The sequence below is a fragment of the Falco cherrug genome, chromosome 2, assembly GCF_023634085.1.
Source record: "Falco cherrug isolate bFalChe1 chromosome 2, bFalChe1.pri, whole genome shotgun sequence".
NCBI classification, from domain to species: Eukaryota; Metazoa; Chordata; class Aves; order Falconiformes; family Falconidae; genus Falco; species Falco cherrug.
Genome location: NC_073698.1, coordinates 36,624,080 through 36,912,437, shown reverse-complemented (window position 1 = coordinate 36,912,437; position 288,358 = coordinate 36,624,080). Strand labels below are relative to the sequence as shown.

The window sequence follows — 288,358 nt, the reverse complement described above, 5'->3', positions numbered from 1 at the left end:
TATGTCTCTACTTCAAATTCTGTGTCCTCTGATTAAAAAATGTAATCTCAAAAAATGTATAAACTACGAAGAGATAAAGAAAACAAAATAATATTAATCCCTTTTCACTGCTGGAAATTGAAAGAAAGAAGTAAGGGGGGAGGATTACCAGTATTTGTCTACTTTGATTTATAAGTTTAAGCATAAGTTGATCATCCAGATCCCACAGAAAGTGTGTCTGTAACTCCAGTTCTGTCTCCCCTACCATAAACAACTGAAGTGTTATAGAAAGAGTAAATATCTTCAACAGCTGTCTACCAACTCAAAGAAAGCTAGTATTAGACATGACCATACACTGACTTTGCAGACAGCTCTAGAGACAGAGGGCGATAGGTATCTTGAATCTCAGTAGACTGGTAGGCAGGTGACAGGCGCATTCCCACCTGTGAGCATGTATGGGCATAGCTCAAATGGCTGCCTAGGGAAGAAGGACACACCTAATAAATCTATGCACCTGCATGTCCAGATAGTCAGGGTAATTAGGTAGGTTGTATGACTGTATGGGATTAATGAGTTTCTGGCAGTTAAAGGTTAGGTAAAGGTAGATAAATTAAGGTAGGGGTTAGGTAGAGTGTAGGTGGAGTGTATATAGCACTTTGAAAGAAAGCAATTGGATGAAGTCATTAAATGGAAACATGAAATGTTTTCAGAACATGAGCTCACCAAAGGGAAAATTTCCCTAGCAGCCTAAGAAATGGGCCTGTGACATTCATAAAAACTGGCTCTTTTTCACATACTATATTGTACTTTTTTTTGTTAATTAATAAAGTAGGAAAAGTGGGTCACAAAGTGAAACATTTGCACTGAAAGAAAATGTCATGTAAGTAACAGATTATTTGCTATAGTCTGAGGTCAGCATGCATCTTGCTGAAACAGCTCAGACTCTTTTATAACTGATTTTTTACCTGGTATAATTCTGTTTTACAATTATATCAATGTACTGCATTGATATAATAATGATTCTTGAACAGCTTTTGTACTGCTAAGCATCACATACCTGTCCAAGGTTTCCACTTACAGGGAATCTTAATTATTCTATGGAATTAACAAAGATCTAAGTTATCGCATCCAGTGAAAGTTCAATAGCACTTGTAAAGCAGATCCTGGCAGCATCAATTTACAAAATTCAAATAGTGCAAAATCAGCTTCTATCTATTAGGATAGATAAAGCAACTGTTAACGCATTGAATAGATTGAGTATATCAGCCAACATGCGGTAATTACAGGTACTTGGGGAAATAAAAAACAGGAAAAACAAAAAAAACCTAAAAAATGAACATGACTTCCTTAGCTAAAGAATATTTCTTTGTGGCACAGGCTTTTGAAAGGGAAGATGTAAGCTAAGGACTCAGGTACCTATAGGTTTGCTAGTGACTATTTTGCCAGAAGATGTTTTCCATCATATAGATACAGAATAAATAATTTTAATTTTAAATAAACACTAAACAGAAAATAAACTGACTAGAACCTGTGCTGATTACTAGCTAGAATTCAGACTTACACTTTGTGCATACAGGGAATGTGAAGGGGACCTTTCACATTGTTTCTAACACAGAACTCTTGGAAGCTGAATTTTAGACATGTGGAAACCCTCCATCACTGTAACAAGGTAAAATAGGTCAGACCTGCCTGGGGAAAACTAAAATAAACCATTTCTCTAGTAGTTTCCTTAGCTAGAAGATGGTCTAAAAGGGCCTGTGACACCAGAAAACTTAAATAAGATGTAATAAATACTGAAAGAGAGAGGGAAGAATATAGGCAGACATCTCATAAATAGAAGAGTGTCTTCCGGTTTGTGCAGGCTGCTATAACTGTATGGTAAAAAGGCCTTTTTGCAACCTACTTTTCCTTAACAATATTTAGCAGGCATGCATAAGTAAGGGGATTCTCTATTTGAATATTTATGTTGCCCAAGGGTATTGCCTCCCTCTGCCACTGATTGGAGCTGTAAACACCCAGCACTATTATTAGTGTTATAATTTGCTAGCAGTATATGTATTTGTATGGAGGCATTAAAATATTTTGTATCCTGTTCCTTCAAGGCAAATTTGAAGAATAGTTTTTGAGGATCTAACAGCAGAGAGGGAAATACATCAAGGAAGTTTGGGATAAGACAACTGGTCATTTACTTGAACCACAGTGCTAGAATGGTTGGACATGATGAAAATTTCATCCTTGCATAGAAAGGAACTTAAACTAGAACCTGATGACACTTTAGGTCAAAGATGTTATACAGATGTCTTTAGCCCAACACAATGTAAGTCATATACTTTATAAGATACTAATTTAAAAAGCAGTATTAAGATAGATACCTTGGAGAATCTCTCACGTTAGATTTATTCATTCTGACCTGAAGCTGTTGTTTTGCTAGCACTCTTAATTCACAAGCTGGGAGCCCTTGTGTGGAATTTTTGCTTAGAGGTACTGTTCAATCAGAATAGATGGACTGTTTCCCTGAAAATTTAAAACCAAAGGCTAAGGTAAGGGACACTGAAACACAAAAGATACAAAGGAAATACAGGAAAACTATGACAGTGTTGCTTATCAGACTGAAGCACTGTTCAGAGTTGTTTGACCATTGTCAAGTTTGTCAAGGGTATCATGAAGAACTAGAAGAAAGAACTGCAAGAATGAAGATTTAGTTTTGTATATGTTAAGAAAGAAAAGAACCCAAGTAAGGGAGAGAAATTTCAAGTTACCTACTGGAAAGCTAGAATGAAATTAAGGTGTAGAAATCCTGGAAAATAAAGTCTAGAATTCAAAATATTTTACATACAATGTTATAGAGAAGGGAAAGACCATGAAAGAGCTTGGTTTCATGGGCAAAGGAACAGGACAAAATTATCTCTGAAATACCATTCTGGGTATAAGCAGGGAAGGATTGTAATTACCAAGGCTAAAGCAAGGGATTTTCTGATGACAAACAGACACTGTGAATCTGAACAACAAACTCAGTGACATACATATATGGAAAAAGGCATAAATAAGACCTTAAATCAAAAGGCACTACAAAATGTAGTCTCAGTTTTGACATGAAGATCTCAATGGATGTCCAGCTGAAGGAGGCAAATGATTTTCCTCCAATGGTTGACCTATGTTAATGGAGTATCCCCTTTTCTACCCTTTTTTCTTTTACCCATGGGACCCTCCTGGATCATATAACTTTCCAGCTGAGTGTTTTTGGTTGGTTTTTTTTCAAATTAATTTTCCAGACCCCGCCATAGCACTAGAGCTATTGATGTTCATAGCACAGCAGCACAGATCCTTTCTGTCAACTTCAGTCTGGCAGCTGAGATTAGCAGAAGTATGGCAGGAGCTGTGCTGGCAAGTTACGCTTTTCTTGGCCACAGAAAAGGAATGACAAACAGATCATTAGAAAAGTTAATGACCCCTTTTTTCCTCCCTTCTTCCCCTCATAAATCCATCACATGAGTATTCAGGTTTCTGTCCTTTGTGACAAAAAAATCAGAAGTAAACTTTTGCTTTTAAACCACACTATTATTTTTTATTATTGAAAAATATGCTAATAAGTAATAAGAGGAACATTATTGTTAGATTAAAACAAACTAATTAAAGAACAAAAATTTAGAATTTTAGCATACTTTGAATTTGTAAGTCTGAAATGAAATCAAATTAAATTTTTAAAGACAAATGCTTTAAAAGACTAAAATATTTCATCCAGAAAACCAGAAAGCACTGAACTTTTATTGTACAGTGATTTTTTTTTCTTCATGAAAGGGGGGTTCATTGATATATGCAATAATAATTTGGTGTTATTGTAACTGCTCTTCTGTGAATGGAAATGTTACTGCAAGGAAAATTAGTACGGTCAAGTGCTCCTAGGGTGAGAGGGGGTCTCCGTAGTGTGCTGCTGCACTCAAGGACAGCAGCAAGGGAACTTCTCTGATGGAGAAGAAGGAGAACATCAGAGAGAAAAAGGTGAGCCACAGGGAAGGAGAAAGTGTAGAGAGTTGTGAGAAAACATATGCAGACAGAAAATTAGAGCCAGGGGAAAAAAGTCTGAAGGAGCAGAAGAGCAGCCAAGGCTGCAGACATGAGATTCAATTAAGCTCAAGAACAAAACTGTGTCAGTAGGAAAATGAGAGGACGGATTTGTACTGGAAGATATCAGTCAGGTCACAGGATTTGCTTCACAAAGAAAATGTATTCTTGCCTACATATGCAAAATATCTGTTGCTCTGGGTCAAAGTATTTTGCTAGCAGCAGATCTTTTTGTCGGAATACAGTAACATTTTGAACAAAGGTTTTTGAATTGCCACCTCCTTTGGACATTTTTATTTGACCATTCAGCCTTCGTGTGAGCTGTACTCCAGGTCAATAGGTCTATTGGACACTTTACAATTCTACCTTAATGATTATGGGAGGACAGGAACAATTTTGAATCCTTAGGCTGAAAAACAGTGAAGTAGGAATTTAATACTGATAGGCAGTTCTAGTGTTCTTAGTGGAGAATTTAAACCTCTCTAATGAATCAGTTCCAAATAACAATACTCAAATAGTTCAAAACTTAAACAAAAATCTACATAAAAATTCATTACACAAAATGTCAAACAAAATATTAATAGAAATACTTCCACTAGAGCTAACAGATATGCCTGGAACCATTAACTTCTCCCTGAAGAATGTGCCTGCCAATAAAGAATTTTTCATATATTGTTGTACATAAAACATTTTGATGAAAAGATTTGAAAAAGAAAATTTGATTTTTCTTGCAAATTTAAATTTTATTTTCCCAATTAAAAAAAAATACTGTACTTCTCTCTCATAGCATTTCTTATTGTTGAATATAGTAGTAATAGTAGTAGTAATAATAATAATAGAATAACATTTACTTTGAGAGCTGGGAGTTCATCCATTCCTCTTTATCTTGTTTTTTTAACACACAAGGCCTGTAGGGTGACACCATGCGGCTATGGCTATGACTCTACTCCAAGCGCAGCCTGGTGGTGAGTTTCAACTGCATTTCACAAACACCTTGAATGGCCCTACCATTTTACAAAAATAGGCTGCCATGAAAAAGAGAGACTGTGACTGAAGCATTCATGACTTTGCCTCTCAGGATTTTCTTAATTCCTCATGCAGCTTCTGCAGTCTGCCAAAATCTCTGTAGGACGAGGGTTACAGGAAAGGGAACTATACATTCTATGGGAAGTCCTGTCCTTCCTGCATACAGTGTTTTCATGTCTTCTAAAGCCATTATCCATCCTCTGCATTTTCTCCCACTGAAGTGAAATGCTTCTTAATACCCCCCCAACTACATTCTCACACTTTTTTTGTTCATCTTTTACGAAAGCAAAGCAGACCTACCTGCAAGTTCCTCATTCCCTCCATATGCTCTGGTTACAAATTCCCTGTCATTCTTGCCTCCTGCAGACCCTAAAGCCCATTTATCTCCTGTATATTAAGCTCCCTGTATTTTTTGATATTTTGTTCTTCTCAAATTCTTCTCTGTTCTTGTGGTGAGATGAAATGCTCAGCTCCTGACCATCTGCCTCTAATCTTTGCAGTTCACTAATCAGAGTATTTCATGTGCAGCTATAGCACAGTGAAGTCTCCAAGCCCACTCAGCAGCGTGCAGAAGGATGGCATTTCACATAGATGCAGCCCTGTAGCGCTGATTCCAATTCTTGACTGCTTCACACTCCTGACGTGACACATGAGTGGGTCATCTGTGATATATCTCTTAGTGGAGAGGATGGGATGTCTGAAAGAGGAAGAGTGTATTTTGAAGGGCTTCATATTCAAAAGGAACACAATAAAGCAGAAGAATGCAACACTTTGCCATGGCTTTGTTTCTTCCATATCATGAGATTTACCTTCCCCATCAGATGTGCTTCCGTTCCTAGTATGTAGCATGATGCAAGTCTTCATTTTCATTACGACCTGAAACACCAAAACAAGGAAGGGTGGAGCAGCAGACTGACTGATACAAAGAAGAGCTGATGCTTCACTACCTACGGTATTTACTGCAGTCACAAAATACTTGGAGTTCATTAATGAAGAAAATGGCCGAGCATGTCATACCTATCAGGGACCAAAATTCTTTAGTTCTGTATCTCATGGAGTTCTCTCTCATTTTCATCTTTTTTTTTTTCATCTTAATACTTAAAAAAAAATCAACTTAAGAAAGAGTTACAGATTTCTTAAAATTAACTACGTTGATTTTGCTATGCTGTAGCGCAATTTGAGAAAATGTGAAAGCTGTGGAAACACACTTCCATTTTAAAAAAAAAAAAAAAACAACAAAAAAAAACCCCAAAAAATCAGAAGAAAGGAAAGGAAATAGACCCTATGAATTCAGCTTAATGGGGTACTTTTGAAATTACAGAAGTCTATAAAAATTACTCCTTTGTTTATGAACTGTTAGCAATACATACATGTTATTAAAAAAATTCTAAACCTGCATGGATTGTTTGCTTTGAATTCAGTAATTTGCTTCCAATAAGTGTTGGAAACACTAAATATATTGGAATCTCTTTTAAGCATACAAAAACGAGAAAATAGGAGTAATTAAAATCTAAGTTACTGATTGGTAATTATCTTTTGTACTAAGAGAAATGTAAATAGTAAGGCAACATAAAGTGAATAATATGTGTAAAATTCAATCATTTTATTTGAATTAAATAATTATAAATGTATGGATGTTTTAGTATATTTTAATATGTGCTTCTTTAAGGTTGAAAGCTATTTTTATCTTTATACTATCTCATAGCTTTCAAACAGCATTGATTTCAATCATTAATACTATGGATCCAAAGTGGTACAGAAAAAATATGATAATCTCTTTTGAATTATTTGAATACATATATCCTTCATTTCCACCACCATCCCCATCCTTATCCACTGACATTTTAACAAAACTGAGAATGCATTTTACAAGTGATCTGTGTACTAATTGCTCCTTCATTGTAGTGTTGTGATAGTTTCAGGACAAGATGAGGTTTGCAGAGGATGCTTTGAGGTATACCAAGCTGCTGGAAACCTGAATGCAATTTATTGTTTGCAATGAGTCTTGGAAAATTGAAGAACATGTGAATCAGATCTGCAACAGCTGTATGGCACATACAGCTACACCAAATGGCACTATAAAAGTATCCAGTCTTTTATTTCTAGAAATGGATATACTTTAAATGTTTAAATACCCTTATATTAAAATATCTTCATCTGTTTAACTCAAACAATACGAAGATTCTGACACCTATTGATACATATCATTTGCATCCTCTCACAGTCTTACCTCACTTTCTTGAGTCCTCTGGAGACCTGAGAAGTTGCTGAAACTGTCTACTACAGCAGTCTGAAGGAAAAGCAAAATAAGTGACACTACATTCTCCTCTATTCTTGCTGACTTTTTCAAGAAAAAGTCCTCTGCCTTGTTCAGCATGGTAGCTCACACTTTCTCTATTGCCTATTATGCTTAGGACTACCCTTCCTGACCCCTGGAGAAAATACTTATACACCCAACTGCTGTGAAAAAAAGCCTGTTAACCATCTCCTCTTCAAGATTAAAGAGTAAAGTGAGTTTGAGGGAACATAAGATAGTGTAATTGATTTTTTTCTCAAGACTTCCCTTTGTAAGTTTGACTTTTCCTTAATGCTTGAAATAAATTAGGAAGATTTTGTTTCTGTAAAATAACTTTAAACTCAACTGCTATACTGTGAAGAGGACTCTTTTTAAACCTACTGGTGCCAGCAAAATGCTAGTCATTAAGCCATCCTTGACTTAAGAAGATTGGAAGGGGACTTGATTCTTTGTTCATTGCCCTCTCGGAAGTTATGACAGCTGTGCGTAGTGGTGTAAAACTGAAATGTTTTCCAGTCAACATGAAGCCATTTCTACTGTCCTTGATGATGTGGGTTTACACATTTATTTATTTATTTATTTTAAAGAATAGGAATGGCAATGCAGTTCATAACAGTGAAAAGAAACTGTGATTTATGCTTTTGACACATGACTTTACACAATAGTTGTAAACCAACTGTAGTAGACCATAGGATGCAGTTGTAAACCATAAAATGTTTTTTCTCTGCCACACTTTGGGTGAAGAACTTTGGTACAAATCACAGTGAATTAATCTTTTGATTGGTTCCTATTTTCATAGTCTTTTTAATTTAAACTGGGCTAAGCAACTGTGTTCCATGTCAAAACAGGATAAAGCCAATTGTATGTTAAGAAAGCTGACTATAAGAGAGATGCTGCCTGGTATTTAAGCTCTCTTATGGGCTGCTGCACAGAAATTCTAGATCTCCATGAAGGTACCCCTAAAAAGCAAAAGCATGTAATATGCTTTAGCTTTCTCAAAGTAATACAGAGAAATACTTTCCCAGTTGCTAAACTCCTAACATCAAATTGGGATCCAGAAGTCACTTAAATATGCAGGTATTGGTACTGGAATCTCTCCTAAGTGTTTTGTATGGAAAAACAGAAGCAAACCTTTTACTTCAGGCGAAAAGAGGTGTTATAACAACACTAAGAAGTGTTGTGAGGAGGCGGGAGGAAACTCGGTGTCTGTGTCCTGTAGTATATTTCTGTACAGTGGTAGTTCATTGAGGAAGATAAGAATCACCAGCAAAAATGTGAAACACCCAGTATATGCAAACATGACTCTGCCACTTCCCTCACCTCATTAAAGTTGTGCAATCTTTCCAAAAGAACTGTAACGGGCTACCTGCCAGGCTGCAGTTTCTTGTCCAAACTTAAGGTGGGCAGACCCTGCTGTCTTGCTGTGCATGCAAAACTGATTTGTACTGTTGCTTTGTTTTAAAGTCATTTTGGATTTACGACAGGAAAAGATGGTGCTCCAACTGTGCAGTAATATGGATGAAAAGTTTGCTCTTTATAGAAAACTTTCATCTACAAGGAATTCTAAATAACCTATCAACACAGCACAACATAAGCATTAAGGCACTGTTAAAAAAAGCTTTCATACAAGAATATGTAGATAAAGAAAGAAAGATTGTAATACAGATGACAGACTAAAGTTAGTGCTGCTTATTTTTCCAGCACCCACTCCTGACCACCACTAGGCAGTATTCACACATTGCATCCAAATGCAGGTAGCATATATGGCTGTACAGCCCTACTGAAAATTAACTGGGTATGGCCCATGAGGTAAATCAAAGGAGTTCTTTGGAAGCTTACAGATGCAATATTTGACTTTCTTAATTTCTGTTATTTTGTACACACTCTTTGACAATGTTCTCTTTGTTTTATATAAACATGCATATGTATATCACTTGCAATATTTCAGTGGTGGTTTCCTTACAATTATTGTAGTTGAACTTTTAGAAACACATATACCAAAAATATGCAAATACTCTATGTTAGGGGAAAACATTTATGCTGAGAATTTTGGGTTATTTTCTCATAGTGTTTCAAGGTGTTAGAAACAGCAACAGACTAAAAACAAGCCTGAAAACAGGAAATACATTGACAGAGTCTTTTAAAGTAATAAGTCACAGCAGGGTGTGGGGCTACAGTACTGCCTAATAGTTCTTAATCTGAATAAATAATATGTTTTTAATCATCAAGTGACATTTAATTAACCTGCAATAACTGGTTTATTAATTCTCAATTAAATCATTATTTGAAACACTTAATTTAAATGTGAATGAATCTATTTCCTACTACCTCCTATAAGGTATCTCACTATTTGTGATGAATTGTAGGTTAAAGTTTGGCATTTTCTCTCCCTCTTCCTCAATGAACATCAAGGACAGGTTTGAAAAGCTTCATGCTGTTTGTTAATTAAAGTAAACCAGAAAAGCAAAAGGCAGGGAATTCAGAAAACAAAATAACCCAATTACCATACACTCCAATAGTGCAATATGTTTTATTTACACTTAATCCCACACTTAAATACTCAGGGACAGATCCTCTGCTAGAGTAAACTAACAATATTTAAAACTTCAATTAATTTATTTGCTAAGTCATTATATATTTAGGTTTGGATATTTTTTTTTGTTCGGTGTTTTTTTCTTTTGGGTTGCCTAAGAATCAGAAGCAAAAAGCAGTCCTGTTCCAGGAAGCTTACGAACAGTGGCACAGGAAAGTGGGGATAATATTTTGTTCCAGTGGTGTGATGCTCATCCTAGTATAAAACCCCACATCTTTTAGTAATACTTTTAATAAAAGCGATGACCTGTAACTGGGAGTAAGAAGTAGTGGGAAATATGCCACTAAGGAGAAAGCAATGGAAATGCAGAGCCCTAAACACTAAAACACACTCCATGCCAAGAAATATTTAAAGACGATCTTCTTGTAATGAAGTGTGATAAGCCTTTGGAGGATTAGTCAAAAAGACTGATTTACCTATGACAGAGAATCTTCTTAGGCATTCTCAGTGGAGGAGGACACCTTCAGTGATGATTAAGAGCCTCTTGTTATGAAACATCTCTTTTGTGGAACCTGTTCCTTTCCTTTGATTAAAGAAGATACCTGTGGAGACTAGCTTTCCTGTTGTAAGATTAGTCTTTGCAAATACTTCTCTTTAACTTCCCTCAAATAGCCAAAGGACTACACAAGATAAATGCTAGATTGGTCCAAAATGGCATTTAAAATGCATTCTAAGACAATGCACAGCTTTCTTCTGTAAACTGCTTAAAGCTCAGCCAACATAAATAAATAAAATTTTCAGACACTGAGCAAAACCTGAGTTCTGGTAGTATTCTGAAAAGATAATAAAGATATTGTGTAACTTGTACCACAGATTTCACTGGAACAAATGTTTTAAGCAGCTGTGATAATGTGACTGCATAATAGAATCCATTTCTTCCATTCACAGGACACGAACCCATCACAGGAATTTATGTTCTGTATAAGGTGAAGTTAATATTTGCATCCAAACTGGAAAGTTTTATATTTATGTCGTATCCATGTATCATCAAGCCTTTGTTTTGATATTTCTTTTAATTTTCTCACTTTATTGATCATTTTCTTGTCTTTAATTTTTCTGGCCTGATAAATTCTGGTCTTTCATTTTCCACCCAAGATGTTCCTCTAAATTACTTTCCTGGCAGCATAGCATATTTGCTCCTGTAACAACCACTTACATGCCAGAAAATCTAGTTCTAAATTAAAATGGCTAGTTCTTTATACAGAGAGGCCAAAATGGGTTAGAAACATAGAAAATATTTTAGCGGCCATGGATGAAACAAAAATGATTCAGCAGTTTGCTTCATGGTTATTTATTGATACATCAATGAAATCAGACACTAATTTAAAAAAGGCAGTGAAAGCTATGCCCTTTTCCCTCCTCCCACAATTTCTTTCTTTTCCGGATTGTCTCCCTCTCAGAAGGTGGTGCAGAACTACAGTATTCAGATTCACTTCAAGACACCACTCTTCCTTCTTAAAAATAGAAGGAGGTAGAGAGGAAAAGGATAATATGGGTGTCTTTGAGTATGAGAAGGTGCACTTTTAGGCCTTCTATTTTCACCTGTTTTCTTCCCATTTTTATTTCTGCTGTGTTACTGCTGCAGCAAATACCTTTTAAATTTTTTTTTCTTTTTTTTTTTCCCCACTCTCCTTGGTTGTTTTTTTCCAATGGAAGGTTTTTCAGTCTCTTTCAGGCACCAGCTGCAACCACTGAACACTACACTCCCAAACAGAACTACACAGTTCTCTGGGGTGACAGGGCTAGAGGAGATGCAGAACTTCACCAAAAGAAGCCTGTCTTTTAATTTCCATCAAGGGATACTTTGAAACAAGTTCAGGTATTTTACTACCAACATATCTCTGCACTAATGTAGCATTTCACAGAGTTTCTACAATAACTATCGTTGGGTCTTCTCATAAGAGCCCTATTATAGTCATAAAATATTCCTCAGGAGAGCCAGATATACTCTGAAAGGCATATAATAGCTATCATAAATGAATAATAAAATGTAGAAAGGACAAGCCGCCATGAAAATGGCAAATGAATATGATGACGTGTGTGTTGTACATGAGTTAATTGCCTGAGTTTTTTATATTTACAGAAAATCCCAGCTGTTTTCTGCTGTGTCAGCAATATTTAGGGAAGAGGTAGCATCCTCTGGAAGGTTAAGACTTTTTGCAAAAAGACTGAATTATTACAGAGTGGAAAACTTGCACCACTGTTCTATGTGTACTCCTTATGCATCTTAAATTGTTTGTTGCAATGGCAAATTCTGGAAGCTACAGTCCAAACATCATGTTCATCCTGCCAAATCACAGAATGATCAGGGTTGGAAGGGACCTCTGGAGATCATCTCGTCTAAACCCTCCTGCTAAAGCAGGTTCACCTAGTGCAGATTGCACAGGATTACATCCATGCTGGTTTTGAATATCTTCGGAGAAGGAGACTCCACAGTCTCTCTGGGCAGCATTTTCTGCAGAGCTGCCTTCCAGCAGGTCAGCCCCCAGCCTGTACTGGTGCATGGGGTTGTTCCTCCCTGTGTGCAGGACCCTACAACTTGCCTTTGTTGAACTTCATTAGGTTCCTCTCTGCCCAACTCTTCATTCTGTCCAGGTCTCACTGACTGGCAGTGCAGCTTTCTGGTGTGTCAGCGACTGCTGCCAGTTCTGTATCATCAACAAACTCACTGAGGGTAAGGGACTGGACCCAGCACTGACCCCTGGGGAACACTGCCAGACTCTGCACTGCTGATCAGAACCCTCTGAGCTGATGGTGCAGTTAAATTTTACTTCAGAGTAAAAACTAAATCAGGGATTTCAAAAATAAGTTAATACATGTGGATAGCATAATACGGAACTTCAAAGCCTCCCTTTGAGCCTTTTTGAGCCTCCCTTTGCCAGGACTTTGACTGACTAAGAATACTGGCCTTGTCAGATGCCAGGTTCTCTTAATGATAACCAAAATGTGATTACCTTGATTTAGAAGTAGTCTTTTACTTCCTGCATAACTTAGTTTCAGTCCAACAATATATGGTATAGCATACCACTCATTTAGGAAGTGGTACTACTTTGTAAATATTCACACTAAACTCAAATTCATTGCATTTGCAATGAAGTCTTTGGTTTTAATTGTGCTGTTATAATCAGGCTTCAAAATTCGTCTTAAGGGGATATTATGCCTTCATAAACTTGAAAAGACAGCCAAAACATGAATGAACATATGGCTATATACAGAAAATATATACAGAAAAGTAGAAAGGGAAGAAAATTGATATAACATCAGTGTAAAGGCCTGGATAGAAGAAGTCTTGAAATCTGAGACCTGGAAAAAGTTCATCTTTTTCTCTTGGTAATGACCAATATAGGAGCCTCTGTTTAAAGACAGCTGTGTATGTCAGTGTAAAAACACTGACAGTAAAGCAAATAGCAAAGTAGAAATACACTATGACTATGTGACTAGAGAGTAAGTGGAAATTTGCTTAATAGTGGCTCAATATTCTCCAAAATATTTTACATCTTCAATGCAGTCTTTTTCTATTTTTGCACAAAATAAAACATTCTTAAGGCAAGTCAATCAGCTCATAAGACATAGATACTCCTTTTTCCTTGGCCTTTCCAGAATCTTCTTAACATACATTAGTAAATCGAGAAGAGATTATAACCATTTGAAGTATAACCATGAAACACAGGAAGGCTATCCAGAGCAAGCATCATGATTTATTGAAGGCTGTTCCTGATATGTTTCACTTAGATTGTTTTATGAGCTTGAGTCTCTTTAAATAAAGAATGTCACAAAAAGACTGAATTATATAGCCTTGCTCAAAATTTCTAGGAACTTTGTTTCTGAAGGGGAAGGTCTTGAAAACAGAAAATCTGCTCTTTTGATTGTGGAGTAGGTTTTTGTTCCTATTTTTCCCATTTCTATTACTTTCTCTTGAGTATTGTATGTCTTAAAAAATAAGGGTAATTGAAGTCAAATCTGTGTTTAATTATGTGTGTAATTTACTAATATTTAGATATGTTTAACCTCATGCTGTGTTTCTGGCTTGCTTTATGAAATCGAATGCACAGTTGTACAGAGGTGATTTGTGTTGGTTGTGAATTATTTTTTTAATGGTACATTAAGCCATGTCACTGCACTGATTGCAAGTTATATGAACCCGCTTTATACACTGAAGATTATGGTGGATAGCCATTTTGTTTTCTGATCCATAGGTTTTGGTTTTCCTCTTCACAATTCAGTTTTGCTTTGTTTGATCGCCACAGAGGCTAGCAGAGAAAAAATTATCAGAAAGAGATACCTTACAGGAACCTGTGAGCTGATGAATGCCCTCAGTTATTATGAAAGAGAATAACTTTTTACGGGATTGTAAAACAGACAGGAATGAGTCTCCGTGGCAATACACAACACAAAACTACCACAAAAGTTACGCTGAATTTACAATTACTTGCCTTTTCACATAGTAAAGTAACTGCCCAGCTCCTGATGTCACCATCTCCTCTAACATGAACAAAGTAGCACTCATTGGCTGCTCGTCCTACTTCTATTGAAGCACACTGGAGGAAAAGCCACTAAAATGTTATAATCTGAACTGTGAAAAGAGAAGTCTTACACTTAGTTTCCTGTAAGGATATCTGATTTTCATGAATAACAAGAGCTTACCAATGTCAGAATTCTAAGGGGGAAAAAAGAGAGGAGAAAACTGTGAGGCTTCCATATAAGACATGTCCTGCCAGCCCTTTTGACCACCTTGTTTACAACCACGTGAAACCTCTAGTTGTAGAGTGGTGATTAGCAGAGAGAATATGATGCTGTCTTCTTGCTCTGCATTTTTATATGCTGGTGAAATCAAGGACTATATAATTAGGCCAATTTAATACAGGGATCAAACCTGTAACTTCCACACTGTGTTTCTGAATTATGTAGTGTGACTGAATGGGAGAAAAACTATAGAGGGAAAAGACAATTATTAGAATGTTTGACAAACATTAGACAATTAGATTTGAAACTTTCAGTCAGCACATCATATCAGAAAGTTTTACTCAAGTATCTAGGATCAACATTTTTAAAAGTCAAAAGCCTGAGCTCAGGCGTCTAAATTAATATTTAAATTTAAGGCTTACTATGCATCAAAGAACTCTTACTAGGGTAATTTAGAATCTATGCAAAATGGTCACAAACCCAAAACATACTTATTACTCTAACAGACAGACTTTCTCTGGAATCAAAACTATTGCTATCCATCTACAGAGATGCTCTTCTATTTTGGGAAGTATCTTTAAATAATATAAAACTATATTATTACTTATGTTCAGACAGATCAGTAAATGTAATCTGTTCTTTCTATGAACTTTTTAGAAATGCCTGTGCAATCTGCAGAGGACAGTTTCTGAAGAAACAGACATCTGGAGATCACAGAGGCACCATCCATATGTCTGGACTGAGTTGTGATGTAGAGCACAAATATACTTCTCCTATTTAATACATTCCTGTGTATGTAATTTCCATTTGAGAAGGACAAAGTATGTCACATTTTTACTAAATATTTACAATATGCTTAGAAATTCTATCTTAAAACAAAATAAGGATATTTGCATAATTCTTTTTATAAGCAGTAAAATAATAATAACAATAAGGAATTTGTGTGTGTTTGCATGTTATGTTGTACTTTCCTTTTTCGTCTTGGGAAATCCTTGCATTTGTGAAGGAGGTATATTATCTTAAAAAATTCAAACTTACATTTTTCAACAGATATACCTTGAAGAAATAAGCTTAAAGAAAAGTGATGTTATGTAGCTGTATGTTATGCTACTCTATGCATTAAATGACCACAATAATTTTGTAATTTTTTATTTCTTTTATTTTGGTTCAGGACCTACCTAAAAGTTTGGTTTAGGAAAGCTGCAACTTACCCAAATATAACAGTGAGTAAAAAGGACTTCACTTCCTCACATTTTGACATTGATGTCACCCTACGTAGTGTTTAGTCACTACTTGCTTCTTAATTCCCTATTGTCAAAGGTTTTAAAATCTATGATAAAACATTCTCCCACACTGCAATGCAAAGAATCAGTCTTTCATAGGGAAGTATGTTGGAATTTGCATTGCTTTGTTTCAAAAATATTCACAGTTTGATGATCTTAGATCTATGAAGGAAAAAGTAAATCCTGAAATGACTGTAGGGTGCTCTATGTAAAAGGAAAAAGCACTTCTTTCTTCTGTGCAATACTCTGGCAACACATGCATCTATTAGCCAGAGATCCAAAAGGTAACGACTCTTTCTTTTTCTGAAAAAAAAAAAAAAAAAAAAAAAAAAAGCACTGTCCATTATTTAAAGAGACTTTGACAAAGGGGATTTCTAGTGAAAAAGTCCATACAGGTTGTGACTATGTAGTATTAGATGACATTTTACTTACTTGATAGGCAGGAAAAACTAAAGCATTTTATTATATGTGTAAATCTAGGACTTCACAAAGTCTTCTTCCATGTACAAGCAGTAAGGGACGATCAAGGACCAGTATTTTCTTTTGATACAGTTTTCCTTGGCTCTTATTCATCCTGCTGATTTCTCCTTTTAGAGCATTTCACAGTTATGCCTTAGACTGAAGAGTAGCTGTGCTTCTCACTTATTCCAAAACAGGCATATTTTGCATGCAACAGCAGTCAACAAAGTCCCTTTTTTTTTCCCAAGCAGTATTTTGTGAGAAGCTCTAAAAGCATATGCATTATTCACATCCTAGATATGTAGATATTTGTCAGACCAGGGAAGGGGAATGTATTTCCAAAGGCTAATTTTTGTCTATAAAGGCTAATTTCCCTAGAGTGCCTTGTAGTCAGTAGGGGAAGATAGTACGGTAGTATCCTCCAGAGAACATTTCAGAGTATGAGACTAATTAATCTCAGAGGGGAAAATTGTGCTGGTTTTGGCTAGTATAGAGTTAATTTTCTTCATAGTACCTGGTATGGGGCTATGTTTTAGATTTGTAGTGAAAACTGTTCATAATTCAGGTGTTTTCATTATTGCTGAGCAGGGCTCACACAGAGCCAAGGCCTTTTCTCCTTCTCACCCCACCCCACCAGCGAGCAGGCTGGGGATGCACAAGAAATTGGGAGGGATGATGCCAAAACGGCACAGAGTAACTGCTCGGAGACTAATTTTGTCTTTAAGCAGCAAAGGTATATATTTCGTTCAATGCTGGGGAGCTAGCCAATTTGCACCAGACAAACTAGCTCCGAAGTTTTCAGTGAAAAGTTAGGTATTTTATACAGTTTTCATGAGAGGTTACACAACATCTTTACATACATACTCATTTGATTTTGACACCTGATCATTCCATTCACAATAGGTGGGATCTAGGTGGAATAGACCTTTCAATTTTCTTTGTTCAACGATTTCCTGACTTGATGGTCTCCTTATCTCCTTCAGGTGCTCCCCTTATCTTTTCTAATTATTCAGAGTACATTCCTTTCTCAACACAAACAGAACATCACCCAGAGCATTGTACCAAACTCATCCTGACTAATCTTTTTATTTTAAGACCTTGTTCTGTTTCAGGGGACACAGCTGGGACAGCGGACCCCACCTGACCAAAAGGATAGTCCATACCATAAGACATCATGCTCGTCACATAAAGCTGGAGGAAGAAGAAGGACAGGACGTTCAGAGTGATGGTGTTTTTTTCTTCCCCAGTAACCATTATTTGTGCTGGAGCCCTGCTTTCCGAAATATGGCTGAGCACCTGCCTGCTGATGGGAGGTAGTGAATGAATTCCTTGCTTTGCTTTGCTTGTGTGTGGGTTTTGCTTTACCTATTAAATTGTCTCTATCTCAACCCATGAGTTTTCTCGCTTCTACTATTCCAATTCTCTCTTCCATCCCACCAGAGGAGGGTGAGCAAGTCACTGTGTGGTGCTTAGTTGCTGGCCAGGGTTAAACCACAACAGAGATTAATCACACCAGACTGTAGTCAGGCTTGGTGAATGGCTCCCACACTGGTCATTCACCCAGATTATTCCCATAGCACAGAAATAACCTCTCCTTTTCTTCATTTATTATCCCACCAAAGCCTGTCATCTGCAAAACTTGTTGACAAATATTTTTATATCGATATCATAGACACAGGAATGGACTATGATTTCGCCCTCAGAGGACTCTCCCTACTACTCCACATATACATATGTACTGGCTGCACATATTGGCTGCTTAATATAGCTATCCCATGCTGTTACCTTTGGTCTCCAGATCAAGTTTTGTAGGGTGGCTCACATCCATGTTTTTCAAGGTTAGTCTAGAGCAAACTAGCTGCATCCGCACTAAGCAGAGCTTGACACTGACTTTGTTTTTAGTCGCACATGGTGATCCTTTGATCAAAAACATAATTACTGGTTTTGTGGGTTTGGTTGTGTGGGTTTTTTTCTGTTGAAAATGTAATTAATAATGTGAAAGCTTTATTTCAGCCTGTCAGAGCTGTATTCTTAAATACATATATGGCCTAATATCTGTTGCACGTGCTGGCATCATAGTATGTTCAGGAACCTGCGAATCAAGAGCACATTCAGAAAGCACTGGAGAATTGTGTAGAGCACACAGTAACAAGCCTATTGCTCTTAACCCTTCAGCCTTTTGGAAGCTATCTGTCAAAGAAGTTATTCCCAGAACCACTTTCAAGTTGTGTTTCAGAAGGAATGATTTTGTTCTCTTCAAAAGGAAGTTTAAATAATATCTATGTGGTACAATCAGGAGACTAGATATGGCAGTGATGAGAGGAAGTGAATTACTTGACAGTGCAAATGTATCTATTAAAAATTACATTTAAGATTATTTGGAAAGACAGTTTTTAAATTACATGCTGTGAATCTCTTAATTCCAAGTAATGATAAATCTTCAATCAAAATATTGTGTGGCACTATGCAAAATCAATTTAAAAATTAGATTTTGTAACAGAATAAGTGATCTATTTGTTGGGTATACTTGAAGAACTGGGTAGTGCATGATTCTGATTATTCTCTGATCTCAACAGTTTATTATATTAGCAAAAGATATTAAAAGTAAAAACTGCCTGCCCCATGCAAAATTTATTGAGCACTAAAGGATTAACCAGGGGTCTGTTTTACCAAGTAAACAGGACTAAGAGTGGGTCTTACAATCCTGAATGGAAAAGAACTGTCCATGTAGTAGTTTCTCCCTTTGATAATGACCCTTAGTAAGAAAAGGTTTGACCGTCATTGCTTTAAAGAAAAGTTTGTTTTTTCTGTGAGTGTAAGCAACTTTAATTTACACACATACCACCCGCTTTCTCATTTGCTCTACATCCCGCTCTGTCAAACAGAACCATCACTTGTGTGGAAAAGTATCTTGAAACAGAAGATCAGCAAACATTCAAGCAAGACACATGCTTTCTCCAGGAGACAATTCTTCTGTGAAGAAATACAGATAATGGATCTCTTCTCTTTGTTATATCCAGAGTTGAAAAAAACCTATAATATTGTTGTTTAAATCAGCTCCACATTCATTTTCATCAGTTTCATTTTGTTCGTGCAATGAACAACCATATACACAAGAAAGTAGTTTTTTAACCTCTTTCTGGACACAGAGCTATGTGTGAAGAAAATACAAAAGCATATAATCTCAAAGAAAAATCTGATATATATTGCTTGAACCGTATCAGGATCATGCTGAGACGAAAAAATGTAGTTTAGAGGAAAATTCTTATTTGTACTCTGAAATTTAAGACAGTTAGACCAGAGGAAACTTTGCTCCTTTAAGGATTTAATGTGACAAAGTTACTGCTTCAGCTGCTTCTGACTGAAGTACAGATAAAGGCAGAAACATTATACACAAAACCTTACATCAAATCATATAATCTCAGCTGCATTACACACATAGAGGTGTGTCACTGCAGTAATTTTCTCTTCTTTAACAAGAAAGAATACTACTGAAATGTGTGCTCTTACAAATTTTGTAGACAGCAGCTGTTGTCTCTTATATATTCCAATGACATCAGGAGCATGTCTCTCACTAAAACACCAAGGATTTCATTACCAAGGTATAATCCAAAGAATAATGAAATGTGTATCAGTGAACAAGCATGGGCAATTAAGGGTAAGAGAAATAATAAACATCTCTAGGATATCACTTCTGTAAATTTCATCAGGTCAAGTGTTTTGCTGATTGTTAGTGAAAAAAGCTGAAAGGAACTCACTTTTTTGCATTGAAAAATGCAAAGTCCTGCCACAGTAATTGCTTCTTAAGTTCAAGATATCTTTCAGCCTACAAAATACAGTATGTAAGTCTTTTTGCGCCATCTTCCAGTACTATTTTCTTTGAATGGGTAAAAGAACAGAACTCACATAATAATTTTTGAAATCAACAAAAAATAAAAGAATTTTAAAACTTTGTCCTCCCAGGCAAGTTTGGAGTGTAAAAAGTATGTAACAAAAGATTTTCTCCCTGACAGAATCTTTCACCTAGGAAAGCAAGGAATCATTTGCATGGAACCTGGCGAGAATATGGTGTCACTTTTTCACACTTCTCTGGCAAAACACCAATGACAATGAAATGGTAGTTCCCTCTTTTTAAAAAAGACACGCCCTTAAAAGTATATTTTTTTCTTTGAAATAAATCCTTTATGAAATAGCAGCTGACTTGCTTGTGACTGCTGGAATTAACACAGTTAATTAATCACAGTCTGTGATTCATACTAGCACAAAGGGGGGGAAATATTTTAAATTTTATTTGCATGTGTTCTTTCATAACTGATCTTTAATTTTGCTTGAAAAATCACTCTGGCCTTCTTAATTTACAGTCCAAGTGATTATGAAAAGCTTTTTCCTGAAGTGGTGAGAAATTATTCTTCCCCAGAAAGTATCTGTCTCCTTTAATTAAAGCTTATCTCACTATTGTTTTGTATCTTTTAAAATGTATGCAGAGTGATCCACTTTGGTCTTGGAAGTCCAAGACCTATGTATTTTCTGGTTCTTAACATTGACTTGATCAGTGGTCTTAATCAAATCCCTTAGAACTCAAGGCAGCAAAACACAAAACCACATTTTTTTCTTTGAATAGGACTTAACATTTAGCAACCACTTGAGTATTTTGCATTCTGTTAGTTTGTGCCTCCCATCTGTGTAAAGGAAAAGGGAATGTTTATACCTTCCTCCCTTCCCTCACAGATGTTGCAAGATTTAATCAGTTTGAAGAAAGATGGGGTTTTAATTTCATTGCAGGGAATTGAATAGCCATGGTACATGTGACAAGATGCATCTGACCAGCAGCAAGATTTAAGGAGAAAAGGTGGGGTTGAGGAGCCTCTAATGCAACTCTCAAAGATTGGTGAACATGAAAGAAAAGGCTGTTTTGCTTCCAGGCTCCCATTCTAAGTTTGTTTTGTGGGTTTTTTTCATTTGGTGAAAAGTTTCCTCTTTTTTTTTTTATTAGTTTTGAAACTTATTTAAGAAAAAGGAAGTAGTTAAATATCAGAATTCCCTAAAGAAATCCCCCTGCTGTTTTTTCCTCAGTAAGCTCCAGAGTTAAGGAATGCCATTACTATTAGTATTCACAAACAAGGGGGCTGTAAAGATGAAAAATGTATAAAATATAATTTCTTTCATCAGAGAAAGTTCCCAGGGCTACTGGTATTCAGAGAAATCATCTTTCTTTTGTTTCTGAGGTATTCCAAAAAAGTTAAAATATTAATAATTAAATGCACACTCATACACCCCCCACCCCCAACTCCAAACCATAAAATCCAACAAACCAACAATGAACAAAGGAAAGAAGCTGTAAGAGGCATTGGGGACTGATTTGGAAATGCTTCCTGATATTTTTAAATGCTAAACCTTCTGTGTATATGTGTACATAATACTGATGCCTTAGGGAACTCAGCTGTTGGGATGTTTTTAATAAGCTATTTTGGATACTTAGGGAAGCATTCTTCTGTTTTCCTGCTTCCATCTTGCAAGACCTTGTATGCCAAGAGGGGTCATGGGTGTCCTTGCAGATGTTATGTTTTACATTTGACCTTTCAGAAGAACAATAGAATTAAATATTTGGAGCAGATGACAGGAAACAATAACTTTTTTCTCTACAATGCAATTAAACCCCCATATTTCTTCAAAATTAATAACACCATTGTTTATTATCTATACGTTGATCTTGTTCACCATTCCTATAATAAAGCTGAATTCCTGAGGCAAATTATCTAGGAGCTTTTAATGAAAGTATTAATGAAACATATGTTTTAAAAAATAAAGATATGGGAAAATGGATTATTGTAAGTAAAGGCTTTACAGATATTGCAGCCCACAGATAAAAACAATAAGAAAGATCAGAAACTGTAACATATACAACTCCACAGTGATTTTACAGTTTGTTCTTAAGGAAACTATGAAAGCCTTTTAATGTTATCAAAGTTCAGGTCTGAAAATTATATCGCCTTTCCAGTAGCAAGGCTTTCTATTAAGGAGGAGAACTGAAGAAATCTCCAGCATGTGTTCTTACCGCATGATCACAGCTCTGTTAAATTCTAGCTTGCTTCCTAAGCTAAGCAGAGTAGACCAAAAATAAAGAAATATTCTTGCATTACAGATGTTTCAGTCAGCATATTAGAGGATTTCACAAAGATAAATCTTGTTTCATGGTTGCTTGGATTATCACAATACTATGGCTCTGTATAGGTAGTTCATATAAAATTTTAGGGTCTGTTCCTAAAAGTAAATAATTCTTTTTTTTAGATCTGCAATGTGTGTTCAAGATACTATTGTCTTTTTCAACAATAAAAATAGATCAATTTCATGGGCACCTATTCTGGTTGGGGTTTTGGTGTTGTTTTTTTTTCCACCTAAGTGGCACACAGAATAAAGAACTACTTTCTCAAACATGTTTCTTGAATTATAAATAGTGATAAAAATAACACCAAATTACACCTTTAATCTCTTTTCTGAAGAGATTTTGACCTTGTTAGCCCTTGCTTAAAAACGACAATATTATGGGTTCTTATTCCTTTTACATTACAGTTCAGAAATTAAGGCATACAGGAGGCCTATATTTAATAGCTTCCTATATCTCCAGGGGCATGATCTCTCCTGATCCATCTTACAAGCGTGTAGGTCTGTCAGCATCCTAAGCAAATGTGCAGAATGACTGCACAGTGGATATGCAACAGATGTTGAGTACTGGGTGTAGGCACCTCCCAGAGTGGAGATCTAGAGTACGCATCTCAGGGATCTGCAACATAAAATGGCTCCAGAATTGTTATTTCTATCTTCCAGATGCCAATGGTAACTATGGTTATAGAAACTCTTCTGTATGGGAAGGAGTAGAGATAAAAAAGAGGGAAAGAAAGATGGACTAAAAGAAGTCAGTCCACACTGTCGGAACACCATAGAATAATTAAATATTCATTGATCCAGGTAACGACAGTGTGTGTTTGAAAGTGCAAGTAATAACAAATCCTATAGAGTATTGATTGCACTGGCATACTGACCAATTATGATAGAAGTGTCTCAACAGGAAATAAGTATTACTCAACACAAAATAAGAGATTCTTGTCAAGCACCTACATATCTAAAACTAACCAGATTTTCCTTTTCTGAATTACGATTTAGACCTGAATTTCATGATCTATGTATTCATGTGTAAATTGAGTAAAAACATAAGCATGGTTTTATTGGTTCAGAATAAAGGTCCTGACCCAGATGAGTAAGCCATCATGGCAGTGGATGAAAATGAATGTTGAAAAAAGAGTATAAAAATATGAAAAGCTTGTAAAATAATTCCCATGGATACTTTTCTGACTCTAGCTTTTTACAGATCTGGGACTTTTCTGAGTGTTTAGTAACCTGTCAGGGCCCTCAGGGCACTTGCAGGACTCACTGTCCCTGCCTAGCCACCCCCACAGCTCCCCTGACACTACCCACAGGCCAGGACCCCATGTCATCCCCCCTGAAGCTGTCACCCCAGGGTCTGTCTCCAGCTCCTGATAGGCCCTGCAGTGCCTGGCCATGGACCCTTGTCATGGTCCAGGCCAAGGCTGTTCCTGTTCCCAGGGAGGTCCTGATGCCCAGGGCTGGGTGGTGGGACCATCTTGGGCTGCCCTGCCCTGCCCTGACAGACCCTGTGGGGACTCCCCATGGCCCCAGTACCCTAGCTGGGTAGGTACACACTTTGTGAAGACTCACAAAGTCTTCCATAGATTTTGCTTTCAAACTCCACTTTCATCAGTTCCCACAACTTTGACCATTCACAGCATCCTCTAGAAGCAAGTTCTGACTCACACATCCATTATTTACTTTCAAATCTGCCTTCAACTAGCTTAATTTTTTACCCCTTGGTTCTCATACTGGCAGGGAAAATAAGCCTTTAACTCCTATTTATCCCTTCCATGACATCCAGAATTTTATACACTTTTATTACTTGTCCCTTCCCTATCTTTTATTTTGCAAACCAAAGAGCTCTGCTTTTTTTGTCAAATATATTTTTAAAACCCACTCCTTATCTCTAATGACTTTTTTTGCATTCTGAACTGTCCATGGTCTTCTATAATGCTCCTGGGATAGTAAGACAAGAACTACAGAGTACTTAAGGTGTCAACAACAGATTTAAATAGTGACATAATTATGATTTCAGTGTAATTCACTATTTCAGTATTTTTAATATTTCCTAGCAGTTGGGTAACTTTTTGTTTGGTTTTTGTGTTTGTTTGTTTAGTGGGGTTTTTTTGTGGTTGTTTGTTTTTTTCTTTTAATTTTGGTTTGGTTTTTAACAATACTGAGCAACAATCTCTTATTTTCTTGGAATGGATCATAATCCCAACGTCTGGAGTAATAAAAGTCAGGTTGTGCTCAGTATTTTCCTAAGACACCCTGCCATCCAAATTGCTTGTTTCGAGGACACCTCAGAGCTGGGAGTATCAAATGTCCTATGAAGTGAGATGAAATATGAAAACTAAAGGACATTGGATGCCAACCAATATATAGATGCAGAAAGTTACCTTTTTGCTATAACTTCTAATCTGAATAATGAGCAAATTAAATCTGTTTGGAAATGTTTCAGTAAAATGAAGCTTTATGAGAAAACACTTCTTTATTGTACCTAAAATATTTCTCTTTAAAGATCTGAATTCAAGGAACTTCTAACAAAGCAAAGGCAGGACTCTAAGACAAAAGCCTGACAGGATTCTTATCTGCTGTTAGTGATTGAGAGTCCAAGGCTCTAAAGAATATAGTAGTTTAGATATGATGTGTTTTTCCCCTGTGTATGAAATCTCATTATCCGTGGTACCAGGACATTTTGTTGGCAAGGTTTTCATACCCTTTGACCCTATTGCTGAGCTCCACCCATAAATAGGTGTAGGCTTTTGGCTCTGCGCAAAAGCCTAGCAGCCTTGAGAGCTTTATACCAAGTCTGGACTTGGGTTTTCCATGTTTCTTGGCATGGAAATGTTAAAATGGATAGTTGTGACAATTTCACATGGCTAGCAGTAACAGTCAACCTGAATAGAATGTTAATTCCAGTGTAGCAGCTGCTAGAGATCAATGGTGTGTGACCATAGGAAGCCCCACTGGGCAGATTGTCCTTTGGCCAAATATTCTAAGATGTCCTGACTCCTGAGCCAGCTCATTCTCCAGCCTCTTGATTCCCTGAAGAATGTGATTTTCACTTAGCATCTGCAGGTCCCAGTGCATTTATTTTTCTTGATGGGAACAGAGGGCAATAGGGGAAAATGTCTGTCTTCTTCAGAATTTCTGTTCAAGAGAAATGTAATAAATTTGGTTTCTGCGTGATTTGGTTCAAAACCAAACAGAAATATCAATATGTAGGTTTTATTACACAAACTAGAGTATCTGTATTTTGGTCAATTGCTGTGCCAACTATTCCCATCTACTGTGAAACATGTAGCAGAAGTAGATTCTAAGGACAAAAGTAAGAGAGTGGCTGGTCAGGGTGGATCGACTGCTATAGAAAGTTAAAAACAAAACAAAACAAAACAGCCCCAAACTTTTAAAATGCACTTTAACAGAGATTATTTTTGTATTCTTTTTATTAAAAATAAAGATAAAAGATTTCTGATTGAAAAGCTATCTCCAGAACAATGGCAAGAAAGCAGTACAGTTGTTTCACATAGCCATCTGGTCTTCCCAGGCTTCCAGCAGTTAGACCGGGTTAACCCTGTTCTAGGCTTATTTTTTTTTATTTAACTTCCTGATGTTGGTGGAAAGTGCTTACACATGCAGTATCAAGCCATTTTTTATAAATCAGTACTAATACTCTTAAAACCACACAGCACTCAGAATCCAGGATTAAGGCTTTAAACCAGATGAAATACATATTGTGATTGCCACAAGTTTTCTTTCTTTTTATAATGCAAATGTGTTAATGCTCTGACCTCAAAACTGAAAGACCAAAGCCCAGATAGCTATCAAGAATCTGCCAAAGCACAGGAACTCAGAAAAACAGGACTCCCCCATCCTACATAACAAAAAAGATACTGAAGACTTATATGTCAATAACATTATTTTCTTTCAATTCTAACCACAATTTCAGATAAAGAGTATTGCAATACTTCCAGCTTTCTGCTTGTTAAAAAACAAACAAACAAATATTGTAATTCCACAAAGTACAGAATTTTTGAAACCTGAAGCTTCTTCAAATAAAACATATTAAATATTTAATACAAAATACTGAAAAATGCTGAGGCACTTTTCTGTCCTGCAAGCAGTTTATAATAAATAAATAACAAAAAGTAACAATAATAAATAGTTAAATGGTATCTTCTATTTTTGTGATTTTTTAAGCATGTATCTTGCATCTTTCACAAATATATAAATAACTTTTAGCATTTATTTCATTAAGGTAATAATCCAAATTAAAAAAAATAATCATGTGTTGTACTCAAAACCAACACTACAGTGCTACTCAGACTTCTATGTTTAGCTCAATAAAACACAGCTTGTTGTGTATTAGACATTCCAGATGTTTAGAAGCAACTGGTCTTCAAATAAAGAACAGTCTCAATTTTGTTAATGTTTTGTTCAAGTTTTGACTAGTTTTCAACACTGCCAAAAAAAAAAGAAAAAGAAAAAAAGAAAAAAGCTATATATACCCCTAAGTGAAATAAATATACCTTTGTGTATGTACAGGAAAGAATAAAGATAATACAGATGTTGTGAAAGGTGCCCTAATTTGGTAAGTCTTTGCTTCTTAAGCACAAAGCAAGTGATTTATCAGCAGTACAGTATAGTGCCATAGTACAAACAGTCAGTCTCACCTCATTTTCCCTTGTGAAGGTTTCCCAAATGTTTGATCATCAACAGGCATGAGAAGCCTCTAGAACTGGCATCTTCGTTCTGTGCATGCAGCCTCTTCTCATTGTGGTTAATTTGTTATACTCTACCTGGAGGCTGGTAACAAGCAGGGTACTGCATGGGTCTCCTCCAATCTGTCCTGTTTAACATCTTTATCAGTGGCCTGGAGGAGATGAAAGAGTGTTCTCACAGAGTTTGCAGATGTCACCCAATTGTGGAGGATGAATTAATATGCTCAAGGGCAAGGCTGATGCACAAAGGGACTAGGCACAGGCTGGAGGAACGGGCCAACCTTCTGAAAAATCAAAGAGAACAAATGCAAAGTCCTGCACTTAGGAAGCAAGAACTCATTGCAGGTTGGGAATTGTCTGGCTGGGAAGCAGCTCTGCTGAAAAGTCCGTGAGGCCCCCAGTGGACTGAAAGCTCAATGTGAGCCAGCAGTGTGCTCTGTCAACAGAAAACTAAGATATATAAACAAAAGCATAGCCAGTAGGTCAGGAGAAGTGTTTTTTTTCCTTTTTCTTGTTACTCGTTAAATCACATGTAGAATACTGTGGCTACTTTGTCCCTACTATCTACCCCACCTTTGTCAAGGACCACGAAAACATTAATCAATTGGAATGAGTTCAGCTGCTTCATCAGAGCAGAGCCAGGTTCTTCACAATGGTGCAGTGGGAGGACAGAAAAACAACAGACATAAATTAAGTAAAAGGCAGAAGTTGAATATGACATAATGATTATAAGGAGAAACCTTTTCAATATGGGGACAATCAAGTGGTGGGACAGTTTCCCAGACAGACTGTGCAGTTTCCATCCTCAGCGTTTTTCAAGGCCTAGCTGGATAAAGACTGAGTACTTTGGTCTCATCTCATAGCTGAAGCTGGTTTGATATTGAACTAGAGATTGCATGAAGTACCTTCCAGTCTCCAACACTCTATGATTCTGTGAGTCTATCAATTTTTTTATACATTTCTAAAAAGCTCCTTACCAGTCAGACTAACTGTCTGCTTTGTCCAGTATCCTATTTCTGAGAGGAATCAATGGTGGCTGCCTACATGGAAGTGTAAGAGCATGGCAAGTGTAGCAGTATGGCAATTCCAAGCAAGAATTCACAAACCGGACTTTGTGTTGGAACTCTCTCTTGGTTAAAACCACACCTGTCTGATTCTCTCTACCACCCTAAAGCTCTTACCTATTCTTCTGCAGTATCAGATCATTAAGGAAGACCTGAAGTTAAAGACCGGACAGAATACGAGGGCAGAACAGTACTACATTTGCCTAGGTTTTTTATTCTTTCCCTATACGTCCACCACACATCATTTACAGCGAAGCAGTACTGGTCTAAACAAAGTCTGACCTTCTATGGACATTCATAAAGAAAGCATCTGGCTTTGCAGGTAGCTATCAGCTTTCATATTTGTATAAATTTTAGATTCTCAATGCCACCAAGGCAGTCAAAAGTTAATTGAGACAATGTCTGAAAATCATAAGCGCATGCATTCATTTCTTCAGTGGGAAAAAAAATATTTTCTCAAGGCAACAAAAAGATTCAAAGTTTTATGTCAGCTTAGTAAAGTGCAAAACCCAGGAAATAATAAATTAATAGTGAAAAAATTGATAGCCAGGTTTTGCCATTCAGCCAGATGCACATCTATAAAGATCCAGCCAATTTTTTCTTGTAGTCTTGCCAGGGAAGGGAAAAAAATACATTATCAGAATTCAACATGCTGTATGATTTTGAGAATAACCCTTCAAGCTGTCAGTCTTGTTGCCAAAACTACTGTGCAACAGTATTAAGCCACAGGAGCATGGACTCATTTCAAGCCCAGGTGCTGAGCGATTTGAAATGCATGAGCTCCTTGTTGTGAAACAATCATTCCCTCTGAGGCTCTTTGTGTCCTCATCACACCATAAACTGTGCCCATGGTGAATGTGCATTTACTTGCCTTGTAGCTAGCGATCACATGCAAATTTCTGAGAAGAGATGTATCCTCCTTTCTTTACAGGATGCTGTCCTTGTGAGAAATAGAGCACTGTAAAACATCTGAACTGGACGGTTCAGCCCTTACAGATAACCTCTGATCCCTGCACAGCCCATGTACTAGTGTCAGGTAACAGAAGAAAAACCTCTTCACATTCAAAAAGAAAGTAAGAGCACTGACAGTTAAATAGGGCTTAGGATTTTATAATAATTTATGACTTATGCTAATATGGTTTTCCAACACCCAAAAATTTTAACTATGGTGGGATTTTTAATAGATCTTACAAATCAATTTCAAAAAAAAGAACTAAGGACGAGTAACTGGTATGCCAACTGTTTCTGTAGCAAAGATCGGATTAATTTTCAATACTTAACACTATGATACTGCAGCACATGATTAATCTCATGGAGCTTCAGTCATCTAAAAGTTACTTGTCCAAGTGAAAGCTGGATCCCTTTATATCAGCAAGGAAAAGCAGACACCTCAAGATGAGATAAATCACCTTTCAGGGATGCCTATTTCTCTGTTTCGACTATAAAGTAGTACTAAGACAATGAGCTGAAATTCAGACACTTGATCTATGATTTCAGAAGTATGTAACTGACAATTTGTTGACTTATGTGGTTTCTCAAACTAGGTGCTTCTATGTTACTGTAAACCAGGCAGGTAAAGAGTGCAATACAGATTGGGACAGAAAAAATATGGGTCTGCAGGGGCAAGGAATACTTTAAGGCAATATTTCCAGCAAGTAAAGAATCTTGCTCTAACTTTTAGATATACTCATTAGATGAGACAAATCCATTCACAGTACCTCACTTCAATGAAGCTGAAAAATGTTGTACGCATTTAGTTCAGATTTGTAATTTCATTATCTATTCAAAACATCTGTTTTCTGTTGTTGTGTGAAAATTACCATAGAGTGGATAGTAAGAATGCTTTAACAAGCTCAGACAGCAGATCTGTGCCAGAGTCGGATACTGATCAGTGAATTATCCTTGCACCAGGCAGTACAGGCAGTGCTAGAGCTAGTCTATCGACAAGGCATCATAGTTCATTGCCATGCTGAGAGCTGAAGAAAGGGTTTTTCCTCACCTTGTATCCTGTACAGAAATAAGGCAAAGAAATAAAGCAGAATGAGTCAATGTCATATATACCATGACAGTGGTCTACAAATAGAAACCAGGTGTATTTATAAGAGGGAGGTAACATTTTTATTAGACCAAGTGATACAACTGGTAGAAAATGGCAAGCTTTTGGACATGTAAGCATTCTGCATGAGTTCTCTGGTTTTCCAACTATACAAGGTTTTACATATATGAAATATGTATTCATTATTCTTAGCTTTGCTAACATACCTTCAGAGGAAGAAAAGAATATTAGTGTTGTAAATCTTAAGTCTTCCCATCACTCATGAGAAATAGTATCTTATGACTTAAAAACATACAACTTCTATAAATAACAACACAGAGCCCTAGCTCAAGGAAAGAATGTTGTGACATAAAAGTAATGTCCTGCCACAAACTAGACATTGGACAGTGGCAAACCACAGATGAGTGAAAACCTCAAACTTATTTCTTGCTAATTCATGAAACGAACAAAAAAACCCCAAACAACTTCAAGTACCTTATATTATTGATAGAAAATTATCTGAGCAGTTTCTCTGGATAGCTGTGTTGGGAGTAACTGACAACACTTCAGTGGGGGGTCTGCAGGGGTGGCCTCTGTGAGGAGAAGCTGGTTCCAGCCAGCTCCAACGGACCCACTGCAGGACACAGGTGGGACCTTCAGACAAGATGGTGGCACCTCTGGAAAAGCTGTTTAAGGAAGGGCAAAATAGCACACAGTCAGTGAGGAAAGAGAAAGAAAGAGTGAGAAAATATCCCTGCAGACAAGCTGACACAAGGAGCAGGAGGAGATGCTCCAGGCATGAGAGCAGACATTCCCCTGCATCCTGTGTTAAAGACCATAGTGATGCAGGTTGTCCCCCCGCTGCCCATGGAGGACCACAATAGAGCAGATATCCACACTGCAGCCCATGGAGAACCCCACACCAGAGCAGGCAGATATTACCTAAATGAAATTGCAGTCTGTGGAGAGCCCAGTCTGGAGCAGAGGAAAGGTGCAAGGAGGAAGGAGCAACACAGAGGAACTGTTACAGACTGACACCAACTGCCATTTCCCATCCTGCTGCACTGCTTGTGGAGCCTCGGGTGGAGGGGGCTGAGGAAATGAGGACTTGGGAATGAAAAAGTGAAGCTGATCCTCAAAAGAGAAGATTGGGAAGTCCTGTTTTAATTTTTGTCTTTCTTTCTCACCACGCAATTCTATTTTTAATTGGCAATAAATTAAATTAATTTTCCCCGAGTTGAATCTGCTCTGTCTGTGACAGTAATTGGTGGGCGATCTCCCTTTCTGTTCTGACCCATAAGCTTTGTTGTTCCTATTATCTCCCCCTGTCCTGTTGAGGAGAGGGCGTGAGTGAGTGGTTGGGTGGAGCTGCTGGGCGCAATAACTTGCAACAGAGGAAGGCAACGTTAAAAAGCTTTGTCCAAGTTTCCAGATACTGACATACATTATTAATCTTAGTGCAGAGCAACAGGCAAGATTAATTTACCACTAATAAGACACTTTACACCACAACTTGTCTTGAAATTAACTGTACAGAAAATTTATAAATTGCCATTATAATAGAATGAATTCTTCATCTGTCTAAACGTAGACACAACAGAGCAGGTGCGAGTAGGTTAGGCAAGACGCATTAGGCCCCTAACAGAATATTTTGCATAGAATTTACTTGTGCTCCACTTTCTCAATCAAGATGCTTTTCCCAGTTCTAATGATAAACCATCAGAGTCCCTGATCCTAGGAGGAGCAGATTTGTCTTTCACATTATTTATTAGAAATTCTGAAATCTCATATGGGAAAAATCCTGTATGCGTTTCTCAGTGACGTTAGGAAGGGATGATATTAAATAGTTTAACTTGCACCTACCATTGTGCTAACTCAAATCTATTTCCTGGTTCTCAATAAATCCTCAATCAGCCTTTTTCTAAGGCCCTCTGTATTGCTCTTCAGAAATCTCTTCAAAGGACTTCTCTCTCTCCTTTTACTAGGCAAAGCAATTTAGGGTGAGCTTAGTCTCTAAATGCTTTAAAAAGCCTGGTCACAGGTACATTCTTAGAAATAGAGATATCAGCATGCAGCGTAAAAGGAATTCTGTACTACACTGGGACTTCTATTTGGAAGTCCAGAGAGGGAGTCACTCATCCCATTAAGGGTTTTCTCAAGGTGTATTATGTTTCAGAGGCACCATAAAACTACAGTCACTGATAGTGTTCTGTACGGTATTTGGTACAACTGCTGACTTCTCTAAGCTAATGTTTATATTTTTAACAGTGTATGTAAATCCTTTTTTGAAACTGTTGTTACTTTACAAATATTTTAAAGTTTTGTTAATTTTCAGAGATTTCTTCATTAAGATAAGAATAATTTTATATGTTTTAACTATTAACATTTCAGTGTCAGTGAGCTACACCAGAAAACTCTGAAAGTGGAGCCATGTGTGAGCTGTGCTGATATAACATTGTTACAGAGGATTTTATCTTCATTCCAGTACCTCAGTTCCTCAGAACACTTGTTTTACATTAAGAAGTTTTAGCTCTGAAAGATTAAGTATTGCTAAAAACATTTGGATTTGGTGTTAAAGGGTAGGCTGGTGATTGGTGGGTCAATTAGATTAGCTTAGTCGTAATACCCACGTGATATATCTAGTAGTAAAAAAAACTGTTTAAAGGAGAATCCCAATTTTTCTTCTCCTCCCCACCCCCCGAGTAATTTCCCAGGTTTGAGGTCTGAAAGTATTTCCAATCATTGGGTCTGACACACTATACTATTCAGGCAGAGGCTTCCATACCCCTTAAAGAAGCAAAACACTTACCATAACATACTGAGAAACTACACCTACGTACTATCTTCACTGCATACCCATAAGAAAAAATGATCAAATGCAAATACTCATGTAGTGTCAGAAGGCATAGAAAGAAAGTGTGAAAGGGTTTACCATGACTGTAGCTTGAAGCATTCCAAATATAAATGTAAACTATTAATCATAATAGAAAGGAAGACATAAAAAGTGGGCTGTTAGTGAGAGACTGACAAAAGACTAAATAAAGACTTTCAGGATCAATGTTCCTTCCAGCCACTACAGTGGAAACTATAAAATACCAGATGTAATATGACAAAAAGTATCTTTCAGAACAAAAGCCAAGATCTAATACTGGAAATATGAAAGTGGATGCAGAATAGTTTAAATATTTTAAAAGAAAAGTAAAAATCACCCTTTCAATCTTCATTGAAAAAATGTGGGTTTAGTGCTTCCAGATACTACTCTCCACTTTATGATTCACTTCACTTAGAGCTGTAGGTGTTCATCAATTCTAAAATCAAAGCAAAAGTGTTTCAGCTTTGGCGTATCAAGATGGAGGCATATAAAATTACTGTACATCATTTTCTCCATCTGTAAAGTATGGGCTAAAACCCTTTTTAACCTCACTAGAAGTTTTGTGGCAGTTAAATCATTATTGGATTTAATAATAGCTATAATATCTGGAAATTTCTACTTCTAGTCTATTCTCAATCTACTAAGTAAACATTGTTTTATATCCAAGTCACCCCTTCACTGAGCGTGCCATTTTACCATTTCAGTCATATGTGTTTTTTCTATTGACATTTTGATTGTCTTCAAAAGACATAGGAACTGTTTTATCTGTTTGATTGACTAGATATTTACAGAAGCAATAAAAATAATATATTGTTAAGAATGAATAGCTATAATAACACATGAAAATTAGTTGCAATGAGAGCTATATTCAGATGTTGAATGAAGCATTTGGGCTAGAATTAGAGTCTACAGTATGTGTATGATTTTTAGGAAATATCCATGATTACATAATATGTCTTTGGTAGAAAATAAACATGATCTCTGTGTTATTGACCCTCTTACTACTTAAAAACTCTATACAGAGCTTTGTGTCATCACTTTCTGTACTCATTGCCCTGATAGATCCAAAAGCCACAAAAAATTCTCATCAATCAATCCTCCTAGAAAGCTTAGCCTCTTAAGTCTTGAAAATTTAGCAGTGCAGGAGTCAGACTTAGTTATACATGGATGCCATGGGTTTCATTTATATCAACCTGTCTGTAAACTACAAATGGATCACATGTTGTCTTTACAGTGTCTGTTGATGATTTACTAGAAATAAAGTTGCATGGGTTTGGTGTTATCAAACCTAATAGAATAGACTATTAGTGACCTCTTTGTAAGACCTCACATTTGAAAGGTTCAAAATTTGATTAATCTTTGCTTTCAGAGATAGCCATTAAAAATATCCATGTCAATCAGTTTAGTTGTGACTTCCTGTGAAACTAAGAGTGAGAAAAAGGAAGCAAGAAGGGGCATCTATATTTCTGTATATCTATGAAGTCCTTATCACTGTATAATTTATTTTTAAGCATCTAAACAAATTTGTATCACTCTGAAAGCCTTTATGCAGTAGAAAAGAGTGTGTTTCTGTATGAGTGTGTTTGTGCATGTTCATGCATGCATGTAACTGGATAGGACACATTCTTGGTGCTTTAGAACCTATTTCTTTGAAATTATATTTAGATTTGTGTAAGAAAGTAATTTCATGTAAATGTAAATAAAATAAACAGGACTAGCAGGTAGTTCTTCCTCAGAAGTTAAGATTACCAGACTCTTTTCCCAGAGATTTTTAGACATTATGAAACACTGCTGTGACAAGAACTTCCTGTGAGTATTGCTCATCAGTTTCTCCCTGGAAGAAGAAGAAATTAACATCAGGGTCCTAAGTTAATAATAGGAGCACGTATTGTAGCCTATTGCCACATTTCCCTCTTAGAGGCTGATGAGGTGCTCAGACTGGTTCTTTTCTTTCTTTGTCAGTCATTTCAGAGTCCACTTTGAGCATGATAAGGAAATATCAAGTTTGCCACCAGAAAACATTCTGTTCCTTCATGTAATATTTCCCTGTGTTAAGTCCTGACAAAGAAGTGGGAACTATTACCAGAAGTGACAGTATTTCCCAGATTTCTATTACTTACCTTCAGAGGGATCTCAGAAAACTGCGCTTCATAAGCAATGCTTATACTAATGACAGATTACACATAGGGTGCAGGATATTGCAATCTTGTAATGTTTCATATTTAAAGATATGAACAGATTTTATTATTTTTTTTAACAGATCCTTTTTGGAAAAGTTTAAGTTTTCCAAGTTTAATTTTAATTCATATTTTTTTTATGAATGGAATGAATCAAGACTTTAAAACAATGTAACAAAGAAACCTATCTTCTGAGGTAGACACCAGTATATCCAAGACAAACTTGTTACTAGCTCTGTGTTTAGATTCTGGAGTGAGAAGCAGAAGGGCCTTCCAGTGTGTCTTTCATATCTCAGGCAAATGGTCAAACTTCAGGACTGTAAAACTCATTCTCTCTGGCATGCTTCTCCAGTTCAGAGGCTAAAATATTCACTCATGGTCTAAGAGATTCATAATCATTATGTATTTTACTGTATTTTGAAAGAAAGACCAAAACACACCAATTCCTTTTCAGTTTTAAATAATGATTGCTCAGGGCTCAACTTCTCTTAAGTTTCACCAACTTTTTCACGTGAAAAACCTTCCGAATGAAATCTTATCTACATTGATGAATATTGCTGGGAAAAAGAACAAAAAGTGCTGTCAAGTAAATCTCAACTCCCTCTCTTAATGAATAACTGGGTGCAGCTTTGAGGCAAATCATAGAAGGTCGGGCATTATATATGCCATCAGCCTTCCCGATGTCCTTCAGTGTCTATGTTTACCTTTTCATTACATTTCTATTACAGAGTTTCATTCACAATATATGAATCAGAGCACAATCTGAGTGAAAGCAATCTAAATGTGATTCATTGATAAAATACTTGCTGAGGTAAGAAACACGTTGCCTGAAACTGTGATGGTATATATCTTTGAGAAGCATGTGTTCACCTCTAGCTCATTGGCTACAGAGGTCTTAGTGCTACTTTTGACAGCCTTGGATTTTCATGTCGGAGATAAGGTTCATAATGTTTCTTATCATTTTAAGACACCAGGGTGTTGCAGCTGCTCCTCCTCAGGCTACATGTGAAGGCTAAAAATTTCAACATGAACAGCTACAGATTTCCTTAGTGCAAAGAGTAGACATGTTCAAATAGTACTGGTGCGTAAACCTCTGCATTGTCTCCATGTCAACTACTATGTGCAGATCATCTTACTCCTGAATATCTTTAAAGCCTCAAGCAAGTTAGAAACTTAAAAGAGCTATGCAACAAGATTGGAAAGTGACTGAAAAGATTTTCAGGTAGAACAAGACAAAAAGTAGGAAATTCTTTAGATCATTTAGTACTCTAAACTGTCAACATATCCAAACTAGATTTTAACTAATTTGGAAGCTGTAACAACTAAACATATCAGCACAGAGCTCAGCCTTAGGGAATGAATCCTGCTTCCCAGTTATAGGAGTTTTCAGGTGCTGCCTTTGCATTTTACTCTCCAGCATGTTGGCTGATAGACTCTGATCAACATCTGTTTCACTTCGGTGTGTTTTATGTGGTTAGTACTTCTGTGGTTAGGCTTTTGGTCAATCTTTTTGTTTGCTATTTTGGTTTCATTTACTGAAGATTTGCTTGTTTTGTGGGTGTCCAGAAGGATCCTGTGAGGGACGATATCAAAAGCCTTACTAAAATTCAGAAAAAAAGATTCTACCACCTTCCCTTCATCCACTAGGCAGGTGACCTTATCATAGAGGGAAAAGAAGTTCATGAAGGACTGTTCCCTGTGCGAAGGATCCTAAGCTGGAGCCAGGGAAGAACATGAGGAGGAAGGAGCAGCAGAGACAAAGTGTTATGGACTGGCCACAAACCCCATTCCTTATCCACCTGCGCTACTCAGAGGGAAAAGGTAGAAGAGTCAAGAGTGAAGCTGACCCTGGGAAAGAAGGAACAGATGGGGAGGAAGGTGGGTTTGGATTTGATCTTATTTCTTAATAGCCTACTTGGTTTCATTGGCAATAAAATAAATTAATTTTCACAAGTTGAGTCTGCTTTGCCTGTGACAGTAAATGCTGAGTGATCTCCCTTTCCTCATCTCAACCCACAAGGTTTTCACCGTATTTTCTTCCCCTGTTCTGTTGATGGAGTGAGAGTGGTTTGGCAGGCACCTGGAAACCAGCCAAGAGCAACACACCACAATATCCTATTAAAAAGGGGGTAGGGTGGGAAGTGGAGGGAAGAGTTTTTAGATGATCTAGAGCATGCTCTAGTACAACCCTGATGGGTGTTTAAACTTCCCTGAGAGCCTTCTAGCAAAGTTAATGCATCAGTGGCAGTTGCGTGGTTTCTTGAACTTCCTGTTGAGTCTCTTGGTACTCATGTCAGAAAGTGGTAGTTATTCAGCTCTGCATCCTATCTAGTACAAAAGGTCCTTTCTGTTCTAAACTAATCCCTTTTTGTCCAGATTAACTGAAATTCTGAAAATAGTTTCTGGATATTCTGCGTAAGGACTGAGATATATTTCCTGTGACATTTATTTGCTAGAAAGCAAGGCTAAATTCTTCCGTGAGTCACTCAACTCACTCTTTTTAGGTACCTAGTTCACGAATGTTCCTCCAAATTGTTCTCTGGAGGTACTACTTTCTCTCCATAACATAGAAACAAAATTTAGACAAGAGTTTCAGATTAGAGGCATAACTTCCAAATAAGAAGATGAGGCAACTATAAACTTTTTGTACAAAATTAAAGAGAAGCATGAGATCATTAAGTGAGAGAGAGTTAAGATTTTCCTTTGCAATTTTGCAATTTGAGATTAGGTAAAATGAAATACAACACAAAAAAAATGCTTTCCTGAAGGTTCTTGAAGCCTGTGAAAATGAAGTTAGCTCAATCTTTAAGGGAAAATTTGAATACCACATCTGTCCCTTGTGTATGCTAATGATTTTGGCACTTATAAATAAAATGAACAGTGCAGTGTTGAGTGATTGCTTATTTCCAAAAACTTAATAAAGATTTTTATTATGTATAGTTACTCTATGTGCTTGGATGAGTGCTTTAAAGTCTCCCTCAGTAGGCATTGATACAGTAGACCATAGCAGCACTAAAAAAAACATTATTGTCTATTATGTCAATGAGCTGTGCATGAAGAATTTCCTTAGTAGTATTTATTGGCACAATACACCATGACAACTGTAGAATGTATGATTATGCTTTTGACGGAGGAATCATAACAGTTATATTAAGATCTCATGGAAATTAAGTAGCAGTGTCCCATGCAATTCCACCAAAATCATAATAGCTCTAAAGGGTCTACTATGATCTCCAAGGATGAAATGGAGAATAATTGTCACTGTAATCAGACCATGTCTTTTCGTATGAGGTCTTCCTTATTCTCTTCTGTATTTTTTTTTCTGTTAATGTTAAAAATTATGGAAAGATCCTTCTTACAATGCACCACCAGATTTCATTTAAAATTCTAAAAGCCTTGAGACTCAGCTTGGTTTTTTCACTCCATATTTGAATAATTTCATTGCACCTTGAAATATTATAGGGGTCTAAAAAACCTGTGATCTTATTGACCATGTGTGCCATAATCTTCCCTAAATACAAAAGCTGTATAAAAATAATTCAACAAAAGCCAGAAACTACAGAATTAAGGCTTCTTATTCTATGCCTAATTCAATCCATGTGTCTGGGGATTGCATTTGGTATCCTTTTGTTCTGGGCAGATTGGCTAGTAAAACACCGAGCTCATTCAGGGTGATACACTGCCATACCTCCCCCTCACTCCCCATCATGGGGAAGTGGAGGATTGTGCTAACAGTTTTCACCAAAGTATTGCTAATTAACAAAGTGTGAACTCACCATAGGTTGCCAACACAAACTCCTTCAATACAATCTGGTTTTAAAAGGATTGTTGAACCCTCAGTGTTCACCCTCGCCGCAGATACTTTACATGGAGTTCCTAAAAAAAACGCCTAGGGTTCCAGAATCTCTAGCCACCCCTGAAACCCTCTGAAATCTGTACTGCTGTAGGCAGAAGCTGACAGATATAAAAGGGTTATACAGTTCTTTCTCATAGCCAGAGCAAGAGCCATTACAGATGTTATTCTTTATAACAACTCAGAGAGGACTATGTAAAGGACAAATTCCACAAGGTTATGTCTATATGGAATTATATTCAGTAAGATTGAAGTCTCAGGCTGTCACTTACCTGACAGCCTAAAGTTCCTCAAGTATACAGGAATAGCACATAAAAAAAAAAAAAAAAACCCAACAAAAAAAAAACCCAAACCAAAAAACTACCTGGAGTAAACACCAATGTTTTGTCAAAGAAGTGAATGTCATGTTTCTTTCAGACAATGGGGAAAAAATCAATAAACACTCATTGGTATTTTCATTCTATTCATTCAAGTCTTCATGTGAAACAGTTAAGTATAATTATTCTTCACTTTTGTCTGTTTGGGTTTTTTGGTAGGGTTTTTTTGGGGGGGTGGTTTTGTTTGATGGTTTTTGCATGGACAACTTATTCCTTTTGGGTTGTTTTTTGGGGGGTTGGGTTTGTTGGTTTTTTTCCATTCTCAAAGGAAAGTATATTTTACAGTGAGATTTAGATTTCTTTTACCTTCTGCTGCAGAAAGTCAATTACATATTTGTAAAGTGGGTGAAAAATAATTTCATACTTTGGTTGGTTATAAGTTGTGAGCAGTCTATTTATAAGCAACCAAAATCTAAGACTGGATAATCAGGGTGAAAGCATATTTTTTAAAATATCAATTCACTAACTTTTTAAATGATCAATTATCAGAAAATGGGAAAAGGGTATGAAGTGGAAAAGTGTGTACAAAATACTCTGCAAAATTGTCTTCCCCATTCATGTTACAGTTAATCTGGGAATAAATTCAGTCCCCAAATTGATAAAAAAAAGTGATATTTTCCTTTGATACAACAAAAGGTCTCTGCATGGAAACTATTGCTGAAATCCTCTGTTTATTAATTAGCAGACAGTGCCTTGTTAATACAGTGATTAGGTTTTCCAGCTGGGAGTTAGGACCTCCTGATAACCAGGCTTGTAGAAGAAGTTCAACCTCATTTTAACAGTGGAGTGTAGAAAAAAAGCAGTGGCAAAACTTTCTTCTAATATAGTCCTTTTATAAAACACACTTTTCAGAAGTTGTTCAAAATTAATTGAAGCTACCTCTGTCATTTGATTAAAGAAATAATTTGTTTTTTCATTAACATGTTTTGATAAAAAACTTCTAAACCAAAATGAATCCAAACTATTTAATTAATTCCTTCTGAGCAAAATCAAACTTATCATTTATAGTGCTAGTCAAAATAGCAGCCAACATTTGAAAAGGTTAAATACAATTCAAAAACTAAGCTAAAAAAAGAGTAATTCTTTCAGTGCTGGCCTCCCCTCCATCTTCTGAATTACAAGCCGTAAACGGACTTTTCCAAAGGCTGACAATAATCCTATATAACCTCTTTTGTAGAATATTAAATAGGATCAAAATATTATATTAAAGAATGAAAAAGATAAAAGTAGCAATTACAGTTTAATCTCCCCAGTTACAGAGCTTCTTGCTTTTTTCCACATACTGCACTTATTGGCCACCACACCACTGTTTCCTACACCATCACAGTAAAAAAAATATAAAATGTATGCAGCTAGCATATGGACATGGTTTTGAAGACTTACAGCTTTCATATTGTTCACAAAAGATGTAGGGGAGAAAATGGTTCTGCACTGTTAGTAACTCCTTAAAGAATCTTTGAAGAAAATGTAATGCAAATGTTATTCTATTTTTATCACATACTATGCTCATAACAAGTGAACAAGTTATTGATTTTCAATAGAGAGATTATTTAAAACACTTATTTTATGCTTTCTGGATCAGTATTCACCATAAGCATGGAGTGCATGCTTATTTAAAAATGTAACTTGTTATGTCACTGGAGTAACTTCTGAGTTTGCAGTACCATGGTACTGGCATTTCATACCATTGCCCTGGTCCTTATACTTAAAACAATTTAAATATTTATAATATTTCTAAGTAACATTTTACAATAATGCAGTTTAAAATTACTTCATCTTCAGGTCAGTAAGTAACTATCATCACACATTTATTTGTCCTTCCTTGTTGAGGACAATCTTGGATCACTGTTTAAAATATTGCTGTATTTTTTTTCACTTGATCTGTTGTGACAGACATATTTTGATAGAAAAAGAATTAACTGTTTCAATTATTGTGCTTCTGATGTGGAACTCACTGCTGCAAGAACTAAAATCACACCTCCTTCAGAAATGCCAACAAATAATTCTGCAAAAGAAGAAGAAAAGGAAAAAAAAATAGCCATCAAATTGAAAAAGACAATGAGATAGAAAATAAGTCTGTAGTTTCTGGGGTTTAGGTTGGGTAATATACTTAAAATATTACTAATAAATACAATATCAATTAGATAGGACTTCGCTGACATGAGTTTGTACTATACATGTGGATTCAGGAACATCAATACCTCTGAAAACAAACCTAAGTTCTTCCAGTCATCTGAATGCTAGCAAATAGAGATTTATAGTGTATGCTCAGACCATCTTACCTCTGTCCCCTGAAGTAGTAAATTAACTGTAATTAACTTATCTGTATTCAAGAGTTAAGCGGCAGAGCAGTTTACTGTAGTGCTTTGGAAGAGCTGTGATGGAATCCCAGAGCAGGGAAAAGATGTTTTGCCTTTCTTCCATATTTCCATTTCAAATCTTTGTCCTTAGAATGATATGTAGTTCAGTAAGGAAAGAATAGGGAAGGAAATTGTAGATCTTGATATGGAGAAGAGTAACAATTTTGAAAGACAGATGTGGCTGTAAGCTTTGTGATGGGTGAGAGCATTGTTTCTGTGAAACTAAATAGAGTGATTGTAAAAGCAGGTCTGAGCTTGCAAACATTATGAGATATATCTTTTCTTTAATGTTAGCCAAATGTGTATTCTGCACAAACACTGGTAACCTTTGTTCAGTACAATACAAGAGCAAAATGTACATACACTTGTGTACACTTGTGTGAGGCATGTTGAGACATAGTTTGAAGGAAATAGTGCTAGAGCTATGCCAATTTTTTCAACATTTTTAGTTTTATTTTAAAAAATATTTCTGGAATGTTCTGAGAGATGACAAGATACTACAGGGAAGTTTAACTCATAACTGACATATCCAGTTAGTCATCCTGACATATGCCACTTTAAAATATATAAAGTATACCATCTACCCTCCAAGTATTTCTCCAGAAGGTCCAAAGTCTCCAATATATCCTCTCAGGTGGTACTTGTCATGTAGTCTGGGCTACTAAATCAAGAGTATGAAGGTGTCATTCATTTCAGGACTAAGACACTTTCTTTTGCTCAATACAATTAATGAAGTCAAAAGAATGAGTCATCTAAAGTCACAAGGGTGAGATTAAGAACAATCACCAGTACATAGAGGACACATCTGTCATATGAATGGGGACTGGTCACTTTTGCTTGTGGTCTTTCCTGCAACTGAATATAAGGACATATTAATGTACATCTAAATGTTACAGGGAATTGTCTATTACAGAGAACTCTGTCTCTACTTCTAGCTAATAAAAAAGAAATGCCATCAAAAGCAATCTTCTGTTCCATTCACTCTGCAACAGGAGGGATCTGTTTTATTTTTAATGACAAACAAGAGTTCATGTATAGGAAAGTATTTTGAAATCATGTCATGTGTCTCTCAAATTAGATTTCCATTCAATAAGATGTTGAAGTATAACATAACACAACAGAGTTCCTCACTCTCCAGGTTTTCTTTCCTCCTGTTTCTATGAAAGGACAGATTCAAATTAGTACAGGTAGTCATGTGTCTCCTACTTCATGTCGTAGTATCTGTCAGAAGAGAAACCTTTCAGATAGCTCAGTCTGTGGGTGTGCAGTATAACCTGTGTAGCTTGTGATTATCAAGGTTGTGCTTACATTGAGAGCTGATACGTTTTCCTTTTCTTTTTTTAAACAATACAGATGTTGTGATTGTTTCCTATTAATTCTGTTAAGTTATGTCATAAGAAATTGATAAAGGCTTGTTTTGAATCTTTATGTGATCAACACAAAAATGTTAGTAGAATATTTCAGCTTTGTATCTTAAAATTCTATTGTTCAAATGTCACCTAACTGAAAGGGTTAAGGCCATGTCTAAGCTTACCTGTTGGAATATTCCATTGTACGATCTTCCTGATCTGCCTGCTCTATTTATTGCTCTCATAAATCTAAATTGTCCATCCCCAGACTTCCCGTTGACTAAAACCTGCAGCTACATTTTTTTCCAACAAATGGAACCAAGTGTGACTGCATTTATAAAAATTTGTATTTGAAGGATATCAAAAGCCAGACCCTCCAGGCTTTTGTTAGTTGTCACTTATGATTTTAACTTAATTTCTTTCAATATGTTATCATTTTTATTAAAATAAGCCATGGATTATTAAAATACATATAAATAAAAGGAGGATGCATGTGTTCATTAGAGAGGGAATAACAGATTTATTTTGTTTTATTCCCACTGAAAATTTCCCATTTGTTCCTTAGCCAAGGGCTTTTTTGAGTTATTAACAAAATAGAAGAAAGAAGGGAAGTTCGCATCTACATTTTAAAGTAGATTTTTCTGTCAATAGGCAAACAAAAACAAAAACTAAAATAAATTGTAACTTTTGCACCCCACTACAACAGTGGCTATTTCACAATCTGTAATGAAGAAGGCATAATGAAATTTTCCTTAACATAATAGAATTTATCCTAATGATTGAATTATCATTTGCATTTCATGTTTTAAGAAGTAAGTTTTGTTCTTTGTTGTGTGTTCAATGTCATCTTTCCTTTTGTCAGAAAGTAAATTAAATAGCTCAAAGGAGCTTTGTGCAGAAGTGTTTGCTCCTTTATTTTGCCCCAGAATGTTGGGAATACAGATAGCCTCCTTTCTTTGCAACGGCAAGTGTAAAAGCTTTGACAAGAACATAAGAAGGATAGTTGTAAGCAAAGACAAAATGCAAATAATGTGGCTAAGGGCCCGGTTAGGGAATAACTAGCACAAATGTGAGCCGTTGTTACCATGTCAAGCTTTGTTGAAGTTATTTCAGACTCCAAAATATTTATTTTGGGATTGATTTGGAGAAGTCTGAAAAATAAAATAAAATTGGGCTATTTGCTACTACTTTGGTGATACACAGAAAACAGCTTTGACACACAAAACAGCTCTTTCCTGCGTTCATCAGAGATGGTTTAAAGATGCTTAAGATGCTTACCAATAGAAATTATAAAAGCAACAATTTTCCTAATTGGTCAAGGCAGCAATATCTCATAGTGTACAAATAGCAAAATCTTTCTGAAACCATTGTTGCTTCTGTTTGCTCTCCTTTGAAATGACATGACAAGAATTAAGCACAAAAATCTATGGGAGTCACGCACATAAGCTGCCAGATCCACTATAGGACTTTAGGGACCTTAGTTCAGAGTAGTAATAATTTACTAACCTCTTATCAGCTACCACCTAATTTTGGAGATGCCTGAACTGTCTAGATCATTTTTGTCAGTAAGAACTTCTATTGCCAGGCTTCTAATGTCATCAAAAACATCAGTGCTTAGATCATAGTTGGACTGACACAGTCAAAAGAAACTTGCTAGGCTGATTGAATGGATACAGTCTGAAAATTCATGTTGGACCAAACCCAGCACTAGTTCCAAATCCAGTGACCCAGTATTTAGAGATGCTTAGAACATTCCTTAGCTGCATCATTTAAGCTTATGATTTCAACACAGCTTCCCTGAAACCCTCAGTCAATGAGGGTATGAGGCTTTTAAGACAATTTTATCTCTTTTTAGCCAAATGAGCGATTTAATAATGGGACACTCATATCACAAATAAATGTTCAACATCAGTCCTTCTTGAGAGCTTTTGTGTGAAGTCTAATAGGGCAGGCAGTCTTTTCTTCCAGTGTATCAATCACAGCAGGCTCTGTTGGAAGCAAAATAATTAGCATGAAACTTGCCTTAGAACTGCAGAATGAACTTCAGCTCAGAATGATTCAGTAATATCAGAACTCAGCTAGTTGATTTCCCACAGCTTTAGCACAAATTTGAGTCTGCAATGAGTGTTATCACTAGAAAGCTAGACAATAACACATTTCAGCTTGCCTACAGTCATAGGTGAACAGGAATTTTGTGGAAAGAGATTTGAAGGTATTCAAGTGACAGTGAAATGCCTTAGCTGTAACTGAAAACATGTAAGTTTTAGAAAGTTTCGTATTACTGCTCTTTGTGTTCTACTTACAGAAATCCAACAGTATGACACTGTAAAAATCTGCTATATCTATAGAGCTCTTCTCCATACTAAGCCTTGGGCCTTTGTCCAGCCAAGGAAGTTTAGAACTTTCTCCTCAAGAATGTATCTGAACCATTATTAAATTACAATGAAAAATTTCCACTGACTTCACTGAGCAATGGAAGAGGGCTAAGACAACTCATCAGGGTCCAGAACATTCCAACTATTTAGTCGTCTCAATGCCATTAATCTCAGTGGGAATCATATGTCAGGTGTGCGGAGGGATCTGCAATGTGGCAGAATCACCTTTGTACAATGATAACGATGCCTGAAATCTTCACCCAAGATTATGTAAATGTGACTACAGTTTTTAGTTTTTCCCAAGCTGTTCAAAAGTCAAGCAGGAAGATTAAAAAAGACTCAAATCTCACACAGTTTCCATTTCAAGCATTCAGTCCTGTCTAGAAAAAAAAAAAAAACAAAAACCCAAGATCTGCTTACCTTTCCTCTTGTACTGTTTTGAGGCAGAGATGCTACATGATGGTTGGCTTGGAACCTATCACAATGAATAACAGCAATGGCCAAGACTTTTTTTTTTTCCCTAAACTTAATTTGTAGTTCAGCTGCCAGTCTTCTAGCCAGTTCCAGAGGTTTATGGACCTGCAGAATTTGCCTAGGCAGCAGTTTCACTAAGGAGCGGAGAAAAAAAAAAAAAAAAAAAAAAAAAAAAGGCAGTGTTTTTTTAAAAATACAAGCACAGGTCCCATTCTAGCAGCACCAAAACCTACAGTGCTGCTAACACTGTCAGCACAGAAACAAATAATCATTTTAGGAGAGATGATTTAATTTTCCTTGCCTAACCATCTCCAAAGGAATAAGCAGGGAGAATAGCTTAGGTACCTTCTCCCTCCTTATCTCTTGCGACAGAAAGCTTTATGGGCAACTATGCTGCTCCTACTGTCTCCCAGACTTTGTCAGTATTGGTGAGACAGTAGAGGTGGAAGGTACACAGCAGAGTGTTGACAGCTCTGCTTGGTTGTGTTATTTTTCCCCACATGTAATACCTGAGATGTCGCATTGATAAAACTTTCTTTTCATGGCACTCCTCTATTTCCTGAGTTATACTGACTGCCCCTCAAAATAAAGGCCTGGAGGTAAATTAGCAGTGCCTACTGAGCCTACTTTAAACAAAATTACCAGAAAGATGTCTCATGAAAGTGTCCTGTATGATATCACACTGCCAAAAATTGGGCCAACCTGCTCAAGATACAAGCTCAGTCAAGCCTGGCTACATTTCAAGACTATAGAATTATGATATTGCCCTTCTTCATGGTAAATCCTACTTATTGCAATCATTGCTTAGTGAGGTGTTCTGCATTCTGTGATCCAAATGCTCAGAACTAATACTGTTGTATATTAAACTCTAATCTAAATTATAACTGCTTCAGGGATCACTTCAGACTCTGATTACAGGTTGCACTACCAAAAATCAGTGATACAGGTGTTAAATTATCATGATAATGGTCTCCTGGTGCAGAGAAACAGCCCAGAATATATTTCAGTTACTGCTACAGCTTCATAACACTCTGGAAGATCCTTTAGCATGGAAGTGAGTGAATTCTTCCCGTTTTCAGAAGCGTCGGCAGCTGGTAACCTCTCTCTCAGCATTATTATACAGCATTCTAGCTTTAGTGAAGACTGTAAATAATTATCATAATAATTTTATTTATTACAGCAGTGCAGATCCCCTCTGGAGCTCATCAGGTAATATGAGTTACATTTAAAAATAAAGACTTAGGAATAAGCCAACAGAAAAAGAAGTGTGAAAGCCATCTAACCAATGTTTAGATAGCTGCATTGTACACCTACTTGTAAACTAGTCAGACTTGGGTCTTTTATATATATGAGAGGAGAAAAAAAGAATTTACTGAGCACTACTCTCCTGACCTATTTTAGACAATTAATGTACTGTGAGATGAATTGCATCCAGAAGTTTCTTTTTCCTCCTAGTGACTGCAAAGGAAGTTAAAGGTGACTGCTCTGGATGCAGATGTATTCATCAGGCCAGATGAATCTCATCTACACTGTCAACCTATCAGTAGTTTTAAATGGTAGGCTCCACTGCAGGGTCAATTCCCAGCTGTTGGGAAAGGAGGCTCTTGTGAGACTGCTAAAACACTGCAAAATCAGAAGTATTTACTCTGCACTGGATGGTTTTAGTGGGAAAGGAAGAAGAGAGATAAAGTCCTTTAGTCTGATAAATCCATGTTAAGAGTTAGCTGGTTCCACAGTGTTTCAGCTGAACTAGTTTCAACACCTCAGTGAGCACCATTGCCTGTACAGAGCACTGCCATCACTGGTTTGGACATGTCCTAACACAGCTGTGCTTTATCTACACTGGTAAGTTGAGCGTCTCTGAGCCTGTTCTCTGGCACTGAGGCGACTGGTATGGGACAACTCTAGTTTTTATGCTATTATCCATAGAGCTACAGTGTTGCTGTCTAAACAAGCTGGCCACATGCAAGCCTGCAACCCTTGGCCCACTCTAATTCCCCAGCCTGGTGAAAATACAGGGGACTGTTAACTGGTCAAAATAATTCCGGAGACTTTCTGTCTATTTGATAGCAGAGTGTCAGGGCCTTGAGGGCACTCACAGGTCTTATTGTCCATGCCCAGACCCCCTCAAGACTTACCTGCACCCTACCCATGGCCCAGGACACTTGTTTCAGCCCCAGTTGCCCTGGAAGAGCAGGAATCTTCCTAAAGTTGCTGTTAGACCTGCTGCAGAATAAGAACCTGAAAACAGGTTTTCTGCACCAAAATCTCTTATGAGAGGTGGACACAGATCAACTAGAGGTTGGAGTTTAGCTTCATAGAGGTTAAGGGGATGTCAGATGTTCCTGTGGGTTGGATTTTGGCTTTTAGAAGAATAAATAAGCCACTAAATCCCTTCATTGAATTAACACTTTATTGTGAGTATTTGCAGCTACCAAATGGTGAAACAGTAAGAGAAAGTAATCCAGTTTCCTATTTTCTTTCAAGAATTCTTTCAAGAATTTTTAAATATGTTAACAGCACAAGAAGGATCAGAGATGAATTGGTCCATTACTTGATGAGGTCAGTCACCTCACAATAAGGGCATAGACAAAGCAGAGATGTTTAGTGCCTTCTTTCCTCTGCCTTTAACAGCAGTGATAGGCCATGGGACCCCCAGAGCTCTGTGTTGAAAGACCATGACTGGAGGGATTATAAACCCCCAGGCGACACTGAACTTGTTTGAGACTTGTTGCTCCAGTTGGATGCACATAAGTTTATGGTCCTGATGGGATTCATCCCAGGGTACCAAAAGAGCTGAGCAATGTTATTGCTGGACCACTCTCCATTATTTTTCAATGGCCTTTGAAGTCCGGAGAGGTCCTAGTTGACTAGAAGCTGGCAAATGTTCCAATTTTCAAGAAGGTTAAAAAGGAAGACCATGGTAATTACGGGCCTGTTAGTCTCACTTCAGTTTCTGGCAAAATTATGGAGAAGGTTTTCAATCCTGGCAGTTATTGAAAAACACTTGAGAGACACTTGAGATTGTTTATAGCCATCACAGGTTCATGAAATCTTAGACAATTAATGTACTGTGAGATGAATTGCATCCAGAAGTTTCTTTTCCCTCCCAGTGACTGCAAAGGAAGTTAAAGGTGACTGCTCTGAATGCAGACATATTCATCAGGCCAGATGAATCTCATCTACACTGTCAACCTATCAGTAAGTCCTTCTTAACCAGCTTAATTTCCTTTTATGACAAGGTCGCCCATCTAGTGACCAAGAAAAGCCAGCAGATGTGGTTTTATGAGATTTTGGAAAAGTTTTTTATACTGTCTCTCACAGTATCCTTCTGAACAAAATGTCCAGCATACAGCTAGAAAAGTCCATAATAGGTTGGGTGAGCAATTGGCTGATGGGTCAGGCTAAAAGAGCTATAGTAAATGGAGTTAGATCAGGCTGGTGGCCAGTCACCAGTGGGGTTCCTCAGGTCTTGATTATAGGACCAGTGCTCTTTAATGCTCTTATAAATGATCTGGACTCAGGATTGAATGTACATTAAATTTGCCGATGTTACTAAATTAAGAGGAGCTGTGGACTCCCTCGAGGGTAAAGAGATCTTACAGAGAGATCTGGATAGACTAAAGAGCTGGAAAATCACCACCCATATGAAATTTAACAAGAGCAAGTGCAGAATTCTACAGCTGGAATGGGACAACCTTGCTTATACATACAAACTGGGGCCAAAATGGCCAACTGTGTCCTGCAGTGCATCAAGCACAGCATAGCTAGATAGCTAGCTGGTCAAGGTAGGTGATTGTCCCACTCTACACTGCACTGATGTGGCCCCAACTTGAGTACAGTGAGCAGTTTTGGGTGCCTCAATATAAGAAGGACATCAAACTATTATTGTGTCCAGAGGACCATGACCAACATGGTGAAAGATCTTGAGGGCAAGACAGGAGCTGCTGACATCACTTGGTTAGTTTAGCTTAAAGAAGAGAAGGCTGAGGGGTGACCTCATCACAGTTGACAACTTCCTCAAGGTGAGCAGCAGAGGGGGAGGTTCTGATCTCTCTCTGGTGTCCAGTGATAGGACACGAGGGAATGGAATGAAGCTGTGTCAGGGGAAGTTCAGGTTGGTCACTGGGAAAAAATTCTTCACTGAGGTGGTCAGTAACTGCAACACTTCCCAGGGAAGTGGTCGCTCCCCAGGGAACTAGTTACTCCCTAGGGAAGCCTGTCAGAGTTCAAAGGGTGTTTGGATGGTGCTCTTAGACATATGATTTATTTTTAAGTAGTCCTTCAAGGAGCAGGGAGCTGGAGTAGATTATCCTTATGGATCCCTTACAACTTGAGATATGCTAGGATTCTATGAATCAAGATGGAAACTACATTGGTATCCCAAGACTTAGGTGTTAATAAGCCTCTAATATAAAATAGTTTTCATGCTAACCATGAATTTTTATAAGCTATTTACTCCTAGCTTTTTTGACAATATGAATTTCCAGCAATATAACACTCTTGCATACTAGCTATGAAGGTGTTCCCCTTGCTTATTTTTGGCACTGAAATTTTAAGCCCCTGTATTATCCATGAACAAGGTGATATAACAATAGCAATTTCATTCTTCAGAAGATGGACACAAAATTGAGTGTGTTGCTGTCTGTGGAAGTGTTTATCCAATTTAAGCTTGTTCTCACTGAGGTAATTTCAGTCTATTGAAATAGCTCATAATGCAAAAAGCAAGACAGACGCAACAAGGGAAAGAAAGAAGATTAAGCAGAAAGAAAAAAAAAGGATTACTTAAAGAAGATGTTCATTGGTGAGGAGGAAGCTTTTGGCCTTGTAAACTATGAGGTTTGACTTACAACACAGCACACGACACATGTATCACATATGTATATGTACAGATATTGGTAGCACTGACCTAGTGGCCATCAATACTTTCTGACTTCACAAGACACTCAATAGCATAATTTCTAATTCTGTTATTTTTGGAATAATAACTAAATAAATTGAAACTTTAATTAAAGAACATCTAAGTACTTTTTTTTTTTTTAATAGGCAGCACCTGCAACACATGAAAATGATTTGTTAGGATTGCTAGATTTTTCTAATGTTACAGAGGCAACTGACTGCACCCATATGCCCATTTAATGTCTCCTGATGAACAAATACATAGGATTAGCAAGATGATTCATTCATGAAAAAGGAGGGAAAATGAGTCATCCCTTGAAAAAGAAGTGTTTATAATAATAGTGCATTATAAACATTAGTTAATGATCTCAGAAGAGATCTACACCAATGCTGGACAAGATAATTAAGACAGCAGATTTAATGGCTTGGCCTTCAGAATATTTAACTTAAAAACATTTCATAAAAATTGCCTCAGTGACATATCTAGATGATGCTTTATCTTGAGCTGAATACCATAAATTACATTCCTCCATTTCTATGAGTATATGGCTATGCCACAGAATGTAAAATTATTACAGCCAGTTTCTCACACCTGCAGAAATAAAATACAGTACTCACCGTTCTTACTTTGTTATGAAGAAAACTTTTGGGTTTATTCCAGGTTTCTAGATCTAAATCTATCCAATGACATAAAATATAGCTCTTGGAAACAACTGTTACAGTATATTTCCTCAGTCTGCTTCCAGTGTAAGGGCCTGGTTACTCTTAAGGATAATTCACATTCTTAAGACTTTGAAAGCATAGAAACTCCCATGACAGAGAAGACAAATGGGAACAATAGTATGTGGCAACTTACACAGCATCTACTATCCAACGCACCTAAGGGCCATTAAAACTCTTCCTTCCTCATTAAACCTTCCAAAAAGTTCCTATGAAGTAAATAGGTGTTTTATTCCTGTTTTACAAATGAGCGAACTGAGGCACAAAAATAACAATTAATTTGCTCAATGCCACAGACAAATTAGTGCAGCAAATCAATACAGAGCTATCGTCTGGATTCATGAGTTTGAATCTTACTTCAATACTTTGAGCAATAAATCTTACATGATTCCTTTCATTAAATTACACTTTGTACTATTATTATTGTTGTTGTTATTATTTGTTATTATTATAATTATTATTTTTATCATTATTATATTAGGTCATGGTGGTGGTGGTGTTATTAGAGGAAAAGGAAAGTTTTCTTAATTATAAATGAAAAATTCTCCAGAGAACCAATAATGATAAAACTGCAGTTTGGACACAGGACTGAAAACCCTGAAGCTATTTCCAAAGAAAAATTCCAGCATGCTGCTGGTTCCATCCTGTAATAAATTACCAGCATGACACACTGTGATAAGAGCCAGAGTTTATAACCTAATTTCCATTTTTCAAAATATGTTTTGTAGGTCATCCAGCAAATGGTTGAAAGCTAAGTTAACAATTCTGGTAGGTCAGTACAGTGTAGCAAGGAGAGAAATAGAAGTGGAACAAGAAAACTATTCACAGTTACTGATTTCTCACCTTCGGGGAAGGATGCTGGTGGCCAGAAGCACTGCTCAAAGAGGTGATCTGTTACACAATAATCTGTGAACCATGGTTGACTTTTTGTTCGTAGTGAGTGGGCAAGATTAGAAACTGATCCTGTAGATCAACAACTGTGATTCAGAAGCTGCAGTAACCCTGTGGTCTGCTGCTTTCTAGGATCAGTTAGCTCACTCTTCCAAGGACAGACACTGGACTTCCGATGAAATGTCAAATAAAGTCCTGCTTTAAAATTCTGTAGAAAGAGCAGCACAGGCTAAACACAGACATAATGCAAACAGGCACTGTGCAAGCTCACAGTACAAGTCTGCCAATATGGCTTATTCCTGATTTGTAAGAGCCTTTGTATTCCAGCTCTTCTCAATCCAGTTTACCAGACATCTTGTATTACACCAAAGTAAATTTTAAAGTATAAAATCTGTATTTGGTTTCTTTCTGGTGACCTTCAGATGCTCCCTCAAAGTCTTAGTACTGACATTAATCAAATCGTCACGTGGAATAACATGAAATCTATTGTTTATAATAAATGTTCTAAACTGGATTGAGTTTGAAAGAAATAATTGTAACGTGTAAGAAAGAAATGTGTAACTTCTCTTTGGAAGGCCTTCTGCTATCTCTGAATGCAAAACTGCATAGCAAGGAAAATGTTCTTCACTTAATAAATTAAAATAAATATTTGATTATGCAATTTATTTAAGATTAAGAGAATACCAATCATCTGAAGTGTCTGACAAAGAACTAACTTTAAAAGGGGAGAATTTTGTGGCTTTCCTCTTGTTCTGGTAAAGAAAACCTGGTGAGGTTATTGGGCCATTTCTGGCATGATCTGTCATACAAATTCCAGATTAATTTAATGGGTTTATCTGCATGTAAGTGAAAGCAAAGTTTATCACAATATAAGCGTTTCATTCAACACCAAAGTTAGTGTGACTTTTTTGTCCAGTGAATTAGTCAGAATTCTGTCTGTTCTTGTAAAACAAAGATGCATCTTAACACATTTTTTTTTTTTGCTGATTTGTACTTGCTGAGTGCTCTGCTTTGAACCTTCTCTTGATGGTTCTCTATGTGCAGTTACTAATTGTTCCTTATGACTTCATTGGTGTACTTCAGCTGAGAAGGCAATTAGATTTTTTTGTGATTCACCCATTCTCCTCTGACATTAATCTAGGTTTATTTACCCCATCTTTTACATTCTTTTCCTAATAAATATTTTTAGAACAGCCACTATTGACCTAATGTTTATTGGTTTTATTCTGTCCCATTTCTTCTATTAATGTGTCCCCTCCATCCATTTAGGGTGCTTTATAAGTGTGGGTTTTAGAATAGCTTTTTATAATTTATTATTGTTCTTTTTAAAATTTTCTTTTATATTTCCTTTATGAGGATGTATCAGGGGTAAGGTCATTTTTTATGAAAACTGTTGGTACTGTTCATGATCATTGACATTATCATCACTATTATGTATACATAACATGCTACAGATATTTATTCAAAGGGCACTGATACTTCCTGCTATATACATGAAGATTATTTGTTTAATATAAATATGTTAAAAAGGTTATATCTTACGTGTGTCTGTGTTTGATATTTCTCAACCAGTTTGCATAGTTTTCCTGTATGTGAAAATATTAATATTGCATGATAATATTGCTCACCACCTCCAAGAAATATACGTTACACATCAAATAGTCTGAACAATAATATAGTAGTTTACAACCCATGTCAACAAATAGTGCCGAAATCCAGCACTAATGTATTCCTGGGGGCATGAATGTCAGCACTAGAGCACAGACAGTCTTTTATGCTGTAAAGCAAATGCTTTTAAGTATAACTTGCATTCTTTTTTACATAATTAAAAGAAACAAAGCATCACAAATTCCTGAAAATTCTGTAATGCTAATTAGTAGTAATAGACACAAAATAACAAATCAGCAATTCAAGACCATTGTTGTGCTTCTGACTAGTTGGTGTTGTCCCTCTAATTAATACCATGTCATGTTTTCACGCTTCATGTATCCAATTGCTATGCCAAGTAGTCTTCATCCATTCAACCACTTCCCTCAGGGGTTAACGATTTTAGTTTCATTGTGTTTTGAATTATAGTGTTCATATTCTGAATTCAAAGGCCATTTGCTTCTTGCTTTGAGTATTATGTGAGCTTTTCTATTTTTTTATTTACAAGGCAAAAGGATACCTGTGGCTTCACTGAAATTGCATAAATTTGGGAAACATTTTTTTGCTAAATCATTGGGCTAATTTTATTGGGATACTAGCAAGTTAGAGGCACAAATATTTGCAGCCATACATGGAAAACTGTTCTAAGAAGAGTGCTTCCTCAGCTAGTAAAGTATTACCTTTCTTACACATAAAACATTTTAGTTTCATATAAAGTGGTAGAATCTTTGTCTGCCCATGAAGCTGCATGAGAAGGTAAATGTTCAAGGACATAAACACTTAGTGTGATAAAAATGCAACAGTATATAGATATCTCAGAGGCATCACAAGATGGAAAAAAATGGGAATTTGAGCAAAGAGGTTGCAGAGGGCAATGTGGAAATAAGATCACATCATTATACTACCAAATTGAATGTAATCTCAATATGAAAGCTTATGAATATAATTCCCAGCAGAAGAGAAAATTCTGACCCTCATATTATATTTGCATGGAAGGAAAAATAAGTTCAGTATAATGTTTTCAGTGGGACAATGCAAAATGTTACCCATTCTGAACTGAGAAACCTCTGGGTAACAATGATTTAAAGCAGCATATACGATTTTAGTTAGGCTTCTAAGATTGAATCCAACCCAAGAATAATGCTTTTAGCACATTTGTATATTTACTTACCCCAAACTACAGTATTAACCACAAAGACATTCTCAGGCCATTACAAACTAAGAAAAACCATTTTCATTTATGTTGGTGCAACACATATGCAAGCACTCACGTAGCCATTACACTCCTTTCTGCAGCATTACCAGGTCTTGAAATTTTTGGGGAATATTTCAGTGTATTTGCTTCTGGAAGATTTTATGGTATAAGGAGGCTGATTCATAAACTATGGGAGCTGTTAACATCAGGATGATACAGTTCTAGTCTGCATTGGTGGAACTGTGCATCTGTCACTAAGTTGTGCATCCTGGGAATAAGCACTGTCCCGCTCAGCTTGAGTTGGGTGAAGGGTGGATTTTCATGAGGGAGGAAACCCCTTTGAATATGTTCATTAGCTCTACAAATGGATAATACATTGTCAGCTTCTCATAACATGAGTCCTGTAGTTCTGTCGCCAAAAAATTTTATGTTGTTGATTGAACAGTGGAAAGGGAGTGCATGATATAGCGAGCAACATCCAACTGAGTAACAACACGGTTTGTCTTGTTGTGCTTTAGAAAGTTCAAGATAAAAGAGAAAGGCACCTGGAGGAAGGGGACAGGTAAATGAACAAGAAGAGGAAAGACAGCTGAGGGGAGAGAAAGAGTAGAACAAGGACACCCAGAGGGAGAGTCTGGTCCATGCAATTCGAGGCATCACACCAATTTGAAATATCAAAGTAGACTTCCCTTTATACATTACTGCAGCAAGTCTTCCAGTATTCCTGGCTTTTAAGGTAGCACTGTTAGATTGGAAAGAATATTAGGATGTATATGTCAACTTATAGTCTACTCTCTGTTTGCATGTGAACGTGTGTATGTATTAAAATTTCTTTCTGTCTAAATGCATACACGTATGTGGCTATGCACACATAATCAGTTTTCTCACAGCTTCTGCAGAGAATAATTCCCAATATGAGAGGCATCTAAGAGATTAGAAAGGCACCTCTCTCTCTTCATTGACTGTGGTGAGTCCAGATGACTAGTTTTAACTAAATACCTAACCATTTCATAGTTCAAATTAGCTGTGAGCACATAAACCAAGCTTAGACTCCTAAGTAGACAAAGTTATGCATCTGTATATTTATTTAAACAGTTGTGAAAAAAAGACTCTGAATTTCTGCTCAGTAGCTAGGAACAATTGTTATGGATTAATGAATTTGCACTGGTGTAAAAAATAAACCAGAATTCAGAAGCAGAAGTTAGTTTTTCTATTCTTATACTATTATTTGCAAATAGATTTCTTTTTGTTTTGTTCAAGTTGCTTTTGTATTAAAAACAGAAAAGATTGGACATAGTATTTTTTAGAACTGGTTACTGGAAATAAGATTAATTTCTGATATACCATTTTTTTCCACTTATATGTCTTTGTAAACAAGCTTTTTAATTTTTTTTCTATTTCTTAATATAATACAGAGGTCTATGTCCATCTCTTCTAGAATACACAGGACGAAATGAACCTACAAATAAGTCATTGTATTACAGGACAAAGTACAGCCTATAGTTGAGACTGAACCATGATAATATTGCTATCAACTCTCCTATGCAATACAGCTGATTTTGTGACGATGGCTGTATTAGAAATCAGTTGACAACTGCTACAGATTTTCTAAAGTGAACATGTATAAACCATAGTTAAAAAGAAAAACCAAAAGATGGAAACTGAGCAAAAAGAACAAGGTAAAACTTCCTGTTTGAACTGACCATTGCTACTATCACCTTAAAAAAAAAAAAAAAAAAAAAAGATATGGCCGATAGCAGGGATTCTGCCTCCTGTTCTTTTTATCAACTCTGTTTTAGACACCTTTATATGGGAGCTCTATGGAGAGCTGTGCCCTTTTCTAAGCACTGAAAGGGATGAAAGGAAGTGATAGGTTTTTACTGGCTTGACACAGACAGCCTCAAAGAGCACAGAAGAAAACAACCCAAGAAAACAAATAATGCACATGGTGCACATAAAGAACCCTCCCAAAGGCATTGGAAAGACTGAAAATTTACAGCAATTTTAAGTTGATGCTTACTAGACAATGCTGTCCAACTGTTGACAGCATAATGCAATAGGGAGGACAGCGTATTTCCTTTTAAGTCACATCTGCATTAAAAGTAAAGCTTTGTAATACTTCTGTATCAAAATTTGGCATAAGATAACACAGTTTGGCTATAGCATGCAACTGCGTGCAATGCAGATAATTCCAAACCAGCTTCCAGAGTGTCCAAAAGTCCACATAGTGCAGAGCTGCAGCAGAGAGCAATGCCAAACTGAGTCCCCAAAGCAGAACAGTGCTGTACCTGCTGTAACTAGTCTGCTCTCTTACAGCTCAGATAGAGCATCAGAAATGTGCTACATTAAATCTGGAGCTCAAAACTTTAATTTTTATAATTTAAAAAAAACCAAATATTTTATCTAAAAAGTAAAAATGCTTGGCAGATTGAAGCATTTTATTCAAAGATGGTTTAAAACTGAACCAGTTTTGAGCCACTGAAATAATTCAGATATCACAAAGGTGCATTTTTTCATTTTGGCTTGGCTTTACTGCCCCATTGCATTCCCACGGACACTTTATTGTTTAAAGTGACAATAGTGAAAGACCAAGATGAGATGAAGCAAAACTGAAGATCCAATAAAAATTGGAGTGAATGATGGCATGACACCTGTATTTCAACTGGCAGTAGCTAGTTAGAGAAGTGAATGCCGCACCCTTACAGAGACATTTTTTTTTCTCTAGATTTTAGTGTAATGCTTTTATGTTAGTTTATTTTTTTAATAGCTCACCAGAAAAACATGAGCTAAAATAAATGTGTTATGCAAAGCCACAGAGAGATCAAAACAAAATGGAAGTTGTTTATATAACAACTGCAGCAAAATTGAGAATGCATGTTGAGTCAAATGTACCAGAGCAGGAGACAATTCTTTTATGTGTGCAGAGAGGCTTGAAAAATTTTTTGAGTTAAATGTTCAAGCATTTACAAAACAACGAATGATTCTAGATTTTAGAAATGTCTGAAACTATTATTCTCAGTTCTGCCCCTCAAATTACCCGAAATCTTCTCTGTTCCATATATGCACATCAGTGCCCTGCACATTGATAGGAACAAAAATAGCTTCATTTCCTACTATTTTTTTAGTCTTAGTTCTTTCCAGCCTCGTGGCAACCAGATGGGGGAAACTGTGAACACAAGTTCCTGCAGAAACATTAATTGTGACCCTTCAAGCTTATTAACTGGGTTTTCCTTCACCTGGTTACAAACTCTCAGACAAGTAGAAATCAGTTTTGTGGATTTGGATGTATGCTTATCTTTAAAGGTTGTCAGACTCACCACTAACTTCTGTGAAATATTTCTTAATGTCTTAGCTTTTTGTAGGTTGAGAAACACAGTCTAGGAGAGTGAATGCTGCATTCAGAGTGACAATGATTTAGGTAGAGGATCACTGCTAGAACACATTATTTCACAAATGAGGATTCACTATATAACAGTACAGAAATGTGTCCTGTAGCAAATTTCTCTGTATATACTTACCTCATATAGGCAAATTGTCAGAAAAGCTTCCAAAGAAGCTATAAAGCAAGATATAGAACTGGAAATACTTTTCTTAAAGGCAAAAATATTAATAAAACAAAACAAACAAACAAAAAAAAAAACCCAAACACCACTGTAGATTTAAAGCTACTTTTACCTAGAGTTTTATTTGTATTCTACAGTTAAAAAATTACTGGATAGAGATTTTATCCCATCAGCACTGCTTTCATATTGAAGATTTAAGCATACTAGTAATCTGATTAAGAATAAAGAAAATTCATTGATCCAGTCACTCCAGTAAACAATAGAAAAGTAAAGAATAAATAATTGTGTCAAAGAGAAAAATAATAGGTAGTCATGGAAATTAAAAAAAAACAAACAAAAAACCCAATGTGTGGAATGAGGTTGTCATTGTCCTCTACTAGACTGTTCCAGAGTCAAATACAGTTGATTAGCTTTACCTTTGTTTTTAATATCAGACTTTTGAGCAAACCATGGTTAAAGGCTCCAAAGGACTGCTGTTCTCTTTGGCCCTATATGTTGCCCCGAAATCAATAGCCCTGATGTGAACTCTTAATATTGTGGGGTAGAAAGAGATACAGGAGCCAACTTGTGATATCAAAGGGACAACCACACTCAAAGGAAGAGCCCCTAGTCATCCCCCAACTGTTTCTGAGAATTTTCCTTCTTTTTCTTTCATTTAAGAAGAACCACAAGGACATAGAGAATCTGTATTTCTAATAAGAATTCAGGCATTGCAAAATTGCTATTTTCTTCAATCTTAATTTGCTTTTTAAACAGTTTGGAAATTATTGTTTCAACATCTTTGGGTTTAAACCTAAACTTGCAGAAGTTTTGCATATATACACTCTTCCTGATAATGTTCCTTCTCACCACTCCAAGAAAAGATTCTAGCAAGAGCACATCCTATCTGTCTAACTCCAACACATTCTTTACCAATGAGATAAGGGCATTCACAGTAAGCCAGTTGAGTACAAAAAGTGTATGACTGCTGACATTTATTTCTAGGAAAGGATGGAGATGTAGAGAAAAGTGTGATAGAGAAAAAATGCAACTGGCCCATCCTTGTGACAGACTGATTTAGAGCAAATCCTGTAAAAGGAATCTTGCAGAGATCCTCATCTCCAGCACAGCTATATGTGCTTCTTTTTATTTACAGCTATTTCTGCTTTGCTTATTGTAGTGTAGTTTTTGAGCACATCGTTTTATCAATAGCAAGGGTCTTCACATTTTCCTAACACGTGGACCATATTTTCAGAAGGTGATTGTCTAATGGAGACTTAACTGTGATCGATAACAACCCTAGGACAACTGTAGAACTTGCATACAGGCATAAAGCATGCTAACCAAACTCATATGCAATTGAACTGTAAGCGTTTTGTCCTTATGGAACAAGTCAGTTATACTGTCTGATTCTGCCCACTGTTTAATCTCTTTCTCCCACCTGCTCTGTTTCCTTCTGTCCTTGCCATATTCTGAATCTTCAGCATCTAATCTTTGTTTCCCCCTTCACTTTTTCAACATGTTTTGGGTTTTCTCTTCAGATGCAGAAATAGAATAAAAATACCTTTTTTTTTTTTTTTTCCTCATATTAATTCATCTGTGTTGTCCCAGAGCTTCTGAGAAATAAACTACCTGAATACATGAGGGGAAAAAAAGGCTTAAAGGAGGCCTTATGACCATGCAGCTCCCTGGATAAATATGCTTTAGAACACATTTCTCTGAGTGTTTATTTAAAGATATTTTAGCACGTTATTAAAGGAAACAAAGCCATCAAACCTGCATTTTCATTACTCTCTTAGTGATTTTACATCTTTGGGGATTCAGTATATTCAGACTATAGGTAAGTACTATGGTAACTCTTGAAAGTACATAACTAAGTAACTCAAGGTAAATACAGTAATGATTCTCTTGCAGTTGAAAATGAGCTTCCTCTGAGGAAAAATCAAAGCAGCAGTCTGGAGGAACTAAGCTCTTCACTGGTAGTGTAGGGACCCTTGTCAGATTAGTTCTCTAGCTAGACACTAGGTTTGTAAAATTGGTTCTGCACAAAGCACGAATAAGCTCATGGGATCAGGCCCTGGAGCCATAGGTTGTGCACTGTATGAAAACAGAAGTATGAAAGCAGATGGACAGATGACATGTCCTTCCATCCTAAGGAAAGGTTTATCATTTAAACTCACAGACTATTAAAATGGGATGAGTACAAAGGATTTCACAAAGCAGTATGGAGCTGTATTTGAAGAAATTCTCCCCAACGATTTTGCTACGGATTTCTCAGAGGTTGATCACGGTAAAAGAAATTGAAACTAAGCAGAAAATATGTCATACAAGTTCATTGCAGGGAATTACTAAGCAAAAGACAGAGCACTGAAACAACTGCAATGAGAATGATGAAGAATTTCTTGATGCATGCTCAACTCAGCTGTGTGGTGCATGTAGAACAGGCCTGATGTATTGTCAGCATTGCACCTTCTTCACCCTGTTTTTGCAAACTCTAGCCTCAGGGACTGTCCCTGTGAGCTCAAGCCTTAAGCAGTACATGTCCTGTGAACACAAAAATTTAAAAAATGGTAAAGATAATATAAAATATATCTTATGGGCAATTAAAGAAAAAAATAATGTTAAAGCAGGTATTATGTATAGATTAATATTTACATAATCCTTGTACTGAACAGTTAGAAAGGCTACATTTATGACTACAGATGTGTTTGTAACAACAAACCTCTATTCAAATATTGTATTTCAATTTAAAATGTTGCTCTTCTCTGCCTAATTTAATTGTATGTGAGTAGCCAGGGAACATAAAATTGTTGACCACTTTCGAAGAAAACTGCTTTTCTACAGCCACTGTAATCATTCCCATTCATTTATAGCATAGTATTATGAGAATTATTTGTACATGACTATATTATATGCCAGTATTCTGTAGGGCTTAACGGACAATAATTTGTCCTCTGTTACATCTATGCCACTTCAGTCAAAGAATCTTCACCTAGGTAAATAAGAGAAGAAACCCATTTAGTGTATTTGTCATTGCGGCCAATGTCATTATTAAGCAAATCTAGAGTATTATATTTGACTTCTATACTAAAGGGTTTTCTGAGAGATTCTTTCCTTTCATTTTTCCTTTGGGTAGTTCTGTGGTTGCTAGTCACAAAGTATTCCTATTTTCTTCTTGCCATCTTGCCTTGACATCTGGGTGATTTCATGTACAGGCACCTATACACATAGCAAAATCAGTAAGAACAACGATATGATTAGAGAACAGACACTTTGTGTGGAATCAGACACTTATACATCTTTAAGGTAGCTCTGAAAACCGCTAGATGCATTCCTATTGTGTCCAACAGAGGTGTGAATCCACAGACTTGTCCATCAAGCATGTGCTGTAATATCTAGGAAGGTGTACTTATTTAAAACACGTTACAGGTGCGCCTCTTGATGTACAGGTATGCAAGACAAAAAAAATCATATCTATGGTTTCCCTCTGAAAGACTATTTTTTACGATACCAGAAACTTTTAAAATTTTCTATAAAAAGAGAAGAGAAAGTGTGGAAAGTGTGATTTAGAACCATAGAATCATAAAAATATTTTGGCTGCAAAAGAACCTTAAGGTCATCAAGTCCAAGGATTAACATAACACAACCAAGCCATAAGCACCACGTCTACATACCTCCAGGGATGGGGACCCCACCACTTCCCTGGGCAGCCTGTTCCAATGTTTGATAACCCTTTCAGTGAAGAAATTCCTCCTAATATCCAATCTAAACCTCCCCTGATGCAACTTGAAGCTGTTTCCTCTTGTTCTGTCCCTTGTTACTTGGGAGGCATCCACCTCACTACAACCTCTTTTCAGGTAGCTGTAGAGAGTAATAACGTCTGCCCTTGGCCTCCTTTTCTCCAGACTAATTTGTACATCTTTTCATAAATTAGGAGAACTTTGTCCAGAAAAACTTTAGCCTTTCATTCCTATGCAACACACAGAATTTACTACTTATTCTTGTACAGATACCAACAATTACATTTGTCTACTCTGTCTTTTTCAGAAAGGAATGTGTTTGGGTGGGTTTTTTTAATCATATTTTCTATTTTATCTAAGACTAAAAAGAGTTGGAGATCTCACATTTGGAGTTTATTCTGATGTGAGCATCTTCAAAAGCTGTCACTTAACAAGTCCTGGGAGAATCATCTACAGGGGTGAGAGTAGCTCAGAGCTCTCTGAGAACTCCAGGCTGACAGAAGTGTTTCTAGCCAAGGGGTCAGTCTGTTAGTATCTTTGGTCAAGTGAGAGAAGTTCAGCTTCAGTGCTAGGTCATATTTATATAAATGCTGTATGACATTTTGTAGATTGTGCATTTTGGTCAATACATCATGAAATGTTGAAGTGGTGTTTCTTCCTAGAATGTGGTGACCTATATCACTACAGCAATCCATGGCACTGAAATGAGGAAAAACAAAGAAAAGAGTAAATGTCTCCAAGTTCTGGTCCCTTATATCATGATTCCTCTCCCAGGTGTACTTCAGAAACTTCTTTCACATAAATACAGAAATGAAGGCACTGTATTTTGCAGTGCAGCAGTTACAAGAAATAGTGTTAAAAGATATGAGCTGGTTATCTGAGCAAGAGTCAGTGCATCATGGAGGCAGTTATGACAATGAAAACTTGAGCAAAAACAACAAAAAACCAGGAGCCTAGACCAGGCCCTACATCAATATAATTCATATAGAAGATGCTTTCTTCATATATACATCAGCTCTCTTCATATGTCCATAAACGTTTCCTTTCCTAGGAGTCAAACCTCTGGGAGGTGCTTTCATTGAGAGAATAGGTGAGTCCACTCAACAGTAGAAAAACGTCCTTATGACCTGGATACTTAGCAGAGAAAGAGATCTCACCAGCAGGAAAGATCAGCAGATGAGTACTTTGTTCTCACCAGAAATATTTTGCTGAGTGTATTGGGTCTGGCTAAGCCCCATAGCAGCCCTCATAGTGCCATGCTTGTATTGATAGCTAGAAGGGTGGTGATAACACACCAGTGTTTTAACTGCTGTTCAGCAGTGCTCACACAGCATCAAGGCCGTCTCTCCAGCCTTCTGCCCCACCTCATCAGTAGGCTGGGAGTGGGCAAAATCCTGGGAGGGGACATAGCCAGGACAGCTGACCCAAAGTCACCAATGGGATATTTCATAACATAGGACATCTGCTTAAATTAAAAAGCTAAGATAAATGAGGATGGGAGTGGGGCATTCGTTATCTACAACACTTGCCTTCCAGAGCAACCACTATGTGTACTGGAGCCCTGCTTCCCGCAAAGTAGCCAAACATCACCTGCTGAGGGGAAGTAGAGAATAACATCTGGTATTTTCTTTCATTTCCATGCATGCGACTTTTTTTGTTGTCTTATTAAACTGCCTTTATCTTGACTGAAAAGTTTTTTCCATCTTATTTTCTCTCCCCCGATATGTTGAGGATGTGAGTGATAGAGCAGTTTGGTGGCATCCAGCCAAGGTCAACCCACTGAGATAGACCCCAGGTGATACACTTGCCTGTTGTCAATTTATATTCATCATTTCCATATTTGTTTTTATTTTATCATATGCCTTTTCTTTCCAGAAAAGTTTGGACTTTTGAATGCAGGACTGTCATTTCTTGTGGATAAAGAAATATTTTCCCTCTTAAAAAAAACAAAACAAAAAAAAAAAACCAAAAAACCAAAAAATATGCTATTCTGTCTTCCTACTTCTCTTGTTGAGGACTGAGGTTGCTATTACTAAAGTTTTCTAGTATAGACACCCAGAAACAGGCTTTTTAGTATTGAACAACATCTGGCAGAACTGTTGTTTACATTTTCTTTTTTTTTTCCCATTAATTTATCTGGTATCGCCTTCAGGCTTTGTTTGTTGTTAAGAATTTCTCTGCTAGTTTAAAGAACTTCTTGACATTTTGTGTTGTGTAGGAATTTATAAAGAAGGATGCTAGTGATCTTCAGCTGCTAATACGTATATTTCAGACCCAGAATGATCTTCCAGGTTGAAAGGCTGAGGGCAGATTTCACAGTCATTTGCAATCTGAATTACACAGAATGCTGTTACTGAAAGTCAACCTACAATAATTAGATGAGGGAGCTTGTAGTTGGCACAGAGATCCAGGTCCTATTCCACATACAGCTGCTGCTGCGGTAAAGGTGGGCTTAAGATTTCTCCACTTCCAGTAGCTTGTTCCTGCTTTCTCACTGCTATTTATCATTCTTTGAGTCATGTCAGTACCACTTGCTGTGGTACTGAAATATAATTGGAATCAATTTAATAACCTTGGTTAAAATAGAGGAGATTAGGACAGATATAAAATGAGTCATTGGGAGGAGGCAGATCTCTGAAGCTAAGTAAAATTTCCAAAGTAACATTATGTTGGGTGGCATCTCAAGATACAGATTCATGTTCCAGTGGCATAGTCGATTGCAGGGCCACATAGCCACCTGAACGTTTACAATTTTCCTGTGAGACATATTTAGCAATGAGAGTACAAAAAGAAGAAAGTGCATTGTTACAGATTGTATATGTTGTGGTGGGTTGATCTGAGCTGCCAGCTGCACTCTCACTTCCCTTCTTCAAGAGGAGAAAACAAAAGTTTAAAACCTCATGGGTCAAGATGAGGACAGGGACACCACTCACCAATTACCATCACAGGAAAATAAGACTTGACTTGAGGAAAACGAATTTAATTTATTAGGAATCAAAAACAGAGGTGGATGGTGAGAAACAAAGACAAAAAATAAAACACCTCTCTTCCCCCCTCCCCAACCTTTCCCCAACTCAACCTCAGTCCTTTCTCCCTGACTCTTCTACCTTCTTCTCCCTGAGCAGTGGAGGGGGGTGAGAAATGGGTCAGTCCATAGCAGTTCCTCTCTGCTGCTCCTCACACTACTCCCCTGCTCATGTGTTGGGCTCTCTGTGGGCTGCAGTTCGTTCAGGGAATATCTGCCTGCTGTGGTGTGGGGTCATCCTCAGGCTGCAGTGTGGATATTTGCTCCAACATGGTGCTCTCCTTGAGCTTCAGGGGGACAACCTGGGTTACCATGGTCTCCTTCTCCAGTGCCTGGAGCACCTCCTCCTCCTCCTCCTTCTCTCACCTTGGTGTCTGCAGGGCTGTTTCACACACTGTTTTACTCACTACTTAAACTGCTGTGCCGTATTTTGCCCTTTCTCAAATATGTCTTTCTCCAAGGTGCCACCATCTTGTCTGCGGAGCTCAGCTGTGCCCTGTGGTGGGTCCGTTGGATCCGGCTGGAACCGGCTGTGTCTGGCACAGGGCAGCCCCGGTCTCTCCTCACAGAGGCCACCTCTGTAGCCCTCCACAGCCAACAATGCCACCAACACACAATACAGCTACCTATAAGCTGGGGGGGGGCGTGGGGGGGTAAAGAAAAAAGAAGAAAAATAGTTGACAAATTGGTTTGAGTTTTCGCTGTTATAGCAATCTGATACTTAGCACTATACTGTAAAAAATACTTATAATGGTGAACTGAGAGTAAAGATCTGACAAGTCCGAAGGTCTGGACTTGCTTCACATATTTTTTCTCTCCATCTTGTTAGTAATGTCATCCATTTCGGTTCTTGTGCAGGGATAATACACCATCAATTCCTCACAAAAGCGATTCCTCTCCCCATTACAAGCTCAAATGGGTTTTATGTACAATGGTAGTCCCTGTCTTATACAATTCTGGCTGATGCTAGCTCGTGGGTACGGGTACCAGGGAGCAACTGCATAATCTCTGCTCTAACAGTCATCAGTAACTCATCAGCAAGATTAATACATTTGGCTTTTGCAAGTAAATTCTGCCTCTTGATTGCAATACGCACTGTTATTTTAATGTGGTCACAAGGTTTGAGGAATAAGGATTATAACAGTTCCTCGACTTTGTAAGGCAAGTTGCATATTAATTATTTAGAGCAGTATACATTTAACCTCTTTCCATTATTAAGCTCCAGATATTGTAACTCTTCAAATCACCTGGGGTAAGTTGAAGACTTTAAGGGACAGCAGGAAAGTGGCTGCCACCTATCATTTTGCTTTTCCTAATTTTCTAGATTTAATAAACACAGAGGACCTTAGCACAGACGAAGCTGGGTTAAATCTGATCGGCTTAACGAAGTATTTGTAAGATAATGAAGGGAGAAAACTTGTGTTAGAAATTTACTATTAATTGTCCCAGTGATTAATTAAGCAAAGAGAATAAAAATAAGATGACTTCCTGTACTGTTATATAAACCAGATAATCAGGAAAATCCCAGAGTTGAAACAAAGATGGTAAAATTTAAGGAATCAATTCCAACCTATTCTGATATTCACTGGGAGCAACAGAAAAGAGGCCCCAGCCTGACCTATATTTGCACTTGAGCTGTAAGAGTTTGCCAGTTTAATACACCAGGGCTATTTATTAGAGCTGGGTGGAATTTGTCAATGAATTTTCAGAAAACTCTGTATTGCCAAAACTATAGTTGCATTCCAATGATTATTTAATTAACCATACAGAAAGGAACAAACTAGAATAAATGAAAAGAGGATAGTGACCCCAAAACAGCTAATAAAAATCTGGCTAAGGTGTTCACTGGGGTGTGGAGAAAATGCAGAAAAAATTATTTTAACATCAGCATCTCACATTGTAGAATGCCCAGATGCTTTAATTATTGGACATTTTAGAGTGAATGTCTATTTCGCCATAAAACCCAGCCTACACTGGAAGAGTTTCATGAACTGACTTTTCCTAAAGAAAGCATTTTTCACTGTGAAACTCCTGCTGTATTTTTCTTCAGAGCATTAAGCAAGTACATGTAACTTGCAGCGTCAAGGACTATTCGTAAAGAATAGTTGTTTGTGGAATTCCTCAGCATTTACAGCACTAGCTTAGGTTTCAGATTCCTACTCAATATATTATCAACAGTGAGTTTCTCAGGAAAGCTTTTAAGAAGTATTTACATGCCTTTACTTCTAAATCCAACCTTTCTAGAGCCATTTACTACATCATTCAGAGCTTCTCAGGGCAACTTCAAGATCAAAATAACCTCGTGTCTTCACTGTCAGTGCCCGAATGCCCTCCAGGCTGGTTTGAGCTAATTCCCTGTGCAAGATCTCACTTAGCTGCTACCCCTGAGAGTATGTCCCCTATAATCAAATCCCTCTGTATTTAACAAGGATTGACAATACCTGCTGGACCTTCAGAAAAGATGTGGTAATAAATGTTTTACAGTTATTCACTCCTTAGTGATCTATACCTCCCATACTCAGCAGGCGGGTTTGTCTCCAACATGGGAAAGAGAAGGACCAGTGTAAAAGGTTTGTTTCAGAGGAGCTTCAGAGGGATGAGGGAATAAAACAGCCCAACAGGAATTATGGGGAGTGCAGGGAAGCAGGATAGGTTTGTCATGTCCTAGTAGCTGTTGCAAGTAAGGGTCTTGGAAGGATTATGTCAGGTGGATTGTCCTCAGTTTTGGGGGTATTGTAAGACTGCTTGGGGGAAAGTGTGGCCTGAAATGATTATGCCTAATGCTAAGCCAGAGAAATCCTCTCTTCATGCCACTGCACTGGAGTGTCCTTAGGGGCTGCATTAAGAGCTGACTGTGCCTGGGTAATTTACAGATGTAGTTTGGTGTGACCTTAATACCAACAGAGAACTAGAATATGCAATCTAATTTCATTTTGAATCTTGTACAGACTTCACTGTAGACAAAGAAGTGTAGTATTTAGATGGCAAATGAAGCCTAAACCTGTGGAAAATCAAGTCAGTGAATTTCTTAATGACATTTTCCACTTCCCCGGTGACCTTTATCTGATGGTCTAAAAGCACTTTACAAAAACATACATTTGTTACAACCAAAACTAGTTGGAAGATTATGTTATTTTGTTTCTTTCCCTGTGGAAAATGTTGACTTCTTTCTGAAACATTAAGAAATAAAAAAACCTCTTGACCAAAAACTTTTGACTTAAAACAAAGCATTCAAAAATGCTACTGTAGTTTTTGGTGGGAGTTATATCTTTAATACCTCATTTTCCAATTCTCTTTTGTGAATTGTGCTTGGTGTTCAAACTGTATATTTTACTGTGCTCTAAGTTACCCTCTTCCTCAGATTGAAGCTCTAGGAGGCTCTTGGGCATGTCTGACTGTGCTGCGTAAGAAGACAAGTGCTAAACAAGGTGTGGAGCCCCTATTTCATACTCAGAACCATTTTTCACTTTCTAGTAAGCACAACTTCCAAATAGTTATTTAAGTTATTAGAAAAAATGCTTATAGTTTTATTGTTGGAGACCAGTGTTGATGGACAACAGGATTACAGTGATTCACTCTAAATACCTCCAGAGCACCTAGCAAGCATCCTTCAGAAAAGTAGAAAATTTCAAATCAGAAAAATTCTCATACATGCTATGTATATTTCTCTGTTGAGAATTATAGCACCTCATCCCATGGCTCTGAGACAATGAGCTGCAATGACTGTCAGAAACTACTGTTTTATCTGATCAAGGTCTACCAGCCCACTCTCTCACTTTTACCACTTTGCTACTCACAGATGTATAGTCTAGCTTATGTCTAGCCCACAGGATTTTTTCCAAGATCACAGCAACTCAGTGGTGAAATCAGAAATAGCCTCCTATATGCTTAAACATCAGATACACATATCTTGCTATTTCTACCATGCACATTTTAAGATTGCTAATGTGTTTTGTGTTACTAAATGAAATAAAACAATAGAAAAAATATCAATGCAGAAATGGAAAACACTGATTAATAAATTAGAACAGAACAGAACAGAATAGAATAGAATAGAATAGAATAGAATAGAATAGAATAGAATAGAATAGAATAGAATAGAATAGAATAGAATAGAATAGAATAGAATAGAATAGAATAGAATAGAATAGAATAGACTCTTTCAGTTGGAAGGAACAAACAACAATCGTGTAGTCCAACTGCCTGACCAATTCAGGGCTGACCAAAAGCTAAAGCATGTTATTAAGGCATTGTCCAAATGCCTTTTAAACATTGACAGGATTGGGGCATTAAGCACCTCTTTAGGAAGCCTGCTCCAGTGTTTGACCACCTTTGCAATACAGAAATGCTTCCTAATGTCCAGTCTAAACTTCCCCTGGTGCAGCTTTGAACCATTCCCACACATCCTATCACTGGATTCCAGGGAGAAGAGATCAGCACCTCCCTCTCCACTTCTCCTCCTCCGGAAGCTGTAGAGAAAAATGAGGTTGCCCCTCAGCCTCCTTTTCCAAACCAGAGAAGCCCAAAGTCCTTAGCCATTCCTCATAAAACATTCCTTCCAGACTTTTCACCAGCTTTGTTGCTCTTCTCTGGATACATTCAAGCGTCTTCACATCCTTCTTAAATTGTGGGGCCCAGAACTTCACACAGTACACAAACTGTGTGCTCTGTCTTTGACAGAATTATTCAACCAAAAAACCAGTCTCTGAAGAGAAAACTTGAAGGACTCAGCACAAAATTATTTAAATACCACAGAGAGGCTGATGCAAAGTGTTAAAATAATGAGGATAACTGAAGACATAGCATAAGAGTAGAAAACACAACAATCTGCAAGGAATAGTAAAGATGTGAAATGAAAGGAAAACTGCAGAAGAGGTTAAGATAAATAACAAAGTTTTCTTTTTTTCAAGAACATACTGAAGAAGAGGTCATTGGAAGAGACAATGACAATTTTAAGAGCTGGCCTGAGTAATTTACTGACTGAAGAGACAGACGTAACTAAAGCACAATCAAATTAATTCTTTGCCTCTGTGTTCACACAGAACATTTAGGGACAGATGTCACAAACAGACATAAACTTCCCAGGAGAGTAAGAAAAAAATATCGAAGGGGGTAAGATTCAGTCAGAACAGGTGATCAAGGAATTAGAACATCTGAAGCTTAACAGAACTCCAAGACCTGGAAGTATCCCCTTGAGGTTTCTAAAAAGAGTTGCAAAAAGGGGTGGGAAAAACATTTCCAGATGGAGCTGAAACCTTTTTGAAAACAAGGACAACATGACTAGACTATATGAACAAATACAATTTGGACTAAATAAGGACAAAACCTGCTTCATTCTGCTTCAGTGAGTGTGGAAAGTGCAATCACAAGCTGAATAAGCATGGCAGTCCCACAGCATAAATTCTGTGAAACCACTGGGGAAGGGAATTTACCCACTCAGAGCATAAAAAGCATTTGCTTTTTTTAAAGTTTTTTTTTTGTTTCTTTATTTTTCAGAGAAATTGTACATTCTATATCAGTAAGACTTACTGAGTGCAAGATTTATCTAACCAGAGGTACATTTCTTCACCTGGACTAGTTTCTTACTTCTCAGTAAGCCTTTTGTTCAAACGTGAAGGCAGAGAGAGTTAATCAGGCTGTGCTTTGGCTGTATCTGTCTTCAATCAGTAAATTGCATCTTAGCTTGCTGCTGTGTCTGAAACAGTCTACTCTTATAGTCAGGGAAAAAAAGCAGGCACTTTTAGGGCCTGAGTCCAGTCAGCCTGAAGCAGACATCTAAATCAGCCAGTTAAAGCACACCTGAAGAGTATGCCTGTTTGTCTCCTTTGTCACTGAAGAAATGCGTAGATAGTAGCTCACACGTACACATCCACACCATCGATATCTGAAGGTCAGTAAGTCAATTCAGCCAAAAGCTATTCCTTTATTCTTAGATCTTGATGATATGATGCCTCACCGTATTGTCTCTGGGCTGGGAAAAAGATAACAAATTTCATACCTAGAAGTGATACTAACATGTAAGAAAAGATTTTTCTAAGGAAGTAACTTCACATCACAGATCAGAACTGTTAGAAGGGGAACAAATTAATATGCCTATCCCAGTCATTTTGTGCCTATCTGGTAATATACCTGGGTTCTGGGAACATTCTGTGGCATTAGTTTGTTCTTCTGCATCTAGCACTTTTCCTGAACTACTCACAATTGATTTGCCTGCAATGTCTATGAATGCACCTGAACTCCATTTATGAGTATAGATAGCCAGAAAAATCAGAGATGGGGCTACATTATGGAAAATTGCACCTAAACAAACAATGACAATATTATTTCATTTGATTGAAGGCATAGTTGAAGACTATGTTTGGTTCTTATTTTATTTGAACCAACAAGAGCAGTCTCTTTGGAATGCAACAGTGAGAATGCACCCTTCTATTATGCAGCACAAGCTGGCGTCTGTTGCACTTGCAAACTCCAAAAGGGTCATTGCTATTGGGTCACTCCAAAGGGCATGTTCCATGACAAGAATAAAGGCAAAATCCAGATTATAGTGGACAAAGTTGAGAAAGTGAAGATAAAGCAGTGGGAGTTGGCAGCCAGTGTCTCTTCCCCCAGCCCCCCTGCCTGCAGTTTTCTTTCTTATATTCTCTATGCTGTGTATTAACCCTTCTGGCTCTTCACTTCAGCCACTCTATAAAAGGCTCTCCATTGTCCATCTTCTGTATAGAAGTGAATGGAAAAGGATTTCCATGCTTCATAGCTCAAGCTGCATCCCTTCTGAGTGTGCTCCAAAGATCAGTGTACCACAGAATCTGTATAATGATGTCTTCTTTGATGGTAGGTTACAGAGACAAGGCAAATTTTCTTTGTCTCAGAGGAGCAGCCCAGGTGCAGTGCATCACAAGTATGGAAACAACTACAGGTTGTGTATGTATTTTTTATGTACACACATAATAAACTATGCAAATTAAAATTTAAATTATGCCACCAAAGGAAAGAGAAAAAACTTCAGAGACAAATAAAAAACCCACATACTTCTTATAAAATCATACACTCCTATTATCTGTTGCTTCAAAATTTTAAGAAAACAAAACTGTAGTTTTTACTTTTCTGAAAGTTGATCCCTTTCCTTTCTATGTTTTGTTCTTTTTTTCTTTGCTAGCTGCACAATTAGAAAAGAAAGGAAACCGATATATAGGGGAAACTATTGTTCTTCCTCAATATGTTTTTGGTTTTGTTTTGTTTTTTAAATACAGATGAAGGAAAATTTTCAGTCTATGTTGTCACAATACAGTACTCTAAAAGCTCAGTAACAGCATATTCATATTGATAGGAAGGGTACTAAGGCCAAAAAGTGCATCTCCATACAATCTTGAAAGCACTATTCCCCTGTAGCTGCTAGTGTTTACCTACAAAAAAAGAAGCAGGTTTGTTGAATTGCCTTCAAATAGAAGCTGAAAGGTAAATACTTATCCTAAGTATAGCCAGGTATGTAAGGCAGAAAAATGATGCAATAAATGAGTGTTTAAAATACTCGGATTCCTTCAAGATCGTTGTTCAAGTGCTTGAAGTGTCAATTCATCCATCGTCCCTCTCAAATACAGCCAAGTTTCATGTAGCATGGGGCTACAAGATTATGACATGACACCTTAACAGCTCCCAGCTTCTGTGCATGAACACTGGGGACACAAAGGGATTTTTCATAAGTGAAGTATTTTCATTTAGCTAAAATTTGTCCTCCTATCCATCTTCTCTGATGCATTGGATGTCATTTTCTCTTTACTTAGGAACCATCCTCCATCTTTAGCATGTGTAGGGAAATATTTTGGACTCTACAATTGCAGAGAGATCAAATAAGATATAATTGAAAGCCTCCTTCCTCATTCTTTCCCCTCCACCTCTCCTTAGGAAGCAAAAGCATTCTTCACCAAAGTAAATAACAAAAGTCCTTGTTGACATCACAGGGGATGTTTTTTCCTTTGACAATACAAAAGTCTGAAAATCACTTGAAATTTCTACCATTCATCTCTCATCTTTATATAAAAATAGATACTAATAAACATTTCTTAACATTGACTTAGAGAATGATTGCATGTCACCATTGCAAGTTTTAGGTGGTAGCACTAGACTGTTGATCTGTTGATCTTTTTTCATCTGTTGCAGCTATTCAGAATTTTGGGTACCGGACATCAAAGAGGAAATGTTTCTGGTAAATGCAATAAATAAAGGTAATGGTGCAAGGCTGTGAGAGGGTCCTAACATTAGTCTTGAGGAATGCACACCAGCAAAAAACACTTGAAAAAAATCAATAGAAAGGTCTTGCCTTTCTTCAGACATCTAAGTGAGCAATACTTTAGAGAGAAAGTACATAATTTGGAAAAGTAACCGTGAGAGTCCTGTGGCTCTTTCAAGTGGGGGAATAAAACAATATAACTTATTTTGCAGCAGATTTTTCAAAATCCAAAGACCTTTTCCTGTTTTCTGCTGCTTGCAGAGTCATGTTTAAGCACTTACAGCAAATGTTTGATGGATTTTGTAGTCAGAATCTGCCATCAGTTCATATATTTTTAGTGAAGTACACTGGTGATAGCAAACTGCACATAAACTATTACAAACTATTATTAGTTTGTTGCTCTCCACTAGTGAATCTGCTTTCTCTTGCCTCATAATATTAATTTTGTGGTGGTTTTGTGGCTTTGTTACAATAATGCAAGGAGTTTATACAGCAAGTTAGCCTAGCATAATAACCTGTTTTGCTTCTTTTATCATTTTGGTTCTTCCGCCAAAATTACACATTTGTTAAAACAATAATGCTTGTAATGGTACTGGGACTGATGCTACACCACTGAGCAATCTGGTAAAGTGAGACAACTCACATTGACTGTTGGCTTCAGCGGGAAAATCTCATGCAAAACATTTTACAAAAGCAAGTTCAGAGCCTCTCTGTTTTGAATCTTTAGCGACTTATGGGAGAAAATAATATTTTAAAAGTTATTTAGTCATCTAATTTCCTAAGACATCAAGTGGAATGGCAAAAATGATTACTGCTGAACTATCTTTAAGTCTTTGTGCAGAAACTTTTAAGAAAATCAGTGAACAAAAGGAGCATAAAAAGCCAGAAAAAAATGTTTTCATGATGTCTTATGTCACAGTCCATTTATCTTGTTAGTTCCATCTTCTGGTTTTCTTCCCTTTTATTTCATAATATATCCTAAAATCTTCAACATTATCTTATCTCATACTTGAAGTATTTATCAGAGATCCTACCAACTAGGCTCCTGTAGAAGATGAGGATATACAATCTGTAATATAGTTTCTTTCACAGCACTCTGTTATGCAGAAAGATATATTTTAGATTTCACACATGGGAAACTAAAGCATTGAGCTAATGAATAGACCAAAATTATAATTCAGGAATCTAACTTTGAATACACATGGAATTTAGAAGTTGCAATCCCCAAATCATTATCCTTAAAACTCCCATTGAGCGTATCTTAGAAATTCCCAAATTTTGATGATCCTTTACTTTGTGACCTTAAAAAAAATCTCCCTAGGTAATTGCAGCTGAATTGTAGCATACATACTTCAGGCACCTAAACTCTTAACAGGTTTAAGCAACGCAGCAACTAGCCATTAAATAAAGCTATTTAGAGACACCAGACATTCTTTTGCTTAAATTCCCTGGGTGATTTGATCTTACAGACACTGTAAAAGCATGCCAAATGTGCATATTAAAATTCTAGCACAGAGGACAGAACTTGAAAACAAACATAACTGAAAGACCAAAAGATTGATTTAAACACTGGGAATTTCAATGCCTTACATTTTTGATGCCTAATGCATGAAGAGGTATCCAAACACTTACCAAAATGTCTGCAGTCAGATGGAGTGCAATCTTTCTAGCATCTTGTTTGTCTAATATTGTGCCACATGAAAATAGCTGATAGATAAGCAAGGATTTACCATCCACCTGTTACAAGGACCTGATCACTTGCATGGTTCTGAGGAAGTGTCCGTCTGTACTAGGGGTGCTCAGCCTTGGTTGTTTTTCTGCACGCAAATACCTACAACTGTCTTTCAGAAAGTGTTCTGAATCCTGAATCCCAGTGACACACACATCTCAGGTCAAGGGAGGTGGGATTTCAGACATTCCTTTCTTTCAATGTCTCCCAGGGTGTACCTCATTCATCCTGCTCCCTAGCATGCTGGATGTTATGTCTTTCATTCCTACAAACATTAACTATTTAAACACTACAGAAAGTTTATGGGTGAAAATGAACTCATGCTATACATAGCATTTGGAGCTCTGTAGATGAGGAAAAAAGAGATGATTGTTTTGGGGTGGAGTTTGTTCTGGGGTTTTTTTTTGTTTGTTTATTTGTTTTTTCAGAGCTGGCTCTTAGATCTTGTTTTCTGACTTTATTTAGTTAGGGAGCAAATAAAAACATATTATGAAGTGTTCAGTTTGGCTCATGAGGTTTGAGCACTTATCTTTGCCAAGCCTTTTGTTAGTAAGAGCAAGGTGCATCTCAGTACATTTCCAGTCAAATTTTTAAACCACAATTTTAATTAGTTCATAGGAACTTTTATTACTTAAAAGAAATATGCCACAAGGTAAGAGTGAAGCAGCACTTAATAGCAGAAAATCAGTGACATAAATTGGATTTCAGAGGTCTTTTCATCAGTGATGTAACATCCATGTATTATTTTCTACTTCCCCCAACCCCTTCCCAACATAAGCCTAATGTTACACATGCTATAATACAGTAGTTCCTACTTCAGCAATTATCCCTTCAGAATGTGAACATGCTGTTCTGAAAAGTTCATTGTTTTTTCTAGTACTATTAATTTACAATTACATAGACAGTAATAATGTTTCTAAAATTTTTCTTCCATATTTTACATATTTCAACAGCCTTCCTGAGTTAATAAGGCTACATAATTATACCTCGTAAAATCTGAATCAGTGTTAGAGTATATGCCCACTTTTGCTTTGCTGAGTTTTGCAGTTTTGCTGCTGATTTCCACAAGAAAACAACTTGAGGCCTAGCTGCAGATAAAAACATCATTCTTTAGCCAGTACATCTCAACCAGTCCATAATAATCTGTTGTGGTGGGAAAAGTTCAAGCCAAAAGCTGTTGATTTCCCTAGGGCCAATCAAAATGATAGATGCAGTGGTGGAAGATCACAGCTGACTGGGTTTAGTCCTCTCATCACTAGCTGCAGATGGCATGTAATTTAGGGATGCCCATTTGGTAAAATTTACCAGTTTCTCTTGAGATCACACATATGGGTTTGCATTTAAAAAACAATTGTACCAGGAATAGCATTTTAAGCAGCAGATGTAAGTATCAACAGTGAAAGGATGTCCAAAAAGAAGAATATATACACACCAGAGAATGGAAAGAACTTGTGTTGTGCTTTACAGCACTCCATGTGACATTTTAACTTTAAAAAACAGGACAGAAAATAACTATAAAAATCAATGAATACAACACTTGCCAAACCTCCTAAATTAGATATGAGCTTCTGTCTTTACAGTTTATGGCTTTCAAGCATTTAACATCCCTTTTTTTTCTTTTTTTTTTTCCCCCCCAACTTCATATTTCAAAGGCACTATCTCTAATCCTCACATAGCAAAGAACTGTCTTTAAAAGAATTATGAGTTGGGCTGATCTCTTTGCTTGCTGTAAAATCTAGATTTAGCTAAAAGGAAACACACTACCAGAATATTTGCTATAATATGTTTTTAATTTGAGCAGATATATTTTGTAGTGTTTAGATTTTGACTAAATAATTGGTATAGATTTTCATCTGGATGCATGACTAAAATAAAATAAAATAAATGAATAATTAATTCTGCAAACTTATCATATCAGTAATATAGCTGTCAGGGTAAATCATAATACTGAACTAAGACAGTTAAAGGAACAATTATGTCTACAGTAAAAATCCACCAAAAATCCTCTCAGTTTAGATACACAGCACCAAAATTGCTTCCACAAATCATGTAACCTGATTTCCATTTTTCTATTTAAGTGTAGTTATGGACATTTCTTGATGAGAGGAAGCCACCTCTTCAACAATGTAGGCTATTAAGTGTCTGCACTCTAACATTACTCATGAGAAGATAACGCAACTAAGAGGTTAGTTTTGAACATGTGTCTTTCACAGTGATTAGTTCTTCATTGGACACAACTGTATGTTACCTTTTTGTTAGTCTCATGATTTAAATAACCTGGGCTACAATGAGACATGTAAATTATGACATTATTAAGCAATATTTTTTCTGTTCATAAGTCTCATAGATTAAAAAAAATGTTGGAATTTAATTTGGTTTTATTTGTGAGGTGGAAAGATGGGGAATGAGTGCTCTGCCACAGATTCAGTGAATGTGAAATCGGTTCTACAAGGGAGAAGACAATCTGATCTCAGTGCTGAAATATTTATAACACCGTTATGAAAAGGAGAACTAGCAATAGGACATTCAATATTCTATAATACGTAGGTAAATTGGTGTCATCCACTTCTGATATGTTCTTACATATATTTTTAACTTAAGCTATTACCTTGACAAATTGCTAACAACTTTTGAGTGTGCTACTATACATTTTCAAAAGTGTCCTATAAGTATTCATCATGAGGCCAGGCAGAATGAACAGCTCTTATGTGGTAAAAAAGAAGTATGTATGAACCTAGGGACATCAAGAAATAATATTAATGACTTTTTTTGTTGGAAAAAAACAAAAAGAAGTGTTAGAAGAGATTATGGCTCAACTCTCAAAAATATACAGACATCTTAATCTCATACAAAACTGATTCTGAGGACCATTACACATGTTACAATATAACCTGTACAATCAAGGTTAAAAAAGCAACTGTTCTGAGAGAAGAATAATATTAATTTCATCTTGGGTTGCAGTTTACTACTTCTGTTGACATTAATTCACTAAATAAATAAATAAGATTATGTCAAGCTTTGTTGCTCTTTTTCTCTTTTATTTTTTTTCCCCCTTTCCTAGATGCATGATCTGCAGCTGGCAAGAGCTGGAGGAGACAACCCTCCAATCTATCTTGAGAGCCTGAGGCTGGGTCACTTAACATCATAGGTCACATCAAAAGGGGCATATCACAGACAAAGGAGGAAGGATTCCTAGGCTTTAGAATCTTGCCTAAAAATCTGTTTTAAAACCTGTTAGAAATGTATTCAGTTATGTCTTGAAATATATGTAATTTCCATGTCAGAAAGGAAGGCACTTTGCAAAGTAATATTGGAGGAAGGCATTGCAGGATAATTGAAGAAGCTGAAGGGAAAGGAAGCAAAACAGTGAAAGTCTCTGTAAACCTTCCTCACAACATCGATGTCAACATGAAAACTATGTTTGCCTATCTCTATTCAGGATGCTTTTGGTGCACTTATGCTTGTGAAGGGAATAGATTGAACTTTTATTAGCTAGACAGACTGGGTTTATCTCCATTATCTGGTACAGTTGCACCAGTTGACTTCAGCTTAGGTTTTGTCCTGTATTCTCAACCGGCCATATCCAAACCAGAACCTAAGTGCCTAAAGTGGTATGTCAATTAAAGTTTAGATAGTAAAAATGTAAACACAGTTCAGCTTGCATCTGATTTCAGAGGTGACCCAACATCCATAGATGCTCCACTTTTAAATGATAAACTCTGATATTTATCTAGGCACAGGTTCATCCTGCCTAGACACCAAAAATTAGGCACCTGGTTACCTTAAGTATCCTCTTTATAAGTTAGGGACATATAGATACACACCTAAGCTTTAGGTTCTCTGTATTAAAACAGACCAGTTTTAATGTGGCTGAAAAAATCATCACACCTCAGAGCTGGCAGTCAGATGCTAGATGTTTTTCCTCTTATGTTCCTAAAAAAATCTCATTTCAGAAGCTTTCTACAGAGCACATGTAACACATCCCATCAGGACCTGTTTCATCCCAAAAGGTAATGCCAGAGCCCAGACTTATTTTATAATGGGCTAAAGAGTAGTACACCACCTTTCCCTACAAAGCAAGACATGAGGGCTCAAATTCTTTCAACTGTGGTAATTTCTAATACAATTCTGTCATAATCCACCCCAAAGTCCTGAACTAATGGGGTGTAATCTCTCTGAAATATTGGTACAGACATTCTTACTGTTGACACTGATCAGGAAAACATTCATGATTCATTGGCACAGACAGTATTTATTATATGTCACTTACACTTACACCACTTATTTTCATACAATTTTCTCCAACATGAGGCATCAGTAACATGAGGCTGCTTAGCATCGTTTCATTGATTAGATCAATATCAGCACCTAGACTATTGTAGCTGTCTCTGTTAAACCAGGTGAAAGATGTTTTAAAGAGCAAAAAATAAAAACTTGGAAAATTGCAGGAGATAGGTGTAGCACAACTTATTCTTAATATTAAAGATAGAATAAAGGAGATAAAACTGAAAGAATGGGCTAAGAATCAGGAAACAAGAGGATTTTAAAAAATGCCAGCACATTAACAGAGAGGTGCGCCAAGGTTTAACATTAAAATCCATGCTTTTTAATATATTTTATTAACAATCTCGAAGAGGGGATTGTGTAGTGAGGCGGAAAGATGAGAGAAAGTTGTCAATCAAGACTGAAAGGTATTGTGAAAAACATTAGCAAAGGAAAAATACCTGCTATCCAGTTTTGCAGTTTCTGCATTCACAGATGGTAATTGGTTCAAAACTACCTAAACCAAGTGTCAATTTGTTTTGAAGCTGATGCACTTCTAGAAGGCTCAGATAACATCATAGAAAGAGGAGGGAAGGCAGAGGCTATACTGGTAGAAATAGGAAGAATGTCTGCAGTACGTCATGGTTTGGGATCCTGTGGTTGGATTCTGGACCTGATGTATTGCTTTCCATGTCGGGAGCTATTGATGGACATGGCTACCAGCCTCCAGCTCTGCCCACTGTACTCAGACCCTGCAGGACTGCATCACATCAGTGACAGCACTACCCACTCTAGGGTCACTCCTGGCTCCCTGCCATTGTCCCCTCAGGGAGAAGCTTGCTGCTGCAGTTCCTTGTTCAGCTGTAAAGTGCATCTTTAGATATCTAAGCCAGCAAAACTAGCCTGAGAATCATCTTTTCTTTTAGAAAATACCCTTATTCACCTTACTCTTGCTATGGAAAACATCTGTAACTGCCACTGTCTTGGCTGACTTGAGCATCTAGCTAGTGATCACCTAAAACTTTTTGGGACACATAAATAAAAAGTATAGATAGGTCTTTCAGGTATGCCCTGAGATTACCTGACATACATGTGTAGCAAGGATACCTGTACAAAATATGGACATTTTCACTTAAAAATTAACTTATGATTACTGCTTTCTTCATAATAATATGCTGCTATTTGTGCAGGAAACAGACAGTTTTGTTCCCAATCTCAAGCTGGGGAGAAGAATTTGAACAATTCCTACAGTTTAGGAATAAGAAAGTTATTTTTGAACTTCTGTTAAAGGTGAACTCTGTGGCACTCAATAAATGGAAAGTAGAGATTTTAACTTTTTTTCATTAATGTAACATTTTGAGTAAGAGATGTAGATCGTGATGTAGCCCACTTCTACACTTTACATTAAAGCCACTGAATAAAAACCTGAAATTTTCTGGAGAAAAGTCAATCATCTCAAACTGTAGCATCTCTTGCCCCTCTTCTACATACCTGGTTCAGGACATGTGTCTCTGATTTGCAGAAGTGCTGGAAGCTGTGCTCTGAACACAAAACCCAGAAATTTAATCATAGAATGGTTTGGGTTGGAAGGGACCTTAAAGATCATACAGTGCCAAGCCCAGCCATGGGCAGGGACGCCTTCCACTACACCAGGTCGCTCAAAGCCCCATCCAGCCTGACCATGAACACTGCCAGGGATGGGGCCTCCACAGCTTCTCTGGGCAACCTGTGCCAGTGTCTCAGCACCCTCATGGTGAATAATTTTTTTCCTTATATCTAGTCTAAATTTACGTTCTTGCAGTTTAAAGCTATTGTCCCTTCTCCTATCACTACATGCTCTTGTAAAAAATCCTTCTCCAGCTTTCTTGTAGGCACCCTTGAGGTACTGGCAGGCTGTTATAAGGGCTCCCCAGAGCCTTCTCTTCTCCAGGCTGAACAGCCCCAACTCTCTCAGCCTGTCTTCACAGAAGAAGTACTCCAACCCCCTCTGATCATCTTCACAGCCCTCCTCTGGACCCACCTGAGTACATCTATGGCTTTGTAATGCTGGGAAGCCCAGAGCTGAACACAGGACTCCAGATGGGGTTTCACAGGAGTGGAGTGGAGGGGAAGAATGACCTCCCTTGACCTGCTGGTCACACTTCTTTTGATGCAGCCCAGGAGTCAGTTGGCTTTCTTGGCTATGAATGTACATTGCCAGTCATGCTGAGTTTTTATGCACCAGCACCCCCAAAGCCTTTCTCCTTAGGGCAGCTTTCAGTCTATTCTCTGCCCAGCTTGGTTTGGGATTGGGATTGGCCTGACCCAAGTGCAGGACTTTGTACTTGGCCTTAAATTCATGAGACTCATGCGGGCACACCTCTCAAGCCTGTCAGGGTCCCTCTGGATAGCATCCCTCCCCTTCAGCATGTTGACCACACTACTCAGCTTGGTGTCATCAGCAAACTTGCTGAAGGTGCACTCAATCCCAGTGTCCATGTCACAAGGATGTTGAACAGCACCTGGTCCCAACACAAACCCCTGAGGAATGCCACTCATCAGTGGTCTACACTTGGACATCGAGCTCTTGACTGCAACTCTTTGAGTTGATTCAACCATCCAGTATTCGTTATTCACCAAGTGATCCAATTGTCAAATCTATGTGTCTCCCGTTTAGAGAAAAGGATGTCATATGGGACAGTGTCAAATGCTGTGCACAGGTCCAGGTAGATGACATCAGTGGCTCTTCCCTCATCCACCAGTGCTGCAACCCCATCATAGAAGGTCATTAAATTTGTCGGGCATGACTTGCCCTTAGTGAAGCCATGCTGGCTGTCACCAATCACCTCCTTGTTTTCCATGTGTCTTAACACAGTTTCTGGGAGCATGTGCTCCATGACCTTGCCAGGCAAAGAGGTGAGACTGATTGTCTGCAGTTCCCTGGATTTACATCAAGATGCACAATGCCAACTACTTTGAATAATCAGATACTAGCTGTCTGGAATTGGACATTTGACTATAACAGTCTTGTTCTGCTGGACTTCACTTATAAAATAGTATACCATTAACGCATCCTGGCAGGGTTGAAGACACGTTGGCATTTAGTGTTTGAGAGTCTAGAGAAGAAACAGTCTCTGATAAAATTAATAACTCATTGTCCAGAGCAGGGTCTGAAAAGGGTGCACTAAACAAAGCGTTACATCACATATTTTGAATAAGAACAGTAAATGAGCATCCTCTCCAACTAGGTATTGAGTGACACAGTTGATTATATCAATGAAGACAGTGTCACAAGGATGAGTTCCAATTGCTGTAAATAACAGATACAGCTTGTGCCTTAGCTTTGGGTGTCTAGTGATTCATTTCTCCTGAAATGAGTGTATTATAAATGGATAAACTGGGTGTCCTTGAGAACATCCAAGGAGAGATTGTTTCCACTTATGTTTAGACACCTAAATATAAAACTGAATTAAAGCAATCACATTACTTGCATTTTGTAACTTTGTGTTGTTTGATTTTTGCATCCTTAATGATTATCTTTCAGGTACATATTTTTTTTCCTAAAACATGTTTTGTATGCAGATGAAACATTATCTGTTAACATCTTGAATTGTATTCCAAAATGTGAAACAGACTTCTTCTATTATCGTATAGTAAAGATGAATCACAGCTATTGTTAATATCCATCACATAATGCAGTATATTTTTTTTTCTTTTCTAGCTTCATAGGCTTATGTCTTGAAGAAATGTAAAACTTCTTGTAAATATGACCCACCATGGTTGCTTTTTCTGACTTGCTTACATTTATAGCAAAACATTAAGGTCATGTGAGCAGTTACAGTGAAGAAAACAATTCCTACCTTGTTTGCTCCTGGTTTTCTCTTTCACTTTCAGGTTAGTTTATGTGTCTGATACTCTACAACGTGTTTACTTTGCAACTCCATTGCATCTTTCACAGCTGTCTCCATGGAAACCATACTCTTAATTGCAGATTTTAAAGTTAAGTTGCTTCCCTTAAAAGCTACATCTCTGAGTGCTCATGTGCAGGGTGGGCAATGAATCTCTTTGAGTATCACTCTAGTCATCACCAGACTGGCAGGATTAAACTAGTCACCTTGGCTTTACTGTGCTGACTACAGTACTTTCACTTTTTGAATGAAATTAGTTGGCAAAACCAGAAAAGACAATAAAAAGGTTGTAGCTATAGGAAAAAAAAAGACATGTTCCCTACAAAAATTGATGTGTTAAGCTTATGTTTTAATTTATAGAAAAAAACCTGAGTATTTTCTTTCATTCCTGCAAATAATTCTCTCATTCATTATCAACTTTTTCTGAGTAGGTAAATTAGAGTGCCAAAAACTCAAATTTGGTTTGAGCAAAGACCACTCTCAAAATGCGGTGTAGATTATATTGAACCAGTTTGAGTTTCTGTCCCAGTCCTCCAAAATCACAACAATCCCACCATCTCAAAATGAACCTGCCCACCAGAGGCATATCCTCAGATTCAGACTATGGAAATACCGGTCTAATAGGCTGAAATGCAGCCAAATACAACCTTCACATTATTTCAGACACTTTCAACTACACACACACATGCACACACACACAAAAGTGAACTAGTGCTTATATCTTGACATGGAGCTCAGAGGAGACACTAAGCCAAATACTATGCTGTAAGGATATGGCAAATCATACGTAGAAGGGACTAGCTCTGAGCAGTTTGGACACAAGCCACTGTACCTGGCCCTATAGACCAGGGATCACTCCCTTGCAGTGTGTAGCTTCTACTGCCTGTTAAACCCATCTGCATTAGTCTCAAAGAAATTACTCAAAGTCTAGTTTATTGAATTATGCTAAGTCAAAGAAAAAGACACACACATTCATTGTGTTAGACATAGGACAGAACATGCTTGAGTTTTATATAGACAGATGTACGCACCATAAAATTTATATATACATTTATTTAAATTAAGCCAGTATCTCACACAAAACATCACAAAAGTCAAGATAGTTTTCATTCAAGAAATTTACATGGACACTGTGTGAGAGTGCATGGCTTATTAGATTATACTTCTTTAAAGAAATTCAAAGGTTCCAAATAAATCTAGCTCAAGTGGGAGATGATTCAGTTCAGGGCTAAATTCAGTCTATAAAGTGGCACTTGTGAAAATCCTACAGGTCTCCCAAGAACATTAAAGTGTCCATAACAGAAAACAACAGAGGACTTACTTAGCCCAACATCCTGGAGGCTGCAATGAATGATTAGGGGAAGATGACAAGGAGGGCAAGGTTGAAGTGAAACTTTCTCTGGTCTTGCTTTCCTGCTCCAGGCATCAACTGCCTGGGGCATCCTGAACTGGAAGTTTCATCCAGGCCACTGTCTTTAGTAACTACAGAAGGACATTCACTTACTGATTTTTTTTTTTTTTTTGTACTGAGATTTATCAACCTCCTATGAAACTAAAATTCACTTTTTAATTACACAGTGTGAAAAACGTACTTCTTTTTGACCATTATAAAGCTACTGCCTCTTCATCTCCTGAGGTGCTCTTTAGACCTTGAGTTATGAAAAATAGTTAATAGAAGTTTCCTGTTCATTTACTCTATATTTTTTATAATTTTCACATACTCTTCCTTTTTTTTTTTTTTGGTGGAGGGAGGGGGGGGGGATGGGGGGGATGGGAGGGGGGTAGGGGAGAGAGAGGGAGAGAGAGAGAGTTTTTAAAGGGTTTTTACTAGTTGTCTTCACTTCCTAAACCAGCTTTTCTGGATAACCATCAGTTTACAATTACTGTGTATGAAATTTTTCCAATGTTCTTTTAAAGGGGCATTTATAAAACCTAACTTTTGAAATCTGAGTGAGAGATCCTACAACAGGTATCTCCAGAGGCTGAATTTTTCTCTGATCTGAACCACCTCTCTCAAGACAGCTGCTTGTTATGTTGAGACAGCATAATGTAACAATCCATAACAATCAGAGAATCTCAGAGGATCAGTTACTCATCACTTTTCTGACCCTGAAAAGTTTGGGCAGTAGGTCTCTTTCCAGACTTCCATACAGACTCTTAGGATTGCAATTCCCTTTTTTACAACTTTCTTCTGAGGCTCAGTAATGCAGCTGTGTCAGAGCTTGCAGCTCCCACAGATCTTGCAGTTTCAAGTCTTTCCCAGAGTCTTATGGGTATCCTGGAATAGAGTTTACCTCTTCAAGGATTTGTGGCTGTTAAAGAAAAAGATAAATGTTTCACAGAAATGAACTTTTTAAAACAAAAATAGTCATCTGTACTCCTACATCAACAAAGGAAAGCAATGATGGTCAGGTTTCTTCTGAACCCATGTCCTTCATCACTAATGAGCACTTTTAGCAGACAGATCAAAGATTTCCATGAGGTAGGGATGGAGAATGCATTCCCTCAAATCTCCAGAATAGAACCCCTTTGATAAGTTTTGTCATAGCTGGTCAAGGCAAGGAGAAACACATGCTGTCAATATTGCTTAAGAACAGTAACCTGACTGACAGCATGACTACTGCAGGCAGCACTAGACAGAAGACTAATTATTCACAAGGTGAAGTAGAGCATAGCAGCCTGAATGAATATGATACAACCCTTAACAAATATGCTTTTCAAACTCTAAAGCTGTTCTGCAAATCATGTGCCCTCTGGTTTCTGTGAAGCATCTGTCCTCATGAGTCTCCTACTTCTTATCAGTCTGGATTAAAAACTATTATGTTCTTGAACTTCCAGCATAGGTTAACCCCTAACATATTACTTCAAGCATTTTGAATTAACATCTCACCCCATTACACCCACCCCCCATTTATAGACATTAATTATGCTGCAGGACCCAAAGGACATCACACACATTCTAGAGAAGACCTGGGGCTGAGTGATTTGTGTTCCATGAGACCAGTCTACACTGGAAGGAGACAACTAGCTCTGAAAAATATTGTGTGCCAATCTGTGCCTTAGAGTGCAGGACTGGCCTCAACCTTATTTTATTTTGCAGCATAGACATAGCCTATGTGGTCTGTGTTACAGACATACAAGTGTTTTTAAAGAGGAACAAATTTTCTGTGGTACTAGATGGCAATAGCCTCAAATAGCATCCTTTAGTTACTGAATGATGCTATGCCCTAGCACATCATGAAAGAATATTACATTTTAAGGTGAATTTTTACATCATCAGGGGACAGCAGGATGGTGGGACGGGGGGACAGGGACACACGACATGACACATGGGACACGGGGATGACACACAACACCAAAAAAAAAAACCCCACCAAAAAACCCCACAAAATGCGTAAACATTCTTTTGACATTTCTGTGGTTTTATATACTTTTTGTATACCCTTAAACTGTTGGTGATAACAGACATTCAAAAAACTATACGAAGAGCATGATACTATAAAAAGCATAGCAACTGCAAAAGCGATCCCTAAGGATTAGTTTAAATAATGATGTATTTGTGTTGCATAAGCAAATATAGTTGTCAAATATTTATGAACAGACTAAATGAGCCCGTCCAGAATCTTTGCTAAAACAAAATAATGTCATGAAGCCTTCCATGTAGTGCTCTGATTATATGAATCTGTGAACATACTGATACTCTGGATCAGAGCAAGGGTCTGTTCAACATGACATTCTGTTCTGACATGTCCAGTGCCAAATATTTCAGTGGAAGTTACAACAGTTCTCTAGAGTGAAAAGTTATGGAATAAACTGATCATTAAAGAGGTTTCCTCTTGACTGTCACCATTTGGAAATTGTAGCATGTTCTGAGGTTTGAGGATTTCATAGATTCATCAATGCTGAGGCTGTAAAGCATTACTGTAAATCATCTAGCTTGACCTTATGCATATTGCAGAGAATTTTTCTCTCTAATTTCTCTCTCAGCTTAATAAATACCATAACTAAATTACCAGGTTTTTATATTTTGATCCTGTTTAGTAGAAAGGGAAAATTTCCTTTATATACATAAATATGTTAAACTGTTTTAATGGAGTAGACTTTAGGGTGTTTTTTACTATTATTATTTCTATAGAACAATGATTGGTATGGTTGAATAATCCTGTCATCATTATTATTTTAAATTATATTTTTAATATTGTCTACTTAATGTTCACTGAATGCTTCCACTGAATGCACTTTAAGAACACAAATTTTCAAAAGTGACTGATTGTTTTGTAAGCCTAGAAGGTATTTATTTAGGGAAATCTGTGCCATTTACATTTCTGCACAGAAAATTTTCAGAAGCTAATCCATTTCCCCAAAATAATCTTTAAATGCCATATTTCTGCAGTCTGCAATACCATCTGTCAGAATGGAAGATTCTTTTCTGAAAGAAGGTGAAAACATCCCATATGGGTCTGAGACTTGGGTCAGAAGTTTGAAAGGAAGAGCCAAAAGACAGTGTCTGTTTCTGATAAAACCTATGCTGAAAAATTGCTCTTCATTTGCTGACAGGATATACTCTGAAAGCATTAGACAAAATGAAAATGCACATTTTGTTGTTGGATATTTATTTTGTTCACAGTCCATTTCTATCTGTAGTAAAATGCTAAAGAAAACCAGTGTTCAGTTCATCCCACATGGCATGTTAGGCCCCACATAGTGCCATATAAAGTAGTTAATATTTTTTTTTGGGGGGGGGGCTATTCATCAGGACCAAATATTACCCTGTAGGAACCTATGAAGTGCACATTTAGCCACATTCTAAATCTAGTACTAGCCTGGAAGTGATTTAATACACAAGAAAGGGACTACAGAAAGGAAGAAGTGAACACTTTATTTCATAGTAGCTGTTTCCCTTTATGACCAAAGAGCAAAACACAAAAGGACAGAAGAAAAGGAAGGAAAAAATACCTAACATCTGAAAGGTCGATAAAAACTCGCTGAATGTTCTTCATAGCTTTTGCCTACAGAAGAAAGAAATTTGATGCTAATGAGTAAGGCAGACAGCAGCTGTCAAATTCTTAAGCACTTGAACTCCTTCCTTGGGTGCTAGATGGGAATGTAATTGCACAACTGAAAAGGACCTTCTACATAATTAATACAAATAACACATTTGCAAAATATGCCACTTTTTCTATTTTTTTTTTTATTTTTTTTTTTAATGAAAGAAATAACTTATTCCCTGGAAAACAGTCTGTCATTCTGGAGCATCTTTATCACCATAATGTTAGCACATCTTTTTGACAGTTTATTAAAGTTTCAAGAAGTAGTCATGCAGATTAGCCTAAATATCTTATTTTGCCTTACCACCAGATTTCTGTTAAACCAGAAGAAGTCATTACATTCATTCATCATCATTTGGTTGTGAGGTTCCTGAATGGCAAAAATAGTAAACACTTGTGGAATCTACAATAATTGAGAGCAACAGTAAATTACATTTTAAGTACTCTTCGAGGTGAGAACAAAGCACTTCATGACTCTTTGTACATCCTTGTTAGGAATTTTGCCAAGCTAGAAGAATGCACAGGTTCATATAGAAGTTGCTAGCTCTAACCTTCCTATGAGTGCATTTGCGCTGTACAAACCCACTGATTTTTTTGAGTGATACCTACTAACCTAGGAAAAAAAATAAATATTACCTTGGATGGATATTTGTGCTAAAGCTGCTGATATATGTTGCTACTGTACTCCAATTTCATAATTTAAAAAGGAGTGTGGATACCTGCTTCATTTCCTTTAGGGTTCAGGCAGGATGAGATTTTGCATTTAGCTGTAGTTTCCTACAAGAAAAGCTCCCTTTGTAAGACACAGCATCGATGTCTTAACACTGAATATTGTGAGTAAAGCAGCTGTTGCTTAGTTTGCTACCATATGCATATGCTATATAGCTAGTAGAAACATCACAGAAATCTGCTTTAGAAGTTTCACTTTCTTCCCAGTTCTGCTCTTACACAATGCAATTCAAGGAGCTGAAAAATTTTGCCTTTGGCACTAACAAGACACATTAGCCAGGTACAATTTTTGGATTATCCTTTAGCTGGAACAGCACCCCTTGGTCTTGCAAAATTCAGTTACCAGTCTGGTTAGAAAACCTACTTGATCTCCTCTTTCATAATAAAGATACCAGCTTATCCATACAGTAAATTAATTATGTGTTGCTCTTTTGTGTACTCCACTGTAAGTTTTGTAAGTATTCCACTATACTGGAACCAGATAATTTTAGCCAGCAAACTCCCAAGGGGTCAATGGTACATCTTACCTGTCCATTTTTATAATAACCAAGATGGGAAGGGCTTTATCATTCATGCCTGCTCTGCAATTCCTTCTTTAGTGTCCATGGAACATAAAGAATGAACTAAACCCTCTTTTTCTTACAGAAAGAAGTGTGTGTGTGTGTGTGTGTGTGTGTGTGTGTGTGTGTGTGTGTGTGTGTGTGTGTGTGTGTGTGTGTGTGTGTGTGTGTGTGTGTGTGTGTGTGTGTGTGTGTGTGTGTGTGTGTGTGTGTGTGTGTGTGTGTGTGTGTGTGTGTGTGTGTGTGTGTGTGTGTGTGTGTGTGTGTGCGCGTGTGTGTGTGTGTGCGCGTGTGTGTGTGTGTGTGTGTGTGTGTGTGTGTGTGTGTGTGTGTGTGTGTGTGTGTGTGTGTGTGTGTGTGTGTGTGTGTGTGTGTGTGTGTGTGTGTGTGTGTGTGTGTGTGTGTGTGTGTGTGTGTGTGTGTGCGCACGCGCACACGTGTGTGTGTGTGTGTGTCTTCTGATTGCTCGTCTCTCTACGTATTCTGCTGTAGGTGGCTCCAAAGCAGTACAGCTGAGTAGGGCTAAGAAGCAGATGGTAATAATTACTGAAAGACTTTATGATTTGTAAAACTGTGGATGGAACTCTGTGTTTCACTGAATGTAAATTGTATTTTGAAGCGCTGCACAGGTCCTTTTTGAGTGTGGTCATATATTATCAGGTGACTTAGATAAATCTTGGGGAAGCATAATAGACACAGAAATCCACTTTGAGATACTCTGAGTGGAAATTGCTTCCCCTTTCATTCTCTCAGCAAAGGAGACAAACTGCTTTAGAAAAAATTTGAAAGGTTTTGTCCTATAATGATAAAAATCCAATGCCTCCCACATATCTTGTTTCTTCTCTTTACAGTTGGCATGGTTTGGTAAATTATTAAGTTGGCTGGATTCTGAAGCTATTGAAACTAGATATATCAGGCAGAAATGTTACCACAATATATATCTGCTATTGTTTCTCCCTGGAACTTCCCATCATTCTTCCAATTGTCATAAAAAATTGATGGACATCTGACAAGGGAAAGGGTAACCCTGAGACAACACTACAGGACATCTGACATAGTGCTGGATACTCATGTGGGTTTCTAAACACCAACTTCATTCCGTGAGACCTAGTAATAGAAACTGGAGTGTATGCTCAGAGCTCTGACTTAGCAAAGGCACCTGTAGTGTTCTGAAAATACAGCTAAGTGAGGAAAAAAAATATATTCGGACACGCTAACCATCTACTTGATCTAATGAATAAATTGTTGAGAGTGGTGATTGAATGTAAACCAGAAATAGGTATGTTTAGTCATTTCAGGTTTAGAACAAATCTTTTTGTGTAATTTTTGTCTGAGTTTTGTTTTGGAGACCAATGGGAAGGATCAGAAAGTTTCTGCTATCAGTTATTCTCTCTCTTTGTTGACAATGAAATTCTAATGCTATTGTGCCTGGTTTACATGTATTGCTTTTTGAAAAAGAAATCTGTGACAAAAAAAAACCATTGTTATAAAGATGCAGAACAGCAGAAATAAACCCAGTAGCTGTTTATTTGTTATGATGGGAAACAAACTGTTCCAAATTTGTACAAGTATTTGTTACAGAGGTATAGAAAAGGGAAGACAGATCCAAAGGCTGTCAAAAGTCCTGTCAAACAGGATGTTACCAGATAGTGATTTTGGTGACAAGTAGAAAGTATATTACCCCTTTGAGCTTTTTGATGTGTTTGAGATGGATCCTAAGAGCTAGAGCACTGGGACACAGTGTGGCATCAGGATCCACAGGGCCTGACAGAGCAGCACATCACCAAACACGGCCCATCTCACTGCCCCCACCAAATGTGAAATTAGGATGATTCCCAAGCCATAATTATTACCTGCCCATATAACACATCTCTAGCCTCAAGCCTCAGCTTGCATTCAGAAGTGTTGCTGCATTCACATGCTGAAACTCATGTTTCAGCCAGCTACTCTTTGTAATGCACAGGGATTTTCACAGAACCAAAAAAATGTTGGTGGCCATCTAGTCCAACCCACTCCATGGTGCAGGGCTATCACCAATATTAAGTCAGTCAGCCTTCATTTTGTCTAGTTAAGTCTTGAACATCTCATGTGTAGAGGAATGAAGGCAGTGGGTTGATTAGCATTGATAACATGCAGCTGTGCCCTTGCCTCAGAGGCAGTGGGTTGATTGACATGGACGATGTGCAGCTGTGGCTCGTTCCTGCTAAGTGGATAAATAGCCCTGAGGAGCGTGGGAGAAGGGGTTAGACAGAGGAGGAGCAGTGTGGTCTGATCTCTGGAGGAAGGAGATACAGCACAGACAGTAGAATCTGACCAATGGTAAAGCCTTGTTGCAGCCTACTAGTTTGATTGTGCTGCAACACTCATGGACACAAATTTCAGAGTCTCCTTGGACAACATGGTCAAGTGCAGCACCATCTTCCTCCAGAATTTTTTCTTTGTGTACAGTTTTCTTTTTCCAAGCTACAGCTTGTGATCATTGCCCCTTGTTATATCATCTGGCACTACCAAGGAGATTTGGCTTCATCATCTTTGCATCACCCTTCAAATAGACATAAGCAGAAGCCCCTAGTTTCTTCTTCACTGAGCTATATAACCTCAGGTGCCATTCATAGTAAATATTCTGTGGCCCTAACCATCTTTGTAGCCTTGCATTGGATCCTCTCCAATTTCTTCTTATCTCTTTTAACTGTGAAGTCCCACAGTGGATGGAGTATTTCGCATACAACCTCACTGCTGCTAAGTAGAAGGGAGGAAGAGCTTCACTTGATCTTGTGGCCAGTCGTTTAATGTAGCTTAGTATATAGTTTGCCTTATTCAGGAAGAGAGAGCTCTGTTTGCTTCTGTCCAACCTCATGTGCACCGTTATCCTCAAGCTTTTTTCAGTAGGGCTTTAACTCAGCTAGTCCCCTCCTAACTTGGCTGATGCACAGTATCATTTCATCCAAGGTCCAAAACTTCCACTTTTTCTTATGGAGCCTTATGAGCTTTCTTTTAGTCTAGCTCTAAAGTTTATTGCAGTTTCTTTGTGTAGAGTTGTGACATTTGTCATGACCACTATTACTTCTTAGTTTGTTTCATCTGCAAATGTTCTAAGTGCAATTTGTGTTATTATCCAGGTCACTGAAGATGTTGAACATTATGGGTCCCAGCTTGGAATTCTAAAGTATTGAACTTCCCACTGATGTTCAAAGGGACATTTAACCACTGATCATTGTTGTGGCTGAATCCAGTTAATTTTCAACCCACATAATTAACCCACCTAACTGTTTTCCCAGTACATACTTCCTCAGCTGTGGAAGAGTGCCAAAAAACCTCACTAAAGTCAAGGCAAATTCCATACACCACTTCCTCTTGTCATATACCCAGTCATTAAATTGTATAAAGATAACACATTTTTTATGCACACTTTAATGTTAGAAAGTCCATGTTGAGTATTCTTCATTATTTTTCTTGTCTTTCACTTGCTTGGAAGTGGATTCCAAAAGCATGTCCTTCTTGATCTTCTAAAGGACTGAGGAGAGACTGACTAGCCAACAGTTTCTTTTATTCTCCTTTTTGCCTCTCTTAAAGGTTAACATTTCATTTTGTTTTGCTTCGGGTTTTTTCTATATTGTTTTTTCCAGCAGTCTCACAAATACACAAATCAACTCGGTCAGTATCTGTTAATAAAATTTTTCAGCCCTGTGATATCACAGAGTCATAGAATCATTTAGGTTGGAAAAGACTTGAGATCATCAAGTCCAACCATTAACCTAGAATTACCAAGTCCATCACCAAACCATGTTCCTAAGCACTGCATCTACACATTTTTGAAACACTTCCAGGAATGGTGATTCTGCCACCTCCCTGGGCAGCCTGTCCCAATGCTTGACCACCCTTTCAGTGAAGAAATTTTTCCTCAAATCCGATCTACACCTCCCCTGGCATAACTTGAGGCTGTTTCCTCTTGTCCTTTTGCTAGTTATCTGGGAGATGAGACCTAGCCCCACCTACCTACAACCTCCTTTCAGGTAGCTGTAAATGGAGTACACCTGACTTCTACAACCTTTTGTTCTAAAAATAAGAATCTCTTCTATTTCTAAAAAACTGCTGGTAAACACAGAGGTCAGTTGTGCCCTTCAGCTTTTTCAGTTTTATCCATGACTAGGCCGTCTTCCTCCTCCAACAGCTTCCTTTCATTTTCCCTGTCATTTTCTTTACAACTGGCATAAATATACAATCCCTACCAGTTTACCTGTATATATCTCACCAGTCTTAGCTCCAGCTGGACTTCTGCTTTCCTGATCTTGTCCCTAGGTGCCTAAGAAATTTCTCTGTGTTGCCTTGTTGTCTTGTTGCCTATTTTGTTTTCTCCAGTTCTTGTGAACTCGCTTTATTTTTTTGGGGAGTTGCATGCTTAGCTAAGCAAGTAATTTGTTAAAATTAATGGTGTTCCTACACAGCATACCAGGGACAGACTTTTAGTAGGCCTCATAGTGACAAGACCAGGGGTAATGACTTTAAACCAAAGGAGGGTAGATTCAGACCTAGATATAAGGAAGAATATTTTTTTTTTGCAATGAGGGTGCTGAAACATTGGAACAGGTTGCCCACCCTTGGAAACATTCAAGGTCAAGTCTGAGGGGGTTCTAGCAACCTGCTCTAGTTTAAGATGTCCCTGCCCATTGCAGAGGGGTTGGACTAGATGACCTTTAAAGGTCCCTTCCAACCCATATCATTCTATGAGTCTATTACTCTAAATTCCTGAGCTGCTTTTAAACTCTCTTCAAAAACCAACTAGCTCTCCTTGACTTCTTTCTCCTTCATGGCAGCTTCTCAAGAGTTCCCAAGCAACATCCTGAATAAGATGAAATATGAAGTGATAAAGTCCAGAATCCAAAATTTGCTGCTTGCCTTCCCATTTCACCTAAAGGTCCTTAACATAATAATCTCAGAGACACTGCAACACAAGCTGCCCTCTGAGACTGCCACCAGCTCTTCCCTGTTCATGAATAGGGCACTGTCTCTGGTCATCCCCACCAGCACTGGAATTAGGAGATTGTTACCAGAGTTTTGGGTTTTTTTCTCTTGTTCTTTCTTTCTTTTTTTTTTAATTTTAACAATGGTAGAAGCACAATTACACCATTCCTGGAGTGCTTCAGCTTTTCCCCAAGGATATGAAAGCTTTCCTTGACTAATACAATAATCCAAACTGAAGTCTGGTCCAGAAATCCCCATGAGTAAATAGAGTTTATCTGCTAGAACTGCCCTTAAGCCATTAGTAATCAATGCCTGCCATGTTTTCTACCTCCAATCCAAAAAGAAGCTCAAGGCAAGACAAACTCTCCATTCTTCCCCAAACCAGGATGGCAGCAGAAACGTAGCTTTGGATGAACCCACTTGGAGCACCAGTTTCAGTTTCTGCTACCTCTGGCAGCTATGTAATAGATGTTCAGGGCCATGGAATATTGCAGGTGACAGAACATTTGGAAACATTCCATACAAACTTAGTACAAAATTCTCAGTTCATCATAGGATAAGAAGAGGGAGAACGAGAGCAAAGCTCCCGCTATAAGCTCTGAAAAATGCAGGGAACTTATCAGGTGAAATAATTTAGATTGATTAGTTTAACGTTGGCTTAGAAGAAAAGGACAGTATCACCTGGTAAACAGTCTAATTATTTATTGGTTCTCACTATGTTTTCCTTGTAGACGTTCCAAGAATTGACTAAAATGAGCTCCACTTGGTTGGTTGGAACTGGCACATCTACATACTTTGGTTCGGTATACACTGAAAATTCAAGCTATATCTAAACTGTGCACTCTCGTGGTCATACACAGTTTACAAATGTTCAGTTTCTATCATCAAAGAAATTATAGTGCCTTAAAGTAAGTATTTTATCTGCCTTGGCTATGGCAGGAGAGTTATAAGAATGCAATACATGAGAATAACTTACAAATTGAATTGAATTAGTAACATGGAAAAGACTGAAAGTGTTTTGTTATGTGGAAGTGCTGATTATAATCCAGTCTTTATATTTGGTTAAGATAAGGTCATTCTAAATACTTATCTAGATTTCACAAGTATTTCTTCTATCTGCAAATATAAGTAAAAGAAATCACACGGAAATAAATAAAGTCTAGATGCCATGTCAATATTTGTAATTTAATGGACTGTCCAAAATGAGATTACAGATGCACATGAGAATATAAAACTTCTAATTAGCTAACTATAGTAAAATAGTATTACTCTTTTGTTATAAGGGACGATGTGTAGAAAAAAGGTTTGGCTCAGAATGTAGTTAAGCTGAACCTGTGTGGCTCAGTTTTAAATCTTTTACTTTCTTGTGATTATTCTCCATATGTGTGTGTTGCTAGACATTTAAAATTTTAATTTCTGCTTTCCTTTAAAATATAGTCACCTTTTTCATGATGCCATTTTCCTTATTTGTTTAGAAACCCAGAAGGCACCATATTCTCTATTATTATTTAAAACAACTTTAAAACCTTGGCTTCTATAGGGACTTCACTGTCACAATCATTCATGTTCTACTGTGAGTGTCAGGTACAAGTTTTGGTATGCAGCATGAAATAGAAATCAACCATAATTAAATGTTTTTATAGAGCTTTTTCAGTGCAACACAATTATAAATGATCTTGAATATTGTACATGGTCAATTAATTATCTTAAATCAAGACTAGTAGTTACAGTGATATGCTAGCTATTTATCTAAAATTCTATTAAAACAATATTCTTTCTGCCAGAAAATTTTACTCTGAAAAATCCATAGTTAAGCAACTATCTGAATCATATAACAAGACTCAATTACACCAGGTGGTATTGACTGATATATTTGGTAATGTAATAAAGATGCCAACCCTGACAAAATCTGTTAGTCTGAAAATAGGGCAAAATGCCATTTTATTGCAAAGCTAATGAAAAATATTGCTTACAGAATGATGAGACCCATCAACTAGATTTATAGCATACGACATTTGTAAGATCTCAAATGTTTCAAAAAGATTAGAAAGCTTATGCAATAGGCAATATGACTTGTTTCTGCAGTATAATGAACATGAGAGAAAGAGAGGGGTGAGCTCTGACATTCAGACTTGCACAGTAGAGGGTTAGAAGCTTTCTGTATAGTAAAACTCTTAAACAGAGCATGCTGCTTCTTGAGCTTATGCAGGCGCTGTCATGGCTGGACCACCACCTGGATGTTTTGTGTGCTACACAATTCAAAGAGATACTGCTTGGGGGGATTAAAGACTGTGAGTCAGATTCAGTGAATCCAAATCCCAGCAGAAGTTTGGCAGAGGACTGAGTCAGTTCCTGGGATGCCAGCATTAATGGCTGAGGGCCAGACACTAATCTCAGATGCACGGCACGTGTCGCCTCGTATCTCGATTAAGCCATGTCTGTGGCTTGCACACACAATGCATAACAGCAAATTTTTGAAAGCATATGCTGCTTCCAGTGCCATACGTCTTAGTCTCAAATCTGGTCCATAAGGTATGACTATTTCTTTTCTTTTGTCTTCAGTTGTCTGATGAAGAAATAAAAAGAAAAGGAAAGTAAAAAATTGTTAACAGCACTCACCCCATTTTACCCCTCTGGCTTCTTCATCTCCTACTCCTCTCCTTCCAAAGGATTCAGTCTGTGCCACACAACAGACACAAAGAAATTAAAGTAGTAATAGAAACAGCACAGGAAGATTATTTTCCTTCATTTGTTCTTCAGTAGATGTGAGACATGACAGGATTCTATAAACTCACAAGTATTTACTCTTTAAGCTAATTCTGCAGTGTTGTAAAACAACATGCAAACTGCAGGCTAGAGAGAAATAAGAGAGTCAGCACAGCAAAACTCGATTAGAAAGTTTGATTTGATTATCTCTTCCTTATTTGCATCACACTGCTGTTTCACTCGGAGCTACCTGACTGGAATATTTTCACTGCAATCTGAGCATGGAAACCAAAGCTATCGGCAGAATACCAGGCTGCGGGAAGCATAGCATATTATGCTGGAACATTCCAGCACTAATTGCTGCTTTGAAAATCATGCTCCAAACATTTGCTTGCTTCATTTCATCTCTTGGTTTTGATGAAGGATGTCCAGAAAGATGTGGTTGAGCTTGAAGATGAGAAATGGGAGACTGAGGGGCTGAAAGGTACCGTATGAGTGGATTGATGCAGTGTCTTAATGTGCTGGCCTTGAACTGTACGAACTTGAGAGTGATTTCAGCCAGATTAAGGAGAATGAGAATCAGTCAGTTTCTGGTGGCTCTAAAAGTCACAATAAAAAGGAAGATGGTTGTGTATTTATTGCCTAAGAGCTACACAGAAGACCCTCTTGTGCACTAACAATTAAAATGGCTCAACTAAAGAGGTTAGCTTGAAAAACAAGGAACAAAAACACCTAACCCTTCTGTTCCTAGAAGAAAGCCCATTAGCTGCATGATTGATTTTGTGCTTAACATTTTTCTTTTTTCCTGAGCATGTATTTTTCCTCTTGGTCTCTTTCTCTACATTATGTCAAACATTCCAAAGTATTTTTATCCATTGGATACTTAACCCAAATTTGGCAAGAGTAAGTGGAAGGCTAATTAAAAAGTCCTATGGTATTGAATTTCACTTTCAATAAGCTACTTTTAGCCTTTCACATTCTAACAGGACAGGCATAAGAAAATATACTGCTTTTGATTATTTTTTAAATAAAAGGAAGAATCTGTATAGATTATCTACCATTTTTTAAAACTGTATCGCTATTTCACTGACATATAACCACCAAAAAGAAATAAAAAAATGTCAGAAAATTACACCCCTCTTCTTCTGAAGTGTTGTAACAAAGAATGATCTTTACTCTGACTGGCCCTGACTTTGCATATGCCTCTCTCTTGCATACTGTAATATATAATGTAGATGAGATTGGTAGGGCCTGAAATCTTAATTTATTTATTGTATAAGTGTAATGCCAGCCACCTCCTGTTTTCATTATACCAATCTAATGCCAGCCATTTCCTGTTTTCATTAGACCATTGTAATGCTAGACTCCTACTGTTCTCATTAGTGCAGGACTGTGTAATGGCAACCACCTCATGTTTTCATTATAACAAAACTGTATGGTGCCAGCTGCCACTTATTTTACTTTACAGAATAGCATTTGAATGCGGTCCATACTCCTTCTAAGAGAATGTATGTAAAGAGATGTCAAGGACCTTAGAAGTCTAAGACCCCTAAGAAAATGTTGGGAAACACCCTTACTGACTATTTTGTTGCTGGAAGAATGGCAGCAAGAAAACAGATATAAAAGAAATTACGTAAAAAATAATATAAGAGAAAATATACAGAGTATACAGAGAAGAGGTTAAGGCGGGGGTTAAACTGTTGTGAAACATGGTTAAATTCTAGCAACTGCCTTTCTGTTCCATAACCTATCTGGGCTTCCAGAGGAAGATAAAAAGGTGGTTGTACTAGTCCAAGGTCTAGATTACACTTCTAGGGAAATTCAAGTTAAATTCCTGGCTCCAGCACATATTACCTCTGCAAACTGTAACCTATAAATTATCAGTCTTATTGCTCCAGCTGTGACTGGTCTGGAGATAGTAAGTTTTCTTCTGTCCAGAACATTGGATTGCTTTGTTTTGTTATGCTTTGCTTCTGTAATACCTTTGCAATATGAAATATTTCAATACTTATCAATAGTGCTTAAAAAGAGGCTGTGACTCCTTCTCTAGTAGCTTCAAATTCTATTGTAATGATATTAAATAGTACTAAAAACTGCTTGATGACAAAAAAAATCTTCCACTGAGAGATCTTAAAAATGTAGCCTCCTTAGAAAGCTGGAAGGATTCTGTTACTAAGGTGCAGTTAAGTTGTAGTCACATTGTGAAGGATTATGGCTATTTTAGTCTTTTGTAGTAGGTACAAGAATAAAAGATCCTTCTAATTCTAAAAGAAATAAAACTATAAGATGTTCTGAAAATATTTTTACAAAGAAGTTTTCTATTTTTTGCTAAAAAGTTTTCATTTAGATGCTCAGGTTTCTGCTAATATTGACCATTATAGATCTCAAAAAAAGAGTAACCAGTATCATTGCTCTGTAGAGATTATTTAACTTCTATGTGGATGTCCTGTAATATCACTGCAAAAAAAATATCTGGTTTATGTAAGGGGACTGTGCCCTAAGGTCTATAACGAATGAATGAGCTGTGTTTTAGTCATGAGTTAGAGCCACCACATCTACTGGTACACACACATCTGCTGTCTCTATTCTGAAGCCTTGAGAGCTTGAAGTACTTGCTATCAGGACCAGAAAAAGCACCACAGTGAAGGCCCTTATTCTGTACCTGACCAAAATTATCAGTTCTGCACAATGACTTTGGTTTTAATTATTCATGTGATTCCAGCTTGTCATGTTTTATCTGTTGTATGTTTTAATGATTTATAGCTTCACTGTAGCTTGGGAGGAGAAGAAATAAAGCTCTGTGGACAGGTACCATGAAAATAAAATTTTACTATTATTATAAATACTGGTTGTGGTGGTTTGACCTTGACTGGACACCAGGTGGCCACAAAGCAAATCTATCACTCCATTCCTTAGCAGGACAGGGCAGGGAGAAAATAAGATGGAAAACCCCCCCACAGTTATGGGTCAAGAAACAGGCAGTTTAATAAAGCAAAAGCAAAGGCTATGTGTGGAAGCAAAGGAAAACAAAAGATTTATTCTTTACTTCCCACCAGCAGGCAATGTCCAGCCACTTCCCAGGAAGCAGGGCTTCAGTACACATGGTAGTTGCTCCAGAAGACAAACATTTTAGTAACAAATGCCCCTGCTACTCCTTACTCTCAGCTTTTCTTGCTGAGAAAACATCATATGGTATAGAATATCCCTTTGGTTAGTTTGGGTCAGTTGTCCTGGCTGTGTCCCCTCCTAAGGTCTTCTCACCCCCAGCCTGCTGGTGAGATGTGGAGGGAAGGCTGGAGAGACAGCCCTGATGCTGTGCGAGCACTGCTCAGCAGCAGCAGTAGCCAAAACACCAGTGTGTTACCACCACCTTTCTAGCTGTCAATATGAAGTATAGCACTAGGAGGGCTGCTGTGGGGAAAATTAACTCTATCTCAGCCAGACCTAATGCATGGGTACTTACATTCATTTCTATGGAAGAAAACAGGTCTTCAAAAGTATTTCTGTTCCACTCTCAGTCTTGATGGAAAAGTTGTGGTTTCAAGAAAAGGAAAGCGTTCTTTGTCATTCTCAGATTGCTGTATTATTAACATCACTGAATAGAGTAATTGACAGATGTGTCTAAGTTTTCTTAAAATGATTAAAAGCTCTGCAAATCATAACCTGTCAGTGTTCCCTGGGAAACAAAGACCTCTCCATCTGTTAGGGGACTCTGTAAATGAATGTAATGAGTCACCTTTAAAATGACAGCTGTCACCCATAGGATTTGAGCCTTGAAGGAAGTGCAAAAATATAATGAAATACATATAAACCGTCGATCAAAAAATATCCTTAATTTGTTATTATTCTGATCACCTCACTGTGGGCAGGGTGTAATAGCTTGTAATTTGTCTGTGATCTCTAGTGTCTGGATTACATCCAAGTCAATATGAAGGTAGTTATGTTTAGTGATGTTACAGTTTGATAAGGCACTATATGCCTGCATATATCTTTGCACGTTCTCTCTCACAGTCTTCACAATGAATAAAATTTTATGAGCATAGTGGCATGTGATAGCAGCACATTTGAAAATTACTTCTTCTGAGCTGTGGAAAACCAATAAAAGAGAAACTGAGGGATGGAACTGAGGGAGGTGGGGTGGTTGGCGCATATTTGGTTCACCTGCAAAGATGGTACTCCTGTACTCCCTTTCTGTTCAATATTTAAGTTGGTTTAGTAAAGGTAAGTGATTTGTCACTCCTTTGCTTGTACCATTGTTTCCCCTTTCCAATACATTATCTGAACTAAGGCAGGTGGAGTCATAACATTTCTGTGAAATAAAATGCAAATTCTGCTATGCAAATGGACTATTAAGAAGTGAATTAGATTAAGCAGTGGTGGTAAATCAGCAACTATACTGCCTTTTATTCTTTTTTTCTTTGTAAATAGCAAGATTCCAGCACAAATAAAACCCAAAAAATCTACAGCATGTGTTGTAGATGGCAATGCTGGTCACCACTAGGAGAGAAATCCTAGGGCTGTTGATGTGCTTTACTGAATCTAGCATACATTTTACCACCACTCTGATGCAGTCTTTAAAGCTAAGGATGCTGAGCAAAGTGCTTTGAGTCGGCTGGTAACACAGTATATTAATTACAGCTCATAATAACTTCATTTTTTACATAATTGTTGCATAGTCGTGCATCTTATGCCAAATAAAATCCTCAGTCTGGACTGCTGATTGCAATTAATATTTCTGTTGCTGTTTAAAATAAGCATGTTTTTAGCTTCACTGATGTTGAAGATTTTCTGGATTGTTTATAAAATGAAAGAAATTAATAATTAAAGGAATTCCCAGACTGAAGAAATAGATGGTTCTTCGAATACATTTCTAACTGAAATTCATCTGGCTGCAAAAATGCATTCTGTGCTAAGCAACACATGCATTGAACAAGGGTTGGTCTTTCTCCAGGCTTGGAAATGTGGACTAGCATTTGATAGGAAATAAAGTGAAAGAGGAGAGCTGGCATCCACTTACAAGAAGCTATGGGATTCATGATTTGGCAGCAGCACCTGGTGGCTCCTTGCAGCTGAGCATTGTCATTGCCCACAGAAGCTTGAATTTCTTCCAGGCAGAAGGTGATGTGAACAGCACCTTAGACTACAGGAATTACTGTTTATCAGCAGAGCTGTCTCAGGTTTACATTCCTGATCCCAAAGTAAGCTTGGCAAATCTCTATGAAAGCTTTTTGAACAAGAGCGGTTGATTTAGATGTCCTCCAATTGTTCCTACTTCTCCTACTGCTGCAGTAATATGGTGGATCCCTGACATTTCACCTCTGCTAAAGGGATAAGAAGTAATAGTCTGCCCAAAGCATCACATTCCTTTACTTCCTCTATCTTGATTTCTGCCTCCAACCACAATAACTTTTGCAGTTGCAGTGGTTTGAAGATTTAGCAATCCAGAGAAGATTATTAATAAATGCTGGAGAATTAATCTTTTAAAAAAGGCAATTCTTTGGGAATTAAAGTACTGAGTGTACTTGCTAGCATTATACAGGCTTTACCTGGGTTTCTAGATCTTCCATTCTTCTATTTCAGTCCACTGGAACAGGTTTATTTAGAAAATAATGGTAGTGGATTTATAGTCATCAACAGTGTTACTCAACTGAGTTGTGAAGCAAAAAGTGTCCATGAGTGAGGTTATATTTGTAATTTTTGTTGTTTTTTTGGGTTGTAGTTTGGTTTTTTGGTTGGTTGGGACTTGGGGGGTGGGGTGGGGGGGTGGTTCTGGACACTGCTTTTCAAAGACAATTTTTCAAAAGGTAAGTGTTCTTTTCCTTTTAAAGGGTTGCTATGTCTAACTTTGACATGTGCAAAAAGACGAAGTCAACTAACCAAATCTACTTTCTATCCATATTGCAACCCTAAACATATCGCCTAAACAGAATCTGCTAAGGTAGCATTGGAGTGCCAAGTGGCAGTGAGCTGGTATACACCAGGGAGCTTGAATCAGTTACACTGGTGCATGGAAGGGCAAAAGTTGTTATGGAAGCATAATTACCAACCCCTGGAGTCTCTTCCAGATGAAGATAGCATGAAAAAAGGCCAGAGTTTGGACAGTGCCCTTATTACGGAGCTTTCCACTAATACAGACTTTGAACTGAGGCAAAGCCTCAATGTTTTTAAGAAGCTTATCTTGTGGTCAAAGATAAAGGCTTATTAACAGTTCCTAATCTCTATTTTAAATCTCATGACACAATGGTACCATAATGTTATTAAAATAGTTTCACATGTATTCTTTTCTGTGTATTTACTATATTCACTTAAAGTTATACAAATCCTTATTAAATTATATAGCAATGGCTTATATTAATTTTGTTCTCAATTTAGAATGAGACACAAGGGAAATAGAAAATCATTCCTATAGCCAATATGACTTTAAGCATAGAAACTCAAAGGCTTTTCAGAGTAAATGAAATCTCTCATCTGGTCTAAGACAGTTCCTAAACATGTACGTATAAAGAAATACATTGTTATGAACCATATTATACTTAGAAGACGTTAAATGCATTAATTAGCTATTCAGAATATACATATCAGATGATTTTTTCTCATAAGTTCAGCAAAACAAAATCTAAAAAGAAATAATTTTCATTGAAGATATAACAGCTGTATGTTTAATTATCAAGGAAACATCCCGATTTAGAATTGACCAGTTTACTAAGTGTGGTACCTCTCTTAAGAGGATCTCCCACTGAACTCACAACAGCAAATGAATTTATTCATAAAAAGATAAGTGTTTCAATTGGAAACAAAATATTGTTTTACTATATTTTATCAATTTTAAACCAGATAATTTTAAGAAATAAATGGAGGTCTTATCTACCAATATAGTTATTAATATTTTTAAATTATATAGTACAAAGTGTCAAACATCTTTGAAGACAGATGTGGTATCTGCTTTAAATTCTTTACATGAGATAAATTTGAAATGTATAGTATTTTAAATGGACATACTAAAAGGAGGGAGTGGTGACTAACAAAAAGGGCACTTGCATAAATCATTATAACGTAGCATCATAAAAGATGCCTGTGCTATAAGGGTTAAAAAAATAAATGCATGGAACATTTTCTGAAAAACAGTAATAACAGAAGTAAATGTCATTTTCTGATGGTCAGACAGATACGGTGATTCCAGTTTAATGTTGATGCACAGCGATCCATTTTTTATCACTCTCAAATCAAACCACTAAAAAGGGTTCTATATGTGATTGCCCCTAAAATGATGGAAAATTTACAGCTATTACGAAATGTAATTGCAAATTTGTTAAAGGAGTATTTCTTCTTGCAAAGCTATTACAAACATATTTTCTGTACTGTACTAGCAATCTATTGATTTGCAGATGCAACTTCAGTGTTGGTTTTAACTTTGAGAAAGTTGAGGATAACTGACTGACTGATCCCCTAGCTCTCTGGCAGCAGTTCAGTAGGTGCACTTTAAGAAGATTTCCATAGAGTTCAAAGTACTAAATACAATACGTTTTCAGAAATGGAATTTTAACTATTCCATTTCTCAGCAAGTCAAAATCTAAATCTGTTTTCCAATAACCTATGTTTCAAGCCATGTTTATACTCTTGCTTCTTACCAAGATAAATCACAGAACAGGACATTTTGGAGTCTTGTCCAAAAAAAAAGGTATTATCTCTAGCCCAAAGAAACTAAAGGAGGGAACCATGTCAGAACACTTTGATTTTTAAAACAAAGGGCCCACAATTTGACCCGCATACATTTAGGAAAAAAGTAAAAATAAAAACTTTAAAAAAATATAATAAAAAGGAGTTTGTCTCCCAATGAGAGAAAAATATTTGCCCAGATCTCGAACCAAATATTTTTGTGAGCAAGGAATTACTGGAAACCATCAGCAATAAATACACCAAGATACTGTGCTTTCTTCCCTGAATCATAACATATGCATCATGGAATATACATCTCAGAAAATTCTTGGATGGCTCATTAATTCCCTGATCTGTTTCTGCATGCATTACTGATACTAAGGTGACCTTTTACAAATCAAGCTATACATGCAGCAGAGAGCTGTCCCTTCTTTCTTCTGGAGGAATTTCATTTTTAGGGAAACATTACTAACTGAAGAAATAAGCTTTCAGCTGCTTTCATGTCTTAGACTCAATAAAGGATAAGGATAGGGTATTTATCCCATGAGTGAACACCCTGAAGCAGTTATACATGGTTGCCTTAAAGGAGCTCTAAGAATCTCTGTTTGACAGACTAGCCACTTTCCAAATGAGAAACCAATGACTCTGTATTCTGGGTAAAAGAAAGCCAGGATGGTTTATGACTTGTTCTACATACACTGTGGATCCAGCCAAGCTCTGAATTACACACAGTTGAAGACAGCAAGAGCAACATCTCATGTCTAGTGAGGCCTTCAGCAGCATAATGTAGAAAGACAGATATATGTAAAAGGGAATAAAACAATAAGCCTTTTCTGTGCCTAGGATAGCCAGCTAACTACATGCAGGCTGGTTTTGTTGCTAGCAGAGACTTGCAAAAAACATGCAATGGGTAAAAGGTAATTCTGCCTGTAGGACTAGCACATGTCTTCATAATACCTCTAGTATTCTAAACAAACTAAAATTATATTCTGCTGTCAAAAGCAATGCCTGTTTTTTTTAATTATCAGTGAAGAACTCCAAACAAAAAAATGAAAAAGCCCCTAAACAAACCCAGCCAAAACCCAAAAAATCCCGTGTGGAGGCTTTGCACTATTTGGTGTGTCATTGCTACAATCACACAGGAGCAGACGGAAAGGGCCACATATGCTGAGGGATTGATCTTGATGCTCAAACAGCACAAAAAAGCAAACAGAAAAAAGGAGGTTAATGAAAGTGTTAAATTGTAACAAAAGACTCAAACAACCAGACATAGAACTTTGTCATATTTTCCCCAGCATTTTGTCACGTTGTTTACAGGAACGTGAATAAAATTAGCTACCTCTATCACTCAGGGTCTTAAGAAAGAGACATTTAAAACAAAACAAACAACAACAACCACAAAAAAAACCCACCACCACACAAAAAAAAGCCCAACCCTTTACATTCTTCAGATTTTTTTCTCCACTTGTATACTCAAGCAGTGTTTTGATCTTTCATGTTGAGCTGACAGTCTTTGAGAACTTATACTCTCATTTATAATGCTTTTGGTGAACTCACACCAGTGTACTAAACCAAACTATCCTTTGTTCAGTTCCATGTTTCTGAGCAAATAACAGCCTGTAGGGATTCAGCACATCAGCTGCTTAAAAGATAAACTTACCCAGCTTGATGAAAACTCTTCACCTTCCTGTTGAGAGAAAACGGTTACACATTTCTAATAAATGAAGCAGGGATTGTCATTTTTTTGGCAAACTGATAACTAGCTGTAACAACCACATTGCCACAAGTTGTTTTTCCAAAGTAATTACCATCAGGCTCCCTGTGGTATGCAGTGTTTAACACATTTCTTCTGTGTTAATGAATGCAAAAGCAGGCAACACCACTATTAGTAATTGCTTTTTATTTGTAGTCCTCATTTTCCAGATAGGTCACATTAAACACAGCCATTAAACAATAGCGGTTGAGATAATCCATACAATGTATGCTGCTTTTGTTTGGTTTTTGTATCATTCACCAGTCATTGGTGCAACTTTGAGCCATATGGGGAGACAGGGGCTGATAAATGGAATGCCAACCTGTAGCACAATTGGGCCAGAGAAGTCAAAACCTTAATCAGGTTTCATTCAATTACACTGCAAATCAACAAATCTTGATAGCCAAAACTCCCATTTGAATTAATGTATTAATAATCACCGGCTGATGTCAAAAGAAAGTAATTAAACAATAATGAGTGGATGTATACCATGCTAGGCTTCAGACTCCTTGACCTCAGCAATTTCCCTTCCATTGGACAGTAAGCAGCTTGAAAGTTTGAATCGTGAACCTTGCTCCACTATGGGAGATGTTTGGCTTCTAGGGGTAGCTTGGACTGGGAAACCTATATTCTCAACTGACAAATCACAGTTCAGGAGAATATCTTTCTTGATAAATACACCAGGAAAAAAGAAAAGAAAAATATTAAAAAAAAAAATAAAAATCAGATTTTGAGTCCTGATTTGCTTGGCCAATTGCTTAAGGAACTCCCAGTTGCTGGCTTTCATTAATAAAATAAAAAAAAATATATAGAATGCCTTAGTTGCTATTCACAGTGTACAGTACAATTTTATTAGTTACATAACTCGCCCCCCTTAACTTTACCATCCCTTTATAATCATGTGGCAGATATTTTCTTTCAGTCTTATAAAACATGTATGTAAGGAATGAGAACAATAACTCATAAGCTTTATCTTTCATTCCTGCCTCTTTCTCCAGTGGTGATAGTAGAAATAGCATGGAGAAAAAACACTTCTTAAATTATTTTGTGTGTAGTACTTCCTTCACACGCAATCCTGTAAATTTTGACTGAACCAGCAAAACTCACATTGTATAAGCTCTGCTGGTTTATTGGTTCATTATGTATCCATTCTAAATTGTGAAACAGAATTTTTAAGCTGGGATATCCTTATTGGAAGCAGTATGCCAGAGATCTACAACACAAGGAAGTTGTCAGCCAAATTAAAGGAAAGCAAGATTTTCTAAACTCTTCTATAAAGCTGTGAGTCATGAATTCTGAATTACCTCAGAGTGGTAAATAAATAATAACTACTAAATACAGATAATGTGTTAAACAGCTAAAGCTAGTAAATCACTAGTGACAGAGAGCCTTAAGGTAAATTCCTTTTACATTGGCACAGCCCTTTCTCAGAATGTTGTGGTTTTATGTCTTCATAAACATACAATGAATTGTACAATTTGTTACTCAGTGTTAAAATCATTTATAAAATACACAAATCTCCATCACTTTACTGCATTTACATACTGGCTTAGATTTTGCTGAATAATGGATCTCACTGGCAGAGCTAAAGACTTGGTGCACAGACACTGAAGTGATGAGCACCACAGAAATACGTATAAGAGACTGATCAAACAATAAGAAATCCTCTCCACTATGGAATTTCAAGCTATCAAGCTATCAAGCAAAACCAATCTCGAGTTTCCTGGCCAGAAAAAAAAAAAATAAATTATAACACAGACAACACCACATTTTAGATACATAAATTGTCCAAAACATGGAGAGTAGCTTGATAAAACATGTACAAGATCCTTTTCTTACATGTAATTGTAGATTTTTTTAACAGGAGGAGCTAAACTCAAACTGTCAGAATGGTTGTCTCCCGAAGACAATTCATTGTAAGACTGACTAGCTAAAATCACCATTTAACAGCAATCCGAACATCTAAACAGGCTGTTGGGTCAACTTTCTTTCTTGAACGGATGACAACTACAGCTTTGTGGGATTTGAGATTGCCAGCCTCTTTTATATGTTTGTATAGTACTGACTAAATTTAATAAACCAAACACACCATTTTTAAACCATGTGTCATAGTGGTATTTCCAACAAGTATCTGAAGTATATAAGGAAAAAATCCTGAGCTAAATGTTTTATTGTTCTGCTTCTTGTTCCATGCAAGTTTGTTTTGAATGTGGTTTTTTTTAACTTTCATCTGAAGGCAATTTTGAATTTTTCAAACGCAATAAAAACACCCTTAGAAAAATAAGTAGAAAATCTTTCCCAAGTTATTCTGGAAATACTTTTCAGAACAAATGAAAACCAAACTAAAAACACCCTACAAAATAAGCAGCGTATATCTAGAACTGCTGTAAACAACTGCACATTCTAAAGAATTGGATAAAATGCTGCCCATGCCACATTGGCATTGACTTTTTTTTTCAGTTCTATGAACTTAATACCAAAACTTTGAAAACTGGGGCATCTCTTAAGAAGTCAATCATATATCCTACCTTAAACAGGCTGTCTGCATGTGTTTGGGGGAGAAAAAAAACCTAAACCAAAATGGTTCCAGATGTTGGTTCGAGTGTAATTTTTGTTATCAAACATGGGTTTGTAATAGAAGCTTCTACAAGGACTTGCACATGACCATGACTGATGGATGTATTTGTAGGCTGTTTGGTTAGCTCCATCAGCTCACTCAAACACATTTTGAACAGATTATGTACTGCAGTACTTCGTAGACCATACATTAAACAAGAGACTTTGCTCCGAGGCGCTGCTTCCCACAATCCATGGGGAAAAGGAAGCAGGAAAAAACAAAACTCATAGAGTTCGACAGCTACTGAGGCAACACTTGCCATTTACAATATAAGCCCAAATATTTTTGCAACACAACTATATATTAATTTAATAAAATACACAATATAGCTCTTATACACTCAACAATTTGGCTCATATGCACTGAATCTGCAATAAATCAATAAAAATATGTCATTTGATGTAAACACACTGAATCTTCTTACATCTGCACATTTAAATGATCATGTGATTTTTGTGGATGTCTAAGACATTTTCACTTTCCTGAGCTATTTTAGTGTCCACAAATGAATAAAAAAGTGTTAATAATGTTAATTTCTTTTGTGTATTACCTTTAAAGGTAACTATTTTTTTTTTCAAACTTTATTTTACTTCAGTTTTTTTTTAAACTTACCACTAACTATTTATAGTTTTGTTGGACACTAAAAAGCTAAATAGATATTAAAATCTTTTTTTTTTTCTTTTTTTATCAAGTGTATTAGCTTATGTGTGTGCAGGACAAGATGGACTATATAATTTTACATTTAACCTTAATATGATATGAAGTGTTTTATTAATGATCAGGATATGTTTTGCTAAATAATGATCTGGAATGGGTTTTTTTTGTTTTCTTGTTCTTTTTTTTTTCTTTTTTCCATATTTGTGGCAGATAACTTTGTACATAAATGTTTACCACAAATGAATGTTAATGTTTGGTGTCGCTTGGACTACTACAAGAACTCTTTTTAGGACTTTCAGTAGAAGCCTGTGGTGACTGCTGGAAATCCACCACAGGTCAGAATTATTCAACCCTGTTTTTCTTGGGGTTTGTACGTAAACAGTAAAGTCAGCATCAGCTATTGAGGACAGTCTTAAAGTATCAGACGTATTTCCATTCCATCTTTCTCACACCTTCCTAGCAGATTGTCAAAATGGCACTGTCTTTCCTTCTTTCGTTTTGTTCTTAGTGTACTTGACTCTGTCCTAATGAAAGTTTGGTCAAAATGAAACCAGTGTTATCTGTCAAAAAGAAAGAGCAGTGAAAAGAACATACTTGTGGGCACTTCAGATGTTCACTAAAAGCCTTAAAGCAGCATTGGTCTTCCTTCATTCCTGTAAATCTGTTACAACCAGGGAATTTATTTATTTATTTACTTTTAATCAGCAGAAGAGGAATGTAACTGCCAGCCTGTCCTTAATTTCCCCCTCACTTTCTGACGGCCACAGGGTCACTTCCCCGACAGTCCTGCAAGAGCTTGTCTATTTCTCTCACAACTTCCTCAGCATCCACCGATTCCCTGCCTAGATCCCGGGCTGAACGGTCTAACTGCTCCAGAACAGAGTCCATCTCACTCGAGTCTCGGCTCACTCGGGAATGCACATCTGCAAAGGCCCTAGCCATCTGATCTGATGCAATGAAGGGAGTGTCTTTTGACTGTTTACTAGGCGATAGATACTGACTGTCAGTTGACAAGTACTGGCTGCTTGGTTCAGCCAAGGCTCCTGATTTCACTTCACAACCATCCAGTGGTCCTTTTGTTGAGGTGCAAGGCTCAATGCATGTCTTGGTTGGGCTGCTCGATGCTGAGGGAACCTCCTGAAGCAGAGGACTCAGGGCACGTTTGGCTTTTAAGTAAGGTTTAACATTGGCAATGAGAATAGTGTGCTCTCTCTTGTCTTTCCCAAATGTACAAAAAGTCTTTTTCCCAGTGGGATTCACAGTTTCATATGTCTCAGTCTCAACATTAGCTTCAACTGTGGGTACAAAGAGATTTGTGCGATAATCTGCATTCTCAGCCTGCCTGGCTGCAGGGAACTGTGGCATCCAACACCTGTCAGAATGACCAAGCACTCTGCATTCATCTGTGCAGTTAACACATTCTTCTTGCTCTGTAAAACAAAGGAGAAAGAGAAAAAAACTCTAATTATAAGTGGATTTCTTTAAACTAATGGATAGGCTATGATCAACACGTGATGGACTTACTTGACATCTGGTTTCTTAATTATGGAGAAAAAGAAGCTATAATTAAAGTATTTCAGAAGGATTGCATAAACCTGTTAGTTGACACAATAGATTTATTTAACTCTGTTCTCTACATATGAAAGCATTCACACAGCCCAATGGAAGTATAAAGGGGTCATTAGAGAATTATTCTCAGTGGAATTCAGCTTCATCTGTAAACTAATCTGCTGTAGAAATCTGTTAGGCTTTGTTCTGTAAAACTCATCCTAGAAAAAGAGTGAACAGTACTTAAGGAATTCAAAAGGCATTATCAGGATTAATTCTTCAAATCAAATAACTGAGCAATGACTGTCTTTCTGGAAATGCAAACACTTCATAAAAATTCCAAGCTGGCTTTTCATTTTTGTCACCTCCATTTCTTTTATAATTGTTATGTTGTGTGACAGTCACAAAATAAAAAGGTTTTCTTAAAAAGCCTACTTTTCCTGCTGAGAACAGAGAAGTAGAATTTTCCATCAGTATGCATTAAATATAAGCTTGTCAAAAAGTGCATATTGCAATTTTATTAGATTGGAGTATGGATCATGTAATCAGTTTCCCCTTTTTTTTGTTTTGGTGCAAGTAACTGAAAATGGATTTGCTCAATACATACAATTTGGAAGAATGATAAACCATGACACACTGTTTGAACTGATAATGTTTTCAGATAGGATTCCTATATTCTTACTTCTTTCAAAGAATACAGCTAAATAAGACTTTTAGAACATAAATTTTGATACTTTCTGTTCTACAATTCAAGGAACACTTTCGTTTTAAAAGCCTTAGTTTGTCTGTCATTTTATACAAATAGAATACATTTGAGCCATCATTTACCATTTTATAATTGTAAGCATAACTTTAACCTCATGTCAAGGATAAGGAAAATTCCAGAAATACCCTTTAAATCTGTTTCTTAGAAAAACACAAGTCTGACCCAAGTTGCTTTCTGTTTTCTTCTCAGTACTCTCTAGCTGGTACTCTCTAGTTGATACTGATAGCATAAATCCTTTTATCATCTCCATGTTTCAGTCAGCTATAAGCTAGTCTTTAGTTTTTAAGCATTTTCTTCTGCAAAATGGGTAGATGGTTTCAAATATTAATTTTATTTGAGGAATTTACTATTTATAAATTGCTTAGAATTGCAATTAGACAAAAAACTGTGAGTATCCTTTCAATGTAATGATGAAACAGTAATACGCACAACAGGTCTTCAGAAAAGCAGAGCAAACATGTTGACCCAAAGACAGGGAAAATTTAAGTGATCGTCATCTTTCTAAATTATAATAGATATTCATAGTAATGTTATGCTATCACCACCAGATTCATGGACAGGTGCACTTCAGAAACCTAGCACAGAACAAACAGCAAAGGTGTACAGAAACCTGACAGAATAAACACCAAAGGTGATCTGTGAGAATCCAATAGTGTAAACAGCATTGACTGTTCACATTTGCAAAAAGTCGTGAATAAATGTGGCTTAAATATAAACAAAATTTTGTTATGTCACAACTATCGGTCAAAATGAGGTGGGATAATTTACTCAGAACTGACACTTGTTAATGATGCGGATCTGTGAAAAAGTGTCATTCTGTGTATGGGCTCCCTTCCTTCAAGATTTTAGAATCTAAGACTGATGTAATCCCTAAAAAAATACGAAAAGCAAGAGAGAATGAGGTACAGGGAGAGGAGAACACAGGGTGATTTTTGAGGAAAATAACATAACAGAAAGGTTTAAAATATAAAATTCATAGAAGTGAGTCACCCTCACCTCTGTGCCTGGTAAGATCATGGAACAGATGTTCCTGGAAGATATATCAAAACATATGGAAGACAGGGAGGTGATTAGAGACAGACAACATGGCTTCACCAAAGTATGACTGTGTCTTGACTAATCTAGTGGTCTTCCATGATGGAGAGATTGTGTCAGTGGACAAGGGAAGAGCTATGGACATCAACTACCTAGTCTTTTGTAAGGCCTTTAATACAGTCCCGTCCCCACCACCCCCAATATTCTTGCTGCTGAATTAGAGAGATATGGGTTTGGTGGATGGACAGTTAGATGGATAAAGAATTGGCTGAATGGCAACATGCAAAGAGTTGCAGTCAATGGCTCAGTGTCTACATGGAAACTGGTAACGAGTAGTGTCCCTCAAGGGTGCACACTGGGAGTAACTTTATTTAATACTTGCATCGGTGACATAGACAGAGGGACTGAGTGCAACCTCAGAAGTCTGTAGATAACACCAAGTTTAGTGGTGCAGTTGATTCGCTAGAGGAAAAGGATGTCATCCAGAGGGGCCTTGACAGGCTTGAGAGGTGGGCCCATGAAGTTCAACAAGGCCAAGTGCAAGATCCTGCGCCCGGGTAAGGGAAACAACCACTATCAATACAGAGTTGGGGATGAATCATTGAGCGCAGCCCTGCGGAGAAGGACTTGGGGATACTGGGGAATGAAAAATTGGACATTTGCTTACAGCCGAGAAAGTCAATTGTATCCTGGGCTGCATAAACTGAAAGAGGGTAGACTTAGATTATACATAAGGATGAAACTCATTAATATGAGGGTGGTGAGATGCCGGAACAGGTTTCCCAGAGAAGTTGTGGATGCCCCATCACTGGAAGATTTAAAAGTCAGGTTGGATGGAGCTTTGAGCAACCTGATCTAGTGAGAGATATTCTTGGCAATGGCAGGGGGGTTGGACTGGGTGATATTTCAAGGTCCCTTCCAACTGAAACCATTCTATAATTCTATGACCTCTAAGGAAAAGTAAGGTGCATGCTGGTTTTAGTGTACAATAAAAATTAGAATTATCATAATGTAAAGCATGAGTGAAAGACAACCCTAATCCTGGGAATGTAACACAGAGACAGAACTAAGAGTTTAAGGAAGACATTTAAGTTTGCAGTGTTTGATTTTACTTAACTTGAATGGGATGGCATTGGTATGCATAACCATAGAGACAATATATGCAGTGACAAATGCTTGATAAAAAGGGAGCCATACAAATAAAGGACATTGCTATACAGCTCATTCCACCCATTAGTTCGCCTCTACTAAAGTTCTCTATATCTAGTTTTCCAGAGCTTCTACAGCATCAAACAGCTGCTGCTTAAAAAAGCCAAGTGAAAATGCTATTCTTTCTCTCAAAAAAGGGAAACATAAACCTCCACAAAACCAGATCAATGTATTTTAAAAAGCACAAGGGGAAAAGCATTGGAGAGGAAGGTTCCAAGCTTTAGTATGGGATGGGCAATAGTTAATACTAGCCAGGTTTCATTTCATTTTATCAGAGAAATCCAACAGAAAAATAAAAAACCAAAATGCTCCAAGCTCAACCATTTCAATGTTATTTCTAGAACTTTAGATTTTGTAAATGCTTGCTATTCATTAATTTTGTTATTTTGCTCTTCATCCTAATCCTACAGAGTAGATTTGTGTAAGCTCAGCCTCTAGCTTTAAAAGTGAACTTGTATAGTAAGGGGAAAGAATAGATGTTTTCTTTAGGTTTTTCTCTATATCTAAAAATATTTTTTCTTATATGGAAATCATGACAACATTGAGTAAAAGTTTTCTGGCACTTTTAATGGTTTTCATACGGAATTAATCAGCTTTCCAAACAATTGTTTGTAAATTTACCTATCCTTTGTATTATTTTTTGTAAATATTTTTTGGTCTTTTTTTAACAAAAGGTAAAAGTAAAAACATGATGTGTGCTAGCTACCACAAAATGTCCAGAACTGCACAGACAATGGACCAACACTTGTCTCTGCTGCTCTCTCTCTTTTCAATTCTCTGTTGAGCAGTTCAATTCTCTGAGCAGGACTCCTCTTTGCTCGTTTCTTTTTCACGGGGGTGGGGTGTGTGGGTGGTGCGGGGGGTGAGGAGTGGGGGGAAGTAGCACTTCCTGTAAAACTTTGAAACCAACTTTAATGTGTCAACACCTCGTAGTGTATTGGGAGACTATTAGTAAACACAACTGGGAAGATTTCATTAGGTTACAGCCTGTTATTAGACCACAAAACCACCATCTGTAGAAAGAAAACTTCCTGCTTTTCTGGTAGTAGTTCTGTGTTATATTGTCTTAAAATGCATTAAATAAATGTTCATATATTTATTTACAATTCTCTGCTATCTACTTTGACAACATATATATACATATGAAATATACAACTGGGAAACTGTATTTCAGCACTGTCTCTTGTTCTAAAACTTGACCAAACAGTATTTGTTTAAAAAAAAAAATTCCTGAGATGAGATTTAAATAAACAAACTTCAGATGAAAGGTAAAGATTAAAGAAGTTCTCAGCCACTGGAAATAAGTTAACTACATTTTGTTTTCAGTGCTTTGCCAAAAACTATGCTTTGAGATTTTCAAGACTGATTAGGTTAATTTTGTTATAACCAATTTATGTCCCAAGATTTTAAATTCTTAGCTCTTATACATGTACCCATACACTGGGTATGAGGATGACTCTTACACAGTATTTGCATTATTCATTACTGCCAATAAAGATAGAAAGTTTGCTGGCAATCTCTAAGTAAAAGATATATATCATATAGCATATATATGTTATATATGTATTGCACTCCATATCTTCCTTCCCCTTCTCATTTCCTGCATTTGCTAAAGCAGTTTTTATACTTGCATTCATACTCACAGTATTGACTAATTTTCCATTTCTGCTCCCTGGGCATCCTAGCAGTGACTGAATTAAATATGAAGTCAGAAAAGAAGAAACAAATACTGAATGACCTTGAAGTTAAAACCACCTGCATTGCATGGGCTTTGGTGTTCTAGTCTTGAAAATCTGTGTCTTTTCACTTAACTCTTTTATGTCACATCATAGGAAATGGATTTTCAGTATTGATTATCATACATTATAGGCTGCTTGTCTCACCATTAGCCTGTAACTTTGACTGCTATGGCTAACAGTGAAAAAAACTGAAGAGGCATTTTTGTACTAGCAGCAGAAACTATAAACATGAAGTGAACTACTACCACCAAGGGCCAAATTAGTATAGATGAGAAAACAGAATCAATTTAAAGGTAAATATATAAATATATATATGTAAAAGAGGTCATACACCATACTGTACAGCAAGATATGCTGGTAGAGTGATATGCACCACCTGTCTTTATCTCTGCACTTGTCTCCCTCCTGTTGAAAATAAACCCTTAACAGTCCAAGTGTTTGCAATAAACAGAAGCAGCCTAGGGGTTTTCCTAACTCTCTGGAGCTTTAAGGGTAAACAGTCAGAAGTGCTTTAGCACTTGGGGGAGAACATATGCTAAAATAGAACTGCTAAATTATCAGCTATAGAAAGTAAAAGGAAACAAGCTATCTGGAAACAAGTCACCTGGATAGGCAAAGTGTAGTGGATAGAAATTTCAGATGGCGTAGGATGAAAGTTATGTTGACAACATAAAAAAATGCAATGCAAGGTATGTATTTTGGTTCAACACAAGACATACCTTGTATATTTTATTCTATATTACCAGAGAAGCTGTGTCTAACATACGCTTTCTGTAGCAAACTTAAAGTAAAAGGTATTTTTTTGTGCTATCTTTAATTTCCTATACTTTCCTCACAAATATTATGCACAGAATTAATTATGGGTACTGATTTAACCCTAAATATATGGCACTATGAAGTTAATTAACTCATGCTTTAGATAGCTGGCTCCTTCCAATGGCTAAAACTGAGATATATTGGTTTGGCTCACTAATTATATGAAATTTGCATAATGATAACGAAGAAGAAACTCAAGAATTCTTTTTTTTTTTTTGAACACTGACTCAATGTAGCCAAAATGAGTTAATAAATACAGTATTTTTTCTAATTTAACTGGACTGTAATTATTTAAATTACACATACGCACAAAGCAGAAATGCAAATAAAAACTAAACAATCCATGTACATAAAACATCAGCAAACATTTTCAATAAATATTTCATGTACTGTGTTTATAACAGTATAAGTATATAAGATGAAGAACACTATACTCTATCAAAATACTCTATATAATATAATAGTAAATGCCCAAGCTTGTGTAGAGAGGGGAAATCAGAATTTAAAAGTATAAAAAACACATAAAAGCATATATGCATATGTACAGACGTACATTTAAAACTTGATTTCCCCTATATACAAACCCAGACACATACCTCGAACTAGACAACCATATTCCTCCCAAAACCTGTAATGATGTTATCAAATTGTATTTGAAGATAAATGAGGCACAGTTCAAATCATAATAATTTATAAAATTTGACCTGGTAAATGGTCAATCAAATGCATTCTTTTCTAAGAACGTTTTACTCACAAAATAAATTAAAAAAATGTAGCTCTGTATTACACTATGTTCATTTATGAAGGCTAAATAAGAATATGGCTAGGTAAGTGCAGAAATAACACTGAGTGTTTTAAAGTGTCAGAAATTTTGGTGTGGTTTTTGGTTTGTTTTTTTTTTTACTGTCCTAGGAAACGCTAGCTTATCTTTCAGATATCTTATTTACCTTTTTTTTCCCGTTTCAACAGGTGATGCCTAGATTTTACTATCACATAGACACCCCTCCTTCTAATTGACTTTTCTTTTTATTTCTTCTTTTCTATAAATACGGAAGCTAAAAAAAAAATCATTGATTGTCAGGGCTGGCTCATTGGCTGCCTCAGTTGACCGAAGTGGCTATCAACTAACAGCTCCAAATGAAAAATACATTGGACGACCCATTTCAAAGTGAATGTCTTCTCCTTTCTGTTTCAGTTTTGTGCTGTTTATATGGTCTACCTTCACTCTTGAAATACTCTTGTTCTTCATTGCGTTACAGAGTGAACAGCAATGCACGTTTGCTGACCCTTGTTTCACATTGCAAAGAAAAAGGTCTGCCTTTGAATGCATGCATGGAGTTCACACTGACTTCCCTAGGAGATAGATTCATTTCACCGTTGATGTGAATTTGTGTTCATTATTGAAAGTATTTTCATTTAGAATTCACTCAATAATGAAACAAGGTATAAAATCCTCTGTAGCTTATATTTCTTTGGTCTAACCACAAACATACTATGTAAAAAACCCCACCAGTACTTGCTTTTGAAAAAACAAGGTAAAATAAAGTATGGTTTATCTATTTTAATACCTTGAATAGATACAAAAGTTCTGTATTTTCTGTACATACGTGTAAACAGTTGGACAATAAATGACATCTAATGTCTAACAGAGAATATAAATAACATTGCCTTTCAGAACTTCAGTAATTTCTGTATTATGGCCAGAACAACCCCCCACCCCCACTGCCCTGAATTTATATGAAATAGTGTCTTTTTTTTTTTTTTTTTTTATTTGAGATAGGCAATTGCCTTTACTAAGGAACTGAAGGGACTGTAAGTAGGTCTTTATTGCAGGAGAAAAATAATGGGCTGCTCTGACATGTCCTAAATACTGGGACTATACGACACTTCGGATGAGAACAATCAGTTAAAGTACTACTTCTGTGGTTGGCTTCCTGCTTAATTACAATTGATTTTGACATAAATGAGCAGAGGTAAACAAATACTTCTATACACATGCTTGCTGTTATTAAACAGAGCTGTCTCCAATCAGTACTTATATTGGCTTGTCTGTTTAAAGGGTCCTTTCAGTTAGGCAAAGCAATTATATAGCTCAGATGAGCAAAATGACTGGCAGTAAAGTGAGAATGGACTGCCACTTTTAAACCTCTTGGATCACGTGGTCTTTTCCTGATATTATAAATATGAGCTTCTGAGGTCTGTAACACTTACGCAGTTTCCCTGTTGTTGTTTGTTGGGGTTTTGTTTGGGTTTTTTGTTGTTTTTTCCTTGTTTTCTGGACACAAGATAAAGTGAATATATTTTTATATTGACATGGCATAAAACATGTCAAAAACAATAAAAAGATGGTGGTCCTATGGATTTAATTCTAGTTCATATTTGTCACAAACCATAAATATTGGAGGAATATTTCAGGATTACATGGACCCCTACAGAACATTTAGTATTTTTCTTACAGAAGTATGCTTTAAATTCATGCTTACAATTTAATGGCAATCACATATTTGTATTTAAAGACAGCATAAGAGCAAGAAAACATTTCTGTTACCTGAAAATTTTCCATCCTCACAGCGGGCTGGTCCACAGATCCCAAGAATGGGTCTTTGGCCTCTGCCTTGCTGTTCTGGAGGCAAATCAAACCTGTGAGTCACAGACAGGGAAAGGCTCTGCTTCCAAAATTCACAATGTCAAAACTTCCACAGTAGAAAATGTCTATCTGTGGCCCAGGCACAGCTCACAGGCCTTGAAATTTTTCACTATGCTTCTCAAAGGTACACAGAAGTTTATAGTTGGCAGTGAACTGAAAATATCTGACTAGTACAAAAGGTGTCTCATTTCTTCCTGTTAGAGGAGAAAGAGGAGTGGCTGAGGAAGGACACACGGTTTTGGTTTCCAACATTTGCCTGTAGGTCACACTGGCACCTACTCTAATTTGCAGTAAGAAGCCCATATGACAGTCATGGAAAGATATTTTAGCTTTTTACCCATCCCACCATAAAAAAACCTTTTCCTAGCCCAGGGCTGCAGGGAGGAAATGTACAAGGGCTAGCTATGCCAGCCCTGCGTTTAGCTAAGAAGCTACAGGGAAACTTTAGTAACCTGACAAATTCACCATTTTAAACAGTAAATCTTTGTTGTAGAGCCCAAAAGCTATTTCCTGGAAAAGAAGAGAAACAAAACTGCAGTAATTTACAGAAGAGAACAGGCTTGTGGATTTGTTAGAATAAACATTTCTAATATAACACATTTTGCTATTCTTGATCAAGCCAGTTCCACAGATTTTACAGTGGAATTGTTTTAGTACTAGCACCTAAAAATGCAACGACTCTTAAATCTGAAATCTAACTGAATTTGCATAATCATCTGTAAAATTTGCATGATATTCACATTCTTTTTACTAACTTTATTGTAAGCTATTCATAATCATAATATCAATAATTTCCATATGTAATTTGTAATATTTAGTAAATGTTAACACTGTATATTGTACCGTGGCAATGTGGTCACTAATGAGGTCCATTGTGAGGCATCCTATACAAATATTAATAGATTGTACAGTTAGAGACAAGAGGTAAAAGTGATTATGACTAACAAAAGGAAAGACAACATCAATGAAAATATAATCATGCTGTTGAAATTTCCTGAAAATACCAATAAAAAGCTCCATAATTTAAGGAAGCTATCCCCATGTGTCACACTGTCAAGCCACCAACAATCAGCTATATATTACACCATTGAGCCTCCCTCAACAGTTGCCAATTATCTCAATATACAAATCTTTAATTAGAATGCACCAAGATTTTTGCTTTGTAAACTTGTCTCAAATCTGAATATGACAACTTGTTTACAGACATTGAGTGATGAGGGTGCCACTGAGGAGAGAGACATGACAAGCTTCTGAAGAAATCTGTTTCTATGCCCTTTTGATGGCTCTGTTTTCATCCTGACTATAGGTGGACTCTCTTGAATGGAAATCTGACAGATTCTGTGTAGGAGCATGATTTTGTCCAAAACAGAATCAATGCAATAAAGCTTTTCAAATGCTGTCTGTTTTGGGGGTTTTTAAGCCTCACAAAAAATTACTAAAGGCTATATGGATGCTGAACCATTCAAAATCTGGCCACTTTGGTGAAAAAGAGTAGTTTCCTCCACATTCCTGCCAGTATGTCTGGATTTACATTCAAAATCTCTTTTACCAGACATAATGAGACCATGTCTGTTTTATACTGATAGATGGAAAAGCCCAGTGGGTATCATTCTCTGCTTCAGAAGGTTGATGTATACAGGTCATATACTTTGGACTTCATGGGAGGTACAACGTGTCTGACAGAACAAGATGAAGAACATTTTTCATAATGCAGTGCTCACAAATACTATGAAGTTATCCAGACATCTTAAGGAACTCACTTGGACATACAGATACAAAAATATCTTCTTAGGAAAAAAAAAAATATTTCAGAGCTTCATATAGAGTCTTGCCTATGCGATGATAAGTAATGTATTCATTATTGTTTGATTAGATAGTGCCCTAGACTATTGTTTACTAGATGCTGGTGTTGTCCTTTATTACCACCTTCGAAAGAGACTTGCAGAATGGGATTACCTTTATGTCTATTTATGAAGCACCCACATCCTGTTAGGAATTTGAGTTTCACAATGCTATCTTAGCTTTCTGCCTGCATAGTGCTCCAATTGGATCAATCAGAAATAATAATTGAGGATGCATTTTTCAAATCTGACCCTTTTTTTGACCAGTTTGGCAAAAAAAAAAATTGTACATGTAAACAGATTTAAAACCATATTTTCATGTTCTTCATGAAATGTAAATAGATCTCTGAAAGACACTTAGTGAAGATGTCCTCAGAGTAGTCACATCTTTCTTTTCCAAATCCTTCATCACAAACCTTAAGGTCCAGTTCACTTTCATATTTTTCAAGGATTGAGGAGATTATAGAACACTAATGCAGAAAGTCTCTCCTGCTAGTTACTTTTCTTTCCAGCAGCTGAGCTGCTCAACTGAAAGTCACCTTTTTACTTGTCGTCTTTGCATTTGTTATATCTTCAAGTTTTGTATTGATATCAGAGTACTGTGATATGACAAAACATACCTTTAAGAAAAATTGTTAATTTGGGAACTATTTCTAAAGGTGTTGTCATTATGTGTTCATTGTTTTCACTTTTTAAGCCTGCTAACTCTTAGAAGCTATTTCTCTGTTCTCTGGCAATCTCTCATCTGAGCCATGTTCTTATAAAAATTGTATTTTAGTCCTGGAAATAGACTTAAAAGCTAGTTACAAACACCACCACCAAGTAAGATGCAGTCAGGATAATTTCTCTTAACTGTGCCCTCAGCTTACTTATCTGAACACCCTACAAAGGAAATCCAGCAGTGAGGCAATACGTAAGTTAAACACTGTTCTGGTAAAGCAAGTAAAAGATGCAGCTGCTACCATTAAAGCTGCTGAAGGATTCAGAATATATGTCAGTGTCAATCTATTGACTTCCTTTAAGAAAATCTTTACTCTGTAGAGGTGATGAAGTTACTACACCCCTAGAAATAGGGCAGACATACTATAAAGTGCAGTAAAACCTGTGCTACACATGGATCATGAACAACATCCTCAGAGTATTTAAAGAGACCTTTTCATTTACTGGAACTTATCACTATAATATTTACTTGATTTAGAGATTCATGTATGCTTTCCACCATGACTTGATTTTAATGGGTACCTTTCCTCCCAGCCATTTTGTTCTATTGGAAAGAAAAGGCAAGAGACCTGTACAGTTATTATTGGCTTGAATTCTTGTATCACAAATAATGGGAAGCAGAGAAAACTGGCCCCTGATATCTGCTGCATGGGTGTTCAAAAACAGCCTCTGGGTTTCCTAATAAAAATGTAGCTTTGCTTTGTTTTTGTTTAAGAAAAATAATTGCTTTAATTCCCAAGGAGACAAAAATTGTGTGTGAAGCACCATAACTGAAAGCAAGCCTGGTCTGACCTTGAACAAATTCTGTAAGGAATTAAGGTAAGAAAAATTTGTCTTATGAGAGGAAAAAACCCCAAAAATTCAAACTTTTTTTTTTTTTTAAAGCCCACTTGTTACAGCACTGGCATGCATGTATCCCACTTCTCAGGTATCTAAGAAACAGTTTAGCACAGCATTAAACTTATTTGTAAGCTCTCAAGTGACTCTCTGCAGTTCCAGCTGAAGATGGATACAAGGCAGCTAATTTGCTACCACCAAGGGAAAATGTTATAACATAAAAACATTCCCTCCCTTAGCTTCAAAACTGTCGAGTGCCTAGGGAGCCCGACCATTTGTAGAGTTGATACTATGCATATGCTTCCTTTGTAACTGTTACATGCATACATCTGGCATCTGTCTCTGTGTTAAAGAGACTTAATTGTCCCCAGTATTAGTATGTAAAAACCCTCTAACCTAGATGGTTAATGCAAAAGAAATAAATGAAAGGATATATGTGATTTTTGTAGAATTATTTTTGTGTTATTGGCAAGATATGCAAAGAGCTCTGTACTATGGCTATAAGCAAAATATTTCAGCTCTGCCTTCTGAATATGTTTAAAGAGATTATGCTCTTCGTTTAGCATGACATTTGGCACTTTGTACAGCCTCTGAATCAAATGGGGTTGTTTTAGCTGGAATTATTTTTTCCATTTATTCTCTTCTTCTTCACTACCACCACCACCCACCCACCCTTTCTTGATTGTGGGTCCTCCCCCTTTTATCAACAACAGACTTCAGAGCATTTCATCATTTGACAGACATAGATGGACTGATTATGAAGATATGTATTTTTTTTCTTTTTTTTTAAATATAATATTAGAAGGACTCTATATATCAGTACATTATTCAGCTCACTGTTGCCAGAAAAGTCAGGACTTAGGCAAAGCACTTGATTTCAGATTTCAATATCTTTTTAAAAGATCAAAGAACGTGGAAAATCTTGTTCTTTGGTTAGGCTGACCATGCAGAACAGTAATACTCTACAAGACGGAGGTAGTTGCATAGAACTAATACTAAGTTGAAGACTTTTTGAAGTTTAAACTTTGTGTTGATGTTCATCTCAAAACCCCCTAGCAAAGTAAACAAAAAAAAGGCTTCTAACTGGGACAACACACAGAAAATATTCTTCCTGTAAAGTAAGATAAAAAAATGCTGTTGATTTGACATCTGACATCATTCATGATAACAAAAATGAAATAAGCTCAAGGTGTTTCTTTTACTAAGATTTGTGTCTTTGAGCAAGACTATTAAGTATAGTCTTTCCTAAGGCAACTGTACCTCCCTAATTTAGGATTCAGGGAAAAAGTATTCCTACAGCTGAAGTCTGGAGAGCCTGATTTCCTCCTACCATGTGCACTAAATCCTCGTAAGCAGGAAGACAGGCCATACTTTTTTCACCTTTCCTGTTTAAGTTTTATTATCACTCAACAATGAAGCAAACCAGAGAGAGCTTTCATCTAATCTGCTTTTTAAGGGGGAGTTCTTGTCAATCAAGGAACTGAAGAAAACCCCACAGGAAGTCAGAGGATGAATATTAGTTTCATCAGGTGCCTAATAGCAGCTATAAGAAAAAAAACTATTTCATTCAAGAAACAGAGATTGCCACGCAATTTAATTTCTGACAATTGACATTAGGCTAGAATTCTTACGCTGTCTCTAGAGGCAATGGAGAAGGATGGATTCAAAAAGCATTCATTTCAGTGATAAGCTCCAGACCTAAACCACTTCTCGGATAGGCCTACCTATCTTCACTGAATGTGCATGAAGCTGATATCTTGAATATATCTACCGCTGTGTTAGGGATACATACCCATCGGTCTGGCTTTTCCTATTAGCTGCCTTAAGCTTTTCAGCCCTCAGAAAACTGCCTGTTTTGAATATAAAGGTCCAATGTTCCCTAATTTAATGTAGATGGAAATTAGGTGTGTAACTCAGCATTATGAATCACCTTTTCCAAGACATGCTCTTAATGAAGATTGTCCTCCCATTGGTAGGAAAATTGTCCCCTTGCAAACTAATAACCCAGTGATTACATGCCCATATAAGTTCTGGGATTTCCACAGAATTTATTCATTCAATACCTAGTCTGATCAAGATTCCTGGTATTTTTCCACTGAGCTATTTTATTGCAAAAGTAAAGCAACTTTCCTTCTCCCCTAATACTGTGCTACTGTGCTTATACCAAGCTACTGCTTTTTTTACAGCATTAAAATTTGTGTTATTTTAAATCCCTGAAGGAACATACTGGGATCTGCTGCTCTTCACTGAGGCAAACTGTAGCTGGTCCACTGCAGCTACAGCTCTGGCTCCAACTAAGTTCTTGTCAAAACCATAGCAGGGAGTGGCTTTGCTGATGTATAGGCGTTGCCAACTTCACAGAACCAAGATGTTTGACATGTTGTAAAGTGGCATATTGCATTTTAGTTTAGTTTAACTTAGATTATTTCTTTCATTTCCAGAAATTTAGGAAGACAAATCAGCTGCTGATCAGCAGTTGATCAACTGATCAACTATGCTTTGTCTACAGAGCAAGTTGGCACCTTAGGTATAACCAGCACATCATCCTAGCTCCTGCTGGAATTTAAAGTCAGAAAGCCAACATCCTTCTTGCCAGCTCTCCTGTCCAGCCATACCTTGGCTTTGCAGCCCAGGTTCTGTTGGCTCACAGACCTAGCTGAATCCTAAAGACAGCAGGGTGCTGGATACCTTGCAAAGATGATAAAATCCAATTTTCCCTTTCATCTATAGTTCAAGCCTACAGATCTTCTGCAAATATTACCAAAGCTTTTGCTTAAGTAGGAAAATAAAGGGAAGGAAGCTTCATGAGTCATAGCCCATATTTATGTACTAGATTTTTCAGATCTACCTGCCTGTCCTGAGAGTACAGAATTGCTAGCCTTGGATTTTGGAGTCAGACTTTAAGTTCTTCGAGATGCTCAAAAGTAAATCATGGTATGTCACTTCTCGTCTTTCCAAGGACAAAATAAAATTAATTGAGAGCAGCATACCTGGAATTCCTACCAGTCAGTAATTCCATTCTCAGAAATAATTCTGATCTCAAAATTCTTATTTTAAAGGTTGAGTAGGACTGAGGATTTCCATTCATTAACTCTGTGGCTTTCAACATCAATGCAAATACTCCTTCTTTAAATAAATTCTCAGTTTAAAATTTTAAATTTAAACGTGTTTTTTGATTAAAAAATGTTGAGTCAATACTTCTCAGAAAGTCAGACTGGGATGATAAACTATTGTCAACAATTTTGTTCATAAAACATCAGTCTCAGTCCTTTGAAAAGCTGACACACTTATTTAGCAGTTAATTTTTCTTTAAACATAATCAAGTGGAAAACCAATGATGGTAATCCTGTAGAGTACATCTGCATTATCAAATGTTCCTGTGATATATTACCATGACTGCATTTATCCACTACAGCCTACTGGTCTACATGATATACAAATAAATTCAATTGCAGCTTAATATTACAAACTGCCTTCAACATTTTCATGCGCAGTTCATTGCACCTGTATAACTTCAAGAAGTATATTTCAGAGCCATTAGTGGACAAAGTAATAATATTCACAAAATATACTAGGTAGATATTTTCAGTTTTAGAGCATACTATTTTAGAGTAGAAAGAAACTCAGGAATATGAAAAATAAAAACTCAGGAATATTAAAAATAAAATAAACATTAAAATTATATGAAAAAATATAAAACTAGCACAGAAAAATAAAGGGCAATTCTAAATAGGTTAACCAGTCTGAATAGAAAGAAGCTATCATGTAAGTCTAATTTTTGAGTTAAAAAACAAAAGAGAAGAAAACAGATATTAAACCTAAATGCTTATGTAAAATACCTTCCATAACTTTTACTAGAATACCTTCCATACCTTTTACTAGGATTAATTCATTAGAAATTACTTTTTTTTGTAATTTTTCTTTGAAAAAAAATATATCTAAAGGAATTTATTTATTCTGGTTACTGCAAGAATCTGTTTTATAAAACAAATGGCAAATGTTATCCTTGAATATAATTGCCTATTCAAAACAGGAAATCAAAGTGGACTAAAAATACAGAATAAAGCATTTCACACAGAGAAGGATATGTATATTTCTGTTACTTTTTATTCATTACCTTTAGAAAGGAAAATACAGCATTTTCTATAAGCTTTCAATGTCAGTTAGCCTGCTCTAACTGTGATGACAACATGCATCTTTGATGACATGGATGAATACATCTAAAATTTAAGTCTTCCTTCTAGCAAAACTGTAATCCTGTACAGAAGGTCAGTGACAATCTGCCTATTAAGGCCAACTGTTTGCAAGTAGTAAGCAGCATTTTCTTGTTAGGATTTTTCTCTCTGCTTTGCTACCTGACTTCTGCAGGGACATGCATCTATTTACCATGCTAAATCCTGTTGTTCATCTTTTGTGTCTAACATATTCTTTGTTCATATCCTAAAGGTAGGCAAACAGAACTGGTGTTATTGTTAGCATTCTCCAAAGACATAGCCAATGCATATCTAGCTAATTCCCTCCTATGTGTTATTCAGCAATCAGTGTCTACCAATAGGATTTGGGAATCCCAAATGACAATGTTTAAAGGGAAGGGTTAAATTCAGCTTCTTTAATGACATTCTCTATTCCTGGCATCATTCATCATATTCATGGAATCTGTTCCATGGAGGAAACTAAGGCTGCAAATTAAAATAAATTACACTGGATGGACAGCCATCTGAGTGAATGAGATCACTGTCATGATCTGAAGCAACTTTATTAATGGTAAGAAGCTATGTTGGTACAGACAGTTCTTTCAATCTGCTCCAAAGGCCCACATATTCCTTGCAGAAAGTTGCCTTTGGGAGGTATCACCTCTAGAGCTAAGCTCCCTGAGAAGCAATCATATTAAGAGAACCTGCTGGGGTACGTGATTTAACATTAAAGTGAATTTATCAGCTACTCCCAACTTTTTTGAGAGACTAATTGAATTATCAAAGGCTGCTATGGGGAATTAAAGCCTTCTGATATCAGATCTGTAATATAGATAAAATCCTTAACTCATACCATGTGATTATCTTAAAATGTAATACAGCCTGGGTGCTAAAACAGACCCAAATTTAACATTCCTTTTCCCTGTCTAAAGCCTCTTTCTACCCACCAAAGTTATGGGAAATGTTAAGTGTTTCGGACAAGAAAAAGACAAAATTATTTTAAAATATTTTATTTATTCTGTGTCCTCATTCAATGTCTCCAGGTGCTCTGAGTGCTCACTAGGGTAAGTTCTGACAAATTCATTGTTCAACTCTTTACAGTATATATTTTAATCTTTCACTTTCTAAAGGATTTCAGAAAGAATATACAGTTTCCCTCATTTTCAGTGGGATCACACATGATTAAAATCAAACATGAATGCATCATCTTCCTGAACTAGGTCATATAATAGTAAAGAAAAGCTGCTGTTAGTTCAGATATTGATTCCATTTGTGAAAATTAAACCTTGCTCAAAATTTTGCAAGGTAGTTATCTGACAATTCATTTTTATTTTTTAGTTGCATCTCTTTGATGTACATATAGGTTTGGAATTGTAGAACAGATCCTAGCAAAAGACACTAGCGGATTTGGGGGCAGATGAGTCTGGCAAAGTTACAGGACAAAGGCAATTTATTATATCCTACTGACATTTTGTCAGAGATCACCTTGATATAGATACATAAACATAAATGTTCACAAGGATATTGTTGAATCTATATTATAGAGACAAATTTCTGTCTACAATGCCTACATTTTCATACATTTGTGCAACAAATGTATGAAAAGTACTTAATTACCCTATTAAACACTTCTAAAAGTAATTATGAAAGTACAAAAAAAGCCATGTTAAAATCGAAAGTATAAGAGTAAAGCCTGTAAGACTTGCATGACATAACAGAAGATACAAGACTAGCTTTGACCCTGTAAACCTCCTATGCTGCAATCAAGTGCAGTGACAACAAGCTGGAGGCGTTCACTGCATGAAGAGGTGAAAAGAGGTGATTGTAAGAAGTGCAAAAACAATTCTATATCCATAATGCATTCGTCCCAGAGTGCAAGGACAGCTGTTAAAATGTTTTTTCTTAACAAGCAGCTTTAAAGATACATGAGTAAAATCAGGTAAAGAATCACAAAAAGAACATAATTTAAGAAGATGCTATAAGGCATTAGAAAGGACACATACTGTAATCTTATTCTATCATAGAAGTGTATCCTGTCCCATGAATACAACTGGTGATAATTGTGAGTAATTAGTAATTGTAGCAAGAACCTGCTTATCTCTCATGCACAGAGAAGAATCTGTAACATTCTCAAAACACGCCGGTGGTGTTTGCATTTTCCCTTTCTCTTATGGAGACTTCCCACAGGCATGCAAAATCCATTGCTCAGTGAAGTGGACTTGGGAGCAGATCCGGAGAAGCTGAGTTATTAGTTATCTCTAATTTCCTTCTAAATAGAACTTGTCTGCTTTAAGAATACAAGAAAGGAAAGAAAGGCAACTCCTCCCTGCATTAAATACATGTATATTCTATCAGTATTTGCAAATCAAATGTTTTGCCAGCCTCTCAAAAGCCTCAGAAGTCAGATTGCTTGTCCCTGATTTTTGGAGTGTCACTTCACTGACTATTTCATCTTCTGACTTTCCATCTACCACCGAAGGAAATTTAAACTTTTTCAAAGCTCTGAATAATTCTGCACATTCAGTGGCCTTCTGTCATCTCTGTTCCCCTAGTACTCCTGGTCATGACAATTTTGTCCTTCTTGAGCTTCTCCACAGGGCTGTTAGTCTCCCTGAGCTTAAATCTGTTCACTAGACCTGTTTCTGTTGCACTGTCTGCAAAGATAACAAGCTAATAACAAATAGTTCCATGAGCAATGGAACTAATGAAAGCTTATTTTCTGCAAATTTTTGTATTATTATTGACTAACATGTCTTGGAAGGCACAGCCTGCTTGAAGCTTTCTCAGTAACTGAGGCATTGTTAATGACTTTCTCCAGTCAAGAGTCTTCAGCGTCTAATAATCTGTGACATCAGTTTTTCACTTATATTGGGCACTTAGATAGTCTATTACAGCTGTCTATCCACAAAATCTGTGGAACCTTATTTTTGAAGCCTGTGTCCTTGGACAGAAACTGGTTCAGAATTAATGGGTAATCAGGGAAACAAGCAGACACAAATTGCAATTTCATGACATTATTTCTAAAAAAACTGAAAATGTATCTAAAAATCAAATTATTTTTTCCACAACTGTTGTTGAATAACTGATCCCCTCTACATAGGATTTTTTTTTTTTTTTTTTTGAGTATCTGGAAGACACCTAGGTGACCATGAATGCCAGCATAAACTACTTATTGGCTAGGGTTTTCAAATATTGCTTCCTTGCCAAATCAATGTAAAGTATGTTTAAATGGCTTCTCATTGAGAAGCAGATTAGCCTGATTAAAAAGATTTCCTAATATGTCCAGGTTGTACTGACACAACTAACCCAGAAACCTCCACTTGTCTTGCTTTGTGCTGTTCACACAGGTACACAAATTTACACCTAAGGAATGGAAGAGGGACGTAGCCCCAGATTCCAATGCCTTTGTGCCTCCAAGGAAGATGTCCATATGCCAGATAGGTGTCAAACTTCCCATTATAGTACCTGGAGGTCTACTCAAGAGAGTCAACTCCATGTGCATGGTCATGTAAATATTTACAGTTAATCTGAGTCCCATTACTAATTAGGTATATGAATGTGGACGAAAATTGCACTCCAAATGTCTAAATTAGATGTAGGTTACCATCTTTAGGCAGAAATACTTGAAAATACTTGGTTCCCTACTCTAAATACAGCCTTCTATAACGAGACAATTTGCACATGATTTTGGCAGTGATTATGAACAGAGAGCTGAAGAACTGACATCAAATTGGATTCTTTTTGTTTCTGAGTTAGGAAAGTCCTATTTTGATTAATCAGTCTTGCTACAAAAATGTGCTATTTCTTTCACAGCAGTTTTCAAGAAAGCTGTTCTGAAATTTCTTGGAAGACATGCTCCAGCTTGTTGTGCCCAGCTGTGTTACACCACACAACAACACATTCACACACAGTTAATGAAACCATATCTTTCTACACCAGTCAAGAAAGAACTCATTTAAGTTAGATTGCTTACATACCTACTCCATCCATAAGAAAAAAGATCTCCTAGTGCAACTTTAAAAAATAGAGCAGATTAGTTTCTGTACTCTCACACTTGGAGCAAAGGACAAGAAAGGAGAAGTTTCAAGAGATTAGGGGACAAAATTAGCCATAAGAAGCCAACATATTTCTATCAGATCAAAATAGAAAGATTAGGGGGAATAAAAGGCAAAAGCTGAGGAAATACTCTACTGATGACTCTTTCTCTAAATTAGAATTGCAAATTTAGACTTACCATTCCCCAGTATGCACTATATTATAAACCTTCAGCCACAAGAAATACCTTTTATTTGGATACATTTTTAAGTTACATCCAAGATCAGTTCACAAAAAGAAGGAAATTTATGAATATAAACTTTCAGATAAAACAAACTTTAAACCTAGCAGGCTTATAGCATGCCATTTTCTGCATAAGTAGAAAATAATCTTTTAAAATGGAGCATTTATCAATAGGTCATTCTGAAGAATTCAAATGACAAGGAAAAACTTACAAAAATGCATATAATATATGTTGTCAAACATGCAAGAAGAGGGAATGTCTGGCATATACCTGCTTTGCTTAAAGGCAAAATCCTATTAAAAACAAACAAACAAAAAAATAACATCAGTGATTATAAATACCTCCCAGTCCACCTTCTAAAACAGTTTCTTTACTTCAGTAAGTCACAAATCCCTTCAGGTTTCACTTTTAGTTTATTTCAATGGTTGTGGTTCAGCTCAACTGTATTGGGTGTGGCTTTTTTTGCTTTTATTTTTTTCCCCTTTAAACTGGTATTAAGCAAACCTGGAAAAAATGTTATGTAACAGAAAAAAAGTTGGTTTGGGGTTCTTTTTTTCTGCAGTAAGCTCTAAACCAGAATGCACTTCAGCACATTTTTACTTGAAGAATACTCTACCTGCCTTGGTTCTGTCATAAATATACAGCAAAATTATTTAACTGTAACCACTTCTGTAATCTAAAATTAAGAAATAATTTTGTTTGTAGGGCAAAAGAAATGTGATGCATTTTAAAAGATGCCCAAAACTGTACTCTAGCTGAGGTTGAACTTGAGCTGCTCCACACATCCAGAGTTTTACTCAAAAAGGAGGTGAGCTGAAATGAAGACAGTGGGACTTTTTATCTTATGCACATGCAAAGGATCTATTTTTAGAAGTATATATGTGTATCTGTAGTGATAAACAGCGGAAATAGCTTCAGAAAAGTATGTTTGTTTTCATGAAATATAAACTATTGCCAAATATGTGCAAAGCAACATATTACTTAATTATTTTCCTTTCTTTTTTTATTCTTCAGTCTTCTATTTCTTATCTTGTTTTTGTGTTTGTCTGCTCATGTTTCTCTTCCTCTCTTCCTCCTTCAAATGTGCAATGCAATGCTTGTCTGATAGTTATGTGTGGTTTTCTGAAATGTCCACAATTTCACTTTTTCATTGAATAAAAATATACAGAACTAAAAATAAGGCACAGAATTAATCTCTAAAGCTGAACAAAACCTGAATGGTTATCACCTTCAGTTATGTTAATTTGCATATTGTAACCAGTTCTGAGTTTTTTTTCCTCATGAAGTACAGATATAATAAGCTCATAACTGTACATTGACTGCAGTTACATGAGAGAGTTACATTACCAAGTGAGACGTAGAGTCAGTCACACGCACTCACACAGGCAAAAAGCAGAAATGATGTTTCAAGCTTTATATTCTTGGTCAGGTATAGAATTTCTCACAATATGGACAGGCATATTATAAATGAAAAACTTTCATTCTCAGCTGAAATCTGTGTCTTGCAGTAAAGCAGGTAATAATAAAACCAAGTATTTCATGCTTTAGCAAAAACTGCCTTTTCAATAAATTTACATTAGGTAGTAATGAGCTATATTGTGCGGTGTTTAATCTGCTCTAAAAAAAGTGGGAAGTAATTCTTCTGCCCAGCTCTCAGGTATTAAGTCCCTACATCTTTTATGATGACAGCTCAGCTTCAGGCTATAAAATAGAAGAACCTGTTCTACATCTACTGTTTAAAACAAGAGCAGAAAAACTAAACCTCCATCAATCTGTTGTCTTTCTTTTATGGCTTATCTGTGGCAAAAAACGAATCATAAGAAAGATTTGTTCCGATTCCACAGACAGATCCATCAGCCCGCTGGTACCCGTGAACCATGCTCTCCTATAGAGATTGGTGGTAATGGCACAGTTGCAGTTTAAAACATACTATAATATTGAGCTACTGCTACTCACTTGGAATTACAGTAAGACTCTGTAATAAGAATATATCTAGAAAACGCACATGCACACATCACACATCCAAAGTAATACAAGCACACATGGTCCTTTTTTTCATAGCTGTACCTCTTCCAGATGACATAGTTTCTTTTAGAAGCTCTAGCAGGACCAAAGCAAATAGAATAAGACAGTGACAAAATTTTGAATATTTTTTTCAGAGGAAATTCTGTCCAAATCCACTGAATACAAAATGTATACAAGTATGTGGTTTCTTCATCAAATTACTTGTAAGCTCTTGAAGTAAAAACACAGTCTATTGAGTTCTTATCTGTAACTTTTTTTTCTGCAACTTTTCAAGAAACAAACCCTACACAGCTTTATAATCTCACATGTCAATTTTGGATCACAAGAGAAGACAGCTAGCAGATGAAGTATTTGCTCACCTGAAAGAAGCAGTTCAACAGACTGAAGTCTACTTGTGATGGTATGTAGGGTGAGGATAGCAAAGGAAAGCAAAGTCGGGAATGCTTGAAAAATAAAATATTTTTAGTTAACAAGAAGAAAATTAAAACTTTGGGGAAAGGATTCATTTCACATCTGAATCCCTCTCCCAAAATATCTTTGATTTTATCTTAACCCTGTGAATAGGCATTTCTGAAAAAGTGCAGTAGCAGTTGCATTAAAGCACATAATTCTTTTAGTTAAGAGACACTGCAGAGTCTATTCAGGAATAACTCCCCCTGAGGTAAATAATCTGCTCAGGGTAAAAGGGAGTGTACAGTTTAGTGGTGATGCAAACGATTTAGTGTAGCAACTCTGCATGTAGTTTCTGCCCCCTTTTTTATATAGCTTTAATCTGACAGCAACTTCATAATGCATTCAAACCCACTGCCAGAAAATATCAACTAAGCACAGAAAAAAATTGAGACATTCTTAAAAAAATGGTAGTTCAACTTCCTTTAAAGCATGACATAAGTGTGAGAAAAGGGGACAGAAAAACACAAAAGTATAGTTTTGTGGCATTTATTCTGTAAAGATTGTGAAAAATGTATCTTGTATGGATTATTTGGATATTTACAAAGCATGAAAAAACCAGCTAATTATATAAGCTATCAACAACTTCCCATGAAAAGAGCTTACAGGGTTTCTGACCTGATATCATATTCATTTAATCTAATTTATGAAACTGCTTGAGGAAACATTCAGCTGCTTTCTGAAAGACTGACTTGGGGATTATTGGAGCTGTATAATTGTTCAACTGATCAGACTTAAAAAGAAACATTTTGTTTTACATTAATCTTGCAGAAATGGGCAATGAATTTGAGAAATAGATTGCTGTCGAAAAGTCTTGCCAAAAATGTCTAGCTGAGAGCAACCACAACTATTTTTCTTAACAGTCTCATTTTCTTATTTTCAATCTTTATTCAACATCTGTTCTTTCCCCCCTCCTCTGTAACATAATTATGCAGAAATCCAGCATAAAACAGGTTGAGCAGTTAATAACAGGCAGCTTAAACATTTTTTCACACTGATGCCCTGCAGATACTTCTTTTTTTTTATTTTATTTTGTTCCTTTGGCTTCTTATTTAATTTATATACGTTTCTTTCCTGATCTTGAAGTATATTCTCAAAACACATGGAAGCACCTGAAAGTAAGTCTGGGAAACGCACATGTTCAGAAGGCTTTATTGTGATAGGTAGCACATTTAAAGGGAGAGAGTGAAAAACACAGTTTATCCAGCTGAAGAAGAAGGAATTTGATTGAGATAAATAGTCTCTTACCACACTCTCTCCAGAAAGACTTCCAGATCTTTTAAAGATATTCTGTATAAAGGTTGATAGTCTTTCAGTATGCATCTGTGTATATGTTTTCTTTTCTCCAAAACAGGTTCACTTTGCTTTTCTATATTTGACATAAACTCACTACCCATCTCAAAAATAGTCATGGCTCCATGATAAATACTACTTACTTTGTAATACTTCATTTCAGTAATTAGCACTTGACATTTAGCCTAAGAGATGGAAAAATATTATACTAACAGATATTCAAAAGGTCCACTAAAATATAAGAGTTCCTCCATGCAGAAGCAGGTACAAGGTGCTGTTTTCCTCTGAATTTCCAGAGTTCACTAATTCAGATAAATAAAGAATCCTAATTCATCTGGGAAAAAAATGTTTGAAGAAGATGGGATTAACCAAGAAAAAAGTACTAAAAGTCCAGTAAATCTTCACTGTAGTTCACACCAGATAAAAAGGAAGATAAAAATTACAAAAGACAATACTATGCAGAAATATAATGGGTATCATTTTATGTGATACATGTAGAAAAGCAAAGCACAGTAAGTGTAATTGAATGTACAACCTATCGTGACTGGAGGATTCTATCTTCAGGTTTGCATAAATACCTCAACTGAAATTATTGCTTGAATGTTATATTGGTTCATAAAAGATGAGTCCAAACAAGCCTGATAAGGGTGAACATTTTCCCGTAAGTATAGTAATACATAACTCCTCACGTTTGCACTCTGAGGAATGAATAACCCAGGTTTTTTTCATAAAAACTCATTTATTTTTATATTCTTGGTATTTGGAACAATTATTGTATATTTTCCATATTTTCTGGCAGACTTGTGTAAAAATGTGGATTTAAATATTTTTCCAGCCTGCCTGCTGCATGAAATTTTTACATTTATGTGGAGTTTCCTCATATATTTATTATATTATAGTTGGATGAAATACTACCCTTTACTGATGAGACAGCACATAATCTGATAGCTCTTGCTGGAAGAAAAATATCTGCTTTCATTTATCTCACAAGAGGTGACAAATAGTTAAAAATTAGTACAGAAGACACATGTAAATTCCTCGTTTATCTGTAAAACATTTGTTCTTTAAGAGGGTCACAAAACTGTAGCTTCTAACCTGCAGGCTTTAAAGCAAAAGAGAAATTATGCCACCGCAGTAGCAAAGTAGGGTTGACGCAGGTGAATAAAAGCATCTTTCTTAACTAAATATGAATTTTAAAAAAATCTGAAAGATTAATATCTTTTCTTTGGGCAAAATTACATGTAGGAGAGTTAGATCATGAGACTATTTCATTTTCCTCTGTTCTTCTGAAAGACGTCTAGTTTCCCTCCCAGGCAGAAGGTTAAAAATAATTTTCAAATTAAAAAAAAAAAACAAAACCACAACCAAACCCCGCCCCCCAAAACAAAATAAACCAACCAAAACCAAGCTCCAATTTCAAATCCCCCTTTGTGATAAGAAAAAGCATTTGATTTTTTTAATCTTTTTTTTTTAAAAAAATTTAAACAGTATCTAATGCTAGAAGTTGCTTTAATAATGAAAGATTACAGGGATAGCTTTTGTAATGTGCCCAGTCAAGTTGGCCATAAATATGTGCATATTTAACAGAAAAATTCTTTTGTAATGCAGAATTTTGCTTTGCAAAAAAATAGTATTTCCATGAAGGAGTTCTTCAGCATAAGCTTGAAAGGACACTTTTAAATTATCGAAGTTGCAGTAAACGCTTTCTGTTGTGCTCCGTCCTCACCTGCTCCCAGCAGAGGAATCAAAGCAGGACAGGCAGTCTGGAAGCAGGCAGGAAATGTTAAAGAATGTGAGAGGCACCCTGCATCTGGTATATCCTGAAATTGCTTTGGAAGACTGCTTAGAACTACCTGCCATATAGTGTGTTGCTGCTTACTGTGCACTCATGTGCCTAGATAATTTGGATTCTTGGAAATGATCCAGCCAGACTGCAATTTAGAGTGAAGTTTATTAGATTATTAGGGGTGGGTGGGGGTGTTAAGAAAAGAAAAAAAAAAGAAAAAGAAAAAGAAAAAAAGCAAAAGAAAAAAAAAAAAAGGAAAAGTAAAAGAAAAAGAAAAAAAGAAAAATAAAAAGAAAAAATATAACAGCATCTTCAATACAAACACAAAAAGCTCTTTCATATGAGATTCATACAAATGTGCTATGGTTTATGGTAGAGTTTTTCTGCACGCTATCATAGCTTGTTTGAACAAGGACATAATGCAATACCGTATTGTTGTACAAATTAGGTCCTCCCAAATTAGTTCTTCACATAACCTCTTTCAAGCATCACCGTTTTCTTCAGTTTCAGCATTTACTGATAGGAATTCTACTAAATGGATTACTATAATAAGTTACTACAATGGTTTAATTTGCAGTTTTATGATACTGGGCCCATTGCCCACTATGCTGATCTGAAAAAATGCATAATTATATATTCTTAATATTATTAATACTGCCAGAATCGTGACTTCAAGACATCATAAGGACATGACTTCATGACATCAGGAGCAATATACAATACTGCTACTGACAGTGGATGTCCACTTGTTAAACTTTACATACTCTTTGCATGTAAGTTAGGGTAATTCTGGGGAACTGATTTTATGCAGAACCAATTCTTCTTAAAGTACAAGAGCAGAAAGCAGTTGTTTCTTGTTGGAAGAAAAAATCCTTTCTATACATGAAAGTCGAGATTTTTTTCCTACTATTCATCAACAACACAGATTTTGTAATTGCTGTTAAGTAATGTTTCATGTGCAGCAGTAAAGATATGATTAATATATATACACAACATCACTTCAAGGTTCTACCAAGACATGATAACTGTCAGAGGAAAGTTATGTCCTCATATCTTTGCAGAGGGAAATTTTCCTGGCTTTAAAATATGTTATTTACAAAGTTGACAAGCCTTAATTAGACACACCAATATTTTTTTGTTTCTTCTTCCATCTGCCAGTCTGCTCTATACTGAGCTTGCAGTTCACTAGAGGACTCTAAAAGAAAGATTTCTGTCTTGTTTTCTTGGATACCCACATGAAGAGCACTGGCAGACTGATATTTCACATGGTGAAGTTCCTCCTGAATTATTTTCAACTCTTTTTTTTTTTTTTTTTACTTCTTTATTTTCTGATATTTCATTTCAGTTCTCTTCTATTTTCAGTATCTGTGCTGTTCTACATATTGTGATAATTTTCTTCCTTATGAGATTTGATTTGTATTCTTATCTCCAGATTTCATTACCTTAGAGTTTTCTGACAGTATCGTCAAAGTTCTCAGGAAATAAGATTTATCTGATATTTGCTGCTTGAATCTTCAGTCTTGTAAATACATGATTCTTTGCAAGTCTGCATCTATGATGTTTACGTTATAAAATATATATTTATAAACAGAACCAACTCTTCAGATATGATAATTAAAGTAATAGTGTCCGTTTACAGTTCTTTTATTAAAGAACTGAAAAAGGAGTTCACTGATAGAATAGAATGGAAAAATGCTGGCTTTGGGACATTTTGATATAAATATGGTCAGTGTCCAACACTATCCTTGCCTACTTGCATGAGCCATTTCATTACTGATTGTCTTGCCCTGACCTTTGGCCTTCTATGTCAAGATAGTGGATACTAATGTATAAATGTCTAACTGATCATACTAAAACCTTCCGTTAAAAGTATAGTTCATATTCAGAAGGTTTTCTAGACTGTTGGATACACTTCAGCAACAAGTGCAAGCTGTGTATCTACCAAAAGTCCCCAAATTCAATATAGTTTCTCAGCAAAAAAGAGGATTATACCCTAAGGAAACGGTCATCCAAAAAATCTGAATTATGCCTTTTCCAGCTTCAGAAGACAAACAATGACACTGGAAGGTGGCTCATACTGATCCTAACTAGAACAGACAGCTGAGTAAGTCATCTTGCCTTTCTTTGCAAAAAAAAAAAAAAAAAAAAATTATAACAAATGCTAAGAGACTCACCAGCTGTAACAAACTGACATTCACCATCCAATCATCCAAACTCTGAGCAAGCTCAGGAAGATGTTAATTAACAAAAAAAAATCTAAGCAAGCTTAGTATTCTTGAAAATTCCATTTGGACTTGGGTCACAGCATAGACTTGACATTACACTGGTAGTTGATTTAAAGACAAAGATAAGACATTCATTATTCTTATACTTCTGTATATCTGCATTATTTAATACTGTCAACCATAAGATCTGTCTGGCTTGTTTGATCTGTGGAGAATGTGCTATACCTTTTTGTCAGAAATGTGCAATAATAGAACCTATCTTCCAAAACTAGGACCCGCACTTGTGGTGAACAGCGTAATTATCAGTGCACTTTCAGGTCCTATCTATGTATCATGATTAGAGGAAAAATCATGTATATCAGGTTATATAATTCACATGATATAGACTGGAAAGCCAACAGCTTGCATGTACCAGACAGTTTTACCTTTCTTTATCTCGGGGAAAATGATGCCACATTCAACAGGGACATACATGCACAAAATTGCTCGTGAAGAAATATTTACTAGTTCAGCAGAGTTAATGGTCCTAAAAGACTCACAGAAGTATTGTGACGCTTTCACAACTACAATATTATCTCCTGGGGATGGCATTGTAGTACTTTAAAGAATAAAACAATCCATGTTCTGGGAAGGCTACTTTGCTTAGATTTGTAAATTACAAAATTAGACTTTTTATGCTCCCTACCTACTCAATGGAAAAAGAGAGGCTCTTTCAGAGGGAAACTCAGTTTAAATTCTTAATATGGAGACTAAAATACTTTTGGAGTAAGCTCTCCCTCTTTCTGGCTATCAAAAATGAGGAAGAGTCATTAACCTCATGAAATTCAACAAGGCCAAGTGCAAGGTCCTGCACCTGTGTTGGGCAGTCCCCGATATTAATACAGACTGGGAGATGAAAGTACTAAGAGCAACCCTGCAGAGAAGGACTCGGGGATACTAGTGGATGAAAAATTGGTCATGAGGTAGCAATGTGCATTTGCAGCCCAGAAAGCCAACCATATCCTGGGCTGCCTAAAAAGAAGCATGGCCAGCAGGTCGAGGGAAGTGAGTCTCCCCCTCTACTCCACTCTACTGAGACCCTACCTGGGGTACCTGGCACTGGGGTCCCCAGCTCTGGGGTCCCCAGCACAGGAAAGACATGGACTTGTTAGAGACAGTCTAGAAGAAAGCCACAAGAATGGTCAGAGGGCAGGAACACCTCTCCTGGGAAGACGTGCTGAGAGAGTTGAGGTTGTTCAGCCTGGAGAAGTGAAGGCTCTGGGGAAACCTTATTGCAGCCTATCAATATATGTAAGAGGATTTTCAGAAAGATGGAGAGAGACTTTTTAGTAGGGCCTGTAGTGACAGAACAAGAGGCAAATGCTTTTAAAATGAAAGAGGGTAGTTTTACATTAGATATACCGGAAAATTTTTTTACAATGAGAGTAGTGAGTCCCTGCCCTTGGTTGTGGGGTTGGACTAGATGATCTTTAAAGCTCCCTTCCAACCCAAACCACTCTATGAGTCCATGATTATATAAATCATGTATCTTAACTTTTGTGTTCTTTGTTACTATGAAGTAGTCACAAAAGACAACCTGTAAATAATATTTTCCCTTTTCACTGGTTGGCCACAAAACTGTCTCAGCCAACAGAAAATGATCTATCCTTGCTCAGGTCTTCACTTCTCAGGTGAAATGTCATATATCTCAATATGATATTTCATAGTTCAACCAGAATTACATTTTTTAACTAAAATTGGATTCCTTTTGGACTTAGGCTACCAAAACAGCATTAATTTAAAGTTGAGACACTCAGCTGTTTTCTCCTTCTGGAGAGAAAATGAGAGATCTTAAGTCAAGAGCTTAATACACCACTGGGAGGTACTCGGATGCTGCTGTGATGAGTATCAACAGAATGAATAGGAATATATAATACATAATACAACAATGCTGGAAAGGTTTGACTACCTGTTCTTTTCATGATAACTTGGCAGCATATGTGCAAGGCATGCATATATATTTATAATATCTTCTTTTTTTCCTACTACAGTGACGAAAGCAATCTCCTCTTTTGCACTATGCCCATTTGACAAGCCTGATGTCTTCAGAAAGAGACACATGCCTTTCACTTCCAAATTGAAATTAGGCTGAAAGGCCTGGATGCTTTTAAGTTACTACATTTTGCCAGAACAAACAAGAATGCTAATCATAAGCATGAAATAACCAACATTAACAAAACTAGCAGCAATCCATCCTGCTGCATGGTAGCACACTGGAATGAGTGCAGCAGAAAGATTAATATATAAAAGATAAACAGCGAGGGGGATCACAGAGTGCAGTTACTATTACAATTTTTTCCTGTTGGACTCTTGTCTTGAACAGCAGATTTAAAAAATAATCTGACAAAAAAACCAACAACCAAACATTAAAATGTGTTTAGGACATGAAGGATTTGGGGCCATTAACCCTGACAGAGCTCTCTTTGCCCTGAGCAATCTTCGCACTTTTATAACATGAGCCACCAATGTTCATTTGGAGACTGAGCTGAATATACAACTGTAATGGACTAGCACTCATGTTTTGTTAAATGTACCCACTTATTCACTGACATAAACTCACTTTCCCAATACACCTTAAGAGAAAGTGTAATTACTCAAATGTGAAAACTCCATATAATTTTTTTTCTTGCCCATACATTCCAGTAATTTACACTGTGTCCAGGACGATCATGTGATCACCTTCAAATGTATTCCCCTAATCAATAGAGAACTGCCAAGAAGCTGCGAACTTAGACTTTTTAAAAAAATGAAAATTACATAGCTATAAACAAGGACAAAACAGTATACCAAATAATTTCTAGAAATAAAAAATCAAATTAGAAGTAATGTTTTTGATCAGAGGGATTCAAATTAATAGAATGAGGTTAGTCAGAAATAAAGAATAAGAAAGGAGAAACCGTGTAGGGAAAAGTGGTGAAAACATTAAAAAGACATGCCTTACACAAAAAGGCAATCAAAAGCTAAAAAGCTAGTTATAAGGTCAGAGATAGAAGCAACATACCTTAATTAACAGGTAATAAGAGGAAAAATCAAGTAACAAGGTGAACACTGTGTGTGACTAGCATGAATGATCTAAAATACTAAATAAGAAAGATAGAAAAGGTGACAGTGCAAGAAAAAAATATGCAAGAACGCCAACATGAAACAGAGGAAATGTTAAAAGTAAAATGCTGGGGGAGAAATGAAATGTTATGATTGGATCAAAGGAGTACGGTAGAAGTCACATGAGTGTTAGTAAGAATGATCAAGAGTAATAATAATGATAAAGATGATTGAGCTGACTTGTTTTTAAAAGAAAAGTCAGAAACCAAGAATTGTTATGATGGAAATGAAATAAAATTCACAAAAAAGAACAATTTGAGCCACTTGAAGATGCTACTAATATCTGTGCAATTTCACTAAATGTATACTTCTTAATGCATATTTTAGTGCCCATCAACAGTACGTAAAGTATGACACAGAAATGCATGCATAATAATAATACAAGCTTAAACCATTCAGCTGTATCACAAATAATAATTATCTGGGACACTAAAAGATCATGGCAAAAGCTAATCTAATAAGTCTTCCATTATCCTTTAATACTTTAAAACTGCCGTGAGCTAAACAGTTGTCAAAATTGAGTTCTGTTTACACCGAGCTGAGTATCAGAGCAAAAAACAGAGATCACTGCTGAGCTCTAATTACAAAAACAAATTGTTCTCGCTGTAATCGAGCTGAAAAGGTTAGGCTTCTTCTCCTCCTGCCCACCCTCCCACCCCCCCATCAGATTTTATGCTTATTGGAGGCACAAAGGCAGATGAAAGATCATGTGTCATTTGTTGAGCAGATAGGAACTGCAAGAAAAGGGACATAATAGAAAGACCCCACCAGATAATACTGATTAGCTGCTGCCTTGCAGAGATGAGGTCACAGAGAGCACAGTGACTACTTTATACCAGATATTGTATTTCATTTTAACTCAGCTAATGGCAATCTCCCTTCTCTCCTAAGTGCAGTGGCTAAAGTGTGGTCTACCAGATAAGTGCAATCCGTGGCTATTCTGAAGGGAGGCACAGGCTGCAGAGGTTATGCAGAGAAGCACAGGGGATCTGTTCTCTGCTCAAGATCATATGGACTTCCATTCTCCATATCCCATACATAAAATCTGCAGTTGTATACACTCCACCTTATACAAATAAGATCGAGCATAAACATTTGTGGAGAGCTGACTGCATACAGATTCAGGGGCTATACTATTAATAAGCCTGCATCAGAAGACTGAGTTCAGATTTCATGTTGTGAAGTACTGCCTGTATGAAAGCCCAACATGAAGAGAAGTAAAATAGCTCACTACTTCTCTATCATGTCTTCTAGGGTTTTATTCACTCCCACTGGAGAATGATTGTGCGTTATTCATTTTGCAGCAATAAAGTCTTACACTGACAGGCACTTTGATGTCCAGCTTCCTACTTCCCAGCCCTCTTGCCAATATTTTTCTTCTATCACAATCACAGATTAGCTACTGCCTGGCACCAATAGAGATGTTCATGCCTGAATATAAAATGCCAACTCCATACTAACAGCCATGGTTGCCTATGCCATCACTTCTTTACAGCTATGTAATTAATTTCTTGAAAGAAATGTTATTACAACGCAGCTAAATATAACACAACTCCTCAGCAGGTATCACTGTGGTGAGAATAGCCCATCACAGTCAGACTATAAAAATTTGTTTCACACAAGCCAGTCTCTGCTTGCTCACTGTCAGAGAAAATACATTTTGCATCATCACTTACGTTGTTTTCCTTATCTGGCATGATAGTTACAATCTGTATTTCTCAGCTCTGTGCCCCAGGGACTAAAACTATCAAAGTAGAAGGAAAGCAAACACGCTAATAAAAATGCAGTACCAACCCATCTCATGAACAGAACCAGAGTCACCTTTGATTTCCAGCATGCTCACAGCCCTATCCAAGACAGCTGCTAAATTACTACTTTAAAACACTGAAAGCCAGCATGAGAAAAGCTCTTATTTTATGAATAACTGGTACCTAAAACACACAGCCTAGCTCGGGTAACAATACGGATTCATTATGACTAGTACATGGTTTTGCATCTAGAACTCAAATCAACGAAAAGATTACTGAGAAACTTGATTATGGTGGCAAAACATACTGTTCCTTTGAATGATGAATTACAAAAACAGAAACAGAAACTGAAAAAAGGCAATTAAATCTACTTAATTCCAACTTCCTACAAAACTACACCAGATCTAAAAATTTAAGGCTCATTTAAAGCAAATGGAGTGGGTCATTAACAGCTTATTGAAGATGTCAATCAACTGGAGATGTGGGAAGAATTTAAACACATGTAAGTACAGGCAGTCCTCATGCCTGATTTTTTTTTCTTCTTGTTCTACTAAGGTGAAAATTTCAGTCATGTACCCCTACTGGAACTAGAAATTTCTCCCAGTGTAGATTTCCATCTTTAATTCTTCCATAAATTATTTCCTCTAATACTAGAGACATTAAGAAACTAGATGTTCTAGAAGTGGAATGTTTACCTTCTACATCTAGATTAATTAAATAGAAATAGTTTTAAAGTTTGCTATTAGCATCACGGAATTTTTAACACATTTGACTAGGTGCGTTGTCTCTGCACTTATATTTCATTTGCAAAATCTGACTGCTATAGATGTTGGAATCTTTAAAATTCTTTTATGTTTGTCTGTGGTACAAGTCTGAACTTTCTGCTGGGAAACAAATTATTTCACAGTAGCCAGTCTTGATTTGCAAGAAAAATGCATTCTTCTTTCATATTCATCTTATGATTGTCCAATTTAAGATGGAAAAGCATAAAGTCATAACTCTAAACAGAAGTAAAAACTAAACAGAAATCACCGTTTGCTCAGTCCAGAATTATGAAAGTACACATTTGCTTGGGTAGTTACTAGCAAAATGGGATGTATAATATTATTAGGCCTGTAATACAAGCATAAAACAATAAATAATGAATAGTAGTGGAACTTTTAAGGTCTTATCTGTAAATAAGATCTATAATTAAGATGTCTCCTTTAGAATACTATGTAATATGAATGCATTCAGTTTAAGAGTTTGATGTCTCATACTTTACACAATGATAGCTTCCATCTTGATGTAATTCTGGTTTGGTAATTTAAAAATCTGGCCTACTGCTTAAACTTTAAGATCTACATTTCTTGCATACTCAGAACAGGCATTCATTCATGCTGCATGCAAAACAAGTAGCTTACATTAAAAAGAGAAAATAAAATAGGACAAAATTGCAGGAACAGATATTGTAAATAGTTTGAAACTATCTTGCAACATCTTGCCTGTGTCTAACAGTAACTGTTATTCAAAGGATGTGATTTTTTTAGAAGATGAATGAAGATCTTTTTCTTTTTTTTCTTTTTTTCTTTTTCTTTTTTTTTTTTTTTTTTTTGTTGCAGCATCTGTGAAAACGCACATAAGAAATTCTATGCCAGGATGTGACTAATTCCAGAAAACTGTATAAACTGCAACAGGCTAAAGTAACTGTCCACTTCTTCATTTACTCAAAACCAAGATTTTTACCCAGAGGTGTAAACAAAAATGGCAGTTGCCATCTTTTTGTTTTGCTTTAAGCAGCTTTGCAGTGTGGATTCCTGACCTTTTAGGCTAGCGAACATCATTAGAAAATACCTAGTTCTGAAGAAGTAAGCTTCTCCTTTCTTTAGGCTGTGGTTCCACAATATGGGTAAAGCTAAACCAGATTAGTAGTGCCTGGCACACACTCTGAATATGTTTCTACCCTGTTTTAATTTTATAGTGAGTAGGTTCAAGTGGCTAAAAGAACAGAAAAAACCACCAAATAGTCTTCTGTCAGTTTACCTTCCTGAACTGGCTTGCTGCAGGACCACTTTAGCCCTCTCTCCTTTAAAATCCTCAGCTGGAGAAAAGAGAACGTACCATGCTGAGAAAACCAGGACTGATTTAGACCAGTTAAAATTGTGAAAGTAACTTTCTAACATTGGAGAGGCTGTGAGGGACCACGTGCTCTTCAGGCACTAATGTATGTCATGGACAGCCCCTCACATTTTTATCTCTCGCCATAAAAGTTTTGTTCTTCTTTTAAACACATGAATGGCTTCCTAGAAATTGTCTTTCCTAGGCGATAGCTGCTTCCACTGCCAAAGCAAGCTGGTCACAAAAGAGATTTCTAGGGTATGAATTCTTCACAGTAGGGACATGAGTCTCCATGTGCAACCTGGGACCACAAGTTACGTGCTTGCCACATGCATTACAAAGACAGTGTTAAGTACAGCTGCTGTGAGCCACAAACTGATGGACCCTCGCCTTACATCTGCTTCTGAAGTAAAGTCATCACAAAGGTGTCACAAAGCCTAAAGGGTAGGAAACAGCTGATCCAAGGTCAACCAGCTGCAGAAGGATGTGAGGATGGAAGAAAAAAGAACATTCTGAGTATCTGTCTGTTAGGAACACCTTCTGCTTCCTTAAATGATATACTGTATGTTTACTCAAGTAGTACAAAGTCACAAGATCTCAGACACAGAGAAAGGAACAGGAATTTGTCTTTTTTACCTCAATAAATACTAATTTTTTTTTAAGTTGGATTTGACAGCAGCCATCATTGTGATAACCCCTTCCTGCTCATACTGTTGTAGTTAGCATTACATACAAACCAGAGTTGGGGGCACAAGCATAATATGCCCAGAATAAGAAAATCAATTGTTTAAAAGGACAAGCTACCGCAACCTGTCTTATCAACAATTCATATTTTCCACTGGTTCTCAATTTACTTTCCATGCCAGTTCAAGAACCTGGTAACAATATTTAAGGCTTTGCTGAGCAGGATGCATCCAGGAATAATTCTCTGTTCACTGCACAATGAGACAGCTGTGTCCCTCTAGGCCACTCTTGTGAGTGTGAAGCTCTCAAGACTAGAAATAAAATGTTCTCAGTTGATGGCTGTCATTTGATGGAAAAGACACATTATAAGAAATAAATAGGGGCTCCAGTCAGATTCTCCTACACTGAGGAAGTAATCAAAGCCAATAATAATGACAGTAAACAAAACCAGAAGCTAAACAGCAGTAAATAAAAACCACCACATCTGTAAGCTGAGTGTTGGAAAGTCAAGCATGTCATTAACACCTTCATAGCTACATTAAACATGCAATGTGTGGATCTACTGGGATGTACAAATTTCCTCTGCCATCCACATACTGAATTGCCATTCATCTAATGGAAACCAGGGTGCAATGAGATACAAATGAATTCACCAGATGTGTGGGGTGCCATCCTGGATTTTTTCTGAGTAAGCAGTTGAGCACAAGTAGGTCTCGCAGTCTGGTCACATTGACTAAATGACTGAGGCTGTTGGTTTTCACAGGCTATGATAAGAGGCACCTGGAAATTCGATTAAGGTGTAGGTAAGATCTGAATCCTATGGACTTTAGCATACTGTACTTAACAAAATGAATGTGCTGTATGATTCTTTGTCTTTTCAATAGAAATATGACTTTTTATATCATGTGTTTTACAAGGAAGCAGGAGTAATTTTGCTTCCCTTCATGTAACACTACTGCCAATTTTTATGTATGATTTGCCCAAACTCACTCTCCTTGCACAGTATTCCTACAAAATAGCTGGAATAGCTACTTTAGAATCAAAACCATTTCTGCTGGATAGAACAAATGGCAGGATATGCTTGAAGAGTTACCTGGCAGTCACCACTGAGAATAAAGCATATAATGATAATTCTCAGCGTGTATTAGGGTGGAATTCAAGCTCAGCTGAACAGTCGCAGGTATCCTTGTCTACCTTTGAGCTGTTCAACCTGACAGTGCAGTGTACCATAGCTTTACATTCAGACCTGTTTTGTTCTTTTCAGTAAGGAAATCCTGAATACAGGATTGAAGGCATTGCTCGTTTGAATCAGCAAGCAAGCTATTAACTAGCCACGACTGGGTCAAATATTCCACAAGTTTCAGGTTTTATTGTAACCTCTTTTTAAAACAGAAATGGAAAGAAGTTTGCTTTTCCTAAGGTTCCAGATGAAGGAATTTAAAATAAATATATATTGTAATTGAATAAGAATCTAAGAAAAAAAAAAAAAAAATCTCTCAGATAAACGGATATCCTTGCCTAAGAAGATGTGACCAACACTCTGTGGAGCTCAAAAGGTTGATTCCTTCTCTATGGATTCTTTGGCTGGATCTGGGTTAGTAAATGTGCAAGTGCCACGGCAGGAAATTTTCTATACCATGTAACTACTCTACCTATAATGTCCATGCAGCTGGAATGACACTGGGCATTACCTTTGGCCTGCGCCAGCTATCGTTCTGCCAGGCTGTTTCAGACATGACTCAGAAGTCAGCGTAGTCAGGAATCATGTCCGTGTGATCCTTCTACTTAGTGTAATGCTCTTGTTAGATTTTACCTTGGACCTTCACAAAATCTCTGTGTGAAAAAGAGCCTCGGTGATTACAAAAGCAGGTGACTTTTCTTTGCTTCAGGGTAAAAGAGACTACAAGTATGTTGGTAGCCAGATCATGGAGCTCAGTTTCAAGGTCACAGAACCCTTGCAGTCCGGGTCCCTGTGTTTTACTTGCACAAAGTAAGGCTATCAGAGTGTTACCTGACAGGATCTGAGCAATGGTGAATAAAGAGATTAGCTGTATGTTTCTTTCATATCTTCTGACTCTCCCTTTACCAGACCCAGCCATGAACCCCATGCAGGAAAACCCATGAAGCCCCGGAAGCCTAGTTAGGAGCCACAGCAACCCAAATGGATCCCACTGTGGTCTGTAAAGCAGGAATGGACATCAGAAGGACAAGTAGCCTAAGGTATTGCTTTGATGAAAGTTGTTCATAGCACACTAGTGAACACCAGAACACATAAGATCACATGTACATTTGCCTGAGGCTACACCAAAACATTCTGGAGAATTAATCCTTATCAATTAAACAGGTATCACATTAAAACACTATGTGGATGTTCTTGTATTCTGTTATACCCTTGTTCTTTTCCTTATTTTTATTCTTATTCCTATTCAGAACTAAAATGCTTCGGATTCACTTTCATTCACTTTGGAACTGATTTAAGTTCAGGCAAAGTAATGTTCATGCCCAAATAAAGATATCTGTACAGAGGTTTAAAGTGATTTGACTAATCCACCTGTGATGTTAATTTGGACAAATTTTCACAGCTGCCTCAGTGTAGAAAAAGGCAAAAAAACTTTAAGACTTTTGCTAGAATGAGAAAAATAGTAAAAATAATGGATATTTGCATTTCTGAGTGAAATTTTGCAACAACTTGTGAAAGATCTCTACTAGTATTTTTCCAAGGGCAAGGAAAGACAAAATACCAGGGAGGGGTGGGGAGAGAGAGAGAATAGGCATTGCCACTACATGTATTTAAAGATGTTACTAGTATTTTCTAAAACTCCCTGGAAATGCAAGACTAAAAATCAGAAGGATGTGAAAATAGGATATTGGTGGCAGTCACTGGAGACTACTAATATAATGGGGGGGTGGAGGGGGGGCGGTCCCAGAAAAAGAAAGCAAAGCATTTTTACTTGAACATTAGTAACAGGTATAACTATCAAGTCTCTCCTTCACAAGAATTCATTATTAAGAGGCAGACTTGAGTCAATTGATTCACAAATGAAAGATAAAATTCAAGATTAAAATAAGACAGCTATGGATCTCTCAATAATTGATTTGGAATAAATGTGTCTCCCCCCCCAAGTCTTTTTGTTATGGCCTGACAAAGAACCAAAAATAACATCACATTTCTGCAACATTTCCACGTTTCTGCAGAGATTTTGTTTCAACTTTCTGATTTTATATGTTAAAGCTCATATACTTTTTCAAATTGAAAATCGACTTAGATAAGAGCAGGGTATATTTTAATTAGTAACCAAGGAAATGTCTGTAATGAATGGAACACATCCAGGAAGGGTAGGCATCATGCAAGCCAGCACAGAAAAGGCTGGTAACATTTGAATTGGTTATAAGATTGTTTTTAAATTAAAAACAAGTGACAGGCATAGAAAAGCGCATAATCTCAAACAACTTGTCAGCTAGAGTGACTTCACAAACTACACTCAAAAAGGAAAAAAAAAAGTCTAGAGTAAAAGTTAACCATATTTGGAGAGGGAATAATCAAATCCCAATTGAACAGGGCACATAAAAATTGGTAACCAGACAAAACCCAAATATTTATTTGATTCTATATGTTTTTTAAGCCTGAAAAATAAGAACTGCAGCAGCTAGTTCTAAGTGAGGAATATGATGCAACAGTTACCTCACAGAGGCAGTAGAATGAAAATATTCAGTGGAACCCAATCTAATTATAATGGCATGATACAAATTATATAGTGATGGTGAAGTACATTGCACTTGAAACAACTAGTCAAAGAGTTCACAAGAGGATAAACATCACTTTCTTGATTTACTTTTTAGCATTCAACAGGCCACTTTGAAAATGTAATTATCTACATGCTGCACTGTAATGCTGGCCATAAAGCATTCAAATTTAAAGTCTGTGTAGAAGAGAAAAAGGAAAAAGAAAAAAAATTACTATGATACATTAACCTTAAAAAACTACATGAACATGCCAACGTTTTTTTAAAAGGAAATTGGAAAGGACAAGTAAAAGACTAAATGCTTGCAGAGAGCATGACAGACTGCTTAAAGATACTATATCGGGAGTTCAGAGTAACTGTATACCACTTATCAAAAACACTTTTAAAGGACAGAAAATAACCAGCATGGTGAAACAGCAGAGTAAAGGAAACCATTAGGAGTAAACAGATACTCTTAAAAAAGTGGGAACTGTGTGCAAAGTGGGAAGAGAAAAATGCATAAAGTCAAACAAAAAAAATGTTACGATATTGTAGGGAAGGATGGAAAAGTTTTGAAGATAATTTGTTCATGACATAGCAAGTAATGAGAAGAATTTTTACCAAAAAAACCTGAAAAAAATGAAAGCCTGCCAGAGGATCAGTGGATCAATAGGACTGACAGAAAATCAGCATATAATACAACGCTGAAAGAAGATAAGGTCACAAGTACCCACTCCTCAGAAGAAAATGAAAAGGAAAAAAGCTTTGACAAGAAGGTACCTAGGGAGATTCCCACAATGCAGTTATTTTGGGGATAGAGATGAGTCATAAAAACTGCTTACAACTGAAAGATTAATAGACTAAAATTTAGAGAAAATGGGTAAAATAACTCCTAACAAATCAGCAGACCATATGGAACTCACATGTGGAATTGTAGCATCATAACATTATCACTTAAATTAGCTTTGGTACCAAACAAATGTAAGTAGTAAAACCTGAGAATGATTGTGAAGAGCTGCAGATAGATGTCATGCTATTGAATGACTACAATAAAATGGCACATGAGATTCAGTGTCAACAAATTCAGGTAACACACAGGATGAAAAAGAGTAACAGCTCCCAGTATGCAAACTATGGGCTCTAAAACAGACCTTTATATTATTCTGGACAGTTAAAAGAAGATGTCAGCTCATAGCTCATCAAGAGATCAGTTAGAATAAGATGAAATCTTGGAAAAGGAATAGAGACTAAAACACAAAACATTACTCTGTTTAAATCCACAGCTGCTGTGTCTAGGCTTCTGTATGCATTCCTGCTCATGCCATGTTCAAAAGAATACAATAGAAATGAAAAGATAAAAAAGGGCTGCACAGATGATCAAAGTTATGCAAAGGCTTTTGTATTAGAAGAGATTAAATAGTCTAAGGTTTTTTTAGCTTGGAGAATACACAACAAAGGGAAAATATCAAAATATTTTTGAATCATTATTGTCACTGAGAAGACTAATAGGAAACAATTTTTTAACTGTTTCTCCTAAAGCAAGAACTAGGCACTGCCAATGAAATCTTCAGGTGGCAGGTTTCAGTCAATAGCAGTATCTTTGTACACACGCCTAAGATCATTGTGCAGGATGTTATGGATGCCAGGGGTCCATAAGACAATTTCCCAAATTCATGGAACAAAAATCCACCCAAGATTGATGGAAAAATGTATTTTTTATTTTCTTGCCTTCTTTTCCTTAGACCTTTAATTGCTAGGGGTGTAATTATCCTAAAGTCTTTGTGTAATTGCTGGAGTGACAGAAAATTCCACAAGGTGACTCAGATGTTACATCTAGGTGGGTGATTGAATTACTTTCAGCTGGTATAAGTGAAGGACATACATATAGTACAGCTGCCCTAGACTGCAGGATGAGTTGTAGTTTGTTACCTCACAGTAACTTCCTCATCTCAATCATTACTAGACAGGGTTGTTTTCATATGTTCTTAAGTTCCTACAGATTAGTATCTTACATACTAAAGAAAATGTTTCTATCTGTGTGGTAGTTGCTGAATCAGTGCTTGCACTGCACCTTCCCAGCAATTTTTATGACTTTTGCTTTCATATCCATTACTCTAAATGTCAGGGAGCTATTTTTAAATACTAGCTTAGTTCAGTTTAATAAAAGATATTTTAATATCTGCGCCAGAAAAATTAAAAGAATTCCTTATTAAGAATTTAGTTTCATAAAATCTAATGCATATATAGATAACTGCATGACTGCTCCAGACAAGATACATTTTATAGGAGTAACATTTTACGGTCTATGCTGGAACAGTGATACAGAAAAACACAGATGGGACTAGAATTATGAAAAGTCACAGAAAATATACAGTTAAATTTTTTGAATGTCTCATAGAACCTTTGGCTACATTTTCAATAGTTTTTTTTTAATATGATCACTATTACTACTCAATTATTTGTTTATGCTGAACTTACTTCCTTTTCAAAATCTGATCTGTTCTATTATTTTCAGCATTAGAATAACCATAATATTTAATTCTTACATTTATTCAAATGAGGGTTTCTGATGATTTTCTATGAAAGGAAATAAAAAAGTTAACTTTCAAAAAAGCTGAGGGCTCTAAAGCCCAAATCAGAAACAATGTTAAGGGACTAAATTGGTTATTACTGACTCTATTGATGCATAATGGTATAAGACAACATATAGAGATAGGAAAAGCTGTGTAAAGCTGTAAATTAAAGAAAGTTTGATACTACTTCCAATAATGCACACGTTAGCCTTCTCATTCAATAAACTAGATAAACTTAGATTTTGTGAACTGTAAATTTAACTACGACTAGCAAAACATAGATTAGTGTAATAGGATCTTAATCTGAATTACATTTCCCATCATTTCTGAAATAGAAATGTAGAGTAATTACAAAGATTACCTAAGGGTTTCACAAAAATCTTGGGGTTTAAAATTATAAAATGAGTGGAGGTTGTTTGTTTGTTTGGTTGTTTCTTTTATAAACATATGATCCGTCTTCCTCTGTAAAAGTAGGTGCTTATTTTTTGTTTGTTTATTTATTTATTTATGTATTTATTCACAGGGAAAATTTGTATTGTGGATAAGACAACAGGAAACTGAACCACGAGAAGAAAGCAGTCAAATTTCCCGAAGTAAACTGGCTACCTTGAGAGGGGAAAAAATAATCCAGACGAAGTGTTTACTCTATTACTTGTTTATCAGTTAACAAAGTTGAAAGAGCAAACACAAAAGCAAAAGACACTCAAAGGTATTTGACCGATGTACAACAGAAAAGACTAACTTTCTGAGATAGTTTTGAGTGGTACTTACAGAGTTAAATAGTTGTTATTAGGGTTATTCTGAACATGAGAAAGCATGGAACACATTCTTGACAATCCTGTTCAGTCTGCCAAAAATGCAGTTCAGTCTTTGTGTGAGCCTTGTAAGAAAGCAGACTATGTTCACTATTAATAACACTGACGCTGAATAGCAACTTGTGAGACCAGATCTATATTGTGAAGTATTGCTGGCAAAGCTATGTCATCTAGAAGTGTGGAAAAAAACTACAAGCCCAGTTCACACAGCTATTTGGCAGAAAATTCTGACAGTCACATAGTTATATGTGTATATAGTTAGTTTAGTTTATCTCTTTCAGAGACATAGTGCAGAAAGGTTAGGAGACCTCTTTGTGCCAACATGTGCAACATCTCCAACAGCTGGCTCTGGTGATGGAATTGAGATGAGATTGGCAGGTGTATTCTTGTAGATAAACCTCACCTTACCACCAAGAATGTCACATACTACAGTCAGTGTAAGACAACAGGATAGACCCGAAGTATCTTAAATAAATATTTACTTATATTTAATAGGATTGCTACTGTATGTTTATGAAATGCCAGTTGATTCTTAAATGTATTTGCCAGGGATTAACAGCTGTTTCAGAATCCACTGCTATTTAATGAATATACAAGAACAGTCCTAGATGTAATAAGAAGTTAGGTTTAATAAGAGCATGAATTACTTCAGCTCGCCAAACAATAAAAATTTACTGAAGATTAACACTATGTAAGGCACAGAGATCTTATATAGAGGTTAATCCTTAAATTAGTATGTTTTTATTCATCCCTTGGTATTTAATTAATTTAAATTATAATCGTTCCGGCAGTCAGATAACTATGTTAATTTATTTTGATTTTAAGTAGAGCTCCATGTAATCTAAGACCATGCCTTTCCTTTTCTGTGAGTCATTTCAGTAAAGCATTTCAGCACAAAGGGCTTTTTAGAAGCCAAGGTACAGGTTGAACTCGGATTCTAATTTTAAACATCCAACACTGTTCTTTATTGCTCCTGGCACCAGTAAGTTGGCCATAAGAGTTCAAAAGAAAAGCCAAATAGATGAATATTTAAGCAAAGCATCAAAAAATATGAATCTTACACAGGCACACAGTTTTGTGAGGAAGAAATAGTTCCCAGCCTCGGATGCATGGAAGAGGGAACAATGGCTGTGCAAACAAAACTTTTATTTCTCACATGGAAGAGAGATTCACCACCTCCACATCATGACTCTGATGAAATGGGAAAGAGTAGCAGAATAAATTAATGATGATGCCTCCAGAATAAATTAATGATGATGCCTCCAGAATTAACTTGGGCTGGAACCATTAACACGTATAACATGAATAAGAAACACAGAAGCCAGAATGTTGGAATAGATGATGGCCAGCGTATAAAAAGCTGGTTCCTGCTAAAACACTGAATTCATCTTTCATAACTTTAGATATCTACAATAATTGAACTACATCTGAGTTAGTAATCTTTTACTGACACTAGAGAGGAATGAGCATTTGAGGATGTGATTCATCTAAAATAGGTCAAATGAATCATGCTCCAGAAGTACCTATTGCTCTCTTCATTAATTCTAAAGTGTTCATCAACTAATTAAATATAAAGAATCAAGGTAACTAGGTCAGAGGTAGGTAAGATGGTAGGGACAAGATTTCTGAGAACTTGTGCCTGTTCTTTCCTTCAAAAGGATTGAAAATGTAGAGGTTTGGGATGCTAAGCTGTCATGAATGAGTGGTTTAGGTTGCTTAAAAAATTGCCATTAAAGGTATTAGCAATTTTTTTAATATATAAATTTGCAAAGTGTGACTTAACAAAGTTCAACGGCAAGGTTCACTCTACTACTTACTACATGGATGGAACATACAAAGGAAAAATGAGTTAAAATCAAGCTCGAATGGTTTACCCAGAGATGGAAAACTTTTTCCTTAACTAACAAAACCTTCAGGTCCAGACTTTCCAGTTTCCTTGTACTTAGAGAGGACTAAATATCTAGGAGAAAATCTAAGCCTTAGTTTTGAAACAATTTTGAAAAGGTCAAATTCTCTTTAAATGAAGATGCCATAAACTTGTACTTCATGGATTTCATTAAGATTGTGAAGAGTATTTTTAGATGTCTTGAATTTAACAAATTTTTTACTTCTGTTTATTTTTTCAGAGTACCCTGTTCACACATCTGGCCATTAAACTGAACAAAACCACTAAGTCCATAAGTAAAAATATCATAATCTATATCTTGAGAAAGCATTTCATTTTTATTCAGGTACAAAAGCTTATGCTAAAAAAATGATGATAATTTACATTGGATTAAAAAAAAAAAAAAAATGTTTTGTTCAAAGCCGGCAAAGTGGTACAACTCTTCTGACTCTGATGAACATCCACTGCAAAACTGCAATACCTGTGAGATATGGCATGTATCCCAGTACAGGATTATTTAATTGCAGCTAGTTTCTAGAAAAAAATACAAAATTTGATCACTTCTAAATTCAACAAAAGTAAATACCTCTAGAGTAGGGCAGTTTCTTCTTAAGAAATCTGAGTGTGTTTTAATAACTTGCTTTTTTTCCACCTCTGTGTTACCTGTTGTCTTCCCACACATTAAACTTCTAAGCTGGTTTTTATTTTTTCTTCTTCCTGTAACTCTTTCTGTCTTTCTATACTTATGCATATCAGAAAAAAGATCAAATTTACAATAAGGAAAGTAGCTATGTGGTACTTATCTTTCAAATGTACTTGTAAAAAGTTTAAATATGTCTTCTTTTTAATAAACTATTAGCCAGCTATCGTTGTCATGTATACCTGTGAAAAGCTCCAGAAATGTAATAAATCTACAATGATCTGTAACTCTATTGACACCTGAACCTGTGTGCTTAAAGAAATTTTGAGGTTTTAAATAGCAAAGACTATTTTCAAATTTTAAATAGTAGCTTATTTTGACTTACTTAAAGAGGTTACACATCTCCTGAGATAACCATAAAACAACAGTGAATTAGTGACAGGGTAAGATTTCTTAAAATCAAGTGGAAGGTAGGTGCCTAATTTTCACTGGTCATCCAACCTGTCTCTACAAGACTATTTTCCTGTGTCAAAATTCTAGCAAGATAAATAATTCTGCCAGTCTCCATATACTAAGAAAAAATGTGAATGTACACAAAATAAAATACATAAAATTTAAAAAAGGGAATAAAATGAAACATTAATAGTAAAAAGTTAATAAAAAGGCTCTGAATGTAACACAAATATGGATATTATCAATAGTTCTATATAAAGAAAAGGAATTCATAGGAAAAATTCACAACTCTTAAAACTACATATCTCAATAATTAGGCTTCAAATTCTTGTGCGATTTTATTTTCATACTAAATATCATGAAGCCAGGATATTTTGAAATAAGATTTAGTTCAGAAGTCCAAACCATTTAAATTCTGTTCTTATCTTGAAATAACAATACAATGATAGCTGAGGCAGTTTTTATCATACGCTTCAAAGTTTTTGATACTTCTGTTCAAAATTTACATTTTTATTATTGGTTTTTTATTGTTTGAAAATTGTAATAAATGTTAAATATACATGTCCTGAGTCAATATAATAACGCTTGCTTTGGGGCCATTACGTGCTGTAATATATTTTACCATACATTATTATGTGAATTTTCCAGTGTAATTCCATCCAAATAGACATTTTGAGAATGTCCTTATTTGTTTATTATAAGCCTAAATGACAAAGAAAAAATATTTTATGCTGTTATATGATATTGCTAGTGATTTAAGGATATGCAGTATCAACTTTACATGACCTTTTTTAGTTAAATTTTTATGGTCCAATTCAGTAGCATGATCTGGATACTCTACAGTACTCTTGAGAAGCAAAAAGCAGCCACAGCACACTGGCAGGTTAAGCTGGCTTTAAAGCTTTCCTCACAGTAGTGGCTGTAGTATTCAATGTAATTTTCTTTCTCCATCCTTCTATGTTTCACGCACTTCCCTTCAAAAACACCTGTCTTTCCTATGCACACAGGTATTCTTACCTGGGTAACACCCAGCCATTTTTGGATCATAAAACTTGGAAATGAAAGAGAAGAGAACATGATGTATCTCATATTCAACTTTCTGTGTTTTATAATATGGACACAAATCTTACAAATATTTTAATCTGGTTTAATTTGCATTTTTTGAAATTATTTGCCTATGGACAAATACTAAGTTTAAAAAAGAATTTAGACTGAGAATTTGAAAGAAATTGATTTCATAGGTTATTTTGCTGTTTTTTCATAGAGAAAAATATTAGTCCTTTTTAGAAGTAGCCACCCAAAAATGACACATTGTTAGGGCCATATAATTTGATTTCCTACATTTCTGCTGTAGTGAAAGATTTCTATAAAATAGATATGAAGCTGGTACTTTCTGAAATTATAATGAAGGTGCAGTATGAATTTTATATACCTCAGGAGGAAAAAAAAAACGGGGGGGGGGGGGGGGGGGGAAGTAATTTCTTTTTTAAATTAGAAGTTATTTTGGGTGAACATATAGACCTACATCATCTTTATGTGAACTTTGCTTACAACAACAAAATACCATAGGGATAAGGGAAAGAATCCTCACTTCAAATCAAGCTAGTAAAATAGAAAAAAAAGTATCACATGCTAAAACTAATCACACACATGAAGTGTAGGACTGTTCATATTCAGCAGTGCATGAAAATCCAATATACGCTTCCCTAGGCCACGCAGATTACAGATGTGCTGCAAAAGTCTCTTTACAGGGTCAGAAGAGACACAATTCCACTTCTGTGTTCACGTTGTTCTTAGTCTGTATGTTTGACTCAGAATTTAGAAGGTTGTTTGAGCTGTATAACTGCCTAGAGATCTTGCTAATATGTAACCTAAATTGCACTTTTTATGCAGTAACTGCATACATTTGTTCAAGCAAAAATTGGGTCAAATAGTAAAATTTTGTATGAAGAATTTAATTCAAAACTCTGACAAGCAGTTAAGCTGATAGATAACCTCTAAAAATCCAAGGTGCACATCTCTATAATATTTAAGCAGACAGTGCAATTATATCGTTCTATATATAATGCTCTTATATATGTATAAGTACATTATATGTGCAGTACTGTATATTAACTATATATTAAAAACTTCATTTTTTAAAATATTCTTTTTCAAGTGTATACTATATTATAGATTCAAGGCTTTTGCCTCAGAATTATTATATTTTCAAGCTTTTTATTATGCTTAACAAGCTTTGTAATGAAAATACTGGTTTATCTTAAATTTGTAAATTGTTCTCAGCAGTTTTACAATTTTCCGTATTGTTAAGTGTTGTAGTCGAAGTCCAACTCAGTCAGCCTCACACGGGGCACCAATTGTTGCAGCACAATCAAACTAGTAGACTGCAACAAGGCTTTACCGTTGGTCAGATTCTACTGTCTGTGCTGTATCTCCTCTGTCATGACCTCTGGAGAAAGCAGATTGCCTTGTTGCAGTCTACTAGTTTGATTGTGCTGCAACGGTTAAGATACAGATTTATATAGATTCCAAAATCAAATTTTCAGGGACACCAGTTAATGGTGTCTTATTTCTGTATTTATGCATATGCATGTGTACATGTATATACACCCCAAATAAATGTATAGTACCACTAATACTGAAAGAAATAATAAAAGATGAAGGATTTTTTACATGTAGTCACATGAACATCTCCACTGAATTATATGAGACAGTTTATGTACAAAAAGCTGGAAGAATATGGTCCTAAAATTAAAAAAATACATTTATTTGTCTTAAATAAAGGGTTTTTTTCTGTGCCACAGTATGACTTGGTTATACTGGGCATATGCTCCTCTCCATTTCATGCTGCAGAGGAGAGCAGATGGGATTAAATATAGCTTGGCATGCAGCACAGGGCAGCCACGGAGCAGTATTTTCTAGTACCACACAGGCACTACCAGCTCCATATACATTAGAGCTGAAACTCCAAAAAGGGCATGTCACCTTCAGGAAAGGGTAGTAGTCAGGGAACATCTGTTACACATGCAGTGTTCCCTGTAGAAAGAACTGAAACACAATGAAATATGCATCAAACGTTCCCTATACACTGAGGTACATTAAGTCCCCTTCAAACCATATAAAGCCCACTTGGGGAAAGGAGGTTATTTGAGTGCAGCAGCTGGAATAGGGGAAAACAGCAGCAGGGAATGGAAACCAGCTGTTCTGCCATTCTGGAACTCTAGGATGGGCAGTAGATGCACAGAGGCTGATACACGGCATGTGTGCATCACTGATGTACAGAGACTAGGCAAAGTTTCACTAAGCAGTGATTAGTTAATCATGGTGCAGCTCTGTCTCTGAGCAGAGTCCATCTTAAATGCTAAGTATTATTATATTATATCAGAGATTCTTCTTGTGAATCACTACGTAATCCATGTTCCCTGCAAGTCTCTAAGCTTATATGGTGAGTTCTTCCTGTAAAAAATGTTCACAGAGAAAAGGCTGCAGAACAGGTCAGTGCAAATTTTCCCTTTCGGTACATTTTACTCAGGACTAGACAGTATATCACACCCTCACATTTAATTATGGCATCATAAAAAGCTGATCTAGAGTGGATTCTCTGGCCCTGGGTAAGTTAAAATAAATCTAGGTTATCGCTGACAAATGTATATTTAACCTGTTTTAAAAACTGCCAGGAAGGGGTATTTTTTAACTTACATGGGTAGCCTGCTTCAGTGCCTAGCAATATTGACAGAAAAGTTCTCCCTGGTATGTAACCTAAATAGCTCTCCCAGTAAATTAAACAGAAAGAAAAGAAAAAGCAATCACCATGCTATTTAGAACAACTTTACATACACAAAGTCTTCTGTTATGTTTCACTCCAGACTTTGTTCATTTAAACAAAGACAAATTCTAAGCAAAAACACTTCTTTCAAACTTTGCTTACAGGCCATGTTTTGCAAACTTCTATTTTCTGCTATTATTCTACCTCTTTGTTGATTCTGAATTCGTCCAGATCTTCCTTAAAAATATGCCTACAAACTGAGTACAGTTGCTGTGTAACTGATTAAGAGTGTGCTGTAACTCTGGCCCAAATTAGATTATAGCACTTTTCTCCCTCTGGAAACCAGGGCATAGGAGAAAAGTAGCATGTACATAGAAAAAGGGTCAGGAAAAGGACAGGCTGGATTATTCTGTATACAGAAATGAGGAGATACTCTTTGTTCCAGAAGCACAAAATACAATTAGTATTATTCCAACTGAAGCACAGCTGAATGGAATAATTAACTCCTGTCTCTTATTTAGGACACTTCTGTTTTGTCTTCCCCAGCTGAACTTAAAACTATTGATAACTACAGTCAGAGTATGGGTTTCCAACTAATATGCATCAGATTTACAGTAACTTCATCTGCATGTGGCTGGAATATGCAATGAGGTTGTGTTAAAACCTGACTACTATCGCTGTTTATCATATCTGTATTTTCTGCTGACTCAAGAAGAGGAGATACACCCATACAATGATGGTTTAAGATGAGAGAAGAAAAGATGTATTTATTTTAATTGTCTCCTTTATATAACTGGATAAGCGCGCGCACACATACACTCATATATATATATATTTAAAATATAATTCTGTGCAAGCTTAATTAAAAGAAAAATGTAAATGCACCATGCAAGGACATTTTCAGAATAGACTCCCTAGTCCCGTTACAATAGGTTACAATCATTTCCATGGTATTAGGTATCCATGCAATACATGAGCATATACCCTAAAATTTTCATTAACAAAAGTAAGCACAGCAAAGAACATCCATTTACCATCCAGGGAAATGCGTAAAGCCTGAAACAATGAAAACTATCTATTTTCTGATTTCCTTCTTTCAAAAGTTGTTGATCTTTCTATGCCCCCACTTTTCTTTCAATTTATAAGAAGAATCTGAAAAGAAGAAATGTTAGCTGAAGATAATGATTTTGACATAGAAGGGCCTCATCTTACTGAGAACTGCAAATCCCTCTCTTGCTCTTCTAGTGGGAATAAAGCAAAAAGATAACTTATGGATTCTAAGCCTTCCAAGAACAAACTGCAGTACAATGACTGTGCTAAGCCCCGGGAAAGGAGGTGTCAAAACAGAGAGTACAGAAAGGAAGTAATGAGATTTGCAGTAGTGACAGGGGAGGGATATTCTGCTTTGTTGCCCATAAAGTAAAGCATGAAGAAAGGAGCACCAACAGCTACAGCACCCAAATATTAGAATTTGCACTCACATATCAGATGGGGGATTTACAGTAACAGAATTGTGATCTTGAAGTGCATGTTACGTATTAATTTGCAAGTAAGCTCATTAAAGAAAATTCTTCTGATATTTATCAGTACTTTTACTGAACAGTCTCAAACTTTTAAGGTGTTAGTAATGATATATCTAAATTGATTTGATGGTGAAGTTTCCAATTAAAACAAAATACAGGGCAAAAATATAATTCCAAACCACTGAATTAATTTGTAATTATAAAATAAGTAGAAATAAAGGGGGTGGGGGGTAGGGAATGAAATTACCTGAAAACTGTAGCACAACACACCCAAAGATGCATAGGTGAAGCTGTGCTGAATGGTTATAATCACTTTTTTGTATCACAGTGTTTTCTGTGTGTATAGATGCAGAAAGTTCTTTCTGCATGTTTTGGAAGTCCGTTATAGAAATTTTCCCCCTAATTTGTGACTAAATACATTAATTAAATGTGGGATATGCTATTCACAAAACTTCACCGATAACAGATACATAATGATGATAATCTGCCAGACATTGAAACATGCACCTTATTAAAAACCTGGTTTGGCAGAACTCGGCTTTAGCTGAGAAGCAGGATAATAGGCAATAACAGGCAGCAATAATAGGCTAAGATACTCTGATGCAAAGTGTATTCACTGTCACTTCAGCTGCCAGAATGTTTGCACTGCTTTTCTATTTTGTATCAATGAAGGCAGATAAGTAAGTAGTCAAGGCATTAAGCTAATCCATCCCTTCTCCATTAGGATGCCACTTCATTTCCTTTTCTGACTTCTTTTAGGAGAAACACCTGCTTCCTAAAACTTCTCCTTCCTCACCTGGATAGTCTTGATTGAAATCCAAAGCTGCTCATACACTTATAAGAAGAGCACATGACAGAGGGAAGCTGTGTCTGAGAACACTACCATCTCTAACAAGGATGCACCAAACAAACTGGACTCTTCTTTGAAGCACACCTGATCATCGTGCAACCTGACATCACACAGTGTCACTCATCTAGATTTGGTACCGAAATAACTGAAATGTTAAAAGTGAATGTAAATTGACTGGTAGATTAGTGGAGGGTCTAAAAATAAAACTTAAAACCAGGAAGATATTCAACACAACTGCAACAGAGGAGAAAAAAAATCTTTAATACTCTGTAAATAAAATAAATAAATTTTAATTGTAAATAAACTATAAGAGTATATAAAAGTTGTTAGATATGAGAGTTTTGCCTTTAGTTTGCCCAAATCCATCACATAATTTGCTTGATACATAATACAGCAACAGATCTGTCACAGATTACTGGGTATTAACATGAGAAAGGTCCTGAAAATAATCTGTACTCCAAAGGCAACTGACCTGTATCCCTCCCTCTAGTTCATTAACAGGTTTAAAGGGAGATTATTCTGATCTCTCAAAAAGAGGCATTACAGAACATTTGCATAGCCTAGCTCAGCCTAGGTAAGGAAGTCTTGAAAAAGTGTTACCTAGATCATCTTTAAATGAGTGTTTGAGATCAAGGCACTTAGAACTTTTGAATCTTTTATGAGCACTCCTCTGACTAAAAGTGAAATACATTAATGTAAAAGGTTAATACCAATAGAAGTTTCAATATTTCCATTCAACAAGGACTTTATAAGGAGGATGAGACCAACAATAATGCTGCTAATTCCCTTAACTTTATAAGTACTGTTTCAATGAACAACGTACACACAACAGAAAAGTGGGAAGAAAGTACTGGCAGTGGCTTAAATGTAATAATAAATTTGTTAAACACTGGAGTGGACAACAATTCACTTTAGAACAAAACAAAAAACAACAACAAAAAAAATAAGGACAAAAAATGGCCTTATTCTTCATTAAAGTCTGTAATGGTACATAAAGTTTTAGTCTTGAATTAAAAATCTCATTATTAGAATGGTGCCAAAATCAAGTATCTCCAGGGTGTTGATTACAAATTTGGTCAATCAGAAGCAGTTACAGAATAGATAAGTTAGTCTTTGACCTATGCTGTTCTTCATTTAGGATCAGACATGTGCTTGCTTGCATAAAGCACAGAAGCCCCAAAAAAAGAAGAGAGAAAAAGACATGAAAAAAACCCAACTAAAAGGTGGGGGTGTGTGTGTGTGGATAATCCCATTTTGTGTGGGCTTCGTCTAACACTTTCCATAATTTACAGTTCTAGAAACACACTGCCACTAGGTCATTACTAGGAAAAGGAAAGAGATTTTCAATACAGTTAAGTTTCTCTTATAGCTTGCCTGTATAACAATTAATCAGATGAAAGTGAAGAATGGGTATCGTGGGCAAGTCCTGACATACAACAGGCAATTTAGCACCTAACCTGGCCATGTTAGGGGTAAGCAAGTTGGAAGCATCTCAGATGGCATCAGAACAAGCAGTGCAGTCTGACAGCTATTCACATTCTGTGCACAGAGAGAATGTGATAGGAGATGCTCTGTCCAGAGGGAAAAACCTATGAGAGGAAGCAATCTTGAACAAAACATTTCCCAGGTTGTGCCAGCTCTGGGGGGACTCTCAGCCTCCAACAGTTTCTCAGTGGGGGCCATCACCAGCTCTGAGAACTTTGGAGATAAACATTTCTCCACAATTTTCTTTTTTCCATTATCTCATTAAGCTGATGTACTCATAAAAGAACCCATCATCCCCAATGGCATGGAAAGCATTGGTGATGATGTCAGACAGCAGAAATTTGCTTGATGAACTTTCTGCACTTATCAGTCTAGACTGATTCTCACTCAGTTAAACAAAATGGATTTTAATTATCTCACAGACTCAAGCAAGATTACGGCAGGAAAATCAATGGACAGTTCAGAAAAAATCTTGGTAAAAAATTCTGACAATTTCTGCCCTGTTGCAGATGGATAATGCAGGATACTCAATTTCAGGGACCATTCTTGTTTAGAAATCGAGAATCTAAATGTACAAGTTACTACAGACTCATTCTGTGGATGTGCTCAGTAGATAAACTCAAGAGTTAACAGTATTCATAGATAGTCTAAAACACTGAAATATTTTTTATTCCTAAAACTGTTGCATGTGGGACTCCATCAGTTGTAATGCAAATATGTTTTCCTTGTGACGATGAAGCAAGAAGTATTATATTTTTAAGTTATATTTAATTATATTTTTTTCCTGAAAATCATCACAGTCCTTTTATACCAGACATCTGTACCATAGACTAAACCAGTGCTGTTCTACAGAGAAGCCTGGTGAGCAATACAGATCCTTGAGGAGTCTCTGACACCAACACTGAAGCGTTTCCTTCCACCCTTCCTCCAAGGAGGTGCCTCTGGTCTTCATTTATTCTCAAGATCCGTGCTACTGTTAAGCGGGCAACAGCATGTGCAAAAATGTCCCCCCTATGGGATGTAGGTGTGAATGCCAAGCAAGCGTGTTGAAAGAAAGATGCAATGCACAATTATTATTTTTTTTTTGCAAAGCAAAAACTCAACAAAAAAAGCTACCAAATTTGGAGATACTTAATCCCCTGGATATTTTTTACAATGACATGAAAATGTAGATTTGTGTTAAAGCAAGAAAGTGCAGACAGCAAAAACCAAAAGAAAAAGGAAGGAAGAATTCCTGAGAAATTCTAAGACAATGATTTATAAGGAATTTTTGTTTTAATATATTGTTTTACTGATTATAGGTAAACATACCTGGAATTCACTACAAAAAGTATAAAATTTACATCTTGCTGTTCTACTGTTTCCTTGTAGATATAATTTATTGTTTGTGATACGATTTTCAGCTTTGGATGTCTTTTAAAGAATTATAGATTATTGCTGTTATGCTTAAACCATACCAAACAACATGGCCATTAGTATTTAAATATAAAATGTGAATAATATATGCTACTTCAGGTGACATAAATGGGTAACCTTACAGATGTATTCAAAACTATTAATTCTTGTGAGACTTCTAAGTAGGGTGATCTCAAAAGGTCCAAACTAGTGATAGGGTTTGAAGTCTCAGCTACAAAAGTGAAAAAAAAGAGAGGTAAACAAAACAAATCTATCTTAAACTGTTCTATTGAAAGAGTAGCAGGCATATGGAACAAGCTGCTTAGCCAGACAGATTCAGATAGCATAAGTAAGCTTAAGAGACAGCTAGATATTCTAATGCACAAAGTGGCTTGGAATTCACAGCAACAGGATATAGGCTGAGATAACTAAAATGGGACATGCTTATTTTAACATAAGATTAACTGTCCTGATAACTTTTATAGGGTGGTATTTTGGGTGGTTTTCCCCTTTCTTTCCATTAAGGCCAAGTAATGAGCTTTCATAAGCATTTCATAATGATACCTAATTTACGTTATCTTTCCCATTTGATTGTTTTCAATCACCACCAAACAAAACTTATTTGGAGATATTTTCCTTGAAATCAAACATAGTAAACTTACTAAGGCTTTACCATCCACTGTTTGCACTATTTCAATGCAAAACATAAAGTAAGTTCGATTGCCTCCCATCCCATGCTGAAATTAGAAGATGTCTTGTCTACAACAATTATTTTTTTCATAGAATTTCCTACTTCTCTATTACTGATAGAAGCGCAATTGCTGTAGTGCTACTGACACAATTTTTGTCTCAATATGACCATTTAATTTTCAAGCTGTCTTGGCTACAGTTGTTCAAAACTGTAGTTAAACTACTGGTACTGCTAGCATTCTTATTACTGCCACGGATAGAATCAGATTTGTGACAAAGATGTTTGAAATTACATACAAAGGATGTCAAACTCCAACTTAATTCATTTTTCAATTAGGAATCTCAAGTCAAGATACTGAATTCACAGTTAAGCCTGATCATTTTTTTTAAATGTCAGACGATCTAGTAATTAGCACTGTTTTAATAGCAGAAGTTAAACTATTTTAAAAATCTTTAATCAACAATAATCAAGTCTGAAACTTTGCTACAAAACAGCGAATTCCCATCCCTCTACACAACCCAGAATGATGAGAGAACCACAGCTTCTGATACTGCTTCAGGTGCTGCCAGAGACAATTGTTTCTAGCAAGCTGTCAATCTCTTCTTTTCCAGGAAAACAATTTTTCTCTAAAGAAAATGCAATCCTTTTTCTATACTAATCACATATATCGTATTTCTCATCCTACTTCAACTTGTCTTATGACTAGAGAAAGCAATTTTGTTTATCTTCTTTCAAAAGAGAAAAGTTACTTGAGGCTAAAAACCCTAATCATACTAAGCTCAATGACAACCGATCATTGATTTCATCAGGAACACCACATTGCACCACATTTGTTACTGCAATGATCTGTAGCCCCATAAGGTGCTTGCTGCAGGTTCAGTTTTCATAATAAACCAATGATTTTATTACAGCACGCTTGCGACAAAGGAGTTCGTACAAGTAAACAAATGGATATCATTACCATTTGTAATTATATTGGGGGGGGGGGGGGGGGAGAAAAAAGTATTTTATCTCTCTGTCCTCAATCTTTTCTATTAATTTCAGTAAGAAAATTCACATAAACACCCACTGCTGCAGTCACTGGCTGACAGTATTTAACATTCACAGTTTCAGTATATTTTTAATAAGGGTGTGAGGAATTCCTATGAGCCACTGGAATAAATTGTTTCTAGATTAATAGGATCCCTCATCTAGAAATAATGATACATGCAAACTTCCATATAACTCTTTGCATTATAATGAAAATATAATGACCAGAGTTGGGCTTGATGCTGTTGGACAAACTGCAATATTATAAACTCTGGCAATACGGTCCATTTCTAAAACAAAAACACTTTTTTTAATTTGAGTAGTAAATCATTTTCCTAATGAAACTTCCAAAATTTTAGAACTCTTTCATGGCTATACTTGCCATAGAGATCCAGAGGTTTTGTCTTTTTGTTATACAAAACTAAGAAAATCAGACACACTCAAACAGGTTCTTAAAAAGAAAAAAAAAAAAGTCCAGTACCGCATCTTTATACAGATCAATGTCCAATTACAAGCACAGAGTTGCTATGGCAAAAGGTCAGGGAAAAAGAATCTTTCCAGCATTTATTACTTGGAAAATAAGTTCATATGTGAGGTCAACCTCCAAATATATACAGAATAAATTATATTGCAGCATTCTAAATATTCTACGCAGCAAAAATTATACTGCAATCTCAACATAATCAGGAAATAAGAGTTGAATATATATTTCCTGGTGTCTGTACTACAGATCAGAGTAGGCTGAGGCAAAAAACCTAGGTCCAATTAATCAACAATTAATAAAAATCTCATAATATATTTCTGCTTAATTATAAATATAGCTTCTTATTAAGGCTGACTTATTTAATAGTCTTTATCTGTCTTTAACACTGCATCATCTTCCCCATAACAAACTAAAATAATAGCAAGCATACAAAACATTTAAAAATAATTCAGTGGTGTACTGTATTCTTTACAGACCAAAAGCAAAACACAAACACACACTGCACTGGAAAACTTAGTCTGTCTGATGCTTTAAAAAAAAAAAAAAAGAAATGTCTCTTTTGAAATTAAAGATCTCATAATTAGATAAAACACATCTGGAAAAAAATGAATTGGACACAGACTTTGAGGAAATAAACATGCTTGCTTGTCAGAATGAATGCTTGCAGAGAGCACTGTCATTGTCCTGATATAAGTCATTTTACAGACACCAATCTTTGGTACCTTTACAGGATGTAAATGAAATTATACTGAAAAATCAGATTGTATTATTATTTGACACTTGTCAGACTACTATTAATTGTGAAATCAACATTACAAAAAAGAAAAATACATCCATGAAATGAAAACATCTTCTGATCCATTTTTACTCTTGTCTGATATCTCAAGCTTCGCTTCTTTTCCTGACTACGGGAGGAATGTAAATGACTGGCACTCCTTTATCTGTTGCAGTCATGTCTAGTTTTAATTTCCAAATCATGCTTTGGCAGAAGGACTATATATAATATATCACAGGCAATGCCAGTGGAGATAAAGTATATTCTGATCATTTTAGAAAAGTACTAATTTTTTTTTTTTTTTAATCTACTTTGGATACTTGTGGTTTCATTTCATGTTCATTCTGAAAGATACTGAGTGTTCTTTGCTCTGGGCTAGCTACAAGATTTACTGTTTTCTCCGATAGTATTATCAGTGGGCCTGACAAACTGCAACCGTAATACTAATAGGTTTATAATGATGGCTTAAACTTTACGCTTTTGTAAACATTGGAGGCTTCACTCACCTTGTTCAAGTGGCTGGCTTTTAGTTGAAGTAGTTTTCATCTTGAGTGCCTCCCTAACAGACATGTCACAGCAGGAGCCTTTGTTAGTGTCTTGGTCACTGTCAGCCTGATCACTGTCCCCATGCCCGCTGTCCCTCAAGCTGGCTCTTTCTGGATCCTTGAACGTGGAGCTACTGAAATACATATTTTTAAAAAGAGAGAGAGAGAGAGAGAGAGAGTTGTATTTACTTGTTCTAAGTTGAATTGTACTCTCTGGCAAAGCAATTTTGACAAGAATGCAAATGGGGAAGCCGAGAAAGTTATTTAATAGGCCTTACCTTTGAACAAACTGCTGCCTGCTGCCCATGTAATTGGGCTCTGCGGGAAAATTGTCTGTCTGTGAAAGAGAAGGAAAAAAATACGTATAGTTGTACACTGGACAAATCTCCTGCAGAGCAACAAGATTTCCTAGAGGAGAAATGATTAATAATTCAAAAATTCCCTTAATCTTCAGATTTGTACATTTTAATTAAATTGGAAAATGCTGGCATGTAATTATGTGCTCAGAACAATTAAATGATTCCGGTCCACAAATTACCTGCTAAAGTAAACAATGAGGCTCCAGTAAGTGGCATTCTCTGTTAGTAACCTGACAGATGACACTGTTTATGTTTTTTCATTAGTTAGATATTAAGACTGATGGTTATTGAAAATGAGAGAAAAAATTACTTTTGCATATTCCAAATGTGAATTATTCAATAATACTAATTTTTAATCATAATTACATCATCTACTGGGATTCTGAAGCCTTTACTGCTGTAATACAACTTCACATAACGCTATGTAATTCTTGAACTGAAAAAGATCAACAAAAAAGTCAAGAAAATTTACAGCTGATTAGCTGTGGGCTTTCTTAAATGCTACTGGAAAAGCACAAGTATGAAAATATTTGGATTTTCTCTCTATTTTTCATCAGTATTAATAGCTATGTCAGAACAATGAGAAACATACATGCAAACAAGAACATTAGATGATTGTTGTAGACAAGGAATTTTTTTTTAAGAAGATACTTTCATTAAGTCTGTCATGAGTATATTTTTAGCAGCATGAGCTAAGTAACTGTAGAAGCAGAAGTATTTACAGCATCCAGACCAACATGGAATCCAGCCAAAGGGAACTGAATTCCCCTTGTATCATCAGCTGAAGTTCTTTGGGAGAGAGACTGCATCTTTCAAAATCTCCATATACTGTACATTCACACACATCACTTCTTGCAGCTGACCTAGTGACAGAGCTTCTACTGTTTTCTGTATCACTTCATATCACACCACTATGCTTTGCAGCAGCTATGAGTTTTGCAACAGCATCTAACATAACAGAATGGGTAGCGCAGGCAGCACTCAATTAATGGAGCAGAAGGCTCAAGGTAAGGTTTAATGTTGCACACGAAGTGTTGTACAAGTGGCTGATCTCTTAGATACTTGGGTTTCCCTGCCACTCTTCAACCCATTTTTTAGCTTTGTTTTGTTTTTATAGGTAGGTGGTAATCAGAAATATTTGCTATTTCTTGTATGGTTGCAATATTGGACCTTGTAAAAGATGCATGAAGTTACATCTGAAATTTAACAGTCACTTCCATTTGCAACAGAAAATAGGTAGTCACCTGCCACTCTCAAGGTGCACGTGCAATAAATGTGCTTATCTTGTGTGATTGAGGTAAGGTAAGGGAGATAAAGAATTATCTTGTGTTTGGCACATATGAAATCAATTTACATTGTACTTTCTTCTTGTTTCCACTTAAATCCTTTGGTTCCAAAATTAGGATTATAACAGACATTGTGTTCACATTTTGAAGCCGTTTCTAATTTAAGCTGTGGAGTACACAGTATTGTATATGTCATTACAAAAATAATCTGATGTTTTATCAGTGAATTTTCTCTTACAAGAAACTACAACAGAATCAGTTTTTACTCATCTGATTTCGAAACATAGCATAAAGCACCCATACTTATAATTCTAAATGTAATTTTGTCCTATCAAAATTATGTATAATTTGGAAATCTGGGTGTTTATGACCAACTAGAGATTTTTTCTTCAGCAGCATCATTAAAAGATGGGTTTATGAAAGTTCTTAAATACTGCTTAAGAAATGCAAACAATATGCTACATTCAGAAGGACAATTCTGGAGATCTGGGATATCAAACTCAACATCAGCCCTGTCACTGTTTTTTCCAAGTCAGCGTTTCGGAAGCTGATGATTTCAGCTACCGGTATCCAAACTTTTTAAAATCTGGCCATTTCAGTTAGGGAGTAGTTTATTACTTTGATTTTAAAAACAGATGAGATCCTGCTTTTGATATATGCAATTAGAATAAAAGCTTGTCTTAACTTTTAAAATATTTCAAGCTATAAAAACAAACACAAAAACAACAAAAAAGGAAGAAATCAAGGTGCAAAGGTTAATATTTCAGCATTCTTATAAGTAATGTCTTAAATGTAGCACATTTTGAAAGGAACATCAGTCTTAATTCTGCTGTTTATTCTTTTCTTGTCACAAATTGTGAGCTAGTATCTCTCATGTGTGCCAAAAATCTACCTCATATATATGCACATATAATCATTATGACACCCACAGAGCCCAATACCTCTCAATCTAAACAAACATTTACAATTGCAGAACTCAAGTTTGTTTTGTAAGTCTGATATCTCAACTATAGATGCCCAGGAAAACTGGCCTTATGCTTTTACTTATGTAAGACATCTGCCGCCTCCTAAACACAGCTGCTACTAGAATCAACATTTACATTTTTCAAGTCATTGTCAGGCAAAATGCCTGTTATAAACTGCCTTTTCATCAGTTCTGTGCCATTAGAAAAGTCGGACTTTTGCCCTGGAATTAACTGTAGCACCTCCTTAAAGATGCTAGGAACTTATCTATAAGCTGGACCACAGTAAAAACTGGTCATGCTATTTGTTTCTGCTTTTGCATAGCAAAAAAAAAAAAAAAAAAAAAAAAAAAAATTCACACACCCCAGACTAGCCAAGACATAAATTTTAAAGTAGAAATTATGACCACATCTTAGCTGCTGTCCTAAAAATGGGTGCTGCTTCTGAGAAATTCTGTATTTATGGTAATCATTAATGATCTTTGACTCAAAAGTAATTTGACCGATTTCCTTCATATTGTATTTCAAGGCAATACAAACAGTTGGGTGCCATGTTACAGTGAGTTCATTGCTGCAAAAGAACAAATGTAAATACTTGATAACCATAGACAGCCACAGAGCTCAGAGCTAAATTCTTTTCCTTCTGCTCTAAAAGCATTAAACCTTCTCCTATGAACTATGAGAGTATGATGTTTCTGTTGAGCTATAACAGAGCAGTTGAAACAGGCAGCAAAGAGAGAACAGCTTCATGTATGATCATACCAATACAAAAATGGGGAGAATAAACAAAATTTTAAGGCTAGACAATTTAGAAGAATCTTAGAAAGGTAAGCATCTGGTTCACAATGGATTGCAGAGAGATATGAATGTCTAACTCCCTTAAACATTTTTTATTATTTTTTTTTATCCCAGTTGAAGTGAGTGGTCACATACTTAAATTTTTTACACTGTCACATCTATGGAAGCGGTATTACACAGCTCAGCTCATGCATTCATCATACCTCTTTAAACTGCATAGTGGTAACACTAAGAAGTTAGTGCTACTTTAAAAATCTATTAACATCAAATAAAGTCTTTGTTCTTCTCTGGGTATACAGCCCTTTCTAGGAAATCAGAACCATTGTGACTCTGTTTGCCTCCAGTTTTAAGATAGGTTTCCACTAAGCTGCAGACAACCACCTAAAAGCTAGTCACCTAATCTAGGCTAATCAGCTAAGATCTCCTTATAAGCATTAGCGATATACAAGATAATGCATCCCATTTGGGGCATGTAGCTTTTGGTAAGTACTGCTCCTGGTAATGACTTTCACCGATAACTGTAAGGGAATCTAGATGACCAACAAGATGTTCAGTGTAATAGCTAAAGCTAAATAAGATGCATTGTATTAGAAGTGAATTAATGGAATTACCATCTCCTGGTAACTAACTAAAAATTAAACAAATGCCATCACCGTTAATGTCCTGAAGAACAAAATAAAACAAGTTCCACCCTCCCCCAGGAAAACCCGTAGAAACAATCCATCTCTAAAAGTCACTGGAGTTAAATAGTAAAGGCATGTTTTCTGTCTCTGTGATTCAAGGTTGAGGGCTGAAGTATCTATTAAGTCACTGACTACCAAGACATAAGTTCTTCAGTAGGAAGAAAATGCACTGGGACAAATGGTCTCTAAAACTAAAGCAAAAGCAGAACTGTCCACTGCCCTGGTTAGATACTAGAGAATTAAAGTCTGTGATGTCAACCTAACTGTCCGTAGCTCCCCTAGAGAAAAGGTCCTGATTTTATGAGTTATTTTGACAGATCAGTGGAACTAGTTGATTTCCAATGAGACTACTCTGTTAATGCAACAGATATACTTTTTCACAGTTGCTACAATGGCCCATTAAAAATACTTCCTTTCTTCTATCTGTCCTAATATGTGACCCTAGAGAAAATTTGAAATTTTAGGAACCCTGCCATTACTGCAACGTTGCAGAAAAATTCCTGAAGATTTCTGTACACACATTTAATGCAGATTTCTCAGAAGGATGAAGCTCTTAAAAAAGAGATTTTTTTTTGAAAGAGATCAGAATGCATATAAAGCTTCGAAAGCTGCCAAAATTTATAAAAGAGGGTTATTGCCTTTCAGAAAATATTTTACAGTTTGATTATGTTACCTTTTACATTGGGGAGTTGAGGAGGAGGAAAGTAAAAGAACAGGCAAATTAAACCTGTGCAAAATACACTTTTACTGGCATGGAATTTCAGATGTGACAATATAATTGCTACAGTCTAATAACATGACTTAAAGAATCATTTACTGGCCACTGTTTGCATGAACAACATGTAGAACATCCTTCCAGTGCTATCGTCAACTGTCTATAAAACCATTCAGTTACGCATGTTAGTGCTTGAGTATTAAGACCACATAGGGGCCCAGATAAACTGCAGGTTTTGCTAGATATGGATCTCATAAGATGAATTTGGAATATTGAATTTTATTAATTCAAAATAAAACCATTCAGTAGTTTGAAAGTCAGCCGTTAAAGTTCTACTAGTTAATTCTAGAAACACGAAAATTTCCAGAAGTTTCATTTAGAGAAGGAAAATGAAAAATTATGGCTAAGAACAGAGTATCAGAAACAAATTCCTCATAGGAGCTATTAACATTATATAATCTCACAAGGGGAAAAAAAAAAATTCGAAAGCTTCATTGCTGGAAACAGCTTGAACCACCCTGGGTGAAGCATTACACAATGAATTATGGGGAATATTTTTAGCAATAGGCTACATTAATTCCTTTTGCTTTCTTATTATTCATACGTTCATGTTCACAAGATATATGTGTTTGCTTCTGTTGAGATGTTTTGGTATTTTTATAAATAACAAGGAGTTCCACTGCGCCTCTGCACACATATACTTTTCAAAAAGTCAGGATTAAAATTACAGCCTCAATTGGATTTCAGGGATTCTAATATTGCTCAGTGAAACAATAGTAGAAGATTCCCAAGGGTTCTGCTTTCAAGAATTCCTATAAGAAGGAGGCTATTGAAAAACAGAGGTTCCTATCTATTTTGTTTCCCTTTTCAAACATTTTTTTTTGTTACACAACAATTATGAGTGTTTCTAGCAATCTTTGGAGTAATCCATACTGTTTGAATAAAATTAGAGAAAAATAAAAGTTTTCAACTTGACAGGTCTCTCTCCTAAAAAAAGATATCTTAAAATAAGCATGACTACAAAGAAAAAGATGGAGGATGGAGAAAGTGAGAGACAGAAAGAGGCAAGAAGATAGAGACAAATGTAATATTTAAGTATTCTTGACAAATTATGCCCAGAAATAATTGTCATATTAGGGAAAGATGTATTCTAAAATGTAAAAAAAAAAAAAAAAAAAAAAAAAAAAAAGACTTAGACATTACTCAGATTGATGAATATTAGACTACTAGAATATTCATAATTTTTTCTCAGAATTACAAGAACAAGTATCACATTTTCAGAAATGATTCAATGCGACTCCATTTTACGTAGGCGTTCATACCTGGAAGTATAATAAAGCAAGACGTCTTTGCTGACTCTAACTTCTTTTTAATTAAACATGAAATGCAAAAATGAAATGAAACATCTCGCCCCTTTATCAGACTGCCACTTAATATCTAACTCAAGCATCTTCTGTGTCTTTTCTTGAAAAGCTTAATTCCAAGTATTCACCATTCACTCATGAAACAAAGATCTTATATAATGGCAATCACTTCTGAAGACAAAAAAACTGTGTTTTGCCAAATCCAGTTTTGAAAGAGCAGACAATTGTCTTCATTTTGTTAGGAACAGTTTGGGTTCAACATAGCACAATTTTTCGCAAAGAATCCTCAGTATAAGACTATTTATACTTAGTTTTTGACTTCACAAGACTTACTTCATTAAGAAAATGTATTAGCCCAACAGTGAAAAAAACAAACAAAAAAACAATTGGGCATAAAGTCTAATAAATTATTTTACCTTTTTGAAGGACAAAATTAAATAGGCTGTTTTAACAAATATTGTCCTAATATGTGGTTTCCACTCATTCTTTTGAAAATCTTTTTGAGACATAATTTATATGACAAATACATATTTGGAAGTTTCACAGTTGCTGCAAAATGCGTATTTTGGTGTTAAAAGACCTACGGTGTGTTTACATGAATTTCTGACATGGGTAATATTCTTCAGAAACACATTAAATACACAGAACAACAAAAACAGTCTGTGCACCAAGCAATATCATTCACCTGGCTTCTGTACTCTTAATTAAATTAAGTGTTAATAAACACTTAATTAAAAAGTGTTGGTGGGTCGTGTTTTCTCTTTCTCTTGAATGAGAAAAGCAAAACTGAGGGAAGGAGGTCCTGAGCTATTCAGTCAAATGCAGAGAGTGACTTCTGAAAAATGAAACTCTGGAGACAGAGATCACTGTCCTTTCCTGTAAGTGAAGGAATGTAAATTCTCCCCATGTAAATGCCTAGCCCATGTGTTATTTTCTCTTAGCAAGTACCCTATTTGTTAAAAAAATAATAAAAATGTAGATATGTTACTTAAGTTTTCATAATAAGGTGTTGCAGGTATTTCAGTTGTGTTTATACTATTGGCTTAATGAAAACAATTATTTTAAATTTTTTTTCAAGAGTTCACCCTGCAATGCACAGGCCACAAAAGAAGACAGAAGCCTAAGTGGTAGGGATTTAACACAGTGCAAGGATTAGAAGTCACAAGGCCCAGCCATGTTTCCACTCACCTCATTGATGGTTGCACTGAGCCTAAAGACTGAAGAAGCTAAAAAGGTCACTATAGAGGGACATATTTTTAAGTGACCCTGGTAAAAACGTAGACTTGAAAGACACTCAAAAGATGGGGTCAGACCAGACCCTGATCAGATTTTTTGATATGAAGTAAAAGCTTGAAGCTTCTCAGAAATAAGTTTGCCTCTTTGCTGGCAGGGAAGTCAGCTTAACAAAAACCTTCAACTCCTCCGCCAGAGTAGATGCAGGATATATGTTTAAGGGCAGACTTGTCTCTCTGAGAAAGATGGGACTAGGAAAAAGTGTGGCAGCTGAACTGAAAACATCATCCTACTGAAAAGAAAACCAGAAGATTTTTCTGGACCAAACTCAAATTTCTGTTTGTTTCACAATGATTTCAGGTTTCTGAGACTCATTTTATTTTGCACTGGAGAAACATGAAATGTAAGAGTCTAAAGAAATTAGCATGGTCTGGGAAAAGAATGTGGCAGGTTGTTAAGTGGGACTAGGACAAAGTTATTGTAATGTGAGCTCTTAAGATTAACTACTTTTGGGAGAAGGTGCAAGATCAAAATGTAGGAAGAGCTGCCAAACATCACACCACATGAAGAGCTTGAGCTGAAAGTACAATAGCTCAGCTTCTGCTATCACAGCGTCAATAAATAAACATAACGAAATTCATGACACGTTATTGCATTGCTCTGTATTGCCTCTATTCATTTAAAAATGATGAACACGTTTAAAATCATTCACAACTTGCCAAATGCCTGTGAGCAGTGCAGTTAGACTGGTGCTTTAAGAGGTATTTGTGAAGATCTTACAAGAGAGCTTGATACAACTTAAATCAAAGTAAAGATGGAAGTATGGGAAAACAGAACAATAACTACTTCACCTGAATCTGCTAGTACAGTTGCATCCAATATATTTACACTGTTCACCAATGACATGTACTTACTGAAGCTACTCTGTCAATAAAAAACACATTAAGAACCTTTTGAAAGAGCTTCCCTGTCAATTAGGCTGCAGATACATTCTATCGCTCCTGTTTTTCTGTCAATTTAATATACTGGATCATATTAACAGTACTGGCTTGTCAATAAGGCAAATCTGAATCCTATTAATGGAGTTATACCGCCAATATAATCGGCTTCCTATTTGTCGAGCTCCCCAGTATTTGGGAAAGCTGTGAAATAGGATTATAAGGTTAGGTTGCATACATCTGTCTCTATATTATATAAATATTTCAGGACTTGTAACCTGTTGTGTAAAGAAACACATGGAATCACTTTTTTCCATCATATCAAGTTCAGATGACAGAACAGTAATAATTGTTTACCATTGCTGAGAAAACATTAAATCATCCTTATTTATCATGTTTCCTGCTTGCTCTAAGTAACATTGTCATTTTATAAGACAGCCTACTTGTGTGCCACACGTACAGAACTGCTAAGAGATGTATGTACTCCACCCCACCTGCACAAGATAATATCTGCTCCAGAAAATTAAAGGAAAGAGATAAAACACATTTCAGGAACGAAACATGAAGCTCTCCACAACTTCAATGCTTATGTAGCCCTTGTACTGTGCTGTATAATCTTGGTGGAACTGAAGCTTGTAAGTATAACTCTAGTGTAACAGAAACCCCTGGAAATAATTAATAAGAGGTAGAAGTTAGTGCATAAAAAAACAGTAGAAGTTCAGCAAGCCTTCTACTTAATAGAAGCCTTAATGAAGTTGAACATTAGTTGCTTTTAACCACATTCAATATTAAATAACTACTTTGACTGGATTAGCAGAATATACAACAGACCATTAAACCTGATTATATTTTTTAAAAAAAGAAAAAAGTAATTGCATTAAAATGTACTGGGAATTCTCTTATCAAATTAACTCTCTAGATCTAACTTGAAAATATGTATTTAAAAAAACGTGGTCCAAAATGACAGTTAAAGGTCAATGAATCAAGTTGCCAATTATATTTTCTGGTAGCAGATGGGTGCAATGAAACCTAATGATTGAATTTGAAATGCTTTAATGCACCTTTTATTTATGGCTTCCACCATGTTGAGTCTACCTTAGTATTCCTGGCAGATACTATGTTTACTGCATAACAGACTCAACTACAATTAGCTAACTAGAATGAAATCTGCACTTATCACAATATCCAGCTTATTCTAAGAATATCATACTATGAACTCAAAATAACAATAGATTTGGGAGTGTATCTTTGATAGTATTTGTGGGGGTTTTGATTTTTCATTCCAATCTATATGTTAAATATGAAATCTAGAAAATAAGGCATTAAGATTAGAGGGAAATTTAAAAAAATAGTGCCTTGAAATTTAAGCAGTTAATCACAGTATTTGTTGTAATTTCTATCTTTTTTCCTCTCCTTGTGTTTAGAACCCTTTTCTTCTGTATGAAAACAACCTTTCCTTTTTTCATGCACATAGATTTGATAGCGCAATTGTGAGCTCCTAGCATTTTATTTTTAATTTTGAGACATATCTGAAAGCTCTTACTCAGCAGGAATTCCCAGTGAAGCCAGTAAGCGTTGTAGAATTTGTTCTATTCTTATCACTGTTGTTTTTCTGTGTTTAAGAGCAACATATCACAAATGTTTTCTGAACAGATAAAAGCTTATAAACACTGCAGTTCTGTATGGTGGAGAAGATCAAATTATGGCCTTTTAACACTAACAAACTGTTTTGTACTCATAATATTTAGTAAGGGGAAACAGGGACAATGGATATTTTAAATCTGTTAATCCACTATGTTTACTTTCTTCTGTCCAGCCCATACTCTCACTAAAGGCAACAATAAAACTCCCACAAGCCATGACCTTAGGTCCACTGAAATCAATGGATGTTTTCAAATTGGTTTCAATAGCCTTTGGATCAGTCTGCTTACTTCAATTACGGGATAAGCCAGTCTTTACATAGCATGCTACGTTCCCACAGATACATATGTCGTACACCGAAGAAAGCTGCAAGGGAGCAGGAAGAACATTATGATAGTGATAGAAAATGAGAATAAACTCTTGAATGTAATATTCCTTTATCCCAGCATATGGTCTTTATGGACAGAATTTAAACAGATTTGCAGTAGCAGTTGACAGGGAAAGGTTATTAGCTAGGCAGTAAACACTGTATGTGGCACATGACTCCAGTTCTATGTTTCTTCCCTACAAAGTGAAAAAAATTAGCAACAAAGGCAAAGCAGGACTTGGTTCTGAAGCCACACTGCCTGTACAGAAAACACACAGAAAGGGGAACGCTGACACTTTCTTCCTAGATGGGAGTCAGAAAAGAGGTAAATTTAGATCACCTCCTTTCCTTTAAAGCTGCAAACTTATTCCCTTCCTCTTCCTGTAATCCTTCCCTAGAAATGCAATGATTCCCTTAAATTCCTTAAGAATTAGGAAGAAACTCACAGGTAATAAAACTTACATTATTATTTTCCAATTCATTTTTTTTTTTTAGGTCATGCAACTCTATTTCAACATTTTGTTAAAAATCCCCAACAAGGTATTCTATAAACATTTTGTGACAGGATACAAAGCCCTACTTTCACACAAATACCTTGGCATAATTATTTCCTCTTAGCACTAGAAAAAGGCACACCACTAAATATGCTGCCGAAATAATGGCTGCATTTCTGACAGAATAGTAGATCATCAGACTTTATGGCTTCACATGCCTGTGCAAGATTTTCAACTGTAGAATGGTGATGAGTTGATTTATTATTTGTGACATAAGTAATTTAGGATTGCACAAAATTTACCAAGATTTTCCATCCCTAAATATATTTTAAAGCCATAACTGTCATGTGTCTATGATGAGGTATCTCATAAAAAAGAAAGTTTGATCAAATGCACCATGAATATAGTAGGGGTCATCAAGTGGGCTTGGACAGAAAAAATAAGGCCTTCCTGCTGTAGAGCTTTGTGCATCCATACACAACTATGTCACTTCAGTGTTAACCTGCTGCAATGACTTCACACAGGACTCTTAGATTCAGAACAAGAAAAAAAAATGTTCTCTTTTTCGATAGGATCACACCGTCTAGAACACAACACACACTTATCTAGGGATCGCCACAGGTAATCTATAAACTTCTAGGTATTTAAAGGCTGACTTTGACCTGTAAATTCTTAAAAGCCTGTGAAAAAAATGTTCTAGATTACCCCTCTCATTACAGCTTGCCATATGAAGACTCCAAGACCAGATTTTGCTGTGGATTAGGAAGTCTTCTTTCTGTTCCAAACTAATGTTGGTTTGTCAACATCTAGGACACTGCTGCAAGTTTCACTATAGATATAGGTACTGAACATGAATGATAATGTTTGACTGAGGGGTTAGTTAAAATACAGTGATTAAATTATGGATTTGCCTCTCTATCTTATTAGCAGAATGCTTACCGAGCATGTGAGCACTTTTTTCAAACTGGAGTGCATGCAATGGCAACTGAAGGATCCATATATATATATATATTTTTTTAAATCATGATCTTTCAAATAAAAAATTTAGTGCAATCTTCATTAAATAATGCCCACTTCACAGAAGTCCCCCAAGCCTTTTTCAGAATTCGGAAGTGTGTGTATGCGTGTGTGTGTGTAAGCCTGTCGCGAAATGGTAAGACATGAAAATACCACAGGTACAGTGCAAGAAATTCCAAACAAAAACTCGTGCAAAGGGGAAAAAAATAACGTGTTAAGATTGTTCACACTGCTCTTCCTGAATATTCAAACTAGATAATGTGTAACACAGACTAATGCTGCTCCCTGCAGGTGGATCATGAGCCAACATGAAGCCACATCAACTTCTAACTTCACTGAAATTCAACATGGAGTTAGGTGCTTGGTTGCAGAGAGTGATCTCCCAAAGCAGAGCCTTTGCATGTAGTTCTTCACATACGCCCTCAAAACTTGTTTTCAGGTAGAAAAGCTCATTAGGAGATGAACTACATTATATCCATGGAAAGTTATAAACATAACCTCAGGGCCATCTTAACTTACTGGTGCTTCTTTCTAAATAAGCACGCTGCTGTACCACTGGGAATAAAACAAATTATTTACTATACTCTAAATACTACTATATGGTCTTCACATGCAACTTTGTTAGCTTCACCATAAATTCCTAAGAATGACTATACTAGGTTTCCTTTGCTGTTTTTGTTTAAATCTTCTCAGGCACAAAGTAATAAATACAAAATGTCCTTCTAAAATATGCTAAGATCAAGAGCCAACTCATTCACTTTCCATGAAAACAGAATTAAGATCTCACTCCTAGGACTTTGTGTAACAAACTTCAGCACAGAGACTTTACAAGGTAATGGTATAGAGCCCTATTCCTAAAGGTTTATAATAGGATTGTTGCTTTAACCTTAACCACAGCATAATAAACAGAATCAATATAATGATAATACAAGCTACCAGCAATCTTAAGGATGTGCAAGGAATAGACAAATACTGGCAGGAATTAATCTGCCATTTTCACACATCTGCCCAAGGGAGGTATTGTAATTGCAAAAATTTACTCCTAGACTGCTGAGACTCATAGTAATTATGTTTCTTTTTTAATAGAAATAGCCACAGGTAGTAACAAATTGGGTTTTGAGATGGGGAACTGGGCATGCATTGTAACCCAAATTACTATGTAATTGTCTTTATTATAAAATACTATAGAAAACCTATGGCTCAAAATTTAAATCAGGACAAAACCTTTCCTTTAAATGAAGTCCTCTCCTCCCACAACTATTCAACACAAATGCCTATTTCTTCCTTCACTGGTATCAGCAAGACCAGCATGACTGCAAGTAATTTATCTTTATCTAAACATCTTTGCCAATGTTAACCAAAATTTCTGAAGCTTACATTTGCCCAATAGAAACAGCTTTCTCTTGATTTACTTTCATTCAAGTGAAGTAGACTAGCAAGTAGGTGAAAATCTGGAAATCCAGCTACTTGTTCCTAAGGTTCCTTTGCCAGTATCAGGGGATGAAGAAAAGAGTGTGTGTGGTCTACATATACTTTAAATGAACTGAAATTAAAAGTTTTCTTCAAACTTCTGGAAGCCTGTTTGAAACAAATGAGCACAGGAAAGTACTTAAAAAGAGTTATTTCATGCTTGAAGGAATTATTATTCCATTACTGTCACGTTGTTGCGATAATGAGACATATACTGTTGGGAAAGATCATATACGTGGTGGCCAATGAACAAATAATAAAATAAATGTATCCAGTTACTTCAGTCCCTTGTAATACTATATCCTGTTAGGCCTGAAAAGAAGCTACAGGTGATTTAAACAGAAAACATGCATTTACAGATTGAGACAAAACGGAGACTATTCATTGAAAGAAATAACATAAAACATTTTGTTTGCCCCTCTTTTTCACCCAGCGGTAACTGATACATTCCTTGCCTCGGAGCTATGATATGCAAATTATCGTGTGCTTTTAATACCTAACACAGTTGATGGAAGCAACTGAGAGCTGATTATTCTCATATGTGACATGACTTATACCTTCTTTTCATCATTACGCTAAATCTTGGTCTGATAGTGGGCTAAAAAGCTTCAAGACGTGTAACTTCCACCATAAACTGGAAAATGAGGCCCTTCCTTACCTATACTCTTGCCTCGGGGAAAAAAAAAGACAACAGCATTTGTTTCTAAACTTGATGTTTTCTAGGTTGCAGCAAAAGGTGCAGATTGACTGCATCTTCCAAAACACTGTTACACAGCTATGTACAGATCATACACCATATCTAAAGAAACCTAGATGCACATTGGTTGTTAACAATGCCTTTTATCCAGCTAAATGTTTTTTTTGAGTCCATGCTGCTCTTTTATCTATGTATCTCCACATAAGCATTCATACACACAGTTATGTGATCTGACATACAGTCCAGAAATCTAAATAGTTTCTAAGGCTTTGTGGCTGCCATTTCTAAATGGCTTCTAAACTCATTATTTCCCAAGCACTCTAAATTCCACTATATTCTTATTGTCATTTGATCCACTGAAATAGAGAGATCAGAAAAGAGCACACTTGGTACTTTACAGCTGTGGCTGGATAATCTTGCTCATGATCATCAAAGCAGGATTGTTTTTATGATCTTCAAATCCGCATATCAAATTACGCAAGTCTATGCAAAAAAGCAAAAATATCAAATATTCAGACATGAGGACTATCTCAATAGAGTACTAGAGAATGCAGTTGGAGGATAAGTGAACAGCTTCTGCAGCTTTGCAGTGTTTTTAAAGCAGAGGAGAGAAGCAACAGGGAGCAGTTCAGCTAACACAGACTAACAGATTCTGGACTGAATTCTGCACACGCTTATGCACATCAGCAACCCCACTCCTGTAAGTGATCTATTCAGTCAATGGTTCTATTGATCTAAATTAAAATATTCACTGAATAAGTGTTTTAAGGATCATGCCTTGAAAGACATAATACTAATGTAATTGCACATATATAAGTAAGTTTCCATAGGCCTCAAAATTGCTTATGCACTGATTAAGGACATGATGACGTGCTCTCTCTAGATTTGTGGAAAAAGAGTCTTTTCCTTAATACTGTGTAGGAGCAAAGTCCAAGCGCTGAATCTGAGGTCCGTTATTAAAACAATGTTCTTTACTTTGTCACCTTTAAAATTTTATAGAATACAAATATTTTCATTAAGAATTAATGAAACTTTGTTTAGCCCACTTCAGCTCACCTTTTTTTTAAACTGAGCTGTAGCTAAACAAGCTTAACCATAAATGGTTTCTTAGCAATCAGCAAAGAACGAGACAAAAATATAGTAAGTAAAGAGACTGACTGACATGTTCTGTGTTTGATTCATGGCATTCATTAAAAACAACAGAATAACACCATCAGAAGTTTAAAACAAAATTGTATTAATCAAAGAATACATATAACTGTCTTTAGGAACAAATTATGCATTTAAAAAATACAAATTGTGATTCACATGTCTGCTCTCTATTAAAAAAAATCCTTTAGCTATTATTAAAAATACATTAAAATCCTTCAAATTTTGATGAAGCCATTATATACCTTTTGTTTTTAATTCAATTGTCAAGTGTGCTTCCAATGATTTTAAAAACAGTATATATCTACAAAGCAAGCAAGAGTTTATAGCTTTGAAGACTTGAAATTGATTTTTAACGCACCAGCTTTCAAACACTACAAAGGCTGCTCTCTGCTGATAAAGACAGTAAACAAGAAACTGTCCTTTAAATGTTCCCTTTAATGTTTTTCTTTAATTAAAAATCAATAAAAAAAACATTGCAACATTAAAAAAAAATAAATTAAGACATTAAAACATGTTTAAGGTTTTTGACACGACTCATTCAAACTAGAACCAAAACTTCTGATGTTACTTTTGTTTACTTGTGTTAGTTTAGACTTTCTTTGTACTGTAAACATTGTTAATCAAGAAATAAAACCACGTAAAAGTAGTTTATCACTGAACACAGCTAATTTTATTGAGTAGTTATGTTAAAAATGTGATGAAATAGAACTAGACATTATAAAAGTACTGAAGTAAAAAGATTTTTTAATACCTTTAGATGATTTTAATATATTCCTTTCCTCTAATCAGACCAAAGCCTATTTATGTAGATTAGTTACATCTAGAGTCTCATTTATCCAACCTGTATTTATCCTTTGATCACAAAGCTTGTTAACTTAAATGGTCTTTTATTGTTATGATTCGTTTTCCCATAATTATGCAGTTTAACTGCCTGATTCTTTTTTGAATAAATATATGCAAACGCGCCAATCATATTCAGCAGTGTTATGCTGGATGCTCAATGAACTGTAAGAGCCATTTCAATACAATAAAACTGCCTGGAAGTGTTCCAGGGCAAGGACTGCAAATACCAGTAATCATAGTGTCACTGGAACTAGTACAGACAAATACAAGCGTGTCACACATATATCAATAGATGGTCTGAAACACCGCCTGAAACTAATTTTGCATGTCTATCACTGCAAGAATTTACAATGCACTGTTCAGAGGTCCCACCCACACAGCTGAAATTATGCATTTTTATCTTGTAACAAGACTTTTCTTTTCCCCTTTAGAGTCCTCCTTTGGCGTGCCACAGAGGCGGCTGCACACAACCACCCAGCAGGGAACAGGATGTGATTAGAAACTTTTCTATTATGGGTAAAAGCATTTTAGGAACCAGAGGATCTCTGATCTGATACATACATCGCCAAGCCCGTAGAAAGGTCCATGGCTAAAATAAAATTCTGTTCATTAGAAGGATTTTACTTGCCTAGATCACTTATAGTGTACTAAATTGAAAATAGATCAGCATGGGACTGATTGTCTTGAGGGCTGAAAGAGAATATATCCCCTCACTGCACAAAAGTGAGATGCAAATTGATCTTTATGCTGTCCCTCTGTGCAAGCAGCACTAAAAATTGTCTGAAACTATGCATTTATATCTTTATATGTAGATGGACTCTTCAATCTTGAGGACACTAGACAAAGAAAGGAACTATCATCTCATCTCAAACAAGTGAGATTAATTGATCTTCTGCTATCCTTTCTGTATAGGTAACACCACTAACTAGTAGAAGCAATTCAGTAGAAGAAAGAGATGGTTCTCATGTGACCTTAATAAGCAGGAATTGTATCAGCAGCCTTTGGGATTTAGCTAGAAAATATATGATTGCTCAAGGAGGTTATTTAAAGCACTGCCTAATATCCTAATTAACAGGGACATTCATATGCATTTGCTTGTTCTTGAATGTATTACTTAATACTGAGTATTTAATCTAAAATGCTTAATAATTTTTTTTTTCTTTCTCATAGGATTTATAGTAAATAATCCAGTATCTTCTTCTGTTAATAAAAAAAAAAAAAATGTCTACATCAGACTTAAAAACAAAGGTTGCACTAAAAAGACCATAACAAATATATTACCAGAGCTTAGAATGCACCCTGGCTAAAATTTATGGCAGGCTGCACAAGAGTCCATGTCACCTTATTCTATCAGTGAAAGCAGCAACTAGTTACTCTCTTTTTTCTCCCCTTAAAAACATAACAAATGAAACAAACTCAAGCAACATTTCCCCAAAAATAATTTTGTCCCTTTTTTCCTTGTACCTTTTTCTTCTTCTCTCTTTTTTTTGTTTTGTTTTTTGTTGGTTTTTTTCTTTTCTATTTAAGTAAGAGCCTGCAGTCTCCTGAGAGTTTCACTTGTTTCCTTTATTTCTGAGCCCTTTAGCATTAATTTCACCACTTCTCTTCTTACAGCTGAAGTAGAGATACAATTGAAAGTATAAAGCTCTCAGGCTATCTGCTGCAAAAATTTGTCCCAACTGCTCTACTCTGACCTTTTGACATCAAAGGATTGCTTCTATACTTTTAAAGATAAAAACAGAGCTGTGTTTCTGCTCCGGTCAACAAATCATTGTTTAACTTCTTTTCACAGAAAATTCTTACCTGTTGGAAAATACTAGTACTAGTGTCAAAATGCCTTTTCTTTATACATGCAGGCACTTCTCAGTCTTGAAGAGGTATCTCAAGACCTCTGCCATGCATCCTATTATGTTTTCTTTCTGAAGAAAACAACCCATATACATACACTTTTTATTTGCAGAATGAGTGTCTTGCATAGCGAAACCTAAAACTAATTTGACAAGGCATTTTAACTTTTGTAGAAATAACAAAAGAAAGTGAAATCAAGCAGAATCTTTAAAAACATATGTGTATGGTATTACCCAGTATGGTAATGTTTCCTGGGAAGGAAAAATGCTAGGAGAAAAAGAACAAAAAGAAGAAAAAAAAATTCATTTGAAAACAAAATCCTAACTGTTTTACAGCCAAATGTTGTGACTTGGGAAGAAATTATTTTTTTTTAATTACATTTTTTACTCATTAGAGAAGCCAGGTTGTATCTATGCTTTCTTAATACCAGCTGACATTTGAGAATATTTTACAAGTACCTAATGATAATTTTCCATGTAAAAGTATTTGCTGAATTTTAAGAATAATGCTCTATTATACACCCTTTCAAAAATATATGAAAATGTGGAAATATATGTTCATCAATAATGTTCAATGGAGTCTTTGATTTTAGTTTTGTACCTGATTACGCTAAGTTAATGGTTGAACCTGATGATCTTCAAGGTCTTTTCCAACTTAAACGATTTATGATTCTATGTTACAGTTCACGTCATAGTTACAATATCCTCTAAATTATTTCCAGTCTCCTTAATTATTTGTAAAGAACCTGTAAGAAAAGATCACAAAAACCTGAAATCTAAAAAAAAATGACCGAATCATACTATTCTTAGCTGCACTCTGTAAGGGTCTTAATCACAATTTACTCTTGAACCACTGAAATCATTGACAAAGTCAAAATTATTTTATTGACTGAAATGTAAGAACAAGCCTTTTCATCAGCCTGGGTGAGGATAACAGAAACCTGACCAAACCTACTGTTTAAAGGTAACTCCTCAAAGGATCAGTCATTGAAGTTTCACTGGTAATTTTGTGGATTTTCCCATTTAAGGGAAAATTTGCATGGATTTTCCCATTTAAGCTTAGGTACTGACAGGGAGCACCAAGATGAGGAAAGCTCAGACAACTTTAAGAGCCATTAAGAGCTGTGATCTGGTAAATCCTCATAACTTGCTTCATGTCTTTTATTTTAACTGCACTAACTTTCTTCAACTCTTAGATTTTATAAAACGGCAAGTTCTATGGAGATGCTATTATTCTTAATTTATTGGCTAACTAAAATTCCTGTTCTGGCAATACCATGTACTTCCTCGTGATAGCAATATTCTACTTCAGACTCCTTAATTGTCTTTTTCTCTATTGTGTTTATTGTTCTGTATTACAGCATATAATCTTGCTCTGGTTCTTTAGATATTTTATTTTTTATATATGGACCTATATATCAGGAATGATCCTTTTGAAATAACATTGATGTAAATAATGACAGAAAGGAGCCCAAGGTCAAGACCAGAGCAGATGTAATGCAGAATAGGAGCCCAATTCTGCTTCCTCTGCCTATTTCAGCAGCCAGGGCAGATGCCATAGTGAGCAGTATGTTGCCAGATCTGGTCCTGAAATACATATACTTTGTGTCACTGTACTATGCAGCATACCTTGAAAAAAAATTAAACAATGCTTCATGAAAATATAGAAAAGAACCTGTCCTGAAATTCTTACACAGCCAACCCTGGCACTGATTTAACTGAATAAGTAAAACTAAAGCTACAGCATGATGTAACACAAAATCATACTAACTACAGACTGTATTTACACAATGCAAACATTCACTGAGGTTATTTTGCAAGACATCTAACCATGTAAAACACTACAAAAACTACCATAATGTATCTTTGACAGGTAGTTCTGAAGTTTCATGTGATGACAATTTAGTGTCCTTAGATACAGCCCTAGAATATGGAGCTGTGAAATTTTGGGAATTACAGAGTACGAACCTACAAACTTGCCAATGTGTAGAAATGACCTGGCAACCTCTTGGTGCAAAATGTTAACTTCTACTAGCTCTAGTGAGAGAGAATAATATTCCTCATTTGCAGCAGAAGATATAAAAATAAAGAATAAATACCTCTGTTTTCATATAGGAATTTAAATCACTGAGAACGGATGCAACTTCTGTGAAGAAGGTTGCTTCTCCTTATACTGCAGCAACTGCACAGTTCTTTTTGCAATCTTGAAATTTCTGGGCTGAAGTTTCTCAAAGTAAAGCATGGGATAGTATATCTAAAGGCAGAGCAGCACTAATATAGCTTATGTTTTCTATTTCCCATGAAGACTATCTTCCTAGGTACTACTAGACACCTGGCAATGAAGCTGCACTGGGACTTGACAGTAATCTGTTGACACATCATAAACATCAGGTGCCTGAAGTATTAAGAATGATCTGTACTTTATCTTAAAATGCTACAGAACTGCCTAGTACAGCAGCTACAGTGATTCCCAGCTTGAGCACTTCTTGCAACACAGGCATTCTTTTTTAGCTGTCGTTTAGCAAATGCTGTGACCACCGTTTTCATTATTCATGCCTGTGCCATTCCTGATATACTTACAAACCTCTCCAAGTTGCACCACAAGTATAATAATAAATAGTGCCTAGGATGATCAACCCTACTTGCATATGTAGTTCTGTACATAACTGTTATGTCACTTTGAGGAACCTATTTCCAAAACCTACTTGTTAAAAGAAACTATTTGCTTCCCTTTCTCTCTCCATTTTTTTATCTATTATAAACCTGCAAGAAGAAATTGTGACTTACTCACCCAGGAAAAAGTGAACTGATTAGCTCAGAACTTTTTGACAGGAGAGGTATGAACATATATGTGTATGTTGTACATGGTATTTCTTTTTGTAATGTCTGCTCTTCAAAATAAATCTAAATTTTGTTTCTCTTAGTCAGGTGAGTAGGTCAGCTTGATTTACTCACCAGAATGAGATGAACGGAATTTGCCCAGTAGTCTTTAAGCTCTAGAGTGAACAGAAATTTTCTTTCAGGCATGTTAAGTTTCCATTTTTTTCTGCTTTCCTCTTTTTTTCTCACCAATAAAAATGAATAGTTTAGACCTTAAGTGATTCAAAGGTCACATGGAATTTTGAATCTGGTGATGGTAAGTGTATAGCACTGGCCTATCTAAAGTATGTTTAGAATATGATTGCTGAAGTTAAAAGCAGTGACACTTGCTAAAGTGTAGCTGTTTTAACTTCCCAGTATGTTACGAAACTGCTCTTCATAGGCATGAACCTCATGCCCACACCAGATCACAAAGAGTCCCTAAGCACTTGCAAGTTTCATACACCAAGAAAAGCTGAAGCTATACAGCACCCTTGGATGTTCATCCAAAATTTTATACATACATGTATGTATGCATGTTTAAATTACTTAACTTTCATGGTACTGAAGAAGTTCATCGATTCACTAAGTAACACATGCAACCGTGGTACATAGCTGGATGCTACAAAGTAGTGAGTAAACACACAAGTTGCTAAACCGTGTGACTAACGTATTACAGAAGTCACTTAAAGAGAGGCAACATTATACCACTCTTACTCAGGCAGTATTTTATTTAACTGCTGATCATTCTGGGTCAGTCGGAAACCCATAGTCACTAAGTAATGCTTTGCTCCACAGGTGTTCATTGATATAAATTGGGCTATCTGTAGAATAAAATACTATTCATGAGAAATAAGGGAACCATAAAGCCTACTGACTTTACTAGCTCTTATTAGTAAGCAAAGCAAAAAAATTGTTATGCGCTCCTAATAAGAGTAAGAAAATTTGGATCTTACTGAGAAAGAAATTATTTATTTGATTTTAAATATTAATAGACTCAATTGGATATACCAAGTAATATAATATTTAGCATGTGTATATATATCCATAGATATATAAGTATGTATATATATATAAACATAAAGTTTTAATAACAGCCTCCTGCTAGAGAATACTTGCCAAGAAAATGAGAGTGAAGAAATACAGTTCCATTGTACGAATTACATACCGTGAGATTCTCGTGGTTCAGTAATGTATTTGGAAAAACTAAAGCGAATATTCACTAGAGAACACTTAGACAATCGTTTACTTTTCCCTTACTGAGGTAATGAAGAAAACTGCTTTTCTGAACTGACTAATGAAAGGAGATGATAAAGCAGCTGTTTGAATTCTGTATCTTTTTTCCACTGGCTATACTTTTGATTTCTAACTGTGCAATTTACTTTTCCAGACACAGGTTTCCTGGAGTGATTATGGATACAGTAGACCCAGAGAGGTGGGCTGATCTTTTACTATTTCTCCCTGAGTCTTTAGTTTGAATTTTACATGAGGCAGAAGTACAGGACCAGACACAAAGTAGTGTCTACATTCTAAATGCAAATCTTATATAAAATTTACTCCAGGGATGTGGAGATGGAGAATATAAAATGGATTTTAGCAATGCAAAATTATAGTGAAGAGGATCAGATTTTCCCATCTAGCTACTTTACTTCTGCGCCTTTCCTAAATAGAAACCAACCACTCTGTTTCATATTGTGTATTTGTTTTGTCAATACAACTACAAAAATATAATATCAATAAGTATGTTTAAACAGGTTGTTCATTAGGGAAAAATGAATTTTTCCTCATCTACTGGCTGGACCATCTCGACATTCAAAACATTCTGTGTAGATATTCAGGGAAAGTAAAAAAATATTAGATATACCAGTATGTGCTATGAGGAGTTATGGTTAACATTTCCCACAGTTGTCATAATGAAAACTCTTAGAGAAACCACAACACACCTTTTTATGGGAGGAAATTCCTCTTTTAGTTTTATATAGATCTCAGAAGAAAAAAAAAAAATCATGATTGATATTATACAGTGAACACTGTAAAAAAAGGAATCATATTTTCCATAGGGATTTTACACTACAATTTAATCTTTACTACTCAGTAGCATCAACACATGAATTAATTGCTTTATATAGACATTACATCGTTGTAGGAAAAGTATAATTTTCTGTCTTTTAGTAACTATTACACTTGTCAGTGGGGAAAAAAAATGTGGAGTTTTTTTAGCATTCTGACAACTCCATTTTACAGTAAAAAAGTTGACATTACTTAAACAAGTGTCATTGAAAGTTATTTATTTTTTAAAGCATGAATTATAAATCAAATTATCTCCAGTTGTGCCCTAACCTAAACTCTATCCTGAAGTGTCACTTTTTGTTAAAATCAATTTCAGATTTTAAGTATTGCTCCACTCACCTAATTGAGAGGAACACAAATTCATGATAGGCATAAAAGGAAATCGTTTCTGTGACACAACTCAATAGTGGGTTGAGGATTAGTTCACAGTGACCTTGTACAGACAGCTTTTTGCTTTTTTTGTTTCCTTCCCCGCCCCCCCCTCTCCCCCCCCCCCCCCCCAGCTATAAATATTCAATTTCTAGGCCATCAGTTACTGGAATTTTGGTTGCTTAACTTGCCAATTACTGATGGCCACTTCTATTTAGTTTAAAACATTAGATTCAGCTGGCGACTAGAACATTCTGCGTTCACAAACCACAGGGTGTGGTAACTCCAAGGTATTATGAATTTTCTTTTGGTACATCAAGTGTCTACAGTGCAACTTCTCTCCCACAAGCTGCATACACAAAATGAGTCTGTGTCACTTCTGATACACTCAGCTCATTCCCTTATGAGTCAGAACAGCATATTAGGAGAACCACAGGATAAAACATTTCAAATGTATTTAATAGCCATTATCCAGAGCCTGCTTTCAATCCAAATGTTAAAAATCACTTTGGAACATACCTGTAGTATTTGAACATTGAGCTGCATTAATCATGAAGTAGAACTTTAAATTCAATCAACTGGAGCCAAATTCTGCCCTCACCTTCACTCTGCAAGTTCACTGCTCTGGAATACATCTTCTGAGTTTGGACTTTAAACTACCTGCTAAAAATTAAGTCATTCTTTGATCAGCACCCTGTATCCAATGGTCCAAATTCTGCCATTTCTTACATTCACAAAAGTTGGTAGAGGACAGTGTGGATATAACTGGCAGCAGAATGCAGCCCAGCTGTAATTTCTAAATAAGTTTTGGTAGGAGACAGAGCATGTAAGCCTTTCGCTATAAAGCAGTCATCAATATTGACTCAGGCTACTGGAAATCTGACTAGTTGTTTTGCTGTTTTATGACAGGATGTAAGTTTTGTTAACATTTGGGGGTAGGAGGGAATCATCACATACAATTTCTTTCTATTTGACTAAGCAGAATTTTCAGCACTGCAGGTTTGGTCTTTTATGGGGAGAGGAGGAGGCAATGGGGCCCCAATGATAATGTTATGCATTAAAAAAAAATATATATATATTCTAAAGAAGGAAATAATAAAAAAACCCCCATACATCTTGGAAAGATAGCTCATATTTACATACAGGGTTGGAGGGCTATAATACGCTGTTGCAATAGATGTCCTCAGTGTGTAGAGTTTCTCCCATGTCCTGCTAGTTACTGCAGATGATATGACTGCTTCAGAAACACCCTGCCCCTTCTCCACCCCAAACCAAAGCAAAGGGAAACCTGTGGAAGTGCCCACCTCAGATGACCTTCTGCGAAAACACCCCAGTGTGCCCCAAACATACTAAATGCCTGCCTGCACTCTCACACGTACCTCTAGCACTGCCGTAACTCTGTTTCAGTGAGAATTTACTTTGGAATCACAGAGGCAAGACTGGTGTGACAGCACAACCAGACCCACCAGACGTGGTCTGGTTCCACTTTCATTAAGTCCACCTCTCTTTAGTGACTTGTGTTGGTCCCTTCAGTGGTGCTCTACAGCAGATTTCACTGCAGACAAAAGGTAAAGTAAAACCAGCGTCTAAAGTGAGGTCCAGGGTATTCTAAAAGTCTCCTACCTGAATTATGGACATCCGGCTCGGGGGAGCCTCGCTGGCGTTAGTCCCTTGCCCTGTGAAGCTGGTGTGGCAGCCCACATGTCCCTGGGGTACAGTCAGGTTGTTGGAGGCGGGCTTCAGGTACATCACCTCAGACCTGGGAGAGCTGAGGGGCAGGCGGGTCTGGTAGTCAAAGTACATGGGTGAGGTGGCCAGGGATGGGCTGCTCACCACGTTCATGACATTGAGGGGGCCCCGGCTGTCCTCGCCCTCACTGGGCACCAGCATAATGTCATTCTTGCTGATCTTCTTCTTCTTGCCCTTGCCCCCTCCACTGCCACTGCCTCCTCCTCCCCCGCCACTGCCTCCCCCTCCTCCCAGCTGAGGGTGGCTATACTCGGCAATGCGACAATTATAGGTGCGGATTTCCTTGTTCTCTCGCTTGCACTTCACAGCAATTGTGATCATGGCAGCCAGCAAGATGATGGAGACAGTGCTCAACGTCACGATCAGGGGCAGTGACAAGTCCCAGTGTGGTCGCCGATGCTGCTCTCCATTCACCTGCGGCTCACCAGCCTCAGGCAAGGGCCCTGCCAACGCTCTGACAATGAGCTTGGCCACTGCAGAGAGGCTGGGCTTGCCATGGTCACTGACTTTCACCACCAGTTCAGCCACAGGGCTGAGCTCCTCCCAGTAGGGGTGCAAGGTGCGAATCTCACCGCTAGTGGGGTCCATCTCAAAAAGGTGCTCCTCATTGCCTTCCACAATCTCATACGTGAGGCGCCCACTCTCCCCAAAGTCACTGTCCAGGGCACGGACGGTGCCCACGGGGTAGCCCACCCCAGCATTGCGTGGCACTTGCAGCTCGGCGGTGTCATTGATGAGAGCAGGCAGGACAATGAGGGGCGCATTGTCATTGACATCGAGCACAGTGACACGCACCGTGGCATTGCTTTCACGGTGCGGTGAACCTGAGTCTTTGGCCAGCACACGAAACTCAAAGTGCTTTGTCTGCTCGTAGTTGAAGCTCCTTAGGGCATAGATAGCACCATTGGTGGGGTTGACGGAGACATAGGTGTAGATGGAGACATCTCCCACATGCCCGGGCAGAATGGAGTAAGAGACTGTCCCATTTTGGCCCAGGTCGGGGTCCTGGGCCAAGACAGATCCCAGATACTCTCCAGGGATGTTGTTCTCAGGCACCTGTAACACGTAGAGGTTCTTGCTGAAGTGGGGTGGGTTGTCATTCTCATCGAGGATCCGGACAGAGAATGACTTGGTGGAGTTGAGTGGAGGGTTGCCCCCATCACGTGCCACGATGGTCACATTGTACTCATCCTGTGCCTCGCGGTCCAGGGGCCGGTCGGTGACCACGGTATAGAAGTTGTCATAGTTCTCCTCCAGGGTGAAAGGGACGGCTCCAGGTCCACCACCACCACCAAGCACCCGGCACTGGAGCTGCCCGTTCTTGCCTGAGTCACGGTCAGTGACCCGCACCAGGGCAATGACAGTGCCTGGTGGGGCAGCCTCACTCAGTGCTCCCTGGCGAACAGAGACAAAGCCAATGGTGGGTGCATTGTCGTTGCGGTCAATGAGGCGGACGGTGACCTTGCAGTGAGCAGGGATGGGATTGGGCCCCAGGTCCCGAGCCTGGACATCGATCTCAATGAGGCCACTTTCCTCATAGTCCAGGTTGCCCTTGACACGGATGAGGCCACTCTGCGGGTCGATGCTAAACAGGTCGCGGACACGCTCGGGTGCATAGCCACTGAAGGAGTAGAGTACCTCTCCATTGGTACCCTCGTCAGCATCAGTGGCATTAAGGTCAATGACGGCAGTGCCCAGTGGCGCATTCTCTGGTAGCTCTACCACGTAGGAAGCTGCCTCAAAGATGGGGCTGTTGTCATTGGAGTCAATGAGGCGCACGTTGATCTGCACTGTGCCGGAGCGAGGCGGGTCACCGCCGTCCAGTGCTGTCAGTACCAGGGTGTGGTGACTCTGCTCCTCACGGTCTAATGGCTTCTGGATGACCAGCTCTGGAAACTTCGTGCCATCACCACGGGACTTCACGTCAAGGGAGAAGAGGCCGTAGTCATCACGAGTGAGCAGGTAGGTGCGCAGCCCGTTGTCGCCGGCATCTGGGTCATGGGCACTGGTGAGGGGGAAGCGGGTGCCTGGTGCAGCGTTTTCCGAGATGTCCATGTCCACTTGGTCAGAGGGGAAGGCCGGTGCGTTGTCATTCAGGTCCTGGATCTCCACCTTGATCATGCAGATCTCCTGGTCGTTGGCGAACACCTCGAGGGACAGCTGGCACTTGGTGCTGCGCCGGCACAGCGCCTCTCGGTCAATGCGCTGCTTGGTGTAGAGCAGCCCGCTCTCCCCGTCCACGTCCAGGAGGTGCGGGGCTGAGTTCTCCAGCACCCGGAATGTGGACTTGGGGCCGCGGGCGCCGCCGGCGCCGCCGCCGGGAACGCCGCGCTCCGCGGGCAGCATCCCGCCGCCCGCCGCGCCCGCCGCCAGCCGCGCATCGCGGCCGATGTTCCCGATGACCGTGCCCGCTCCCTGCTCCTCCGGCACCGAGTAATTCAGGTTTTTCAGCGACAGGGCGGGAGCCCAGCAGAGAAAGAAGCAACAAATGGAAAGGTACATCCCCGAGCAGGGGTGGGGGCGGCAGCAGCTGCAGCGGCGACCAGGGTCGTCCCCGTCTTCTCTGCCTCCTGCGCTGGGTTTGTTCTTCCTCCTCCTCCTTCAGCTCTCTTTTCTTACCCCCCACCCCTTCTTTCTTTTTTTTTTCTTTTTTTTTTTACCTTGTCTCTCCCCACCCCTATATTTTAAGTTCCTGAACCTGTTGCTCTAAAGCATCTGCAGAGACACAGGATGAGAGGCAGCAAATAGACCATGTAGCTCAGAGGGAGGGAGCAATCGGGGAGGGGGGGCGGGGGAGCTTCAGCAGTGTTTCAGCAAGCGCTTGCCGTGCTTGCAGTCCCCTCGCAGTTACTTTGGCTGTCCAACTTCGGCAGTGGGAGGATTTCAAAAATCAGGAAATTTGCAAAAGATCTTCTTCGGCCCAGGCGAAGAGTTCCCGATCCTTGAATCCCCGCAGATGTACAAAGGATAATAAAAATAACAACAATAATAAAAAATCGGCGGCAGTGGTTGTTTTTCTAAAAACTATCAAAAACATTTTTTAAAAAAAATATCTGTATTTATATATACATAGGAAAGAGGGGTGGCCACAGGTTTCTAAGCAGGGGCAGAAAAGCTTATTTGCTACTCATCGCTTGTGATGCGATTGATGGGGTGGAGGGGGTAGGAGAAACAGAAGGGGGGGGGGGGAAGTCTTAGCTTGTTGAAACCCCTCTTCGTGTGCAGTGAGAGGCAGTGAAACGGCTGATTGCACCGCGGGGTTGTTGGTTTTCAGGGAGTGTTTTGCTGCATTTAGAGATCTGATCTTGCATTGCTTGCGGCGGAGAGCTGCATCTAGCTGCCATCGGTATTCCCCCCCACCCCACCCCCCCCGTCTCGTACACCCTCACTGTTTCCTTCGCGATTCAGAAGGCGAGGGAACGAGGACTGCAGGGCAAGAGGAGAAAACACAACACACACACAAAAAAAAAAAAACCCACAAAACAAAACACGGCAAAAACTAGTGTCCCGATTTGTAGTTTCCTTTCTCTCCCTCTACTACCAGTCTCCCACTCGCCCCTTTTGTGGGGAAAAAATTAAGAAACCCACCAGCTGACCGTCGTCGTTAGCACTAAATACGTATTTTGAGAGAAATCATAGGCTGTGCTCAATCAGATGCACACTTGGGTTTCTTTAAGACAGGCCAGTAGCCGCCGCCACCACCACATCCTTTCTCTCCGTGTGCCTATGCGTGTGTGCCTATGCGTGTCTGAGGAGCTGCACTTTTCTCCATGCAGTTTAATTCCAGTTTGCTTTTCTCTCCAGCCGAGAGGAAATCAACAGGCAACCATGGCTGGACGCATAGATTTTTTTAAAAAAAAGAGAGCAAGAGAGAGAGAAAGGGGAGGGGGAGGGAGAAAGAAAAGCCACCACACACACTCTCTCAGTCTCTCGCTAAAAGGGAAACAGTCTCTGTATTCACAGGGCTGCGCTATCAAGTGCCTCTTTTCTTTCTATTCAGCATCTCCTTCCAATGACACTGCCGCCTAGTCCTCTTCATTTAGGGGATGGGAGAAGAAGAGGAAAAACAACCCTGGCGATGGATAAAGTGGGAGATCTTTTAATCGACTAATTCGCTTATATTAAAACCTATGCAGTTCCGCGATTGGTGCGATGCATTTTTTCTGCAGTCCTTTCAAGCTTTAACACTCTCACTAGGCATCTTGGTACAGGGGAGAAGAGCGGAGGCAACGGCGTTGCCCCTCTCTGATACACCTTTCCCAGCGATACGGTGTATAGGTAAATATCGGGGAAGGGTAGCTAAATTTTATTTCAGGTTCTGTTAACAACCAGAAATAAGTGAATGGCACATCCAGAAATGCAGGTGTTTTAATCTGCTGGATGATTCAGATCCAGCGGAACAAATCACATTCACTATCGCCTCATGTTCCTCCCTTCACAGACATTAGTTGCAGCTTCTTCCTAACGCTTCTCTGACTCACTCTATAGACAGGAAAAAGAATTTAATCAGATTTATATTGGGTAGGGGGGGAGGGGAGGGGGGGGAAAAAAAGAAGGGGGAGGAATGTCGGATCCAGCTACACTTTTACTATACCTCTTTCTCCAGGAGACTGAGGATCAGGAAAACAAGGCTGTTATCCACTCACTGGCACAGAGGCGCGTCTGTCTCCTGCTTTGCTGAGTGTTTTTAACCACCTTTCCTCAGTGTTATGTGTGAAATAAATCAGAGATCTTTCATATTAAAAGAAAAAAAAAACACACCACCAACAAAAAAACATAGGTTCCCAATATATAGCTCACAGATTTAGTTCCGAGTCTCAGTTCTGCACTGTTTTTTTTTCTCCTTTATTTGAGTCCGGACCCAAAGTACACAGTAAATTCTGCAACCTGTGGTAGAGAGGCTTTCAAAAGAAAAAAAAATATTCTTCTCTGCCTCATTGATGGGTGGCCCCTTGCAAACAGACGGTCGCCAGTCTTAGCCAGACAGCACGCGAAACGAACGCCGATCCCCGATAAACCAGATCCATTTCACCAGCCGCCCGCAGGTAAGTGGAGAATTCAGCGAAAATTCAACAGTTGGAGCCGCTCTCTGCCTCTCTCTCCCCCCCCACCCCCCACCCCCCCGCCTCCTCCTCTCCTCTCCGCCTCGCCTCCCTCACTGCAGCACTCGCGGGGCCGCCGCGCCGCGCCGCGCTCACCCAGCGCCGCTCGCCGACTGCCTCTATTCACCTCACGCCGCGGCTTAAACATTGATACGGATTCCCGGCCAGCCAATCGGCGGTGGCGGCGGCGACCGGCCCCGACGCCGGCCCGCCAATGGGAGGAGGCAGGCGGGCGGGGGGGGGCGGGGCCGCGGCGGGCGCTGGGTGTCATTGATTAGATCGGTTCGGTGGGAGACGCGCAACACGCCAAGGGCTCGGGCGGGCGGGCGGGCGGGTTGCGGTGTCTCGTCGCCGCGCACCGCAGCGCCGCGCCCCCAGCCCCCCCGGCCGCGCCAGATTTACTTATTTATTTACTTATTTATTTCTCACTGTCCGTCCCCGTCCCGTCCCCTCCGTCCCTCGTCCCTCCCCCCCCCCCCCCCCCCCCCCCGTCCCCCGTTATTTATTTTTAAGACATATTAACAAGTCTTCCGTGATGACGGGTGGGAGCGGAGGAGGGACGCGACACCCCTGCACTCCGCCAAAGCTCTGCGAGGGCGAGGACTTGACTCCGCGGCAGGGTCCCCCCAGCCGCCCGAGGCAGGGACCCGCCGCGCTGCCCCGCCGCCCCGGGGGCAGTGGCGTGCGTGTGTGTGTGGACGGGGAACCCCCCGTGGCCCTGCGGGTGCCGCCCCGAGCGGGTCTCGCCCTCCCCGAGGGGCAGGTCCTGAGCCCGGGGGCGCCCCCCGTTCCACCCGCGGGGCCGCTGTGCGGGGGAGGGGGGCGCGTTGGCAGCCCGGCGGTGCGGGGCTCGGGGCCGCAGCAGCGCCACCCCCTCCCCTCCCCTGGCCGCCCCTCCCGGAGCGGCGCCCGCCCCCGCCGCCGGCGCGGAGGGGGGATGCCGGCCGGGGGCGGCGGGCGCGGGGGGAGGCCCGAGGCTGGAGAGGTGCGTGCTCGGATTGCCGGAGCGCCGGTCTCGACCCGTGCGTACCCAAATGAAGCTGCCATTTGTGAGCTGTGAGTGACGAGCGTGTAAGTAGCATGAATCATTTAGGGGGAAAAGCGAGAGAGAGGAGGAAAAAGGAAGCAACTCGAGCAATTATAAGACGATCCTGACGATTATTTTAGGAGCAGCTCTTAAAATTGATTCGGTTGAGGAAGGTGCTCTTTCGCCTTGCTCAATAGGATAACCTTAAGCCCTCTCTGAGTTATGATGTCCATAGATATAATTTGACTTGGAGAAAGTCTTCCAAATTTATGAATTCAAATAAGTGTTCTTTCTAGACGCATCTTCTCGTCCTGAAGACCTCTTTGCAGCTTTGAAACGGATAGTTCGCCATGCAGAGCGAGTCTGCTAGTAACCGTTATAAACCTAATACTGTGTTAAAATGCGGTATATAAATAAACTATACATACATTAGGGCAGCGTAAAATCACTACTCTCAGACGTGCCAACTTTCAGTGCGAGAGCGACAGACAGACGAAATAACGGATATGTTTACAAACTGGGCTTTGCTTGCTGTGGGAGGGCTTCAGACTGGCTGGCGGGAGCCGCCGGGATCGGCGGAGGCACTTATCCGGTGGAGTGCTCTGTGAAAGCAGCACAACTCTAAAAATGTACCAAACACCAGAGTAAGCCCCTGAGCTAGCAGGGGACCTCGTTTCGTTGTACCGTGGTCCTGTGCTTTCCTCTCCTTATCCCGTAGCCTATGCCAAACCTTCAGGATGGCTCAGGGTATCCAGAGGGTATCCAGAGATTTTCTAGGCAAGTTCTGCTATCGGGGTGGGGGTGGGTGGGTGGAGGGGGTCATTGCCGTTGTGTGATGGCTCCCTCTAGCGTGCTACAGCCACTGCTGCACCTGGGGCATGTACCGCGCCTGCCTGCCCCAGGGCGTGCACGCGCCCTAACTCCAGGTTCCTTCCCAAGAGAGCTGGAGAGCACCAGCGGGAAAAAACAGTTTCACTATTACAGTGGCATATGCTATGTGCTATATTTCTGACGACGTTTGTCATGGTTTACTTATGTTAAATGCCACAAAACCCAAGCCGAATTTGAGTGTTTTCTCAGGAGGCTAGTGTCTCCATCGCTTTTTCCTCCAGCCTAGTGAATGCCCGCCTTTTTTTTTTTTTTTTTTATATGACTCAGCATTACACAATAAATACTCTGACTCCACAATGAAGTCAATACATTTGAGGGCATTCTGCAGTTTGTAAAACAAGTACTTGGGACTCTGAATTAAGGGGAAAACCATATAACACTCTATCCAAGTAACTGGAGTCTTTGCTTGTAAAATCTGCCTTTTTTTACCAAACATCTTGCAGCTTACAACATCCCATTGATACCAATGACATGCATGGAATACTTAGAGGAAAGATAAAATCTGAATCACTAGCACTAGATCCTCAAACCTATGACTGACTACCAGGTGATGATCATAAATGAAATGCTTACGTCTTGCTTTACATGTCACTGTGGTTTTTAGTCTTAACTTCAACAGAGCTGTTTTTTAATACTTATTTTCAGGTATGGCTGATTATTAACAATTTCTAATGATTTATTGGAAATCATATCAGCTTGACATCTTTAAAAATTATGGTTCTAAAACCTAATAGAGACTTAGGTGCCTAACTGGAAAAAGCCAGATAAAAAATTATGCCTGCATATGAATAGATGCGTCTGCAAGGCTGATGTTTGTTACATCAGACAGTTTATAACAACAAAATGGCATTTATTGATTTTAATCCACCTGTGCAAGTAATGAATATTTTATTTGTTCGATGATTTTACAGTATATCTACAATAGTTTTTCTGTCAAATTTGTAGCACACAGTACATGTTTGATAGCTTAAACTGGCATCATAATTTTCTATACATTCATTAGGAAATTGCTGTATTTTTCACATAGAAAAGTCAGAAATGTTTGAAGGTAATGCCAATAATACCTATATGCTGTGCCACTTCACTGGCTGTTGAATATATAGTGTACATGTACTGGGGAGCAAAAATGAAACAAAAGAGAAAAAAAAATTAAAAAGTGCTTATTAACACTTTGGTGAGAAAGCTGTACTGTGGAGAGGCTAATACATAGACAAAATGTAAGTCCTTAATAATAGAAATACACATCTGGTTTACATTATCTGACAGATCAAGAAAAACACATTAAATACACTGTACAGGAGAAGCTCGACAGTAGAACAAAGTCCAGTATAACAGCCCTAACTAACCTATGTATGGAGGGGTTAAATTATGCTTTGGAAAACTACTTTTTGATACTTGAAATGTTTATTTGTTGGAAGCTGTAGTTTCACATCTATCAAAATAACACATAGTAATAGGACGCATCTCAAAACCAACTTTAAAAAAATGCTGATTAATCTTGAACATAATGCAACAGTATTCAGACTTTTTGGGGAAAGTGTTCATAACAAAATCTAGTAGATTATTATTCTGTCCTCGGCAAAGACAGGTAAATCTACTTTCAAAAAAAAAAAAAAAAAGGAAATAAATAAGAGATATCCTCAACCAAAAGTGTTGAGATGAAAATCTTTAGTCTCAGTGTGGAGGGTACTTAAGCATAGCACAAAAGTCTCAGAACAAATATCCCTAAACAAATAAAAGAAAACAGGAAGGCAAAGAAAAGATCAATATAGTTAAATGTCAAGGTTCAATATTTAAGTTATTTGAGCCTAAAATGTATCATTGGGAAAGCCCAAATCCAATAATCTTGAAAACAATAGAAAGAAGTAAAATTAGAAAGCCAAGGAGGGAATTTGAGGAACAAAGAATCCATATATAAGAGAATGAATTACCTGCTAAAAAACAAACATATGCTTTACCTATATTGGGAAGCCATGACAGAACTGGTGGGCCTATTAATTGGCTGGCTATAAAAGAAAAAGTATTGCAGAGAAATTCAATTTCTGTACTCTAGTACCCACAGCAAATGACATTTCCTCACATCCCCTTTTTTTAAGATGACGAGGGTGTGTACTAAGGTGTCAACAATGAGATACTTAAAGAACAAAAAGCATCTTATGGTAGTTATCAAGCATTCTTACAGAATCTGAAAATGAGGTAAATGAACTATTTAAAATATGCAGTCGTTAAGATCAGTTACTATGTGTGAGGATTAAAACGTACAAAATCTGTTTGTCTTTTAAGAAGGCTAAAAAGGGTGATTAAGGAATTACGGTGTGACAAGCTTTACTTTTAGTAGTAGTATAAAATCAGTTAAAAATGACAATAAAAAATAGAAATTATACGACATCTAGAGAAGTGTAAGAGGACTGTCCAGAAACTCAATGAAATCAATAGAAACCTTTCCACTGATTTGATTCATCCCATAACAGCAAAGTAGTACAACTTACATAGATTAAAAGGACATCTCTTCCATTTATCAGTATTGTTTCAAAGTAGCAACAGAACAATAGATAAAAATATTTTTGTCACTCTGTGTGTAAGCAGTTTTATGTCAATGTAAATGTGAGTCCACACCAGCAGGACGTAGAAAAGAGGATAGTTGCTGAGAAAGGGAGTACGAAATAATAGTGCAGTAGGTAAGGGAAAAAGAAGGTAAGGGGCTGTAAATGATGTTAGTGGGCTAATGGAGGGGCCAGGGTCCAAGAAGAGAGATGAACAGGAAAAGTGTGCTCAAGTGAGGTGTAGGGTGATTTTAAAAGACTTTGTGCAAATGAAATTAGCAAGTAGGAGCTAAGCCTGAGATTGTCACTGAAAAAGTTGGTACCTATGGTTTCAATCTAGCTGGGAAGTATTACGTTTACAGTTCTACCTGTGTCATTTTGGAAACAAGCAAACACACACACACAAAGATTCATTAGGCTTACAGAAAGGGTGACTTGTTAGGCCACAGGTGAGTGGCTTAGGACTTGGATTCTCATGCCTCTCTTCAGGCATGTTAGCTGATGACTGTTTAGCACAGATACAGAAACTTTTTTTTCTTTTATCACAGTGAAAACAGGACACATTGAGATCAAACCCAGCATGTTTCAAACAGACTAAGTACAAGTTTTCTTAATGATTTTAAAAAATAAAGCAATTTCTTTAAGAGCATTTGAGCTAATGAAAACCATTTTCCTACAGGTGTGTCTCTTAATTTTCCACTACTGCCAGCTTCCTCCTGTGTCTTCAGTGGTGGTTACCCTGCAGATGTGAGTGGCTGGCTGAGAAAGACATGCTGCTGGGCCAGGCAGCAGCTGCCTGGAAAGGTACAGCGGTGATTTTTCCTTCTCTCAGGGTATCAGTTTATTTCCCATACATACCACCAACTGGAATGAAATTTAAACTATGATCACCTTTGAAATATCTATCCCACTTACAAAATTTATTGAAATTGTCCAGTAGGTCACAAAGTTACTGGGCAGAATGATGGAGCGACAAAGGTAATGGCCAAGTGAGTTGTTTGTTTACTTACATAGCCTCCTTTAAAAAAAAAAACAACTTAGAACATTAAAAATTAAAACATTTTAGCCATGATGATAATCCTAGGGGTATGATATGGCACAGTAATATGATCATATGATATGACTTGTCATGTTGTCATAATGCATGCACTTACATTACTGGTGAGATGAGAATACACTGTGTAAGTACAGACACTAGATTTTGTAACACAGAATAGAAAATATTTTCATTTTCAAATAAAGGATATTCTCTGAAGCATTTAGAAACTTTTCTGAAGCAAATTTTTTATGGATTTTTCTTAAACCTGGCAATTTTTGTTTTCATGGTAAATTGCACTAAACCCTGTAGAGATCAGCAATATGTTTTGTTTCACTGAATAGTGAAGTACTTTACTGATGAAAATCTGGTTTGTGAATTATTTGTGACAAATTTGTGAGAGATTAGAGTACATCCATCCTTTATTATTATAACAATTTAAATATTTGTTTAGAAATTGGTAAAAGTAATTACAATTTATTAAATACTTAGATTAGTAGATGGTGTTTAGTTTATCTGCAGTTATTTTAAGTTAATGTCTTCTATGTCCTTTAAAGATTATGTGGCAGTACAGATGTTTGTCATCTTGTTCCCTTCTGGGTTAGGCGGCACTCTGGAAAGGGGGGAGATTGTGCCTTTCTTGAGAATGCACGAGCAAAGAGACTTAGAGAGGTGCAGGATAAAAAAGGAGAATGAGGAAAGGAAAATAAAAAGACCAGAGTGAGCAGAAATTCTAGAAAGTGCTGAGAAAAGCAGGGAAGAGAACTGCTATTCAAGTCTGAGAGGGGAAGGAAAGAAAATGTTTGGGCTTGGGGAGAGGACTCTGCAAACCTGTGGAGCTGCTGGACTGAGACTGTACATGGGACAAGCAGACCTGCTGACTCACAGCAGCATGAGCCAGGGATGTTCATCTACACCTTTTCTGTTCTGTCTCACTTTGGTTGCTCCATGAATTTTATTTTTTTTTGGGGGGGGGGGTAAAATCTGATCTTTAGGGTTTAAAAATTTTCCAGGAGTGTTGGTAGTGCTTGCTTTAAGGAAAAAGTAGAAGCAGATCCAGCTCAAAGATCTGCCTAAGTGGCATACATTGTGCAGATAGAAGTACTGGTACAGTACTGATAGAGAACAAAGTTGGAGAAGCCAAAATTAAAGTAATATTTCAAGAAGAACATATCTGATGATACAAAGGGTCAGAAAAGTCAAATAAAACGGGGGCCCTGATGACAGTCTTGACAGGTGTATTTCCTGAGAGCAGTCAAATGCAAAAGCATGTGCTGCATGGAACTGTAAGAAAGATGCTCTACCAGTCTTTAAGATTATGCTTACTGAGATTAGGTATGGAACAAATCTTTTTCCTTCTCTTCATTAAAAAAACCAACCAAACAAAAAGATTAACCAAACAAGACTGCTGACCCAACAGAGTCTGAGGAAGCTTCTGGATATTTCTCATGTTTCTTATGCAGGGATGTCTCTAATAATATGAAGATATTCTATTAATAATGTTATTAGTAATAATAATTAGTAATTCAGAATTCCCTTCGGTGAATTCAGTAAGTGATCTCAATATACTGTGTCAGTGGACCTCCTTTAAGAAGAAAATTGCTGCACCTTCCAAGTTACAATATTATTGAGAGCAGGCTGATACTGTTGTTGAGTCAAGTTGATCTCTGGCTAGCACAGCAGAGCCAATAATTTTTTTAACAGGAATATCACAGGCTTCCCACATGTCACACCTTCAAGCTGCAGGAGGCTTGAGTCACTTACTCAAAATATTTTCCCAAACTTTAAGCATCAGGGTGTTGCTTCTTACAGAATGGTAGGTTTTTATTGTTCACTTTTCTAGTATTTCATTATTACAGTTGCTTCAGAGCTAATGTTTACTGCCAGTAGCCAAGGAATTGTGGTAGAGCTCAATGTATCACTTTTTCCTCTTAAAGCACTACTTAGAGGTTGAAGGCTGTAACAACAGTCAGACAGGTCAGCAATTTAGTTGTGAAGGCAAGACCTGTGTCTTTGTGGAAATTCAGAGCTGGTGCTGCCACCTCCAAGTAGTGGCAGGAAGCAGAGGAATGAGGAAGACTCCAAAATAATTTACATGTAAAATACTGAGTATTCCCGAGCCACAGAAATTCACCTCTGCTAGTATTACAGTTACTCCCCACATGGGATGAAGACGTCGTGGTCTTTGAAACTTCTGGTTTCCAAGTGCAGTGCTTAGTTTCCTGAAGAGAATAAGCCTGAGCTATAAGTACAAATTAATCTCTGTGTATAAATTTGCAGGAGATAAATTTTCTACTGGAAACAAAACCAAATATAAAAAAGAAAAAAGAAAAAGAAAAAAAATAATTAAACCAGATTTCTGATTGTTGGTTATTTCCATATTTTTGTCATTTTAGTTTTTCTAAGTTACCATTTTGCACCCACTGACAACGTTGCAAACTGTCCCTAGGGTTTATGAATTTTTTTATACATTGCTTACTAAAGATTCTACAAGCTGAATTTGCCTGTTATGCAACCCTTTTGTTTCCAAAGTATTCCCTTATTCAGTTATGCAGTTAGTAGCGCCACTTTAAACATGACTGATTGCAACACCGTAAACAATTCTGTTGCTAAATCTCACAGAGAAATGGAATCCCATTTACTCTCTCCTAGCTGCAATTTCATAAGATTAGAAAGAAGGGGAAAAAAAAAAACCCCAAACAAACCAACCCCAAAAAACCACAACACCAAATAACCCCAAGGTAATGAAGTTGTCTCTACTCTCCATGCCAAAAGTCCAGGGACACAACTAGGAATAAATAATTATAAAAATAATAATGATAATAATAATAAAAAAAAAATCTGTTGAGCCAGGCGTCCCACTTGTATGGTTGCCTTTTGAAAGGGAGCAGCATCTTTAGACTTTCTGTAGGTAAAAACCTTTCTTTGCTAGTTTACACATATATTTGAAACCAACCACTCAGTTTTGTTCCTTCTAACCCTTTTCATTTGTATCCTCCTGTGTGAGCTCCAACATAAACAAGACTCGTAAACAGCAGACTATAGATAAGCTTTCAAAATGTTATGTGGCATTTTACTTACATATCTGTCAAGTAAAAGGTTAGAATCTTCACTTTTTAAAGGAAAACATACCAATTAGCAGCAAGGCAAGGCTGTCTAGAGCATGAGGTTTTCAAAGTTTGACACGTCTGTAGATGCAACACAACCCATTTCTTTGTATGAAGGTCCCTTTCATTTTCCGATGGTGGGTGAGGATCCAGGGAGGGCCCCACCTCTAAGGAGTTTCCAGGTGCTCACAGGAATTACAAAATGAGGTTCTTTGCCTGATGTGTCCAGTATAGCTACAGCTGCATAATGGGGTAGCAGATGATTGCTTCACCTTGTTTGCCTACCAAACTGAGGACTTAATATTGGTTTCAGTGGCCTTAAGTGCCAAATAGGTTGTGAAACACTTCTATCCCCAGCGCGCAGGAAAATAAGGAAGACTTGAAGGCTTTCTTCCTGGCATGAGCTAGTGGGACTGCAGGTCACAGTGAAAGCTGGAGAGTGATGACAGCAGCCTGTGTGGGGCCACCAGTCCCTGTCCTGATGGGACATTGGCAGCCGGTGCTCAGGGACATGCAGGGCTTTGGCTTCATCCCCTCAACACATTGGCCATCTGAGATAAGCTGACCTGACAGTTGGCTGCCAGCACAGAGCAATAGGAGTTTGTGCCCCCCTTAGAGCCAGGGGCAAGCAAGACAGGAAATTATATTTCTAAAAGCCATAATTCCCTTCTCTGTTTGCTTCTGGGATGGTGCTGCTATGCATCCCCCTTTCTGCAGGCAAACTGTTGTCTTACAGTCTTGTCATAAGTGATTAGTCAGAATCCAGTGCTATAAAAAACCCAGAACCAAATGTAATAACCAAGGTGCAAAATTAACATTTAAAAAATCCTATAACCTGCTGCAAAAACATCCTAAAATTAAAATATGAAATACTGTGTCCTTGAGACCACTAAAAATGCTTAATGGATTTATCTGTCTTTATGAAAGATTTAAAGAGGCTTGATTTTTTTAAAATTGCAATGTGTCCATGTCCTGGAAGTAAAGTGCTTTAAAGCAACTTGATGAGTACATAAAATCACGTGTAACTCTGGAAATCTAAAAGAAAAAGTACATGTTGTTGGATTACCTATGTAAAAAACAGAGAAAGAAAGAGAAACAGAAAAAAAAATCCATGCAAATGTAAATCCTAGTTAGTATTTCTATTGTTAAGTTTTATCTGTTAGGTGCCAAAACAGTTTTTAGTTTTATACAGGAAAGTGTATTCATGGCTGCTGCCCTGAGGAATTTATAGTGTCAATAAATTAACATAAATGAATTGCTACAATTTTCGTTTTATTATAATATCTTAAATAGTTAGCAGACTTAACAGCTTTACATACATCTAGAGATAACATCTGAATTGCAAATAAATCACTACAAAATATATGTTGCAGACAGTTTTTATTTAATGTGCACCGTCATTAAGTATTTAAATGGCTTACTTCTGCCATTTGCCTGTTCCACTAAATGTGTCCACTGTAGTGTGTAAAGGGGAGTGTACTATATTAAGACAGGTAATATTTTAAATTAAGATTTGGTTTACACTACAGGTGTTTAATTTGTATCTAATGAGTCAGTTACATTACTAAAAAAGGATAGTTATTTTAAATATATTTATTCAGATGTAGGGAATATATAATTGATTTTTATTCTTTTCTTTACTTCTGTATCTCTTAATAACTAGTTCCTGTTTAACATGTCGTAACTGCTATTAAACCTGAATTAAATGCTTTTTGGAGGATTGCTATTTAAAGTTTCACTGAAGAAGTAGAATTTACTTCTTAATTAACTATTTAATTTAAATGCTAAAATAAGGGTATTTAAACATCTCTGGGGCACAAGAACATGCCATTTTTTTGCAGTGAATGATGACCCAGCATCAGTTATATTCTCATTTCTGTAATGGCAAGGCCATACACCCTCATTGCACGGGAAACTCTGGCTGACAGGGTGCTGCAGTGCGACTACTCTGTAACGCTGGCTGCCACTTGACGTGTGAGAGCATGAAGTCTGTCTCAGGGTGTATCAGTCAAGTTCAGTATCTCACCCTTATCTGAAGGTGCTTAATGATTCAGGGTATTAAAAAGATTGAGTCATTTGTGAAGACTGTGGTTGACGATTTTGCTTTTTTGTCCTGGTAGAGCAGTCTGCCATAAATATAATTCATCTGGAGAAGGACCTGACACCTTTGGTGGACAGATCCGATACAGTGGAATGAAATCCCATGAGAAACAATGACCATTTCACACCTCGGTAAGTTTCTGCTTTAGGTGCAAAGCTTTTCTTTTTGCTTAGCTTGCTTTAATGGAAATGTATAGGAAAATTTATATGTAGGAAACTTTAATTTATTAAGACAAAACACTGTTAAAACTTTTTCTCTTTGAAGCAAGGATGACAGAACAAAATTAAAATAGATTAATTTTTACTGCTTGGTACATTAAAATTAGATGTTGTTTTGCTGTAGTGATGAATGTCTGTCAAAATCCTGTATGTCAGAGAAGAAAAGACCACATATGACCAAAAGAAAGATAAAGTCACTTATAATACATGGTGTCAGGGACCTAAGCTGTATGAAATATATTATGTCACTAAAATGTCTGAATTGAGACATTATTAAGCTCTTATTACAAGACATAATCATACAGAAAGCTGCTGAAGAAGTGCATTTTAAATTGCTTTGCTATATTCTTCTCTAAGAGAATGTGGCATTCCTGATCATTGTCTCTCATCTTTAAAGTCTGTAGTCATGTTAGTATAACATCCACTTCTTCAGCAGACGTAAATTGTCTTTACAGTGTTATGACTGTAATCCTCATCCTGCTCTCTTGCAGAACTTTGCCAAGTAGCTACTTGTTGAGTTTTCCTACTAAAGGATCTTCAAATCACAGCCAGATTTTAGCCTTTACCTACATGATCATCTTGTTTACATTTGGCCCAACGTGATGCAAAAATCGAAGAAGTCCCCAAGGAAGTGAAGTTATAGAGAAACACATGTAGTTAATTAATGAACTTTAAATCACAACTTCTTTCAGGTTTTTTGTTTGGTTGGTGGTTTTTTTTAAATCAATAAGTGAGGAGAATTCTAAATTTTAGCTTGTGACCATTCTTAAGCATTTCATATAACAAGCTCTTTCGTTTACAGACTTTATGGGAGAGAGTTCATAAACAGGGGCCATTGTTTTTTGTCTTGTAGTAAACAGCAACTGTCTCAAACAGTACCCTGGGAATTGGGCCCAAATCTCTGAAAAGCCACTTATCATAAGTAAGTGCATAAAAGAAAAATTGTAAAAAATACAGAGTAGATTCACAGGAGGATTTTGAAAGACCTCAAAGAGACCAAATTGTTGTCTATGCTGTCAAGCTCAAGGAGTTTAAAATAAATAATACAGAGTTACAGCTGGCAGAACTAAGCAATACATCACTAAATATCCACATATACAAAGTGTATAGCCTCTACTAAGAAACTAAAGTTCATTTGCAGATTAATATTTAATCTCTTTATTCTGTTTGGTGAAAGTATTCTTTTTCAGTGTGCTCATTTAGAGTTGAAGGTGTGGGTTCTCTCTGGCAGATTCTAATCCATATATTCTTCTTACAGTCAGCAGACCAAAAAGAAATACAACGTTTATTGTTCACACTTGATCACATGAAGGATTAATAAACAGAGTTAGGCAAATGCTAATACTTTTGGGGGACTTTCTGTTGTACATGACTGGCATGAATTTATAATTATTAAATCACTTCATGATCAGCTATAGTATAATCAAGGCCTAACTCTTACCCTGCTTAACAGAACAAATTCTCATTGGGTTTCACAGGCCTTTTCTGGTATTAAGCATGTTTAAGCAATTAATTAGGAAGAAAACAATGATAAAAGCATGTGCTTTTTCCCTTCTGTGGGGTAAATAGCAGGTGTCAAGACTAACAGTAATGCAGCTAACATTTCTAATGTACCAGGACAATTGTTGGGAGTGTTGACCTGCAGAATAAACAAGTATTGAGATTTTATAATCCTTTCTAAATGCCGCAGCACTGAAAATCACACAGAGACAAAATTGGAATGTTAAATTGAAAGATGCTATGTTCCACAGCAACAAGGAAACCGAGACCCATGAGGGAAGGACTAGTGGTGACTATTGGCAGATCCTAAACAAAGGCATATACCTTTAAAGTAAAAATATCAGAATCTCTTTACATCGTTGCTTCTGTCCATACAACACTTTTTTGGAAAAGCATAAATGAAAATTCAGTTCCAGCTATATTTTGAGTAATTTGCATTGAATAAATGTGTTCAATTTGTTAGAAAGGGAGTCCAGGAGACAGATAACCCAATTCAAACATGGGGAATTATCTTCATCCTTCTGAAATTAGATAGAATTTTGCCATTGATTACCATGGCAGCAAAAGTACACACTGTGATACTGAAAATATGGGGTGGTTATGTCTAGTTCTTAAAATAGTTGAGTACAACAATGATTTAGTTTGCAATCAATAATTTATAAGATTTTTACCATACCAGCCAGAGTAAAACTACCTCAGTAAAAGGTAATGCAAACTATTTAAAATTAAGTATGTAAGTATACTTGGCTGCTACACTGAAATATTGCTCTAATTTGGTTCAGAGATATGCTGAAAAAGTAGCCTTTTCCAATGGGTTTTGATTTGATTTATTTATTTTTTCCTAAATAAGGTACTTTCAATCAAAATATTTAGACGACTTATCAACACTGACTCACTAGCACCACAAAGTGGAGAGTAGAGTCTCTGGTATATTTTTACTACCTGACATTAACAGGTGTGATCAAATTTTAACAAATGTGTTTTAACTGTAGATGTAAACATTTCTAGCATTGTTGCTGTGTTTCAAAGAAAGAATAGTAAGCAAACTTCTATCAGCATTGTTAGAACAGATAGATGGGTGGCATGCACTACAGTCTATGTCTCCAGATGCATGGAGTGTATGTCACAAATAATGTGAAAGCATGTTTGGATTTAGGCAGCTAGTGATCAGTGTAACGTGTTGAGCTCTCAAGCAGATTAATTTCTATATCACTTGATGATGACACATTTTTATCTCTTTTGCTGTTTCAATTACTTTGATAAATTGGGAAGGGGGATTGTTTTCCCACAGTAGCACCAGATACAGAATTTTTAAGTGGATTTTTTTTTCTCACTTAACTCATATACATGTTACAGTTTAAGAAGCATACTGCTAATTAATCAAGTTAATTACACATCAAGATGCAAACCTTGTGTGGCCAGGCTTTTTTAATATTTTTTTTATTTCATCTATTATTTTTTTTCATAGCTAAGCTAAAATAAATGGATTACATATACCACATTTGCTTTAGAAAGAGTTACTGATCTGCTGCTGCAAGTTTTTGCTTCCATGTCTCACTGTTTCTGCCAATGAAACTGAAAACAGGTTGCCCTGAGATGCTTCTGGCAATGTATCATCATCATCAGTAAAGACTTACAGATGTTAATTTAACTGACAATAGATTATAGAATCTCATTGCCTAATAGATGAATTATGGTAAAGTTTTATGTGATAAAAAGCTGAAATGCCCCTTGCCTGAGGGAACTCCTAGGAATAAAAGGTTCAGTTGTGTCTGTGGCTTTTTTTGTCTTTCCCGATTTCTCTTTTTTCCTTTTTCGTTTCTCTCTTTTTTATTTTTTTGGAGAGAGAAGAGAGATCAAACTGCTGCCGTAAAATTTCCCCAACACTTTTAATTGATATAAGCCTTGCTTATGATTTCTTTCCACAGTCTGCTTTCCTCTTTTTTGTTTTACAGATTTAGGTATGCCTGCCTTTTTTTGCAGTAGGAGCTGTTTGGTTGAAAGGCAGCATATTTATTTCGGAATTAACTATGGCTCAAGCCTCTTTTGAGAGTCACAGAGCTCATAGCATGCTGTCAGGGGTCTTGTCTTAATGAGAATCAAAAGTATGCTTTAGCCCCTGATAAAGTCCAAGCTGTGGCTTAAATATGTATCAGCTGGTTGTGGTCAGCCTTCAAAGGCAAGGCAATCTGGTGAGGGAATCAAATTTGTCAAGTATATCTGACTCAAGCATAGTAACCACTACTTCTTTTCCTTTGCTTGAGTATAAATCTGGAGGAAAAGAGAATTGGAAACATTTCTGTTGTTCACGTAGTCTGAATATATTTAAATGCTACTTCGTATGTTTATTTACAGTGTGGTGCAAGATAACAAAGTAAATTTCATAATTATTATTTCTTCAATGTCATTTGCTAGACCTGCAACTTCACAAATGCCTTGTATTTTCAAAAACAAGACTTGCCCCAAAGCACTCATAACCAAATTTGCACAGAACACATAAAGAGACCTGAAAGAAGAAAGTGTGGTTGGTTGGCACGATGAAGCAGAGGGGGTATCTTAGGCACTGAAAACAGTTTTGGGAATAGAAATTGGAAGTCATGCATGAGATATGGATACTCACAGTAGGCAGAACTGCATCTGAGCCAGGAAAGTAAGGACTCAGTCCAGTGGTAGGCTAAGGCAGACTCTTGCAAAGCCTTAAAATTGCAGAGGAGAAATTCGACCTTGTACTGTAATGAGATGGAAAACCACCTGAGAGACTGAGACATGACTTGACATGATCAGAGTAGTGAACAAGAAAGATAACCTTGGCTGCAGTGTTTGGAGTGGACTGGAGAAGGGAGATTACAGGGAAGAAGGTTACACTGGCTAAGAGGTCACAGCAGGTTAGAGATAATGAAGGCATGAAGCAGGGAGGAAAAAAAGATGAATAACTGAAGATGCTGTAGATGGTGAAAAGGTATGATTTGGCCAAGGAGACAAAATTTGGATATTTGAAAGTTGATGGTTATGTAAAAAAAAATTATTCAAGACTTTTGCTGTATTTATGTACTATTCTATTGGCATGCTGCAGCCAACTTGCTGTAGTAAAAGTCACAAAGCTATCTAGACCATCTATATCTTTATCTGTTTCTACACATTCACATGTATTGATAGGTAACTATTTTTGTATTTTGACCATAGAGCAGCAATATGGAAATCAGGTGACACAGGTGTTTTTTTGGTGACTCTACCACTGACTGGCCCTGCGATCTTGGACAGGTTATTTCTGTTTGCTGTGCTACAGTTTCTTTGTCTGTAAAACAGTGAAAGCAGTTCTTTACTTTCTTTTGACATGTATAGATGGAAAAGAATAGATACTGTTCAGTGGACTTAGAATTCTCTGTAGAACTCAGTTAGAAGATGCCCGCAGGCCATCAGGCCGTCCCACATGGTCACCTTCACAACCACAACTGGGATGCGGTGGTCCCTTTATAGTGGCAGCATATCAGTTCCAGGTGTTGGAGGGGGTCCAAATGTGTTTGGGACTGTCCTGGTTTCATCTGGGATGGAGTTAATTGTCTTCTTATGAGCTAGTGCAGTGCTGTGTTTTGGCTCTGATGTGAGACTTTTCAGCTCCTCAGGCCTTGTTAGCAAAAAGGCTGGAGAGGCGCAAGGAACTGGGAGGGGACACAGACAGGTCAGCTGACCCAAAGTAGCCAAAGAGATATTCCCTACCATGGGACATTATGCCTGGTATATGTATCTGGGGTTGGCCGGGGCAGGCGGATCATTGCTCGGGGACTGGCTGGGCATCAGTCGGTGGGTGGTGAGCAGTTGCATTGCGTACCACATGCTCCTTTCTTCCTTTCCTTCTGGATGTTATTCTTTTCCTTCCCCTTTTCATTATAACTTGTTGTCATCATTGCTATTATTCTTTCATTTTTATTTTGATTCAATTATTAAATTGTTCTTATCTTAACCCTTGAGTTTTACATTCCTTTCCAACCCTCCTCCCCATCCCTCTGGGTGAGGGGGGAGTGAGTGAGCTGCTGTGTGGTACTTAACTACCAGCCAGGGTTAAATTTTGTCAGGGACCCACAGAGAAAGTTGAAAAAGACTGTGCCCAAGTAGGTAGTTTTGACTAGAGGTATAAGAACTCTGCTGTGTTTGAAGCCATCGTAATAAAAAAGTATTTGTGGACGCACTTCACCTAGCAGTTTTCTTTGGGGATTATGCATGGCTTTTGAAACATGTGCTATCAAAATACAGTGGCAGTGTTCTTTCCTGAGAATGCTCTATTCAACATGCCAAAGGACTTTTTAAAATATTGGTAAAATAAGACATAAAGCAGACAAAATAGTTGTTGGGAATTTCAGCTGGGAGTACCAATATATTTGGAGTGTCACAATTCTAGTTCAGAAAAACTGCAAACAAATGATCATGCCATAGAAGACAGGAAAAAAATCTAGCTGGTAGATTAGCCATAAGCCTAGAAAGCAAGAGCACCTCAGCAGTAAACAGAGACAGAATAGTGACTATAATTTTTGCTAAATCACAGTTAGACTGATGAGTAAAAAAAAAAAAAAGGGTGGAAGCTGGTAAAGGACACTCTTTCCTCTGAGACACTCTTGCCTTAATGGTCTTCTTTGTACTGCTAGTGCTGAAGCTAAGATCCCAAGAGGATGAGGAAGAAGTGGGAGGTCCTTCACCGTAGCACTGAAGGTGGTTATAGCTGCCAGTTACTCCCCAGCTGAAATTCTGAATTAGTCAGAATTCCTGTGGAGGTAATTTCTGTGGCTCATTCCTCCTGGTTTTCTTCCTGTAAGCTGTGGTTACAGAAACCTGCTTGCTGTGCAGGTTAGTCAATATTTAGGGAAAAGAAATAATTAAAGATTAATAGCATTTAAAACATTAACTGCAGATTAAAATAATGGACCAGTAAATCATATGTTTTATTTTTACTATAGGAAGGCATATTGTTGAAAAACAATGGAATAATTTTCATAGAGCAGAAAATTCTTAGAGGGATAAATTCAGGACGAGATCTTCCCAACATAGCAAAGGAATACATAATACAGAAAAAAAAATCTGATTAATATTTAAGATACACTTTTTAACTTTCTAAATTAAATTGTTGCCATTTGCTGCTGAGACAATTAGCAGGTGTCAGTTAGAAGACACAATAGATTATGTGCCCAATTACTTTCTCTTTTCAGACAACAGTTTGCAGTCACAGGAATGTGTGAGGAGGTTTAATCAAAGATTAGAACTTTTTAATTAAATAGGGCCGTATGTGACTAGTCATTTGACATTAATTACTGTTTTAGTTGGATTCCTTTTGATTTGTAAAAGGCCCTGAGCACTGCAAAAATTGTCACATCATAGGAACTGCTGATTATTAAAACAAAAAGTTTTCTTCAGCAGCCCATCATTCTCCTGCAAAAGATTCATAATTTCAAAAGTGAAACGGCTGCCTTAGAGGAGACCAGTGAGTTTTAAAAGCAAAAGAGCAGATGGTACTTCAACTGACTCCCTTTAGAAGGGACGGTCTGAAAGTGCTAAATTGTAATGATTGATAAGGTCTTCTGTCAATGCTCAGCAAAACTTTCAAGGGGCTGAACACCTGGCATGAGTTTCATTTGGAGTTTTAACTAGTTGACTACCCTTTGGGGTGTCTTAAAGCTAACTAGCATCACTGATATTAATAGAGGACATCAATCAAAATGAAACACTGTAGCAGAAACTGATCCGAGACTTCAAGTAATATTTTAATTTGTCGGCCTACAGAGAGGAGGGATAAATGTTAACAGTGTCCTTGTGTGATAGCTTTAAATTCAAGTCAACGGTGGCACCAGTGTTGGCAAGTCATTCTTTTGTGAGCTTTGCTTTTTCATATACTCCACTTATTCAGAGTAAACTGGGAATAGTGACAATGAAAATCCTTATCTGAATAGCCTGCAGAAAGAAAAGGGGGGAAAAAAAGAGACAGATGTAAAGACAGCAGGAATAATTCTTAGCTCATGTGAAGATTAGGGGTGAACTTCACACAAACACACAGTCATTTTGCCTTTTGTGGTGAACTTTTGGAGAGATTTGAGCTGGGGTAATATGTCTGTCTGAAGGTAAATTAAGAAAGCAAAATCCATCCCCAACCTGCAGCGCTACAGTGCAGCTTCTGCACATGGGACTCAGGTACATGCACCTGCAGCTCCTTTCTTAGCCTGCCAAAATGGTGTCATGTGCCAAGCTACTGGGTCTGTCTGCCACAGAGCTTGTTCTTGGGGATCATGGAATGCCTGATACTCAGGGTGGGCAATGAATATGTCATGGAGAAAGTTTGGAAATGTTTAAACCAGTGATAGTCAGATTGCCAGCAATGCTAAGTACAACTGTGGACCCTGTATGCCCCTGTTTTACCTCAGTCTAATCATATAGTAAGTATTAAATCAGCAAAGCAATTCAACCCCCAAATTAACAACGCACATTGTACTGAGAGTCTTTTGTGGGCTGAAGTATTGACATGGTAGAAAGAGATAATATTACTTGGAATTAGCTCATCTCCCATGAATTGATACCTGATTTACTTGCAAGTTAGCTGGTTCAGGCCATCAGCACAGGAGGTTAATCTGCAGTTTGAATAACAATTAAACAGGGTAAAGTTACTTGATGGAATACTGAAGTCCAGTTTATGATCTGGACTGAAACTCAACGGACCTGGGTTCATTTTTCTGACAGTATTCCTATTTGACTGTGGAAAAAAAGTCATTTAATTTCTCTGTAATTCAATTTCCTAACCATAGGAGATGGCAGTGCCTTTCTACTTCACTTAGTAGATGGTAGGACTTTGAAAAGGTATCTCTTACTGGCATTGGTACAGTGTCTGGGATGAACAGGTGCTCCTAAATACTAATTCTAGATTAAATTGTATTTATGCCTGTTTTTCTAGTTTAGCCTCCAGCCTGCTACAGTCTGGAAATCACTACGGAAACTGTGGTAGTAAATGTGGTATTTTGCAACTGGTCTTCATACCACATAGGTTAAATCCTTTTCTAAAAAATCTATGTCACGGTGTATTTCCTATAGGCTTGCAGCATCTCTTGAAATGGACAGAAGTGTTCACTCTATTCAGATAAAAAGTTTCTATTTAAAGTGAAAAAACCTATCAATTGTGTATGAAAACAAGCACTGAAGGAAATTTTAGTTCTAGAATGAATGGAAAAAGATATGCTTTATTATTTAAGAGATGCTGTTTTTCAAGAAAAAAAAAACAACACTGAGAAGAAACACAAAATTATCATAGTATTTTGTATTCACTGCATCAGTTATTTCCCAAAGAAAGCCTATCAGTTAAAATGATGAATTTTAACCTTTACCGATTCTTCTAGAGAACATTCAATTTATATTCTTCAGGCACTTTGCTACTTGTTCACCATACTGATGCAAAATTATTGTTTTTGTAATATTTATAAAGATCTAGTTACAAGTTTTCAAGGACATATTTCATATTTTTTTTTAATCTAAACCGTCTAGTATAAGTTAAGATAGAAATGGAACAAAAAGGTAACATATGGTACAGTTATCTACTTTAATACATTAATATTTAAATACAGTATTATACTGAGTACAAGTCTGGTGGTCAATAGAAAATACAAAGGTCACGTTATCACAGAGTACAGAAAGCTTTAAGAGATGAATACCAATGGATAAACATTTCTGCATAGAATCCTTTCCTTTTTTTCATTGCTCCTATGAGATCAAATAATGTCCATATGAAATCAATGACTTCAAACTCCCTTTATGAAATCAATCCTGTAAACGTTGTTGGCAGTACTAAATTTGAAAAAACAAACAAACAAAAAACCCAAATGAGTTTGAATATAGGATGAAATCTGAGCTTTTCTTAATTTGTGTCTCAGATAATTTCTGTAGCCATGATGTCGGTTTTTCTTTAGGCACTCTGGGCTTCTGAGCATCATTCTTAAGAGAGCAGTAGTGTTACAAATTAGTACTGCAGCCTTCGACTACTGCTGCAGCGTCGCAGAGTTAGATGCTAACCTTGCTGTCTAGTGTAAGGGTGTGTTGGGCTGATAGGCCTGGGATACAAAGCTGCCAGCACATTTGAGGTGTGCTCAGAGGTGGTCAATAAGAGTGCCAGGAAAAAATGGGACATTTACTTGCCTGCTGTAAAGATCAGTTTCTTACTAAGGTTCAAAACTAAATTATTCAGAGATTTTTTTTCTTGTTTAATTTATTTGTATACTGTTCAAAATTATGTTTATATTGCTTCAAAATTAGTGGGCCATGTGGATTCCCTCTCTATGGGGGTTTGGAACATTCCTGGAGAGCATCTGGGCAAGCAGAGAGATAGGGAAGTTCTGGGGATTGCCAAGGGTGAGAGGAGTAGGAGGAGGCAGTGACAACTTTCCTAGTTGAAAGACTGTTGAAGCCTGGATTTTCTGTGTTTTCACTCTCCTTCTCCCTTGATCACTCTAGGGAAAAGATCTAGATGGGTCCATCTCAAAGATCTGACTGATTTGAGGTTCTGCCAAAGCTCTTGTAGATATTCCAGTATAGCTGAAATACTCAGAATGTGTTTCAGGCTTTGCTATGAGTAATGTCTATTTTATGAATTTTGAATCTAATGATCTAGACACCTACCAATTTAGTGCTGTCAAAAGTTCAGTGTTAATACGCATGGCCTCTGGCAATAGCTTAGTTATAGTGGGAATATTACCAGTGGAAATGTTAGTCACCTCCTAAGTGGTATCAGAGATTTGCAAATGTAATTGGTACAAAACCTTCACATGTGGATACCTAAATTGGTAGTTGTAGCCTAAGGATGAGCTCCAATGGAAACCTTGTGTGCCAGTGTAGGTTATTCACTGTGTCCTGGGAACTGAATTTTGCTGGATCAGGCACCTAAGAATGGAATATACAAATTTCAGAGCACTGAGCGGGGAGATTTCAAGATCAGTTAACTAGAAACGATAAAAATAGGTGTCTAAACACCCTTTCCCTTCCAATTTGAGAACCTAACTGAGATACAATTGCCTGGATGTGGCTGAACCTTATTTAGGAGTCTGCTTTGCCACACAGTATCTTGGTGGTTAGTGATTGCCACAGAAGCTGGAGATCTGGAATAAAACCATTTCTCCTATTTCATAAAGTACTGCACTGAGCAGAGAAGAGTCAGACTTTCATTCTAGTCTATACTCCTTCCATACTCTTGTGATCACCGTAAGTTTTTTTTACCTAATGGCAGCTTAATGTAAACTGGGTAGGGAAGCCAGTACCCAGTTCCCCCTTCTGTTGCGTACTTCAAGCACTGTGCTGTATTGTTCTGCAGCTGTTATATGTGAAAGTGGGATTCCTGCTTGACACTCACCTTTTGAATTCACTTCAAGCTCTTCTGGAGAAAAACTTTGATTCAGTTCTTTCCTAAAGTTAGTCTGTATTAAGTTTGAGAATGTGATTTAGAATGAACAGCAGTTGATTTGACTATCAATCATTTAAATATTTTTTAACAAAAGTTACTGTGCATTTTTTCTACATTTTATTATTGTGCAGTGGGAAAAAAACCCCAAACTATCTGTGACAATGACAAGTGCATAGATCCATTTTAAGCTTGGCTAACTGACACAGGAAATTTTCTGTATCTGTAAGTAGATAACCAGCAACTTATTCATCCACATTAAGAATGAACAAGCAAATGAAATAAAAATTTCCCTGCAGAATTAAAAAAAAGTTCTCAGTTTGACAGAGGGGATGAAACTATAAGACAGTAACATTGAACATAGTGATTTTCTACTGCATTTACCTCAGGCAATAGCACAGTGATATTTAAACAAGATAGTAATTATATGAAAGATGTCAAATAAAAAACATTAAAAATTCAAATTTATATAAGAATTTGTGAAAAGAAAGAGATGTGTTTGTTCTCCTAATTTACATAAGTAGCTAACACAAATCCAAAGACAATTTTTTTCAAGATGTCATAAGAGTTGTGGGTTTAACTGGTATGTCTTGGGTAAAAATTGAGAGTTCTTAGATATAGATGTACATCAGTGTCTCCCGTTACATGTCAAAGTCAGTACACAGTAAGTCACTGTATTTCTAGGGAGATTTTTCGCCCTATATTTTTGCCAGCCTCGTAATTACTCAGAGGATGGCTGAAGAATGCCTTTTAATGCCTTGCATGTTCTACAGGGATGGTAGGTGAAGAATTATGCCATAGGAACACACCCCCTGCATTTCAGTATAGGACAAGACTTCAGCTTTTCTAAAGTACCCCATCTAAGATGTTTATACTGCAGGGGACAGATGGCTTGGATTAATGGTTTCGCCCTGCAAATTCACCCCTGTTGTACTATACTGCTTCCTAGTGTAGACATACTTACTAATCCCTAAGTTTTCCATCCAGCTATTCTAAAATCATTAGATTTTCATGTATTGTTCATGGGATGCTACTGGTTTTGGATATTTTCTTAAAAAAAAATATTTTTTTTCTTCCTTTCTTAACCTGCTAAATTGGTGTCAGGTACAATTGAAGAAATAGGATATCTCAGTGACATCCAGGCAGTGACATATCAGAGCTGCCACCTGTTTGCATGTCTGAGGAGGGTTTTTTTCCTCAGGGCAATCTCTATTGCAATTCAGATCATTGTCTGATAACATCTGAAAATACTTTGTGAATAAAACCAACAAGGGTTCATTCCTTAGAGAAAAACTTTTGTTAGAAGGAAAAATACTAAGATCCAGAAACCTCATCGATGGCAATTTATTGCTATTCCATTGATGACCTTGGCATAAATGTCATGAACTCCAGAGCATTGGGAGGCATCACCAGTTCAATGGAAGATTTTGATATGTGAAAAAATGGATTACCTGGATGACTGTATTGTAGGAGAATAGAAGATACTTGTGTCAAGTGCAGTATCATTATCTTAGAGAGCAATAAACTGTGAGCTAAATCAGATGGGAGTGAAAAAAAGAAGTCAGAGCTGGCTGTAATAGTCTATCAGGGAACAACACTCCCTCGTGAAGCAGCTCCCTCAAAAGGCAATTACAGCCCTAGTGTGTATCAGGTAAAATTACTTCAGCAGAAACAGTAGAAACAGAGAAATAATAATGTCTTCATACAAGGAACTCGTAAGTTTGAAGTTTTAGTTTGTATTGAAATCTTCCAAACTGCTGAAAATATTCCTCTGTTCTAAGACTAGCACATTTTGTAGGGCTCCCTTTTCTGAGAAGCAGATGACATGGTGTCTTGGGAGACTTGTCAGAAAAAAAGCTTTTTGGGTCTGGTTCATTTCTATCCTTTTACTTCTAAGTTTTTTGCCAATATTTAGATAGTGTCTCCTCCAAAGCTCCTGCTGATGTGAAAAAGAATGGAATTCTTGCAGAGGAAGTGAGACTAGCTATGACTGAGGTGATGCCTTGCAATAGATTAACTAGTAACTGCTAAACTTAAAGGCACATGTAAAGATTCTACAGTGTTGAAATAGAAAGACCAACATTCAAATTTAGATTAGTTTGAAGAAAACAACACTGAGTTTAATTTGATGACATTTTTAATTTACACTATCTGAGAGAAAAAGTATTTGGAGAGATTGTGGGGGAAAAGGTGTTAACAAATGGGAAGTTTTAAGATCAAACATCCCATTGTTGAGATAGTGAAAACTTTGGTCTTCGATTCCTTTTGAGGAAGTGCAATCTCCCATGGAAATGCCAATGGAATTCCTCCATCAGGGTAAGAGGACTAAGAGGATAAATATTTGATCAGTAGATTGTTGAAGACAAATAAAAACTACAGGCCCTGTGCGTGAGTCAAAGCAATGATGAGGGAACCACTGATAGAAATAATCAGTATCCTGCTTTGCTTTCCAGCTGCTGGCCCTAATAATTTAAAACTGTGATTTTTATATATATATGCTGGTTACATGTTGGAGACAGCCACAAGAAATTAACTAGTGGTTAGTTTTTATGTCATTATTTGCGTATCTCTTTTCTCTTGGCTCTTTGACCAGAAAAACCCTGTATGCCAACTATAAGTAACAAAATACATAGTCAAAAATACATGGTTGAGAATTAATTACCAAATTAGAGATCTTATTTTTCATTTGTAAACAAAAGGCTTGGAGTCAAGAAGAATGAGTGTGGGAATTCCAGTAATGAAGATGCGTATAGTAGGAGTGACAATTTCCACCTACATGGCCTTGTCAGCCCTGGTACATTTAGAATATGGCATAATTCAGAGCTCATAATAAGATTTTTCGCCTATAGGTCTCTGGTCTGTCTAGCTTCTAGCCAGTATCAGGAGGTTAGGAGGTAACTGTGATGCATGAGATGAGTCATTTGCTGCTGAGATTTTTGAACCAAGGCTACTCATTAACCACACATATTGTTGGCAGTCTAAACTGTTCCTGTATCACAACCCAGAACTCTAGGAGATGGGAACTTCCACCTTGCCTAGCAGAACCTTCGCTGCTTCCCGCATACTCACTGTGGCATTCCTCACAAGCAGAATAAATTGTGCTTGCTTGGCACAGCATAGCCTTCAGGCCAGCATAAATTTTCAGTGTCTCAGAAACCTTTGGAGTCCTCTTGCCAAGAACATTTTATCTTTTTTAGAGATAGGGGATTTCCCCTCTTGTGAACAGGTCTTATTGTTCCCTGATTTTGGCCAGCAAGGTTTGTGAAGGGAATGTGTTGCAAAGAGCTGCAGCCTGTACACAAGTGGACAAGCAATAAAACTCTGCTTATTCCCACCCCAACAGCTGTCAACACTAGTAGAAGTTAGGCAGACACCTGCCCTAAGTGATTTTTTAGACTGAGTATTATGTTTCATGCAAACAATAGCCCATTGCTATAAAAGTTGGAAATAATTTTCACTGCTAACATCATGAATAGATGATGTGTTGCTTCTATTCAGTTTCTAAAAATATTTGCCCTTTTATGTCTCTTCGTATTTGCATTTCTTTCTCTTTCATCTCTTTATCACAGTGGTTTTTTTTTGTGGACCTTGTTTTGCCCTTCTTCCCAGAATTAAAAATTCAGAATGTAGTCCAGAGGAAGACAGGTTAAGTGAGCATTAGAAATACTGTAAAGAGATATTTTCAATCCAAGCGATTTAACATTTTTCAGCTTTGAAATTATATGAACATATATCTGCTAACAGTACATTGTTACACATGGAATGAAGTAAAAGAATAAAAGAAACATTTTGTTTGGACTCAAACTGTGTGATCTTTAAGACATTCCACATTTTAATTTATTTTACTTTGTTCTAAAATTGTCTAATACATTATTTCACAAACATGAACATAAAGCTGTTATAGGAAGTTACTAATTACTCTATTCTGATAACCACATGGGGCCTTAATTAAAAAATGTAATCCATTGCAAAATGTACATGTATATAAAGAAAACAAAATTCAAATACATTGTCAGATAACTGGAATTTGTTACTTAAGCTAAAGGAAATAGATACACTTTCTAAAAAAATGCTCAGAAAGCATGATGTTTCTCAATGTTGCAGTTGTTCTTTGCTATCCAGCAGTGAAAACAATAATTATTATCAGTTCTTCATGTTCTTAGGGTTGGCATTGATATTTGTTTGCATGAAGAATGCAACCATGCAAAAGCACAGTAGCACTTTAGAGGAAGAGAGGCTGCCAAAGTCTCTGGTGACGCTTGCCAAAAAAACACTCACAGTAGGGTGTCTCTACTAGCTTTCTATCAGAGTGCATATAGGTCCTGCTCCTAAGGATAATCACCTGCTACTGAATAGAACTATTCATTGAGGCTGAGGGAGTGACTAAAACATAGTCTCAAGCCTTTCAAAATCGAAAAGTTGCCAATGCTCTCATTTTCTCAGGAGTCTCCTGATGCTTGGTTAACTTGGGCTTAGTGCCATGTTAACACTACTACCCAGCTTTCGAACTGGAGTCATCTTACAGCTAGCCAGCTAAAATTTGGGATAGGTTGCCATATGATTCTTTACATCTGTCTATGAAGTCGTGTCCTCAGTCTTTCAATGTATTAAAAAAAAAAAGTCTTCTTGGCAAAAATGATAGCTCATGCTATCATCCTTCTTTTTCATTTTACGTGAGACAAGGTTAATTGAGCCCAAGAATGAAAATGGTATGGTGAATTCAGATATATGTCACTCAGCTGAGAGTAAGTAGCTGGTTCCCATGAATAAATTCTTGCTCTGATGTGAAAGAATTCAGATGAAAAGAGTGAGATGCTGATTTTGAGAGCCTACACACCTTGGGGGAATATTCACTAAAGGGAATGAGTTTTAAAAGTGATGATAAATTGTGCTTCCTGTCTTCTGAACTGTAAGCGGGCAGTTCAACTATTTGTCCAGTAAGTAGGTTTTCAAATCTTGAAGCAATTCATGCCTCCTGTTCCCCCATGCAGCAATGGCCTTCATCACCAAGCTCTGTGACTTCCTGAGACATGAGCAACAAGCTGGTGAGGACAGCTGATGATAAATGTTTGCCTTTGCTCTTCCAACTAAGCCATTGTATCCAGAAAAGCCAAGTCACCATAGAAAGGGTTCCCCAACTGTCCTTGGAGTGAGACAGAAATTATATTCTTGCTCTGTCTCAGAAGAGGTATGTACTTCCTATGCCATTTGGTTAGAAGGACAATAGTCCTGGGCGTAAAGACCTGAAAAAATATCAGATTTACCTTTCCTACGAAGTGCCGTAACAGCTAGGAGAGACTCACTCATAAACCTACTATCTCTTCTAATACCATGACTCCTGCTTCAGAGAGGTCCCACCTACACAGGTGGGTGGAACGTATGCTTTCCTGTGGCTACCATTAAGGTTACGGACAATGCTAGCTCAGGGCTAGTAATGGGCCTCCAGCTTCTGTGAAGAAGAGTTCTGAGCATTAAGCAGATGTGAAAAAAGACATAGCAATATTTTCAGACTTTTCCGGAGAAGCAGATAAGTCACTGACTTGCTAACTTCTGATTAACCTGGAATTTATCCGGACAATGGATATATATCTTCAGTGGCCAGGTCTGAACAAGTATGGCCACATTAAGCAGCAGCAAACTTTAAGCCATGGAGGAAGACATTTTATAGATTTAGGTATTGTAAGGATTAGGCACTGCTGAAAAGAGATGACCTAGATAATGATCTGGGCTGTAGTCAAGTTTGGGCTTCTATATCCCAATTTAAACTGACCTTAAATGATCCCTAAATTCTCTTAGTTTCATTTTAGGCCTAAATCTTATGTGGGATTTGGCCCATAAGGTCTTTCTTGGATCTGGTTTGTGATGTTAGGCCCTCAAAAAGACATCTTTCCTCTGAGCTTTGAACAGATATTTTTTTTTCTCAACAAAAGTGTTACTGAATGAAAACATCTGTGATGATTTATATATTTTTATAGTAAACCCCTAATTCATTAGAAGCAGTATCTCCATTCAGAGGATTACTATATAAATATATGCATATAAATCTGGGAAAGGTAACTTTTTAAAGGGACAGACACTTTGGGGTTTAGAAGCATTTTTATTTGTAATGTTGTTTCCAGCTGTGATAAATAAAGGTTGGAATTGCAGTGGAAAATGTAGAAATCAAGACCTTGATACTGCACTGAATTCCAAGTGGGCAGGAGGTTTGCCAACACACGGTTCAGTGCAGGATCAGGGCCCTAAAATCAGAACTTACAAGGACTGACTTTTTTATTCTTCAGTGTTCAAATGGGCTGCTTAAAAAAAACTATAAATGCTTCATCTAGACAGCAGGGCACCATTTCAGGAACTGATTGCCCATTATAGTACTGACAATAAAATAGGAAAAATACCCCAAGGGAAAAGGAGCAGGGCCTTATGACTTTCCCATTGAACTCAATGTGAAACTTATAATTTCCTGCCCCCACTTTGCAGGATGCGTCAGTTTTCAGTGGCCATTGCATTATGCTCCAAAGCCTCTTTCAAGGAAGTCCAAAATGAAGGGGCTTACTACAGTGGAAAACCAGAGAAAATCATGGCAGAAATCTGGGTTCCACTACAATAAATTTTTCTTACATATATATATACAAAATAATGCATATTTTTTCCTTTATATTGGCTTCCCTCTCCCCATAACTAATCAGCTAGAAGTAATACTCCTTTGATTTAAATTTTCTTGCTAGATTTTGAAAATGTGTTTGCCATACATGGAAGGAAAAAAATCACATTCATGTACAGCCTCATACATTCTCCTTTCCTGCATCAGAGCCAAGAAACCAGTATACATCCCCCTCCTCCCTACACTGTATCTCCTCCATGAAACTTTCAGCAGTCTGTGGTAGCAGAGAGCACCTGTCTGGATAATGCGAAGGGATAAGGGAGTATGTTAAACAAGGGCAGAGGGAATTGGGGAGGGTTGCAGGAGACACACAGCTAATTGAAGCAAAGCATTTTATTAATCTAGAGTGCTTTCTCCAGGCATGCCTGAAATCTAAATAATGATACCGAACTTCAAAGGCCTTATTCTCTATTCCTTGTGCACTCACTACTCCTGTTTAAGTCAATAGAACTTCTAAGTAGAGAAAAATGCAGAATCATACTGTGAATAAGCTGTAAGAATCAATTAGTAAAAAAATCTTACAATGTTTACAAGAAAAAAACCCAAACCAAACCAAAACACCTTTATCTGGTCAATTCTTTCCTGTCTATTAGTGGCATGAGTAGCTTGAACATCAAGGTATGTGATTCTGATCCTTTGCAGAATCCTCTAAAATCCTGCATCTCTTTGAGTCTTCATTGTTTTCCAAATTATTTATTCTGCTGATCTATTCTGATGCCATTGGACACTGCACATACATGGCACATCAAGGATTGTGTAGAGCCTTACTACAAAGTTGCGCAGCTTCTCAGGTGGGCACTGGGATTTGGCTTGTGCATTTTAAAACTCTTCTGTTGTTTCAGCGCCTTTGCATATTGAATTGTGTTAATTTCACTAAGTAAACATTAATTACTTGATGGTTTCATAGCGCTTTGAAGCTGTAAGGTATTCTGAAAGTGATCATTATTAATTATGTACTGCTGTTATTTTGTCTTTATTTTTTAAAAGGCAAAGAACCACTCACCCTCTTCCTTAAAGGAGTTCACTTACACAGAGGCAGGACCCAGTTCTCCATCTGCCTCTTCAAGCTGTGTGCGTAAGGATGTCATTTACTGTGACAGGGGACATGGCGGGAAACACTTTTGCACAAAAAGCCCACTTACTGTTACCTCCAGAACCCCAAGTCCAAGGCATTTCTCATTTTTGCCTTCCACTAGCAAAATCATCAAAACAGGCATCTGACCACTCAGCTCTCTGAACAGTGGAGGAAATGTGCTTATCTACTTTCACACATAATGTCATGTGTGAGGTAGGATTTAATCGCTGAGTATGCTATGGGAGAGACTGAAGTTGCTAAGCGTCTTCGTTGATTGCATTTAAATATTAAAATTCACATGAAATTTTGGGGGTTCATTTGAATTTAAAAATTTCTGTGGCAGATTGTTTTCTAAACCTTTTCTGTTATTAAAGAAGCTTAGTTAGCCTGCTGAGGTTGGCATAAAACATTATTAATAATTGGCTGGTTGATATGTTTTAATAAGAAAAGTATTTCACAGAGAAATGGGAGTTCATCCAAATCGATAGAATTTGTGAGAAAATGTCTATTTTAATTAAATTGATTAGATTTCATGATCACAGCATACAGCAGAAGAAAGCTACTCTCAAGATTTATTTGCTTTCTGTTATAACTAAACCAAATGAAAACATAATTGTTTTCTGTATGAATTAATGTACCGGGTGCTGGGGTGCTGGCAGCGAGGGCTGAGTGGCCTCTATGAGGCGGCTGGGGGTGCCTCAGGCCGGGCACGGCTGGTTCCAGCCGGCTCCGGCCCACCCACTGCAGGGCACGGCCCTGGCCACCAGGCTGCTGTCTCAGGGAAAACAAGTTTAAGGGTAAAACATGTTCCACAGCATCTATGCGAAAGGGGTGAGAGCACATGAGAGGCCCATCCGCGCAGCTGCCATGGCAGGCAGGAGGCTCCAGGCCCGGAGCAGAGGTTCCCCCCAGCCCGCGGTGAAGCCCACGCTGAGGCAGGCTGTCCCCCTCAGCCCGGGGAGGCCCACGGAGGAGCAGATCCCCACCGGCAGCCCCTGGAGGCCCCACGCCGGAGCAGGTGGGTGCCCGAGGGAGGCTGTGACCCGTGGGCAGCCCACGCTGGAGCAGGGGAATAGTGTGAGGAGGAAGGAGCAGCAAAGAGGAGCTGCTGCAGCCTGACCCCAGCCCCCAGCCCCATCCTCCTGCACTGCTCAGTGTGGGGAGGAGGTAGGGGAGTCAGGAACAAAGCAGTGAAGTTGAGCCAGAGAAAAAAGGGGGGTGGATGGAAAGAGATATATTTTTGGTTTTGTTTCTGATTATACTACTTTATTTTTGATTTGGAGTCAATTAAATTAATCTTCCCCAAGTGAAGTCTGTTTTGTCTGTGATGGCAATTAGTGAATGACCTTCTTGTCTTCATCTCAACCCACAAGCTTTTTCATCTTATTTTCTCCCCCATTCTGCTGAGGAGGGGAAGTGGGAGAGCGGCTGGTGGGCACCTAGCAGCCAGTCAAGGTCAGCCCACCACAATGAAGCTTTACATTTATGTCTAACAAAAATATTGGGAATTTTTACCATGAAATTTTCTGGAGAAATTTTCATGAGTGCTAGTCACACCTAAGTTTTGTTCTTTACTTAAAATCTTTTCTGTAAATGTTGTCATAGAAGGTAAAAGCTAAATCAGCCGCTGCCCCCCACCTCCAAATATCTTTTCCTCAGTGTTCTCTAAACAGCATGATAGTAAGTACCCATGTGCCTGCACTTGGGGGGCTTAACTCTGTTTTCAGAAATCTGTTGACTCCTTCAAGTTAGAGGGCAGAGAATCACCTCTCCAGTCTTCTAATTTCAATAGTTTTTCTATATGCTGTTTCAAAGGCTGAAAATAAATAAGTAAAGACATAGATAAATACATGGGAAAAAATTAAATATATATAAATAAATAATATTTTCCCTTTGCTCTTTTATCTCTGGAGACAAAAGAGCAGCTATTATTTCACTACCCTGACTTTCCTTAGTGTAAAACACACTGGAAAGATGTTGGAAACTATTTCTTTAACAAATGCTCTTCAGTGCTCTTCTCTGCACCCTTTTTTTCTCAAGGGACATGAGAGAAGTAAAGAATAAGAAGCTGCTAATGCTAAGTATATGAAATATTTCTGTAAGCAAAACATCTTAGAGTAGTACAGTAGTAGTATTTGTTAGCTGGAAGGGCAATGTGGAAGGGAGAGACTACAACAGTCCCCCCCAGACAGGTATATGTTATTCTATTAGTGCAGTTCATATTGTATGGTTGGTGCTTTTTGGGTACAAGCTGACCAACCATTCTTAAATAGTAATTAATATAATTTTAAATTATTTTTTTAAAAAAATTAATATTTTGCTTATTTTATTAATAATCCCATGAATCTAAGGAGTCAGTTTCAATGGATGAAGTTAGACACATGCTTAGGAGTCTGCTCCAACTGAAGCTTGTTTAATAAAAAAGACACCTTTATCTAAAGGTAATTTCAGCACTACTAATGGACATTTATTGTTATCAGGTGGAGGAAAAATGGGAAGGAGGAAGGGAACAAATGATCGTTACATGATAATTACACAGAATACAGAAGGAGTACCAGCAGGGGTGAGATGGAGTTAATGATACACATGGAAGCAGCTGGTGCATCCAAAACATTTTGGCTGATGTGTTCCCAGGCTATGGGGAGTAAGTTGGAGAAGACTTATGCTGGGAAAGAAGCTCCATCATAAAAAAGTTGCCCCTGTAGGTGAAATGCATGAGCAGAAGCTGGTGTACTGAAGAGATGTACTTGAGATCAACAGTAGGATTTTTTTGAGGTGTTTGGAGTTTTCCTCATGCAGCAGTGGGTCACCAAAATTGAGGGCAAGGCTGCTGAGGTATGGTACCGGGGGATAAAATGGTGTGAGATTTTCACCAGGCTGGAAAATTCTCGACATCTTTCAGGGCCAGTGAGAATTTGAAATAAATTCAATGCTGTTATTGGGCTGAAAGATGCACAGCAGAAAAAAAAAATAATCAGGGTATAACACTGTTCCATTCCATTGAAATTTCTCTGGTTTTGCTAATGTTTGCTTAATGTGTACTAGCACAGTAGATGCATTGCAGAGTAACCATTACTTCAATTATGAGACATAATAGAAAGTCACTGAAAGATTTTTTAATTATATTTTTGTTAGTATTTAGATATATAAAGAAGTAATGCTTTTACAGTTACTTTTTGCACATCAGACTAAATTACAGTAAGAAGATAACTAATTAAAGCAGGCTGACGGTCTGTTGATTTTGCTGTGCATTTTTCCATTAGTTTTTCTCATTGAGTTCCTGCCCAGATCTTTTCTTTCACAGATTACCAGCTGGAAACAATGGTCTGCTTGGGGAGAGCAGAAAGAAGCTAGACAGCAAAAAGGGTGAGGAGATTTAAATGCATTCAGTGATATGTAGGTACCTTAGTCCATATTCACAATTCTTTAAATCCCTCCAAAGCTGCTTCTCAGGTTCTTTGAGTAGCTGGAGATGTGTATATTCTGGGCATCAGCAATGAATGTATTGATACACATACAGCCTTCTATGATGGAATAACTGGTTGGGTAGATGAGGGGAAAGCAGTGGGTGTTGTCTACCTTGACTTCAGCAGAGCTTTTGACACTGTCTCCCCTAACACCCTCACAGGTAAGCTCAGGCAGTGTGGGTTAGATGCGTGGATAGTGAGGTGGACAGAGACCTGGCTGAATGGCAGAGCTCAGAGGGTTGTGATCAGTGGCACAAAGTCTAGATGGAGGCCTGTAGGTAGTGGTGTTCCCTGGGAGTCAGTACTGGGTCCAGTCCTGTTCAACTTAGGCTGGAGAGCTGGGCAGAGGGGAACCTCAGGTTTAACTAAAGGCAAGTGTAAGGTCCTGTACGCAGGGAAGAACAACGCCATGCACCAGCACAGGCTGGGGGATGACCTGCTGGAAGGCAGCTCTGCAGAGAAGGACCTGGCAATTCAGGTGGACATCAAATTCCCCATGAGCCAGCAGTTTGCCCTGGTGGCCAAGAAGGCCAGTGGGATCCTGGGGTGCATTAGGAGGTGCACGGCCAGCAGGTGGATGGAGATTCTCCTCCCCCTTTACTCTACTCTGGTGAGGCTGCATCTGGAGTGCCTGTCCAGTTCTGGGTTCCTCAGTTCAAGAGAAACAGGGAACTACTGGAGAGTGTCCAGCAGAGGGCTATGAAGATTATTAGGGGACTGGAGCATCTCTGAGAAAAGGCTGAGAGAGCTGGGCCTGTTTAGCCTGGGAGAGAGAAAAGCGAGGGCGGATCTTCCCAATGCATGCAAATATCGTAAGGGCGAGTGTCAATCAGATGGAGCCAGGCTCTTTTCAGTAGTGCCAAGCAACAGAACAAGAGGCAATGAGCACAAACTGAAACAGAGGAAGTTCCATTTGAGTATGAGGAAAAACATCTTTACTTTGAATGTGACAGAGCACTGGACCAGGCTGCCTAGAGAAGTTGTGGAGTCTCCTTCTCTGGAGATACTCAAAACCTGCCTGGACGCAATTCTGCACAACCTGCTGTAGGTGAACCTGCTTTAGCAGAGGAGTTGGCCTAGATGATCAGAGGTCCCTTCTAAGCCTGACCATTCTTTGATTCTGTGATGCCAAGGTTGGGGCTGAACTTGCTTGTGATTAGGGTTTTGATCCAGAAGCAAGAAGTTTGGCATGCAAAATCCTTTTAGAGTCTCAGTCAAGAAGTGAGAAGATGACAGTATGCCCTAGTACCAGCCTGGGTAAATTGACTCACAAACAAGTGGTCTCCAGTTATTCTCCAATTAGTGCCGAATATGAGATACAGACACTGTGTCTGGAACTGTCTGGGACTTCTCAACCCACAGACAAACATCCTAGACACTTGGATGCAGAACCATACTCTATTCCAAAATATTTTGTACTCTACATTCTATGGAAAGATGAAGAATACATCTTTCAGAAAGTGTATTAAAGAATCCATATTAGAGAATTCTGTTATATTTTCTTCTGTTTGAGCTTCTGAATCTATAAAATATTTAATCTAGTAATCCTTTTCTGTGGCATATCTTTTTTAATTAATTTTGAGTTATGCACATTTCCTGAGATGAAGAGTGCTATAGAAAACATTTATTTATGCATTTTCCCAACTCAAGCCCTGAGAGAGAGGTGCTCTGCATTTTTCCAGAACGTGTTGAAACAATATATAACCAAAAGAGAATTTGACCCCCTGGAGTTTCTATGAGCCATTTTAATGGTTCACTCATCTGTTTGAGCAAACAGCCAATTTTCCAAGCTTTGTTAAGTTTCTTTGCTGTAGAATTTATATACTGTTACAGATAGAGTAGCAGGTTCCTTAATCTTTTCACAGCAAATAAGTAGCTCTTTTTAGAAAGATAAAATTGTAATAGCTTGATATTTTCAGAGGAATACCAAATTTACTTGCTTAACTAGCAGCAAACACTTGAGTTTAAATTACTGGGATTTCTACAATTGAAGGTAATGGCAAGATCAATCATGATAGTTGAATATGAGAATTTATAAGGCATGTTTGAAGTCCTACACAGAAATATTGTGTACTGACAAATACTATCACTAAAGAGAAACTACACACAGGAAACAAAGTACTCTTTAAGGGATAGTGTTTAAATTATTTTATTTTGTGATACAAAATATAAAAAGTTACCATTAAATTATTAGTATTTCAGCTTGCTTGAATGTCTTTCCTGTTTATGATTAGAGCTGCTGTGAAAAGGAATTCTAGATGATAAAAAACATTTGTCCTTTTTTTATAAGGAATTCTTAATTTTAAACAGGTTTTTAATTCTAACTAGTGTTGAAATAATACAAGTCTACAAAAAAAAACCCCACAAAAAAACCCAAACCAACCCATCCGGGATTTGATGTCATCTTTGTTATGTTTTGTCACATCAGTGGTAAATATTTTACTTTTTTCTTGTACCTTTTAGTACTTTTTCCTTACAAGCGCCAAATTTTATTGATAGTCATCTGTAGCTGAAAAATATGAGCAGAAGCTTTTACTTTCTTTGGCCATGCCTATCATCTCACTGCATAGGATCCCCAGACAGTTTTGAAAGGGAAACAGTATGACTTCATAGATGAGTCCGTAAGACTATTTGTCATACATTGCTGTTAAGTGTTGAACTACTTGATCAAGTTAGTTTTCTCATTAGCAATATTTTTTATATAAAGAAGTCTTCCCCACATCCACCACTACATTGTTTGAATTAATTTATTCTATTCCTTTTCCATTCTGTTTTGTATCAGCTCTTCATGGTTACTGATTTATTTCTGCTTTTGCTCTTTTACTTGATTTACCTTACTCTTCCCACTGCTCGTCAGAAAAGACACTATATTTTTAGTAATGTTTATGTCTGTGTTTAAGTGTTACTGTTTATTGTGTTTATCATAATAGTGGTTGGAAGATAATCTTCCGTAAACTTCCCATTCTAAACTTGCTAAACTTCCTGATACTTTGACAAGTGTAATTTTTCATGGATAATTGTTGAATGACCATGTCTGGATGTGACGTGCTGTGTATCAAGTTCTGTATATTACCTAACACAATGAAGCTTTTATTGTAAATGTAAAGAAAAGTAACTCCGAAAGCACTTGGCATCACCAGGAAGTCATATTATAATCTGGTGGCACTTGTATGAATTTTCCCATAAAACATAGGTTCAAAGTGATGTTGAGAATGACTGCATAATGAGACATCAGGTACTGTGACTTTATATTTCTTGGTAATTAAGTGTTGCATAGCATAGATTTTCTCTGTAGCCAAAGTTCATATGGGACAATTTGATTTCTATTGCTGCATCAAGAAGGAATATGTACTCTAAATTATAATGCCTGTAAATAATCCACCATCTGAATTTATTGTGGTGGAAAACTAGTCATCTGAGCCATATAGTGTAAAGAAAATAGTAAAGAGGGATGATTCTTTTAATTTACCTTTACAACCTACAACTAAGCTATTTTTGTCAGCTTTTTTTTTATTAGTGGAGAGAAACACACCCTTATTTGTGATTCATATAACCCTAAAGTGGATATCTATAGTTGGTTACACAAATTCCATCTCTAGTGCCTATTGATCTCCATTGAATATAAAAAAAAAAGTGACTAGTAAATATGCAGATGTCTTTCAGACCTCTAAAGTTATGTGAAATGTCTCCTGACCACTTACTTACATGCTGTGATATAAATATATTATGTTACTGATTTTTTTTTTTTTTATTGCTGGTTATTGTCAGCTTTTGCAATACTTCTGTGCAAAATGTATATCCATTATATTCTGTACTTTATAAGGCTACATGGCAGAACTATTTGGTCTTCCCACTAAAACAGTTATTTTTATAGCTCAGTCATTTCAGTTGGTAAAATATATTCCAAAAATATATAGTTTGGACTTGCCATAGTTTGTCTTATTTTCTGTTACAAAATACAAACTATAAAAATAAAATTTGTCAACATCAAAATATTTTTGGCAGTGTAGTGAATACTAAGAAAATACTAATCTCATGTAAAAGTAAATAATTTAAAAGCTGGATGAAGAGCAAATATAGATTTAAGAAACTGCTCATTAATAGAAAAATACAAGAAAAAAGATATTTTGGATATCATTTCTTTTCAGCAGGGATTGCAACATTATGAGAACTGTTTGTTAATGATCATCTATAAAAAGAACAACCTTACTTTGAAAGCATTGAAACAAAATTAAAAATATGATTTTTCTGAAGTTTTCTGGCATATCACAGTATATTTGCTTTTTCAGCAGCCTGCTGTCACCAATTTCTTTTTAAGACTTTGTTTTCTTTAGAATCACATTTACTTTTTTGTTCTATAGCTCTCTTTCTCCTTGTTTCCCAACTTCTCTAAGTTTCACTGAATCGCAGAATCAGAGTGAACAAAAAGAATTACCCTGTTCTGTCTCAGCTGAGACAGTATCTGCAGTTGGCATTACAAATGTGAGAGTGAAGCTTGTAAAGAGAAATTGTTTCTGTTTCCTTTATAAATAACAAGCAAGCTCACCAGTGGAAATAAAATCTTTAGGAGGAAAGTACAATTTTTACCCAAGCTTATTCAATTGCAATACTTTTCAGTACCTTTCTATTATATTTGTGCCAATATCTTAAGTCATAAATCTTGACATCTGCTTTATTTAAATGGAAATTCTTCAGTAGGGAATGAATATAAAATAATTTTAAAAAAGGAAGCGACAATAACTACAAAATTAACAGAACTGTAACTAACGACTGTTTTCTCTAAACCCTTTTTTCTTTAACAGACTTTCAGAGTTCCAAGTGGGAAAAAAATTAGGCCTTAGGTGTTTGTTTGAAATCAATGGAACTTATCGTGGGTAATTAGAGAAACCTCTCTATTGCCAAGAAAAAAAATAATAATAATATTTGGTATTTGCAAAGAAAAATAAAGATATGTATTTTAAGCACATATTTCAGTGCTGCTTGTGAGTTATTAACCAGGTATGGTCAGAAAATATCTGATCAATGAGTAGTTAATGTACATTAAATAAGACATGAAATACACATATTAATGAGGGAGAAGTGTTTTTAACTTTCCTTGTTGCAGTGCTTTTTGTTACCAGGCTACCCTGTCTTCCAGTCCTGATAAAAATAAGCAAGGTAAAGCAAGTAGTAAAGGCCTCAGTATAAAACAGTAACTTCAACTGCAGTTATAATGCAATATCAGTGTTTTCTATCATTTTGGCCACAACAAATCCGTGGGGTTTTGTTACAATTTCAGAATGATTGATCAAAGAAGAATTTACCAGAAGCATTAAGCCATATCTAATCAACAAGGCACTAATTTTATTGTAACTCTGTGCTGGCACCAAACCCAATATGATCTCAGAATATAGGATTATATGTATTGAACTATATTGACATGTACTCCAAAATTATGAAGAAATTATGGTGATTTATTTAATTAAAAGGATAGGTGTATTTTGATTTTGTCCTTTCTTTTACATTTTGATTTATCTTCTGTTATTTTCACATCTACCCAGTCTTTAATTCAAAACCTCAAAACCAAAAAGCCGTATTGGAGCATAGAAATAACACTGGTTGTGAATCTATATTTATTGTTGCACACAGAAAGTATTTTTATTAACAATACTGTTAGAATTCAGAGGAGGTTTTTTTATGATTTGTTAGTTGTCTTGTACAGATGATTGGTGCATAAATAAAACTTGTTTTCTAATTGAGATCTAAAACTCAAACTGAGATTTGAAATTAATTTTGTTAGGACCAGTGGCACTTCCTGCTGGACAAATTTTTTCTCAGTTATTTTTTCATTGTTTTCCTCACAGTGTAGCTATGTATGTTAGCAGCCTGAATTAAATGGCTTATTCACGTAGAAATGCAGTAGAGTTTGACCTTGAAATGGGATCTTAGATCACAACGTTGCTGATGACCTACACATAGAAAAAAATCATGGCATGTTGAGGTAAAAAAAGGAAAGGAAAATGTAGAGGCAAAGTAAAGTGAAATGAAGGAAACAGAGAAGAGAACGTTCTTTATTAGCTGTATGAACTCTGCAGGAACAGTCATAGGAAACCACTTTTTCCTTAAATATGTCATTACACTTAAATGTTACATTATTATTTAATGTCTTTTTTTTTAGCTATACATTCCACATTGCTTATTTTCTAAACCTCTGAGAATGGAGCAATAGGACTACACTTAAACCAGCTGTAGTTCCAGTTAAAACAGAAAATAACCTCCAGATGAATTCAGTTTTAGAAAATTTTCATTGATGACAATTGAGTAAACACACAGGAAAAAAAAAATTACCCCATATTAATGGTACCTCCCCACATTTATATTTCTTACTTTTGCTGTGGAGAGGGTGTTTACTTTTCAGGACATGGCCCTTACACTATCATTGGTACATCATGTTTTACTGGGAGTGCAAATATTATCACCCTATAAGCTTAGTTGCATTTGCATGCCCATGTTGTATTGTAAAGTGACATTTAGCAACATTTACTTTTTTGGCTGCCATTTCCTCATCTTGCATAATGCATTTTTCTTACATTAGAAGCTGAGGCACAGGAAAATTTTAAAGTTTGAGTGCACCTGTGGGATGACAGTGTGATAGACATCTGTGAAATAAATGCAGACGTACGGTGAGCAGGTTCAGCTGCAACCCCCTAAATGACATTTTATAGTATGGCAGTCTTAAATGGTAGAATGTTGAACAATTGCAAAAAACCCATACCATTACATCATGTAAAACTGTAGTACAAGGGGAAAAATTACAACAGTGTACAAAGCTGCAGCTGATCCTACTTGCCATATGGTATGTCACTCACTGTAACAACACTTACATTCCCTCAGTAAGTGCCCTTAAATATCAGGGAGCAAATAAGGCAGTACACAGATTGCAAAAGGAATTTGTAATAATATACATTATGAACTTTGTACTTTGAGGAATCGTTCTACTCTTACATTAACAGAATACCATTTAAAAATGCATATATCTTAGAATATTCATTCCCAGAGGTAAATAATTTAAAATCTGCTTGTGCAAATGGTTAAAAGCAAGGCTTCATTACTCACTCTAAAACAAACAAACCCAAAACCCCCAAACCCACCAAACTGTGAACAAAAAACTGCTATAATTTCTCTCCCCACCCCCCTTTCAGGATGCTGTGATTTTCACACAAGTGCAGTTTTTGTATATTTATGTATTTTTTCAATGTATTCTGTTCCAAGTGAACCTGATGAGAAACCAGCTAGCTCAACTTTGTTTTAAGGATGATAATTTGCTTTTTATCGCAGATGTATGGTAAACTATTTAACTGTTCATTATTTCTCACAATGCAAAATCTAGAGAGCATTCACACGAGTTTCATGCAGCAGTTTTGAAATAAACAAAGGAAGTACTTTGCCATATCATGCCTATAATTAAATTGTGGAACTCATTGCCACAAGATGTTGCAGAATCCAAAAGTGTAATTAGATTCTTAAAAAGACTGAGGACATGCCCATCTTCTCTACTGAACACAGAAGTCTGGAGCCTTCATCTCAGGACGTCCCTCAGACTCTTACTGCTGCAAGAGCGTGCCAGGAGAAAGGATCACTCTAGGCATGTTTGTTCCTCATATTCATGTCTGGTGAAGGAAGAATGTTGGAACAGATAAATCCTTGTCCTGATGTGATCTGCTATTTTATGGAAGTATTTACATTGGACTGAATTCAGATTCAGCAGTGTGTTAGCAATTTGCTATGTCTTCCACTGGATACTGAAACATGGGAAAAACAACAAAAAAACATTTACTAAGTCTGGATTCGGGTTTCATTTGGTTTTTTCCCTCACCCCCACCCCACCCACCCCAGCACCCCCTGGAAAAATACAAAAGAAAACTGATTGTGAGGTAAACACGAATCATTACATTATATATTCTTTTCAGAATGGGTGAGGTTTTAGAGATAAACAAGTAACTTTCTATTCTAACAGCCTATAAGGGAGAAATCAAGTCCTTTATTCATTAGGTGAATGAAGAATTGTTTTGACATTGGTTTCTGATTTTAATATCTTCTTCATGTATCTTGCAGTTCATTTGTGTGCTGGAACCATCCCTGTCCTATGGGATGGTGAACAGACGACTGGAAGATAAATATATTTTTTTACCATTTGCAGTTTCTAAGATCTTCTTTCCTGACAGGAAAGTAAGTATTTTTTTCACCAGTTACTTTGTAGAAAGTCAACACTTCTCCTAATTTTATTGGTAGGGTTTCTGGCTGTACTCAAGCAAAAATCTTATTGGTTTATCTGTGAAAATTTTAAGCACCTTTGTGATTTAGCTACTGTGGCAAATCAGTTAAAATGTACTACTAAGAAAAATTCTGCACTGACAGAGAAAAAAGCAACTTGACTATACAAGTTTCTTCTATTTCTAAATTCTACAGAATGATTATTCTCTAGGTGTCACTTGAGGAAGCAAAAGTGGGTTGAGATTAGGATCTGAGATCTTACAAGGTCTTACAGAGTGAGATGTGGTCAGTACACATGACATCACTTCTGAGGTGGTTCCTATAGTGTGATGTCCACTTTATTTTCTTTTCAGCTCTTTGGTAGATTTTTCTTTTTTAACTTTCCAAGCTAATGGAGTATACAGCAATAAAAAGTAACTCCAGTGTGGGAGATGTGGTAAGACTTCCTTGCTATTTTTCCAGCAACTTTGACCTTATGCACGAGTCAGGACATTGTTTTTTCTACTGACTGACAGATCTAATTCTTTATGAGACTTTAGTCAGTAAACGTCCTAATACTTCTGCTTACACTTTTCATATACCAACTCATTGTGTGGCTTATGGGAACTTCACTTATCTAAACTTTCTCTCACAGCTTTTGTGACCTGAGAGTTTTCTCTGATCAGTCTGTAGGATTGTGTGTTTCTACAAGCTATTTCCTCTGAAATGACAGGTCTTTTCTGCCAACGTTTCTGTCATCACTACTAATGCACAATGTTGGAGAATGCCCTTCTGATTTTTCCTGTTGCCCTTTTCCACAGTTTACTGCAGTATCATTTGTTGCTTCTCTCTGTTCTTCCTCAGTAATGCACTGACTGAGCCAGGGCAAGTGACCTAATGGTTTCATCATCTGGGATTGCAGACCTGTCTTTTCAGTCATGGTACTTGCTATCTGGGGATCAGGGTCAATATCAGTCCTTGGCAGAGTTTTTACGTTTCAGGGTACTATCTCATCTGCGTGATTTACTGATAGTTTCTCAGGAGCTGACAAGAGTGAGCTTCAAGTACATTTTCTTCAGCTGTAACATTGGAAGAAAATGTTAGTTGGAGCAAGCAGATTATCTAAACAGAGCCTGATGAGTCTGTGTCCCTGCTCATTGATCTTTCTTAATCCATGTTTGCTTAATTCATTCTAATCCACGACCTTTGCTCCCACTTTAGCTTTGCAGTGCCCCACTTTCAGCAGCACGTCGTGCCTCAGCAGTGTCAGTGTGTTAAACTCCAGGATATTATCATCTTTGGCTGTTGTCAAAAAGAGGGGACCTGGACAATGGTCAGGTTAACTGGCAGGTTTTACAGCAGATTAGAACAATAACTGCTGTAAAAGGATTATATCTCTTGAAGATTAGAGTTCTGTCCCTATATAGGAGTGCCGATGCTTTCTTGTTTTTTAAACACAGTCTTTGAAATTATGAAATAAATAGCAATTGAATGGTGGAACACAGCTTATGTGTCAGTGATTGTATTTTAGTGTCATACAGTATTTTTGTGATGAGTGAGAAATTCAGCTCACAGGTTGTAACAGTGAAGTTTGTGAAATGTATAGTGAGAGCTGGGTGCTTTTATGTCGTGATAGTATTATTTTCCTGAAAAATTAGAAGACAGAGATATTTAACTGTATTTTTTCTAGGTTCCACCAATTAACACAAAGTAGCTTTTCCATTATAAGGCTTCTCTCATATTAGGACATAGCAATAAAAGATTGAGTGATACTATATAAAAGCTTTTCAGCTGACATTTCACCTTGGAAGTGCAGATAATTTTCACTCCAGAGTGTCATTGTGCATCAGTATATACAGACTACTTGTAAACAGAAAAGTTTTATCTTTTTTTAATTTGATAGACATGCTTTATAGCCTTTAACAGACATTTGAGGGACACACCTTGGAAAATTATTTATAAATTATATATTCTTCTGTCTTCATTTGCACAGTGTATCATATACAAAATGATTGTGCGGCTTTCACTCTCTCCAGCATATTTTAAACAGGTATAAATTATCATATGTATCTTTAAGCACAATGAACTTACTTGGAATGAGACTGGGCAAACATAAATTGAAATGGACAATTAGAAGAAACACAGGTAGAATTGGAACAAAGGAGCAACAGAAGGAGATAAAAATGTTAGACAAACAGTTGTGAAAAGTTACATGCAATGACTCTGCAAGCCCTGGGGTCCTTACACAGCAACTTGAACACATAGTACTTCATGTAGCAAATAGAAAATGACACTTGCCAGAATCTGACCTTGCCAGAATTATCTGAGTAATATTTCTAGTATGATCGAACAACTTTCTCATTATTTCAGGCAGTAAGAGGTTTTCCAGAAAGCTCTGTCTACTAGTTCTTATTATACCCTGTTTTTATAAATGGAGAGAGAGGTGTATTAGGAAATAGCAGTGCACTTAGGTTTTAACCTTTTTATCTAGGTTCTTGTTTGATCTACACTACATGGGTGTCTGAGCAGTTTCCAAATGTGAGTTCCTTTACTTTTCCAGGGAAACACAATTATTGTTGAAAGAGAAAACTGAGGCATAAAGAAACTGAAAGTAAGATCTTTAAAGGAATTCAAGCATGTAGAAAACAAACTGGGCAGAACTGAGATGTTTCATTCTCAGAAAATGACAGGATCGCATGAACTGAAGTTTTCTCCATTTAAGATTATTTTTTTTAATGTAATATCCTGTTACTTCACATGCCAAGGAGATTCACCATCTTGGTTGTTCTGAATATATAGCATATCTCTTCTGCCCAAGGTTTATGGCTAACATTTAGTCCAGCACAGATCAAAGCAGTCACAGGTGTAGATACTTTTGTGCTGCATCCTAATGGTTAAATTACCTTTCCAAGAAGCAATTCCTCTGTCATGTTAGCCTAGAGGACCCCTAACCCTGTCTCTCAGAACAGGAGGAGTCAGGTGATGAATGTGGGGGTCCCTTGCCATTAAGCCTTTTGTCTATTTTGTACTCAAGAACAGAAGCATCGTGGGACCAGAAGAAAAGTAAGGAAGATGAAATCTGGGCATGCATTCTTATTTCTATCATCCTAGGCACTGTGAGGACAAGCCTGGCTTTTAGCTTCTTTTCCCAGGACTGCTTCAGCATTCAATCCATTGAGATCTAATGTAAAATTCATAAAACCTCCAAGATCGGGTTTTATAATTACCGTCTCTCAGGTCTATGCTCTGGCCTTTAAACTGCAATATAAGATTTCCCCTTGCTTCATTTCCTTCTCCCATGGTCCTTGAAATCTTGGCTACATGTTGACCATATCTCAGCTGCTGATGTATTGGGTTCCCTTTCTCATTTTGCATCCCCACACACTCTGTAATCTGAAAGGTATATGCCTAACAGGTAGGATCTGTATTGCCTGGATAATAGTATGAACCCTCTTCTCCATTTCCTTCTGTAGCTGCTGCCTCACCTCCTGACTGGGTTTTTTTGTTTGTTTTTGCTTTGGTTTTTGATGGGGTTTTTTTCTTGGAACAATTGTCTTTGCCTTGAATTGTGTGATGTTACAACCCCTGAGAGGTAAAGAGAAGCAAAAGTGGGAGTTGTAGCCCATAATCACCTCACTTAGGTACCAAACTATCTATAGATACCTAAGACAAAGGACTTTTGCTTAATAATTAAGACTGGAATTGCCTCAGGCTTCTCTATAGTTAGCACAGCAAAGCAGCCTTCTCCAGAGACAATTTCTCTCTCTGGAGAGAGTAAGTGTCCAGAGAGGCTCTATAGACAGCCTAGATTGTTAAATGAGGTTTTAAAATTATAAAAAATACAAGAGAGAAGTTCGAAGATTATTAGAAATTTGACTCTAGGTGAGGTGAATTCTACAGGTATTAAGAAAGGCACTTGTTTTTTTTTTTTTAATATATGAATTTATGGTGTATAAATTATCCTACTATTGGTAGATCCTTATAGGAATGCCTGATTTCAGTGGGTTTCTTGGGGCTCATTAGTGGGTGTTGGGTATCAAGGAATTTCTCTCCACAGCTCAGTTTTGGTCTTGGTGTACTGACTGCCCATGGTTTATAAATGTTAGTTTGTTTGTAAGTTCTATTTTGACCCAAGCACTTCCCTCCTAAATTAAATCCAAGCATAGTTCAGTGCATTGCACACTCAAATGCTTTCAATAGGCATTAGAGATGAAAGGGGGTTTTCTCCCCCTGCCCTGAGCAATCCTTCATTATTATCTACCAGGCTGGGGACCTTCCCACACTCCCCTGTGTCCTTGGTCACCCCCTCAAGATAGGTAGCATATGACCACATTTTCATGCTATAAAAAACCTTTCAGGTGGGCTGCACAATTGTCTCATTATTTCAGACAAGTTGAAGTCCTTTCTTCAACCCTCCTATCAATACATACATATACACACATACATACACACAGATCGACAAAAATATATTTAAATATATGTTTTATACACACACACACATATATATATATATGTATATTTACAAATGGACCCTTGTATAAGCCATGCAAGGCCCAGAAAGGATCTAAAGCCAAGAACTGCTCATGCAAATACCGCTAATCTATCCTAGAAGAGACTATTTCTGAGGCTGGCTGCCAAGCATCCCTCCCTGGGGTGAATGCAGTTAGAAGAGTGTATGTAGTCTGATTTGCTACAAATTGTACCCGCAACTTTTCAGAAAATGTTGCATGTCATCAGGCTGTTCTCTTATCCTTCTTTTTCTGTTCTTATTTCACGTACCTTTCTCATCTCATCATTTTATTGTAAAGCTTTTATTTTTATTATAGGCTCATAGACCCGCTTTCGATTAAGCAAGACCATAACAATAATACATTTAAATGTCCCAACTAAATAGGCTGTAAACTAATTTAGTTAGCCAAAATAAATATATCTAAAACATATTATGCATAATTTGGGGGGAAAAAGTGTTTTAAAACATACAAAAGCTAGAAAGTGCTTTTTTTAAAAAAAAAAAAAAAATCCTTTAAAATATCTGTATGGATATATACATACACAGAACATGAATATCCTTGAAGCTGAGGAAACCCAGCTTTTTTGTAATGGATTTCTTTTGAGCATACCGGAGGCAAACTTTTGCATTCTGAGAGAGAGAACAAATGGAGGCAAATAATGAAATCTGCAACAAAGCTAAAAATTTAAGATAGCTCTTGTGCCTGCATATCCTTTGGAAAGTATTAGCTAATTATATTTAACATGGAATGAGAACATAATTCCCACTGTTTTGACAAATAGCACATTAGGAACTTGTAAATAATATTATTAAAAATAGTTGTCCTTGTCTGTAGTTTCTTCTTTGTAAGAATAAAATTGATTTGAGGCCCATCATTCACAAGATGTGCATTATAATATCAAAGAAGCAGTCTGAGACACTGGAAACTGAAAATCCTGTACACTCTCTTCACAGAGGGAGAAATTTGCTGCTGTAATAAGAAGATAAAAGGAAAGGTATGAGAAGTCTATGATAGCAGCATGATCCCTTGTGGTAATCAGATTTTCAGTCATGGTTAATTTGAGTCAGTCATTCTACTAATAATATTATCCTGACTATAATCTAAGCATAATATTGGTTTCCATTGAGAAATGTAAATTGTAGATTGTTAAGCATTTTTAATTTTTTTATTAGTTGACTAATTAAACTGAATTGCTCACCTTTTTTTTCCCTAAAAAATTCCATGCAGAGATGAATTTTAATACTTTGTATTTAAACACATCATCTTTCATCCAAAGATCCAAAGGTGCTTTACAGTACAAATATTAATTTGTACTGTACAAATGATCTCGCAGCAGTCCAATGAGATATATTAGTAGCTGTTACTTTTTTAAGACTGTTTTTTAAAGTGAAATGTTCACATTCTTCAGCAGGATATAATAACAAGAGCATCTGCATATTTGCAGAGTCCTTCTCAAATCAAGGGACAGTGCTTTCTGGTAGCAAAAAGATTTGATCCATGCAGTAACCTTACTGAAAGATAATAACTCACATTAAAAGTAGGAGGGTTTCTTTCCATTAACTTCAAAGGGGTCAGGTTTTCACTTAATAATGCATAATGGTAGCAGTGTCAGAGACAGGTATAGAAAGGGAATAGTCAAAATTGTCAGGTATTCTATATGCCAGTGAGATGCAGAATATACCTGCACAGAAGTTTGATATGTATGTTTAGTTGTTTCCCAATAACATTCTTAACTTCTGTTTTCTCTTAAAAAAAATGTTATGTGCGTAAGTGCATCGCTTTCTTCAAACATGAGGCCAGACCTAACGATGAATCAGTTTTGATCCTTAAAGCTAAGATGCAACAGAGCAGTAAGAACCTACTTTCACAGGTATGCTGCATTGAAGATCTCTTTTGATTACATGTCATCATTGTAACCACACTTCAGAGTCAATGAGCAAAGTCAAATGAGTCATGACATCAAGCCTGACTGCAGGAAGTGAACACACTGCAACTATACATGGTATTTAGTTTCCCTCTTATGTTCAGGCTCTTAAAAAAAAACAGGGCAAAATTTAACTTTTCTTTAAACAGAAATGAATTCCAGAGTAATTTATTTTTCACCTTTTAATCTAGATTTAAACTCAGATAACAAAAACCAGAATGTGGCCTTCGTACTAAGGGTAAAGCTTTAAAAAAGTGTGCTGTAATTGTTAAAGACATAGTAAAATCAAATACATAATGATCTTAAAATGATATACTGAGTACTCTGTATTAATCAGATCTATGCACAGAGACAGAGCACTTCAAATATATGACTAAAAAAAGACGCATGCCTACCTGAAACAATGTCCTTGGATATAGTGCTTACCTTAGGGTATTGCTTAAGGCCCTTGCACTGAAATCATAGATAAGGTGCTTGGCAACAAAAAGGCCTGAGTCAATTATGGTAAAAAACCACTGGAACACTCATAAAGCACATGTAACAGCTGCATGAAATGGCAAAATGCTATTATTGCGAGGAGAATAAGATGCATCATTATAAATGAAACACACAGAGGATTGTTATCAGCAGAACAATTGTTATGTATTGAGCAATCAGGAACACCCACTTGGAAATCCTTAACGAAATGCTTAACATTTTATAAATAGAATTTCCAGGGAATTCAGAGATCAATACAACTGTCTAACCACCTTCCACCTGTCTGGAACTGCCTTCCAGTAAGAGTAACAGAAGGAAACAAATTAAGTAGCTTTAAAGTGGAGCTTAATACATTTTTGAATGGGATTATAGGATGCAGGAAATGCCTGTTAGAGCAGGGGATAGGAATCAATGAACCGGGAGGCCTTTCAGCATCATATCTTGTGCTCCAGAAACCTTCTTTGTTGTTTTGTCTCCAGTACACATAGGTTCAGCACAGGAGACATGTTACAACAAAACACCCTGTTGTTTAGAAGTTGTTATAGCTAATAGTGGTACTTCAAGAACGTTTAATCTTCAAATAAGTCTAATATTAACCCTATATTAGCGGAGCAGGAATCCAGGCTTCATGACTCATTATTAGTAATCAGCAGCAGAAGTGTCTAAAATCAATAGCTAACATTCATCAGGGCCTTGCAGTGAATGAGGGGCAGGGTGTGAAAACGACACTCGCTCTTCAGTGTGCCTGTGCCAACTAAGATCAGATGAAATGTCAACATTTCTTTCTCTGGTAGTCCAAACTAGAATTCATATATACACACAGTAGGAAGGCCTATTAGGAAACCAGGCATTTCTGGGTTTAAATCCCTATGTATTCATCCACATTACTTGCACCTGTAAGGAATATCTGCACACAGAAGGAGGAGAAGCAGCCCTCAAGGTCAAGTGCAGAGTCATGGGAATTCTTCCTGTTCTAGCTGGAGAGTAAGAAAAAACAATCAATGTAAATTTTTCTTGGTTGATGTGCTGCAAGCTTCTTGTTACAGTAATTAGTGACGCATGAACACTGTTAGGCTTTGCAGCATGTTATATCCCTTAATGCTCAATATTTACTGTAGTGCCCAGAGGCCCTTATAGGAATGCTGAGCTGACACAGCACTGCTGGGAGGCTGACAAGACTGCAGTGGGAGGAAATGCTACTGGTGGTTTTCCCAAGGGACCCAAGCATCTCTCATTGCCCTCCATCTCCTGCAGAGGCTGTAGCTGCTGACGTTGAGTAAGGGAGCAAAGCTATCGCCCTTGGTGGGCTCAAGGGCTCTGTGTTCATGGTGCTGCTCCTGGGAAGGTTGATCTGTCTGTGCCATGTGAGCCTTTTCCTTGCACTGTCCATCATGAATAAGCACTCATTATCGAAATGGACCTTATAAAAATGAATACTATATTGTGGAGTGTACTGTGAAAACATATATATTTTCTCTTGTCTGAATTCTAGGCATTTCAGTTGTTACTCAGAAGCAGGTCTCCTACACATAAATGTGACCCTTGTACAACTGCCAAGGTCAGAGACACTCAGGACAATCTGCTACGTAAAGGCTGATTGCACAAGTTTAAGCTGCCTGAGGACTGCTTTAATTTTATCTTGCCAATTTTTCTAAAAGTCAGGGGGGAAAGAATACTGTATGCTAAAACTGATTCTTTCTACTTCCCTTATTTTTCTCTTTATTCCTTCTGAACAGTCACCAAACTATCTGTCCATTGCTGTTTGGTAAGTATTAAAAGTATTTTACCGTATTAACCAAAATGTTTTTCTGAAATGATGTATATATGGCATAGATTAGAGAAACAACTATGGATCAAATATTTGGCTGAAGACTGGGAAATGGTTTAGCTGTCTGTCAGTCTTAGTTAATTGAGACCTCTCTTCTAAGCTCTTCCTTGGTACTCTGATGTAAGTATTAGAAGTTAATCCATTAAGTCTAACTGTTCACCTAGTCTCTTTTTATATCAAGAAGACAGTATCATCAAAGTTTGATGTCATTCTGTGATAGACATTTAAGATGTTTCTGATAAACTACTCTCATGAAGTTCCTTTCTCTACTCATAGATCTAGGCTTAGTAGGCTACTATGTCTAATGCTAAAATGTGTAGGTTAGATGAAGTTAATTGCACAGTATAAAGAGGTGGAACATGATTTACATGCTTCACCCAATAACGGATTACAAATAAAATGCAAGGATTAATAGGAAAGAGTTGCCTAGATGCTGTCATCCAAAAGCAGATGGTTGGCTTTTTAATGTAAAGAGGTAGTAGCCAAAAACATTGCAGCCAGTGCAGATTGTGTTCCAGTACATAGATGTAATGAGTCAGTAGCAAGAAATGATGTATCTGATAAAATGGTCAGTTTTAATACATGAAATAAGTAGAGTGAGAATTTCTGTATGTGTAAAAATTCCTATTTCTAGAGTTATATGCTGCAAAAATGATAGAATAAATGTGATCAGGATGTTGGTTACACAGCTACTGTTGCTGCAATTGTAAACTAAAATAAAACCCAAGCCCCCAAACCCAGAAAATAATCTCTGTAGCAGGCAGTTTTAATTAACACTTTGTGTAATTTACACTTTTAGTTAGAATGTACTCATTTTATCATCACATGCCTGTATGCTGTGTCAGTTCAGAACTGATCATTCAGACCCAGAAAATTCTCCTTGAAATGTGTATTCCACCTGGTAAACTTATCTGAACATATTTAATGAAGAGAAATGATCAATTTTATGTGTACACTATGAAATTGGCCACTTCATCTATGTTGTATAATACCTTAAAAATGCACTTTAACACTTTTATCTGATTAGTATGAATGATTCAATAAAAACACCTTAAATGCATAGAAACTGGAGATCATATAGTCTAACCCAGCTGTCATGCAATTTATAAATACAGAAGCAACTACCCACATCTGTTCTCCCATTTTCTTTTTTCAATTTAAGAGGGAAATTGACCTTACAATCTTCAACGTGACTTCGGGTCATTGTTATTAGTGATGAGAAAATGCTGTGTTCTTCTTTTGACTGAGTCTGGCAAACCTCCCAGATATTTTACAATCACAGTATAAAAGCTCTGAAATGCTGTACAATATTTTATTTTTTCAGGTTTAGACACTTGTTGTAGAAGCCTGTACAGCTGGCAAATAGAAATCTTTTTGCAGGAAGACTGTGTGCTTGTTTTCAGTTAAAATGTTTCTTCTTTGAAACTCTTGAGTTCTAAAATAACTTGGCTGAAATAAGTAAGTTACTAGGTCTTTCTTTTAGGCAAAGACATTAGTAATTTTCATTTAGGGAGGATGGGTAAGAGAACAGTATTGTTATTTTTCACATTTCAGGAAGAAAAAAAAAATGCGTGGAAAATTAGAGTTTGGCTCAGCCTGATTCTCAAGGAAACATGGATCCACAAACACAGAAGTATAGAACTTTCCACTTTCCCTTCATGAAGCAAAGAGAAAATCCAGCTTTTTGCAATGTAATTCGCATTAGCTACAGTATTATTCATGCATAATCCTGTTTAAATTCTTTTATGTCTAAGTTAAAAAATCAAGAGTTTAAGTACCCCAATAGAACAATTTTATCACAATTCAGCAGCATCCAAAGGATCTCCACAGGAGCTTGTTTGACTTATCTTCTATCTGCAGGGAATCTGGGACCCGTGCAGTATGTCTTAATGTTTAATATAATAACTAGCAGCCTGTAAGAACTGAAATAAAAATTGATGTATGTGTTTATATTCAGATGAGATACAAGGATGCTAATCCTGAGGGTTAGATACTTCTCCACCTTTTGAAACCATTCTGTTTTGTATGGTACTAAGAGAGAAAGATATTCCTCCTCTAAGAGCTGGTTAAGATAGCACACACACACACAGTTTTGGATCTGAAACGGGAACTGAGATTTCTGCTTTTTCATAACTATTAGGCAAGAGAATCATGTTTCGAAACTTTCTTGGATAAAATGAATATTTAATAATGCTGAAAGAAAGCAAACAAACCTTGTAAGAAGAAAAGTACTCTCTCATTCCATTGAAACAGATTGTTGTTCAGTGAGCAATTTCGATAATTTTCAGCAGAAATACTAAAACAAATATTGATTCAGTGATAAAGATCAGAAATTTAGAAAGCAAAACTTGGTTTTTGGGTTTTTTTGGGTTTTTTTTTTGGTGTTAAGCAAATATGTCATCTAAACCAATTGTTTTTACAAAACCTTACCGATTTCTTTAGAAAACAACATAAGCTACCTCAGATCTCACAGCATTCTTGCCTTTGTCCCTCTAGGAAGAGAGGAGAAGAGTAAGACATACTGCAGATGTTGCGGAAAGCACATTCATTTGCCATAGGCAAGTTCTTATTGTCTTCTTTTATGCAACTTCCTTGAAGAAAGTCTGAATAAAGAGATAGACTGTAGCATGATTTTAAGGCCAGCAAATTCACTGCTGTTGAACTGTAGGGACAGCAAGATCAAGGACCCTTTGTTGAAAAAAAAAATCTGCAAAGAATCATCACAAAATGGGATTACCTCCCATCTAAAATATGGTGTTAATATAAGGAAGCAGAAGAGTCCATGGTGTCATCCAGGAGCTTAATCATATGGGCGTAGTGGAAGGTGGGAGGAAGAATATTTGTTACCCAGTTATTTACCAGAAAAATGTTTATTATAATTGTGAAATGTAGTAGTAATGTAGTAGTATAGACAGCCCCTTAAAAGTTAACACATCTTAAAACTCTCGATTAAGGGGTTCATTTGCAAAAGCGGAATGAATTTATCACTGAATATGCACTGTACAGTACCTTTATTACTTTTCCCACCATTAGCTGTTATTTAATAAACTCTGCTATTAATAAGCAGAGATAAGGTCTGACTTAAGCTTACAAAAGACAGGAAATTCAGAGTTCAGACTTTCCATTCCGTGTTTAACTTGGACCTTTGTGTCTTGATATTGCAGCAGCCTGGGAGCCTTGAGCAGGTATCTTTTACCTTACACCACTTTACATGTTCAGCAAAATATGCAAGCGTGCAGCCCTGTAATAAAGCATTGCCACTGCTAGTGATAGTTTTGTACTGTGTTCGCACAGTCTCAGGACTCAGGTTTGTCACACCTGCTCTGCATGAACTTGTCTTGTCCTGTCTGTAGCTTGGTTTAGCTGTCATAGCAATTTCTCTAATTGACTAGATGTCTGCAGCTAATTTGTTTTATTTTTGTTGTCGGTGTACGGTGAAATCATTGTTTTATACAGATAGCAGAAACAAGCAGTTGTTGTATGCAGAATGACACATTTCTAGTACTAAACTGATGATGTAAGGTAGAGAGATACTGTTGTATCAGCAGAGGGCTTGAGAAATGGAGGCAAAGAATGTGGTGTAGGGATGGGCATGAGGTGATAAGGGATGGGTCGCATGATGGCACTTCAGACCCCATGGTTATAAACAACTTACACATGGTCAGTTACAGAAACACAGATCTGGGCAAAACTGGTTTTAGGGATAAAAAGGAGAACAAATAAGTAATGTCTAGCCATATGTAAAAGGTGTCACATACAGTAAATTTGGATGTAATGTGGAGTTGCAGCAGAGGTGTAAAAGCAAGTTACAAACATAAAAATGACCCTAAGTGAACCCTAAAGTGAAGAAGAGGAAACCATCAACATAAACATTGCATTGCTCCCAGTAAAGGACTCCAGATGCTGACAATTCACCATAACAACATGTCCCCCCACATCCTCCAAGAAATAAAACACTGACCCTAAGATCCCAAGGAGCTGGGCAGGAGTGAGCATAACACTAGAAAAAGGGACAGAAACAAAAAGTATGTACAGCAATTTTGATTGTATTATTATTCTTTCTTTTTGTATTACAACTAGAGTGTAATAATTATTACTAAAAATTATTAGACTATTAAGATTTCAGTTATACTGACAGTAAGATCTCAGTTTTATATGTATATAAGGTGTACCTACTCTACTTATAAAGAGTTTTAGTGTAACAGACACTGACTGTAGTGAAGTAGAAGGAGGTAAAGCAACATGTTATAAGAGCCAGAACCAGAGCTGTTCCATATGGTCTTCATTGTGCTACTACTGTTTTGGATATCCAGTTTTAAAATTCAGATTCAGAAGTAATGTCTCTAAAATGCCATAGTTGCATACTAATTTTTTCTTTTTATCATTCTTGCAATAGGAAGCAATGGGGAAAAAAAAGGTAACATAAAAGGCATGATGATATCACTTTACATTATTTTTCAGTTGTAGATTTGTAGGTTTCAAGTTTTTAGCCACAGAAAGCTGGTTGCTTGGGCAACACACTGGATTTGAAATTAAGTTTCCTTGATTTTACAGCAAATCTTCTACATAATCTAGGAGTACTCATAAGTATTTCACTGTCCATCTGATAATTTTGTGTCATCCCACCTTTGTTCCTGTTATTTTCATTTTTTTTGTCAGCTCTTTTGCATGGTAATGGATAGTAGGGTTTTTGTTTCATTTTTTGGTGGGTGTTTTTGTACAAGACTGATCAGAAGGAAGATCTGGTGTTGATCAGCCTTAGAAAGTGCATGGAAGAGTAGGTGTCTAGTTGATTATAATGGAGTGTTCCAGCAATAATGTTCTACACCCTATTCGGCAAATGTTCTTTCAAATTCTTTTGATAGTGAACAAAGTTGTTAAAAGTCAATTTTTGAAGGTAACACCTCTATTTTCTTTATATCTCCATTGACAAGGATCTGGTTGGCCTTGAATCCAGGACAAGAGATTGTTAATTCATTAATGATGATGACAATGAACTGAAATGTGCTATAAATTACAACTGAAGTATTTAATACTGAAGTGTACCAGGAGAAAAAAACAAATAAGAAAACCAATGTTTTTTATTTTATCAAAATCTTCTAAAGCAGTCAAAATGAAATAAAAAGAATATTTTTATAATGCAGGTGTTCAATAGGAATTTTATTGTATTTGAGACATAATTAATGCCCACTCTTTATTACCAAAAAGAAAAGCAGACGTAATATGTTCAAAAAACTAAAATGAAGGGTCCATCATTAAGTGAATAGGACGCTTTGATTATCCATGGGTCGTTAGTTCAATATGCTCTAATGGCTCCTAAAGAGCTGTTGCACACTCTGAGAGTACTTACTTATAGTAGCTTATAATGCATCAATACAGAAGAAACAAATACCAATATCAGGAAATCATCTTGGTGGGTTTATAGCTGATTCAGAATATTTATTTCCACTTTTCTGTTATTATGTGCATGAAATACCTATGTTTTATTCATGGCACCAGCTATTGCTCATGGTGACGTGACACAATCATCGTTTGAAATTGTTACTCCCTTCTATGTTTTTTGAAATTTATACCACATAAAATTCAAGTTGTCAACTTGTAAAAATCATAGTGGCTCTTTTAATGTGCAGGTTAGGTAGATTTTAGATGGCCGTGTGCAGGAAAAGAGTCCAGAAAATTGCTGCTCACTAACCTAGGGCCCTTTAGGGGTCTTTGTTTTTCAGTGTCTTAGAGGCTTACATTTATGGTGAGAGATTACTTACACATTGACATTGCTACTACTGCAATACATGCCAATTTAATTCTGCAATCATGTCTGTTCTTTACAGAATGTGCAAAATGTTGTAAATCTGGAGCTTCATTCTACTTTATTAGTAACTTTTTAATCCATTCTGGCCTTTCTTTACTTCTACAGTTATTGCACTGTGATACTTACAGGCTCACTGCTTTTCTCTTCCTTTTATGTCCTTTCATGTCCTAAAAATTATTAAATAGGATATCTCATGAAAGCACACACCTAAGGAGGGGCAAACACACGTAGCCGCATGCCTTCAGGTTATCAAAAAGATAGCATTAGCATTTTTCCCAGGTAAAAGAAGGCAGCAATTGCTCACTGAAATGGTGAAAATCTTCATGGGATCATAAAATTATAGGATAATTGAGTTTGGAATAGACCTCAGGAAGGCATTTACTCCAACCTCCTGCTCAAATAAGGGTCGGCTCTGAGATCAGACCAGGTTACTCAGGACTTTGCCTAGCAGAGTCTTGAAGATCTCCAAGGGTGGTTGCATGACTTTGCTGGACAACCTGTTTCCCCACTTGACTGTTACCATCGTGAAATAGCTTTTCATGGCATCCAGCCTCAACCTTACTTGTTTCAACTAACGTCCACTCTGTCTTGTCCTCTCACCTTGCACAGCTGTGAAGAGCCTGGCCCCGCCCTCTTCATTAACTTCCTCGTAGGTAAGAGAGGGCTGCTGTTAGCTCTCCCCAGAGCTGTTGCTTCTGCAAGCTGTGAACAACCACAGTTCCCTCAGCCTATATGACTTTGATACTATTAACTAGAGTTTGAAAATTTGTAAATATGTTTGGTAAACCTTACTTTTAAAATCAATGGATTAACATGTAATAGCCTTGGGCTTAGATTCAACAAATGATTTATGATCTTACCTGCTGCGAAAGCTTCTACCGTCTAATGTCAGCAGTCGAAAGTTGAAAGCATAAATATTTTGTTGGATCTGGGCCTTGGCATTTTCCTTGCTTGTTCTCACTTTGCCCTTAGTCATTTATCTACCCCAATTACAGTTGCTTTTATATTATATGCTATTCATGAAATCTTTTTTCCCAGAATATGTCCTTTTTATTCAAACCAATAATGCATTGGCTCCTTAAAATGTATGTAGTCTCAATTAGCAATACATGATTTGCCCTCAGCATAATACGTACCCAAAGAATAGCTATAAATTCCTTATTATGTCTCTTCTTTCCAAGGTCTGTCAACTTTTTCCTGTCCTTCTTGAGCAACTCATCAGTGCCTTGTTCCTGTCTCAAAGGAACTATCATTTCTACTGTCTTGTATCATTAACACTTTTCCAATTCCATTAACTCTTAAGCCCTCAGACTGTTTTCCACAAATATATGAATCACAGAATTATTAGTTTTTCTACTTTCTACCTGTCCAGCCATCACAGCAAGATGTTGGTTCCCCAGCCATGGATCTTCTTATACAACTTTCTCTAGGACAGCTAATGGCCTACATCAAGCCATCTGCTATGGTTGTTCACCGTCACAGTCACAGCATTTCAAGAAGTACACTCCATCTCCTTCCTGTTTCCTGCCAGAGAAAGGGAACTTGATGCCTCCACTTACTAACTAGCCAAGAAAAAGGGATTGTCTGCAATAGCAACGGAGAACTGTCATCAGTAGGACGCTACCTTCTCTTTCCCCACAACTGAATAGAAGGAGGTACTACTTAGAAGAGGCAGGGTAGAAACCTGATTGATACAGGCAGAAAGTATGAGGATCCTGGATTATTAAGGAAGAGAAAGGGTAGATTTGGGGGTTTTGTTTTGGGGGTGGTTTTCCTTTGTTTTCAGCATGGAGGTTTTTTTGGACAATGTATGTTTCATGTCTGAGCTGGACAGTCTTTGAAGACACATTACAGTATCAGCAGCACATCTTCCCTTTTTGGTATTACAGCTATCTTCCTTTTTCTCCCTGCTTGCTTGCGCAGTCCAAAATTTGAGCCTTCTCTTTCAGTTTTTACTTTGTTTTAACTTTAATCTGCGGAAGAGGAAATTGTCCACATTTACAGAGCTCCTTTTATTTTTCTAGGTATCAGCTGAATTGATGTAGTAGTCAGTCAACCTTCTACTACTCTGTACTGGTTGCTGGTTACCACACTGAAATTAGACACCTGTATGCCTTTGGATAACTAGCCTTTTTCTCTCTCTCAACCAAATGTATAACAGGTGCCTTCTGTGAAATGAAGCATTGTGCATTTCTCATTAACCTAGCTTTCTGACAGGGTTTCTCTGCACAGAAAGAATGACCAGGTCTCTGAAGTCATTTCATACCCTCTAGTATAGAGGTATTCAGTAGCAGCTGAGAAGGGGCTGGGGATGGGAAGAATCCCCACTATCTCAAACTGGAAGATATACTTTGCACTAGTAAAGATCCAATGCCATTTGAATGCTCCTCAGAGAAATGTGGAGACTGGGTTTTACACCAAGGCAGAGTAATAAGGTGTTACCCATAACAAAGACACACGTTCAATTCCCAAGCTAGCTTTCCAGCTTCTTAATTCATTTTTTCCAGTACATTTTTCATTTCATTTCAAACTGCTTAATTAAAAGAGCATACTTTTGTCACTCTGACCTGTGTTTTTGTCCAGGCTTAGTATGGTACAATTGATACTAGCCCAGTGTGAACTGCCGTTGGGTCTACTAAAAAGACACAGCACAGTGCGATGATGTTTGTTTCTGCTGAGATTTAATGGCTATTTGACTTGGCAGCTGCTTTCTGAGACATGGTTCTCACAGGGGATCTCTCCATTTCAACAGCCACAGTATAGGTTTCCTCTCTGGTACTGAGTGTCAAACATCTGCTCTCCTCTTATCTTTCCCTTCCAGTTTTTCCTGTCTCTGGCGTAGTTTGCTGTGGGGCAGGAGTCCCTTTTTCCCCCTTCAGCATGGTGACAGCAGCGTTTTCTTACAAAGGCCCACTATAACCAGGAATCTGTAGAAATTTCAGGAAACATGGGGAACTACCCTGATCTGCCCTTTCCATCTTTGCCACTACTGTATTCCCTTCCACAATGATACTTGAAGTGCCTGCAGTGATCCTGAAAGTGCCACAGACACCATCAGGTGATGAAGGGACAAGCCAGCTCCAGCATTCCTGCAGTATTTACCTTTGCACCCACATGTTCTGCAGCGGCATCTTCATTCCTCTCCACTTCCCTATTTCCTAACAGACTGTATTGCACTGATCCAATTCTGCCTTTCTCCCCTATGCAACTTAGTAAAATTAAGCCCAGGACAATTAGTTGTGCATTTGCTTTTTAATTTTTGCTACTTCAACACAGAATTTAATATAACAGGATGCCTAACTTAAACTTCTGTTTCTTTTCTGTGAGGGCTTGTCTGCAGGGTCAAATTAAAATTTTGCATTACTTGGTCCTTACTTTTTTATTGATATTTTTCTCTCAACTTCTCTACCATATTTTTGAAAAGGAATTTTATTCAATATACCTTAACCTCTGGTGCAAGCCTCTAATAGGAAATGTGTCTGTGTATTTTATGAAGAGAAAAATGGATTCAGCTGTATGTACAGATTTTAGTTTCAGGTTTCTTCAGGAACAATTACAATTGCTTTCATAGCCCATACTTAGTCTCCTTTTCACCCCATTAAGTCATCAAAAGAACCTGTACGGAAATAAAATACCGTATTTTCTTGTAATTTATGAGCTTATTTGAGGACTTGTATAAATATATGAGCTTCCATTACCTCCTATTAGCAAAATGCCCTCTGCCCTCTACTAGTTATGTTTAGGACTGGAACTTGATGGATGGCAGTTGTTCAGCAAACCAGTATCTGTGAAGGGTCTCATCTTCAATAGGCTCAGACATCTAAGCTTTCATTAAAGCATAACAAACAGACTTTCAGACCTTGAGTTTTAACAAATAAATAACTGTATTTGAAAAAAAAATATGAGTAGGAGGTTTAAGACACTTAAATGCTGCTACGCATGGAAAATCCAATCATAGTTCAGACATTGGAGGTAGTGGTGAAATGCTGAGCAGATGGGGGAAGAGCACATATGTGCCTAAGTGGGCTGTGCCGAAGGGGTTTCAGAAGTGTGTTATGGACCAAGAGTTGATTTGAGAATAGTGGGACATCATGCTGGCTTACTGTTTCTTAATGTCAAATTATAGTCTTGACTGATGGATACAGCAATACCTTCCAGTATTTGGCATTTATTTTGCTGACATTTTAGTTTGTAGATTCGGACAACTTTCCTTAGATCTAATGTGCTATCTAAACTTTTGATGCAAAGTGTCATAAATCTTCAGAAGAGCTCCAGAAAGGATCACCGATATTCTCATAGTATCCATTTCAGCTGAATCATGCTGAGATACAAATTAATGGCTCTGGGGAAAAAAAGAAAGAAACAAACAAAGAAAAAAAAATAAACACCACACTCTTTTCTAGTTTTCTTCCTTTTTTTGTATCAGGTCTTCCCCCTGCATACAGAAAGAGATGCCAGGCCTCTCTAATGACTGCTCACTTTTGGTCTCCGCCTTTCACAGGAAAGAGCTGATGTCAATTCCTTCATCCAATTCGGGTGTTTCAGGTAGGGAAATTATAGTCTAGGAAAGGAGTGCAATGGAGATACTGCTCTGCTAACTAACCAGACCTGCGGTAGAAACAATAATCAGGTGGTTACTGATTTATTATTACATCAGAAATTATATTCAGTATTTTATATTCAAAACTCATAGGCTTTTTACTTGGATCAACTGAAAGAGAAATTTCCAGAGACTATCGTATGCTGGAGAGGTATTTAAATAAAGACATAAAGAATGGTGACCATGATTACAGAAGAGAAGCATTTCCCAGATATTTTGGCTGATGGAAAGTTAGATTTTGATTGTGAATGAAGACTGATATTAGAATGAACACATATTTGATATTAATAATGCAAAAAAGGATACACTCTGGCTGAATTCAGCCACAGAATTTGAATGTACTTTTAAACTCAATTTTTCTACCATCTATTCTATTCTGAAGGCAGCATAGCAAAAGGATAGGTTCACTAACACTGTTAAGTTTCTGGAAATGCTTTACAGCGTCCTGCACTGTGCTTATCCAGAGACAAGGACTACCTTTGGATTTAACTTGGGTGCTCTGTAGTGTCTTTAGATGCCAGCACATTAAAGGTTTCCCTTTTATCGACACAGGAAGACACAGGCATCATACTTACAACAAAGTCTGTGGGAAGATCTGCCAAGATCTTCTGGTGAAAGAATCTCAGCAAAGAGTAAGACAATAGGGAAAAACCTATGTCTACCTTTTCTGGCCAGATTGCATGTAAAATTTGCATGGAGAGATGCAGCGTATACATAAGGCAATGGCTGCACATTTACTGTAGAAGTTAGTTTGTGTATTGGTGTTGCCTCTGTAGCAATCTCATCCCGACCATATGCCAAATAACTCCTGGCAGATGCTCAGCTCACTGAGCCTGCATTCCTTAGGAGCTACAGTTTAGCGAATACTTGTAAGAGAGACAGACTGTGAAGCTATTGGTTCAGAAGGGATCTTGCTTTGGAGGTAGATGATGACTCCCTAAAGAAAACAAGTGACAGCTACAGGTTTGAACAAGCAAAGGCGGTCATGCAGACCATGCTGATCTTTGGCATAAAGGACAACTAATTAGTCCCAAACGATAATACTACTCTCAAGAATATAATCCCAATATGAATTCTAAAGGTTGTCTTTCAGAAGGAAGACCAAGTTCTCTAAAAATACATGGCTAGTCCTAAATCTTAGCCAAACTATAGGAATATTGCATGTTACAAACAGGATTTTGAAAAGTGGTAAAAAATCATATGGGGTGAAGCTCTGGTTCCAGTTGTTCCTGTGTAATGCATGAGTTATAATAAACTGTCAGTATCTGGCACATGGTATTTTCAAACCCAGTCCAGGATTTTTTTAAAGTAGCCAGGTGATTCTTGTCGATGCCAGGCTGCTCTCCAGGATGTCAGCTAGTGTTTCAGCTAGTTTTTTTCCAGAACAGGCAACTTTTCAAACTCAGTTTAGAAAAGGAAGTTGAATGTTTTATTTGGGGAAGAGGAAATATTAACTTGAGCCACTCAGAAGTTATTTGTGGTCCTTTTAAGGACCCTGTCTGAGGCAGCCCAAACAGAGGACATAGAAGAGAAGACACCTGACAGAGAAGAAACTGGAGAAGAGTAACTGATCACAGGAGAACAGTGATAAAATCTGGCAACCAATAGTTAATGTGGAAAACAGTGAGAATCCATCAGCATCCCAGAACTTGGCCCATAAGTGCAGCGGTAATTTGTTGGGTGAATTTTATGAGTGTGGAGTGCTGGAACAGAGTATATAGTGCCCTAAACATGCTCCCTAAGTTAGAATAGACTTGTGCATCCTCCACATCGGACTTCAGACATAGTGACATGACATTTGCTTCACCATACTCTAGCAGACAGGGGAATAAATTCCTGTAATTATCTGATATTAGCATCCCAGTGCAGAACTGCAGTGTCACATCAGTTTTCCGTATGCATAAATGTGCCCTTGACACAGTGTGGATGATATTGGTGTTACAGATTTCCAAACATCCTTGTGAACTCAATGAAAAGGAGAAATAATGGTGGACCATAAAATCATTCAACAGGAAGTGAGGCAGTAAAAGCTAATAATTTTCCCAACTTGGGCTCTGTTTAATATAAATGCTTGCAAATTAAATTGAAAAATACTCTCCTGTGGTTTTTTTTTTTGGTTTTGGTTTGGTTTGGGTTGGGTTGGGTTTTTTTCTATCTGTAACTGTTATTGACATCTCTTATCTTTAATGTTTTCAGAATAGCATTGTAGTCACATATTTCCAACTGTCTTTCTGTGAATCTATCTAATTGAGTAATTCAAAATGGATTTTTGCAGTTATTCACACTGACATTAATCTTCAAGAAAGCCTAAGTTTGGTCTGTCCTGACAATGTCTATTTTTTATAGACTTAACTTTTGTCATTTGCTCTTCTGCACAGTTTGAAAATCTATGTGCAGGTGTAATTATTCCTGTAAAATGTGGAAGACCTGCCCCCTGTATCCTCCCCTGCTCCCCCTCCAAGATATTCAGATTCTTCCTCTGTCAAACTGATACAAATAGAGAGCTGTGAAGTGCTGTTTGGCTATGGCCATCCCCAAGTACAGCTGCAAGAGGTATGACCTGTCATATTTTAGTTGGAATAGTAATACAAAACCTAAATGATGATAATTTAAATGTCAACAATATCAAAACCAAAGCATAAAAGAAGGAAGAGAAATGATCCTAATTATACTTTAAGACTATAGACTCTCAGAAGCAGATTGAAAAGCATTTTGAGAGGTCTAATAGTTTGTCCTTAAGACAGGATAAACTAGATTTAAATCATTCATGGTAGCTATTTCTCCAACTTGTTTTCAGAAACTTCCACTGATAGAAATTCCACAATAATCCAAGACAATCATCACCCTCTGTACAGATCAAAAGTTTTCACTTATGCCTAAACTAAATCTAATTTTCTACAATTTAGGAGCAGTACTTGTTGTCCTTGCTACAGGGACAAGGAAATCAGCCTTTGTTAGCAACCTTTCCTATATTTGGGGGCTGAAAATTATTTTATAACAGATTTTTCTAGATTCTTCTCTTATACGTTATCTCAGTCCTGATGATGTAACCAAATGGAGTCTTTTCATCCAGTCGGGATGGAATTAATCTCAGACTGTGTAAGCTTAAATGCCTAAACATGTCTGTCAGGTCTTCGACACAGACAGCTGAAATATTCTATTTAGACATATACCGGGTCATGTGAATCCATGGTATTCACTGTAAATGTAAGGCCTGATTTAGCTGCCTGCATGTCATTGCCTAATATCATTTGAAGTGCGCAGTGTTTCTGAAGGATCCAGATGGGACTGCCAGGTATGACACAACACCAATGAGAAACCTGTGCTTTCCTGAAATGGCGTCTGGAGGTCACTAAACCAAGTGTAGCCTGGAGAGCTAATAATTTGTCAATGTGTATATGCCTGCTCTCAGGTGAGCTAAAGAGCCCTCTGGGCTCCATTGGCTGCACTTATTTAAGACTTAGTTCAGTTACCCACACACACAGACGCCAAGGGACATTTGAGATGCCCCAGCATACCTGAGATCTGCAGACGTGACCCCAAGGTATGACCCAAGGCCAATGGTGACATGCCCTTCCAGAGGAGCCACTGGAGGGCAGGCACAATTCCATAGGCTGTATCAAGCCATGCTGGATGCTTACTGGGTGTGACTAAGCCAGACAGTACTTCAGTATTTTTCAGCAGCACTGCTGTCTAACTTGTTGAGTTCACTGTTGTACTTGTGGTTATTTATATCTACTTTAAAGTGATATTTTTCTCTTGTCTTGTAAATTGCACTCTGTTTACTTTATGCTATTTTCTCCCTTTGTAAATCATTTTGAATTCTAACCCTGTGCTTCAGTGTGCTTGCATCTGCTCTGAGTTTGGTATCATCTGTAAATTTTATAAACATTACCTCTATTCCACTGTCCAGATAATTAATGAAAGTATTAAATAGTGCCAGTTTCAGAGCAGACTTCTGTGGAACACTACTTGACACAGATTTCTATTTTGACACTGCACCACGATACCTACTTTTTCAGTATGGATCTTCAGCTAATTGTATATGCAACTCACAATATTTTGATCTAGATGAATTTTCACTCATTTTGTAGTGACAACATGATGTGTGGCAGTGTCACATACATTGCTTACATTATGGTATATGACAACTAATCTTTTTCTCCCTTACTACAGATCGAAGTGTCTTTGGAATTACATCATTCATTCTTTATAAATCTGTGTTGACTGTTACTTAACCTCTTGCTATCTTCTGTATCCTTACCAACAGACAGCCTGTCCCAGCAGTTCTCTAAGTTTGAAAGTATGATGATAGCCCTATAATATTCTGGCTATTCCTCCTTACAGGTAAGCTTTGTGTTTGTCCTCTTAATAATTAAATCTTCAAACTTAACTTCCTGCACTAGTATTTTCTATTGCTTAACCAGGTTGAAGTCGTAAGTACCTCAGGGAAAATTCCACCAAGGTCTAGATGAGTAATTTACAAACTAGTAGGATATTACTTTATTTTGTCAAATATTTGAACTATGTTTCAGGCTTTTTTAAGTAAAGGGGTTTTTTAAGCCTCTTTTTTTGTTGTTTTTGTTGGTTTTCCTGATGTAAATACTGCCATTGCACACACAGTATGGAAAAACTGAATCTAAAATAAGCCTGAAAGAAAGATGGTTTATTGTTTTATCCTTAAATTTTTGGTAAGACAGATATTTATAAACTTGATTAATAGTATTAATATTGCTAACAGTTGAACAATGTTTGTTTTTAAACTTAGACCAAAGCTCCTTATATATTGCATGTGAAGTATTGGAGGAAATACCTAACCTGCTAAAAATACTCTCTGTAGCAAGGTTCCAAAATAACAAGCTTGTAAATAAAAAGAAACATTGTATACATAACAATAAAGCAATGTTAAGGCTGGTCCAGGCTTACTTTACTTTTCTGTGGAACAAAGAATATGAAAGTACAAGGAGAAACTCAGACGGGAATGCCAAGCTCTAATAAGATGGTTTTATCAGGACAAAGCTGTCTGGTGCATACCAGATTCTCCTAAAGATGAAATACAAATAAACAAACAACTGCAGATAACACTACATCATCTAAACAGACTGGAAAACAAACTGTTATATGGCCTGGACAATCTGTTATACAGACTCAAGACAGACCATAAAGAAAAACAAGCTTCTGCAATTTCAAAGGAAAAGCTGAGCCATGATTATATATGCTTTAGAATTTCAGTATGGAGAAGACAAGAAATAGCTTATTAACTCTTGCTGCATAAATAACTCAGGAAGCATCTTGATAAAAAGGAATCTTTCTGCCACATTTGGATATGAATGCAGAGAAAAGTAATTCAAACAAACTTTGTATTGCATATAAATGTTAGTTAATTTGAAAATGCTGCCTTTCCAGGTGAACCTTGGGACACTGATGTCACAGAAGTATTTCCTTCTTAATGAAGGAATCACCCATAGGTGATTTTGGTTCAAGAGCAAATGAAGGGATTTACATGTTATGTTGTCAGAAACAAACTGCTCTAGTCCAAAACTTCTGGGTAAACAGCAAGAGACAGACTGTGTGCAGTTTTACCGTAAGGTGTTGGAATGGACCGGAAGAGCTCGTCTTCCATTCTGTATCAGTCCTACCTGCTATAATATTTAAGAACTTAAGTAGACACATTACTCAGTACATCCCAAGTTTTTAACCCCTAGGGGAAAAGAGAAGAACAAGATGTGTAATATTGGCCTGAAAGAAATCTGAAATTGTATTAGTGCTGTAAACTTTTAAAAGAATTGAAAAAAATCACCAAATCAATACTTCAGTGGAGAAGTAACAAAGATTTTGTCTTCTTTTACCCATGTGATAATTTGGTTGCTTTAAGTACTTTTGAGAAGGCATTTTTTGGAACTTGAAATGCTATAATTTATTTTAAAGTTTCATTAAAAAACTTTCTACTGTTTGCACAGTTTCTTTGGTTTTAAAAGATAGAGACTGTAAATGTTAATCAGAACATTTTCATCTCTGTGTATTTCTTTATTACACATTCTTTCAAGCTGTAACATTTGTGGGGAAATAATAGTGTGGGAAAGGTTATATAATGAGATCTTCAGTTCCCAAGCCTCCCAGTCATTTATGACAAAATGATGAGAAAGAGATAGAAGCATCCCATTGAAGAAAGGGAGAGAAACAGAAGGAGGTGAAGCTGAATTGATCCATTCTTCTTTAAAAAACATGCATTTTGGCACATTTTTGTTTTGTAAAAAACACCCAACACCAAATATCTAGGTTTTAGTCCAGTGTAGCAGTGTGAACATGTTAAATATTACAAGTTCTTGCAAAACAGCATTGTCATTCTCCAGCTCACCCTATTACTCAGATCACAACATTCATTTAACTACTTTAACATAGATCTTATCCTAACAGGAGCTGTGCTGCAAGAAGGAATGCAAGTATGCCAAGAAAAAAGTTTTTCAGATAGTGAATTACTTTTTTGGAGCCCACAAGATAACAACTTTCACATAGAAAGAAGCTTAAAATGACAGTATGATTTAAAGGGTACAATTATTATCATTTTGCTAGGATAACATAAAAATTGATTGTAAATCAAGGAGATAATTAAACATTAGCTGTATTTATAACATCAGGGGATTTCAATATAAATTAGAAGAAGTTTAGTTTTAAGCACATGTTTTTTCTTTCTTTCTTTTCTTTTTTTAATTCTTTTCCTGTGATATTTTATGTCTGTAGATGGAACAAATGAAAAAAAGTTTAACAGTATAAGATCAACATATAGGAAAGCAACTTTTAATGTAATTGACATTTAAGTAATTCAGTAGTTGTTTATATACCTATCTTATTGATGGTTGCTCTCTGCTGGATTTCTGATTGATGTTCTTTGATTGCTTTGATCAGCATAAATCCGGACTTAGTGATTAATGAAGACATGCAAAAGAAGCACAATTTTCTGTTAGGATTCAAGATTAACTGCATTAGAAATTTAGAATAAATGCAGCACCTTATGATATGAATTGGATTAATTATTATTTGATTTATTATTTCTTGATACATCTTAGCATCATACACTAAATCCATCAATTAACTTTTGCTAGCAGTATGTAATAGCCTTCATTTATTTTTTTTTAATTTCTTATTTGTTTTTAAATTGCATGCTGGTAAACATGTTGAAGTTTGTGGTTTAGCTAAACAGCTTGAAATTAATGATTGCATAAAATGTATGCTACAGTTAACAGATGAATTACCTTTATTTAGATTATATATTTTATACTTTATTCAGCCTAATGTTCACATACCTTGCAATGTTTTCACACTCCCTAAGTTTATGTGCTTTATTTGACTGCTGACAAAGTGTGGAATTTTAATCTGTTATTGTAACAGCTTGAAATGAAGAGAAGTTTGTGTTATACTTTTATTGCTGCTTAAGTTGCTGCCACAAAATCTGATTGAAAGTACAGAGAAAGCAGCCATGAAGAGCAAAGCACAAGCAATCTTTTATTCTCTATATTATGCCTGACATATATTAGATCAGTGTCTTTTTGTGCAACAGACAGTCTGGGATAATGAATACCAATTTCATGCATGTTACACACAGGCAAGTCCTATTCCTCACCTTTTTCCTACAGTTTTCTTAAAAATTGGACTGGATTATGAAGTCTATTTTAGTTGCCACATTCTTAGTATGAAGTAAAAAGACATTTTGCTCAAACCTTCCCTGGCAAGAGCTTAAATTTAGTAATCTATTTCTTTGAATAAAATGAACAATTTCTTTTATGGAAAGGGAACTCGGGTGTGCAGGCTGGAAAGCTGCCACTCTGAGCTGCTACCAGGTCTCTGACTTGCCAGCCTGCCACAGAGACACTTACCAAGCAATTTAGATGCAGCCTTACTTACTGAACTCCACATTAAATGTAGATAGATTTTTTTGCTCCATATATTTTGACTGCATATTCTCCAGGGCACAGCACAGAAATCTGAGAAGAAATTCAGGTGCCTAACATGGGTGTCTGGTGTCTTTTTAGATGCCATACAGTGTAAAAAACATTCACACAGGAGTGGCAGGTATGATACAGGACTTGACTGTGACTCCCATCTTTCAGAGGGGCATCAGGAGGCAAGACAAAATATTTTAGGGTGTCTGAAACAGCATCAAGCATCTCTGTTCAGACTTCTGTATCTCCTTATCCATTCAGAATTTCAGATGACATTTTCCCTTTTATGTCAATCCTATTCTTATATAAGTAGTGAATTTAGATTTTTATAGATTTGATGGTTTCTGCTTTTCCTTGCTCTGGCTACAAAGACGTGATATTTGCTTGTTGCAGAGGTGATAATGTCACATTAGGTCAGACTGTGATCCCACTGTGATCAGTAGTCACACAAAGTGTAAGTGGAGTTGCATTAACTCCTGTCCATCTATTTTCATGTAATTTGTCTATCACCAAATAATTTGAGTGTTTGGATGGAAGAAACAGAACTCCCCGTGCCATCCACCCCCAAGGAGAAAATAGAAAATGTTTTGTAGCTAGAAAACTTATTGCTGAGGTGGGCCAGCTTCTTCCACGGAAAGATATTCATCCCAAGATGCTCAGTACATGTCATGTAAGGCTGAGTTGAAGTTGGTCTTGGCTAATCTTTGTCAGAATGGTTGGGGTTGGAAGGGACCTCTGGAGATCATCTAGCTGCTGGAGATTTTCTAGTGCCTCTGGACATCACCTAGAATCCCCATGGTTTCAAGTAGATCCATATTTATGGAGCTGTTCAGAAAAAGCATATGTTTTGCACATATATTCTTTTTCTCATGTTTCTCCTTGCAGAGAAGAAGTCCCAGTTTGACTCACTATGTTTTCCACATATATTGCCTAAGTGACAGAATATTTTCAAGCACAGTAACTACTGAGTGACTTCATAAACAAAGATTTTTATATAGGTACCAAAATGTCTGTTCTATCTTCACCTTCTTCATAGACCATGAAACTGCCTCTAGGGACCTAATTTTAACTTTTCTTCTTTGGTAATTATACCCATTCCTGTGGAACCTTCTTGTTACTGAAGTGCAATGAAATAAAGATAACATGTTTCTTTACAAATATTTACCTACAACACATGGCTGAAATTACATGTTCAATAGGATCAATTGTCTGATGACTGTCTTCTGAGCAGAGAAGACTCTTTAAGTACATATCCCAGAGGATCAGGACTTGGGTGGTCTGACCTTTAGGGACATTGCTGCTGTCAGTCTGTCTGGTTACCCTGGCAAGTCATTTCACTACCCTGTGCTTCAGTATGTCCATTCCTAAAAAGAGGAACACTCACATTTTTTTGAGCACTTTGCCAAAAAAGTGCTAGTTTTTGTTATTCTGCAGACCAAAGGCACGTCAAGACCAGTCTTCTATGTACCAGAGAAAGGTGCTAAGCATTTTCTGAATGATTATATGTCTACAGCTTGTGATACTGAATTTTACAAAATCGAAAAAAATAGGTATTGCTGGTTTTCTTTTCTACCCTGAAGGTGGTTAAAATAACTTATTTTTCAGCAGTGAGAGAAAAAGCAAAACTAATTAACAAGAACGGTTGTAAGTTTGACAATTTGAAAGAGTACCTCAATTAAAAGGATAAATTAACTGGATTTCTAGAATTTGGCTTACAACATAATTTAATCAAAGAAAAAGTGTGTAGAAATCCCACCTTTCAGTATCAGCTCAGTTTCTAAATTTTTGAATGTTACCAATATGGCATTTTTTATGCTGCGATTGCTGTCACCATATTTATAAGAAATACCAGGAAACCATGGTTTTACAATGGGTGTAAGGTAAAAAATGTGCATGGGCCTGAAATCTTTTTTGTTTTATACAGTTTCTCTTTAGCTACTTTGCATTTTACTATTTTTCTACAAATTTTATGTAAAAGTCTAAATTTAAGACATAAAAGTCAAGCAAACCAAAATTAAAACAATTTATCTTTTAACAATTTTATAAGTAAAATAGTGCATTTTTCAAGGAAAAATAATCTATGCTGTTTTCTCACTAATGTGTTTAACAGTCTCACCCATAACTAAACTTAGGTGTGACTGCTGAGACTGCTTATTCTACATCACATTCATTGTGCAAAGGGGTGATTCTAGTACTGCCTTTACCTAATGTTTTAGCAGAAACTTCCTCCACAGGACATGTAACCAGCTGCATTAAATTATAGTTTACAGAGGATACAAATAATTCCTTCCTGACTGCAGTGTGGTATCAGAGTATAACCTACAATGAAAGATCTGATTAGCCTTATTGTTATCTTAGCTACCATAGTTACAAATGTTATTAGTGGGTATAAAATTATCCTTTTTTTTTTTTTAAGACCTAGTGGAAATATATATTCTCTCATGATTTTCTGCAGTACTAACTCTGTTTGCTGAGACTATTTGGTGTAGAAGCATTGTTTATAAAACACTGGATATTTACTTCCTTTTTATTTCATTTTATGGTGTGTTTTTTTTCAATATACTGTAGCACAGGCCAAGCAACAGTAACTATTTTTTTTCTTCTTTTTTTTTTGGTATGTTTTATATTGTATTGATAACCTGATTCAGTTCCCTTTCAATGTTTCTCTTTTCCTGACTAAGTAATTCAACCTTTTGCATGTTTTTATTACATGTAAATTCTACCATAGTTCTCAGCCATCTTTGCTGGCCCTCATTGGCCCTATTCCACTTCCAAATGTGTCTTAATGTCTTTATGTGTAAACTAGTTTAACATAAAAAGCATAATGATTTCTGAGTGGCTGTTGCAGGCCATTCGGTCAATGGTCTGTGAACTCAAGTATCTCTAAGTAAACCAGAAACAGTTAGGTCATAATAGCTGTGAAATAAAAAACTGGAATATCTGAATTTTAATAACACTCTAATTATATATCTACGCCTTTCAGTAAAACCACTTAGAACTTTTATAATTCCAGTTTTTTCCTTTTTAATGTAAAAAATTACATTATTTCTTGTGATGCCTCTGACAAAGTTGTCAACATCTGCTTGTTCCATGATCTGCAAATAATAAATTTACAAGTGACTGCTGGCTTGGTGACTCCTAAAGCCTTCTTTAAAGAGGAGGGTGCTAACAACAAATGAACAGCAGTACACCTTTAATCAAAGATGCAAGATACCCTCCACAAAAAAAATGTTGTTTTGGGGTAGATAAAATCAGTTGTTCCTTGTTTAGCACTTAAAGATCTTCTTTATGTATTCTGTGATCAGGTTTTCTGGGAGCATATACAGGGCATGTACAGTGAAAGACTCACCTAAACCAAGAGTTAGGTAATCTGAGGTCCCCTAACTCAGAAATCATGAACTGTCAGAAACCGTCTGGGTCAGTTGCTGCCTGAATTGTGCAGGTTCCTCTAGGCTTGACTCTGTAAAATGCTAGAGCTCTTCCCCTGCACACAACCAAGCCTGGGCACTTGGCATCCTCCTGCTGAAGAACCAGCTCCAGAAGCCAGGACTGGAGTTTGTCCCATTTACAGTTGTAGGCATGCACACTGCAAGTATGCACAAGGAAGCCTGTGATATATGGCTTTTTATACATAAACTGGGGAGGAAAAAAAAAAAACAACCAAAAAACCACAAAGAAAACCCAAATCTACTCTCAGGATGTGTTTAAGCTGATCTAGATGTCTGCCTTAGAATGTCATTAATTTGGCTTCAGAAATGCCCATGTCTTGCAAAAGGCTATATAAGGGAGCTTTTGAAAGTCAGTTTAGATGTAGACATCTTCCTTCGACCAAATGAATCCTATGTGCTAGAGACAGATATGGCTCACTAGAATTTTTTGGCATACATGATGGCAGTGTGTATCTTAAGTAGCATAAGAAGCCTGTATTTAGTCAAATTAACTCCACCCTACATGATTGTTCAGTTGAGGGATCAAATGTGGAAAGAACTCTCAGGCATACCTACATGCTCCAACAGATACGGGCTTCTCACAGAAATTTATCAGAGGCCATTCTTTAAAAGCAAGGAAAACATAATTATGGTGGTTGTTCCCATCTCTCATGTAATGGATTAATATTTTCTTCAACCAGAATGGCTACAAAACTGTATACTCCAACCACCTGGGAAGTTTCCTCAGGACTGAACATAGGATAGTAGGCAACAGAAAGTGCTGGGAAAAAGAATAACTAAAAGTGAAAAGATGATGCCACTCTGCAAAATGTTTCATTGCACTAGATAGGAAAAGTAAAAAACAAAAACAAACAAACCAAAAAAACCCCAAAAGACAAGGATCATGAGAAAGCAAAGTCTTAAAACCTTGACTTAATGTCCTGGGTTTTGCCCTCAGCTACCAAGAATGTTAAGGCATTCTATAAATATTTTTTTTTAATATAAAAGTAGTTGAAAAATCACTGAGGCAGGATATAGAAGTTAAAGTGCTGTTTCCTAAACAGGCACTCTTAGCAAACAACCAGGTTATTCTTTTGTTCCAGTCACCATACGGTAACCTCTGAACACGTTTCTGGGCCTTAGACCATGAAAGTAATTTTCAGAAAGAAGTGGGATCTCAGATCCTACCCTTGTCCTCACCTTCAATATTTTCTTTTGGTCAGTGGCTAGCTCAGAAGGTGGATTATTTGATTGCCCCTCTAATGTTCCTCATACTGCTGTTTAACACTATAAGTAGGGCAGATGGACTCCATGTACCTTGAAAATACATATTGCAATTGAAAAATCTGGCCCTAAAATGACACCTCACCATGACAAAAAGTATTAGATTCTTGCCTTCCAAAAACAGTTGCATAATTGGTATCTCTTGATACTTTTATGTGCAGGTTTATAAAAAGAATGGTTTTGTTTTCCTGTTAAATATTGAAGCTGGGAAAGTCTCATGTAGGTATTCAGCAATTTCAACTAATTTGCTTAGGGGTTGTTTGTTGGGTGGGGTTTTTTTTGTACCGGGGGGCGGGGGAGGAGAGGAAGAAAAAAAATCAGCCTTGGGAAAAGATCTTAGAAGAATTCTTTGCCGTGATTTGTTTCTGCCTTCCCTAGATTGTATGTTTGTATAGTAGTCTGTGCTAAATGAGAAATATTATGGTAATAAAAGTTCTTAATTTAAGTTATATCACTGAAATGACAGTTATGAGAATGAGAGTTACCTAATGTTGTAATTAATATCACTAGTTAGACTGCCTTACATTCTGAGAGATTAAAAAGACACAAACAAATAAATTATGTCTATGGAAAGAATTACTACCAATTCATAAGAGGTAGAACCCCCAAGATGAAGACAGTTGTAACACTGTTCTTCTTCCACCTTTTTCTTAAAGACAACATCCTAAGAAACCCCATTTTTCCATTTTCAAGACTTCGCTGAATGCTTTTTCTCTGCTCTTCTTAGGAACCATACCCATACTTGATGGGCCATGTTTGGCTGTCACAGTCTACTTTGCATTCTCCATGTACTCCATAATCTTTTCCAAACTAAGTGTGCCACGCTGCTCCTTGGGAAGATGCACTCACTCTTTTCAGAGAATTTTATCTGAACCAAAGTGTCACAGCCCAAGAGGAGCTATATCTCTGCTAGTTAATTAAAGCTGTGTTCAGCTGCTCTCTGGAAACATGGGTAACTGCCTTGGAAATGCTTCGGTCTGAACTGCTAAGCTCTTGCTTTCTAAAACTGGGTGACTATGGCTAAACTGGTAATTGAGAATAACCTCAGGTCTCTGCTGATTTCCAAATACAGACCTAGCATAGATATCCCAGGCTACATTGTTCAAGGGACTACATTCTGAATTTCAATGGAAGAGATAATTGAATTCCAGAGCTGGGGAAAGTTCTGTGGATTCCTTTAATTCATCAGTATAGACACAATTGCTGCTGTTTCTCCCTACTACTCAACTCAATGCTTTGTGAAAAACCAACAGTCACAGTTAGCTCTGAAGAACCATATAAAAAAGGAAATAATGATCTTTCTTAAGGCACCAAAACTTTTCATGGTGCCGTGGAGGCTGGGAGACTGCAAAAGCGGAACCTCCTTAGGGACTTATATATTAAAGACTATTGTCCAGTTTTAAATGTGAGTTAACTATGTTATTTGAGCAAATTTCTATTGAAGTAAGAGTTCTGGGAGCCTTTGTTGAACTTGGGGACATGAGGGTTGTAGCTACTACTTTTGAACTAAATTCTAATACATGCTCTCTTCTTCATCTCATTGTAAAGATGAGAGTGGAAAGGAGGAATTAGATGTACTTTTCTTCTTTTTGGAGCAGCTGGTGTCACTGGAGCTAACTTCTCAGTCAAATTCCTGGTGTATAAAGGCAGAAAATTAACGTAACAATATCCCACAGGGTGCAGTGACTCACCCACTTTGCACCTCTATGCTTCATCTTGAACATCCACTCCAGACAGGCTAGAAAAGTGATCTGTTTTCATACATTTGAAATCACCAGGAAGGTTTTTGTTTGCATTGGTTTTTGTTCAGAGATTTTGTTTGTTTGTTTTCCCCATAAGAATGGAGTGGAGAGGAAGTATTCTGTCACACTTATGACCCTTGATATCAGCAGAATTATAAGTTGGTAAACGGAAAAGCGACAGCTAGATGTAAATAAATAAGACTGACACAAAAAGTAGAAATTAAAAAAAAAAACAAAACCTTCTCAAAAACTCTTAAAATATCCTTAAAAACCTTATCCTTAAAAACCTGAACACAAAATTGCTGTTGACTTACAGGTGATTTAAGCTTAAAGTCTTTGTTTTTTCTACAGACGGCTTTGAGAATCCTGGAACTTCCACATCATAAATCTAGTACTAGTAGACATTTGGGAGTAGGGTAAAAATACTTTTAAATACGGTGTAGTGTCAAAAAACTATTTTAACAAGTATATGTAGTTCTGAATTTCAATGACCTTCACATGTTCTAAATGAACCTCCAGCATTCATAATAGCAAGCTTTTAATAATAATCACCCTATTAACTGTTCAGGTTCTTATGCCTTGGGAGATCTTAAGTTTAGATATTTAAATTATGTCTAAATGATTGTCTCACAATCATTAAGCAATATTTCCTGCATTTCCTGTTGAAGGAGTATACAGTACCACCTTGAATTACCCTCCATTCCTGCACTTTTAATGAATATTTCTAATCCATTGTTAACATTTGAACTTTACTGTGATTTAGATTTCTTGGCATAATGTGTGCCATGCTATTGTAAATAAATAGCTGCTTTAACTTCACTAGTGCACAAAGTTAAATGTCAGAAAACCATATTTGCATTTATACACAGAATAATTACCTGCTGATCAGAACAGTGTAATTAGGGATACTAATGTACAATATTAATTAAAAGCCTGCATGTTTGCAGAAAAAACCCAAAATCAGTAGGAGCAAGCAATAAAGAAGAAGCTGAATGCTTATTGTATGTTGTGTAAAGTGAAGAACTGCAAAAACTTACAAAACAGTTGTAATGCATTTCAACCAACTATTCAAATTATTTCTTACCTGGTAAAAATATCATATGTTCTCTCAAATTTTATTTTATTTTATTTTATTTAGATCTCTTAACAACACATGAAGAGCTGCAGATCTTGACTGATTTAATGTATTTAAATTTCCCTTATGGAGAACTGGATTTGAAGTGCTTGGGATTACAATTGAAATGAATTTGATGGTTCAGCTCTGCCTCTAATGGATTACAGTATGAATGTCATCAACTTCATATTACAGTAAAAAGTGTAATCTCCTTCCAAATTTAGAAGTCTGGAAGTGAAGAGAGTGGCTGAAGTCCATCTTTTGATCCCAGAAAGAACGCAGAGAGGGAATTAATACCAGTCTTCATTCAGAAGAGTCTATTTGCTGAGCATCTGCTTTCTTGACGTGGGAAGGCATAACTGAAATCTGAAGAAACATTTAAAAATATCAAATTAGCCACAGGATGTGAATCCTAATTTTACAATGATGGAATAAAACATTGATATGCAAGACGTTAGGAAAAAATGTTTCTGCTGTTGGTTGCCCCTTTTTCTCTTTTCATTTTCAGATGCTTTCAGTATCCTGCGTCTGTGAGTGGAGTTGTATGAGGTATGGGTGAAATTGCAGCTGAAAAAATAAAAACAAAACCTTGAGACATTTACACATACCCGCTTTAAGAATCAGATTGGCTTCAGTAGTGTCTGTGTTTTCATTTTGTAACATGCCTTCACTATCTGTAAAGTATGACATTTTCTGGCAGGATTTTTGTGGAAATAGATAGTACTAAACTAATAGAAGAGAACAGTCATGTAAAGTGAGTTCACTAACATAATTCATATTTCCAATCAGGCAAAAACCGTAGTGTCAACATAACTTCAATTCAATACAATTCCTTTGTTGAATTTCAAGTACTCAATAAATGGCTCACAAGTGATTATTCTTAGAAACTGTATGTCACATCACTACCTAAAGGTACATGGAGAAAAACAGTTATAGCTCTTAATTAACTCAGAAAACAGAAACAAACCTCTTCTAACAGAATTATTTTATAGGAATTGTGAACTCAGTTTTACCTTTGATAAACTGGACTTTTCTGTTTTGGCATGAAACCTATAATATACTAGTTTCTGTGTTTTGAACAGTATCATGATGCCCAAACCTTAAGTTCAGCCTACATAATCAGCAACTCAGCTATAGGTGTTTTTTAGCTCTTTGCTTTTGCGTCAAGATAGGCAGCCTGGTACCAGGAATCATGGCTGACTCAGATCTGTGTATATTTGTTTTAAACATTTGTTTTGGTTTTAACCTGGGACTCAAGAGTAAAAAACTATAGATGAAGATCTGTGTGCACTGAAGATGAAAAAAACGTTTGCATCAACCCTCGCACTGTGAAACTGCAGAACAATGTACAGCTTGAGGTGTGACTCAGGCTCACTTAAGCAAATCCACCATGAAAAGTCAAAATCACTTATGGGGGTTAAATATGAATAAAATGTCATTTTAATAGTCTTTCTAATCCTCAAAAGATTCAGAAGATGTTTTAGGTTTTCTCTGAAGGCGTTTGCTTATTGCACTAACACAGCAAGGATCTGATTTGAATATGTATTGTGTATGCGGAATACAGTGAGAGTAGAGATTGCAGAATCACGGGGGAGGGTATTCCCAGTATTTGCTGATGAACTAGGGACTAGGCATGCCAAAGATCAGCCTCATTAGACATGTTTACATACCCAGGTGAAGGCACTTGTTTAATAACTGCACATATATTGAAAAGAAGAAAGTAATAAAATGTTGTTATCCCTGCTCTCAGAAGAAAAACAGTGGACTCATGCAGGGGCTTAAAAATTTGTTGGTGATGACAGCTCTTTAATGGCTGCATGGCTGAATTTGTAGCAGAAGAAAAAAAGGAATTGTTTCCTACCTTGCAGGGGCAGTGGTCATACGTTTTGCTTCTTTAAAGCAGAGTAAATTGAACTACAGAAAATTGTTGGAAGAAGTGCCCTTAAAGCTACTGTAGCCCTAGGTACAGTTGTAGCTGAATTCAAACCTTGGACATCTGAAACTACCATTTGTCAAGAGGCAACAGCCTACTAGGACTAGTGTTAGAGGGAGAGGCATGCCTTCCAGATGGTGTAGCACAAAAGTCATGGTCCGTATTTCTGTAGACTGAGCAGGAAGTTCCTGCAGAGGTCTGGGAACTTAGGCTATTTCCAAACACTTAAGACTTCACAGAGTCACAAACTGATGACAAATTGTGAGTGGGATGTTCTGGAAGAAAGAGAACAGGTCTGTGATGATCCACAGGTACATTTGTTCTTTATACACCCATTCTGACAGATGCAGAAAATGACATAAAAAGCTACAGCCCAACAAAACAGCCAGGGAGATCGTTGTCATATGACTTGCACGCAAGACCTGCTTTCTTTCACTCATAGGAAAGTTTTCTGTTTAGCACATGAACTCAGTATGTTCAGGAGAAGGATAGACTGGTAAAGGCATGTGAAAGGGAATATTTCATTTCCCCAGGTTTCTAAATGGATGTTTTTACATGGTAGAGTTAACTCTGTATTAAAGACCTTGTATTTGAAGTCAGTGCCAGAAATCACCAACTGCAACGTCATCAGTTTTTCTGTACAGCCAGATACTGCTGGTCTTAATGTCAATCTCATAATCGGAATACATTCCAAAGTGAACTTGCAGGGTTTCAGCTCCTGATTCTGCAACAAGCATCAGAATGAGCAATTTTCATTCAACGGCAGCCACAAGTAAGCCTATTTATATAGGCTCCATGGTAGTATACAAAGTTCCTCAGTACACCCAAAACTTCCTAGCAAAAAAATCTGAGCTAGATCAGCTAATAAGCAAACCTAGGGCATGTCTTCTCTAAAAATATACCAACAAAGAAAACACACTGGCAGCTAAACCTTGGTTTTATGGGAAAAAGATAGATATTATCTGTCTAGGTCCTCTGAGGATGGTATTCCATAGAAGGCCTTAGGCTCAGATGATGGACTTGCGGTTTCTATATACTTGACTTTTATATAGAGAGACTTTTATATACTAGAATGAGAAAGCCACTGTAGCCTTTCAGACAGGGAACAAGAATACATTGACATGAATTCCAAGAACATGTTTGAATGACATGAAAACCTTTTAGCATTTCTGCAACACTGAGAACTAGATTCAGATCTCTTCTTTCATGCTCTTTCCTAATGTGCATTTCTAAAACCATGGACTGTTTTCCTGTTGTATAGCATATCCAGGTTTGTATCTGCTCTCATAGCACTTAACCTCTGACTCAAGGATATTTTACTGTCAAAGATGAACTGCCTGACCATGCTGCAGTCAAGTGTTCTTGTGGAGAGTAGGTAAGATAAGGAAAAAGCACTCCTGTTCTGAATCAGTTTCCACATTTTCTGACAAGCAGGCCATTTTTAAATTGATGTGGTTTTTTTCCTTCATGTAGCTCCACTACTGTAAACTATATTATACATTTTTGCTTCCAACCTGTGCTTCTGTGTACCGGCTCCACATCATTCACAGACTTTTGGTGAAGGCAGCCAAATCTTTCTAAGATCTCTAATTCAGATCTAGCACGCAAGTAAAAAATATACCTTTACACACACATCAGTACAAAACACAAGCAAAAGACAATTGAATAAGACTGACTAGCAAATTTAGTGGTGTGCAGTAGTGGTTCCTGAGGCCCCAGTTGTCATACATTTAAATTATGTTTAGCAGTGATGATCTGTATTGTATTGGGTCTGGCTGAGATGGAGTTAATTTTCCCCATAGCAACCCCCACAGTGCTGTGCTTTGTGACAGTTAGAAAGGTGTTGGTTAACACACCTGTGTTTTGGCTACTGCTGAGCAGTGCTCACACAGCATCAGGGCTGTCTGTCCAACATTCCGCCCTCACCAGCAGGCTGGGGGTGAGAAGATCTGGGGAGAGGACACAGCCAGGACAGCTGACCCAAACTGACCAAAGGGATATTCCATACTATATGATGTCTGCTCAGCAAGAAAAGCTAAGGGAGAGGGGGAGGAAGAGGGGCATTCATTATTAAAATATTTGTCTTCTGGAGCAACCACTATGTGTACTGAAGCCTTGCTTCCTGGCAAGTGGCTTGACATTGCCTGCTGATGGGAAGTAGAGAATAAATCTTTTGTTTTCTTTTGCTTCCGCACACAGCCTTTGCTTTTGCCTTATTAGACTGCCTTTATTTTGACCCACAAGGATTTTTTTCCATCTTATTTTCTCCCCACCTTGTCCTGCTGAGGAGGGAAGTGATAGAGTGGCATGGTGAGCACCTGGCATCTAGCCAAGGTCAACCCAACACAAGTATGGACAATGTTAACTCGAGTTTTCATCTCATTTGTTACTGCAATGTGACATTTTCTACTAATTTTGTACATAAAGCTATTCCAAATAACAAGTTAGACTCTCTTAGTGTCATCAGACATTGGCTTTGGAGTAAAGATCTGTTCACTTCTTGTAAAATTAACCTTTGCCTAACATTGATAGTAAAATGAACAAAAATAACTGTTGAAGCTTGAGATTTTTTAAAAGACCTTCACATGTATGTTGGATTCAGAGCAGACGCAGAACTTGAATTATGAAGAAGATACATTTAAATACTAAAAAAAAAGCATTAGTTTTGATAAGCCTTCAAGGGACTTCACTTCAGAATAAACCCATGCACAGCTATACCTATTAGCTATCTAAAGTTCTTGTCTCTCAAAAGCCTGATGCGTGGTAATTTTTCTGTGTTGTACGCTACATAGTAAAATGTGCATTCTTCTTAACACATAATTAGTTCTCTTGGGGCTTACACAAATTGCAGTTCTTATACACCTGTGGCTAGCACAAAGTAAATTGGAGAATTGAAAGCCTTAGGATCATGTCAATCTCTACAAACTGTCCACCTGTGATAAGCGTAGACTTGCCCTTTGAATGTTTTATTGAGCTACTAAATAAATAAATTAATAAATCTTCCTGCTTTGGAACTCGGGGTCCAAAGATGTATTAACCATATCTTCAAAGATAAAACATGCAAGCCTTTGTAAAGCATTTAATACAAATATGTCCATGTTTCAGACGTTAGTGGTAAGTTTGGAACTGCAAACTGAGTATCTGGGAACTCTGATATCTTGGGAGGTTCGCTTGAAGATAAATGAGGAGAATGTTTTTATTTACACTCATCTATTCATCCTTGCACAGGGAGGCTTCTATATGTTTCCCTAGTTTAATAGGGATGAGATACTAAACTAATTACAGATCCCATACCAGGAGATTAGTGAAGTTGTTTATCTGAATAAAACTGTAATTATATTTAAAAAAATAAGAGTAGTAATGTTTCATCGGGTAAATTAAACCTACAGTATGTACCGCATTTAATAACTTCATGGGGACCTTATAATCATTCCTCAGTCATGACAGAAGAGATGAAACAGTCTCAAGACCATCAAAACAGAGTAAGAGTAATCAAGAAAAAGGTGCTGTCTGTTTTGAAGATTATTACCCAGACTGGATGACTTTGTTGTTGTGTCTCAGTGAGTAGCTGTTCTTGGCTAGATAATTCAATGCAGAATTTCTTGACTGAATGTCTGTGGGTTCAGCAGTATCACAATGGGCTGTGGGATCCTTCTTTTCTCAGTGACTGTTTCAAACCAGACCTCAGAGAGGAAAGAATTGCTTTGTCTATGTGAAACAAGCATGGTGATACATGGCTGTTGATTCATGAAAAGAAATGTTACAACTATTGCTATTTGATATATATTTTGGAAATCTCAGCCAAGTAATCTAAGATAGCTATGCTCAAATATTGAACTGTTATGTTCAATGCTTAATTTCATCTGATTTTCGAGTGCTGTGGTTTTATGCGAATAAAGAGAGGACTTCACAGGGTAGTAAATTGTAACTTTATTAAGCACTAAATTTGCTTTTCAAAATCTACATTTCTTATATAAATTATGAAAAGCTATCTATTAGCCAGTAATTCAAATTACACTTCTATGGATGGGTATATCTTGCCCACCTTATGTTATCACTATGTGAAACTGTGGCATACTGGGGGATCTGCCCCTTGCTTCCCATGTATTAGAGTACTGGGATCAATCCATTAGATATAAAAAGATCAGATATGCTAGAGCATGTCTGTAGGAATGATCTTTACTGTTCACACCATTATCACAAAATTAATTCAGACTTTTGAAAATATAAGAGGAAATCTCTGTTTGTTGGCTGTTAGCACCTTTTTTCTTTTAAGGAAAGAAATTATGCAGAAAAAGTGGAGGGAGAGGGGATAGATAGTGGAATTTTATTGGAAATTACCTGCCTTGTGTTTCCTGGAATTCCTGTAGAAATATATAAAGCAGTAGTAGGTATTTGAAAAGCTCCCTTGCTGTACTGCAGTGAGCAGATGATTTGTTGCAGTGCAGCTAATAGACTTATGTTTGCCCATCTTTTGGACTCTCACCTAGAAGTAAATTACATTCTGTGATGTTTTTTGCCCAATTGGTCCCTTTACACTGAAGTGTTTTTTTTTTTTTCTGGAGGGAGGAAAATGTTCACGCCTGTGCATGTCTGCGCCTCTGCTTGTGTATGGGGATAACCTGTCCTCAAACTGAACTAAAAAGGGTCTTTGGATGCAATGGAGTTAGCTTTGGAGTACTAAAATAAGTCTTGAAAGTAGCTTGCTTTTAAAGACATGCTTGAAATTTCTGTTGTTTTCATATTTAAAGTGAAAAACCTAGTGACTGCATAAGTGATGGAATTTAAAAACCATCTGTGACTGCACGGTGTGTGCATCTACGTGAAGGCTGTTTACTGCATAGATGATAAAAAAGTGAGATAAACGCCTTAGTAGAATTATGTGATTAAGAGATGATGGAACCGTTGGAGTAAATCCAAGCTAAAATTATCTGGCTTCCCCTAAACTGATTTGGAAATTAGTAAATGAAACAAACAAACAAAAAAAATATAAGGAACAGAAGCAAAATAGTATTTTTAAATTATAAATGAAGAAGAAAGGAAGGGGAAAGAAACCAGGATATGATGTGGTTGAGGGCTGAGTAGGAACAGCCAAAATGTATAAAGCAGAGGACTGAAAGAATGAATATAAGACAATCCACCTGTGAATAGGGAGGAGGAGGAAAGAAAAGGGTAGAAACGCCTTAGACAAGGACTAAGTCTAGTAGGACTCAGCACTAATTTCTACTGGGAGCTGAAAGGATGTTTCTAAATGTCTTTTGAAACAGGTAAGAGTTTTACTTATTTGCCTGAAGCCAGTGCTACTTCAGACCTTCTCACTGATCTCAGTGGATTTTGAATGAGATTCTCAGAGTCAATGTGTCTTAGTCTGGATATCATCTGCCCTGTATACTCTATGATTCTCTAAAGCATATTCTGAGAGTGTCTTATACTAAATTTTCCACTTAATTTTGTCATTAGCATGTATTTGAATGGCTTGAACATGATTTATCTATCCTAATGTAGGCACTTAAAAATTAGACACCTAAATCTGAGCTAGCCCCTAGACTTCCTTTACAATTGATTAACAAAAATACGCACACAAAGATGACAATTCATTTCCTCTAGAGACATGCATTTAAAATACACTAGATGTATTGCCCTCCAGAGTTGCCTGTTTCCTTGCATTAACAGTAACAGACTAAAGTTACTAGCTGAAACTTTTGTATGAAGCTCAATCAGTTAATCTTTCCCCTTTTGTTTTATGAGTAGTTCCTTTCTTCAACCAAACTTATTTTGGCTTTTCAAAAATAAGGCTGATTTGGAGCCTCAAAGATATTTTTACATTTAATTTTACCTATTTTCTTCCCAGCTGTGTCTTTTATATATCTTCTGCTAAACATTTTTCATTTTGAGTTTGTATTTATTTCTTACGCCATAAAATCATTTACAATGAGAGAGAAGCTTCAAATAACAGTCATAGCAATAAAGACTCAGAAGCGCAGTGAAGGCGAAGTAAATCAGGAGGCTAATAAAAAAAATAAATATAAAGGATGTAAGACCTTAAATTAAAAATCCCTGAGGAATAATGTTAATTTAATGTATAAAATTCCAATACAAGCTTCATAACCTGCTTCAAGGCAAACAGAGTTTTTAAAACTGACAGCTACTGCCTGTGGGTCTCTTGTGGGTATATTGAGCTGGTATCTCAAGTTAAGTATCCCCCCTCTATGGAATATCTGGATGAGGCTAAGATCCCATGTGTGAGCCAAAGCAACCAGTACGTAATACAAGTTTCTAGGCTCTTACACTCCCATAAGAAAGTCCCAAGCTCTGCATTTTCACTAAAGACTATTTATTTCATTTTTAATCCACTCTGACTCCCATCCCTCCTCACTCCTTCTAATAAAATATGTTTAACAGACCCTTCCATTGAACTGAAAACAGGTTTTGGGGGCAGTAGTGAATGTATCAGCTTTTCTGGCTCCAAAGATTATATAATCCACCTGTTTCTCAAGAAGATCTCACCAATGTCCACCTCCAGTATTCCTTCACCTGGGAGTGATAAAGGAAGGAGGAAATGACAATCCAACTATGTTATGCTTTCCATGAGTTTGTTCTACTTTCTTATTCTTTAATAATCTCACTGAAAAAAACATATTACAATGACTGCACACCATTGACTTACTTCTTTTTTTGCAATAGCTTGCTCATTTTAGGTTTCTATTTAATGAGATGATGAGTACCCAGTGCAAGGGTATGTTATATGTCATTGCTGTGCTTGGTGAATAGAGATTCTGAACTCCAAGCTACGAAGGCCAGCTCTCTAATTTAAGTTTGAGACACTCATGTTTTCCATTCTATTAGTCTCTAAACTTTTGGCCATAAATTTAAGTGGAAGCACAACTGGAGTTTATAGCTCTCAAGATAAAAATCTCACGCTGTTAAATTTCTTAAGTAAAGAACCATTTTCTGCTGCTGGAGGTGTGAAACTTGGGCAAGTCTGTTGCAAGGTGTTTGTCATTCTACAGAGATGAGAAATTATTGATCTGCCCTTCATACGACAATGGAAATGGTACACGCTAGTTCCTGCTCCTTTGATTCTGCAGTCCCAAGCCTCAGACATTGTTGCTGATGCTAGTCTTGTGTTTCATACCTGAAGGACTGCAGAAATCACCAGCTCTGCAGTACCTCATCCTCTGCATACACAGAGAGATGTACCATGTGAAACTTCCTCGTACAAGACAAATCAGCAGAAGAGGTATTCACATCACCTGAGTTTAGCCCCATAACATCTGAAAGGTCCATTCTCTTTCCTTTCCCTAAGAGGAAATCTCAAAAATCATCTCTAAAAGAGTCCAAGACAGATAATGTGACCATCCTTCCTTTTTCACCTTGTTGTGTTCAGCCTGGCAGACTACTCTGGATTTTTCTGTTTTCTCTCAATAACTATGACTTTCTTATTCCTAGGCAGATTTCCAGGAGCTGTGTGTTACACTCTGTGATCATTATACTGTCCACAGCTGCATCAGCTACAGCTAACTAATCTGTTATGCAGTGTACATGAAAAGGAGGGAAGGAACATAGCTAACAGTACAGAATTTTCTAACTAGCAACAAAAAGTATAGGCCTGTGTAGGGGTTAACATCAGTCCACCAGTCCATTTTTTCCCCAAAATATCTACTTCTGATCATTTTCTACTTGATAACGCAATCCTCTACCATATTTTCTTTTAAGTTCAGTTATAAAAGTGAAACTAGCTATAAGGGCAAACAAGGCAAGGAATTGATTTAACTTTCAACCTGCCTTCCCCTTTTGCAAAAAATACCCAAACCTCATTTGACTTATGCTAGTTAAAGGTATTTTTGGCACATATATAAATCTCCTCTGCACAGAAAGAAAATGTGACAAAAGGGCAAAAAGTAAAAGGCAATGCTGAGCACAGTTCTGCTGAAGCCTAGTTTGGGATATAGCGATGAGAGCTGTGTTCACGGTTTCAAAGGGAGAAGTCTACACCTGTTTTAGGGAAATACTAACTTGCAGCTGCATTGTACTTCATTTCAATGGAATCCCACTGATCTGATTAAAAGGTGCTGTTTCACAGCCACATTATCTCATTCGCTTTGAAAGGGAAAGCAGCGGACTTGATCAAAACATGCCTCCTCATGGCTGCATTCTCAAAGCCACTCTCACAGCAGAAGCAGATGACGTGAATAAGAATTGCTCTTTGCTAGAATTGTTAAATAAGTATCTGTGAGCAAAAATGCTTCTCACCTCTTCTTTGTTCTCCAGTCTTATAGAAGAATCAGTAGTCCTGACAACTATCAATGATGTCCTTCCACTCCCCCTCCTCTCTGTTGGGTTTCTATGAAAGTTCTGTCTGTGTGGGGTATAATATTTCATTAGACTTTCTTGCTGCCTGCCAGAAGTGAGTAGTATGGTTGATTATAATGAGATTGTTGAATAGACCAGAAAGCAATTTGCAGTTTTTCTTCACTTTCACGAAGAGAGATGGTAAATTAATTTTGTTGCTATTAACAGATCATATTTTTCTTTGACTTATTTAAACTCTGGCTTATATGTAAAAGTGATTACGAATTATGCCAAAATTCTTAACTGAAGGATGAACAAAGACTTCATTGAAATTAAACTGTTGTCTCTTAGAAATTTTAAGCCACCTAGGAAGAGATGTCCATCATTGTGCTGCACTGAAGTTCAGTTTTAGAATACCTAAATGCCACATGCATTGTAAGTGCTAATATCACAAGAACAGAAATCACTGTCTTTAATCCTCATATGACAAACAGGTTATTACAATACAGGTTTATGGCAGGTCTAGGTCTAAAGATCTGATAACAAAGATAGTCTCCTATCAGTATGTCTCAAAAGGTCGCAACACTTTTCACAGCTGTTAGGATTTCTGCTGTTCTGTCTCTAAACACTATTTCTTCAGGAGGTTATAACATCCTGTATGTCAGCTGCCTATTTAGCATCTTCTGGGGTTTTTTGTTTCTTTTTGTTTGGTTTCGGGGTTTTTTTGTTTGGTTGGTTTGGTTTGGTTTTGGGGTTTTTTTTTTGTTTATTTTCCTTTGAGTTCCTTCAGGCTGAGACAACTTAAATTTTAATTATTACTAATTATTGAAAAATCTGTAAAAAACCATTATTAGATATTAGCAGCTGCTCAAAAACTGTGATAAAAATTGCTAATGCCAATATACTTCATGATTTATTTCTAAAATGCAAACTGATTCTGTCATTTTACAACTTCATTGCTAGACTTCCAGTACTTCCTTTATGTAGCCTTTTATGCTAAATTAAAGTAGGAAGAATGGTGACTCAGAGAAGAAAGAATACGTTAGTGGAAATCTGAACCTTTCACTTTTTCCTCTTCTTAAATGAAAACAAACACTACAATGTCAGATTTGGCTTAAAGCCCATACCAGCTGAGTGGAAGTGGCCAGTGCAGAGCTATGATCTGGGTGTTTGTGCTGGAAAGAATAGAATTATAGAATGTTTAGGTTGGAAAAGACCTTGAAGATCATGAAGTCCAGCTGTTAACCTAGCACTGCTAAGTCAAACACTAGACCATGTTCCTAAGTGCCACATCTACACATCTTTTACATACCTCCAGGGACAGGGATTCAACCACTTCCCTGGACAGCCTGTTCCAGCCCTTGACAACCTTTTCGGTGAAGAATTTTTTCCTGATGTTCAATCTAAACCTCCCCTGGTGATACTTGAAGCCATTTCCTCTTGTCATGTCGCTTGTTATCTGGAAGAAGAGACTGACCCCCACCTGCCTACATCCTCCTTTCAGGTAGTTGTCAAGAACAATAATGTCCTCCCTGAGACTCTTTTTACCCAGGCTAAACAACCCCAGTTCCCTCAGCTGCTCCTCTTAAGACTCGTGCTCCAGACCCCTCACCAGCTTCATTGCCCTTCTCTGGACACGCTGCAGCACCTCAACATCTGGCTTGTAGCGAGGGCCCCAAAACTGATCACAGTGTTCGAGGTGAGGCCTCAGCAGTGCCGAGTCCAGGGGGACAATCACTTCCCTTGTCCTGCTGGCCACGCTGTTTCTGATACAAGCCAGGATGCTGTTGGCCTCCTTAGCCACCTGGGCACACTGCTGGCTCCTATTCAGCCGGCTGTT

The 288,358-nt window shown here is 37.0% G+C and overlaps 1 protein-coding gene and 1 long non-coding RNA gene across 3 annotated transcripts; one reads left to right on the top strand and one right to left on the bottom strand.

Moving 5' to 3' along the window:
* Nucleotides 1-107,497: 107,497 nt before the first annotated feature.
* PCDH17 (protocadherin 17) lies at nt 107,498-200,354 on the bottom strand. Of its 2 annotated transcripts, XM_027815908.2 has the most exons (6): nt 199,859-200,354; nt 195,139-198,205; nt 170,630-170,688; nt 170,313-170,485; nt 120,303-120,377; nt 107,498-112,071 (listed from the first exon to the last, which is right to left on the bottom strand). In XM_027815908.2, exons 2-6 carry the CDS (start codon nt 197,764-197,766, stop codon nt 111,389-111,391), a joined length of 3,618 nt encoding a protein of 1,205 aa, XP_027671709.2. In that variant the 5' UTR covers nt 197,767-198,205; nt 199,859-200,354; the 3' UTR covers nt 107,498-111,388. The 2 variants fall into 2 exon arrangements, with proteins under 2 accessions (XP_027671709.2, XP_055559133.1); XM_055703158.1 differs by lacking the exon at nt 120,303-120,377.
* An 868-nt stretch (nt 200,355-201,222) lies between these two features.
* On the top strand, nt 201,223-277,196 carry LOC114017941 (uncharacterized). The gene is made up of 6 exons (XR_008731118.1): nt 201,223-201,437; nt 205,507-205,631; nt 211,091-211,202; nt 241,499-241,612; nt 265,060-265,132; nt 276,318-277,196. It is a non-coding gene; the product is annotated as an uncharacterized LOC114017941 (long non-coding RNA).
* The last annotated feature ends 11,162 nt before the right edge of the window (nt 277,197-288,358 follow it).

Bases quoted from the DNA above. Each gene is read 5' to 3' on its own strand.
- PCDH17 (XM_027815908.2), bottom strand. From the start codon at position 197,766: ATGTACCTTTCCATTTGTTGCTTCTTTCTCTGCTGGGCTCCCGCCCTG. The intron at 170,486-170,629 runs GTAAGGCCTATT...TATGTATTTCAG, and splicing joins AGGCAGCAGTTTGTTCAAAG to TAGCTCCACGTTCAAGGATC. The intron at 120,378-170,312 runs GTGAGTGAAGCC...ATTTGCCTCCAG, and splicing joins AAGCCAGCCACTTGAACAAG to AACAGCAAGGCAGAGGCCAA.